Source organism: Phacochoerus africanus, chromosome 11 (assembly GCF_016906955.1).
Source record: "Phacochoerus africanus isolate WHEZ1 chromosome 11, ROS_Pafr_v1, whole genome shotgun sequence".
NCBI classification, from domain to species: domain Eukaryota; kingdom Metazoa; phylum Chordata; class Mammalia; order Artiodactyla; family Suidae; genus Phacochoerus; species Phacochoerus africanus.
Window position 1 is genome coordinate 41269028 of NC_062554.1, and position 284844 is coordinate 41553871.

At 49.9% G+C, this 284844-nt stretch overlaps 2 protein-coding genes and 1 long non-coding RNA gene across 7 annotated transcripts; 2 read left to right on the forward strand and 1 right to left on the reverse strand.

The window, feature by feature from the left end:
- Positions 1 to 11523: 11523 nt before the first annotated feature.
- On the reverse strand, positions 11524 to 18457 carry LOC125111893 (uncharacterized). Its single transcript, XR_007130965.1, has 3 exons — positions 17138 to 18457; positions 15128 to 15196; positions 11524 to 11553 (listed from the first exon to the last, which is right to left on the reverse strand). It is a non-coding gene; the product is annotated as an uncharacterized LOC125111893 (long non-coding RNA).
- Positions 18458 to 18591: 134 nt separating this feature from the next.
- On the forward strand, positions 18592 to 219424 carry ZBTB16 (zinc finger and BTB domain containing 16). 5 transcript variants are annotated; one of them, XM_047754447.1, is made up of 7 exons: positions 18592 to 18883; positions 22126 to 23470; positions 118483 to 118580; positions 148755 to 148841; positions 206300 to 206470; positions 211452 to 211619; positions 213919 to 219424. In XM_047754447.1, exons 2-7 carry the CDS (start codon positions 22203 to 22205, stop codon positions 214146 to 214148), a joined length of 2022 nt encoding a protein of 673 aa, XP_047610403.1. In that variant the 5' UTR covers positions 18592 to 18883; positions 22126 to 22202; the 3' UTR covers positions 214149 to 219424. The 5 variants fall into 5 exon arrangements, with proteins under 5 accessions (XP_047610403.1, XP_047610404.1, XP_047610406.1 ...); XM_047754448.1 differs by lacking the exon at positions 18592 to 18883 and adding an exon at positions 19011 to 19150; XM_047754450.1 differs by lacking the exon at positions 18592 to 18883 and adding an exon at positions 19238 to 20363.
- Positions 219425 to 249571: 30147 nt separating this feature from the next.
- On the forward strand, positions 249572 to 261235 carry NNMT (nicotinamide N-methyltransferase). Its single transcript, XM_047752961.1, has 3 exons — positions 249572 to 250152; positions 251677 to 251884; positions 260494 to 261235. The coding sequence occupies exons 1-3, from the start codon at positions 249999 to 250001 to the stop codon at positions 260924 to 260926; spliced, it is 795 nt and encodes a 264-aa protein (XP_047608917.1). The 5' UTR covers positions 249572 to 249998; the 3' UTR covers positions 260927 to 261235.
- The last annotated feature ends 23609 nt before the right edge of the window (positions 261236 to 284844 follow it).

Genomic DNA, 284844 nt, shown 5'->3' on the forward strand with positions numbered 1-284844 from the left:
AGAACTTAGAAACCGGGGGTGGGGGGAGCCGGGCAGAAGGCTGGGCTCTGCGGTGCCCGCCTATTCCGGCTGCAAACCAGTGAAACACCCCTGACCCTGGCAGCTTGGGAAGCTGGACGCCAAAGAGCAAAGTCTAAAAATAAGCCCTGGATGAACCAGGGAGGTTCCAGGCCACCTGGGAGCCCGGTTTCGCTTTGTTGCCAACAGCTTGGATCCTCATTGTTACAGCAAAATATAAAGTTAGCTCAGGAGTTCCCGCTGTGGCTCGCCGGTCATGAACCCGACTCGTATCCACGAGGATGTGGGTTTGATCCCTGGCCTCGCTCAGTGTGTTCAAGTCCCAGTCTGTGTTTTGGACTAGTGCTGTCAGTTTCAGGTGGGTTAGGGATCTGGCATTGCCATGAGCTGTGGTGTAGGTCTCAGACGTGGCTTGGATCTGGCATGGCTGTGGCTATGGTGTGGTGTAGGCCAGCAACTGTAGCTCCCATTCGACCCCTAGCCTGGGAACCTCCAGATGCCTCAGGTTCAGCCCTAAAAAGCAAAAAAAAAAAGTTCAAAGGCTAGAGTCACACTTAGCCAGGTGATGAAGTCAGCACTGCCCAGGCTGAGTGTAGGAGGGAACCTTCCCCACACAGAGCTGTCACTGCAGAGAATGTGAGAAGGGGCCCTGGGAGGCTCTGACTGCTGGCTTGATTGCTCTCACCTCCTAGGTCGGGTACCTTCTGGCCACCAGCGGAGACTGGGTTCACATCGGCGTTACTCCAGGTCTGGAACATCTTGTGTGTAAGTGGCCTTGGAGTTAGGCTTGGAAGGGTAAATGATTTTGCCCAGACAGACGGGGGGTGGGGGGCCCAGGGCAGAAGACACAGCCTGCCTAAAACCTCAGAAGCGTGACAAGACGTCGGAGGCAGAATGCTGCCAGTGTGTAAAGTGTCGTAAAGAACAGGCCATGTAGTTTAGGCATGAGAAGGGGCACTGACGTGGGGGGAGTGACAGATTGACCCTTTAGAAAAATAATTTCAGTGGCCACTTGGAGGGCACGTTGCCAAGAAGTGGCTAGAAGCTAGTTGGCAAAGCGAGTCAAATGCTTCCCGAGAGCAATCCACCATCTAGTCATGTTGATGATCTTTCTAAAAAAAGAAGTATCATATGACATGAGAGAAAAGGACAGAGAACTTGCAGAAAGCTCCAAGGAGCAGGGCCAGGACCAGGTGAGGCGAGCATGGTGCTGGGCTCCGAAATTTAACAAGGCATTTCTCCAAATCACCCCAGAACCCAGGAGTGGTGCTTCCTTAAGCTCTGCACCTGCTTTCTGTGCCTCATCTGCCTCCCTCTGGAGCTGGGTCCGCTAAGGAGCCTGTTATCACTGGCGCCGTATGTAGGTGGGCGCTCGCCATCTCTCCACGGGGGCAGGTATGGGAGCCAGGCAGCTTGGGTTCCTCTGAACAAGTTTAAATGCAGAGGCAAGAGCACCAGCTGCAAGGCATACCTGGATCCAGTTTTGACTTTAGACCCGACAATCTCAGCCACGTCGTTGAACCTTGGGTGCCTGGGTCCTCATTGATGAAATGGTAAAATGAGGAGAAAGCATTGGGGACAGTGCTGCCCAAACTCCAGGCATGGTCCCCCATCCCGCCTTCTCCCTGGCGGGCACGGAGAGTGGGGACATCATGGTGGAGGTGTCTTTTGGAAGCCCTATCAGGAGAAAGAACTGTGCGATCGGCCCGGCTACCTCAGAGCCTGTGGAAGAACCTATTTCTGCTTCTTCCCCGGCTGTGAATTATCTAGGCATTCTCAACAACAGGCTGCCTGTTTGTTTAAAAACGTCTTCCTGGGGAGAGAAAAAAAAAAAAACCAGCACATTTCTTGTTCTTCTCTTTCACTCTTGGAACAAATATTTCTTAGGAGCCTACTGTGTGCCAGCCTGGTCCTGGTGCTCCCGATACAACCTCCTGAAAGGGCCCAGGCCCCTGCCCTCAGGAAGCTTACCTTAAGTCGGAGGGAGCTGTAGGGAGGCTCTGGGGGTAGCCAGGAAATAAACAAGCAGTCCTATAAACAAAGGAGGCAATTTCCGGTACTAGCAAGTGCTATGAAAACAATAATGCAGGGCAGAGGGCCCCCCAGGGGCAGGAGGCAGCTCCTGATAAGGCATCTGTAGGAAGGATTTCTCTGCAGAAGGGTTGTTTGAGTTCTTAAGGTAGAAACAAGTGTATGGTGGGATGGGAGGAAGGTTTTCGGGGGAGGGTGGGAGTCTGGGACCCATCAAGTGCCAAGGCCCTGAGGTGGGAACCAGCAACCTTGGGTTAGGGGCATGATTTCTGAACGAGAGAGGAGAAAATGTGTTTCTAGACCTGATGCAAAGCAGCCTATCTGTATTTATATCTCTATCTAATGCTCCATCGCCCTCTCTGTACCAAGGACACCTTATTTGGGTCACAGTGGAACACTGACTGCACTACAGCTGCCCTGCCCCCTCCCCCTGCTCCTTCCTCTATGACCTGGCTAAGCTTCACCACTGATATCTGCTTTCCTCTCTAGAACCACAGACAGCCATCATCGACAGAAGAAGCACTTACCATTTCCTGCTCAGGCTGAAGCCCAGCTGCCCTCTTCTGGGTCGTCTGCTCCTGTGTGAAGGGAGACGGTGCCCCAACGCCTGGGTTCCTCCTGGTGGGAATCAGGGTTACGATGAAGAGAGACCATATCCCTTCCACACACCCGCTTCATACCTTCTCTCTGTCCAAACGTGCTGGGACCGAGTTTCAGGGGGTGTGATGGAGTTCGCAGAGCGCTAAAGGGTTTCATAGCTAGAGTCGTCGGCTTGGCAACAAGCCTAGTCCAATACTTTCATGTGATCCTCGAGAAACTGAGGCCCCGAGGAGGGGAAGCGACTTGCTCAGAGTCAGGCAGTAAGTTAGGGACAGGTCTTAAGGCTCTTCTCAAAGAACGGAGCAAGTACTTTAAAATGGTCAGAGACTGGAGTTCCCATTGTGGCTCAGTGGGTTAAGAACCTGACGTAGTATCCGTGAGGATGCGGGTTCGATCCTTGACCGAGCTCGGTGGGTTAAGGATCTGGCATTGCTGTAGGCTGCAGTGTAGGTCATACATGCACCTCCGACCTGGCGTGGCTGTGGCTGTGGTGTAGGCTGGCAGCTGCAGCTCTGATTCGACTCCAAGCCTAGGACTTCCATGTGCCACAGGTGAGGCTGTAAAAAAAAGAAAAGGTCAGATACAGGTTCCATGTAATAGCACCGTTCTTACAGAGGAGGACTTAGAAGCACAGAGAGGTTAAGTGACCTGCCCAGGGTTACACAGGAAGCATTTGTCCAAGCCGGCCTTGAATCCAGGTCTTCTGACTGGAAGTCAGTGTTCTTATAATTTCACCTTGCTCTCTCCAATCTGCCTAACATAAAATCAGCAGGTAAACATTTCAGAACGTTCCAAGGAGATATTAGGGAAGAAAAAATATCACCATCCTTCATGATTACTTTTTTCCCCTTTTTATTGAAGGCGCTCAACAGGCAGTAAACTCGAAAGAAGGAAAATTCTCTTTCTGGGAAGATAGGCTACGCAGTCTTTGAAAAGAGCTTCCACACTGTCAAATATTGGTGCAGTTTATTTGAGTGCTTCTTGAAAGGAGCTCCTACAGAGTGAGACTTTAATAAACCAGAGAAATCCAAGTCTCGCCGTAGACTCTGCAGTCAATTTATAGTCTTTCTTGCTTTTCACCAAATTTCTCTTCCTGGTAGTATTTTTGGCATTTTAATTTTAGACATGGGTGAGGGAGTGGTACAGGATTTTTTTTTTTAAACTGAAGTCTAACATATATATCTCATGCATCATATGTGATTGAACCTATCTGGGCCTCTCACACAGAGCATAGGCGATGGCCCTTAAAAGAAAAGGCTGGGGAGTTCCCGTCGTGGCGCATTGGTTAACGAATCCGACTAGGAACCATGAGGTTGCGGGTTCGGTCCCTGCCCTTGCTCAGTGGGTTAACGATCCGGCGTTGCCGCGAGCTGTGGTGTAGGTTGCAGACGCGGCTCGGATCCCGCGTTGCTGTGGCTCTGGCGTAGGCTGGTGGCTACAGCTCCAATTCGACCCCTAGCCTGGGAACCTCCATATGCCGCGGGAGCGGCCCAAGAAATAACAACAACAACAAAAGACAAAAAAAAAAAGAAAAAAGAAAAGGCTGGGCAGGGTGCAGGCCTCCTCAGCAGGCTTACCGGCCGCTTTCCTCCTAAGGCAGAGGGGTATCCAGGAAAAAGGCGCTTTGGGGAATCCGATAGACCTAGTTTTATATCCCAGCTCTGTCCCTGACGAACAGCGGGATCGTGGCCAAACTCCTTAACTTCTTTGAGGCTGCAGAAACTGTAGGTATTCTCATGACATAGAGGAGGAAACTGAGACTTGAGTCAGGAAATGGGCCAAATTTCACATCACTTCTCGGGGACAATCTGGGTTTGAGACCCATGTAGTCTGATTCCAGAGTCCAGATGACGGGGCACACTGCTTCTTCTCCACAGGGTTGTCACCTGTACTAACCCCCAAAGGAACACAGTCATGGGTCGCCGATGGAGGAATCATGACTATCAAAGAGCAGGATCAATGTGAAATTAAATTTAAACGAAATTAAATTTCAGAAAGGATATATTTGTGTGTACATATATGTATACGCACACATAGTTAGCTAGAAAAGGCATCTCCAAATGTGTATCACATGCTTTTCACGGGCCGTACTGGGAAAGATGACATACTTCTTACCATCACATGATTAGTATTGCTGGTTATGAGCTGCAGGAAAATCTCTGCCTCACTGCTCTCCAGTCCCACTAATTCTGACCCCAAATTTTCTTTTCCAGCTTCATCACCTTCTTGAGCTTGTTTTGCAAATGAAAGCTTCCCTCAATGGGCAAGATATGTCATAACCGAAGACTTTGAAAAGATGACCGCTACGAATCCTGGTGAAGTGGGAACTGCTGCTATTCTGACTTACATGTGAAGAAACTGAAACAAAGAGACTTTGAAGGTAATTTCATAAGATTTCCAAGAGTGACTGAATGGCTTCAATGACATTCTCCTGATGGGCCCCCAAATGGCTCTGGTCCCAAGTCCTGGCTCTGACGGACTCTATGGCTTTGGGAACATTGCTTTGCTTCCTCTCTTGTAAAATGGTGAGATTGGACTAGATGGTGGTTTATTTTGTTCTGTTTGTTTGCTTTTTTTTTTTTTTTTTTTTTTTTGCTGAGGCATGCAGTGGCATGATGTGGGATCTCAGTTCCCAGACCAAGGAACAGCAGTAAAAGTGCTGAATCCTAACCACTAGACTGCCAGGGAACTCCCACTAGATGATGTTCTAAATCCCTTTCAGACCTGAGTGTATCGGGAATTTTGAAACAGGTAACCAGGGTTTGGTTGTCTAAGGTCTAGTATGCTCACAAAAAGTTAACTTCTTGCCTTTTAGTCATGCCTAATGCATATGAGTGGGTGGGAGAACGTGGCAGGACCTCATTTGGAAATAAATGCAACAGCTCTACCCATTCTTCATATCAATCCATGGGCTCATTTCCCCCTTCAGCCTAGAGAGTTCACAGGGTGTGAAAGGAAAAGGGGAGGCACCACCTTCTTACAACCAGCACGTCCAGGGTCTTTTAACCACTTCCTGGGCTCCTTTCGCTTGGTTTCTGCCATCTTACATTGGCACCATGAATATCTGTCTGTAAATTCTATCACTACAAAGGATGCTCTTTGGTAAAAAAAGCTCCTCCTCAATGGTTCTTTTTTTTTTTTTTTTTTTGGTCTTTTCACCTTTTCTAGGGCCGCTCCCATGGCATATGGAGGTTCCCAGGCTTGGGGTCTAATCAGAACTGCAGCCACCAGCCTACACCAGAGCCACCGCAACAAGGGATCCGAGCCGTGTCTGAGATCTACACCGCAGCTCATGGCAACGCCAGATCCTTAACCCACTGAGCAAGGTCAGGGATCGAACCTGCAACCTCATGGTTCCTAGTTGGATTCGTTAACCACTGAGCCACGACGGGAACTCCCGCTTCCTCTTCTATTTCCCCAGTGGGTCATGCTGGACAATTCCTTTTCATCATTTGCAGGGAATTGTGAAAACACACAGGCCATGGGAAAAGCCCATTCACAGACCTGCACTCTTGCTCCCTAGCAAGTGGCAGGGGGTCTCCATGTTCAATCCCCAAGAAACAGAGTTCCCCACCCCATCTACTTCTCCTACTTCCAACGGCCTGGTGGTTAGACTGGAAAAGCTCAGTGGTTTACCAACCTGCCTCGGTCGGCCTCCTTCCCTGCTGCTGCTGAAGGGGACTCTGCCACCAAGAATGGAAATTGACCCAAAGGGGAGGAACGCATGGCAGCAATTCCAAGCTTGGCATCTGGAAGCCGGCTGCCTCCTCCTCTTAGTTGTGTGGCCAAAGGGAGGCTGCTTTCTCTCTCTGTCTTAGTTTCTTTAGCTATAAAATGGGAATAACAACTGTACCCACCTCAGGGATTATCTGGGGGAGTAAGGAAATGACCTGTGTCAAGGGTCAGGACCTTTGGTGATTAGCAGTGTTAATTACCTCGCAAGCTGTGTTTGATACATGTCAGGGCAAAAATAAACTGAAGGCATGACTTAAATTTGTTTAAGCCTATCAAATGATATTCATTCCACATAACCACCAGAGTTTTTCATCCTGTTGGCAGTCTTTCTAAGAGACTGCGGAAGGGGCTTTAACAAAATCAGAGGAAATGGAGAGGTCAGATTTGGGCTTTTTTGGTGACTCTGTTATCATTGCTCACACACAGGTTCTGTGTGGTGCTCTTCCACCCAAATGCCCCCCTCCCCTCCCCACTTTTATTTTGAAGAAAAAAAAAAAGGAAGCAATAATGCAACACCACCACTCCCACCTGTCCTCTTGGAGTCCAGCCTTGTTTGTTAGCTTGTACTTCTGAGGGCAGAATTAGTTTTTCTTGACTCCACACTTCACCCAGCAGGGGATGGCAGGTACACTTGGATTTTTAACAAAGAAGCGAGGCAGATAACCCAAGGCTGGAGGGGGGGGGGGTCGTCTCCGTTCCTCCTACAGATTTTTGCAGAGACTGAATCGTTGAGAAAAGCAAAACTAGCTGCCCACGTTGAGATCAGCCTTCCCTGCCAATCCATGATTAATCAACAAGGAAGAAGTTTCCTTTAAGGAAAGAAGAAATATGGACTGGAAGAGAGAGAGAGCTTGCTTATCACTTTCCTCCAGCCCCACAGTCCCCTGTGAACCTGGGTCTCCAGGATAATTATGCTAAATAGACATGTCTGGGTGAAACAGCTAGCAACTGCCCCTGAGCGTTACAGCTGGGTAAGGTAGCATCTCACCAAAGCAGAAAAAAAAAAAAAATTGAATATCAAGGCACCTCTGGAACAATTCTTATCCTGCAATTTCCCTTCTTACCCTCAGCCAAAGGCAACAGAGGATACCATCTCACCATTCGCCCCGCCAAAGAGACAGTCACCTGTGGCTGGCAGACTGGAGCCTCTCTGCAGAGCCTAAGTGAACAGTGCACATGCACTGGGCAGAAAGGGGTGGGTGGGAGCCTGAGGTCCACACCTGCCTCATCCTGGGCTTCTCTGCAGACCCGTTGGTCTTGGAGCGCAATCCTAAAGGTTAATAATAATCACAACAGGCAGCCCATCATTGCCTCCCTGTCTGGCTGAGAGGTTTACAACTTAAACTCATGGCAGAGGGAGAAATTGGCTCAATCACTTGAAGCAATGGTACATGGAGAGCCAGTTGGGCATGACTGCTATTTAACTCAAGGAAAGCAGGCTGCCGTGCTCAGCGCACCTACATGCTAATAAACACGTCATGCTCCGAGGTGGAAATTAACACTGCCCCCTGCCCTCCCAGCCTCACTGTCCATTTGCCATTTGCCTCACTTGCCTCATCCCGACCGAATAAATGGGACAGAACTGGGAGGACAGGGCTACAAACAGATGTCCCCAGCGACAGTGTCAGTAATCACATCTCAAAGGGAGTTGAAGTTTATTTCTCACAAGACCATACCCCAAATATTTATAACACAGCTTTTTTTTTTTTTTTTGCTTGGCTGAACCAGAGGCATGCAGAAGCTCTCAGGCCAAGGATCAAACCAGTACCACAGCAGTGGACCCGAGCCACTGCAGTGACAAGGCCAGGTCCTTAGCCCACTGAGCCACCCAGGAACTCCTACTAAGGCATTTTGTAGGGAAAACATGAAAAGAAAGAGTATCTGAGATATCTCTAATGACAGTTAATATTTTCAGATATTTTTTGGTGGCCAGGCACCCCTCGTGCATCTTCCTGGCAACTCCAGTGATACGGGTACCTTCATTGTCCCCAGTTAACAGGTGAGGACAGTGCAACTCAGAGTTTACGTAACAGATGCCAGATCACCCAGGACTTAGGAGGTCCTGAACACAGACTCACGTGAGCAAATCCGAGCCCAGTTCTTGGCCTTTTTGCTACACTGGCTACTCATGGGACAGAGGAAAACATAGGGAATGGCCCAGCGTTCCCAAATTCCTACTTTTATCTCTCAAAAGCTTGGACAGGTCCACATCATGAAGTCGTCCCATCCACCTTTCCCCAGCAGGCATGCTGCTCTCCCACCACAAACAAGAAAGTAGCTTTACCCTGAGCCAAGTACTGCAGACACGGAGGTAAACCCCACAGTCTTCTGGAGCTCCTGCTGTGGCACAGTGGGTTAAGAATCCAACTGCAACAGCTGGGGTGGCTGAGGCCCTGTGGGTTCGATCCCCTGCCTGGTACAGTGGGTTAAAGGATCCGGCGTTGCTGCAGCCGTGGCTCACAGTCAATCCCTGGCCCAGCAACTTTCATACGCCACTGGTGCGGCCATAAAAAAATCCCCAACCTCCCCCAACAAAACCCCACAATCTTCTTTGTCACCAAAGAACTTAGTCTAGTGAAAGAGACAGTGAAAGAATAGCACATTCACAGGATCCCCTAGAAGATGCTGGGATCTTTCCTAGTTTTCCCGTTGGCCCTGTCCACATAGGACACTCCATTTTCCAGACGGACCTGCACTACTCAAATCTAATTGTCAAGAGGACCCGGGGTTAGCCCCTTGTCCCAGGCCAGAATGCCAGCTCAGGTACTGTGGCCCTGCTGCTCTGACAAATGAAACTGGGTGTATTAATTAAGGTAAGGCTAGCTACTACAATAAACAAGCTCTAAAACGTATAAGAGCTAAAAACTAGGGTTGTCAGATTTAGTGAAAACAAAGACATCAATTTAAATTTGAATTTCAAATAATTTTTCATGTAATTATGTTCTGTGCAATATTTGAGATATACTAAAAATTATTCTTTGTCTGAAATTCAGATTTAACTGAGTGTCTTGCAGTTTATTTACCAAGCCTCCTCAGGATATCAAATGTTTATTTCTTGTTTCTATAAAGTCCACAATGGAAGCTCTCAGTAGACAGGTAGCGGCCCTCCAGGTTGTGATGCAGGGATCCAGGCTCCTGCCATGTTAGTTCTGCTGACGTCCCCATCACTCAGCTTTCAAGGTATCTCTATGCTCATGGTGTCAGGTCACCAAGGGGAAGGGCATGGATAAATCCACCTGGGAGCGTTTACGGGCCGGCCCTGGGCACAATGGTCTTCTGCTCACAATCCATTCATTGGCGAGAATGCAATCACATGGCCTGTATCCAGCAGCAGGGAAGGCTAAAAAATGTAATGCATCATGTGCTTGGGAAGACATTTGGAGAACAGCTAGCCAGTCTCCACCACACTGGGTCATGGCAGAACTAACCTGTCAGTCCTTGTGCCCAATGCATTTCTTTTCTTTTTTTTTTTTTCATTTTAGATTTCAATTTTTTATTCTTAATTTTCTTTAAAGGCCTTGTAATAGTTAATGACATTTTTATTAGGTATTCTTTTTTTTTTTCCCACTGTACAGCAAGGGGGTCAGGTTATCCTTACATGTATACATTACAATTACATTTTTCCCCCAGCCTTTCTTCTGTTGCAACATGAGTATCTAGACAAAGTTCTCAATGCTACTCAGCAGGATCTCCTTGTAAATCTATTCTAAGTTGTGTCTGATAAACCCAAGCTCCCGATCCCTCCCACTCCCTCCCCCTCCCATCAGGCAGCCACAAGTCTCTTCTCCAAGTCCATGATTTTCTTTTCTAAGGAGATGTTCATTTGTGCTGGATATTAGATTCCAGTTATAAGTGATATCATATGGTATTTGTCTTTGTCTTTCTGGCTCATTTCACTCAGGATGAGATTCTCTAGCTCCATCCATGTTGCTGCAAATGGCATTATGTCATTCTTTTTTATGGCTGAGTAGTATTCCATTGTGTATATATACCACATCTTCCGAATCCAATCATCTGTCGATGGACCCAATGCATTTCTTATGTGCAAGTCCAGGATTAAGCTGGCAGACCTCCACCCACTGATGTCCTTAGCAGCAGATCAGATGCTTCCTCTCAGCCCTGGACTGGTTAACTAAGAGCCATTTGGGATTGGGAATAAAAGGCCACTCTGGGAGTAAGGAGTGAACTCATATCAATCCATTTCAATTCAATGCAATGTAATCAATCAATCCATCAACAAACACCCAGCATGCGGGTTCCTGGGCTAGGGATTGAATCCGCCCCACAGCTGTAACCAGAGCCACAACAGTGGCAATGCGGGATCCTTAACTCACTGGGCCACCAGAAAACTCCAAATAAATATTTACTGATGCTCTTAGGATAGAGAGAAACGCTTGGTTCTAGGGCTCTGCGGAAGATATAAATTGATATAACCTGAAATAGAACCCAGTCATACCCTCAAAGAGCTGCATGCCACTAAAGGATCCTCAAAGCTTATCTGTATCTCTTAGATTTTTTCAAAGGCTGAGGAAAACCCCATGGGTACAAAGAAATCTGCCCTGAATGTTAAGCCACAGAATAGTCCCTGCTCGCTCAGATTGTGAAAGCCCCGTGGGTCTATGTCCATGCCTGCCTGCATGTATCCATTTGTTCAATTAGTTCATTCATGAACGTTTATTGAGACCTGCTCTTGACAGTGTGTAGGCCCTGAGGGCTGGGAGTGAGGATTTTAAGTTGAATAAGACTGAGACCAAGCCTTCTAGAAACTCACAATGCAAGGGGTGGTCAGAAGACACGGAACTCAGTCAGATACAAGGCCATGGCGGGCAACACCATGATGAGTTTTAAACAGTGCCAGCCTGGGGAGGAAGGAGACATTCATTATGATGGGAGGGTGGCGTGGAGAAGATTACCTCAAGGGTCCAACAGGGAGGAGTTCCTGTCATGGCACAGTGGAAACGAATCCGACCAGTATCCATGAGGACGCGGGTTCGATCCTTGGCCTCGCTCAGTGGGTCAGGGATCCAGTGTTGCCGTGAGCTGTGGTGTAGTTCGCAGACATGGCTCGGATCCCATGTGGCTGTGGCTGTGGCGTAGGTCGGCAGCTGTAGCTCAGATTCAACCCCTAGCCTGGGAACCTCCATGTGCCACAGGTGCAGCCCTAAAAAGCTAAAAAAAAAAAAAAAAGAAAAAGAAAGAAAGAAATCCATCAGTGAACTTCCCAAAGAGACAAAGGAAGCAGGGAGGGAGGCTGAGCCCAAGGGTCTGGCTCAGCGCCCGCAACAGCCTGTGCCCACAGGGCATCCCCTAGTCTCTCACCCCCTCGGCCCTAATGGGGAAAAGGCAGCGAGCTTTGCTCAAGGAAGAACACCAAGGCAGTCTCTCATTTTATCTTCAAAATTCATACGGATTTTGAATTCTATGCCACAGGATCCCAACGTTTGTTTTGCTTTAATGATTTTAACATAACTGGCTTCAACTACCTGTCATGGAGTAAAATCATTTCATCTTGTGGCTTGAGTACCCAACCCGATCCCTTGTGTTTGAAGAAGCCCATCTCCAGATATTCAGCTTCTAAGAACCTACGGCTGGGAGTTCAGTTTTGGCTTATTTTATCCCTTCTCTTTTCTCCTTGTCCAGATAAAGGGATCATTCATTCAGCTTCGAGGACGCTGAGACTCTTTGTGAAAGTGCAACACAATACCCGTGGACGAAGCCTGGATTCGGTGAACGCACGCGTTTACACACCCTTCTGTCAGGTCAGGTGAGAAACATACAGAATAATGCAACGGGGACGTGAGTTTTATTTCTGGACCAAGGTGCTTCTGGTGACACCTTCAAGGAGCATGACCTCCTGGTGCGCGTCCTTCCAGGCTGCGCATGAAACTATAGCTCTCCTGCGGTAACAGCTGCCATGGATTCAAATCTGCAACTTAACACCTCAGCAGTTAAACCCTTGGCCATTTAACCAGCTTAAGAAAATGTTACATACTTCCCCGCTTCCTGGCCTCCCCACAGAGAAACACCAACATGTGAAACAGAAAAACAAAAAAAAATACCCCCAAACCCCACACACTCCTCTGTTTCTGATGAGGACTTGGGGGTTACTTTTCAGCAGGGTGCTGGGGATTTCGCTGTGGGACTCCCATGAATGGGAGTCACACGGTTTCACTGCGCCCACTTGCTAAGTACCTCTCGACAGCTACAAAATTTTCCTTTTGAAATCGAGGCGGTCTTTCTCAGAACAAATGACATTTCAAGAAAATACCCAAACCACTCAGTCTTGGCCTGGGGCCTGTGTGTTTGTGCTTGTGTGTGTCTGAAAGGGAGAAAATGCCTTTCTCTTCAGTGCAGACGGCCCTTTCAAAGACAACAACATTAAAACATGACGCCTGATAGCTGACAGCCATGGTTGCTATGTCTCGCCCCCAAAGCTTTGTTAGGATCCCCGTAAAACCTGGCACATGGTATGTGACACCCAGTGAAACACTGTGCTTCTCCATAATACCCTGAGCCCCGCTGCCCGTCATTAAGGGACCTCTCTTATTAAGCATCTCTTTTTTAAATGGCTGCCATCATCTGGTCCCAGTGTACATTAAATCCCATTATAATTATAAACACACTTCCCCATAACATCCGTTGTGGGTTTCATGCACACGGTCTACCCCCTCAGGGCATCTTTGCACTAATAACAACTCAGATTTGCTATTTGAATCGACAACATTAGGTCCCAACACCATTTGCAATATGCCGGAGAGACAGAAAGAGAAGAAAAAGCTTTCTCTTCCTTCATCACGAAGACCTGGGGGTCATGGTGACCCAAGGCCTCCGGAGCTAAAAGAAATAACACCTCCTCTTCTGCTTTTGCCCTACAGAGGAGAAGGGCATATTTCGTCCCTGGAAGAGAAGCCAAGGTGTAACCATCACTAATCAGGTCTCCATGGGGGATAAAGATGGCAATTACTAATCAAGAAGCCGTCTTCTTATCTGGTGTTCTGGGCTTCAATTAACCAGAACCCACACGTCACCTGATTAGGTGCCCCTCTGTTTTTTGGTGGAGGCATGTAAGGAAGTGACATGAAAGAATTAAATTAAATTAAAAAAAAAAAAAAGACAAACTAGGAGTTCCCTGGTGGCTCAGGAGGTTGGGGATCTGATGTTGTCATTGCTGTGGCTCTGCCTACTGTTGTGGCTCGGGTTTGATTCCTGGCCAGGGAACTTCTACATGCCTTGGGCATGGCCAAAAACAAAACAAAACAAAACAAAACAAAACAAAAAACCAACCAAGCCAAAGAAAACTATTAACATATGCACTGAGGGCAAATTTGACTCTGCTTAGTGTTTTTTTTTTTGGTTTTTTTTTTTTTTTTTTTTTTTTTTTTTTGCTTTTTAGGGCCACACCCAAGGCATACAGAGGTTCCCAAGCTAGGGGTCTAATCAGAGCTGTAGCTGCCGGCCTACACCATAGCCATAGCAATGCTGGATCCAAGCAACGTCTTCTACCTATACCACAGCTCACGGCAACATCAGATCCTTAATCCACTGAGCAAGGCCAGGGATTGAACCTGCAACCTCATGGTTCCTAGTTGGATTCGTTTCTGCTGCACCACGATGGGAACTCCGTCTCTGCTTAGTTTTTGGCATCATCTGCATCTGTCTAGGAGATATCTCAACAATGACCTTGAAGCAGATCCTTTCCTTCAAAAAAGGACACAATAGGCCTTCTGTGTCTTCCCCCCAAGAGTCCCCAGTGGGGGGAAGAGCTGAGAGTAGTGTGACAGCCTGGGCATCCTCCAGTAGCCACGGGCACTTCTCACTTGTGGAGGAGACCTCTTTGTTCCATTCAGGGGCTTTACTACCAGGATCCCTTCTTGAAAATTTCATTCTCCATTCATCGCAAGGTTCTGGGGACATAAGAAGTAGCATCTTCTCCACCGAAGATAGGAGTCCTTGATATATTTTTCATGATGAGAAAGTTTATCTTTAAAATATAAAACTCAAAAAAAAAAAAAAAAGATGGAGTTCCCATCGTGGTGCAGTGGTTAACGAATCCGACTAGGAACCATGAGGTTGCGGGTTCGGTCCCTGCCCTTGCTCAGTGGGTTAAGGATCCGGCGTTGCCATGAGCTGTGGTGTAGGTTGCAGACGCGGCTCGGATCCCGAGTTGCTGTGGCTCTGGCGTAGGCCGGTGGCTACAGCTCCGATTCAACCCCTAGCCTGGGAACCTCCATATGCCACGGGAGCAGCCCAAAGAAATAGCAAAAAGACAAAAAAAAACCTCTTGGAGTTCCTGTTGTGGCTCAGCGGTAGTGAACCCGACTAGTATCCATGAAGATGCGGGTTCGATCCCTGGCCTTGCTCGGTGGATTAAAGATCCGATGTTGCCATGAGCTGTGGTGTAGGTCACAGACACGGCTCAGATCCCACATTGCTGTGACTGTGGAGTAGGCCGGCGGCTGCAGCTCTGATTTGACCCCTAGCCTGGGACCTTCTCATATGCCTCGGGTTTGGTCCTAAAAAGACAAAAAAAAAAAAATTCTTTTCCAATTAAAGAGCTGGGACAAAATGATTTGGAATATTTTATGAACTCTGAGGCAGAATACCCCAAACAGAACAATAACCTTCTTCCCAGGCCCCTGTGTAATTGAAGTTTTATTGTAATTCAAAACTCCCTCCTCAACTTTTGCCCGAGATGGCAAAGAGGGGGAAGAATGCAGAGATCCAGGCCTCTAAGTCTACTTACCTAGTGGCCTGACTCAGTGGAGGGCTGCTGGGTCCTTAGCTTGGCTGGCTGCTGCGGAGACCTTGGCTTCTGTGGAGTAAGACGAGAAGGGAAATTAAAAGCCTTTATTTTCTTTTTTCCATCTCACTAGAGGCTGTTTAATCTAGAAGTTAAGATCATGAGCTTTGCGATCGGAATGGTCCGATTTAAAATCTCAGCTCTATTTAATAGCTCTACAGTCTTGGATAAGGCACTGAATCTCTCTGAGCTCCATGTTTCCCACCCAAAGAAATGGAGGAAAGAGGGAGTTCCTCTATGGCTCAGTGGGTTAAGGATCTGGTGTTGTCACTGCTGTGGCTGGGGTCACTGCTGTGGCTTGGAACTTCCACATGCCATGGGTGTGGCCAAAAAGGAAAAAGAAAGAAATGGGGGAAAATTAGGAATGCCTTTATTATGAGAGTTGTTATGAGGATTACATAAAACAATATGGGTAATGTGTCAAGATTCATAGTCAGCGCTCAGAGGGAGGCATTATTCCCACTGCCTCCTTCCTGTAAGATCGCTTAGCCCTGGCACGCCTCCTCTTCCACACACGGAGCTCTGAAGGCTTGTGACCAGTGTGCTCGGGGGTGGGGGCCAGTACCTGAGTAAAGGAGAGGGGGAATGAGAGATTTAGCAGTGGAATCCCACCCAAAGGGCGAATCATCTATCCTCTGCCTGTAGCATGACCTCCCCGTAAGGCTGAAGTCTCTCCAATGTTTTTCGGATCTGTCAAAACTGTTGTCCCAGCTTACTTCTCATACCATACCCTTTAAGGAAAGAAGGGAAACCAAAGAAAACACCTACTACAAATACATGAACGAGAGAGAGAGAGAGAGAGAGAGAGAGAGAGAGAGAGAGAGAGAGAGAGAGAGAGAGAGAGAGAGAGAGAGAGAGAGGAGAAAGGGAGAGACACGGAGTTTTCTGTTGTAATTTTCCATCCTGCTTGTTTTTAGGTGCTGCCATATGAAATGTCTGAACTGGGGATTCTCATCAGCCTTCCAGAGACCCAAGGACAGAGCTCTGGCTATAAATGGTGCCAGTTTTGGTGGGGGAGCTGCTGCTGCTTTATCTGGGCCCAATAAACCTTATCAAACTGCTGTGCAGCCAGCCTTCAGCGCTAAGTGGAAATGCTCGGAGCCCAATGCTGGCACTCAGCCCACAGCCTTGCCTGCCTTCCTCCTTTTTTTGTTACCTTCTCCACCTCTTAAATTCGGGCATTAATCTCTCTTTAACACTTACTAACAAGGGCTGGGCTATTTAATGGGCCGAGTTTATGAAGCAAGGGAGATTTTCACATAGCTTGAATATGGCATGGAGGTGGAGGGGCATGAAGGGATTGCTCTTCCTCTCCCATTGTTTCCAGAGAGTCGCTCTTTCTCTGATTTGAGGATTAATAGGAGATTAGATCAGGGGTTAATTGCATGCTTCTCCTACTACTGCCCTCGGGAGGGGCTGGTAGGTGGATGTGGACAGAGAGGCAGCAACCTTCAGCAGGTACCATCTAGGCAGAAGCTCAACAGTTTAATGATTCTTTCTGCTGTTTCCCTGGGGAAGTGTTAGGCCCATTTTCTTACTTCCCTCCTCTCTTGCCCTCCTTGCAGAGCAGTTCTTTCCCTCTTTTTAAAAATTGAAGTATAGTTGATTTACAATATTGTGCTAGTTTTCAAGGGTACAGCAGAGTGATCCATTTACACACACACACAGTTTTAGATTCTTTTCCATCATAGGTTATTACAAGGTATTGAATATAGTTCTCTGTGCTATACAGTAAATCCTTGTTGTTCATCAAACCACTTCTTTCTTAACTTTCTTCAAATCCCTTTCCTCTTACAGACTGCAAAGACCTTAGCTAGGAAAACAGTCATATCCTAGATGGCTCTTTATTGTTAATCAAACAGAACACCCAGGGACCTGGCTTTCCCAGGCATCTGTTGGATGTTGCTGTATTCACTGCTCTCACAGGATAACTGACTCCCTTCCTTTACTCACCGTGTGCTTCTCCCTCAGCTTTGCTTCTCTCCTCTGACTCCTGCAGGTCTGAGCACTTTTCTTGTGAACAGAGAGGGCTGCTGGCTGGGATGGAATTGCCTATCCTTGGGACTACTCCATTAGCAGCTCTTGAACCCAGATCAGTTCTGATGTAAACCTCCCCAAGGGGCCTTATGGGGCCAGAGCAGATTTTTGCTTCTATTGGCTTCTGCCACCCTCCCTGACTCTTTAATTCCTGGGGCCCGACTCTCCGTTAGGGACAGTGTCTGAGACGTGCCTGGGGATGTGATAACATATGAGTCCTGTGGAAAACCTTTGACCTCCCCCCCCACCGCGTGTCACGCACTGAACGTGGGGACCCAGTTACTGAAGCCCCTCGTTGCTAAGGCTGAATGACCTCCAGGGCTGACTCTCCGGAGACCCAGGGAGGGCGCTCTCCGCCATCACCCTCACCCCAACGCTCCTGGACGTTAGCCCACTGCGCCTCTCGAGCCCTATCTTCAATGAGCTCTAGGGAAAAGGGCGGAGAAGGGGACTCTGCGCATCCTGAGATTTCTTCTGGTGGCTCTACCCGGGGGCTACCGACCTCAACCCCATCCTCTAAAGTGGAGAAGCCAGATGAGAGGAACCACTTGCGGTTCTGAATCTTCTTCAGGCTTTTATTCGCCCCCTGAAGACTTTGCCCTGAAGGGGGTGCAGTTCTCAGGAAATGTTTTCAACTAGGTTCCCTGGAGGGCAAAGGCCAGGGGATGGCCAAGACTGCGAGGGAGAAAAGTTTCTCTCAGACCTCGACCTTGGCCTCCAGGGGTCGCGACAGCCAAAATGGGGCACCGCCCCTCGACGATAGAGCCCGCGGACCCTCTAGCATCTGGTTTACCCGGGCCGCGAACTCTGCGCCTGGAGGCTACTGGCAGTCTGGGTGCTCAGAAGACCCGGAGGCACAAAAGGCCTGGGCTTAGGCCGGTAAAGCGCCCTTCAAAAACCGATGTCGAGGTACAGGCAGTGCCACCCCGAGTACGTTTAGAAAAAGTGCAAGGCGAGATGGATGACACGCACTGAATAGGGGCAAATACTGGAGCCAGGGACAAAACTCCAAGCTTGGAGCAGCTGGGGAAAACAAAACCTGTGTCCAGTGGAAATTAAAAACCTGGGGGGGTGGTTGCTCCTTGCCCCTCACCTCCACTGCCCACTCTAAGGCTTCCGAGTCCCTGACCCTCCTCTCCGCGAGCTCCGTTCCTCTCCGCTTGGCCAGTGAGCGGCGGCCGCCGGCGCCCCAGCAGCAGCTAGATGTCAGGCAAAGCCCGGAGCGCGGCGCGCAGGGAAGGGAAGGGAGGGGAGGAAAGGGGTGGGGCGGGGAGCGCGCGCGGGCTTGGCCAGTGCGGGGGGGTGGGCGGGCTGAGTCCGGGGACAGCGCGGGAGGGGGGAGGGAAGGGGGGCAGCTGTGGGCAGGGAGCCGGGCTCGGCCGCCAGCACTAAAGATGGAGAGGCGCCGGGGCCTCGCAGGGGAGGGGGCTCGGCGTTGACGTGGGACGCGGCGGAGGCGCCGCAGCCGGTGGTGATTTGCTAACCTCGCAGTAGAGAGGAGTTGAGGGCGATGAGAGCGGGTACTGCGAACTGCCGGGCGATGCCGCCGCTGCCGCCTTGATACCGAGAGCAACAGTTCCCCAGCAACACCCCCCTCCCCGACACAGGCACACCCCCCGAGGAGGCACGCACACCCACCCCACGGCGCCCGGCTCGGCAGCGGTGAGTGGGGGCCCGGGGAGGGGCGCACCGCCCAGCTGTAGCCTTGCGCCGGGGCGCCCCGGGGCTGGAGAGGTCTGGGGGGGCGCGCTCGCTTCGGCCACTCGGCCGTTGGGCTTCTGCCTTGTTTTATTCTGCTTGTTCCCTTCCTGCTGCTGCGGCCGTCGCCACCGGCGGTTGGGGGTCGGCTAGAAGCGGGAGCCTCGGCTGTCAGCTTGGGCGCAGCTGCGTCCCCAACCCTTCCGCTCCAGGGCACGGTCGGGGCGAGAGGTGGGGGGCAGAGCGGTCTGCGGGGGCTGAGGGCACGAGCAGAGGTTTGGGGATCGGGAGGCTTTGTACCACCAGGGGCCAGCGGAGGAGCCGGGAGCCTGTGGGTGCTCATATGTATGCCGACCGGTGCGCGGGCGCGAGATAGGGCTGTGGTTTATTTGTGTGTTTATTCGCCGGCCGGCTGGGAAGCTAGAATCGGAGGATCCGAGGAGTAGATCTAGGGCGAAGGGAAGCAGAACTGGGACTCAGTTGGGTTTTGTTTCTCTTTGCAAAACGTGGTGGGCTCTTTTTTCCTGACTAGACTTGACCAGCCCCCCGCCCCAGGTTTTTTTTTGGGGGGGGGAGGGGCACCGTGGCCGTGCGCTCTGGAGGGTCTCCAGCGCTCCGGGCCCTTCTCGGCTCTCGGCGGGACCCGCCGTGGCGCCGGAGCTCGCAGTTGCGCTCCCGGCCGCGCTCGGTGGGTGCTCGGCTTTGCACCTGATGCGTTCGGGATGCTTTTCTCACCCCAGCAACCTTGCGGCTCGCTTGCAGAGCCACTGGAACTCCCGCACGCGCTCGAAATGCGCACGATCTCGCCGGCCCGCGGACCCGCTGGAACGCACAGACGCGCTCGGCAGAGACTCGCTCGCCAAGCTCCCCGGGACGCTCGCAATGTGCTTGGGCCCGGCGCGCCGGCTGCTGGGCGCCACCAGCCCGAAGCCCGGGACCTTGCTCATCGCTTCCAGGGGTCACGGCCCTGGGGCGGAGAGGGAGAGCCCGCAGACCCCTTTTCGTCTTTCCTCCCCCAACTCGCTGTCGGGCTTTTGTGCTTCTCCTTCGCCGCGGGGCGGGTCAGCCTCCTCGCAGCTCTCGCCCAGGCGTCCGGCCCGCCCGGAGTCTCGCCTTTCGTCCGGGTCTCTTTCGCTTTCCCTCTTGCTAGCCCGACTGCCTTTCTCTTTTCCGTCTGGCTCCCTCGGAAAAGTTGCTTCTCCAAGTTTGCTGAAGTCTTCAAGTCTCCGTGGGGGTGGCTGAGATCTAGGGGTGTATGAGAGCGCGATCGATCCCCGGAGCTCGAGAGGGTTAGCGCTGGCTTTCCCTCGCGCCGCAGGGCTGGGCGCTGCAACCAGCGCCAGCCGGATCGCGGGCGCCAAGCCGCGGGTGGCGGGGACCGCTGACCGAGGTCCCCCTGATTTCCCTCAGGACCCAAGGAGTTTGCGTCGGGGAAGGAATTCGGGTTAGCCCAGCTTCCGTTCTTTGGATTGACCCCTCCTAGTTCTCTGAAATCCCGAAGTGTGGAAAGCGCATGGTGGCAAGGCGCCCATGAATGGCCGTTTCCCCCCCACCAGCCGCGGCTTCAGTTCTCACCCCAGGGTGAGGAGCTAAAGTGTCTTGATTAGTCGTCTTGTTAACCCTTTCTGCATAAGACTTGTGGCTATAGAGTGAGTAGGGCGCCTTTTGGGAGCGAAGGCCAGCAGCGTTCCAAGAGAGAGGGAGAGCCCTTGCTCTGCTTTGCTCCCAGGTCATTTCACTGCAGTATTGACCACAGCACAGCAGAGGCTGGGGGGGACCTGGGCCTGCGAGGTCTTTCTGACACTCTTTAGACACGTTTGGGAGTCCCACAGCCCTGTTACTGATCCCAAGCGGTGCTTTGGGAGACGCCTTTGTCTCCAGCCCTGTGTTCCCTTCGTATTCATCAAAACTCACACCATAGATACTGGTGTCAGTATCACCTCTTGCACCTCCAAGCCATGTCCAGCATCAGTAACTGCTCTGGGTCATAGGCCTTAGCCACTCCTGGGAGCCTGTGGGACACACTTGGAATTCACGTTCCCAGCATGTGCACTTCTGGGTTTAGGGGTGCTTATTTCCTAGGATCTCTCTATAGGTCCTTCATGACCTAGCTTACATTATACAGGTCCCCCTGACCAGTGGGCACTGGTGGGCAGCGGATAAGTACGACATATTATGTAAGTGCACACATGTGTTAACTCTCTCTTCCTCTCTGGCTGGTACGTGCCCACACGTGCACACACACAGTCCAGGTTTTGGATTACATTTCGATTACGAGCACTTTGAGGAACCTATGGGCAGCAGTCAGCCAAGCTAGAATGTGGCTTATGTGAGTGTCTTCCTCTCAGTGTCTAAGGAGGGAGTCAGGCGTGGGTTCATCAGTCCTTTGCAGCCCTGAGGAGAGCAGGAGGACAGAGGCATTGGCTGGAGAAGTCGATTTCTGTGCACCTCAACTCTAGGCTGCTAGCCCCAGCTAGCCTGGCCTTTGCTCCTGGGTCTACCACGGTGAGACAGGATTTAGAAAAACTTTGTTTTGAAGATAAGTTTTGCTGCACCAGGGGTTTGAGAATGACTTTGCCTAGAGGAAGGGGTTAAATTCTTCTTCTTATTATTTATTTTCCTTTGGCCACACTCATGGCATGTGGAAGTTCCCGGGCCAGAGATCGAATCTGAGCAGCGGCGACCTGCACTGCAGCAACGTCAGATGCTTAACCCACCGTACTAGGCCAGGGATCGCACCCGTGCCTCGGTAGTGACCCAAGCTGCTGCAGAGATAACGCCAGATCCTTAATCTACTCTGCCCCGTCATGAACTCTTCAATTCTTATCAATTTAAATTAAGTGCTGGGCACCTTCTTTTAATGAATGTTGGCTTTGCACAGGAGCCCCTGACTCTCAGACTTACAGAAAGCCCAAGATTCCATAAGACGCCGCTGTAATTCTCATTTACTTCATTTACTGTCATAGAGCAGTCAACTAGGTGTGTGCTGTGCAGAACCTTGTCTTTACTCTCATCATTCCTGGGCCTGGGAAGGCAGATATGTAGACTTTCTAGGAAGGCCCTTCTCCTCCTTTGAAATCTCTGAGATTCCCTTGTCGAGGGTTTGGGGTGGGTGCTGTTGTTTGAATTCTTAGTTTCAGGTGCACTAACTAATCTACCTTTTGTTCTTGCGTCTCTTTTGCCTCTTTTCCCCTTCTCCCGTCTAGCCCAGGAAATCCACCCTGCCCCACCACGCAGAGCCAGGAAGGAAAGAGAGCCTCATGCCTAAGCCTCGGGGCGCACCATGGATCTGACAAAGATGGGCATGATCCAGCTGCAGAACCCCAGCCACCCCACGGGGCTCCTGTGCAAGGCCAACCAGATGCGGCTGGCCGGGACGCTGTGCGATGTGGTCATCATGGTGGACAGCCAGGAGTTCCATGCCCACCGGACCGTGCTGGCCTGCACCAGCAAGATGTTTGAGATCCTCTTCCACCGCAACAGCCAGCACTATACTCTGGACTTCCTCTCTCCAAAGACCTTCCAGCAGATTCTGGAGTATGCATACACGGCCACGCTGCAAGCCAAGGCGGAAGACCTGGATGACCTGCTGTATGCGGCTGAGATCCTGGAGATTGAGTACCTGGAGGAGCAGTGCCTGAAGATCCTGGAGACCATCCAAGCCTCAGACGACAATGACACGGAGGCCACCATGGCGGATGGCGGGGCCGAGGAAGAAGAGGACCGCAAGGCTCGGTATCTCAAGAACATCTTCATCTCGAAGCATTCCAGTGAGGAGAGTGGGTATGCCAGCGTGGCTGCCCAGAGCCTCCCTGGGCCCATGGTGGACCAGAGCCCTTCTGTCTCCACCTCGTTTGGTCTTTCAGCCATGAGTCCCACCAAGGCGGCGGTGGACAGTTTGATGACCATAGGGCAGTCTCTCCTGCAGGGGGCTCTTCAGCCTCCTGCCGGGCCTGAGGAGCCGACTCTGGCCGGGGGAGGTCGGCACCCTGCGGTGGCCGAGGTGAAGCCGGAGATGATGCAGGTGGATGAGGTGCCCGGCCAGGACAGCCCTGGGGCAGCCGAGTCTAGCATCTTGGCTGGGATGGGGGACAAGGTTGAGGAAAGGGGGAAGGAGGGGCCCGGAACCCCAACTCGGAGCAGCGTCATCACCAGCGCTCGGGAGCTGCACTATGGACGCGAGGAGAGTGCTGAGCAGCTGCCCCCTCCCACCGAGGCTGGCCAGGGCCCCCCAGGCCGACCAGAGCCTCCCGCGCCCCCAGCCGAGAAGCACCTGGGCATCTACCCCGTGTTGCCCAACCACAAGGCCGATGCCGTGTTGAGCATGCCATCCTCGGTGACCTCCGGCCTCCACGTGCAGCCCACCCTGGCTGTCTCCATGGACTTTAGCACCTACGGGGGTCTGCTGCCCCAGGGCTTCATCCAGAGGGAGCTATTCAGCAAGCTGGGGGAGCTGGCTGTGGGCATGAAGTCAGAGAGTCGCAGCGTCGGGGAGCAGTGCAGCGTGTGCGGGGTGGAGCTTCCTGACAACGAGGCAGTGGAGCAGCACAGGTAGGCCCCCCTCAACCCCCAACACCCGGGCCCTGAACTTCCAGCCTTGACCTCTACCTTCATGCCCAGCTGTTCCCAAGTCCCAGGGCCTGGCTCCCCTGTTCTCCTTGCTACTTGTGTAAAACCACCTGGGGCGGGGGGCACACTTTTCAGGTGTGGCGAGGGTAGGGGAGTCTTTCCTAAACATCGGGGAACTCACGGGCCCAGTTTCTTACGAGGCTCTTTCCTCTTTTTTTTTTTTGCCTTTGGGCTCCCTTTTGCTTTTTCTGCTGTTGCGTCTGTGCTCCTTTGCCCGGAGCGACGGAGAAGTGGGGTGAGGAGGATGGTCCCGAGGCCTGGATCTGGCCACGTGGCCGGGTGTCAGGTACCTGGTTTCCGCCAAGGCAGCCTGTCTGCACCCTTGGAGGATGGGAGGGGCTGGGTGCTGTGTAGACCACAAGAACAGGTTCTGAACGTCATTCCTGGTGAACATTTATTACCGGAATGTTGCTTCCTCTCCCTTCTCATTCTCTGTCCCTGTAAACACATTTAGAGGGAGTTGATTTAAATTCACGGGGGAAGAACGGGTGTGAGAGACATTGGTCTTGCAGCCTGCAGCCTTATTCTTAGCCCACCCCTGCTCACATTGAATTAAACACCACTTTGGGCCAGCCTTGGCTTCCCTCTGGCTTCTGTTTCTATATCTCTGGGAAATAACCATTCACTGAGCTTTTATGACCTGCCTGGTGCAAGTGCTTTCTGAGGAGTCCGGTTTTTGTTGTGGCAGTTTTCGAGGCAGATAATATCCGTTGCTGTAGAAAGGTCCCAAGATCTTTTCCCAGGACCACATAGATGTAAGAGGCAGAGGTGGATTCAAATTCAGGTCTTAACCTTCTTGCACTTTGCTGCCTCTTGGCACCGTTCAGTTCCAGAGAGGCTTGTGTCTACAGAATGGAGGGCTTTGAACATTGCAAGTCAGAAGTGGAGTAAACACGGAGGGACTCAGTAGTGAGTGAGGTGTTTGCCTGCATCGTGGTACTGATGTGCCCATCACATTACCCTCCAGTCCTTCGGGTCACGTAAATGATGTCAGGAAGTCCAGTTCCTCTTCTCAGCTGGGAGAGCTTTTCCCTGCACACCCTCTTGCCTGCTGTTTTGCTGATCCTGCGTGGATTCTTCACTTTTGCTCTTCTGTCCCCGCACTGCTGCCCCCACCCCAGTTTCTATTGCTCATTTGGGTACAAGACAGGATGTCAGGGAGATGGGGTGGGGACGCAGAGGTGGAGGCCTCTGGAGGTCATATGGTTACTCCCAGCTGAGCCCAAACCTCCGGAACCTGCTCCAACACAGCTTAATCGGGGGCTCTTAGATTTACCTTGTGGAAAGTGCCACTAAGCTAAACGTAGCTGACGTTTTTCCGGTGGGGTGCAAAAAATAACTGCCACTAAGCTGTGTTTTCATGATGTTTCAGCTGCTCAGAAATTTACCAAAGTTGTGTTTGTTTTTGCTCAAACTTTCCTAAAGAGGAAACCCATTCCTCAGATTTGACCAGATAGATTTACTTTCTCCGGATGCGAATTATTTCGGTTATGTGCTATGAGAAATGGGGTAGGATGGAAAGTAATTTTTTAAGTTGAGATATAATGGACGTATAACATTATATCAGTTTCAGGGGTACAATGTAACGGGGGTTCGGTATGTCTGTGTTTTACGAAATGATCCCTATGCTCATTCTAGGTAGTTAGTGACAGCCATTACCATACATAACTACACATTTTTTCCTTGATCGCTTTTAAGATCTGCTCTCTTAGCAGCTTACAAATATACGGTGTAGTATTGTTAGCAGTAGTCATCATATTGTACATTACATCCTCAGGACTTTTGTTTGTTTGGTAACTGGAAATGTGTGCCTTTTGACTCCTTTCACCCATTTTCCCCAACCTCCATTCCCCGGAAACGAATTTCTTTTGTTCTGGCTCTTGTTGGGTCCTATTTGCTCCTCTTTACCTGGGAGAGCTGTAGAAGGTACCACTCTCCCAGGAGTTCCAGTTTCCCAGTCTGTGGGATGCTTGTTCCTCTGGGGAGAGGTGGAGGCCTGGCTGTGTTCTACCCCCAGAGCAAGGGTGGCAGCTCTGTCTTAGTGTGAGAACTTGGGAAAGTTATGTAACCCCTTTCTTCCTCCCTCCCCCCCTTCCCTCTCCCTCTCCCTCTCTTTCTTTCTTTCTTTTGGCTGTGCCTGGGGCTGGGGATCAAACCTGTGTCAGAGCTGTAACCAGAGCCATACCACAGTGACCGTGCTGGTCCCCCAACCTGCTGAGCCAAGAGTGAACTCCTTATGTAACCTTTTTGAGCCTTGTTTTACCTTCTTCAAAAAGGAGCTAGTCTGCAGGGATGTTGTACTAATGAAGTAACATCCAGAAATCCCTGGAGCTGTGACTTAGTAACTGGGAGGATGAAGGACTGGCCCTCAGTCTCCCATCTCGTGTGGGTCTCATGTCTTCCTCACCCCATCGGCTCTGCGTTCTAGGGTGTCACGTCCACAGCACTGCCGTCGATGAGTTGAGTTGGCTGTGAGGCCGTGCAGAGAATGTCCCTGTCCTTGGGAGCTTGTGATGGTGAGGTGCTGGTCCTGGCGTCCTCGGCATCACGCTGTGGGCTGCTGACACGGAGAATGTGCTTTTGACTGAGGGTGGAAAGCAGGCTGTGGCAGCCCAAGAAGCTGGAGCCTGGGGCCGTGCCCTGGATGGAAAGCGGTGGGGTCTGAGGACATCCATGACCGAGGGAATGTTCCTGCAATGCGCTCCGTCCTGGTTCTGATTGGCAGCCCCTTGGCTCCTGATCAGATGCAAACCTCCAGGATTAAGGTGCTCTCCCCCCTAGTTGCTGCCATTCTCTGTTCCTCCCCCTATATCACAACTCCGAGCACAGCACAGACAGAAAGGCAAGACACAACAGAGTGGGAGATTTTGATGTTGGGAGGCTGCAGAATTGCTGTTAATGTAACAGGGATGAACATGATGAAATAACAGGCCACAGGATTTATTTTTATTTTGTTGTTAAGCCAGTAGGCTAGAGCATTTATACAGGTTAAGTACCTGCTAGTTATTGTTGTTGCCTTTCTTCTTGGGGGCAGCGGGGGTGGGGGTGTGGCATGGAGAGGGAGAAAGGGGAGAGCACTGCATCTCTGGGATGGGATGCAGGAAGGAGGATATGTCAGGAAGCCCATCAGTAGTTTTCCTCATGACCTGCTCCCAAGCTGGTGGTAGGGGGAGGCTGTTGGTGTGACAGTTTGAATGAAACTTTGTGAAGTTGTGGTCCCTGCTGTGCATGGTGAGATGTAAAAGCAGTGTAAGGTAGCCATGCATTGATGGAAAGACCACACAAAGATGCTGCTTGGCGAAATCAAACGACACTTGCCTGCCTAAAGTATCCAGAAGCAACTCAGCACAATCAGAACACCTGATAGATCTCAGGTAGATGCAGGGGCCAACTCTGGACCCCCAAAGCTTCCCAGGGGGCCCACATTGCAGGGGATCATGTCTGTTTCATCAGAGTTCCTTCAGAGGGATTGCACGCTCCCTTCCTAGGCCTAGTCTCTCTTCTTTCTCTTTCTGTCCCTGAAAGATGGAACCTGTTCCGCATGTAGCCTTGTCTGGGTCTGATCTAGGAACCAGCACCACTAGGCCAAGTGCATGCTCTTCTTCTCAGGGTTATGCACTTAGACGTGATAAGATGATGGGGACAGTGTGGTTACTTAAGTGTCAACACAGCCCTCATAGTCCTCCGTCTCCACAGGCTTGTATAGCCTGGTCTTTTTCTTTTTGGCTACACTTGCAGCATTCAGAAGTTCCTATGCCAGGGATCAAACCCATGCCACAGCCAGAGGAGTGACCTAAGCCACTGTGGTGATAACCTCTGGATTCCCTAACCCGCTGTGCCACCAAGGGAACTCTTAGCCTAGTCTTACTATGTTTCTGAATTTAGCTGCAGCATCAGAGTCGGGTCTGGTTTCCCAGGAGCCTCTGGATCTTCTACAGACGAGCCCGGGGACCAGCTCTGGTGTGTGTCCTGCCTACACGCAGTAGGAACTCTTGCCTGATTCGTGAAGGGATGTCAGGAGCCACAGAGCTGGTCCCAGCCCACTCCCTGTACTCAGGCATGCAGACCTTCTCAGTGGTTTCCGGGGCCAGCTGTAGGGTGCATGGACCATGTCGTGGAGATGTCAGGGTTCTGCCTGGCCCTTTGCCTTGACCCCTTTCGGGTGGCCAGCTGCTCGGTTTTCGGTGGTTGACCTTGTAGAGGGCCAAGAGCCATTGACCTCAGTTTAGGGGAATTTAGAAGTTGTCCTGAACTCTTGATCCCCTTTCATCCTTCTGCCAGCTTCAGGCACCTCTGAGGTCAAACCGAATTCTGTTTGGACACGAGTGTGCTGGGGCGTAAGGATAGCAACGGTGATAATATTAATAATGTCTTTTCTTGGTTGTCCCACTTTTTCCTTTGCAAAGCGCCTTCAGTGACTTGCTCTTGCTTAACTCCCAGCCTCCCCTCAGGGGATGCGGGTCCCTCATTCCATATCTGGGATGGTGAAGTCTGAGAAGCTCTGAAAGCTAAAAGGATTTGTGTTAAGTTGGCCGCAAACTCATTTAGTAGCAAAACCTGATCTGAACTGATGCGAGGCTATATTTATCCTGCCGATTTTGAATATTCATATGTTTTGCTGCCAAAATATTAATGTGTTTGATTACAGAGTGCTTCCCTAGACGACTCTGGGACTGGCAAACACTCTAGGCCCCATAGCACCTTTCTAAAATCTGAACAGTTGGGATTTCTGAAGCACCCAAGGGTTTGGAGTAAAGGATTGTTGGCCATTATTGGCCCTAACTTACAGGTGGGGACCGTGAACTTTGGGTAAGTGACATGCCCAAGGTCACATAGCTATAAATGGTTAGGGCCAGGAGCTCAGCTCACTCTCAGATTCACAGTCCCGGGTGCTCCTCCACAGGCCATATAAGCACATGGGCATTGCCGTTCTGGGTCAGATCCATCTGACCTAGTCTTAAGGTGCCAACACCATCCCTAAGATACCACCCTTGGAGGCTACGGGTCTCTTCCTTGACGTCAATCCTAAAGGTCAGGTGGAGCCCAGATCTCTTAGGAGCTATTTATGGCTGCTCTGTCATTCACAGATTTGCCTAAATCCTTTCTGAAACCGTTCCTATTTCCAGGAAGTATCCTTTTGGGGCTGATGAATGACCTAAGTTTATAAGCTCCTGGGCTCCTGGAGAGCTTGTCTTTTGGAGCCGTCGGTCGTTGGTTGTGAAGAGCGGAGGATGGCAGCGGGCTCTGGGGGGTTGAGGCCCGCTGTTCGGGAGGCTGGGTCTCCATACTTGGCTTGGCTTTGCTCGCTCGCCTGCTTTCTTCTTTTTCTACCTCTGTCACTCTCATTGGTCTCTTTTTCATCTTGAGCTTATCGTCTTCATTTATAAAACTAGGCAGCTGGATGAGCTATTTCTGAATTGGTGAACTCTTTCAAAAGTTTGCCCCTTCTGCACTTACTTATAGCCTCATGAAGTCCTTTTGGTTAATTGAATTTTGCTCTGTTTTGGAATCTGGTTTGGGAGTCAGCCAGCTAAAACAGGGTCAGTTTGATTTGATTCTGTCTGCTTGGACTTCGTTTTTTTTTTGTTTGTTTTTTTTTAATTTTTTTTTTAGTACTTTAACCTGCTTAGGGCTACTGAGTCATCTGAGATCTAGGCTGAACTCTTGGAAATTTGAAGATGAGTTCTTTAGTTTTCTTTCTAGTGGAAGAAAGTTGCCTGCTCTCTCATCTTGTGAGAAGTCCCATTTTAATTTGCTGTCACTATTGGATGGAGTTGCTAATTGCTGGAAGGAGAGGGCAAGAACGCTTTCATTCAGCAACACTTTTTTTCCTTCTGCTTGTTCTGGGACAACTCTGAATCTTTCAAATTGTGATGATCCTACAAGTTAAAGTCAAAACTCCGTTCACAACTCTGATTTGTTGCTAATTTGGGGAAAAACATTTCCAATTATTTTAAGTTTAAAAATGAATGACTTGAAAACAAGTCCAGCCGAAAGCCCGTGTGTGAGACATGAGTCTTGCTAAATGAATACAGGCCTGCCTCACTTTGCCCATTGGAGGGTTCTGGAATTTTCCACAAGAACAAAAGGTTTTCTTGGTCAAGTTCTGTTCTAGTGGTGGTAGGCGAAAGCTCTGACTCAGTGGCATTGACTTTGGTGGAAAAGAAAACTTACCATGGCACCCCCACTCCCTCACCTTCAACCCCATGTGTTTCACGTAGTAAATAGACATTTTGAGCAAGTCAGACTCTCTGGGTCAGAATCCCAACTTGACCACTTACCAGCTGTGTGGCTCTGGTTACATTACTTAACATTACCTGACATTACTCTTGGGGACGTTACCTTATTGCACCTGTTTGCTCATTTGTGAAATGGGAATAATAACAGTACTTACTTACTGGGTTGTTACAGGGATTAATCAGTAAATACTGAGCACTGGCTAGGAAGTAGGTGACCCAAAGTAAATGTTTGCTGTTGTATTTTTGCTGCCATTGTTGTGAAGCTGGCAGTGCAGGGTGAAAATTATGTTCGTGTTGGTCCAGGTCCTGCTTTCCCCCAAAGGTATTGTTTATACGGCACCTAAATAAGAGCTGCCACCTCTGGCGTCCTGTATTTGGAGCTGATACACAGTGACCACCGAATTTTCCCCCTAAATCTGATCTCTTGTAGCACGGTGGCCAGGGTACTCTTTGTCCCATTGACCTGAAGCCTGATGAGTCATCCCAGTCCTCGTTTAAATTTAGCCGGGCAGTGCTCCACTGGCATCGGTTCCAAATGCCGAGGCAGCTCACCACTGCCCTGTCCCCTTGCCTGTGCATGTGGTCAGGCCAGCAAATCACTGCAGTGGCGGCAGAGCCTAGGAGCACAAACACCTCCTTTCCGAAAAGTCTGGGCTTGTGGACGGAGCATGTTTCAGAGCCCCTTCCCATTCCTTCTCCGCCGTGCAGGATGCTTCTAAGGGCGGATTCAGCAAACAGCGCTTTGAGGGCTTGACACGTCTCAGGTTCTGTGCCAAGTGTGTTTGTACCTTCCCAACCCCTCTAGCCGCCCTGTAGGGTAGATATTTGTTTCCTGTTCCCTGATGGGCAGAGGGGAACCGGAGAGGCTAATGGACTTGTCCCTGGTGAGCTGGTGAAGGGTGGCACCAGAATTTGTGCTTAGGTCTTCTGGCTCCACGTTCATGCTTCTATCGATAACATCCTGCTTGGATCTTCAGCCCCTAATGGAGTCGGAAGGGAAGGGGGAGTTACAGGAAGGACCAGCTCCGTGTTCCCTGTGGCCGGTGACCAGGAGGCTCATCACTTGGCCAGTATGGCCACTAGCTTCCTCTGATGACCAGAGAGGAGGGGGGAGGGAGGGCGCTGCTTAACTGTGCGAAAGGTTTGTGTTTTCCGGGCCGGGGGCCACGCGGGTCCAAGAGCACTCCACCATCTCTCACACAGAGAGAGACCAGCTTCTAGGGATAGAGGCCTTTTATGCTGACTCCAAAAACAGAAAAAGGGAGAGAAAAAGAAACCCACTTACAAAAATAAAAATTCCATGCTGTTAATCTCATGCCAGCATAATCAGAATTTCCCCTTTCTACTGTTTCCCCTTAAAAGCCCCCATGTCCTTATTATGCTGGCTCAGTCTGGAAAAACTCTGGTTGGGTTTTTGCCTACGTGAGGCTTAACGCTGCAGCTGCAAAGAGGGGATCCGGTCCTTGATCGTCAGCACGGAAACTTCGGGTAAAAACTCACAAAAACCTGCTGAATTCTAAATTCCTCCCTCACTTTCGACTCTGTCCTTAAGATCTGATTTTCTTCAGCAAGAGCAGACTGTGTTCAGCTTTGCAGTAGGAAAAATCTAAGTCAGATAAGAGAAAGAACTTCCCTAGACAGTGGGGGTATGACTGGCGAAATTACTAGAAGATGGAGTTGGAGAAATCTTGATGGGAGGTTGCACTGTGGGCCGGTTGAAAGTGGTGTTTACAGTTCTCCCCTCTTTAGGGCCCTTTAGATGCCCCAGATGATAAGAGCGAACATATAAGACAGGCATGCTGAGAATGAGACAGGCACCGCCAGACGCTGTGCCTGTCGGTGTGTAGGGCCAGGGCACAGACTGATCTCAGATAGACTTGGCTTTGCCTGCTGGCCCCTCGTTGTGAATTGGGGCAGGTGGCTTCTCTTGTCTGACCATCAGGCTCCTGTTCTGTGAAGCGAGCTTAGCCCTTCCCTCTCGATGGGATTCAAACAGGCTCAGGGCGGTACCCTGTCACCTCGATCCCACAGCAGGGACTCCATGTGAGGCCGCCTCCCTGTTTCCCGCTTCGCTTGTGACCTCAGCCTGACAAGGGAGCCTCTCGCCTCCCAAGTCCCCTGCCACCCTCACCGGGCATCAGTCTCTAAGTGGATTAACTGAGCGTTGTGATCTTAATGCCATTAGGCCTGTTGGCACGACCCTCCTTGCCATAGTGAGAAGCAGATGTGGCCGACCGTAATGGCCCTGGGTGATCCATCAGGCCTGGAGCGCTGGGGGAAATGTTATGAGCGTCCATTTGGGGGAGTCTTTTATGGCAGCTGGGGGACATGCAGAGTGATGGTCTGAAATGTATTGATTTCAGCCATTCGGCAGGTTAGATGCTGCCGGGGGCGGGGGTCCACAGTGGCTAAAGCTCCCCCTTCCTCTTAAAGAAGGCCCCTCCCCAAGCCCGAAGCCCAGGCCTGATGACTTCCAGAGTTGGAGAGACAGCTTAGCAGGCTCTTGTTTCTTGCCGATGTACCTTATTAGTAGCACCTGGCATCATAACCCACTAATGGGAACCAGCGCTCTCCTCCTGCGTGGCCAGTGACAAGTAGCCCTGTCAGCCGGAGCTCGCCGTGCGAGGAAGTTCCTATTAGCTTTATGGTCAGGAGGACTTGTCCTGTTCAGGAAATGAATGTTGCCGCTAAAGGTCCGCGGCCCTGACCCTGGCGGCATAACCTGTGCGGGCCGGGGAGACCTCGCTCAGGATGCTTGGGATTTCAGCCCCTCTCTGGTTCTCGTCATATGTAAAGAAGGAATCATTGTGGTATGTTGCAGCCTTGAACTTTTGATTTATTCGCCGAGGGCGACTTAACCGTTTCCATGCCTGGATGGCTGTGTGTTGGCAGGGCTGAGGGTGTGGGCCTGGATGTGGGTGTGGAGTCTGGGGGCCGGGGGTTGGGTGGGGTGGAGGAGAAGAGACCCCCACATGCAGGCAGAGCTTGTCTGGGGGGGGGGACCCAGGGGAGGGGGCTTTGCTTGCTTTCCCTTGCTGGTGGGAGTGTCTGGATATTCTGGGCTGGTTGCTGCTTGCAGAACGGTGGGAAGCTGGGAGGCATCGTGTCTGCGGCCAAACCCGGGTTTGAATTCATCCTCCGCCCATTGGAAGCTTTGCGATGGATGCCTAGCCACCTGCTTCTTCGTTTGCTCGAGAAGTTAAGGACACTGACTTCACACGTGTGCCGTGATGTCCTTCGTAAGAGATGGTGCCCACGGGACAGCGACCCCCATGGCCAGGCATGTGGTACGGTCTCAGGGCACAGTATTGGAAAAGATGTGCCTGTTGCCTTTTTTCTTATCATAAAATGGGTCTTAAAATGGAAAACAGGAGTTCCTGTCATGGCTCAGTGGTTAACGAATCCGACTAGGAGCGATGAGGTTGTGGGTTCGATCCCTGGCCTCACTCAGTGGGTTAAGGATCCGGTGTTTCCGTGAGTTGTGGTGTGGGTCACAGACGTGGCTCGGATCCCGCGTTGCTGTGGCTGTGGCTGTGGCCAGCGGCTACAGATCCAATTGGATCCCTAGCCTGGGAACTTCCATATGCCGTGGGTGTGGCCCTAAAAAGACAAATTAAAAAAAAAAAAAAAGGAAAACAAAGGCAGAGCATTATTTCCTTTTCACACATCAAGCCCCCCACCCACCCCCCTCATCACAGCCTAGAATCTTTATAAAAAGACTTCTTAGGTGATTTCTTCTGTATTTTTTTGGTCTGTGAGTAACGTTTTCTAAAAGTGAGTTTTGCAGAGAATAGCAGCATCTGACCTCCTTCTTGAGGGGAACTTTTGCCTGACTCTTTGAGAAGAGATGTTTGTGAATTGTCTGGCAGATGAATACGGCACTTTTGCTGCTCTTGCTGCAGTGGCCGTTTTTAAAGGCCCCTGGTGCAAAGGAGTAAACTGCACTTCAGGTCAAGCAGTGGAGGGTGGCCCAGAAACGGTGGGCCTGTGGGGGGGAGGGCTTGGACAGGACACCTCCTTCAGGAACCTCAAAATGAAGCTGTCCCCTTGTCACTGGCATTGATGGCAGCGTTGACAGTCATTCGAGGAAAAAGAAAGATAACTGTGGGCTCGGGTGCAGAGTCAAAGACGGGCGAGGTCACTGGTGGAGGCAGCTGGACCTGGAGTTTGGGGGATTGGGGCCCTGGCCCCATGGCTGGGCACCCACACTCTCGGGAGGCACGTTCCCACCCCTCTCAGCCCTCTCTCCATCCTCTCAAAGAAACAGCAGCCCTTTCCCCTCTTAGAGCAGGTGAAAGCTGCTCCGAGGGCGTTCGCCGAGTCGGGATTGGAAATGTTCGATGCAAAAAGTGAAATCGTGACAGTTGTCCCCTGGGTGCTCTGCTAAATTAAGGATCCGCTCGCATTTCTGAGTCTACCTCCCTATATACCCCCACCCCCGTCCCCTTGGCAGAAGGGATAAAGATGGTACCTAAAAGCAATGTGAAGCCGCTGCTAAATCGAGTGACTCTAAAAACATTTTTCTTTCCTTGAAGTTGAGCCTGGAAAACCAGGGCTGGACTTGCAAGTGTGGCAGAGACCCGTTTAGGGCCCAGGGCTGGCCCCTTCCTCAATTCCTAGCACAATGGTTTTCATTGCTACCTACCCCCCTTCTTCCCCCCTTCATAATTATCCACTATTTTACTTTTTGTGTCCTGACAGCCACAGAGTGGGTTTTGTTTTTTGAGCTGAGTAGCTGCTAAATATTCGCCCGGCAGCCAGATTCAATGGCTTGAGGGGGGATAGGCCAAACCTTGGCATCCCCTGTTGCAAAAGTGAAAAATATTTCTGTTTGCAGTTAATTTTAGTGGCAAGCAGATCATGTTAACTGGATGTAATTGCTTCCAGATATGGCGGAGGGTTTTGTGTGTTGAGATGAAGGGTCTGGTAAGTGCTTACTTCCTGTGTAAATTAGCCTATTCCATTCAGGCTTTCATTCTGGGCAGCCCTGGATTCTGTCATTCTCCCATTTTCCCCCCTCCCCAGCCCACAGCCTGGTGTGAGAAGCAGCTTGCTCCCGTCTGTCCGAGCGCAATTCTTTTGTCACTGGGAGCCACTCACCTCTTGGTGCTTCTGTGAATTTGCCCTTCAGATAATGAGAAGAGTTTGGAAAGGTGCCACCTGGACCCGCTTCTTGCTGGGCGAAGGCGGATCTGCAGAGACCAGGGGCAGGTAGCATCTCCTGGATCGTGTGGGTGGTGTCTGGGAACCCAGAACTCCTGGTTTTCCTCGGATGGTTTTTCACTGCTTCCCTCGGACCCCTGTTCCCACCCTGGAGAATACCTTTTCTCCCTTTCTGAACCAAGCACATTCCAGTGGGTCTGAATCCCAGAGAAATGAAATAAATGGCCAACACGGGGAGGACAAGCTTGTGGTCACAGAGGGGAGTTCTATTAGGCACATACGGAGCCACTACTCTTGGCAAAGCCAGTTGGACCAACCCACACGACTGCTTCTCCCTGCAAAAAGGGAGAGGCAGCTCCATCCGGGGAATCTTCTCCAAGTTCCTGCGGATTTCCAGAATTGGAACGGGGGAAGAGTGTTAAGATTCAGGTTCTCCTCAATTCCCATTTTATCCTGTGGCCAGTCTCGCATTCTCTGTGCTATTTGCATAAGAGGTTGCTGTTTATCTTCCTCTCTCAACTCCACTGATAACCCCTGCTGTCTGTTTAACAAGCTATGAGGAGTAGATGACTTGATAAATGCCAGTTTTTCCAATATGCAAAGATAGACTGTTGGGGTCAGGGTGAGGGGTGGGGCGGGGCAGGGGGTTGGGGAGCCAGGACCCTCTTTCAGATCGGGGTGGAGATGTGTGAAGGCACCTGATGGCAGAAAACAGGTATCTGGTAAAACACGGTTGCTGCTTTTATCACACCATTTATCAGCTTCCTGCCCTCCCTGCTTCTCCCCCCCTTTGTGTGGACAGGCGGCCTCTGAGAACAGCTCATTGAGTGGGCCGCCGTGCCCGTGATGGTACAAAAGGGGAAATGATGCCTCTTGAGTTCCTATCTTTTCCTCCCTTCATCCTCTCCCACTCCCACAAGTTGCTGGCCGGTAAGCAGTATGTGCTTATTGAAAATATGTAAATCTGAACTCTTACATGGGGTGACTTTTCCCACCTGCCCTGAATTTGCTTCTGCAGGCCGCGTGCCTGATTCTGGAAGAAGCTAGGTGAAAACTTCTGACCCCATCACCTAGTCAATAAGCTGTCTGAGAATCAAACAGAAAGAGTTTGGACTGGCTGCTCAAGCTGGGAACCCAACTGATAGCTTTGTTTTGATGTCCTTGTAATGTTTGCAGATCACGGAGGGTGCTATTTAGAGCAGAGGGTATCTACCAGTGCAGACTTACCGGGAAGTTGAACCAGTGAGTGCAAAGTCCAAGAGATGCTGGAGATCGTGAGATATAGCCCAGGAATTGGGGTGGGGGGGAGCCATTCCTCACGCGGGGGGAGTGAGGGAGCGTGGTGTTTTCTAGGGACTGGGTGGAGTGAGGGGAAGAAGGCAGGTTTCAGAGGGAGGCCACCTGGATAAAAACCTCCAGAATTTACTAACCGTGGGCCTTGAACAGGTTACTGAGCCTTTCTGAGCCCCCATTTCCTTGTCCTGTAAAAAAACAAGCCTGCCACCTTTTAGGTGGTCACGTGGGTAAAATACGTCCAAAGGGCACAACATGGTGACCCTTCATTTTGTAAACAGGCCCTACCAGGCTTTAGAACTAGGTACCTGGAAGCCTGTTATTTTGGCTCAAGGGAGCAGCTATGAAAGGCACCAGGGAACTCTTTTGTTTTGGGCGCTGCTAAAGGGAGGATAGTAATGGCTGTGTGCTGGCAGCCAGCAGGTGAAATAATAGGTGAATAATTTGAGTGCGTGGGGAATATGAAGGTTTCCATCTGTGGAGGGCGGCCGCGGGTCTAAAGAAACCTCCGTAGCTCATAAGTGATCGCTTGATCCCATGATGTGGCCACCCACAGCCCCAGACGTTTTGAAAATCTTGCGGAATCCTGTCCAGAGTCTGTGCCACAGTCCTTTGCCTTATCCTTTGGGTAGATTTGACTTTTGGAAATGGTCAGAATAATCCAGGGACAAATCTGAGGAATACAGTGTGTGTGATGACATTGGTGCCTGAGGCTGACACCGAAGGTGGATTCTGGAAGGAGTGTGTAGAGAGGGCTTGTCAGCTCAGCCCTGAGGTGCATGTTGGCCTGACTTCTTGGGTGGGAGCTGGACAAGGCCAAGGTGCTTTTGTGATTTCCAACCACTGTCCTAGAAGGAGTCGTTGCCGCCGATCATCCAGGCCTGGGGCGGACTCCTCTCATTGCTGTGATGTTTCTGCATTTGTGGTTTGGCCTCCCGTGAGTTTGGGTTCCCAAGAGGCACGGCTGGTGTTTAAAAATCTAGACCACCACCGGTGGATGTCATTTGGAGTTAGGGAGAATGGATTGAGTTCTGACTCATACACTCCAAGGGAGTAGGCCCAGGAGGTTTGCTGATCTGAGTGTGAGTCCTGACTTCATCCTTCGGGAAGACACTAGCAGGTGAAGGAGCTCGAGTGTTAAAATCCTAGCCTGGTACCTGGCACATCCTCGGCCGTGATTGGTCCGCTTTTCTAACAGCCTTGCTTGTCCTGGACACCTGGAGGGTGGGGAGAGGCTTATTTGTCTTTCTCTCCATGGGAACCACCACTGGGCTGTCAGTCGAGCTCAGATCCACCGTGGGTTTGTCGTTCAGACCTGGATCTTTTGTGACCCGGCTGTGCAGGGGCCCAGGGCACAGGCTCTCTCCCTCTCTCTCCTCACTTTCCGCATTATTTATAGTAAACCGTATTAGAACAGAGTGTTAAAGAGGAAGGCTGAGTCATTCCATTGAAACCATTGATGACATAAATAAAAGCAAAATGCTTACTATGTGTTTTGCACAGTATTTAAGGCCAGGTTGTGCTAATTTGAACGCTCCCAAACTGGATCTGTGAAAGTATACACATGTGGGAAAAAATTCAGGCTGAACCAGACGGAAGTTATTTGTTGAAAATCCATTTCAGTATCTCCTTTCTCCCTTTTCTTTACTTCTGATCCATAGTCAAATCCTGGTTGTCATCCTTCCTAATGAGAGGATTGGCTTATTCACTAGCTAGGGCTTGTTTATTTTTGGAAGGTTGAGGAGTAGTGCAGGGGGGATTCTGCCTGCCCCCGGCCTCACCCCTCTTCTCACCACCTGTTGAGGGAAAGCACTTAGAGTTTGCCACCTGCTTTGCAGGTGTGGGTTCTCAAGGTGACCGAGAATCATAAACTGTTCGAGCTCCAAGGGCCCGTAAAATTGTTTATTTCAACATGCTTGGAGTTCCTGTTGTGGCTCAGCAGATTAAGAACCTGACTAGTATCCATGAGGATGAGAGTTCCATCTGTGGCCTCCACTCAGTGGGTTAAGGATCCGGTATTGCCGTGAGCTGCGGTCACTGATGCAGTTCAGATCCACTGTTGCTGTGGCTGTGGTGTAGGTCATAGCTGTAGCTCCCATCGCTGTAACTTCTAGCCTGGGAACTTCTGTATGCCACAGGTGCAGCCATAAAAAGAAAAAAAAATAGGTTCCTGATGGAGGAAAGACCCCACAGCCAGAACGATCAGGCAGACACATTGGTATTTGCAGTAATAAAAACCATCTGGGAATTGATAGCCCCTAGAATAAAAAAGAAAAAAATGATCATTTAGGGTGGACTCGGTGGAGGCCCAGAGAGGTTCTCTGATTTGCCCAAGGCCACATAGCACACTGGTCAGGACTGGACCCCATATCTCTGATACTCTGTTTACTTTAATTCCTCCTTCACAAGCTTGCCTGTGACTGCTCACGTCTCCTCCCCACAAAGGAGGAGGTAAAAATAGAATCTGACTTAAGAGCAGTTTTATTTTTTATTCTTTTTTTTTTTTTAGGGCCACACCCGCGGCATATGGAGGTTCCCAGGCTAGGGGTGGAACTGAGCTGTAGATGCCAGCTTATACCACAGCCATAGATAGCAACTCGGGATCCGAGCTGAGTCTGTGACCTACACCACAGCTCATGGCAACGCCGGATCCTTAACCCACTGAGCAAGGCCAGGGATCAAACCCATGTCCTTGTAGATACTAGTTGGGTTTGTTACTGATGAGCCACAGCAGTGCGAACTCCAAGAGCAGTGCAAAGTCTTTAGATCTGCTGGGTGGATTTTGTTGTAGCTGCTGCCCACCCCTCCTGGGGGTCGGGTACCACCCATTAACTTCTCTGCCACTCAGCCCGAGTAGCCTAAAGTGCGCGGAGTCCTTTAGATCTACAGGCAGTGCACTGCCAGGGGGTTTGAGTATTCATAAGACCTGGGACTTCCCCTCGAGGAGCTTATACTTTAAGCAGAGGGGTTAAAATACTTAACAGGGGTATGTGAGTGTTGATACCTAGGAGAGAAAGTAGAAAATGGAAAGATTATGGTAGATAGAGGGAAAAAAAAAACACAAGGAGATTCAGAGATGAAATGCCTTTGACTTGGTGGGAGTAATTTTTTTTTAATTAAAAATTTTTTGTTAGGGTTGGTTTACAAAGTTCTGTCAATTTCTGATGAACAGCAGAGTGACCCAGTCTCTCTCTCTCTCTCACACACACACACACACGCGTATACAGTTGAGAGAGTCATTTTTTAAAAATTTTATTTATTTATTTATTTATTTATTTTTTGTCTTTTTGCCATTTCTTTTGGGCCGCTCCCGCGGCATATGGAGGCTCCCAGGCTAGGGGTCGAATCGGAGCTGCAGCCCCCGACCTACGCCAGAGCCACAGCAACGGGGGATCCAAGCTGTGTCTGCAACCTACACCACAGCTCACTGCAACGCCGGATCGTTAACCCACTGAGCAAGGGCAGGGACCGAACCCGCAACCTCATGGTTCCTAGTCGGATTCGTTAACCACTGCGCCACGACGGGAACTCCGAGAGAGTCATTTTTAATTGAACATTTTTGTTGAACTCTCTCCGCATGCTGGGTGCCAGGCTAGGCCCCGGGAATTCAGTGGCGAGCAGGACAAACAGGGCCTCTGGCCTATGGGGCTTTCTGAATGGGGGAGAGAGATTTGGCTAGCATTCCTGTGAAAAACTACCGCATTGCAATTGTGATAAATGCTAGGATTCTGGATAATGTCACTTCCTTTGCCTGGAATGAGGGTGATTAATACTAGACTTGGCGGTTGGGGTCAGATGGAGGTGCCAGAAATGCCAGGCCAGGGAGGGGACAAGGCAGCGTGGAGGGGTGGCGAGAACGTGGGCGGACCTGAGGACAGACTTTTCATGCTGCCACTTGCAAGCGCTGATCTTGGCCCCGTGCCTGAAACACTGTGAACCGTGGTTTCCTCATGCCTACGGTGGGGTGAATGGTGTGGGAGACGGTGGGGGCTCGCCTGATGGTTTCAGATAATGCCCTTCACACATTCTGCAGGGTGCCTGGAACAAGGTAGTTGCTCAATAAATGTAACTGTTGTTGGGTTTGGGGACTTTATTCTGGGGCAGTTGGGAGCCTCTGAAGGCATTTGAGAAGGAGAGGGACATGCTCAGAGCTTTCCACGTTAATCATTTGTCTCTCCCCCGCCCCCCAACCTGTGTCCTGCCTCCTGTTTCCTGACACCCGGCCCCATTTCTGCCTTCAAGAGTCAGTCTAGGAGTTCCCGTTGTGGCTTCGCAGGTGAAGAAGCTGACGTAGTGTCCATGAGGATGCAGGTGCGATCCCTGGCCTCACTCAGTGGGTTAAGGATCTGGTGCTGCTGTGAGCTGCAGCGTAGGTCACAGATGTGGCGTTGGTCACAGATGCAGCGTGGGTCACAGATCCAGCATAGGTCACAGATCCTGCACTGCTGTGGCTGTGCTATAGGCCAGCAGCTGCAGTTCTCATTTGTCCCCTAGCCTGGGAATTTCCATATGCCTCTGGTGTGGCCCTAAAAAGAATAAATAAATAAGTAAATGAATATTAGACAAACCGTAAAAAAAGGAAAGAAGGAAAGAGTCCGTCTGCAGAGGCGTTTGTTCCGAGGGTGACCCTCCGCCCCTCGTCCTGTGTTTTGTACCCAGCGTGGCACGAAGGAACCCTTGCCACCTTCTCTTGGTGGGCGGAGGCCCTGGGAGAGGGAGGGGTACTGGGGAGGGGGGCTCCGGCCGTGGGACCGTAGGAAATGACACCACGAAGCTGGCTGGCCAGGCTGTTACCGTCTCTCTGACTCTCTTAATAGAAGCCTGAATGTCTGCGTGCAGCCTAACCGTCCCCCGCCCCACTTGCCTCCCTGATAGCGGCCCAGGGGCCGGTATCTCCCGCGGGCCAGTCTGGGCTGTGGTTGGAGCCCCAGGCAGTGTCTGCAGAGCCACAGCGGCTCGGGGAGATAAGGGCCACGTTGTGTAAGAGGGGCTCGGTCTGTTGGGCCGGCGGCTCCCGGCCCCTGGCTAACTGCTAACCTCAACGGAGCGGCGGGCCCTTGCTGGGAAAGGCCGTTCCAGGGCCCCTCGCTGGTTCCACTGATGCCTTTTTGTGGTTGGATAAAAGGAAGCTCATGTAGGCCGCCCACAGAGCCCGCTCGGGCTACGGGGCTTTGGTTGTTTTGTTTTTCTCTTTTCTTTGTCTTTCTTAAAAAAGAGAAGCTGAAAGGGGGACAGTCTTGCTTGGCACCCACCATCCGTAACCCGAAAAAACATAGGAAACCGGCAGTTCCTAAACCAGGTGGGATGGACACCCTCCTGCCCTGCCTGACACCCCCTGGGTCCTCAGAGGCCAGCTTTGAAAATTTGGTTTGTGGGGACTCTGGGTCTTGGCTTTTGTCCTATCCCAGCAGGTGGGTCCAGGGAGCTGTGGCAGAAAATGAACTCTCTATTTGTCCTTGGTGTCCCTCCTCCCGCTGTCGTCCCCGGCCACTCTCAGAATGGACGAGTGAGCCATACGGTGTGTCACCTGCCCTTTAAGGGGTGACAGGGCCCAGTGTCCTGGCTTCTGGCTTTGCCCCATGGTGATGGGCGATGGGCTTCAGGGACCTTGGTGGCCAGCCCCATGCTGAGGCTCTCATGTGCTCCTTGCTACCTCGCCTTTCTCTTGAAACTCCCCCCCCCCCCCCCGGAGAGGGATGTCACTATTCCCTGAGCAGCCAATTGTGTTTCCAGAGAGTTCTTACTATCCTACCACTACTTCTGCTCTCCAGAGTCACAGAGACGCTGGGCTACAGCCTTTGAGGTATTTGTAGGGTAGCCACGTGTCTTCCTTATTTGGGCAGTGGTGATTTTAGTCCCTTTCACCAGTCTCATAATTTTATTTATTTATTTATTTATTTATTATTTATTGTTTATTTTTTATGGCCACTCCTGTGGCATAATGGAAGTTCCAGGCCAGAGATTGAATCCTAGCCCCAGCTGTGACCTCTGCCATAGGTCTGGCAACGCCAGATCCTTGAACCCACTGCGTGGGGCTGGGAATTGAACCCACTTGACCCAAGCTGCTGCAGTTGGATTCTTAACCCACTGCACTACAGCAGGAACTCCGTCATAACCCTCTTTTAGGTATTTCCAGATTTGTACATTTTATACCACTCCAAACATCCGGGTGATTCCACACTGTGACATAAGCAGGTGGGGTTGACCAGTTTGAAGAAGAACCAGCCCCTCAACCTCCTCTGTTTAGGATGTGGTACGTCTGCTAAAGTCTGCTAATAGGCCTTCGGAGCGTCTCCCTTCTGTTGTTTTCATGGGCTGCTCTGAGGTTATTTCTCTTGTTCTTGGCTATCTGCGCCTGGAGACGAGAGTGTGGTGTGTGTGTGTGTGTGTGTGTGTGAGAGAGAGAGGGGGGGGGGAACCAGGTGGGGGACAAGAATTAGGAGTTGGATGGGAGATGAGCTGTCTTTGAATATGAGCTCGAACGGATGGTCACTTGCAGGCGTGACGGTTGCTCCATGCCCACTGCAGGGGTCTGGATCAGGGATGGTCAGGGGAGGGAAGGTGTGATTTAAAAGATTCGAGGTGGTGGCTTATATTGATTTTAGCTTATCTGACCCTTTAGCTAGAGGCTGCTCTTCTCTCAATGTGTCTAACTAGCTGTAACTTAAAGCAGCAGAGAAATGTATATCATCCTTTTCTTTGCATTAATTAGGGCTGGGAAATTCATTATTTAGAGGGATAAGTGCTCCTGAGGAGAGAGGCTTTTAAACCAGTTTGGACCTCTGTGGCCAGGCTGCTTGATTCCCAGGTAGCAGGTGGGGGTGGGCGAGAGTTGGTGAGACATGCGTGGTGGAGAGGAGTGACGGAGGGTCAGGAAGGCGAGGACCCAGAGCCCTTGCAGCCAAGCCTGGATCAGATGTCCTTCTCCAAAGGGCCCGCAAGTGAGCAGCCCTGGAAGCAGGCTTACCCTCGATCTTCCAGGGATGTTGCTTTCCAGGTTTAAAATACAATGTTTAGAGGTGCAGCAGGTTTGAGGCATAGGTTTGATCCCTGGCCCCGGAATTTTCACATGCCATGGACACAGCCAAATTTTTTTTGTCTTTTTTTTTTTTGTTGTTGTTGTTGCTATTTCTTGGGCTGCTCCTTCGGCATATGGAGGTTCCCAGGCTAGGGGTTGAATCGGAGCTGTAGCCACCGGCCTACGCCAGAGCCACAGCAACGCGGGATCCGAGCCACATCTGCAACCTACACCACAGCTCACGGCAACACCGGATCGTTAACCGGCTGAGCAAGGGCAGGGACCAAACCCGCAACCTCATGGTTCCTAGTCGGATTCGTTAACCACTGTGCCATGACGGGAACTCCAAATTTTTTTTTTTTAAATACAGTCTTTAGATCAACTATTGCTCATGCACATGGTCTGGTTCACAAGAGGTTAAATCCTACATCCCTTTTAGTCATAAAGCCAGTTACACCTCTGTCGTAGAGCCATACCTTCTTGCCTCGGTAGACAGAGTCTAGAGGACCTGCCGGAATAATCGGTGAGTGGTCATTTGTCCGAATTCCAAAACCCTACCAGGATGATTCTCTTCCGAAGCTATGGGGGATGGGCAAGTGGAGCGTACAGAGATTCCCCCACCCCACCACCCCGAATTCTCCGAAGTTATGTTTTAGATGAAACCTCTGATAACTTCTTTTTTATTTGCTGGTTTATCCTAGAGTGGAGGCTGTGGCCCACGGTGAACAGATCATTTCTCATCCCGACCCAGGGTGCACACAAACATACCTGAAACCAAAGGTGCAAGGGAACTCTGTTTATCTCTCCTGTGTGCTGTGGGCTCTGATATTTTCTCTTTTGCTTTATCTCTCCTGTTTCATTTAAAAATGTGAAATCCAGTCTCTCGGGGATAGACCATGATGGAAGATGATATAAGAAAAGGAATGTGTGTGTATATATATTTATATGTATGTGTATTATTTATTTATATGTGTATTATTTATATATATAATATATATTATATATATATGACTCAGTCACTTTGATGTACAGCCGCAATTGGTACAACATTGTAAATCAACTATACTTTAACAAAAACCTGTAAAAAATGTGAAGACCCACTAATGGATTGTCACTCAGAGTTTAAGGAACACATCAGTATATTGAGGACTTAGCCAGGGGTATTCAATTAACGAACATTTACTGAGCACCCACTGTATACTAGTTGGTTGCTAAGTGCTTAGTGGGGTAGTGCACATAGCAATGAAACCCCTTAGGAGTTCCTGCTGTGGTGCAGCGGGATCAGTAGCATCTCTGCAGTGCCAGGATGCAGATTTGGTCCCCAGCTCGGCACAGTGGGTTAAAGGATCCAGCTTTGCCACAACCGCGGCGTAGGTCACAACTGTGGCTCGGATCTGATCCCTGGCCTTGGAACTCCATATGCTGCAGGGCAGCCAAAACATAAAATAAAATAAAGCCTCTTAAAATCTCACAGTGAAACAAAGGATAGCTACACACATATATATGGGTCTGTGTGCGTGTGTGTGTATACATCAGCCCTTATGCTCAACTGTCATATAAGTGAGATACTTGGAGAGCACGGCAGAGGAATGGAACAATTCTGATTGAAGCTTCAGGAGGGCTTCATGGAGGAGGCGGCATTTGACTAGCCCTTGGAGGATGGCAAGGCTTTGGAGAAGTAGATAGGAGCTGTCACTTCCATCCAGCTGTGACAGGGTATGAGTGGGGTTGGGGAGCCCATAGATGGGTTAGAGTGCTGGAGTGGGGGAATGGGAGAGCAGGTGGGAAAAAATGGATTCGGAGTGGTCATGGAGCGCTCTGAATGCTGTGCTGGAAGTTCTGGGCCTTTGCAAGGCTTAGTTGGTTGGAGATAAGAGGTTTTAGTAGAAGACAGACCTGGGAGAGGTGGAGGCCATTCAGTCGCTCAGAATGTTAACCTCTCTGTGGCCATCCAGCCTTCTCTGAGTGTTTCGAGGTGGAGGGAGGTGGGCGCTGAGCTTTTCAGGCAGCCTGAATCGGATGCTGGCTCTTCCTGAGTTTTTCTAACTCCTGCCCTTGGTCCACATCTCGCTTTAGGGGAGAGAGAGCTGCCCCTGGAGCCCGCTGGCTGGGACCTTGAATGGGAGCTGTCAGACCTGGCGCACACCTGTCTTTTCTCACATTCGGGCCCTACCTTTGGCAAACATGACACAGCAGCGCGCACTCAGCCCTGGGCCTCCCAGGAGTCAGGCCCCTTCCAGGAGAGCAGGGTTTGGAATGAAAGTGCTTTTGTTTGGGGCATTTTCTACGCCCCCACCCCCACCCCACCTGGATCGTCCTTCCCATTCTCCATGGTCCCCAGGTCGGGCCTCTTTAGGCAGCACTTCTCACCGTTGGGCCCTCTGGCTTGCCCTTTTTTTGTCTCCGGCAGCGTTTCTGGGTGTGCACCATTTCATGATAAGCTCTGCTGCCGTCTTCTTTTTTTTTCTTCATTTTTGGCTGCCCTGCAGCATGTGGAGGCCAGAGATCAGATCTGAGCCATCATTGTGACTTGTGCCACAACTGTGGCAACGCCAGATCCTTTAACCCGCCATGCCGGGCTGGGAATCAAACCTCCGTCTCATTGCTCCAGAGACGCCACCGATTCCCTTGCACTACAGTAGGAACTCCAGCTCTACTGCCTTCTTATGAAACCGTTCATGTTTATGTTTTGTCTCCCCAACTACAGAACAGATTCTGTGAGGGCAGTGACAGTGGTTTCTCCATCTTTTCTCCCTGTGCCACCTGATGCCTTGCTGAACAGGCAGCAGGTACTCGGTAACTCATAGCTGAGTGAGGACTCACTCTGTACTAAGTCCTTCCCCTGAAACTAGCACGCTTCACCCTCACAGCCACCCAGCGGGCTGGGTGCTCTTGCAGGAATACTTGGGGCTTCACCGGTGCCCTCTCCCCAGCTTTGGACTTAGATTTGTCTGCCCCAGGGAGCACCTCAGGCATCTCAGTCCAGCTTTCATCATGTGACTATGTTGACACTGTTCTTTCAAAGGTCACCTGTGACCTCCTAGTTCTTGAAAGCAGTGTACCTTCCTGGACTGTGACATTGACCCCCCCCCCCCCAGCATTTCCTGAAACTCCATCCCTAGAGGCAGTGTGATCTGGAACATGGAGCCCTGCAGCGACTGTATTTGCCTCCCTTTAAGAAAAAAATATCTACTGGCAAACCCTTTTTTCTTGGTCTTTTTGCCTTTTCTAGGGCTGCTCCCGCAGCATATGGAGGTTCCCAGGCTAAGGGGTCTAATCAGAGCTGTAGCTGCTGGCCTACGCCACAGCCACAGCAACGCGGGATCTGAGCCGTGTTTGTGACCCATACCACAGCTCACGGCAACGTTGGATCCTTAACCCACTGAGCGAGGCCAGGGATCGAACCTACAGCCTCATGGTTCTTAGTCGTTTCGTTAACCACTGAGCCATGATGGGAACGCCGTGGCAAACTTTTAAAATTAAAGAAATGAAGTATGTATACATGTATGTGTAACTTGACCCCCATGCTGTAGAGTGGGAAAAAAAATTTTTTAAAAAGAAAAAAAATTAACGCCCCACCCCTTTTTTTCCTTTTACAGCCATGCTGCAGCATATGGAAGTTCCCAGGCCAGGGGTTGAATTGGAGCTGCAGCTGCTGGCCTATACCACAGCCACAGCAATGGCAGATCTGAGCTGAATCTGTGGAGTGAGGCCAGGGCTCCAACCAGCATCCTCACAGAGACTAGTCGGGCCCTTAATCTGCTGAGCTACCATGGGAATTCATGAAATTAAAAATATTTTCAATTGGAGTATAATTGCTTTACAATGGTGTGTGAGTTTCAGGTGTACAACCAAGTGATTCAGTTATATTACACACACAGCCACACACACACATTCAGGTTCTTTTCCATTATAGGTTATTACAAGATACTGAGCATGGTTCCCCGCGCTACACAGTAAGTCCTTGTTGCTTATCCATCTTATATATGTGTCTGCCTCTTGTTGAGGGGCAGAGGTTTGGTCCCCGTAGTCTGCTTGCTCATCTGCACAGTGCGGGTCGTTTCTCTTGTTCACAGGGAAGGGGATGGACACTGAAGGTGACCCTTTCACCCTGTGATGGCGCAGGCTCCTGGGATGACATCCCTGCTGTGCCTCTTCTCTCTCCAGTCTCTTCTTGGCCATCTCATGGTTTCCATGCTGTCCTCTCTGTGGATGACTGCCAGATCTCTATTGCTAGGTTTTTTTTGTTTTTTTTTTTGTCTTCCTTGTATTGCACACATGCCTTTCTAACTGCCTGCTGGGTACACCGGTCCTGCCTGAAACCAGAACTTGATGTATGTCGGGCCGAGTTCAGCCTCGTCCCTCTCTAATCTTCTCTGTGTCCTCACGTTCTGCCAGAGGCTCCCCCCTCTTCTCTGGACTGTGGTTTTGTCTGTGGCCTAACCTGCCCTTGGCCTCCCTGGCCCATCTTCTCCCTCTCACTTAACCAGATGGTCATCCCAGTCTCCTAACCAGCCTTCCTGCAGTGCCCCCAACGGTGGCTTGTCACCACATCCTCCTGAAGCAGAGCTCTGGCTATATTGCTGCCCTGCTCAAAAACACAAAGTGGCTATTACCGCTTTTCAAGAATAAACTAGAGAATTCTTATCTTGGGGTTCAGCGCTATCTAGGATCTTAGATTCCAGCTACGTTTCTACCTCTTCCCTTACTCAGCACCCCTTGGGAGTAGGGACCATCTTTGTCAGGTCTTTGTTATAACCTCTAGCCCGTCATCCGGCCTATCACAGCTCAGTTTGATGCTGTTGCATTAAACTCTCGTTCCTTCCTTCATGCGTCACAACGTCTCTGCTCATCACAATGGGTCCAAAGCTTTCCAGCCCGGGCACAAACCCCATCTCCTTCTCTAGCCTTTCTGGGTGTGTTGTCCCCCTGGCTTCCCATCGGAAATAAGATGCCTCCCTTTGAACTCCCATCCAAAAGAAGTGTGGATAAAACTTGATCATACTATCATTTCTGGTCATTTCTTCACCAAGGCACCCTAGGTTTTCGTGGTAGGCTCTGAGTGCTATTCAGTTCTATAGCCTTCTCTCCTCCACACCTCCCTCCCCACAGCCCAGCACGGTGTCCTGGACATTATAGGTGTTCCGTGAATTGGAACTCGTTGCTCCGTGAATTGGGAGTTGTCTGATGGATGGCGATCTTCCTGTGGTGGACTGAGCTTTCTGAATATCTGTGATGTGCTACTAAGGGTTGGTTAACCATTGGGGCAAAGCTGGCAGTGAGGCGAAACCCGGAAAGTGGGCCCAGGTTCGGGTATTGCCAAAGCAGAGCCACCTTAGCTTTGGTGCTTTTTCTTTTTTTTTTTTTTTCTGTCCCCCCCCCCTTTTTTTGTCAGTGCCAAGTTTATCTTAATTGGCATCTTTATCATGGCAGGAATAGTCCAGGCAGGAGCAAAGGGCTGGGGACGTGCAAACACCACGTGAAGTGAGGTGGCCGGGCCCACACACAAGGCCTTATTGTGCAGGAGCAGGTCTTCACATGCCACTGTCTGTCTTTGCCCCCTCGGTGACAGTGAGCAGGCTTCTCTGGGGGCAAGGACCACGAGCCCCTGCCATTGGATCCTCCTCCCCTTCCCTGGCCCTCCAGCACCCCAGAGGGGACCCACCTTCCAAGGAGAAGCAGCCCTTGGGGAAAGGGAGGCAGAGAGAGCTTTGTTGGGAATGGCAGCAGGGCTGGGGATGGGGGAACATTCGCTGATTCTCCAGTCGGGGTTTTCCTATGGGTTAAGGGAACCTAGAAGGGGCTGATGCTGAGGAAAGGGCTCAGACAGGACTCCCCTTTGCCCCTGCTCGCCTGCTGAGGGCAGTGGTATCACTGCATCAATTTCTGTGCCTCACTTCAGTAACTAGGGAGCTCCTTGAGGGTGGGGACCATGGCCTTTTCTTTTCTATTCTCCCCCCACCCCCTTATTTGGCCACCCCACCGCATATGGAGTTCCCGGGCCAGGGATCAGATCTGAGCTACAGCCGGGATCCTTAACCCACTGTGCCGGCCGGGAGTCAAACCTGTGTCCCAGCGCTCCAGAAATCCTGCTGATTCTATTATGCCACGGCAGAAGCGCCTCTTTTCTTTACCCCTGTGCCCAACCTGGCACAAGGTAATGACCCATGATGTGCTCAGTGGGTTGTAGAAGTGCCCCTGATCCCTGAGACCCAGGGAGGAATCAGCCTGCTCTAGGCTCCTAGAAATCTTTACCTCTCCACACTGGGCTTGGCCAGGGAGAGACAGAGCCTGCTGAGTTAGCTGGAAGGAGGCAGAGGGGATGATGAGGTAGCCGCAGCCCCAAAGTGCCCACTGGGGAATTGTCCCTTTGCATCTATGCTGTGTGTTCTCTGCAAGATTCATGAACCTGGGGCAGGCATGAGCCAGATCTGGAGACCAGAGGGTTGGGGGGTTGGGAGGCTGGTGGGAGGAGGGCCTGGCCAGTCCTCCCCCTTTTCCTCCTTTAGATTTGGCAGGTAAATTTCCAGGTGTTTTCAGTGAAAAGGTCCAGGGGTTTTCTAGGCACCCAGTGGCAGGTGTGAGTCGATGACTCCACTTGGGGCCTCCCTGGGGGCAGCCAGCCAGGCTCAGGGCAGGAAGTGTCTGATTCTGGGTCACTTGGCTGTTCTTGTTGCTGCTGAGATTGTTCCTATAGCCAAGATCTTTGATCTGGAAAGGATAGGAGAAGAGCATCCAGTTCAGCTCCTGACCTTCTGGCAAGAAGAGGGGTATTAATATTCTCGGGTCCATTTCATGGGCAGGTAGCTGAGGCCCAGAATGATGGACCCACCTTCTAACTTATAAGTCCTTGAATGTGGCTCCCTCTGATCGTTTCTTTTGGTCCTGACCATGACTTACTGTGCATGGTTGGGGAGAGATCGTGCTTCACTGACAAGGTGCATTTTCTGTGGGGCGAGGCCATCCTTGTCACTCGAGGCTTGAGAGGGCCAGCAAGGATGTCCTTGCTCTATATTTGGGGCCTCATGCAGAGAGGGTGGTAGGAAGACAGGGCGGCCTCTTGAACTTTGGGGTTCCTCTGAGTTGAGACCGTGCCTGGCTGGCCCTGAGAGGCTGTTGGTGGCTTGGGAAGCAAAGTAGGGATGCCTGGCCTAGCCAGAGCTCCCGGGTTGCCCTCCCCCAGCTCCACATCACAGAAATGCCTGGACTTCCTGGTCGTAAGAGGGGAGTTTTGGGAGTTCTGTCTGGCTCAGTGGAAATGAATCTGACTAGCATCCATGAGGATGCAGGTTCCATCTCTGGCCTTTTGCTCAGTGGGTTAAGGATCCAGTGTTGCTATGAGCTGTGGTGTAGGTCGCAGACATGACTGGCATCTGACATTGCTGTGGCTCTGGTGTAGGCTGGCAGCTGCAGCTCTGATTCAACCCCTAGCCTGGGAACCTCCATATGCCGTGGGTACGGCCCTAAAAAGACCAAAAAAAAAAAAAAGAAGAAGAAGAAGAAGGTAATTTTGGAGGACCTGTGTGTCTGAAGCTTTGTTTTGGGGCTGTTTGAGGTTGGGGTAAGAACTTCCTCACCGGTGGCTTAGAGACCCAGCCTTTTGTCTCTCCATCCTGAGAAACACATTTTTAAACTTAAAAAAAAAGGACTGCATTTTCTTGGCTGCCATGGGGGCCAGCCTCGGGCTGTCATAAGAGCAGTCAGAGACGACCTCTATTCTCCTGGCCAAGATAGGGGCGTGTGCCCTGTGGCTGCCCTGCCCTTTCTCGTAAGATAACTAACATCCCCACGAAACTCAGATTGTTTCTGCTTTTTTTCTGCTCCGTTTTCTCTTTGTGGGAAAATTGAAGCAAAATGTTGTTTCTGCTTATTTGCTTTGTCCTCTCATTTTCAGATTTCTTCCTCCTCTCCCGTATCCCCGACACCTGCCCTAAGGTGGAGTTAGTGACAATCGGGGGTGTTATGGCATGGTTAAGGGTCCTTATGGCCTCCTACCCGGCTTCGGAGAGGACAGGCAGTCGACGTTTTTTAATAAGGAAACTTTCGCCATAGTCCCATGTCTTTCCCCACCCACCCCCCGAGCTTAATCGAATAGCAGGTAGACGTGAATTCTCAATTCCTGGCCTGTGTCTGCTGACTATGGTCTGAGCCGCTGGGGGGCGGGGGGGCGGGGGGCAGATGGCCTCAGTTTGGTTAGGGGTTTGGTTGCTACTTCTGCACGTCTTTGTGCCTTTCCCCCTATCTTATCTGGCCTTCTTTCTCCTCTTGATGTTTTCTGCAAGTATATGGCTACACCTAGTGTGATTCGGATCCTTTCTGCTTCTCCAGCTGGCTGGGTTGGTGTCCTGTGGTTGCGATCAAGGGTGGACTCCGGTCTCCCAGCCCACTCCCTTTCTCCTTGCTTTTGTCCACTTGGCCGGACAAAGAGAACAAAACCAAAGGGCCACCCCTCCCCCTCTCCTAAACCAGCCCCGCGGTGCTGTTCTGCGCTGATCTTCTGCAGCCGTTTAAACAAGGGCTCAGATGCCCCAAAGTCATGGGGACTGGCTGGGCCCAAGTGCCCCTCCCCACGAGAGCCCCAAACCAGCCAGGACCCTGTCCTTCTGCCTTCCTGCCCCGTGGTGCCCAGTGGGCGGTGGGGCCGAGCGGAGCCTCTGCGGCGGTGCTGCCCAGCAGCTCTGGTACAGTAGAGGAGCAGGAGGGCCGGGGGGCCGGGGCAGGTCAGACAGGCCTCTTTTATTTACAGTACTCTCTTTCACGGCCCCAGTGAAACAGGAGCCCCGAGAGGCTGCAGTGAAAGGGCACTGTGTTTGTGCACCCAGGCCTTCCAGGGCTTGCTACAAAAGGTGGGGGCACCCGGAGCACTGAAGGGCTTTTTGTCACCAGCTTAGGGTGGAAGGGAGGGCGAGCATGCGGGGGTCGCCGCTGCTGCTGCTGCCGCTGCCGCCGCCGGGATTGTGAGCATGTGTGTGTTTGGACGACTCTCCGATGCCCCTTAGAACGAATTCTGTGGGCTGGGGCTGGGTGGGGTGGGGGCTGTGTCTCGATCCTCTGGATTTGTTGTAAAAAAGAATTCCTTGCCCCCCAGTGTTTCTCCTGATGGTCCGCTGTCTCACAGGAGCTGTGGTTGGGGGTGAAGCCTTGAGGGGGCCCCACCTTCCTCCCCTCACTCTCCTCTCTCCAGAGAGCAGTTTCATGGATAGCCATCAAGTTCCGCAAGCTCTTGGATCCTTGCAGCTGCCATTTCCTGACCCCTTCTCCCCACGTGATCCTTCTGAGCCTCAGTTTGCCCATCTCTGCAGTGGGGGCACAGAGCATCTACCTAAGACACAGGGTTGTTGTAACGATCGGCTCGCTCAAGGTTCCCTCCTTTCAAACTGACCAGCCGTGGTCCCTTTCTGAGCCTGAGGAGCCACACTGGGGACCCCGCCGAATCTCTCTTCTCTCCTCCCTGGTTCTTGGGGTTCTTCATACTTGTCACCCTCCAGTCTGCCTGACATGATAAAGGGAAGAGGAGGTTTCCAGAAGAACATGAAGGTTTGAGGTTGTAGAACAGAGGAAAACACCCCCCAACCACCCCCCCCCAAGTTGCCCTTTAAAATTAAGAAGATGAAAAAACCCCTGGTGCCTGCCCAGCCTTGGTAAATTCTGGAAGGCTGACAAGGCTTCCTTCATTGACCCGCTGTGGCTTCAGTAGCTGAGTCCAGATGGGTGTGGAGGCCTCAAGTGTTTCTGCCTTTGCCCTTTAATTATATCTTTGAAACTGTATTGTCAGAGCCAAAAATCAGGGCTTAGTGGGGGCACAGAATGGTTAAATTCAAGCCTGTTCCAGAGAGCCTCGGGCCATTGAGAAGCCATGGGTGGTCCACTGCTGGGGAGGTGGCTGCCCCCAGCTACCGAGGGGCCCTCTGCCTTTCAGCTTTTGTTTTCTGCCCCCTTCCTCCCCTATTGCCGCTCCCACTGCTGCCCCCGAGGGGACTTCCCCCCACCCCAGCGGGGTCCTTGTCCATCTTCCGGAGAGGCAGTTAATAAGCAGCCACGCGTAGAAGGAAGAAGGCGAGCAGAAGCCCAGATAAGGGTGGTGCACCTTGGTCTCAAGCGTAGAATTAGAAGGAGCCTCGGAAAGTCTCCTTACCGTGTGCTCATCCCTCAGGCCACATTGGCATTCTGGAAGCAGCCAGAGCCTGGAAAAAGATTGGAAAGACACCGTAAAGGAAGTTTTCCCTCTTCGTCAGGACTGATTTCCCTGCTGCCTGGTTTCTCTGAGGGACTCGTCTGTAAGAAAAATGGAGAATTTTATTTCTCCCACTTAACTCACATCCATTATCTGGATGGTTTATAGAAAAGACGTCACGCTAGCTCTTTGGGACCATCCTATGGTAGGAATGGTTCTGGATGGTTCTTGTGTTGTCAAGAGATACTTTTTCTTTCTGTATCTCTGTGTGTGGAGTAGTGATGCTGTCATTGGTTCAGACATTGGGCCCTTCGCTGGTTAAACTCTTCAGTGTGGACCCTTAAAATATATATATTTGAACTTTTCAGTAAAACAGATCTAATTAGATCTTTGATAGTCTGAGATCCTGGTTCATTCACACAAGCCACCCGGAAAGGTTTACTGTCCAGGTGAGGGCACGGACCACCCCGTGGACTGCGGTGTCCTGTGACGCTTTGGGTACCCAGCTCCTGGAGGCGGCTGGGGGACTTAGGCAGACGATGGCAAGCGGGTGGTGCCTCCAGAGAACCATGGCTGCTCAGGAAGTTTCTTTGTGGGCTTGAGCATGGCTGCTGGTAGTCCACGTGGTGTTTTTCTGTGAATTAGAAAAGGTGCCCTTTCATGGGGGGCAGGGCACTCCTACCAGGGCCCGTGACTTGGTGAGCAGGATGCGGTGGGATTTGGTACCTGCTTGCCCCTTAATTGGACCATTGCACGTGGTCCCCCGCCCAAGGGGGCTTCCATGGTTGGAGTGATTTCGAAATGAAAGCTGTTCTAATGAGGTGTTTTGAACCATCGGCGCCTTGGGTGTCTGTGGGTGGGAACAAGAGTTTCCAAAGGTCAAGGCCTCTTGGGGGGTTTCGGGGAGCCCTCAACCAGTCTCGGTGCTGCCTTAGCCCAGAGCCCGCCAGGGCCTTACACCCACCGCACCAGCCTGCAGGCCACCGCGGCTCAACTCCGCATGAGCCAGGGGCCCCTCTGCCTGTTCTGGCATCCTTAAAGCTGCCAGAAACGTCAGGTGGGGTTTATGGCATCCTTTCAGCATGACTGTCTCTTGTGACCGAGGCCAAGAAAAACAACAGGAAGGGGTAGGAGGAATGAAGGACGCCGTGCGCGTAGTCCCGGAAAAGCACAGCATCTTATGCAACCGATTTCTTCGACTTAGATGTGGAGCTGGGGGAAGGAGACCGGTTAGCAAGGCAGGATTCAGCCCTTTGCAAGAAGATCCGATGCCCTTACCCCTTTTCTCGTAGTTCTGCTCCCCAAGGCTGGGTCTTTCAAAAGCAACTACTGGGCATAGGCCCGGGGGAGAGTTAAACCCTAGGTCCCTTTAACCTGAGCACCCTCGGGTGCTGAGATGTCAAGGCTCTCTGAAGGGCCCATGGTCAGTAGACCAAGGCCTGAGAATAATTTCCATTTAACTAATTATTATTCTTACTCCAACAGATTCGAAATCTATTTAACTTTTCAGGGTCCCACAGCCTTTTAAATGTTTCAAGTGTATTCTCTCTGATAGGTTACCTTTTCTCTCCCTGTAGGCTATAATTAGTGTCCTTTAGACAAAATTGGCTTAGAATTGGATTTAGAGAAGATAAGAATCAAATTACCAGTATTTATCTTGTAAATTCCAAAAGATCTACTTAAGACACTGTATTAAAAAAGGGGGGGGGGACATTTAAAAGAAAAGTTTATTCTATGAAAAAGTAAATTCCTCATAGTCTGAGCATCCCAGGGCCATTTTAATATTAAAGCTGTGACTTCCTTTGGAGGAACAGAAAATTGCCTTTTCCCTTGTCTCAGTTTTTATCTCCCATTGAGCTTCCGAAATATGTTGCCAGGCTTCAGGTGGTGGAGAGCTGAGGTGCTCTGGATTTTCATTAAAATTTGGAGGGTTTGGATTATCTATGAATTGTGATTTGTGGTAAGACATAACCTTCTAAATATGCCTGTCTTAAAATATACATGCATTTTTTTTTTAATCTTGGCATTTTAAGTTATTAAGCTGTTGGGAGATGGGTGAACAGATCTATGGGTCTCCTGCACCTTTGCGTGTCCCAGAATGTCAACATGCTAGTTTTCCTGTGCTGCCTAGTACAGTGAGTCCCCAGCAGGTTTGAATAAGATCATGTCAAAAAAATATGCCCGAGTTTTTAACACTGTTGGCTCTTAAAGGTGCCAGGCACTCATGGCACATTCACATTGTTCATTAAGCTGTTCAGCTGTGTTCCCTGTACCTGCAAATCCTTCCTTTATTCAAGCCCACTTCTGCTGCTGAACTCAAAACTCTTACCCCTCCAGTGAGGCAGCCCCAGGTTTTGACTGCAGCCCCTGGTTTGTGGCCGGGGTGGCACTTGCCAGGCACTTCTGTGACCGCGTAGGCACTCTCTGCATGGCCTTCTGCTTTAGCAACATGATTGACTGTAGTTTTCCAAATTGGTTCTGCCTTTTTTTTTGTTTTTGTTTTGTTTTGTTTTTGTTTTTTTTGGTTCTTATGAAGGTGTTGGCTGTCAAAGCACAAACAACCGATTCCTTTTAGGGGTACAAAAATGTATTTTGTCAGTAGTTCCACTTGTAGGTATGGACCCCGAAGAATGGAGAGCAGGGACTTAGATAACTTGTATACCCATGTTCATAGCAGCATTATTCATAATAGCAGAAAGATAGAAACAACCCAAATGTCTATTGACAGATGAAAAAATCTGAGGTAAATACATAGAGTGGAATATTATTCAGCCTTAAAAAAGGAATGACGTTCTGACACAGACACTTGGTACAGCGTGGATGACTCTTGAAAACATTATTTCAAGTGAAAGAAGCCACACGTAAAAGGTAAGTCCAGTAGAGTTCCATTCATATGAAGTACCATGCATTTGAGAAACAAATCAAAGAGACAGGGAGCAGGATAGAGGCTTCGGGGGGCTGGGGAAATGGGGGCGGGAATAGGGACTTAGTATTTAATGGGTACAGAGTTTCAGCTTGGGGTGATGGAAAAATTCTGCGGATGGAGAGTGGTGGTGGTTGCACAACAGTGTGAATGCACTTAATGCCACTGACCTGGTACGCTTAAGAATGGTTAAAAATAGTGCATTTTATGTTATGTCTCTTTTACCAAAGAAAAAATGATTTTATGTGAATTGCGATACCTGCCATTTGAGACAAAATTTCTTGGAAAGCACTTAGCTCATCATACTGTTAAACGCCCTTGGCTAAGTGTTAAAGAAACAATTACCTAAATATACAGTCTTGCTTATCGGCTACCAGACTGGCACCCTTTAACCATCGTTATTGTTACTAGCTAGATGGAATATTTCCACTTGGTACTACCTCCCAAGAGGCGTGATTATTTGTTGCGGCCCTGTGTTTTTATTACTCATCTGATTCTAGAAAGGTCTCCCCATTTTTGGTTCTGGAACCTTCTCTCATGACCTCTTTCCAGAGGGAAGGCCGAGGAAAATCTTCCTCTGATTTTTTTTTTTCCCCTACGTCAGTAATTTTAAAAAATGTCTGTGGTTTTACAACACAGGGAGGTTTCAGTGAGGAAGGAAATTCATTCCGGGTTTGCAAACTTTCTGAAAATTATGGAAGAGGTGTTTATGCTTTTCGACTCGGTACCTGTGTGGTCAGGGTTTTAGAAGCTTTCTGTTCCCCCTCTGCGGCGTGCCTTGCCCGCCCCAACTGGTTGCAGATGTAGCCAGAGATCTTGCGAGCTTCTGAGCAGAAACTTTCAGCTCCTCTTAGTTGGGTTTTTATGTAAATGACAAATTTTCGAAGTCCTAAGGAGATGCACAGTGAAAAATCTATGCCCAAATGAGTTGGCATCTTGAGATGAAAATATCAGCTCTGCAAATGGAAGTTTCCTCTACGCGGTGGTGGTGTGGCAGCCAGCAGCCTTGTTCTGTGCTTCTGAGGCTTTAGTGGCCAGCCAGGGAAGGGACGAGGCTCGCCGTATATATAGTACCAGGCGTGTGGGCGCCTTGGCGCTGATCTGAAAAAGCTTAACTTTGGCATTTCTGGGTTTATTTTAAACCTACAACCTTTAACGCCAGACACAGAGCTTCTTTCCCACTTAATGTAACCATACATTGATGGCTTTTAATTAGTGTTGGATCTTTTTCGGTATTTTGCAGCTTGGGATATATAAAAAGTCTGACTTAAATTAAAAAAAAAAAGCAAACTCCAACATTCTCACGAAGCACAGGAGCTTTTGAAATCCTCACCACCTCACTCCTCCCCTCCCACCAGTTCCTCTTTATTTTTATCTTGAGTCAGGTGGCTGCAAAGCAAGAGTCCAGTGGAAGCCACGGAATAGATGGAGGCAATTTCCTTATACTGTTTTGGCAGAAACGAAACGTTGGTATTTAAATAACAGCGGTGGTGAGCTGGATTTTCATGGCGTAAACATAGTTGATGAAGATCAGTAAGCGCCAGAGTCATGGGCTCTTGGCTATAGGATGAGAGGGGTGGGGTTGGGCCTGTTCCTTCAACACTTTACAAATGCTAATGATCACTTGTGGTTTCCAAGCCAGAATTCCTCATATTGGCTTGCACGCCGCCACCCCTTGTGGGACGCCTCCGTGCCACCGCCGAATTCTCCAGTAAATATTTCAGACATCCTGGGCCCTGCTCTCTTTCCCCTGCAGTAAATTACATATTAAAGTAGCCTGGTAACTGAGCACTGGTTGCTGTGAGATAAGGGCCGGGAAATCAATATGTTTGCCATGTGGCTGCTTGTTTATGACACCTGCCTCTGGAACAGTTGAGCAATGTTTTGTTTGTTAAGGCTGCATTTCAGAAGCTTGTATCCTCCTAAAACAACCTCGATCTTACTGGAGGAGAGCGAGGTGCTACAACAGGTATTGATTTTAGTTTTTCTAAGTATGGAATTGCCCTTCTAAACAGCCTGATTCCACCCCCACCCCCGCTGCCCCGAACCTTGAGAAAAGGGAGGTAGATACTCTTGATCCCCTGAACATACAGATCCCAAATCCATTGTAGAATGTTTATGATGTGGTCAGTTACAAGAAGGAGGGTCGCTTATAATAAGGAAGCATAGGTGTTGTTCAGATTTATCTCTTCTCTGGGTACCTGGCTCACACCAGTTCCGTTCTCTCCAAACTCCTGATCTTCCTTGATAAATGCTTTTCCCACAACCACAACCAAATGCAACAAGAAACATATCTATAGCCGACAGTAAATAAGGATTTTAATCTCAGTCTCCAGTGGGGTTGTATTTTAACTCGTGGATAATACTATTGTCTTGTGACCCAGCCCGCTGATGAGTTAATGGTTCTTAGACCTGTGCATTGTCAACTCAAGTGAGTGAAGGAGTGTATGTGTGTGTGTGTGTGTGTGTCTGTGTGTGTTGAGGGGTGAGGGGGGTGGAGCAGGCAGCTTTGGAGAGGGAGGGAAGCAGCCTGGTTCCTTTCTTGGCCTTCTCTTTTGGAAAAGGAGCAGTAATACAGCTTCTCTGCTTGCCTTGGGGATGCAGGAGTTCTAAAGTCCATCGCAGACACGTTCAGATGTCAGGGGGTCGAACGTGCTGGTGCACTTGGGGGGCCAGTGGCACACGCCCTCCTAGTGTTCCTTCACCTAAGAAACATTCTGCTGTCTCCAGTTGCTGCTCTGTGCCTTCACATGTGCTCACACAGCAACAGTCAGGTCTGCTTTGTTTTGCCAAAAAGTGAGTTAAAGTTTTCCAAAGAAACACGAGCTCTTTAACCCAGAGGCAGCCGCCGCTAAGCTGCCACCCTGTGCCAAGGTCCAGCATCCTGGGGAGATGATCTCTTAATGACCCTGAGATATTCTGAGACCCGATTTTTGTGTGTTCATTTGTTTCTTAACCCAGATGGTCAGGTCCTCCTTAATCAACCGTGGCAAAATGTCACTTTCCTTTCTGTTTTCCACGGGATGGTAAGTGGCTTCTCTGATGATCTCTCTCGGCTCGTGTTTTTCCCAAGGTGACACTTAAATTAAATGGAGGTGCCGTGTGGGAGGGCGAGATGAGTTGGGTTGTCCCAGCCCAAACCTGGGGAAACTGAGACTGGCCCGAGCAGCTGACTGAACGGCAGGGGTTCACGTCAACAAATTCCTTTTCCACCACCCTCCACTCCCCTATTCCCTAATAATAGAGTAGGCACAGTAGTTGGCTGGTTCTGGGGAGGCTAGTCCATATTTGAGATTTGTTTACTTTATGCAGCCCTGGCCCGGATGGATGATGAAAGCATTTAAACCAAAACCGATTCTAGCAAGTATTTGCCCCTGTTGATCGTGGGGTGCCGTTGTAGAGCGTGTGTGGATTTGGCAGGGGGAGTGGTAGGCAAGCTGGCCTCTCTCCTCTTGAATTTGCCCAACCACTGGTGGAAAGAGAAGAAACTTGATCAGGACCCTTCTAGTGATTTTAATTTCCCGGAGATGTGTAATCACCCAGTGGTACTGAGAACTGAATCAACTCTGGCCTTTCTGACAGATCCTTTGGTGAGCTGCAGCACACCCAGCTTTATGAAATTATTAACCTTTTATAAGACTGGGATAGTTATAAACGTTGAGCGAGGCCAGGCAATGACTGTTGGATTCCTCCCTTGGAAAGATCAGGTATTTACTGCTTTCCCGAAACGCAGTGCTGGTTTGGGAGTCCAGAAGGACCCCCAGGATGGGTAAAGACCCTGGAGTAGCTTTGAATGAAGAGATAGCCACGTGGCTAGCTCTCAAGGGATCCAGACGGTCTCTTGAGACCAGGAACATTGCAGGCTGGGTTTGGGGGTGTTTTATGATTGTTTATGTGGGGCAGTTACCTCCTATAAAGGGATTTAGAACTTCCAGTCATTTATGACCCAGCCCTGTCTGTGTCCTCCAGCTCAGCATTGCTGTTCTCTGGGGCCGTGGAGGCATCTTTTCCTGGGACTGCTTATTAATTCATCCATTTAACCAGATCTGTTTGAGAGGTTCTAGAGAAACTTGCATGGTTGAGAGAGAAACATGATATGGTAGGAAGAATCCACATTTTGGAGGTAAGATAGATCTAGATTGAGAGGTTGGCCACTTTAAGAAAACATAAAAAAATTTTTTTTTTCTTTTTATGGATGCACCTGCGGCCTGTGGAATTTCCCAAGCTAGGGGTCAAATCGGAGCTGCAGCTGCCAGCCTACGCCACAGCCACAGCAACACAGGAGCCTTAACTCACTGAGTGAGGCCAGGGATGGAACATGCATCCTCATGGATACTATGCCAGGTTCTTAACCTGCTGAGCCACAATGGGAACTCCAGGCCACTTTTTTTTCCCCGTCTTTTTAGGGCTACACCTGCAGTCTATGGAGGTTCCCAGGCTGGGGGTCGAGTTGGAGCTACAGCTGCTGGCCTGCGCCACAGCCACAGCATCGCAGGATCTTAGCCGCCTCTGCGACCTACACCACAGCACACGGCAATGCCGGATCCTTAAGCCACTGAGCAAGGCCAGGGATCAAACTTGAGTCCTCATGGATGCTAGTCAGATTCGTTTCTGCTGAGCCACAGTGGGAACTCCCAGGCTACTTATTAAACTGTCTGTCCTTAGAGGCTCCTGTAACATGGGGTTGATGGCACCTCACTTGTAAGGTTATTGTGAGGATCAAATGGAAAAGCACATGTAGTTCTCCTTGCTGTTAAGGTAGCGTCCGATAAATGTTAGTTCCCTGTCCTCCTTTCTCTTCTTAAGAGCAGAGGACCTGCTTGTATTTCTTTGTTTTTTTGATGCCATTGTTCACAGTAGAGATGCGTTTGCGTATCTGTGGCTCTGCTTTGTGTCCATCACAGTGGTGATGAAGGAACGGGGCGGGGGGGGGGGGGGGGGGGGGAAGATCCCAAATGGGGAGGAACAGGAAAGGTTCTCCCAGAGGCTTTTCGTTTCTCTTCCTTGGGAAATCAGGGCCTTCTCCAGGAAATAGACATCCTGGGACTGTCACTTTTCCCTTTGGCCTCGGCATCAGGGATCTCTTTGGTTTGGTGGTCTGTGTCCAGCTCTGTTGTGGATCCTGTCTGGCGTGTTGGGGTTGGCACTGAACGCAACCCTGATGGCTGCGTGTCCTCATTCACAGACCTCTGAGCCTGGGCCTCAGCTGCTTCGCCCTGCAGACTTGCCATTTCCCTTTCCAGGAAAAAAATGGTCCTTGAAAAATGCTTTCTTACTGTGGCTGTAAGGTGCTGGTGTGTTGTTGGCAGCCAAGTTGGGGTTTGGATCTCCCTGGGGTTTGAGGTTGCTCAAGGACTGTTTCTAACATGCTCTCGCCTTTTTATGCATGGACCGTCCAGGGGATCCTTGGTGAATGTTTCACTCTGGGGCTTTCAGGAGAAAGGTTTGTCATTCGTCATCACTCTCCTCATCCATCACGGCTGCAGTGAGAGTGGTTAGAGGGAAAGGGTGGAATCAGTTGTTCAGATTTTTCCTCCTTCCCGCTCCCTCTGTCCCCATCCCCCATCCCTCCCCACCCCATCTTTCTGGATGTGGACCCGTTGGGAGATGCTTGGGCCAGGTTTCTGGGGTGATCTTGGCATATGTAGGAAGAGGGATGCTTTCTGTTGCTAGCCTGGCGTTGGTCTTGTATCCCTGAGGTGTAGTTTAGTAGGAGGTAAACAGTCACTTAATTATTTATTGGGTGCCTGCAAAATTTTATAGGCAGGAGAGATGAGGGCAATTCTAGGGGAAAAAAAAGGCCAGTCATGAAGCTTTTTGGGCAGCTCCCTTCTTGGGCTTGAAGCCTTTGATGCTTCCCCATAGTCCTCAGAGCTCCCAGTGCCACCCAGGTGTCCAGAGGGGACAGTTGAGTTGGTGGAACCTCGCTCTTTCCATGTGTCTATATGAACCCACTCCGGTCCCATGAGAGCGCCCTTCCAAACCGTGACGTCCTGCTCTGCTCGGCTGCTGGGGACATTGAAAGGCCTTATTTGAAGGCAGCCGTCACTGTATCAGGGGTGCTGGGAGTGGAGGTCTGTAAAATGGCTTTTGGCTGCATGGGTGATGATTCCGCTTTGAACCCTAACACTGTGAATGTTGAGGTTAAAATGCAGGAGCCGAGAGAGCCCTGAGTTCATCGGAAGCCGTCTCCTGCCTTTAGGCGGGGCCTTGTGCTGAAAGGAGGGAGAAGTGTGGACAGCGCAGGGAGGAGAATCCGGAACTATCTGGAATCCTGGAGGTAGACCTGCTTGCCTCCCCTGTCAGCCTGCGTCCAGAGCACCTTTTAACCCAGAGAGGAGCGGGAGGGGCTGCCCAGCACGGCCACCTGGCTGAACATTCTGCTTAAACACACTTTTTTTTTAAAAATTTTTCCTGATTGCTTTTTTAGCGCGTACCGTCTGTTAGGACTGAGGAGGTTTTGGTTGTTGTTTTTGTAACTTTGGGACATAGAAGTCTCTGCTTGCGTTTGTGTTTTCGGTGACCACATGTAAGGGCCGGTGGAATCTTTCTTGTCTTTGCTTTCTCTGAACTTTCCAAAGAGTGGGCCCCTATCTCTAGGGGGGGATTAACTCCTCGTGGCCCCCTGGGTCGTTGGTGCCCCCCCCCCACCCTGTGTCAGCATCTCAACCTCTGTACACAGGATGTTTTCTCTAGCGCTTATCAGATGGTTTAGGAGATGTGGGGTGGAGATACAGGTAACGTTTAACCCATCCTGAATTCCTTTCTCGAGCGGGGGCCCAAGATGAAACTCGGCCGCAGAACAGAGGGTGGGGGGGCAGGGGTGGGGGGGGGTGGCTGGAGTGAACCACGCCGCTTTCTCTCTCAAAGGGAGGTGTGGGTGCCTGTGGTGCAGGGGCACAAAGGTGCTTCGTTTTGGTGGCTTATTTAACACCCCTCCCTGACACCAGTGTGTGGGTTCGGAGCCCGGGAAATCAAAGAGAAACTTAACAAACTCTCCTCTCTTGGGTGGAGGCTGAGTAATTGAATTGGTGGGTGATCCACTCCAGTTTCTTCTCTTTTCGCATCTTTCTTCCTTCCTTCCACTCAGACCAGCATCTTGGTCAAGGTGCCCGGTTTGAGCTCCTTTGGCAGAGGGGAGCAGGGAAGGGAGAAGAAACCAGAGCAGGCACCTCTGCAGCCACAGAAGCTTGTCTTTTTTTGTTGTTTTGTTTTTAACCTGGATGCGTCTGGATTCGATAGAGGTCGAGAGTCTCTGTTATTATCATTGGCTGGACATACATGGAAAGGGGGCAGCTAACAATGGATGCTCATCTCCTTTGAAGGCAGGGAGGATGCAAGCAGAGTAGGGGGTAGTTTAGCACAGCTTTGTAAGAAAGTTGTAAGCCTCTGCCAGCCTGTGGACCTGGCCTGCTGTCTGTGGAAGGATGCAGCTAGTGAAAGACATCCACCTTCACCTCCAGCACCTAAGATTGAAGCATTGCTCATGCTTTCTGGGCCTGGCTCTCTCTCTGTTACCTTTCCTTCCCACCTACCCTTTTTTTGTTCCCATAGCAGGAACGGAAAAGAAAGTACTCTGGAATATCCAGCAGTCGGCACTGCTCCTAGGAGGCTCTGTCTTAGCAGGGCAGAGGATGAGCGGGGAACATGGAAAATGGATTGGTGCTGTTTTGTGATGGTTTGCTGGCATTTTCCAAAATCTTTCTGGGCATGATTCTCAGATTCAGTGAAGGGATGGATCTCCCAGAAATGAAGAGGTAGGAGATCTTGTGGCCAGGGATCCAGGAGGCCTGGGTTCTGGGATTAGCTCATCAGAAGCTTCAGCCTACCCAGCCTCCAAAAAAGAGAACATCCTTTTAGCTTCTGCAGCATGTTTCCACTGGAAAACCATTCTCCTGGATGGTCATTGACTCATGCACGCTTTTCTTCTTGCTCATATGAAAGAGAAAGGTATATTGCCCTTTAGCACCGGGATAGTCTAGTAGGGGCACCAGAGTTATCGCAGCCACTTTGAGTTGCGGGATTAAGAAGTCCCTTTGGGCATCGGAAGAGGAGTTTGCCTGAGATCAGGCTTGGTCATCACACTTGAGCCATGTTTGCCTTTTTCTGACCCATTTTTAGCCAGGTGAATTAGCAGTTTTACCCATCGTCTTCCACCCACCCGGGCAAGACACATTTGGGAAAAGTTAGAGCAGCTGGCGTTTGGCACCTGCAACGCTGACATAGCAGTTCGCCTGATAACGCATCTTAGTTTCTCTGGTGATCTGAATGTACTTTTCTGAGTCATGCAAGGAGCCTGTGAGTGGAGGCTGGGCAGATAGCCCCAAACTCTGAATTAATTCTCATGGGTAAAACCCCGGGGGTGGCTATTTTTTGGTGGAGGTGACCAAAGAGCCGTGGTGTCCCTGCTAAGGCTTCCTTGGAGGCAGTGAGACCTGGCCTTTCTCTGGGTTCCCCCTGTTTGTTAGATGTGCTCAGATGAGGTTTTTTCCCCCTCTCACTGTTCTCTCCTCCTCTCATCCTAACAGTCTCATAGGTAAACTTAGAAGGAAGACAAATACTTCTCAAACTGTCACCGAGGGGGCCATAAAAGAGACATTTGGACAGTGGTGCTGGGGAGATCCTTGTCTTTGTTCCATGTTAATACAAAGGGATCGGGGTAGCCCCCATCACCAGGGAAAGGCGGTTTTTCTTCATTTAGCTTTTAATTGCTTTCTTTCACTTTTATGTATAAAAGATTGTCCATTTAATTAACTCAAGAATGCAATTTCAAAAACACTAATGCTTTACACATGATGGCTTTTAAAATAAAAGTAGCATTCTAATATTGCATAATGCTTTCCTCTCCCTGCCTCTCCCCCATCCCACCACCTCCCCTCCAGTCCCTATTAACCTTTTGCAGTCGAGGGTTGTTAGGAGGAAAGTGCTGGTCCCGCTGTCTCTGCCTCTACTTTCCACGGGGTGGCCGCTCCCTTCTGAAGTGTTCCGTCGCTTCCTCAGAGAAGGCAGCTCATCCCTTCTGCCTGGGGTTGTTTCGTGGCTATATTTACCTTCTTTTGAGGTCACAGGGCCCTGACTCCTGTTGCTGACTTTAAAAAAACCCCATCATTATAGTGGATTACACAGGAAAATGGAAAAGGAAATAAAATCCTAATTCTTAGCCCTGGTTTCTTTTGGAGATTTTATGAGAAGCCCATGTGCACTGAGGGTTCCTGGTTTCAGCAGCTTCTCTTTTCTGATTCTCAAGGAAACCCTGCTCTTTCTCATCCCTTCGAATCCCCTTACCATGTGAATTCCTCGTGTCCGTGGTCTGTCTTCTGGCCACGGTTCCTTGGAGCCCAGACTTTCCCCCTTCATATTGACTCTCACAGGCCAGTCCCTCACTTGATGGCTGTTGTATCTTCACCTGCTGGACTCGGAAGGGGCAGGAGGACCCATAGAGATGCACACACATCCCTGCCCCTGAGAAAGACAGCCCAGCTGTGAGGTGGGAGATATCCTGGCGGTCCCTTTAATTTTGTAGGCGAGATGAGGGAGCCCCAGAGGGTTCAGTGACCAGTCCAGGGTCTCCCGGTCAACAAGGGTCCTGGGCTGAATGCGATCCACTCGCCTGGCTGATTGCTTAGCCATGCACCTACTGACTTCCTGGATTTTTTCCAGATCCGGGTCCTCAAAGGGACCTTGGACATCACGTGACCCACTCACCTGCTGGAGTGTCCTTCCTCTTGTGGTTCAGAGGATGTCCAGAGAACAGCTCTGTAGACCTTGTAACAGCACCGTATGTCAGACGCTTTGTGTTCAGATCTAATTTAACTCCCTCCCATTAGCCCTGTTTCCCATGCTCGGGTGATGAAACGCTTAGTCGTTGAGCGTGAATAAATCCAGTGGCTGCCAAGTATAGCAGGTCATTTTGGAGAAACGTCCTCTCTCTCACGGTGTCTCTTCTCCAAAGAACATGATATTTGAGCCTCCCAAAGTGAGGGCAGTGCTGGATTTCCCACCTTGGAAGAACGCTTGTACCGCTTCTCCAAGTGACCAAAAGATTTTTCTTTCCTTGGGGTTGGGTATGTAACCCTGACTTTTTCTCAGCCATGTGACGTGGATATATACACATGCAGCTTGGGAAAAGGCTCTTCTTTGTTTTTATTGGAGTGTGGTTCACGTACAATGTTGTGTGAGTTTCAGGTGTACTGCATAGTGATTCAGTTATACATACATTTATGAAAAATAAATATAAATATATATTCTTTTTATGATTCTTTTCCCATGTAAGTTATTACAGACTCTTGAGTATCGTTCCCTGTGCTATATGCAGTCGGTCCTTGTTGTTTATCTCTTTTAGAGAACTATATAATCGTTATTTATTTATTTGAAGTACTGTTGATTTACACTGTTGTGCTAATTTCTGCTGTACAGCAAAGTGATTCGGTATACTCTTTTATATTTTTAGGTGTATCTTTTTCTTTGTATGTTTCTTGTAACATGTATTATGTTATGTAAATGTTTTGGTTTTCTTTTTGGCCACACCTGCAGCATGTGGAAGTTCCCCGGGCCAGGGATGGAATCCAAGCTGCAGCTGCCATCTACACCACAGCTGTGTAACACCAGATCCTTAACCCACTGCGGGAGGGGCGGGGGGGGGGGGGGGGCACTGGGATCGAACCCACACCTCCACGGCTGCAGCCAGATCCTTAACTCACTGTGCCACAGTGGGAACGCCTGTAAATATATTAAAGCATTTTTTTTTTGATTAAAGTATAGTTGAGGAGTTTCCTTGCGGCACAGCAGGTTCAGGATCCCGCTATGTCCCTGGTATGGCTCCAGTCACTGCCATGGCATGGATTTGATCCCTGGCCTGAGAACGTCTACATGCTGTAGGTGCAGCCAAGAGAAAGAAAGGTGCAGTCGAATAGATTATAGTTGATTTACACGGTTGCGCCATGCACTCTTTTTTTTTGAAATATTTTTTTCCGTTATGGTTTATCATAGGACGTTGAATTTAGTTCTCTGTGCTCTACAGTAGGACCTCGTTGTCTTTCCCCTCTGTGTAGTAGAGTTTATATCTGCTAACCCTGACCTCCCACTCCATCTCTCCCCCAACCCCTCCCCCTTTGCAACCACAAGTTTGAAGAACTCCCTGCTCTCGATTCCAGAATAGGCTGGTAAAACTGGCCTTGGAGATAGGTGTTTTTCCAAGAGGAATAGTGTGCTGGACTGGGAGGGCTGGAGTTTGGTGACAGTATGCTGTTCAACTTTTTTTTTTTCCTGTCCTATTTGGAGAGAGATTTTCAAATTAACCTGGAACCAGTAGAGAATTTAGTAGGAGATTTGGGGCTAGGTTTTTTGTTGTTGTTGTTGTTGTTGTTGTTGTTTTTTTCCTTTTTTGAAATCTGCTAATGGAATCCCTTTCCCACCCCCTACTTTTATTATTATTATTATTGATTTGTACCTAGGAAGCATTCATTGTGGAAGACGCTGGGAGGGTTTGAATGCTGCTGGGGAGAGGAGAGGTTTGATGGGGAGCACAGGGCTTTATCGTTTATTAATTCCTGGGTTCATTCATTGAGCTGTTTAACTCTCCGTGAGTGAGAGGGCAGCCCCAGATGGTCTTTTGGTGCCAGATTTAGCTCTGAGACCCCAGGCCCTGACAAAAGAGGACACAAAGAATAGCTGAATGTACAACACATTTGCAGCCATTAGGAAGTCTTTGGGCTCAGGAGCTAGCAAGAACACTTATCATCTCCAGCATCTTAGGAATCCTTTTTTCTTGCCTTTTCCCATTTTTAAAAAAAGCCCAGCATGAATCAGTGAGCCAGCTTTTATTATTGCTGAAGTGGTCACAGTTCGTATCTGATTTTTAGAATGGAATCCATGTCCATATGTTTGTTCCCGGATCGCCTCCGTCAGAGCTCCCTACCTTCTGTTCTAGAAGGAGTTCTCTTTAGCATCATGGTGAACCTTTGAGCTCAGGTCCCTTTTTCCCTCTTCACCCTCCCCTTCCCCATTCAACTTTCTCTAAGACACCTCAGAGATTGCAAAGTTGCCAGTAAGGGTTGAGGAGGGTGGCCGGTGGTGGTGACTGATTTCCTTAGGCAGCGGGTGGGGTGGCTCCTGGGGGGTGACCGCCTTTGGTGTGGCAGGCTCTGAGCTCAGCACTGGTACACATTACCTCCTTCAGGCCCTACCACAGACCTTTGGCATCCTGGCGTTGCAGATGAGAAACCTCCTTGGGACATGAGTTCAAAGAGATTAGACGTTTAGGCCATTCTTGTAAGTTGGGTGGCTGGGAATCAAACCCAGGTCTGTCTCAGTGCTTACCCTGTGCTCTCAATGCCTTCTGGGATTTTCTCTGTGGATATTGGGATAGGCTGGCTTTAGGGTTGGTGGTTAGACATGGCACCCAGCCAGCACTGGCTTCACCAACTGCGGTTATGCCTCCCTCTTATGTTTGCTTCTTCAGTGGGTCAGTCCCATTTGGGGACTGCAGATGGGGCACGTGTGTCATCCTGTCCTGTGATGACCCAGGCTTCGTTGAGCCTCTCTTCCCTGGCCCTGTGGGAGGGGAGGTTGGGGCAGGGGGGAGCCAGGGAGAGGCAGGAAAGAGAATGGGGTACCTCCACATCCTTGAGAAACAGGGTCTGTTTCTTCGTCTAGTGGAATTCACTTTGGCCTTTCAGTAGCTCTCCATCTGAATGTGGCAGTTTCCTAAGGAGCTTTGTCCCAGGGCTCAACTGGCCTGCTGGAAAATGCTGTTCCCCAGAAATAAGAGCCAGTCTGTGGTGAGCGAGATTGGTTTTCCGCACGTTGAGGTGGGACATCTTTGGCTTGGCTAGACTAAAAATGCCTGCAGCGTTCTTGGCCTCCCAGACCCCGAGGCCAGGCCCTGTCCTCCATATCTGGTGATGCTGTTCACTCTGGGGAAGACCCGGAGGTTGAGGAAGCTCCCCAAGGCTGGAGTTGGTTGCACAGAGAGGCCCAGATGTTTTGCATAGTTTTTTCCATTGCCCCATCAGGAATGTGTTCCCTCCGGACGGGTTATGGCCTGGAAGTGAGCCTAATGTAAACATCCTTGCCGTGGCTGGTCCCCTTAATCGAATAGAAATGGTTTGGGGATAAGCTGGCTCGGGGTGGGGGAGGGAGGGGAGGAAGGGAGGACAGGGGAGAGATTTAACCATCTAATTGAGAGACGAGGCTGTCTGTTGTGGGGGCTGTTCTCCTGGTGGGCTCCAGGCAGACGCAGAGTGGGCACAGCCTTCCTGCCGTTGGTGCAGTCCTGGCCCGTTCTCTGAGGCAGAAGGATTTGCTGAGGGAAAGCCTGGAAACTGTGGTTTGGTTGACCAGCTGGGCAGAGCAGTGAGGGAGAAGGAGATGAGCTAGAAGAGCCTGATGGGGCGGGGGGCCAGGCAGGAGCTGGAGGGGCCACATGAGGACTTTGGGGGGGTGGGTGGCGCTGTTAATTCTAGGATTTTAAGAGCCTTCCACGACCTATTCAAAACTGCACTTTCTTTCTTTCTTTCTCGTCTTTTTTTTTTTTTTTTTTTTTTTAGGGCTGCATCTATAGCATATGGAGGTTTCCAGGCCAGGGGTTGAATTGGATGGAGCTGTTGCCACCGGCCTATGCCACAGCCACAGCAACGCCAGATCGGAGCCGTGTCTGGGACCTACGCCATGGGTCATGGCAGCGCTGGATCCTTAACCCACTGAGCGAGGCCAGGGATTGAACCCACAACCTCATGGTTCCTAGTCAGATTCGTTTCCTCTGCACCACGATGGGAACTCCCAAAACTGCACTGAAATTGAAACAGTGTACTTTGAAAGGGCATAAGACTCCCAGAGCAAGGGGTGTGAAAAATGTAGGAGAGTTGTGTGTGCCTGTGTGAGTTCTGTGTGTGTGTGTGAGCTGGGGGGTGTGTGGGGGGGCTTGGGGCTCTTGGTGGGGAGACTGACCCTCTTTACTCTGCCCCCACCCCCCTTACCTCTCTCTTTGAGGGGCTCAGGCTTTCTGGGAGACCCTGGTGCTTCACCCAGACCTTAACGTGGGAGATGGGCCATAGAGCAGTCTTCTGCAGCACCCTGTGTACAGATACCCCCCACCCCTCAAGCATAATCTGGGGTCACTAAAGGACGTTACACATTACACATCTGACTTGGGTAGTTTTTGCTTTTATGAGGACGTCTAGGCAAACTCCAAGCAATGTCACGGCAACTGCTCTTGCCCGGCTCCTACACTTTTAAGGGCTTTTGCCCAAGGTGGATTTAAAAGAGTTGGCAGAGATGCTGAGACTGGTGGGTTGGTTTCCCTGGTTCAGATTCTAGGACTAAGAGTCAGGCAGCAGGGGAGACCTCAGGGTCTGGGAGACAGCTGGAACCTCCCCATTCTGACATCTTGGAATCTTGGTGCCTGAGTGTGCCGAGGAGAGGGAAGACGTAAACAATTTAGTTTGCCTTCAGGATGCAGGATCTAATCTAAACATGATTAAGCTGATTTGATTTCATAGATTGGAATTTCTAAGTGATAGAAACTGATGAGGTTAATGTGAAATATTTACTTAATAAAAAGCCTCATTACCTGATGATGCTGAAGGGTAAGGGGAAAACAGCTTCTCAGTAACGCCCGTCTGATCTTTTGGAAATGAAGTTGGGTTAAAGTTTTCTTGGTAAAAACTGAATTCTGTGATCTTGTTTTTACACATGCTGTGCTTAAATATTAACACCAATTGAGCAAATTGCCTTTTAACTGCCTTTATTTGCTTTCATTAACAGTATAATTTAAAAGCTCAAGAATTTGCATAGAACCTGTTGTGCGCGTTGGGGGGGTACTGTTCATAAATTAATTAATCGTGAGAACATTATCTTTAAGGAAGGTCATGAAACAGGAGCATGGTTTCTGAAAAGCAATGACATGGTTTTTTTTTTGCTATTTCTTGGGGACTTGATGTACTTTTGGCTTAGAGATTCTCTCTCTCTCTCTCTCTCTCTCTCTCTCTCTCTCTCTGTGTGTGTGTGTGTGTGTGTGTGTGTGTGTGTGTGTGTGTGTGTGTGTGTAATAACTTGGCAGGATCAAGAAAAATTTTAATGACTGGACATGTTTTAAGTTAAGTTGATTGAACCTAATTACACTGTAGTTTCCAAAGAGCTGAAGGCAATACCATTGGTATTTAAGCACTAGTTTCAAAATTAAAACCAACCTATATAATTGGCTGCGCTCCTTAAATTGTTTCTCTCCTCCTCTCGTCATCTCGGAACCACCTCCACCCCCTCACTTTCACACCAACTGGGAGAGAGAGAAACTGGCGCTGCTGTGACTTGACCACCGCATCTGCGTGTAACATGACCTACATTGTCCTTTCATGAATCGACTCCCGACATGTGAAAAGTTTCCAGAATGATTTCACTGAAATCAGTTGCCTTCTTCTGTACAGATGTTTCTGTGGTTTAGAACCTCAGCCAAGGCAAACGTTCTGAATGAGACGGAGACCACCGTGCCCTCCGATGCGTTCCTGTGCCCAAGCTCTCTGACACCTCTGTTTTGACCATGCTCTGCCTCTCGTTCCCCTTCCGTCTCCCTCTCCTGGTGCTATTGGTTTGTTGTGGGTGGTTTTCCTAATTAATTTAATCTGCAGTCTTGTTTTTCTGGGTCCACAGATGCCAGAATGCTGAATTTATTTACCTCCTCTATTTTTATTGGCTACCATTGAGACATTTTTTCCTCTTCTCTTTTACCCTAAATCTCTGCTCTTTTTTGGAGGCTTCCAGACCCACTTCCATAAAGAAAGAATTTCTGTCTTGTGAACACTTGTCAGATGTGTTTTCTTGGGTAGGGGAGGGGAATATATATCTTTTAAATAATGTATATGTTTAAGAGAGCATATTCAAAACTCAAAGAATATGGAGTGTTATTACCTCTGTATACTTGACCACATCAAAAATTTAAAACATTTTGCATGCTTTTCTATTGTTTTTTTTTTTGTCTTTTTGCCTTTTCTAGGGCTGCTTCCTGCGGCATATGGAAGTTCCTAGGCCAGGGGTCTAATCAGAGCTGTAGCCGCTGGCCTACGCCAGAGCCACAGCAACGCGGGATCTGAGCCGCATCTGCCACCTACACCACAGCTCTCGGCAACGCCGGATCCTTAACCCACTGAGCAAGGCCTTGGACCGTACCCACAACCTCATGGTTCCTTGTCGGATTCGTTAACCACTGAGCCACAAAGAGAATTCCTCTATTGGGTTTTTGTCTGTGCCTTAGACATTTGTGGATTCTCTTTCTATATAAATCAGAAGTATTCATCCTTTGTTTGTTGAATGTGTAGTAAATTTTTTTTCCAGTTTATCATTTGTCTTTTAATTTTGATTATGGTTCCTTTTATCATATATCATTATAATAATTTATCTGATTTGAAAATGTCACATTGATGTCTGTAGAATGGGTAGTATAAAACCTTTAATGGTCATGTTTTAAAATTTGAATTTGTAAAGATAATTCAGATATGGGGGAGAAGGGGGAGAGAGGGAAAAAGGGAAGAAGAAAAGAGAGGATGAAGTTAAAAGGTTGATTTTTTTTTCCCTATAAAAAATCCGTTGTCATCTGAGGCCCCCTTCTCTCCAAGGGGAATATTCTTCTTGTGATTTCAGCATGTACTTGTCTCACGAAGGTGTCCCTATTCTGAAGAGAATCATCTTAAGAATTGTCCATCCCCAGAAGGCAGCCTCACCCATTCTTTCTCCTAGACTTCTTTCCTTCTTAGTCTTATAAGACCTAGTGAAAATGAAAACTCCATAAAACCACCTCTATTTCTATACACTTTATTTTAATCTTTCAGAGGACCTATTGCTTTCTGGCTTATGGCAGAAATAACTTCTGCGTATCTAATCTCGCTTTCAGGCAAGGACCTTATTCTGTCTTACTCATCTTCAAATTCTGCACAGTCTTCAGCGGTCACTGTACAATCATTATTTTATCCACCTTTGTCCTACGCACTCTTCTGAGACCAGTATAGCCTTCAAAAGAGGCATCTTGGGCCTGGAAGTCCAGTGTTGCATGTATTTTGCATGAATAAGGTTGAGGTATTGACTTGGAAACTGGTTGGAGTTTGGGGAAGAAAAAAAGGGAGAGAAGAAGGAATCCTAGAGCTGCTAAATATCCTTGATCTCAGGACAGTCCCCATCTATAGACCCATCTACTCATGACCCTCCCCTCTCCTCCTGCCCCAGAGTTGAGTTCCTGGTAGTTTATTCAGCAGATGAGTATTGAGCACTGATGAGTGTTTTGCTTTGAGTGAGATGATGGAGGACAAATAGAAATGGCCTGATGCTTGTCCTAGTGGAGTAGTCTCTAGTTTGAGATTTGTTCAGGAAAGGGGGCTAAAAAATGCAGACATTCTGTCAATGACCCCTTCATGTTTTATCCCTTGTTCTTTTTGGATTTCGCCTCCTCTCATTCCCTCTTCTTAAATGAAGCTGGTTGGGGTTTTTTCAAAGCCAACTCTATGGAGGTTATTGGATCCCCGGTCGTTAACTGTCTCATAACCCAGATAAGACAGGGGTTACAAGTTTTCGTTCTTCATCTGGAACCTGGCGTTCATTCTTTTATTTGTGGATTCATTTATTCATTCACTTAGTCATTCAATAAAAAGTTTGTTTAGATATTTAAGTACGTGAAGCAACAAAGCTCTCTCTATTAAAAAGATGATTTTTTTTTTTGGTCTTTTTGCTATTTCTTTGGGCCGGTCTCGCGGCATATGGAGGTTCCCAGGCTAGGGGTCCAATCGGAGCTGTAGCCACCGGCCTACGCCAGAGCCACAGCAACTCGGGATCCGAGCCTTGTCTGCAACCTACACCACAGCTCACAGCAACGCCGGATCGTTAACCCACTGAGCAAGGGCAGGGATCGAACCCGCAACCTTATGGTTCCTAGTCGGATTCGTTAACCACTCCGCCACGCCGGGAACTCCTAAAAAGATGATTTTTAATGGAAGTAATGGATGATAAGGATATAATTGTTACTGAGAAACTTACTCTGTCAGCTTAGAACCTCCAGATGATTCAGTAGAAATAGTGCTATTTCTGTCTCTATGACACACTTTCAGAAAGTAAGTAGAAACACTATGGCTCTTTTCTTAAGAGTCTAGGATAACCTGATATTCAAATTGGAGATGATTTCTGGAGAATATGTTCCTGATACTTGGCACAATATTTGTCACAAAGTTGGGGACTGATTAATGTCTGTTGGAAGATAGAATAGTGGATGAATACTGGAAGTAGGAAATTGATGAGAGAGGTATTTTCAGATGTTGGGGGTGGGGGGAGAATCTGATTGGGGAAGGACCGATGGGGCTCCAGTGTTTATATGTGGCTCGTATATCATTCTTTAGACCTTGGAATGTCTGGAACATTAAAAATATTCTTTCGATTCTCTCATCCGGTTGATCTGTGCCTTTGCTGTTAAGTTCCAGCCTTAGGGCTATAGAAGGAGCAGGGAGATGATTTAAACTGTAGTATTTGGAATCTGACTCATATCCCTGAGGACTCGGTTTCCACCCCTGGCTTTGCTCAGTGGTTGGGGACCTGGCGTTGCCGTGAGCCGTGGTGTAGGTTGCAGATGTGGCTTGGATTCTGCGTTGCTGTGGCTCTGGCGCAGGCCAGCAGCTGTAGCTCCCATTCGACCCCTAGCCTGGAAACTTCCATATGCCTCCAGTGTAGCCCTAAAAAGCAATAAGCAAAAATAAATAAATAAATAAATAAACTGTAGTGTTTGTTAAAAAAAAAAAAAAACAAAACCTTCACCTCAGTTCTTTATCAAAGTTCTTTCCAGGAACAGAACATACTTTTTTTTTTTTTTTTTTTTACCATGGCATGGCAGTCAGGGTGGGAGTTAAGGTGTTCCCTGGAAAGTTCCAACCCTCAGCTGATTTTATGTGAAGTCGTGCAGATCATCCCACTCAAGCGGGCTACTGGGGACAGAAATAAAGCTCCCAGGCGCACAGATTCATCCATTCATTCCATTCTCCTGCCCTCCCACCCTCCCTCTCTCCCTTTTCTTCTTTTGTTAAGGGGGGAAGTAGGACCAGACTGTGGAAGGATGGGCTGTCGCTGAAAACCTGTAGCCCCTTTAATTTCTGTATATTCACCTGAGGACCCGCAGCTCTGTATTACTCTCTCTAGAAAAGACCTTCCAGAAAAAGGAATCGTTGCATTTATATGTGATGTGAGCAGTGCAGGAAGTATGTTAGTCTCTTTGATACAATTTAAAGTGTTGGGGGGGGGGAATTCCTGTTGTTGCTCAGTGGTTAACGAATCCGACTAGGAACCATGAGGTTGCAGGTTTGATCCCTGACCTTGCTCAGTGGGTTGGGGATCCGGCGTTGCTGTGAGCTGTGGTGTAGGTCACAGATGCGGCTCAGATCCCGAGTTGCTGTGGCTCTGGCTCCAATTCGACCCCTGGAATGTCCATATGCCGCGGGAGCAGCCCCAGAAAAGGCAAAAAGACAAAAAAAAAGTGTTGTGGGGGGGTCCTGTCCCCTCTCCAGAGGTCAAAGGTGAGATAAACTTTTTGTTGGTGTTGCTCCCTGCCCCCCCCCCTTAACTCCCTTTCCTTGTTATCTCAACTCCCAAACATCAGCTTTGATGTCTATTGTTGGGACTTCAAGAGGACTCTTAGCACATGGGCAGGTGTTGGTTTTAGTGAACAGGCGAGAGTCCCACATTCTTCTGGGGGCAAGGTGGGGGTCCCACACATTCCTTCCTAATGCTCCCTCCCCGATCCCCGTGGGCGGCCCCAGGATGGGCCAATGGAGGTAGAGGTGGGAGCAGGGTCCCCATGCCTCCTCCAGGGCCTGCTGCTGGGTGGTGGTTGTGCACTAGGACTTTCTCCCCTTATTTTTAAAGCCTGTCTGAAGGGGTCTGTCTTCCTTCAGAGCTGCTGAAGAAAGGTTGTCTAACAGCCACGTATTAGGGTTTCATTAATCAAAGACACTTCCACTGCCCCTTTACAGAAACACAACTGCTTTGGCTGTCCTCTGCTGACAGGCTGCTAATTTATCTTTCCCGGAGGAAGGGAGGGAGAAGGACAGGAAGGCGGGTGGGGGATCGCCACGCCGGCTCCCAGGGCGCACACGTGCGCTCACACGCTGCCTTTCACGTGTGGGTCCAGAGCGGTGACCTCGGGCCACACCCCCTCCCCTCCCTGCCCAGGCAGCGCAGGAGCAACACTACGAGGGGCAATTCTGGAGAGGGGTCTTTTTTTTGGCATATGGATCTCCCGGGCCAGGGATCAGATCCAAGCCGCAGCCGCAACCTATTCAACCTGTGCTTAACCCACTGTGCTGGCTCGGGGATTGAACCTGCATCTCCATGTTCCCAGAGATGCCACTGATTCCATTGCGTCACAGCGGGAACTCTGGTTTTTTTGGGTTTTTTTTTTTTGGGGGGGGGGTTGTCAAGAACATTTTCACTTCCAATTCCCAAGCAGTGTACATGACTGTGCATTTGCTGAAATCGGGGGCAGAAAGTCTTCGAAGAAAGAAATGAGTCCGAAGGTGTGTGTTTAAGTGTGTTTAATGGACACCCTAGGTGAAGTGAGAGGGCCCTTAATACCTGGGAGCCACTAACCTGAGATGTCCAGTCTTCCTTTTCAGCTTTGCTGAGCTTCTCCTGGTTCTCAGGTTGAAATCTGACCCTCTGTAACCTCAGCTTAGAAGATGGACATTTGGACGTTTGGAAACTACTCAGGGCCTCCTAAATAGGTGATTGAGCCTTGTGTGTGTGTGTGTTTAAAGCTAGAGCTCCACTGGCAAGTAGCTTTGAACTCACTTTATTCAGTTCATCAAATATTTACTGAATACCTCCTAGATGTGTCTGGTTCTGTTGGAGAGGTAATGGGGAGGCATAATCCTTTTCTTAGCTCTTAATTTGGGGTTATTACTAGTACGCAAATGGCTGTCATAGAAGAGAGGATAAAACACATTCCCTAAGACAATTAGAAAATGCATTGGCAACGCCAGTACCTTTGACTCATTCTTTCAACAAGTATTTATTGAGCTCTGCCGTGTACCAGACAATGGGGACACAGGGATTCAAAGACACGGTCCTTGCCACCAATCTTAGAAGCTCTGGGGCGGGGGGGAGGTAAGTCCATAGACACACCATACATTAGAGTGATAATAAGACAAAACTATAATACAAACGGAGTAATACAATGAAGAACAAAGTATCTCGGGAATACATGGAGGTAGAACACTGTGCTCTGAGAGGGGCTGCAGATAAGACTTTGCTGAGGAGGTGACATCTGAGCAGGGTTTGGAAAGACAAGAGGAAGATCACTAATTAGGCAGGAGGTACGGGCATTCCAGGTAGGAGAAACAGCATGGGCAGAGGCTCAGGGGAAGAAGGAACAGAGAACTCCCAGGCCATTGGGTTTCACTGGAGCTGGAGATGTGCGATGAGGTCAGTATCAGTGGTGGTTGGAGGCCAGATCGATGCTGTTTGGAGGGTCTTGCTTGCTCAGCAAAGGGACAGAAACTTATTCAGTAAGTTTGGGGCAAGATGTTGAAAGTTTTTCATCAGGAGAGTGAAATAATGGGAAATAACACTTTAGAAAGGGCACCCTGACTGTGGCATTGGGGTTGGATATATGGGCGTGAGCCTGGAGTCAGGGGCATCACTTAGGAGCCTGTTGAGCGGTTTGGGCGAGAGGTGATGCAGGTGGAGTTATGGCGGCGGCAGCAGAGGGGGTGGCGGGGGGAGGGTAGATGGCAGGGGCGAAATGAATGGGTCTCGTTGGCTGGGGGGGATGACGAGGCAGGAGACCCCCAGTTTGGGCTCGGATAACTAGTGGATGGTGGGAACATAAAAGAAGTTTCGGGTGGCAAAGTCATCACGTTTCCATCTCGGACCTGCCGTCAGAGGACATCTTGGGGAAACTCTGTAGAAGCCGTCTGTGCATTTGCCACCCGTCTTGCGGGGAGGATGTTTTGACAGGAAGACATTGTCTGTATACGAATTCAGTCGTTGATTGACTTTTGATGATGTTTTAGAGTGCAGTAGAATCAGAAGTATCTTAATTCTGTGGCAGAGAACAGTATTTTTGGAGTCCCCTGAATCATGAGAAGCGTTTTCCTCAAAGACCTTTATTTGTGTGTGAGCTGACATCTGGAGAGCAGAGATAGATACTTTCCTTAGGTCTGAATTCCAGAGCCCTGGGCTCTTCCCTCGCTCCTAATTAATCCTTTGTAGTTAGTGACTGATGAAATCATGACTCTATGAAATTTTAATCCTTGGCTGTATAGACACAACTGACTTTATCACAGGACCCCAGGTGTGTGTCTGAAATTAGTGCATTGAATCTGCTGCATATTTGATGACTTTATAAAATCCACAGAATCTGATGAAAACAGACTAGAGTTTAGGGAAGGTTTTTTTTTTTTAATTGTTAGTATTATTTTGGCAGCTCTGACTAATTCTCGTATGTGGATCACGGAGTCTCAGCCCTGGGACCACGCACTGTCACCTTCCCTGAGGAAGGTTAGGCCCTGAGGGGTGAAGTGACCTTGGCCTCCTGCTTCATAGACCCTTTCTTCTCTCGCCCCCCCCCCCCCGCCCCAGCCCCAAGGAGATGGGTCAGAGAGAATCAGTCTTGAGGGAGGGGTAGGAAGAGAATAGTGTTTCTCATGGAGGGAGCGTGGAGGGTGTGTCTGGGGTGTGTGTTCCCGCTCTCGTGGTTCCGTCTCCGAGGAGGAGACTGCAGGCTGGGGCAGCAAAGGATAGGAGGGCACACATCCCTCAGAGGACTTGGAGTTCAGTAGATATTTCAGGGTGAGCTTTGTGTTGAAGGAGGTTGGAGGTCATGTGTGAGTGAATGAGTGTGTGTGTGTGTGTGTACATGTTCACTTTCCACCACTGCCAGCCCCTTTAGGAAACCTGGACTTGCCTGTGGGATTTCCTAGGAAGGATTCCTACGAGGGACCCGCTAATTCAGCTTCCACTGTGTTTCTGAATGATGCTCAAGTCCATCTCTGCGTGAAGCTAGACAGAGAGGACTTTGGAAGCTCTGTGTGTGTGTGTGTGTGTGTGTGTGTGTGTGTAGCACAGCAGGTTAGTGTTGGACAGCCTGGCAGCGGGCCTCTGTCTGGTCCCACCTGGGTCTCTGCAGCGCTGGGGAGTGTGCGTTTCAGCGGCAGCCAGGGCACCAGCTCTCCTCTCCGAGCACCTTGCTTGTGTCCGTCCTTGTGTAGGTGCTTTAAAAACCAGACTTGATTTAATCCTCACAACAGGTCTGTAGCATTTCATTGCATCAGAGTGCAGATAATAAAGTGATGCTCAGAGTGGTTCCATGCCTGGCCTGGTGTCACCCCGCTAGGAGGGCAGGGCTGGGACCTAGACTGACACCCCGGCTTTCCCACTCCATGCTTGCTGCTAGCAAGGAGAGCTCTTCTCACTGGGGTTCTTGCCTCTGGAGGGAGAAGCAGCTCTCTGGAGAGTTGGGGTTTCTCAGAAGAAAGATTCAAGGGTCTCGTGATAACACAGAGGGCAAAGTCTGGTGGACAGAGCCAGGGGGTTTTGCCTGGAGGGAGCGGATGGAGCCAGGGGGCCTCCTGGGGCCCTTCCAGGAGGGAAGTTGGTGAGAGGGGAGGGGGTGCTAGTCAGCCACTTGGAGCTCTGCCTGAGGCCAGCAGAGCCTTCGACTTTCCCAGGGACCCGAGAGGCTCGTGGAGCCACCCCACACCCTCTGTTTCCAAGGTTCTCTCCAGACTCTGGGGCAGAGCAAGCACTTGGTAATGAGCAGGGCCAGGGTAAGTCTACAGCGTCACTCGCCTGGAACCTCCTTGTCCCTGTCCCCTGTGTCATACCACCTCCCGTGCAGGGTCTGCTCCGTATCGCGTTCTTTAAAACTGAATTCTCTTCAAATCGCTAAGTTGCTCTCCTCTGAAACAAGTGGCCGTTTCCCTTCTACTCTCTCTCGTTTTCTTCCTCTCCATCTCGGGCCCCACGCCGCACGCAGCCCTGGAAATCATCGAGTTTGAGTTCCCTTGCCTGCTTCTTCTGCATCTCTCCGGAGGCCTTGCTGCTTCAGCCCCATCGCAAGCTCTAAAGGGTGGCTGTGTCATGCCAGGAAGCAAGCCAGGGTCTTCTCTGGGACCCGAGGACCTTTGTCAGCATCTGGCGGCGGTGGTGGTGATTGGTCTGGAACTGGGGTGATGTGCTGGGAAGCAGATGGGAAGATGAAAAGGGGAAGGGCCAGTGTGGACTGCAGGGTCTCTGCCTCCTCATCAGTCTCCGTTTTTAAAGCTCCTGCTGGTCCTTCAGGACTTTGCTTTCCCCTCCGGAGAAGCCGCAGAGCCTCATGCACTCCAAGAAGGCGCCTCCTCTGTAGCGCCTTGCCAGGGAGTGAGTCCACCTCTCAGGGAGGCCCCGCTGCAGTTCTTATGTCCTGTGACGTCCTGCCTGGGAGACCTTGGGATGGCACAGAATCTTAGGGACAAAATTCTTTTCAGATCCCGTTTTCTGGGTAAGGAAGTTTTGCCATTGGCCTGCTAGGAAATGTTGAACAATGAATTCTGCAAGATGCAAACCCCCTGATCTGTAGTGTTTGCTAATTTCGCTAGTAGAAATATTCCCACCCCAGCCGAGGTCAAGCTGCCAGTGTGGAGTCAGTGCAGGCAGAGTTGGGCTAAGAGGCGTGCAGGGTGCAAGCCGGCTCCAGAGCAGCACGGCTTCTGAATGAATGCGAGCATCAATGGACTGGCGGCCCTCGTCAGGCTCCAGAGTGGACTCTCATCCTTGACTGGCTGCCAGGAAGATGGGGAGGGTAGTTCCTCGCCGCATCAGAACGTGAAAGCCCTGGCTGTGCTTTCTGTCTTCGCTGTTCCCACATCTGGTTCTTGATTCTGGTCAGCACCGTGGATATTTAGCAAATATCCTGCCTACGTTGCTGCCATTGAGTTGAATACCTGTGTACATTATCTCATTTAATTATTACGATCTTGCCATGAAATAGGAACTATGACCATCTTCATTTTCCAGGTGAGAAAACTGGGCCACAGAACTTGCTCTGGGTTACATCGCCTCTAAGGGGTGGAGCCTGAATTTGAAACCAGGACTATTTGATCCCAGATCCCAAACCTTCACCTTATCTATTATATTTCCAGTTTCTTTTTTTTTTTTCCTTTTTATGGCTGCACCTGCAGCATATGGAGATTCCCAGGCTAGGGGTTGAATTGGAGATGCAGCTGCCGGCCTCGACCACAGCCACACCAGATCTGAGCCACATCAATGGCCTACACTGAAGCTTGCTGCCACGCCAGATCTTTAACCTCCTGAGCGAGGCCGGGGATTGAACCCACATCCTAATGGATACTCTTACCTGAGTTCCTTACCTGCTGAGCCACAATAGGAACTCCTGTGTTTCCAGTTTTATAGTATTTATAGTATTTATAGACCCAAGGGAGGGGTCTAGCACAATCCAGCTTCTGTTGCAAACTGTCTGCTTTGGACCAGCAGGATAGATTCTCGGAGACATAAAGTGTCATGACCCTGTCTTTGGTCACTTTGGTGGCAGGGTCTTGGCTGTCCTTGAAGACCCTCCCTGAGCCTCAAGCCCACAGATTTCACCGAGGCAGAGATGGCTGCATTCTTCATAGACACTGGGTTTGCCTGTTCCAAAAATGGTGATTTCTATAGCAACCATTTATTCTAGCAGATGTGTGCCTGGTATGGTTGGCAGAGGGTGGGATCAGAAATGGAAACGGCCTTTTATTCTTCATTTACTGAACACACGCACACCCTGTATGTGAGGCACGTAAGAGGGGAAAAATATGGCATCCTTCAGGTCTGCGTAAGATCTGGCGCCAAGCAAAGAGGCGGTTATCATTTAAGGCTGATTTTTGTCTGGAGCGTGAGTTGGGCTGTATTTGGTTTCTGGATCTTTAAGGTGCATTTTTTTTTTTTTTTTTTGGCAGATATACCTGTTGGTTTCAGTTCAGTGGATGTTTGTCACTTTGGTTTCTGTAGAATGTGGACACTTACCGTGGGGGTAGGGCAGTTAAATAAACACACAGAAGACCGCCCTGGTTCTTAAAGAGCTCAGTGTCTAGGCTCATGTTTATTACTTCGGGCTTTTTTGGTAGTAGGTTAAAAAAAAAAAAGGTTCGTGTCCACTTAAGCTAAACAAGACAATTTGTTGTCCTAATACGGGAGTATTTCATGGTACTTCAGGGTAGGATAGGGCCCCCCTTTGAAAGGCAAGTGAACAGAACTGAGAAGCAGCTGTGTCAGAAACCCAGGCAGTGTTCTTTCTTTCTCATCTTCTATTCAGCCCATGCATCTAGTTTCATTTTCATCTCTCTCCAGACCACAGAGTGAGTCTAGAAGTGACCAGCCTGAGACTCCCAGGGTTACATGAAACAGGACCTAATTGAACCTCCCCCGTCGGTGTCCCAGATCCCGAGAGGGAATCTGTGGATGCTTCTGGTCTAGGTGTCTGCCCTTGGCCACTCAGTCACGGAAGGCTTTGTGGGGAGGATCCTGTCTGGGTCTGCTCGAGCAGACCGGGGGCCTTCCACAACAGTTTTCTCCCAGTTCTGGAGGCTGGAAGGTCCAAGATCAAGGTCTGGCTTGGTCAGGTTCTGGTGAAGGCCCTCCTCCTGGCTTTCTGACAGCCACCTCCTTGCTGTGTCTTCACATGGTGGGGGCAGGGGGAGAGGGAGGAAGGGAGAGAGGGAGGAGGGAGAGAGAGAGAGAGAGAAAGAGAGAGCAGGGGAGTCCTCTCTTGTGTCTTATAAGGGCTCTAATCCTTTGGATGAGCACCCCACCCGAATGACCTAATTTAACCTTAATTATCTCCTTAGGGTCCTGTCTGAATATAGTCAATTTGGGGGCTAAAACGTACAACATATGAATGTAGATGAGTGTGGGGTGGGGACACAGGCCAGCCCATAGCAGTCACATGGAGTCTATAACACGGCTGCCGGAATCTACCCTGGGGCCTTCTGGACTGGAAGGGGCTTTATCAGCTCCCCCCGCCCCCCCCCCCCCCCGTGCCCATCCCCCGAGAAGGAGGCCACCATCGATGGGAAGGCTGCCCACAATGCTGAGACAACCCCACCTGCCAGAATAGAATCTGAACCTCATTGTCAGTACAGTGCATTTGGGGTGGATGGCTCTGAGGGGTATCCGTGCATGCGTGAGTGTGCACATGGGTGTGTGTATATATGTGTACACACGTGTACATCTGTATCTAAAACTAGAGAGGTCTTTCTGGAGAAGGGATGAAACGATGTTCGAGCATGGCCTTGGGTCCCTGTCATCTGTTAAGACACTAAAACGAGCTGTTCTCCATATAGGTTTCCACATGGCATTTGAAATCAAGTATAAGTCCCCATTTCTCATATTCCTGGGCTCTCTGTCCATTGGAGGAGCTGTCCAGAAAGTGCTGGATTCACAGATTGCTCCCAGCTCTATGTTCCCGAGGAATTAAGACTCTTATTGACAACGGCCTTAAAATAGTGTTTTTAATAAAATTAAAAGAGGTGATACAGTGCCACACACCCCTGTAACTTATTGCTAAATGGATACACGGGCACGAGCCTTTTGTGGCTTTAGGCTCCCAAGCCAATGGACTGTGCTGCTACAGAGACCAGATGATGAATATATTTTAAAACTTGGAGCCCGTGAACCACTTATTATTTCTGCCCCCCCCCTTTTTTTTGGCTTTTGTCTTTTTAGGGTCGCACCCACGGCATGTGGAAGTTCCCAGGCTAGGAGTCTAATTGGAGCTGTAGCCGCCGGCCTATGCCAGAGCCACAGCAATGCAGGATCCGAGCCTCGTCTGCGACCTACACCACAGCTCACGGCAAAATGCCGGATCCTTAACCCACTGAGCGAGGCCAGGGATTGAACCCTCACGGTTCCTAGTTGGATTAGTTTCCACTGTGCCGCAAGGGGAACTCCCACTTATTATTTCTGAATTAGGAATGAAAACATATGAATAATTTCAACAGGGTTCTCAGCAGATACATTCTGCTTTTAAGGTCCCTTTGTTTTGGGGGAGATGCTCGGGGAGTTGCGGGGAGCAGAGTCCAGCTTGATTCTGTCTGTGACTCAGGATATCCACGTCACGTGGGCTCAATTTACCCGTTACCGTGAGGGTTGCGTGAGGCGCCTGGCTGCGGGGGTCAGGGTGGCTCACAGAAGCAGATAGCCTTCTTTATTTTTTAATACAGCAGTGTCACCAGGGCTTACAGCAGAGCTGGGCGAGGAAGGTGGGCTCCGGGAGCCGTGTGCTCACAGCAGAGATGACGACAGGAGAGGCAGCAGCCTGCAGCCGGGTTCACAGCTTGGCCCCGATCGCTTCTCCCACCCTCCCCTCTCTCGGGCCTCTTTCCCCAGCCTCCTACCAAACAAGGTCCGGAACTGAGGTGTTCTGGAATGCCGCCCTTGCTAAGCTCGGGGATTAGGGCCGGTCATTTGGAAAAGGGGACGGTGGGAGAGGAAAAAATGCCCCAGCATTAACCCCTTGAGCCCACGGCACTGAGCCGCCTCACCGTTTCGGCCACGGGCAAATCAGCGACTCTTGGCCACCTCCCTGAAACCCGAGCTTCATGCGCCAGAAGGTGACAGTTAAGCCAAGCCAGGCTGATGGAAATCTCTGTCCTTAATGACTCTGCCGGGCACACCTGCTGCAGCCTCTCACTCGCTCTCATTGTCAGATGGACCCAGGTATTGAATGGCCACCAGTGCAGACCGCGGCTCCAGGGGGGCTGGGGCGGAGGAGGGGCCCTCTATTGTCCTCAGGGAGCTTGCGTGAGTCAGGGGGCATATTCATCTACATGCGCCCCCAGCTCTCAGAGAATGGCCGAGGCGAGGGGACAGCAGGGCACTGACCCTTAGGGACTGCCCTCTGTGCCAGGCACAGGTCCTAGACCCTCTTCCTCCCTCTGTTTTCCTGTAGCATTTTGTTGGCGTTAAGAAAAAAAAGACAGCAGAAACACACACACTCATTTAAAGAAATGAAGCAATGCAAAGACAGATAAAGAGCTAACAATATCGCTTATCCTCCCTCCTCCGAGGAAACTGATGTGTGTTTGATATTTATGGCATCGTTTCAAACTTCCAGAAAAGTTTCAAGAATAATAGAGGGAATGCCCTTATCACCTTTTATTAATTTGGGGTTTACTAGTTTTTAATTTCTGGGCTCTGGGTTTCCTTCCTGATCTGGTGGAAGCCTGCAGCCTTTGGTGATAGGAGGTAGATAGTCTTCCCCTTTTTATTTTATTTTATTATTTTTATTTTTATTTTTTGTCTTTTTGCCTTTTCTGGGGCCGATCCCATGGCATATGGAGGTTCCCAGGCCAGGGGTCTAATCGGAGCTGTTGCCACTGGCCTACGCCAGAGCCACAGCAACGCGGGATCCGAACCGCGTCTGCAACCTACACCACAGCTCATGGCAATGCCGGATCCTTGACCCACTGAGCAAGGCCAGGGATCGAACCCTCAACCTCATGGTTCCTAGTCAGATTCGTTAACCAATGTGCCACAATGGGAACTCCTATTTTTATTTATTTTTTATTTTTTTATTTTTTGTCTTTTTAGAACTACAACTGTGGCATTCGGAAGTTCCCGGCTAGGCAGAGGTCCATTTGGAGGTGTAGCTGTGGGCCTATGCCACAGCCACAGCAACGCCAGATCCCTAACCCACTGAGTGAGGCCGGGGATCGAATCCTCGTCCTCATGGTTACTAATCAGATTCGTTTCCGCTGAGCCACCGGAGGAACTCCCGGTCTTCTCCTTTTTGAATGTGAGGAAGCCATGGCCCAAAGTGGTTGAGTGATGCCCCCAAGGTCTCTTAGCGGTCAGAGGGCATGGCCAGGGTTCCCCCCACCCCATTCCCCATGACATCACCTGCGTGTTCATTTTTGTCTTTCTTCCTAGGACTTCTTTTTCAGTCAAGACTGCAGAAAGTGCCTCCCTTTCCTTCACAAGGAGGAGATGGTGATGGGAAAGTAGGAGGTGAAAGCCTGCCTCCCTTTGTTCCCCCCCCAGACCAGTGACCTTCTGTTCCCCATTCTGGTTTGGGGTGGGGGATGGGGCCGGGGTGCAGGCAGCTTGTTGCAAGAGTGGCTCCCTGCTTCAGACCCTTTTGGCTTTGGACGGTGAGACCCCCGTCAAGAATATCCACCCTGCACACACACACAAAACAAGCAGCAACCCAAAAGAATACTTACTCCACAAATGCATCTTTTTTCCCAGTAAGAGGCAACAGCAAGAACAAAACCAGCCAAGTTGTCCTTCTCATCAGAGATGAAATTGCCACTGCCATTTGGCTGAACATGGGTTTTTGCAAACCCTTGGGACTGATGTGTCCTCCTGTGTGAAAGGAGAGGACCAAGATGCAGTGGTGCTGAGCCGCCCCCACCCGCTAAAGGTGTCCTCCTGGGGATGAAGGTTGGATAAGCTGCGTGAGGTTCTGCCATTTTACGGATCATTCTGGCTCTGAACCTTTTGCTTCTGTGCGCTCTTACTGGAATCCCTCCCTTTGGCCCAGGCGTAGATAATGCTTTTATCTAATGGCAGCTCTGGCCCAGCTAGTCTTAAAACGAGTTGAACACGCTACTCTGAACAGAAATATCTAGGACGGAGCCACAAAACCGGAGCCTCGTGACCCCATCTCCCTGTCCTGTTATCCACGCCGAGTTTTCCTGGCAGCTGCCCCTTTGGTCTTGTTCCCACCCTGGGCACAGGTCGGGTTCTTGGGGTGGTGGTGGCCCTGAGTGTAACCGGGTCTGGATAGACCGACCCAGCAGGTCCTGTGTGGATGGTCCCAGGAAATCTGCCCACAGAGGAGCAGGACAGACAAGGCGGTGAGGGGCTTCCTGTCTGATTTGAGGAGCTGAGGATTCTTGTTGAGAGCGGCTCTGGCATTGCCTTCGTCGAGTGGGGCCGGCAAGTTCTCCGGTGGTGCAACAGGTTAAGGATCTGGTGTTGTCACTGCAGTAGTTTGGGTTTCTGCTGTGGTGTGGGTTTGATCCTTGGCCTGGGAACTTCCATGTCCCACAGGCCACAGGCGTTGTCAAAAAGTAAATTAATTGATTTATTGGTGGTGGGGCTGTAGTGCAGTGGGGCATGAGAGCTGGGGCAGTGGGCATGCACTGCTGCCTTGTGAAGGAGGGGCTGAAAACTTACTTACTGGAGACTTGCCCAGACTGGAGTCAGGCCCTGTGTGTGTCCTCGGCTGAAGCCCGAGGCCCATGACCTGCACAGGGAGGCCACTCCTGGCCCAGGGACCTTGTGAGTTCCTGCACCTGTGAGCGGCCACCGATCTCTCCACCTCCCCCTCCACAGCAGAGTCCCTGCTGCACAAGATGACACTTCCTTACCTGGCGATCAGCTGTGATGTCCCCGACGGTTCCAGGTGTCACAGCCTCATCTCCCCCCCCATAGGTATCCCGAACCTTGACCAAGTCAAGACCTTGGACTTTCTTCTTCTTCTTCTTCTTCTTCTTTGCTTTTTAGGGCAGAATCCATGGCATATGGAGGTTCCCAGGCCAGGGATCAAATTGGAGCTACAGCTGCCAGCCACAGCCACAGCAATGTGGAATCCAAGCTGCATCTGTGACCTACACCACAGCTCATGACAACGTTGGATCCCTAACCCTCTGAGTGAGGCCAGGGATTGAACCTGCGTCCTCATGGATCCTAGTTGGGTTCATTAACCACCGAGCCACCAAGGGAGCTCCCAGGCCTTTCTTCTTCAAGTTGGGGAGAGGCAGGGAGTGCAGGCTGCTGGAGCCCACCTTGGGCCCTGTGGTGAGGGTGCCCTGGCTCCTGACTCCGGGTTGCACTGCCTTTTCTTACCTGTGCCCGTCCTGGCACCCCCAGCCCTGGGAATCACCCAGCCTGGCAACCACAGCATCCCTCCAGGGTCCTGGTCTTCTCAGGATGAAGGCAGGAGGGGACGCCAATGTGCCTTCCTGTGCAGCACCTCTCAGGAGAACCCCTGCCCTCGATGGTTCTTCTCCACAGCATCCCACAGATCACGGGGTTCTCAGGTGACCCGTTGACCTACCTGTGTTGGGACCCCATGGGGCACATGTTAAAATTGCTTGCCCCACAGGGATGGGCTGGAGTCAGAACCCTGGAGTGAGCGCAGAAATCTGTATTAGGCTCCCCAGATCATTCTAACATGCCCTGAAGTTAGAGAAGCTCTGTAGTGGGCTGAAGCCACCACGCCCCTCCCCATAAACACACCCCTGTTAAGGCTGCTGAGATGCCTCTGCCTTCCAGGGGGTGGATGGCAATGCCTGAGTATGGAGTCAGGTGAGTTCTCGCCTGGGACTCAGGTCGGAGGCTGGAGGAAGGAAGGGTGGGAAGAGGGATCTCAGAATGGGGTTCTTTGGGGGTGCAGGGGGCTCAGGGAGGGGCCTGCTCCATTGCTGCAGAAGCCTGAAGCTGCCACCCACGTGGCCAGCCTGTGCCACACAGGTCTCTTTCCTTAGATGTTACGAGTGCCCCTGGCCATCCTGAAGCAGGGTTTAGGGAGTTTATGGGATTAATCTTGTGCCCTGGAAAATGCAGCTGCATGTGTGTCTCAGAAGGGAGTTTCAGAATCTCGGTGCTGTCTCCTCTCAGGAGGCTAGAGACCACTGGGTGCTGAGGGTAGGGGGTCCTCACTCCACCCACTCACCCCACTTCCCACTGGTATCACTAGTGAGGTGAGGCAAGTCAGTAAAGACCCGACTCGAAGGCTGCAGGGCTGGGACTCAGGCCCTGCCTGGCTCTAAGCCTTTCTTGCAGTTTTGATAGGACTTTGGACAATTTCTCTCCCTTTCTGGGAGATCAGTCTCCTGTGCCCTTATTCCCGCCCCGTCTGACCCCCTGTGCATGGTCAGGGGGTGCATTGTCCACTGCTACAAGGGGGAGTGGGAAACTTCAAGAGCTGCATGGCTTCTTTAGGAAGGCTGGGGGATCCTGAGGTGTTAGGGACTTGGAGGGGTGATTCTTCTGGGGGATATGGCGTCAATTTGCCCTCACACCTGCTCCGTGCTGGCACCAACACCCGGAAACACCTATTTGGGGATCCCTCCCAGGCAGAGGCAAGGCAGCCAGCAACTTAGATGGCTCTTGCTTTATCACTGGGAAGCCTGGTAACCCTGGGTGGACCACCGGCTGCTTCCGCAGAGGCCATGTAAACGGTGGCCAAGCCATGGCTCTGGGGAAGGGGGATGCCACGCACACGGGTACAGCACAGAGGGAGGAAGATCTCTGGACCAGACAGTCTGGGTTTGAATCTCTACCCTCACACTTTTTTTTTTTGGTCTTTTTTGGGCCGCTCCCGCGGCATATGGAGATTCCCAGGCTAGGGGTCCAATTGGAGCTGTAGCCACCGGCCTACACCAGAGCCACAGCAACGCGGGATCTGAGCCGCGTCTGCAACCTACACCACAGCTCATGGCAACGCCGGATGGTTAACCCACTGAGCAAGGGCAGGGATCGAACCCGCAACCTTATGGTTCCTAGTCGGATTCGTTAACCACTGCGCCACGACGGGACTCCTCTACCCTCACACTTTCTAGCTGTAGCATCTTGAGCAGGTTGCTTAAATATCCGACCCTTAGTTTTCTCATCTGCAGAATGAGAGGCAAGTATAGCAAGTAGCTCCTGGGGTGTGTGATGTTAGGAGCATTCAGAGAAGTGAAGCAATGAAACCCTTCTTAGTGCCTAGCCCACAGTCAGCACTCAAAATGAGGGTTGGCAGCACTTGGGATCCTGGGTCTGTTCCCTAGACTTGTTTGTGTGTGTGTGTGTGTGTGTGTGTGTGTGTGTGTGTGTGTGTATTTTTAGGGCTGCTCTGAGGCATATGGAGGTTTCCAGGCTAGGGGTCTAATCAGAGCCGTAGCCGCTGGCCTACACCACAGCCACAGCCACACCAGATCCGAGCTGTGTCTTTGACCTACACCACAGCTCACAGCAATGCCAGATCCTTAACCCACTGAACGAGGCCAGGGATCGAACCTGCGTCCTCATGGATGCTAGCTGGTTTCGTTTCCGCTGAGCCGCGATGGAAACTCCTGTTCTCTAGACTTGTGAAGCGAGGCTCGGGTCCTTGAAGATAACCAGCATCTGGTTTGGGGCTTTGGCTGGTAGAACCCTGGGGACTGAGTTAGTGCAGTTTGCCTTCCCTGGAAGTGGGTGCACACCTGTCACCTGTCATGGTCCTACCCAGGCTCTCTCCTGGGGCCCTGGAGCAGCAAGGGGACACGGTGACAGTTCCTGGTGTGGGGCTGGGGTGCACAGAAAAGGGAGAACCAGAGCCTGATGGGCATACAGATGCCAAGAATCTGTCCGGCAGCCTTGATTTTTAGCCTGGGGTCTGGGTGGGAGGGAGGTGGCTGGGCTGCGGCCCCGAGCCTGTTGGGCCGAGGTCTACACTGTTCATTCTCTGACTCCAGGACTACCTATTTCTCTCTTCTTTACTTCACTTTGAAAAGAGTCAGCAAAATCCTTATTTCCATAAGCATTTTTCTGGCTGTAAAACGCTGAATCCCAAACCTGTTATTATAGCTGTTCATGCTATTTTAATCTGCTCTGTTTAGAGGTAAGAGGGTAGCAGTGACTCTGCAATTACTGAGTACATTTGATCCACGGCGCAGCTCCCGGAGCCGGCGGAGGGCCCTCCGAGTGGGGTGGTGCCGTGTGTGGCAAATCACTTTCAAATTTACTAAAAATATGCCCCTTTGCAGCCATGCAGATATCATAATTTTCTTCCCTGAGGCTTATTGAAATTCCCGTTTGCTTCCTGCCATCCGCTCACGCCCAGCACGTGTCCCTTGGCCCTCCTGCCTGTTCCCTTTCATTCTTTGTCTTGGCCAGGTTCTGTCTGGTCTCTCTCACCCTCCGCCCCACCCCACCTGCTTTTTCTTCCTCCCTCTTCATTTCCTGCTCCCAAATATTTTCTATTTTACTGACTGGCACGCTAGTGGAACCATTTTTGTTTGCCACGGTCAGGAGAAAAATACTTAGAATTCTAAATCTACCAACTATTTCACATTTAAACAAGCTGGACCGGCGCTGCGCCTCCTCCATACAGTAATTGTTGCATCCCCAGGCTCCCTTTTCTATCTCTGTTGCTATTTCATTCACTTTTCTATTTGCAGCCGGCGCAGAATATGGGCTTCTCCCCCTCCCTGCCTCCTGCAGCCCGCTTTCCAGCCCGTGACCTTGGCTTCCCCGAGGGCTCCACTGTAAATGAAATGTGGCATTGCCACATGTATCTTGATAAAATATATCAGTGGATGAATTGATTTTCATATTGATTTCCTTGGACGAGCAAGGTGTGTGTGGAAATCGTGTCTCTTAATGATAGTCCTGGAGAGCGGCAGGATGCGGAGGGAAGGGCAGGCTTTGTTTTGCTCTCACTTAGGAAAAGTTTCTGCTTCTTAGCTTGGGAGAGAGGCCTCTCGGCTTTGTAAGCTCATCCTCTTTGTGGGAGGAACAAGCAAATGTTCCCAGGGTGTGGCCTTCCCCCAGAGAGGACGTGCCACCCCGGTGACTGCCTGGGTCTTCGGGGGAGCATGCGCTTGGATGCTCCCATGCACCTGGATGGCGCCTATTGGAGAGAGCCGGGGAACTCTCCAGCCCTCTTGGAGACCCAGCAGCGTGGAGGATCTTGGATGGGCAGATGTATTTGCGTGTGATCTTTATACACCCCCTGCCCCTTTCCAGTTTCATTTGTCAGGTTCGTTGAGAAGTGGCATGTGAATCCAGGACTGATGCTGTGGCCCAAGGGAGCCACGAGGATGTGCTTGACCAGGCATCATTCGTAAGTGTCAGTATCATTGGCTGGGCTTGCATCAGTGTGTGTGCTTGCAAGCGTGTGCCTATAAAGATCTGTGTGAGCCTTGTGTATGGTTTGGGTGGGAACGAGGTAGACAACAGTCTCCAGGCTTGCAGTGGCTTTTATTACCGAGCTCTGGACCACCGAAAGGACAGCATCCAGTGCGGTGATCAAAACTTCATTTTCTCTCCTCTGCAATTGCCTTCCCAATTCCCTCTCCCAACTGCTCCTAAATAAAGTAGATGCTTTCAGCCCTCTATTCAATCCAAGACGTGAGCCGATAGTTGAATCTCCATATGAGGCTAAATAAGTATAGCTTAAGGTGATACTGTATATTATGTGTATGCTCATACAATAAAACACAGTTACCTAGAATATTTGGGGATGAAGCTGTGGTAATTCGTTAATGTTTTCTGGCTAACCGAGGCTTAACGAGGCAATCCTTTTGGTTATAAGCGCTGCTGAAAGGCTTTTGCAAAACCAAAATAGTACGCTTTTCTGCTTTCTAAGCGCCAAAGAGTGACATAATTGAATCCTTTGACATTTCATGATCTTGCGGCATATGAGGGCTCGTCCTTGGTTCTTACTTATGATTACACATGTCGCATGGAAAGTGTAGAACTGGTTTGAGTAAATGTTTACTCCAAGAAGGTGGTTCTCAACCGGGGACAGTTCTGGCTCCCAGGACACATCTGGCAATGTATGGAGACACTTTTAGTTGTCACAGCTGAGGGAAGCTGTTCCTGGTATGTAGTGGGTAGAGGCCACTGACACGTCTGAGCTCCTTAACAGTGATCGGGGAGGCCCCCTTCCCCACCCCCACTACAAACAATTATTTGCTCTGAAATGTCAATAGTGCTGAGATCGAGAAATGCCCATTTAGGACATATCTTTAAAATTTGGGGTCCAAAAATTTTGACTAAATTCTTACACACAAAATATTTTGTTTTCATGGATCTGGCTTTTCAGAAGAATCAGGTGCTGGAAATGTTCTGAATCATTGAAGCCTCTAATTCATTGACATTTATTGTTCCATAGAACAAATAGGGAAGCCTGCCAGTTTGCAGATAGGCAGGCCTGTCCCCAGATGGCCCGCCAGTGAATGCTCAGATTCACTGAATCATTTAGGACCATTAAAAACCATTAGGGCCACACTCGCTTCGGATTGAACTAAGCAGAATAAATAATCCCAGAGGGGGCCGTGGCTTACCCTTTTCTCTTTGTCTTTGCAACCCGCAAACTAACTTCTCAGAGACTTGCAGCAGAACTTTCTGATGAGACAAGGTTCATGCTACTTCCTGCAGGTCAGGGATGGCCTGGCCTTGGCACCTTTGGCAGGGTTTCCAGAATATGCAGATCTAGACCTGTACCCTGGTAATTTGATTTGGTTTTGTTTTGGTTTTGTATTTTTAAAAATTAAAATATAGTTGACTTCTAATGTTGTGCCAACACACACACACACACACACACACACACACACACACAATTTTTCTTATATCATTCCCCTTCGGGTTCTATCCCGAGATTGGACACGGTTCCCTGTGCTGTACAGCAGGACCTCCTTGCTCATCCATTCTGAATGTAATACTTGGCATCTACTAACCCCGTCCTCCCAGGGCATCCTTGTTTATTGGTTTTGAATGAACCTTAGTGAGCCTTTGGCGGACCCTGGCTGGTTTGGGTTTGGTGGGTGCATCCAAAGGCAAATGGGAGGATTTTGCATATCCTACGTCTTTGATCCTCTTGGAAGACATCGTTGGAAGACGATGGGTCCCTATACTACAGAGTCTTTAAAGCAAAATCGAACTTGTTTGGGAGAGTTAGGAAGGCTTTAGGGCCTTTCATTACAGTACAGGAAACGCTTTTACTGTGAACTTAATCTCAGACGAAACTTCGGTGTCAGACATTTTGGATCTGTATTTCGCATCTTTGTATTAACCCACACCCTCTGTCTAGGACACTGTAAGAGTCTAGTTAAGTGAAGTCGGTGTGACTGGTGAATGCATGTGAGTAGTTGAAGGAAAGATGTTCAATGCTTGGTTTAATGTGCAGATTACCAATCCACGGTGCCCTCTGGCAGGGGTTCTTTATTTCATATAAACGAAGAAGGAAAAATCTGTCCTTGCAAGACTAACTGATTTTCCAGATCAATCACAGAGGGTGGAGCCATGCAGACTGAGGCGTGGGTCATCTCTCGGGTGGAGTTTTAGAGATTTGCCTTACATTGTACCTTGGGGGTGGTGGGGGGTGCGCAGGGAGAGAGGACGAGAGGTGGAATCAGGTGGCCCGCATCTCGGCCTGGTTGAGCTGACCACCTTCTAGCTCTGTGACCTTGAACAAGTTGCTTAACCTTCCTGAGGCTCATGAGGACAATAAGACCCCTGTCCAGGCTTGGTTTGAGGATCAAGGGGGTGGGAAAGCACTTTGTAAATTGCAAAGAGCTGGGTAAACATCAGGCACTCGGGACATTGTTCCGGTGTTAAGTAAGAGCAGTGCCATTTGTAAACCAGGTTTTGGGTGCATCCCCAGCATTGTTGGTGAGGAGTCCAGCCTGCTCTGCACGCTCTCCTTTAAGGAAGACTAGATCTCCCCATCGGCCGTCTTCTAGCTGAGATGCTAAATGGAGCCATGGGTGGTACCTGGGGTCTTTCTCCTTCCCCTGCAGACTCTGAGGGGGCCTAGATGTGTCTCCCCTCCTCTCTCTCAGATGGAATTGTATTTATAGCCTGGTATAAATACAATCAGAAGGTTCCTATAAAACTCTGTTATTACTGCAGCACGAAGTTAGACGTGCTTGAGGTTTCGGCTTCTTGGCTCTTCCATGCGGCAATGAATATTTTATGGGAAAGGAAATACTTAGTGTCTGACTCTTTTTATAGTGCAGCTACTCACAGGGCTGGTAACTGTCCAGATCTCTCCAAAATCAAAAGCGTTGCCTGTGTCCATCTCTCTGCTCCTTTCTTCACCAGAATCCATCCTGCTGGTGTTGGTGTTCTCTGGGTGAATCTGTCCATTTACGCCATGTGTGGGGTGCCCTTTCCGGCCCTAATGAACACCCTAAACCCAAGGAGTTGGCTGCTCCCCAGCTCTGCCCCACCTCTTCTGGCACTTGGTGGTGCTGGTCAGCCCCAGGAGAGGTGAGCTGGAAGGATGCCCTGTGGGCACTCCACTTGAAGGCCTCCATCCTCTTTCTGCCATGCTGCCTTCACTCAGTGCCTGTCGCCCCCGGAGGATGTGACCCAGCCTCTCCAGAGCCTCCTTGGATCTTTGGATTCAGAAAGCACTCAGTGAACGTGAGGTCCGGTAGAGCCCAAGGGGCTCCTCCCTCTTAAGGCCTGAGCTTGGGGTGGAAGGTCTTACCCAGAGCAGCCAGCAGGTCAATGAGATGTCCCTTTCAGGCCCTTTTACTGTGGTCCCTGCGGTGACCCCACACGTAAGACCAGAAAATGGGGCCTGGGCAGTCTTGGCCCTGGCTTGCTAGGCCCAGTCCTTTAAGTAGAGGAAATGGGTCTCCTGGCAGGTCAGCATTGGTGGAAATGGCTCCTCTGGCACCCAAGGCCATCCTGGCACAGGTGCTCAGCTGGATTGGCGCAGTGACCCTCAGGCCCGTGTCATGACAACAGCAGCCCCGCAGACCAGGTTTATGGCCAGATAACGATGTCAGGGAACACCCAACCTTGGGAGCTTGCCCACGGGGCTCTCCCCAGAGGCCCCCACAGGCTGGCCAAGGACTTAGGTCTCCTGTGAATTTGGACAAAGCAGCCCGGGTAAAAAAATTACCAATGCCCAGAGAGCCCCAATGTGGAGAGGATGGCGAGTGTGAAGTGTGGCTTCGGAGACACAGATGCAGAGCTGGCTGGGCTTCACTGCTTAGCAAGGATGGGTCTGTGCAAAACACTTTCCATAATCTGCATACGGATCCCACACTTCATTTAGCGGGACCCTGGGAGCGCACCATTTCGCCACGTCTGCCTTCTGCTCTGTGTTTGTCTTGGCGCCAAAGTAGGTACAGGGAGAGCGTGATTTGCAAACCTCTGGTGGCTTTGGTTTGTCCTTCCAGCCCTGATTGCGTTACCACCAGATAAAGCTGTGTTTCCTCACTGCAGCTTTGTACTGGCTCTTCCAGTGTCCTTTTTACCCCCTCGTCTTTCCTCTTTTTCAGTTTTCAGGCTCCCTGGTGGCATAGGGTGGGCGGGGAGGAGAGGGCTTCTGGTCTTGTAGGATCACAAACTCCACTGTGCCTTCAGCTGGGAAGGCGAGGGAAGGGTTAATTCTTGTTTTTAATAGATGGAGTGGGATCAGCTGAAGGCTCACTGGAGAAACTGAGCACACATAGCATTTTTTTTTTCCTGGGGTTGGATACACAGTGAGGGTATTGAATGCAAGTGAACATGTAGGGTCCGCCAGGTTGATGGGTGGGATGGAAGAACTGAAATCCTCAAATGGTCTAAAAGCATCATTATTGGTCCTTACTCATCTGTAACTGGCCCTCTTCGTCTGTGAGGTAAACAATGGAGATGGGTAAGAGAAAAAGAACCCAAGAGAGAATAAAGAGGGAGAACGTCTACTAAATGTTGTATAGTAAGTAACTGCCTTGTGCTTTTAAATGAATAGCTTTCAGGTTAATTCCAAAGCTAAGACTGGGCAATTTCCTGGTTCTGGGATCTGGGTAGTCTTTAGGTGGGATCATGGGTCTGGGGATCAGATCTGGGTGCCAGTATTGAGCGTCTCATTCCGTGTCTAGATAGAGATGTGCTGGATCCCATGGAAGATTCAAGGGTGTATATCTGTAATCCCTTCTCAGAGGTTAAGGCCACACACACACACACACACACACACACACACACACACACACGCATACACAGAGGTAGACATAGCCTGTGGATCATGTGAGAGCTGCTTTTCATTCCAGTGCTCCAGAAATTCACAGAGCACCCCCAGGGTATCAAAAAGGAGACACGAGGCGTTCCCGTTGTGGTGCAGTGGGTTAAGGACTTGACGTTGTCTCCCTGAAGACGTGGGTTCGATTTCTGGCCTTGCTGAGTGGGTTAAGGATCCGGTATTGCTGCAGGCTGCGGTGTGGGTTGTAGATGTGGCTCAGATCCGGTGTTGTTGTGGCTGTGATGTCGGCTGGCAGCTACAGCTCTCATTCAACCCCTGGCCTGGGAATTGCCATATGCCATAGATGTGGCCATCCAAAAAAAAAGAAAAAGAAAAAAAGAAAAAAGAAAAATTAAAAAAAAAAGGTGACATGAGACACTCTTCCTCCTTAGCAAAGCCTTATGGGCTGCCATGATGGAAAGTTTGGGGACCACAGAAGATTATTAGGATGGGAAAACCCACTCCTAAAGATGTGTGGTTAGTGAGTGGGGTAGCAGAATAGTCCCCCCCACCCCCAAAGATGTTCCTGTTCTAACCCCTGGAGCCGACAAACATGTTACTGGGAGAGGCAAATTGGGATTGTGAATCACCTGACTTTAAGAGAGAGAGGTTATCTTGGATTCTCCAGCTGGGTCCAGGGTCATCAGTATAATCACAAAGATCTTGAGACGTGGAGGCGGGAGGCCGAAGAGTCAGTGCCAGAGTCAGAAAAGGAGACCGATTTGAGGGCAGAAGCAGAGAACCGGAGAGATGGCAGTGGCGGAAACAGCCTGTGTTGCTGGCTTTGAAGAAAAGGACCATGGGCTGAGGAATGAGAGCTGCCTCTAGAAGGTGAGGGACCGAATTTTTCCCCTTGACCCTCCAGAAGGAACACAGGCCTGCCAACACCTTGCTGTTAGCCCTTGAGACCCGCTTTGAACGTCCTGCCTTCAGAGCTGGGAGAGAAGACATTTGTGTTGTTTTAAGCTCTGACCTTTGTGGTGGTTTGTTACAGCAGCCACAGGAAGCTCATACCGCAAGGTGGGAGAGATGTGAGCGGCTGGTCCTCAGGGGCAGGAGGACCAGTACTCTTATTTTTACTGTTCTCAGGAGCTTCTGCAACAGGAGGCGATTTTTTTTTCATCCTTCGCTGGAAAGCCAGGCAGGACTGACCCTCGTCCTGCCCAGTCTCTTGGGCAGCTCCAAGCCAAGCTACCCTGTCCTCCCCGGTACCTCCCTTTCTTCTGTGTCATGGCTCCTCTCTCCTCTGCAGTGCTGTAAATTCACTTCGTGGATCCAAATTCGCATGGTGACTCTTGCTGAGGGAGGGTACAAGGTTGCATAGAATTTGGTTGACGTCTCTCTGCCTTGAGGGTCAGGCTTGGACCCTGGCCAGTGTGAGGTGAGGGGTTCTGGAAGGCACCTATGCTCCCCACTGTACCACCGACACTGCACGATGTTGGGCCTTCTGATGTGCTTCTCCACCTTCCTGCACCCAGATTCTTTTTGAAACTTGTCTTCCTTGTGTAAACAACCTGGGTGAAGTTTTATTTTTTATTTATTTATTTATTTGGTCTTTTTTGCTATTTCTTGGTCTTGGGCCGCTCCCGCGGCATATGGAGATTCCCAGGCTAGGGGTCCAATCGGAGCTGTAGCCACCGGCCTACACCAGAGCCCCAGCAACGCAGGATCCGAGCCGCGTCTGCGACCTACACCATAGCTCACGGCAACGCCAGATCGTTAACCCACTGAGCAAGGGCAGGGACCGAACCCGCAACCTCATGGTTCCTAGTCGGATTCGTTAACCACTGCGCCACGACGGGAACTCCTGGGTGAAGTTTTAAAAATGGGTAGAGGCGTTCCCATCGTGGCTCAGAGGAAACGAAGCTGACTAGCATCCAGGACAATGTAGGTTCGATCCCTGGCCTTGCCCAGTGGGTTAAGGATCCGGCGTTGCCATGAGCTGTAGTGTAGGTCGCAGATGCGGCTCGGATCTGGCGTTGCTGTGGCTGTGGCGTAGGCCAGCGGCTACAGCTCCTATTTGACCCCTAGCCTGGGAATCCCCATAGACTGTGGGTGTGGCCCTAAAAAGACAAAAAAAAAAAAAAAAAAAGAAAAGGGTAGATTCTCCCAGGAAGGGCCAAAAATAGCTAGTCTTGGTGTTTTGTGAAAGTTATTTACCGCTGTCTGGAGGGTAAGGGGCTCTATGTAAGGCCACCCAAGAGCAGCTGGGGAAATGAGGTCTTGCCATATCAAGGAGAGGGGCTGGTGAGCTCACAGATCATGCATCTGTCCATCGGTTATCAGAGTCGGGAGGAACAGATGGGGAAACTGAGGCTTGGGGAGCTTACATGGTCTGTGGAAAATCTTAGAAGTCTGTGACTGTCTGAGGGTTCTCCCCCTCCTAGCTCTGCTGTCTTCTGAGGGTCTTGCCTTCTAGTGTTGCCAGTGTGGGGGCTCTGGGTGAATTGTGATGGTGACAGAGATCAGCTTTCCAGTGTTCCCCCCAAGAGATGAATGAAACTAATCAGATAGAATATTGGCTGGCAGAGAGTTCAGTTGGAGAGGTTTTACTCTCCATCGTGGAACCTGAGATAATGTCTGCTGAGAATGACTGTCTTGGGCATTTCAGTTTTATTTTTAAGATTCAAGTGTAGTTTTAAGGGAAGGGCATCAGCCTCCTTGAAGGTCTTATCAGCCTCCTTGAAGGTCATATCGTGCAGTCTCTGGGGGTTATGGCTTCACTCTTTTTGCTGGTTAGCAAGTTCCATACCTTCTCTTATTGTCCTATTGTCCTGCCTCTCCGATCTCCACAATTGTCCCATGTTCTTGGTGACAATTCTTTTCTGGGAGTTTAAAAATATTCCAGGTTTTCTGTCTGTAATGCTTGAGTACATTTATTCCTGGATGCCGAGGAGGCCCAAGGACCTCGCAGGCTCTCTAAGGCCTCTGATTCTTAGAAGGTTAAGCCATGATGGAAACAGACGCTGCATCTGTGTCTTCTCTTATTTCGTGCATGCAGGGGTGACCTTGGGGTGGGGGGGTGCATTGTTCAGACCAACCCTTATCTCCTATTTGAAGTCTGTTATTCTCATCTCTCTACCACAAGAGGAACTAAACCTCACTGTCGCAATTAAGGTCACGGCCAACAGCCAGCTAAAGAAGTCAGGGCTCCCTCCTCACACTGTTGCCCTCTCCCCAGCTTTCTGATCCTCTCCAAGATGCAAGTGTTTGGGGAAAGAGAGGGCGTGGAGAGTGAACGAGAGAGATGCAAAGGGTACCTGGGGTACTTCCCATCCCTCGGAGAAGGAACTTGGCCACTCGCTTGTTGGGTGTACTGCAGTGACAAGATGTGGATGTGCAGCTGGCAATTAGGTATGTAAGTGACCAGAGCCAAGGATTTCCAAGCACTTTCGAATGCTGCCAGCCTGCTTGCGGGGAGAGGCTTGGAGGCTTCCAGCAAGACAATTAGCGCGTGTTAGATTGTGTCTTTTGGATGGGAGCTGAGGTTCCCTGCCCACTCTGTTAGAGTTTATTTCATTAAGGTTGACCCAGTCCTTCTCTCTGGGCAGAGAGCATGGCGATGGGTTCTATGGAAAAGACAGCGCAGCGGTGGCAGTGGAGGACGACTCCATGGATGGCAGGGGCTTTCTGAGACCTTGGTGGAGTCTCAGTCCTCCCCTAGTGAATGATGCAGGGTTGGGGGAGGGCCCTGCATGGTTGCTCTGGGCACATCGCCCTGTTCTGTTGATGAGGGCAGTGAGCCCTGTGCTCTGCACTGGCGAGAGGGGCAAGGGGACCTTGGTCCTGTTTGGCTCTCCAGGTCAGCTCCCCAGAAGGCAGCAAGCAAGGAGTGGCATGTGGGCCCCTGGGAGGAGCCTGTTGGGGACCAGGATGAAAGGGTGCCCAGGAGCCATTGATCGGCCCACCCCTATGTCCTCTGTTCCCAAGCTGTAATGAAAAGAAGGTGACAGGGAGAGGGCGTTCCTATTGTGGCTCAGTGGGTTACAGACCTGACTAGTATCCATGAGGATACAGGTTCGACCCCTGGCCTCGTTCAGCTGGTTAAGGGTCTGGCACTGCTGTGGCTGTGGTGTAGGCCAGCAACTGCAGCTCTGATTCGACCCCTAGCCTGGGAGCCTCCATATGCTGCAGCTGCAGCCCTAAAAAGAAAAAAAAAAGTGATAAGGAGAACAGGAGAGGATTCTGAGGGCCATGATGCGGGCTGCTGCCCTTTTAGAGCGGGCCATGTGACTCAAGAGTGGGTAAGGTGAGTGTTCCCAGCTCGACCGACCACAGAGTTTAGAGCCGGGAGAGGATGTAAGAGCTGAGGGAGGAATGCTGGGGGTTTAGAAGAGAGGGTGATACTTCCAGACAGCAGTAAACCTGGGCCACAGAAGGAACTCTCTTCTGCTTTGTTGCTTGGAGCCTGTATGCAAAACTTATAGCACCCGTTATCCAGCCTTCAGCCCTGCATCTCCCCTGTTCTTGTCAAGTGTTGTTAGCTTTTTATACGCCTACAGCCTGTGTTCCCTACTAAGTTTTAAGGTCTTTGAGGGTACAGCCTGCGTATTACATGTCTTTGAACCTTTCCATAGTGGCTAACGCTGTGCCTTGCATTTAGTGGGCGATAAATAGCTGTCAGCTTTGAGTGAATGGAACTGCCACTCCCTGAGCCCTTCCTCTTAGGGGAACTGCTTGCTCGTATTCCCATGGTCTCATTCCTCCTTCCCCCCAGCCAGCTCCCTGTCTTGAAAAGAAGTGGATGCCAGCCTCTTCCTTCTCCAGAGGTGATGTGAGGATTTGTAAGATGAAAATCGTGGGACATAAATGGCAGCCTCAGGACAGAGGGGTCCTTGGGGTCACACCTCTGAAACCTGATGGAGACCCTTCTCCAGGCTCTCTGTTGACTCGTGGACTTCCCAGCTCGTTGGTCAAGCAGATCCTCTGTCCTGAAGGGGCGGTGGGGCTGGGGGCTGCCTAGAATTCCCTGGTATCTCCAGTTATTATTTTTATCCTGCTTCCTTCCTTCCTCCTCCTCGCCGAGCTCCTTCATTCGCCAGCTCCGCCGGCGTGTTCAGTGTGATTGTTTCAGCTTTATTTGGAAACTGGAAGCCTCATTTTACTATAATAGTTCCTTAATGATTTTCTAAATGAAACTTGCGTACTTCATCTGCTCCCCCACTTTTCAAATATTAAACAAATATCTCTAAGAGGTTTCCTTTCCTTTTTTACCTTTTTTTTTCCCCAGAGACCAGCAGTTTGCTCAGCCAGATGGTGGGAGATGGGGTGTGTTGTGGGGATGTGTCCGCTTGTGCGTGTGTGTGCAGTAGGAGGTTCTTAGGGTGGGTGCAATTTCTGTCCAGTCTTTGCTTGTCTTGACCCTGGCAAGTGACCAAAACGGAGTGGGTGGCAGGAAGGCCCTGTTGCCCTGCTATTCCTGTGAGGAATCCACTTGTCCATTGTGGGGAGGCTGTGGATGAGGTCGGAGAGCCAGCATCTGGCCAGTGTCCAAGGCCAGAGGTCATGATAGGAGGGCTTCTAGGACACGTCAGAGCTCTGCTCTTGAACCACCACTATCCTTGAGTCCACCCTTTCGGGCTCCACCTCCTCCCCCCTCAGCCTTCTGGTCTACCTCTCTGCACACTCCCCTACCACCCTCCCCTAACCCCCACTAACCTGTCTCTGGGCCGGCTACCCCTTGCTCAGAGACGAGGCTGTTCCTGTGCCTGCTTCGCCCTCATCCGACATGCCTCTCCTTTCCTTTGCCTGCTACACTCTTGGTGCCTTCTGGGCCCAGCCTCGAGCCCACAGCCCCTCAGGGGGCCTCGGCATTTTTGATTCTGGCTGACTTTGGGTGTGGTCCTTGCTGGCAGGACCAGACATCTAAGCCTGGGTTCATGCAAGAACGGGTTCATGTTATTTTCTGCATTGTCTTTTCTTTTCAACTAGATGGCAAGCTTTGGGGAGGTCATTGTCCTGCGCTTTTGTTGTATCTTTCACTGTGCCAATACCTGATTGATTCTCAGCCTGTCTGGGCTCGTGGAAGAGAGAGGGCCTGGATGTTTTTGCTCGCCACCGTGCTGCGTTGGTGACCAACTTGAGATGACTAGGAGGAAGAAGTAACGCAGCCTAGCGTCTCCTTGTTGCCACCTGCACTCTCATCAGTAGCTAATGGCTTGTTTCATTGGAGGGACATTGCTGCCAGGTAGCAAAGAGAAGCAGCCTTGGTATCTTGTAGTCCACAGAGCCAGCTGTCTGTGCTAGGCAGGGAGACGGGGCGTTTGTTCCAATCTTTCCCTTCTTATGCCATCCTGAGGGACAGAAGTATCTGAAGGTTGCGTGGCAGGGATGTTGTGTTGGCATTTTGTTCCGGAAGGCTGACCTGACGACCGTCTTTGGAAATGTCCTCATTCTCAGGACAGAATTTGGGCAGTTTTCTCTGCTCCCCTCCTCCCGTGGTCCCTGCCCACACCTCCCACTCCCAGCCGGCTCCATTGTTTGTTTCAAGGAGGGTTTTGGTGGCTGGTCAGTGACTACAGTGCTTAGATCAAAGTCAGCCTCGGTCCTGGGACTTCTCACAGCCTGGCCCCCACTACGACCTCTGCAACCCACTTCCTCACCAGACCCCTCTGACTAGGTCAGCCAGACTCCCAGAGACTTGTCCAGATGACTTGGCCAGCCTTGGCTCATATGATGCCACCATCATGTGGAACTATCCCTTATCTGAGGCCTTTCTGTTCTTAATATTCCCTAAGCCAGGAAGGTAGAGCTTCAGAGCTTACAAAGCGCCCTGAAAGGACCGGCTGAATCTCCCCATGCCCTCAAGCCATCTCTAGCCACACCACCCGCCCTTTACCTGCTCCTCTTCTGCACACCTGTAACGTGGAGTATTTGACAGCGTTTTGGCACCAACCATGTCTTCCTTTTGGGGTTCTTTCTCTCTCTCTCTCACCAGCTAGGTGATGAACCCATCAGAGAACCAGTTTATTTTTTCTTCTTCAGCCTCATACTAGTGAACATTTATTTTCCACATTATATTCTCAACACTGTGCTGAGTCTTTTTACATGCTCCATCTCATTTTCCTACCTCTGGGGTCACCATATCATTATCCCACTTGACAGATGAGAAAACCGAGGCTAAGAGAATCCCAACATTTTAAAGCTCATAAATCCGAGACTCGGACTTTGCAACGAGGGCTGGCATCGGAGTCTGAGTTTTTAAATGGTTTGCTCTACCATGTACTAGCATGGTGTCCTCAGAGAAGGTGTTCATTTCCATGTGCCTCAGTTTCCTCCTCAGCAAAACAGAAACAGGGTTGCCTATTGCCGGTCCAGTAGGGCTGCTCTGAGGATCGGGTGAGACAGGGCGTGAAAATGCCTGGTGCATAATGAGTGTGGTATACCATTCTTGTAATCCTTCTCCGTTATCCTCATCATCTTCATACTGTTGTTTGCATTCCACTGTCACCGCTCGGGTCTCCGCATCATCTTAGCGCCTGAGACAAGGTGATGCACATGGCTTGGGTTCAGGAAATGCTTAATGAATGAGTGAGAGGGCACCTGGGCTTCCAGAGGTGACTTGGTGACAAATACTCAGGATGATGTCGTTGTGGCAGCTTCTGATGATGAGGTTGTCTTTGCCAGTGTTCGACCGTGACAGGGTCTTGCGGTGTTGGGGGGGATGGGGGGTTATCAGACATTGTGGGGTGTGATAGACGCTGCGGTCGAGAACTTCCTTGTAGCCTCAAAACTACTTTTTCCTTCCCACCCCCTTCCCTGGTAGCTCTGAGCCCTGCCAAGTCTGTGCACAAGCCTTGAAATGACAAAGTACCCTTTAGTTAATTGCAGAACGGATTGCCTAGAGTTAAAAGTTCTGATTTATATGACTATAGCTCTAACTGCTCAATAACACAGGCCTGTAATCTACTTTCATTTCAAACAGAACGGTGATTTATAGGACAGCATGCCGCTTTAGCTCAGAAATGAGGTGTTCAACATATGCTCTGTTGACATAAATTTGGAATTTATCGCTGTTGTCAAAACTGCCTGTTGGACAAAGGTGGGTATTAAGGCAATAAATGGCTCAGAATAGTTTTCTGTCACATTTCCTAACCATTGTATTCAGTCTATTTGAGGGAAAAATATATACTTAAAAGTAATCAAATGTCCAAAATCCATGCATCTTGTTTTGAATGGTGAGAAGAGGGGGGTGGGGTACGTGGAGGGTGGCTGGCTGTGGGGGCTGGTAGAGGGGCGGGGGTGAGGCAGGGGTGTCGTCCAGGAGAAAGCTGTTCCTGAAGTTATGGCCCGTTTTTAAAAGATTCCACTTCGCTTCCTCTCCCCCGTCCCCATTAGGAGGTGGACTTTCCCTTCTCGTTTACAAAGAAGGGGAGGCAAATGAAAGCTCATTAAATAAAAATAGTAAAGGACATTTTTATGTGTGGGCTTAAAGCCAGCAATGCCAAGGGGGGAGTCAGTGAGTGGGGCTGGGAGCGAGGCAGAGCCTGATTTTGTTTATGGGGGAAATAAAGCCACCGGCTCGCATCAGTGTCCGTTTCTCTGTCACCCCGGCGAGCCCACGTTTGTTTCCACCTTTTCTCCGTGGGCTTGGAGGCTCCCGTGGGTCACGTGACCTCTCAACCACTAGATGAGGGTTAGGAAGAGTTAGGTACCAGGCTCTATGAGATATTCTATATGTACCCCATCCTGGTCCTGCTTGTTTATTACTCACAGTATCTCCAAGTCACGCCCACCCACTTACCCATCCCCAAAATATGTCCCAAGCACCCACTGGTCCAGCCCTTAGCGAGACTGGAGCCTGCAGAGAAGTGAGGTAGTTTTCCATCTAGCCGGAGAGTCAGAGAAGCAAGCAGCTGCAGCCCCAGCGCTATGGGTGCAACGCACCCATAAAGGATGGCGTAGAAGGGAGGCCTGATCTGCTCGGGGAGTGGAGGGACCCTGGAGGCTGCCTCGGGGTGATGCTCGCTCTCCTGCCGAGCCAAGTGTCCCTTTGTGGCTCCCAGGTGCCACAAGGAGACTACAGAAAAAAATACCCTAGTGATAGGCTTTTTGAAGAAGATGTGTGATGTTGTGGTCAGGGGGTGGCTGGTGTTGGGCTTTCCGTGCTGTGTATTATAAAAGCCAGGCCAGGGTCCCTGCGCACAGAGGCTGCCACCTCCATTGTCAGCTCCATGCCCTGGAGGGTCGCCGCATCCCTGGAGTTCGGGGGCACCAGGCATGTAGCTGGGAGGACTTAGCCAAGGTGGTCAGAGTCAAGGTTAGGCATCCCTCTCATTTCTGCATCCTCTCTTTTAAGATTGCATCGCTTGCGGTCTGTGGTCCTAAGAGTGTGTGTCTGTGAGGTGGAAAGTACGAGCATGTCCAGAGAGCTGGCTGTGCGGGGGGCTGTCAGCTGGGCCCCGAGTCTTGGGTATTAAGCATTTCCTGCACGCTCGGCTTGTGCAGGCTTCCAGGTTAGGAGCCTGAGGAGCAGGCCAGCCGCGTGGTACTTCTCCCTGTGAAAACCAGGCCCAGCAGAGGGAGAGGATGCGTATTTGTTGCTTTTATTTCATTTTTCCTTTTATCTCCATGCCCGCATGCTAGGAGCATCTTGGCCTTGATAAATATGTGCTCTCACACACATACACACCGTCTCCCTTTCTCTTGCCTGTGTGTGTGACACCCACACGCACCCGCACGCACACGCCTACGCACCCCCGGCGTGGACACCATTGTAAGCCTCCTCTGTGTGGTCACCCTCCCTTTGCCACCAACCCCTGTCCTTTTCACACAAAGCTCCCCGTTGGGAAAACTCATAATTTTTACACCACACAGTCTTGACTGGCCATTGCTGGAATTACTGTCTCTTTGAAGTGCTTTCTGCTGGGGCATTTACAGGCCGTTTTAATTACCTGCAGCTTGCAAGGGGCCTTGCTCTGTCCCAGCCTTTGTTTGTTTGTTCTTTGCAAGGAGTCTGTGCAGAAAGAACACGGCTGCCTTCTTTGACAAAGAAAGAAAAGGGGAGAAAAAGAAGTTGGTGGAGCCCTTCACAAAGCTGCTTCCCCTGCTTTGGGACGCACCCCCCCCCCGCCCCCTCGAACGAGAGCCCGCCCTGCTCTTGGCTCGCCCATGGTCTCAGCTCCGTGGGTCCCTCTCCTAGGGTTTGCCTGGGAGAGCTTTGTTGGTGTGTGTGTTTTTAGTTCAAGTGTCATTAAGTATATTTTCAAACTTCCCGTCATAGGCAAGCAGGGCTGTCAGATAAAGCTTCCCTCATTGCTGACCAAATCAAAGTCAGCTGCAGTGGAGCTGGGATCCTGCTCGTATTTTTTCAACTAAATCTGTTTAAGGCGTGTGTGTTATTAAATTATTGAGTCTGGATGCGGGGTGGAGGGAGGGGGTTGAAAACACATGAGAAGGTAGAACCCACTTGGAGCTGTCTGGGCGTTTCCTTTCCTTGTCTTCATTTTTTACTCAGTTTTCTCTCTCTAGAATGAACTCAGTAGAAAGAACCTTCTTTGGGGGTTTCTGTTGAACGTGTGGCCTGTCATGTCTGCGGATGAAGATGATTGCTTACCACAGGAGCCTTGGAAATTTAGCTCCTTTTCTGCAGGCTTTTAGTGCAGAAGGAACCTTCATTTATGTGTTCATTTACCCCCCAAATGTACTGAGAAACCAGAAACCTCATACATGGTTGATGGGAAGGTAACATGGTACAGCACCCTTGGAAAAGAGTGTAACCTCAAGAGGTTGCACATAGAGGTGCCAGCAAGCCCACTCCTAGGTGCATCTCTAGGAGTGGGGAGAGCACATGTCCACAGGTAAACTTGTGCACAAAAGTTCGTAGCTGAAGCATTATTTATAATCGTCCAAAGGTAGCAACAAGCCAAAGGCCATCAGCTGGTGAATGGATAAGGTAGATGTGGTGCATATACAAACAATGACTAAATGGACTAAAGGACTGATGCTGGCTCCGGTGTGGGTGAAGCCTGCAAACATTATGCTAAGAGAAAGAAGCCAGACACAAAAGGCTTCCTGTGTGATTCCAGCTCATGAAATGGTCAGAAGAGGCAAATTTATAGAAGAAGATAGGTGGGTTAATGGTTGCCAGAGACTGGGGGCCGGGGGGGGGGGCGGGTAGGAGAATGGGGAGCGACTGCTCATGGGTAGGGTTTCTTTTGGGGGTAATGGAAGTATCCTGGAATTAGATAATGGTGAAGGTTGCTCAGCTCTGTGAATATACGAAAAACCAGCAAAAGGTGCACTTCCAAAGGGTGAAGTTTATGGTATGCAGATAAGCGCAATAAAGCAGTGATTAAAAAAAAAAAAAGAAGTATGCCTACCCGGTCCAAAGCACCATGCCAGACTCTGAGGACACAGCAGATGGTTTCTGCCTTCATGTAGCTCCAAGTCTAGTTGAGATGAGGAATGTTCGTAAAAAACCCAGTATGTACCTATTAATCATGTTACGGGCAAGTGCAGTGATGGAGCAGAACCCTGAGAGGGACCTACCCAGAGGGAGTGCGGCTCACGGGCAGTCTGACTTTCCCAGAACCGGGCGCCGTAGGGGTGAGGCGGTGTGTCTTCCTGAGGTCTTCCCCGTAGGAGGGGATAAGGTCCCATCCTGCCCTGGGCTCTGGGTGCCCTCATTGGACTCAGCCTCTGTTCCTGCTTCTTTCCCAGGAGGGTCCGGCGAATCCTGGGCGTGTTTTCAGAGTCTCCTCTCTTGCCGGGGGGGGGGGGGGGGGGGGTTCCAGTGCCTTTAGGGGGAGGCAGTGAGGGGACCGGATGGATGGGGGGAGGGGGGTGTTCTCTCAGGTGGGCAGGTGTGAATGTGGATCTGGAGAGGAGAGGGACCTCTGCCTTCTTACACAGGATGCGAAGTCTCTCAGCCTCAGTTTCTTCATCCACCAAACGGGGACTGTGCTCTTGTCCCCAAACACAGGGTGGTTGAGATGATGGTTATCAAAGCCTTTCAGAGTCAGATGGGCTCTATAAATATATTAGCATTATTATCATACAATCTCAACTGACTAGGGCTTTTTTTTTTTTTTTTTGCATTTTTCTAGAAGGAAGAAACAAAGAACCAATAAAGAAGTGGCTTTTGGGCTTTTGCCTTTTTTCGTCATTAAAATGACAGTAACTTTCACAATGCAGCTGCATGTCCATGTAGGTTCATCTGCCCGTTCTGTTATCTTGTGTCCATAACCAGTATTCAGAATGATGGCTCTCTAGGTCGGAATCCTCATAGAGAAGTCATTCAACTTTCAGTGTACTAAAGCAGAAAGAATGAGGCAATGTACATTAAGCAGATTTTCAGAAGGGTTTAATTCCTTCTTCTTAGGCCCTTAATAAACCTCAGTTATTTTCAACAGTCTCTGAGGATCCACGGCTGGTCTGTGGGATTTGAAGGTAGCGTTTTGGCTTCCTGGCCAAATTGAGAACATGTCAAAATGAGTTTGGATAACCAGGAGATGCCACATACCCGTATCCTCCACATACCCAAGCAAAACAGGAAGATCAAGGAGGAATCTGCAGCTTTTTGAAAAGGGCTTTCCCAAAAATTGGCTATTAGTGCTAGTTGAAAGCCTCATATGGGAGGGAGAGAGAGAGAGAGAGAAAGCAAAAATGCTATTCATCCATAACCATAGTTCAATTCCCTTATAGGGCCTTTTAGGATCTGGAGAGAATATTTTGGATTTATTTTTGTTTCCCTTGGGCTGACATCATCAAGCATGCATCATGGTGCCCTGTTTTGGGGTTTGGAAAAAAAAGCTCTGAGAAGCTATAAATCTTAAGGCATTTTCCTCTTTTTTCTCTTCCCTTTTCTAAAAGTACAACTTTTTTTCAGGTTTCTTAAAAAAAAAAAAAAGAAGAAGAAGAAAAGAAAGAAAACAACAAAAGTGTGTATTGATCCCTTTCCCTCAGATCTTAACTGGCGAGGCTGTAATACCTTGCTTACATCTGCCAGGTTTTTGTGCAGTTTTGCAACATCTCCTTAATCCAGTGAGCATAAATAGAACATTTCAATCATATTTGGCTACCAGGAACTTCGCAGATAAGCACGCTAAGACCTTGTTGAAAGAGACTGTATGAGATTGTGCACGATAAGATCGTCCTATAGCCTGGCGCACAAATGAAAAACTTTTGTTCTTGGTGAAATTTGTTGATAGAGATATTTCAAATAAATGACTTAGGAGAACTCGGTATTTTAAAACAAAGGACCGGTTACCCAACAGCCAGAAGCCCAGGCCTCCTGGAGCTGGGCAGCCATGAAGCTCCTTCTTGGAGCAGTTGCTGCGGGGAGATTAGCAGGGCCCTTTGTCGTTTCTGATGTCGTATTTCAACGCTCTCAGGCAGCCTTATCTGAAAACACTGTACTTGGTGTGGGTATGGCCGTGTGGGGAATGCCATTGTCCTTCCTCATATTTTCAAGGCTCAGGCAGCTCCTACCCCTCTTCAGTCACCTCCAGGTTGGCCTTGATCCCAGGCCAAGGCAGAATGCAAGGCTCTCTGAGAACCCCAAGGAGGTTCTCTTCTGGACAATAGGGACAACTGTTCTTGTACTGGTGGGGTGTTGTGTGTGTGTGTGTGTGTGTTTAGAGGCTGTCTGTTTGTTTTTTTTTTTTTCTTTTACCTCTACATTTTTTTCTCCTTTCTGAATCCCCTTTCATGTTTGTTTGTTCATTCATTCAACAAAGGTGCACTGGAGCCCTTCTGTGTTCTGGGCTCAGTGACAGAGGTTGCAGGGATGAATCTGATAGGGATGCTTCAAGAAGGAGGTTTAGTCTTGCTTGTACAGAGTCCTGTCCACCCCACAGCGTTTTAATGTCCTAAACCTGATAGGAAAGGACCTGTGAAATCATCTAACTCAATTCTTGCGTTGTTGCAGAGCTGCAGCCTGCCATCTAGAGAGGGTAAGGGTTTGACCAAAATCATCTGGATGGTTGCTGGCAGAGCTGGAGGGAACACTGGGTCCCCCACCCCTAGTCCAGTATTTTGGTCAATATACCACACCTAGTCTAGATATTTGAGAAAACAGGCCTTCTTTGGTATTTTCTCTTCCTCCCTTTCAAAGGCTATGGAACAGCCAAATGGCCACCATCTTCCATAGCCCATGGGTCTGGACTTCCAGCAGAGGGGTACTTGCTGTATGCTCCCCCCCCCCACCATTCTGCAGCAAGAAAGGTGTTAACAAGCACTCTGTTTGTTCTTGGCTGCTTTTTTAAATCTGTTGTTTGAAATCCTTGCCTTTTATTGGTATATTTACTTTATGGCATACATAAAGAGCTGTATTAAAAAATAAATTGTGTTGTAAAAGCATTTGGTAATGTTTATTAATATTGACTAGTCAGAGAGCAGCTAACTCTATTGCTCGAAGGATAATTTGTGGTAATACCAGCTAAGCATTCACAGCTTGTCAAAGGACTATCTAATCTCAACGTTTGAAAAAAAAGTAGGTAAAAGGATAATTTTCCCTATTAATGCCTTGAGAAAATGAACATGACCCATTCCCCAACCAATATTAGAAATATCCTTTCTTTTGCTCCCTGAGGGTACCAGGCCTCCTCTCTGAATCCAGGCAGCCCCAGAGCTGGATTTCAGTGGTCCCGTAGCCGTTTGTCTTGGATGGTTAATGGCTGCTTCCTTAGCAGTAGCTTCTTGTGGGTCTGCTTTGGCTGCCGGTATCTGTGCTGAGGGATTGGGAGGTGGAAATAGGAGCTTGGTTCCTTGGTCCTCCAGGAGCTTACAGTTTTGAAGAACTTGTAAATGGCTTAGTCCAGAATTGTGGACCTGACACTCCAGTAGGTACATGTGGAGGATGACCCTGGATGTGACTGTTGACCCATGGGGACTGGACTGTGTCACTCAGTGCTGGCAGCGCTAAGAGGCATACCTTGGGACGATACCCTGTTACCCTTAGAAGGTAAGGAACATTCCCTGAGCATCCCAGATGTCCTGTGGATGACTGCCCTGGTTTAGGGGGGAGGCCTCTAGAACAACGTGTGCAGAAAATACAGGAGGCTGGACCATGTTCGGAAAAACCCTATAGTCTCTCTGGAAGGTGCTTTTGGGGATAAATCCCTGGTTGCTTCGTAACTTTCTATGTATCTCTTCTCTTAAAATTTGGGCCCAGAATGTCCACTGACTATCTGGCCTTCCTCTTGTCATTTGGATGGAAGGTCAGTGGACATGGATAGTACATTTCGAGCTTAATGGTCTGGGGAAAAAGAGCGAACTTGTTACTAAAGGGCATAAGCTCTCTCTTCTCTCAGTTCTGTTCCTACTCGGAGAAGTGAGTGAGGCCAGGTGAGGTTCTCTGAGCACTGGGTTGAGGAGTCATTGCTGCTCTGGAGACCTCGCCCACTGTCAGAGCCCATGAGGGGACCCGCCTCACCTGGTGCCTGCGCCGGGGACCTGGCAGCCTGCCAGGGCCCGTTGACAGGTCCTGCTCAGGAGGGGAGCCAGAGGTTTGCAAGGTGCTGGGTTCCCAGGGTAAGTGGAGGACCTTGGAGAGTAGATTCCCGTGGGTCAGCACGCTTTTGAGAGAAGAGGATCATTTAGACTGTGGTTTGGAGCTGACTCACAGAGTTTCCTATGTTGTCCTTGTCTGTTCTGGGTACCCCTAGAAGCACTGAGTAGATCAAGCGGACGGTCATGGGATCAGAAAGCAAAAAGCTCAAGCATCGAGGCAACTTCTGCATGTGGGGCAGCTCAGACCACGCAGAAGGGGTGAGTTAGAAGGACCTTCAGGCTGCCGGAGCCGCAGTGTTGTTGGGATCAGGGGATGGAGTCACTTAGGCTGAGAACAAGGAAAACGTTATCTTATAAAAGCCCTTATAGCGTGGCTTCGCCACTGTATCTTTCCTCATTGAGAGGTGGGTAGTTCTCTCACTTGCTTTCCCTTGTGACAGGTCCCAGTGTTCAGTGTTGGTCTGCCCAGCAAAATTCATTGGGCAGGCACTTTCCTCTCCTGGGAGGAACAGATGGTGGAACAGAATTCCCTCTCTAGACCTGCCCTGCCTCTTGGTCTGTTCTCACTGCCCTTTGCCTCTGGCAGGGGAACTTGGGAAGAAATGGAATGTTGGCCGTCCTGGGCCTTGAACCCGTCTCTTTCAGGATTCTTCCCCTTAGTGTGGGGTGGAGGCGGGCTGAGCTTCTCCTGCAGAGCTGACCTACAGAGGGTGCCCCTTAGGGAACAGCCGTGGGGGTCACCCTGGAGGCTGAGGGTGGGGAGGGTGGGGTTGGCATCCGTCTGTCCCTGCTGTCACTTATTCTGCTGCTGTGTTCGGGTGGGCTGGGGAGACAGAGGCTCATCTTGAGGGTGAGAGGTTGGCCTGAAGCTCAGGCTTTATGCAGCTATGATGTAGCCATGGGCCTTCCTTGTGTAGACTTCAGGAACACGGGACCGGGTCCAGCTCTGGGTTGGAGGGTGCCTGTGACGCTCTTGGACTTGGAATAATGTTTTTTAAAATAAATAAATAAATAAATAAATAGAAATATAGTTGATTTACAGTGTTGTGTTAGTTTCAGGTGTACAGCTAAGTGATTCAGTTATTTGTGTATATATTCTTTTTCAGGTTTTTTCCTATACAGGTTATTATGAAATATTGAGTATACTTCCCTGTTCTATGCAATATACAGTTAGTCCTTATTGTTCATCTTCTTATATATAGTGTATACCCTCTATATATCTTATATATACTCTATATATTTTATAGAGAGAGTGTATAGGTCACCCCCAAATTCCTAATTTATCCTCCCCCACCACCACCTTTCCTCTTTGGTAACTGTAAGTTTGTTCTCTATGTCTGTGATGTGTGTTTCTGTTTTTTAAATAATTTCATTTGTATCTTTTTTTGGATTCCACTGATAAATGATATCCCATGTTATTTGTCTTTCTCTGTCTGACCTCCACCACTTAGTATGAGAGTCTCTAGGTCCATTCATGCCGTGGCAGTTAGCATTATCTCCTTTTTCTATGGCCGAGTAGTGTTCCATTGTGTGTATACACCAGGAATAGTGTTAAGATGAAAGGAAGGTGCGTAGACCCCACCTCAGATGGAGGAATTCCTTTAGCAGCACTGACCAATCACTTCTAAATCAGGCCCTAGGCAGAGAAGGAAAAATCAGCATGGCTTCTGCCATTATATAGTTTACAGTCTAAAGCAGACAGGTTCTTTATGAATTTTCAGACTCACGATAGCACAAAAGTGGTTTGAGTGAGCACGTGTCTTGCTAGCCTGGTTTCACGCGTGAGAGGTGTGTGGTTGAATCAGTAAGGAGTGTGTCCTTCTCTCCCCTTGTTAAAGGGTTCATATGGCTTACTTCTCATTTCTCATAATGATTCAGTTCCCTTGAGAAAGTAGCTAGAAACCTATGAGAGGTTAACGTTTTGTCTTTTTGGACAGATGTGAAAATCTATTGCCTTCAGGGGGAGTGTACCGGGTGGGCCGGGTGTGGTCTGTGGTCAGGCAGCCCCCGGGGGTGGGGGAGCACCTGAGCCTACTCCCTGAGAGTGGGGACGGGGCCCTGAAGCACCTGGAGGGTGGGTCCTCCACTGAATGTGGCGTGGAGATGCTTGGGCCATCTCGAACGGGGTTACTTTCGAAACAGTGTTCAGCAGGGCTGCTTCTCAGAGAAGAGAGTGTGAAAACGTATATGCAGAAAGGTGCAAAGATGTCCCTGCTGCCCTCCTTTCCAGTGTTGCAGGGGAGGCTGATGACCTCAGATGGCCACGAGCAGTCTGACCTTGTGAAAAGGCAGGGCCAGACAAGGAAAATATGAGTGCGTGTGGTTAAGGAAGAGGGAGGCGGAAACACTTTCCATTTTCATCAGAATGCTTTGCAAGTGGCATCGTGTGGTAGTGGAGGGGGTGGCGGTTGTGGTGTAGAATGACAGACCCTGAGTTCCTACAATGTGTATTCTTACTCCAGAAACCAGCTGGAATTCTATCTCCACGTTGGCCATTCGACGGACTGTGTCTTAGAAAGGCTGTTGGTGGTCCTCGAATGCACTCCGATGCTTCCCTGCCATCTCCCCCCCCTCTCCACGTCCGTCCCTTGCTGTCTGAGTGATGATAAGAAGGGGATGGGCAAACCAGAGCTGGGCTCGGTTGAACTCCCGGCCTGGGAAGTATCCCCTTTTCCTCTTCTGAATTTTGTGCACTGTACCCTCGTCCACCTGCCAGCAAGGCAGGACCTTCGTCCTCGTACCACATGGGGGGGTCACTTGAAGCCATGCTCACCTCTGGGAACTTGCATGGGACACTGAGTTAGTGGGTCAGGTACATAGAGGCCGTCACCTTACCCCGAAGATGGAGCAGGAGAGGACACTCATGTCTTGGCCAGAAAACGCGTGGCAGCAGAATGGTTCCGAAGAAAGGCTGGTCATGAGTTCTGGAAGGTTCTTTCACTGAAAGATAGACCACAAGTGGGTAAAGGAGGGAACTCAGGTCATCTGGATTAGAAGGTTTTAAAATGAGTAGATTTCTGAGAATGGGTGTCAGCTTTGTGTGTGGGCTGTCCTAGCCTGACTGCCTAGGTTTTCTGAGACATCACACAAGTGAAACGAGGCTCGGAGAGAAAAATAGTGTCCCTCAGAGGATTCCTTGGAGGCTGTGCAAAAAGATAGGGGGGAGGACTTTTGAGTCACATTGCCTAGGCTCCATGAGAAGCCAAAACCTCAGAGATCACCCATCACTTTACAGGTGAGAAAATGCTGGAGGTTGTGCTCACGTGATTTGTCCAAGGTCCCAAAGCAAGTTGATGGCAAAGTAGGACAAAAAGCAGGTCTTCTGGCTGCTCACCTGGCGTCCTTCCCTGTGCCCTGCCTCCCTCTGTGGTAGAGGGCAGGAGTGCATCACCTTACCTAGCACACCCGCCCAGTTGGTCAAGAAAGCCACTGATGCCAGTTGCCAGGCAAATCCATTCACACCAAAACAAAAGGCAGTGGGGTTATCCGGAAAGTGTTGATTGGGGTGAGAGACTTGATCTGAGGTCTACAGGAAGAAGAGATGGGAGTCCAGGGGTGGGGACGCTTCTCCTGGTGGTGGCTGCTGAAACCTAAGGTCTGGCCATTTCATTGTTCTTGCGGAAAACAAATCTGAATGGGTGTTTGTCCTTCTCTTCCTCCTGACAGCCACCTGCTGAGAGGTGGGCACCCCTGGAAACTAAGAAATCATTAGTGAAGAAAAGGATGGAGATGAATAAGACCAGGACCCATACGCTGCTGTCGCCCAACCTGACCATGATCATGTGCATGAGGGTCCCCTCTGGAACCACATAGGAATGGAGCTTTTGCTGTTCCATGGAACAGTTCTTAGGAAAGCAAACATCTGTCATGCCTGGGAAGGGACACTTAGCTGCCGTGCACGCCCGCGTGCGTGCGTGCACACACACACACACACACACACACACACACACACATGTGCCCGGGTACGTATTTTAACACATGCTTTGCCAAAAATGCTATTAGGGCATGTCCCAGTGCCCAGCATTGTGAAATATATTTAGAGTTAAGGCTGTTCAGTGAAAATGTTCTGTACTCTTCCTATTTCTCAATTGGGACGGGTCGGCCTCAGCTGGGAATCAGATAACATGGGGGCGGGTGCACTACAGTGTCATGGATGAGGGCCTGCGTGCACTTGCGATTGAGAAAGCATTTGTTGTCTTTGGCAAGGGGGACAGGGTGAGCAAGCAAACAAAACTGGGATTGAGAAAGAGTTCTGTGAAGGGGACTGGGTGTGACAGCCATCAGAAGCTGCACACACTGGACACCACATGCTGGCTTCAAGCCACTAGACGGGGATGGCTCAGTCTGGGGCCCACAGGGTTTTGACGCACCGCTGGGTTCTTGTGGGGTTTGGAAGGTGGCGGCCCTGGGTGGCTTGGTTTAGTCGGTGTGATTTGGGTACCAAGACCCAGATCTGGGCACCGCTGGCCCCTGTGTATAATCAGCCCCCTCCTCACCTGCATTTATCTCACATCAGTATCGGCAGCTCTCCAGCCTTTGACTGTTGGTCATGACACATCAGTGTCCCGATGGCAGAGGGCTGGTGGCTCTGAGGGTGCTTACCTGCTGGCCCCACTGCCCTCAGCGCCTGCCTCTGGCTGCCACTGCCTGCTTGCCCTGTCATCAGGGCTGAGGCCCCTGGGGAGGGAGCGGGCCAGGCGCAGAGACAGGGTGGGTGTGGATCCTGCATCAGGCAGAGGCACGTAAAGGCCTGAAAACAGGCGTGTGGGTGGCAGGAAAGTCAGAGTTCCGGGCCAGACGGCCCCCACTCCAGCCTGCAGCTCAGAGTCTTGGCTGTGCTTCTCACGGACCCTCCCCACTAGCCTCCTGCTTCTCTGCATCTGCCCAGCTCCATTGCCGGCTCCTGTCTGGGCAGTGGGGTGGGGTCTGGTGGGAAAGGCCCCCGGTTGGGGGTTGGGATGGGAACGCTGTTGCAGGCTGGGCCCCTAACCAGTGGTTACCACGGCCTCTGTTCCCCGGGGGTGATCACGTGTGCCACGTTTGCCCTTCCAGAATGGCAGGGGTGGTCCAAGGAGATAACGTGCGTGCAAGTTCTCTGGAAAGCCAAAAACCACTACCGCCCCCTTCCATTTATAGAATGGCATTATCCACTTTCGCCAGACCTTTCTTTCTGTCAAGGCTCAGGCCCTGGCAAGGAATAGAATGAAGACATTTCCAAAGCTGGGCCTTTGGGGAAGGTTTGGCGTGTTGGGGCGTGACCGTGGTTCTCAGAACATCTGGATGCTTGAGAGGAGCGTCTCATGTCCACGAAGGTGTCTAGCCGTCAATAAGCTTCTTCAGGGCCTACTGTGTGCCTGTTGCTACGTGGGAGCTGGGGATGCGAGGAAGAGAAAAGGCGAGGGAGAGAGAGAGGGGAGGGTGGGGGGTCCAGGTGCAGAGAGAGAGGTTCAGGTGCAGTCCTCCTGGGTCAGGGGTCCCTCGGGGAGCCAGGCACATCTACAGTACAGCGCAGTGAGGGCCGTGCTGGGAGCGGGGTGAGCGCAGGCCCAGCGGCCTCCATGCGTGGTCTGTGCTATTCGACTGAGGGTTATGTCTGTCTAACTGTCCCCGTGCTTCTTCCTTCCTCCCTCCAAAATTGAATCTGTGTTTTGTTTTGTTTTGTTTTGTTTCCCCTTGGTCCCTATGCCAGTGGGTGGAGCAGTAGGCAGGGCCCTATTCTTCCTGCCCTTGGACAAAACCAGAAATAGGTGCCTCCTTGGCAGCTGTCCCTGGGAAAGGGGGGCTTCAGACTGCCTGTGGATGCAGGGCTATGTCCCTGTCATTGTCCACCCGCAGCCCTGGCGCCCTCTCTTTCCCTTCCTCCTATTCGCCTGCTGGAAGGATGGCTGCAAAGCCCCCAGGTTGGGGTGGGCCTGCCTTCTATTCCAGCCAGAGCAGCAGCAACCTGTCTTTTCCTTTCCCTACAGGAAGCTGCACAGTGGGATGAAGACGTACGGGTGTGAGCTCTGCGGAAAGCGGTTCCTGGATAGTTTGCGACTGAGAATGCACTTACTGGCTCATTCAGGTAGGCAAGGAACCCTGACCGGCCCTTCCAAGCACAGGCAACTACCCCCTGCCCACCTTTGCGCCCACTCAGAGCATGGCTATTCCCACAGCCCACCGGGCCTTGGTCTACCTGGTCCTGTGGGTGCTCCCTGCAGGCTCCTGGAGCAGAGTCCATCCTGACCCATCCTCCTGCTCTGCTGGGCTTCCTGGGACATTGTCAGTACCCAGTGCCCCGTGTGATCCACCTTCCGAAGTAGACTGCAGTTTCATTAGCAGAACAGTTGTGGAATTAGGTTCTCGCTGTCTAATGAATCTGACTATTGGGTTCACATTATACAGGAGCCTTTAATTAAATAGATATAGAAAGGTTGGAATACAAAGCTAGTTACAGCATGCTCTCTTTTGCAAGTTAATTTTATCCAATTTTAGCAGGGTTGACTCTGCGGCTGCTGGTGATTTTGCTCCAATTCGGGCAAAGCTTCTCTGCCCCCGCGAGGCGTGGAGAGGGGAGAGGGCACTGACCTGCAGCATGGCAGGTGTTCTTGGTGGAGGGAGGGATTCAGCAGGTCCAGGGCTGCTGCTTTGAGGCCAAGGGGGTCACCTGGGTTCGGTGGGAGAGGCCTCCACACTTCCCTGCCAGGGCCAGGGCTCTTTTCCCTCTGATTCCCTTGCCTTTCGATCTTGGGGTCACATTTTGGGAGAGAAGAGAGAGAGCTGTCTTTTCACTTGGTCGTGCTCTTTCCCATCTAGCCCACTGCCAATGTCTGCTCTTCTTTCCCTCGTTGGCCCTCCAGGTGGTTGGCGGTTCGGAGTTGGTAAATGAGCCTAGGCTTTGGGGTTGGGCAGGTGAAGGTTCACATCTTATCTGTGACATGTGCTGGATGACCTCAGGCAGATTTGTCCCCTAACCCCCCGTTTCTGCATCTGTAAAGGGCGGGTGTTGCTAACTCATATCAAGTAGTTAAGAGAATGTATGATAAAGGCAGCTACAGCACGCTCTCTGCCACACAGTCAGTGTTTAATACATGACCGTACAGTTGGTGTTTAATAAATGTCCGTTGCTTCTGCTTCCACCTCCCTCCCTTTTCCCCAGTCCTAAGTTGTTGTTCTGGAGTGTTGCCATCACCGTACACCTGTTGAGGACAGTCTGGCCTCCAGCACAGAGATGCCACTGGGGAGCTTCGTATGCTTCTGCGAGCCCCTGTCTCGCTGCCCAGCCCCTGGGCTCTGCACTGCGTGGGGTGCCACCACTTTCCCAGGCCTTCGCAGCCCTGTGTAAAGTGCCCTGACTCCTCACGTCCCATTCTTCCCTCTTCCAGATCCAGGGATGGGGCCACACCAGGCAGCTGTCTCGTTGTATCCCCATGTCTTTATGTTCCATTCCTCCTTCCATGGGGCCTCCCCATACCCACCCCTGGCTCTATGGAATTATCCTGATCCCCGAACCTGCCCCACGTGGACACACAGTCCAGGTGTCCCTGTGTTTGGCATCTGCTTGGTACCCCTACGCTCATTTTATTTTTATAACTCACACCTCTGGTCTTCTTGCTCCCCTTCATCTTTGTAGGTTTCGGGGGTGGGGGGTGGAGGTGTCATGAGCTGTCTGCCAACCGGTTGGCGGCCCTCCCCAAACGCAGAGTGCGGCCTCGCATTTCATTTGCTCTCTGCTCCAGGCCCCTGTGTGGTCTCGAACCACGTGGTGTTGGACATTGCATGTGGGTAGAAGAGCTTGTGGTTAAGCTCCCTCGCCCTCACTGTAACTCAGCCCGGGAAGCTTGCTTTCTCCTTACAGTTTCCTTGCGTCTAGGGTGCTTGCCAGATGGGTGCGCTATCACTTTGCTCCGGGTGCCGACCAGCACAGCTGGCTTTCTGCTCTGTGTGGAATGACCCCTTTCCCTCCATGTGGAGTAACCTTCCCCAGTCTCCCCACATCCTCCAGGGTCCTTCCCACCAGAAGCAATCGTGCCTTCTTCGGGGTCCGTATCTCTTTAGCTGAAGCTGTCTTTGGGCACAATCTTACTTCTCTTGACTTAACCTCCCCCTACTTGGGAGTCAGGATTAGGAATTTGGGCGTCTCCGTCCTGACCAGGTGACCTTGGACAAGAAACAGAAGCCCTCTGAGCCTGAACGCAAGGCCCCCCATTAGACACTCAGCACTTAGCCGAACACACAATAGGCTCTCAGAAATGTAACTTCTCTTTTCCTCTGTTCCCCTAATAGACTGGATAAGCTACTTGGGGACCTCATCTGTTCCCGTGTGTGGAGCATGTACGTGGCACATTACCGGAGTCTTGTAGATATTGGTTGAATGGATGACTACAGCCTGGGAGGTCGGGCACCTCAAGGGGAATGCCACGCTCCATCCGGGTCTCTCCTGCAGTAGGAAGCATCTCAGGGCTTCACTGGAGGGCCGCTAGGAGCCCACTGGCCCGAATGTGCTGTGCTGCCCTAGCCAGGGCTCCGTCAGGAAGCGCACCCCAGCGGTGTCCGTAAGGCGGGCGGGGGCAGCACTGAGGGGAAGAGCTGCTTATACACATTCGGGTGGGCCCGAGCCCCGCCTTCAGAGAAGAGGAAGGCCTTTGTGTCAGCCCCCGAGATGCCACTTCAGGGTCCCGTGGTCTCATATGCATACCCTAGCAACTTTGGGCCTCTTTTCCTCTGCAGTCTGATTGTGCAAACGGTTCGTCCCTCTGACTTTCACTTGCCGCTGCCCTTGTTAAAGAGGATTCGGTGATGGGGAAGGTGTGATGGGTCTTCACAACAGGGCCTTCATTCCCCCTTGCAGATAACTCTTAACCTGCTTCAACGCTGTTTTTTCTGGACCCGCTTACCACTCCCCTCCCCAAGCCCTGTGCCAAGATGGCTTGAAAATAAAACAGCAGCACGGGCTTCGTGAGGCTAGAGCACACCCCGAATTGTTTTTTGCCCTTGCTGTTAAACACCGGAGGCCCAAGGTCTCCAGAGAAACCTGGCTGTGTCAGGGAGGTGGAGTTGGGGGGCTGGACCAGCAGTGCCAGCTTTTTTCCTGGATTCCAGTAGCAGAAGTTGGGTTTTACCCAGTCCAGTTCCTCCCTGAGTCTCACGATAACAGAACTATGTGAGGTTTGAGAGGAGACGTTTAATTAGATGACCAAGGTTTTCTTGGTGCTGAAGGCTCCGTGCAGGGAGCCGACAGCAAGGCTGGCCCCTAAGGGCCTGTGATGTGGACCCAGCTTAAGGGAGATCAGCAGGGCAGAGCATCACAGAACAACAGTGGTTCCAGAGCCTGGGACCATGTTTTGAAAGGGGGGCAGGCCGTGGAGAAGGGAGTCTGGGCTCCAGATCGGGGTCAGGATGCTCCTGGCTTCCCCTCCATGTGGTTGCTGCCCTGGAAAGGCTCGCTCCTGCTGGTTCTCCTTCTCAGCGGAGCTGCACAGCGCTCACTTCCTCGCGGGCTCTGCGTGCTCGGCGCCCCACCCCCTCTTGGCGAGCGTGGCCCGTGTTTGTTATTGTAGTTCTGGCTCTGGGCCAGGCCTGGCTGGGCGCCAGCCTTGTGGGTACAGTGTGTACAGTGAGTGCTGAGCCAAGTTTGTCATCATACACGATTAATTTTTTTTTTTTCTCATCTGGTAGGGGTGGGGTGAAGGAGGAGGCAAGACGGAGTTTCTCGGATGCTTGAGAACAGGCCTGGTTGAATTCTGCGGAGATAATATTTCCTTCCCAGCTTTCCTTTCTCTCGAATCATCTCCCTCCTCTCCTCTACGTTTCCCTATCCAGGGAAATCGGCCTGTGTGAGATCGACACTGTGAGGTCTTATTTTCAGTGACTGGCATACCAAATTTACACTCCTAAATCAGTTTTCATTGTGTTGAAATTGACAATTTGTTTAATTAGAAGTTTGCCCTGTAGGAGGCCCTTCTCAGAGACAGTTCTTTCTTTCTCTTTCTCTTTTTTTGCTTTTTTTAAGGCCCTGCGTGGTAGAAGTGAACGTTTGGTTTCAATGAAGTTTTGATTTCGATTTGAATGCCTTCACTAATCAAGTGTTTATGAGATATACCCGATGATCACAATACGTTGAAATTAACAAACAATCACCCCACTCACTAACTAATGAGATTGATCTGGCCGGACCCTGCATTCTCAGAGGTGGTTTGGGGATCAAGAGGTTTGGGGCCTTGGCAGAGGGGCTTGGGGTGGGAAGAGAGACCCATGGGGTTCTCCAGAAAGCTGCTCTTTCTGGGAGGGGTTGTGAATTTGGGGAGGGGGTGCAAGGAGCAGGGGAAGAGACCCAGCCCCTCGTCATCCCCAGATCACTCTGCAATCTCCTACCCATCGTTTGCTGCTGCCGTATCCCTTGTGGGAGCATCCGTGAGCTGCGATCTCGTGCCCACTCCTTGTTCTCACTTAGGAGAACGTCCTAACCCTGGGAGGTCCGTGCAGAAACCACACACCCGGGCGATGAGTTGAGTGGGTTCTGCGATTTGCCCGGGTCAGGTTTCCCATTAGGTAGTGTTTCCCACAGCTTGGCCTAACGTCCTGGTGGATGCTAAGTGAGCACACCCTGTTTTTGCCTTGGCCGCATGCTATTTAGAGGCTTGCAGAGTTCTGTGGCCAGCTTCTATTCTGGGAGCATCATCCATCAGGCTCCGTGTGCTTCTCACTGGAGAACAGGCATCACCCCTGCCCTCCAGGCGCTTACGTCTCATTGGAGAGATGTTTGACCGTGAAGTTGGGATAAAAGAAGGTGGTGTGTGCCGAGTGCCCAGAGTTTTAGAAGGGATTCGGAGGAGGAAGGGGGCTCCTTGGAGAGGATGGTAGAGTGGAATTCTGAGAGGACCCCCACCCCCTCTCGCCCCCTGGGTCTCGGGGCCCCGTGCAGTGAAGCTGGGGAGTGTAGGCTGGGTGTGGGGGAGGAGACAGGGTTTACTGGGAGGGATGGGGCAAGATTGCAAGGGCTTTGAATTGCAAAATGATTTGCATTTGACCTATAGCGATTAAAAGCCACAGAGTGATTGGCTAGGGAAGGGGCACCAGTTCCCTCTGGAACAGAAGGGATGCTTGGGCTGGGATGGAGCAGAGAGTTTATAAGGCCCTTGGAGAAATGGCGTGAGTGTCCAGGGGCAGGGCTAGAGGGTGGCGTGCCCTGTGCATATTGCACTGGTTGGGGGCACGCAGCCTTTCTTTGGGGGTCTCCTCCTACACACTCACTCCTCTTCATCCTTCTCAGGGCACTCTAAGCCATGGCCATTGAGAAACCTCCCCAGTACGAGACTCTTCCCCATAGTCAGAGCCACCACGAAAGGACATGGTCTTCAGGTGACAGATTTTCTGATTCCAGCAGCAGCATGGTGTGGTCAGGGCATAGCATCGGGGGTGGGGTCACCGTCTGGCAGGGAAAAGGGCAGGAGGGGTTGGGGCCAGAAACCAGATTGGTTCTCTTATGCTTTCCTCTGTCCTGATCAGACGGAAGGGGAAAAAAAGAGAGAGAGAGATGTCAAAGCTCTGTGGATTGCATTTGTTCCCTTTGTTTTTTTTCTTTGGGGAACCCTAAGCTTTGGGGTTCAGGGTTCTTCTTCTCAAAGGCAGAGAGTGTGAGAGGAGCAAGGTAGCTGGATGGTGCCCTGTGAGTGCGAGGCGAGGGTGTGAGCTGGTCTCCACGCCCCACAGAGGCATCTTAGGATGCAAAGACGGTTTCTCGGGACCTGCAGCTTCCTCCTCTCGTTCCCTGCTCTCTTATCTGCTGAGAGCAGAAGACGGGTTATCCGGGCAGCTCTGAACCCAGGGTCTACTCCATTTACTCCGTCTCAGCTCACTCCCTCCTTCTGGTTGGCTTTCTGCCCTCAGGGTAAAACTAAGAGATACCCAAGAAGGAAACTTCCCAGGTCTCCTCCGTCTCCCTCAGCATCCCTGCCGAGGTGGGTGCCATCGAAGGTTTGGGTTAAGATGGGATGTGGGTGGTTCGGAGACCGCCTTCCCTTTGGCCCTCATGGCTGCTGGGGGCACAGGCAGAGGGAAGAGAAGCCACTTTCCCCTGCTCTCTCTCTCCACCACCCTCCTCTCTCCCTCCCTGCTCTGAATCTGGCCGGCTTCCCGAACTTTTTCCCAGAGTGGTGTCGTCACTGGCCTGCCGGCAGGTCTGGATGTTCTGCCAGCATTCCAGAGAGTTTATGATCACTTGCAGATGTGCCTCCAAGAACACACTGTACCCAAAGCAGAAATTAATGCAGGCTTGACTGCTGTCCAAGCCCATACCCGGGAGAGACGAAAAGGAAAACAAAAACTGTTTAATGCTGTTTATAAATTATACACTGGCTGATGAAAAATACATTTCTTCCCCCCACCCTCCTCCCCCTTTCTCACTGCCCCCGCCCCCCGCCCCCTGCTTGCTTTCTGCCTCCAGAGCCTAAACGGAGACCAGAAGAATATGGTTTTGCCTTTTAGCTCCTGTTTTGGCTGGAATCCGAAACCCCGCTGCTGATTCACAGCCAGGGTATTTTTCCCCTTTACCTGATGAAATATACTGATTTTTCCAGCCCAGATGGGGTATTCTTGGTTTTGTTTTCTGGGTTTTTTTTTTAACTTTTTTTTTTTTGGCCAGGGGTGTTGTTTACAGCAAGTGACAGGTCCTGTGATGGTGTTGGGTGCCATGCTGGCTCCAGGGCCATTAAAGTTCCCCCATCTCTGCACCTCATTACGGCTGGATGTGTGTGTGCCTGGGTCCCCCAGCCCTGAAGATGTCACATCAGACCCGCCGAAGAGAGAAAGTTCAGAGAGTTCATTGCAGGTCATTGTATTAAACAGTGTTTTCACTGCTTCTCTCCCACCCCTTCACCTCCATACAGCCCCCTGTGTGAAAAGGGGGTTCACGGAGTCCTCCCCCGAACACACACATGTCTCTCCCTCCATATGGTGCCTTAGCAGGGGTTTGGGAAGCTCGTGTATCTGCCCCTCTGGAGCCCAGCCTCTCCCCCTACCCTCCCGTCCCCCATCCCAATTTATTCTATAAATTCGTTTCCACATTATGTCTATCCATTTACATGGCTTTTGTGTTTTTTAATACTGCTAATGTTTATCATTTGCCCAACAGGCTCGACAGATTTTGCTTCCTGTAGAGCATCGAGGCTTTAGAGCCCCCTCGTTGCTAAGTAGCAGTCTCCCTGTACTGTAATGGGCTGATTTTGTATTCCGTTCAGCGCTGTATCTTATTTTTGTATGCAAGACAAAGTGTTTTGATGGAGGACGATTGCGGCAGTGTCTGGAGGCTGTTTGGAGTTTTATGGGCTGTACAGTACACTGTGTGCTCTCTGAACAGAACACAGGCTGTTGAATTTTGGATTGGATTTGTCATTTTTCCCCCCTCAGAGAGGATCCTGTCAGATAGAACATTACTTGAAGGGTGGAGGGACGAAAGTGGAAATTATGTAATAAGCGTCTTTCTCTGTTTTGCCCTCTGTCTGTCTGTCTCTCTCTGTCGCTTTGATTTTTCCACCCCCCAGATAGGGTGGTTTCTCCCCCCACCCCCCCTTTCGTACCGTATGATTCTGTCGGGTCGAGGGTGACGTTCCTATCAAGAAATGAATGTCCCTCGAGACACGGATGCTGGGACATCCTGTCTGTCCTGTTCTCTCCTCCCCTCTGCCTGCCTCCCTCCATCCTCCTGCATTCCGGGCTCCTCTGCCGGCCCTCGTTTGTGTTGAGGGTGGATGGCCATGGGGTTGTCGGGTAGGAGGTTCGTGCGGGATCCACCCAAAGGCGATGCCATTCTCTGATTTCCGAGGTCTTTCCGCCTCTCGGGTGTGCCCCCTGCCTGAGTGGTCCTCCACTGCCCCCTTCTCGCCCTGCCCTCGTGCCCTCGCTCTCTAACCGGGCTGTGCCTGGGGCCCGATGTCCGAGGCTGTGCCCGAGAGACCAGCTGCCACCCTTCCACGTGGTGGCGGCTCTCCCTGCTGGCTGTCCTTCTCGGCGCTGTCTTCTCCGCTCTCTCTAGTGGCAGGTGTTTACCTTTCATCTCTGCTGTCTTCCCCTCCCTTTTCCCCAGTCTCCCTTCATCTCATGCCATCTTTTCATCCCTGTTCTTGCATCTGTGGTGGCCACAGCCTTTTCTCCATGCTCGTGTGCACCTGCTGTCTTCCTTCCTGTGTCTTCATCAGACTTGGTCTCCCCTCCATCTTGGTTGGCCTTCTCTCTCTCTCTCTCTCTCTCTCTCTCTCTCTCTCTCACACACACACACACACACACACACACACACATGCCTCAAAGTGTCTTAGCTTGGAAGTTGGGTGGTGACTGGGGTGGGGGACGAAATGTCTCTCTGGCCCAGAAGCCTGGGGAGGACTCAGGAATGCTCTTGGCATCTTGACCCTTGTGTGCTCCTGCCCCTTTGCCTCTTGGAGACCAGAGGGGGCCTTCTCTGGCCTGGTTCCTCCTTTCTCTGGATCCCTGGATGTTTGAGCTGAGCACAGGCGAGTGGATGAACGGGGTTAGGGTTTGCAAGATCCTTATTGGACTTTGAGGCTAAAGAGCACGTCTTGCTGGCACTGTGCTTTCAGAGGCCTGTGACCGTGCACCTGCATATGGAGCCGTCAGGCACCTGGGGGTGTGTCACCCTCACGGACCTGTGGCCTGTTCTGGTGCCCGGCTCCTAGAAAGCTTTTGAAAAGGGCTTGTAGATACTAAAGTGTTTGTACTTCTGGGGAGGGTCTGGGTTTGGTGGAGCTTTCATGAATTGGGGTGCCCTCTTTCAGAAAAAGATTATGGATATCAAATGCTAGAGCCCTTCCCAGGGAATGGGCCCGTGCAATGTGGGGGAGGGGGGCCGGGCACTGAAGCACCTGCTTTATTAGCTTCATGAATGGGGCCTAAATAAACAGAGTGAAGAGCAGCCGGTTGAGGCCCCCACAGTTGGAGCAACCGGGTGGGGAGATTCAAAGCTAAGGCTGGGATGGTGACATCTGCTGTGCTCTGGGGACCCTCAGAACGAGGGGCAGCCATGCAGACCTCAGGTTTGCATTCTCCAAAGGGCAGGACCAATCCTCCCATCTTTGGTAAACTGCCACTGGACGTCGATGCCCCTGGATTTTTTTCTCTCTTCTTAGTGCGTCTGGTTGGGAGCCACAGACCAACCCTGAGTCCCACCTCACCCAGAGCTGCCAGGTAGATCAGTACACATGGTGGCGTCCGGCCTCCATGCTGCCCTGCACGGACTCTCTGCAAAACAACACGGTGGCCATGCCTTTCCCAGGTGCCCCGTCTGCCTGGGCTGTAGAGCTGTGTCGGATGGAGGCAGAGCGCTGGTCTTCTCATGGTCTATGAGTGTGTGTGTGTGTGTGTGTGTGTGAAAGAGAATGTGAGACTGTGCATGTGTGTGACTCTGTGCATGTGTGTGTGTGTGTGAGACGTATGCGTGTATAACTCTGTGTATGTAGAATAGGAGGGTGAGGGGTCCTGGAGGTGATGGGACGTGTACCTAGAGGTTCAGGGGTCTGTTCTGCTGACCTTCCAGACTCATCCATTAATTAGGGTCAGGGGAGCAAATGGAATTGGGCGTTTTTTTGGGAAGGAGGCTACTTACTTCTTGGAAGATGTGGGAAAGCTACGGTTCTGTTCCCACTAAGGAGGGGCAGCTGTGTGTGTGCGTGTGTGTGTTTGTGTGTGCACACATGAGAGAAAGAGAGAAAGAGAAGAAGCGTTTACATGAAATACTCAAAATTGTTCCTTTTGCTGTAATGGCTCCACACAGACCATTACCTTGCAGATTTAAAAACTAAATGAGCTCATCATATCTAGTGACTTCCCTCGACATTCATGCTTGATTGCGAAGCCTGCCTTACCTTTGCATTTCAACTTCATTGTTTGTTATGAATTCTCGGATAGCCGTTTTTCCCCTTCTTGGATTCAACCGTGAACACACTGATTTTGTGCGAGGGGTGGACCTCAACAGGACCCCACTCAACAGGGCCCCACTCGAGAACCTTTTCATGTTAAAGACGGCCCTGTGACCTCTAGGGCCGAGCCTGGCATTTTGAGGGATCCAGGGTGCTGAGGTGGAGGCAAGGGTTGGCTTTGGAGGGGGCAGAAGTTTTGCATTTTGTAATTCAGTAATTCGCGTTTCGTGTGAATGGTTCTGCGTTCCGTGCAAGACTCTGCATTTTCATAACTGTCTCTTCCACTTTGGGCAGAGGAGGGGAGGGAAGAAATAACAGCAGCAGTATTCTGTGGGCAAAGGAAGAAAACAAGAGAATGGGGCAGAGAACAGGCTAAATTTAAAATTGTAATTGGCTGACTTCCACTGGCTTGCGGGTGTTTTAATGACTCATAATAACTTCATTTAAAACCAGCTGAGCAGAAAATAGATTGGAGAGGAGCCTCGGGCCATTATGGATTTGTTTTTTTTGACAAGCTCGGTGTACAGCAGCCAGGAAGGCTCTCACAGAGGGCTTGGCTGTGTTCTCTCTCTCTCTCTCTCTCTGAGGGTTGGTGGTCTGCCCGGGAGAGATTGTATAGAAACCTAGGGCTGCTTTTTTTTTTTCACACCCCCCCCCCCTTTAAAACTGATTAAAAATAGACGCCTTGAGGTATTATTTTAGCATCAGTATGTTTTTTTTTTTTAACTTTTGATGTGGTAAACGGAACATAAATAAAATTGTTTTTGAAATTACCGAATTAATTAGGTAGTAAAGCCACGACAATGCATAAATTTCCTTTGCTAGTTGCCCTGATCCATATTTGGGGGGCGTTCCCCCCTTTTCCCATCCCCTCCTCCTCTCCCCCACCAGCCCCACCTTCCTCCCCACACGGATCCTCCCTTTGAATGGCAGCGTTCTTTTATCATCCGGGCAACATCCAAATGATTTTTTTTTTTTTTTAAAGATCTGTAGGGTTTTGACAGGATTGGTTCTATCCCGCTACTCAGTCAGCTCGAGGAAGCACGAGTTTTGGGAATTGCCAGAAAAGGCTCTAACCTGCCTCTGGCTGTTTTAAATAGATCCCGCCTGCTTCCCATGCTAGGAAGCGTGCCAGGCAGGCGAGTGAGCCTTTTTCTCTTCTCTTTTGAAAGTCAGCCGGCTCAGCCATGGGATGCATCTGTCTGGGCAGGACAAGAGGCCGCCCCCCCATCTGATTGCTTGTAGCCATTTATCTATCCCCTCTTATGGCACCTGTCACCTTCTTTGTGTCATAGCTATTTATTTGCTTGTCCTTTTTCGCCTCCTAGACTCTCAGCTTTTTCAGAACGTGTGATTTATTTCCATGTCTCCCATACTTCCTAGCGGAGTGACCTGCAAGGTGGTTATAACTCAGTTGTTTTTGGAATAAACTAATGGGTGAGTGGACCAGTATGTCTCGAGGCACCTGATGGGGAATTGCCCCTGAAGCGCCACCCTGCATCCTTGCAGCCCCAAGGGCCAGCTGTCTAGACTAAAGGACAGGAGTGGAGGCAGGACCTTATCGGTGTGTGCTCCGTGGCATCTCTAAGACCTGACACACAGCAGGCTCTCAGTAAATACTGTTGAATAAATGAATGGCTCCGGACGCACGGTCTGGCTGAGGGAAGAAGACAAAAATCACTACGTAATTGGATGCCTACTGTGGTCCAGGCCCGGTGCTTGGCCTGCTGCAGGTCTAAACTCACTTTTCTCATGTTGACCTTGGTGGTAGTTATGCTGATTCTGTTTTACAAGTAAGGCTTCCAGCGTTGCAGTAGCCTGTGTAAGGTCACACAGCCAGGAGCGGCGAAGCTGGATTCCTAGCCAGGGCTCTCTGCTCTCTGAGCTCTTACTTTTCTAGTATATGGCATGGCTGTGCTGGCCCAGAGGCTTGCTTTCCTGTGTGTAAAGACAACCAGTGTCTCAGTGCCTGGGGGCTGAGACAGGGAGAATCAGTGAGGCTCTGTCCCTGGGGGTCCTGGGGGTGGGATGGGCGCATGGGCTACTGCTCAGGGCCTTGTACCTGGGCTGCCAAGAGCAGGTGTATGACTTAGCCTCTTCCTGCTCTTCCCTAGTCATGTGTGTTCAGTTGTAGCTGCCATGGCGACCATTACTCCTCCCTCTTGCCTTAAGGGCAGGGGGGAATGGTAGTTCTGGGAGTGTCGCTAGAGGGTCTGTAGTGAGTAATTGGCCCTCCCACCCAGGTGAGAGCCTGGCTATTTTTTTATGTGTCCATAACTGTCCCACACAGAGAGGAGGGGCCGCACCAGAGAGCTGCCTGTGGTTTCCCACATGGGGACCCAGCTGGGTGCTCTGTTCCTTAGGAGGAGGCCCTCTGCTCTGTGATGCTGAATCAGAGTGAAGGGGCCAGCTGGCCAGTGCTGCATCCCAGAAAGGTGGGCGCTCTGGCAGTTAGGGGTGTCACCAGCCCTTCAGACTTCAGTGTCCTGGGGTGGGATGCGGCAGGAAGATTCCAGCCTCCCTGACCTTTGGAACCTGTCCGGGCAAGCTGGACCACTTGGCATGAGGCTCGTTCTGTCTGTTCTCCAACAACCTCATCTTCCCCAGGCACGCACTGGGGAGGCTGGAGCCTTCTCTGGGGATCAAAACATCAACCAAATGGGAACCAGATGGAGAAGGTAAGGGCAGCAGAAAAACCTCAATGACTGTTCTGGGTGATGAGATGTGGCTCATCCATGAGGGGGAAAATCCTTCATGGATGAGTTCATCAGTTAGCTGGTATCAACTGAGGGCCAGTTGGTGCAAAGCCTGGCAGGACAGACAGAGGGGCTGCAGCTGGGGCCCTTAACCTGCAAGGGGCTGTCGGTCTGGCTAAGAGGATGATGTGAGCCCCCAGCAAGGCCGAGTGGGCCCTACCCCTACAAGGTGTGGGGTGTTTATAGGAGGGAGAAACTCCTGGGGCCCAGGTTGATGAGGAACAGCGTCGGGGAGGAGGTTCCTTGGATTTTGATGGGCTCTTTTCTGCTGGGAGGGTCCACATGGAGCTTCATGGTGGGCACTGGACCTGCTTCTCTGGAGGACAGGGACCAAGAGCTTTTGAGAACAAGAGCCAGTTGGCCAGGGGTCTCTTCCCTCCCCCTCTCCTTCTCCTCTTCCTCCTCTTCTGCCCACAGAAAAGGCCTTAAGCCCAGTTTCTCCTGCTGGAGAATCCTCAGAGTTCTAAGGATGGCATGACCTTCCTTGGGCTGCCAATTGAGAAACACCTGCATTAACGATTAAAAGCTGGCCCTTCCGGTGGACCCTCCATGTTGAGCTGCCCACAAAACAAATACGACCTTGAAAGTAGGATTTCAAATTGGATGCAGATCCAGAATATTCATATTTCTCATGTCAGACTAGATAAACCCCCCAATATGTGGTGAGTGTTCAGGCTCCATGAAGCCCACCTTGAGAACACAAAGCATAGGGGGCTGCAGTGTGGTGGGGCTGAGTTCAGAGACTTGGCCACCCTGGAGGGCAGGGAGGAAGGGGGAGGGGGTCCTTAGGCTGAGCCCCCCCCCAGCCCCGCCCACCTTCTCAGACCAACCCCCTCAGTGGGGAACCCCTGTATCTGCTTCTTGGGAAGGTGGAGCGGAAGTCCCTTCAGTTGAACCCTGTCTATGATTCAACCCAACAAAGACATCCCTTCTAGACTTTTCCCTGGTCGTTAACATGCTCGCTCTTCTAATTTTGATTGGAATTCGTTCACTTGCCAGGGAAAAGAAAAAAAAAGTCAGTTCTAAACTTTTCATTAGGTGGTTGGGATAAGAAGTCTTCTGGGGTAGTCGGATTAAACCTCGGCGGCTCTCACTGACTATTACGAGCTAATTGAGCACGGGGAGCTCATTGGCGGCAGCAATGAGCATTTTGCTGGAGTAGTTATGCAAGGCCATGGTCGTTTTCAGTAACAAGGTAACTCCAGGTAAAGAGAGGACTCCCTGGAACTTTTGATTTGCTGGGAATCCTCCTCATTTTATGTCTTCGCTAAGATGAGTCCAGGAGAGACAAAGGCCCAGAGACCAGCTCTTTTGGGAGGTGCAGTCCACTGGGGATTTCTGCCTGCCGGGCCCTAATTGTGCGGTCCCTTTGTTGGGGGCTGATGGGGAAGACCCGGCATATCCGGAAAGAGCTCTGGTGGGCCCGGTTTCCACTGATTGAGATTTGGGGTCCAGAGTCAGAGGCCAGAAGCCTGGGGACAGCTGACCAGGGAGCCAAGAGACTCACAGGCCAGCATCTTCCTTGTTGACACACGTGCGTGCTGAGTGCAGGTGTGACTGCAGGTAACGAGGCCAGAATCACACCCTCTGTCTCAGCGGAGGTCTGTCTGTCCTTTGTGGGTGTGGTGTGGGGCTGCATCAGTAGGGTCTTTTCTGCCCCAGAGGTTTCTTGATGGTGGAGTTTTCTTAGACCTGCTGCCCTCCCTGGCACCACACCCCCAGCCACAGTCACCATCAGAAGGACTAGGCCACCCTCAGGTCCTGGGCTAAGTGGCCTGGCAAGGACCTTTCAGTGCCCTTTGGCAGGGGCCCCAGGGCCTTGCCAAGCTGACCTTGTCCTCTGGGTGGCCCTGCCCGGCCCCTGGCCCACCGCCCACCTGCGTTGAATCATGCCCCTCAGAGGACAGCGTGTAACTGTGCTTCCAGATATAGCCCCTGGCCCCCCAGGGGACAGGCAGGGTCATTGTCACAGAGCTGTCCATCTTCCTGACATCACATACCCCTCCTGGCTTTCTTTCCTCACTTCTCAGCCCTGAATTTAAAAAAAAAAAAAAAAAGAAAGAAAGAAAGAAAGCGCATGGCCCTTCTATTTTTTTCCATTCTCCCTCTCCCTTGTCAGTGTGCAGGACTCTGCCTTCAGCCTCTGGCCTGGATGTCTTCTTCCTCCACCTCACAAGTATAAATTTGTCCCAGTAAGAGGCTGGCTGCAGCAAGGCAGGAATGTGTTGTTTGGTTAAATTGTAAAATTAGCTAGGAAAGTTAATGAGGCATTCCGCCTCTGCCTTCCGAAAGAGCAGGAAGTTTATGAAGGTGCTTTGAGTGCCTTGCCTAGGAAGGAAAGAAGGAGGGGAGGGAGCTGGATGGGAATGGGGAAGAGTCTTGTCCAGGTGAGTTTGTGGCCTCTTAGCCGGGAGGGGCCTGAGAGGTCGGCCCTCAGAGCCTCGCTCAGCCGCTGTGAATCCACAGGCGCTCCCCCTTCATGTGCAAGGACTCTGGGACTGCACAGCTGGCTACGGTTGGCCATTGAAGCGCCAGACTCCTTTTTTGTGGTTGTGCAAGGCTGAAGAGACAAAGACCAAACACTCTGTCTCAGGAGGTGCCCACGGCAGAAGGGAGAAAGGCAACAGTCATGATGGTGGCTGGCATTGACTGAGGGCCGACAGGTGCCTGGTGCTGTGCCGACATTACTCCATGGTCTCATGTGATCCGCTCAAGACCCCTGCGATGCCCCCTACGTTAATGTCCAGTTTATGGATGAGGAAACTGAGTAGACTTGCCCAGACTGAGTTGTAAATGCCTGCTACCCCAGCTCCTGGTCTCCAAGTTGGAGGCAAAGTCGTTTCCGGTTCCGGTCCAGGCTGCCCCCTCCTCCCAGCCCCCAGCCCACGTGGCACACACTGCCTGCTTGCCAGGGCAGACCCTGACGTTTTGGTCTCAAAGGGGCCTGGCGGAGGAGCTGCCAGCAGCCTGCGTTCCGCATTCACCAATTTCTCAGATCCTCTAACGACACCAGACCAACTCTCCGGTTTTCCAGCAGCAATTCAATGTCATTTTAGTTGTCAGATGCACTTTTCATAATGCCTAACACGGGAAGTGGTTACCCCGCCTGGACCTGTTTGCATGAGGTCAGCCAGAAAAGGCGAGGATTTTTTTGGAGGGGCGGGGGGAGGTGGTGGATTTATGCTAAAAAGTGGGCATTAAATGTGACAGGCGATATTGCTGTTTTGAAAAGCGTGGCGTCTCAAGGCTTCTGAATGTTGAGCCTGGAAATGTCAAAGCCGTCGTTGTAATGTAACACCTCAATTATGGTGCAGGGGGGTAAGGAAGAAAGACTCTGAAACCTGCAAGCTTCTTTAGATCCGCAGCCTGAGCCACAATTAAGGTTTCAGAAACACCAAAGGCAAGCCAATGAGTGTCATTTTTAACCAGTTTGAACATTTTACTACTTCCTAACATCAGAAGCACCCAGGCTGGAGAGCCTGCTTCTTGTCCTCAATAAAGTGATTAAGCTGAATGGGTGTTGGGGAGTATTATTAGGCTGAGAAGTGCTAAAAATAGAAATGCTCTGTTTTCTGAAAGCCACAGCAGGCCCGGGCAGACTGGCAGCCTGGAGGTGCCACCGAGGGGCCTGGGGAAGGGGAGAGAGGGTGGCAGTCTCCAGGGCCCCAGGTCTGAGATGGGGTGTTGGGTGTTGTGATGGGGGAGCCTGGTGATGGGCCTCTTTCCCGACTGTCATCAAGAAGAGGGTGACAGTGGAAGCTGTGGATTGGCTGCTTCTGTCTTGGTTTTGCAGAACCCTCCAGGGTATGCGCGCGCGCACGCATGTGTATTAATGAATTTAAAGTAACTGACAGTGCTGGAGTCTAGGATGGACACCTTGGCCTAAAATTTACATAGTCAGCCCTAAACCTAATTGGATTTACCTGCTGTTCTTGGAGGGAGGAGGGAGGGATCCAATTTGGGCAGTGAGTAAAGGGCAGATTACAAGGGACACATGCAGAGAGAGCTGGGGAAGGGGAGCCTCAGAGTCGAGCCCACGTGTCTGCTGTGTGGATCCTGGACTAACTCGGATGCTCAGGAAGGGTGGAAGAAAGGGACTTTTTGGTGAACTGAAGGTCAACCAAAGCCTTGTCTATTTCATTCTTTGTAGTTTGCTGCCATTCATCAATATGAGAGGCCACTTTTCTACTTTAAGTGAATACAATTGATTGTTTTTAGAATATCTTGCTTGCTTAGAAGTCAGAAGGAGAATGCCCAGGAAGGGAGCCAATTGTGGAAGGATATTCCCAACTGTGGTTTTATTGTAAGTCAGTCTTTTTTCCCTTCTTTGGAAACTTTTTTGTAAATTTTTTTTTCTTGATAAGGCCGCTCGTGGGACGTATGGAAGTTCCCAGGCTAGGGGTCAAATGGGATCCCCAACTGCCGGCCTGTGCCACAGCCATGGCAGCACCAAATCGAAGCTGCCTCTCCGACCTGCGCTGCAGCTTGCAGCAACGTGGGACCTTTAACCCACCGAGCGAGGCCAAGCGTCAAACCTGTGTCCTCATAGACACTATGTTAGGTTCTTAGCCCTCTGAGCCACAATGGAACTCTTTTTTAAAAATTTTTTTTGGCCACGCTTGTGGCATGCTGAAGTTCCTGAGCCAGGGGATTGAACCTGAGCCACGGCAGTGACCATACTGAATCCTTAATTGCTAGGCCACCAGGAGCTTCTCTAAATCTGAAGATTGGTGGTACCATTTCTTCTGTCAAGCCCACCACATTTTCATGTCATGGACTCATTCGTCCCCCAACAGCTTTAGGGGGCTGGGAACATGATGTCCATTTTACAGATGGAGAAATGGAGGTTGAGTAATACGTCAAAGTCCACAACAGAGCTTTGCTCTGGCACTGCTGTCCCCAGTCCAGGCGCTTTCTGATGGACAGTGGTGATGCATTTCTGGAACAAGAGGGGAGGGTTGTTTTTTAGACGAGAAAGAATGAGCTGAGGAGGTGGCCTCAGAGCTTGTGGGAAGGGTCCCCTATGTCCAGGGGTGAGCCAGGGTGTCAGGAACCGCAGAGGCCTCTAGCACCCTGCCTCTGGGACCTTTTCCTGCTCCCCTTCATATGAACTTCCTCCTTCCTCCTCTTTAACCTCTTAGAGAGTTAAAGGCCCTTGAACTTTGGTTAGGTGGGCTTCCCATGCTGCAGTTCTGATTGAGTTTGTTTCTTTTTCTTTATACGGATTGGCTATGAGACCTTGGACCTTGGACCAATGAACTAAGCTTTTCGAACCTGTATTTTCACCTGTATAAAATGAGGATGCTCCTAGGATTGACGGCAGGGTTAAATGGTATATGGCACGTAAAGTAATTAGTATGGTGCTTTCTTTATGATAAACATCCAGCGACTGTTAGTTATCAATGTCCTGTAACTACTCTCAGTGCTGCGGCAGCAGGGGCGTCATTGCTCCTCCTTGCAGAGCAGCCTTGTGGGGTCCCCAGCACCCTGGAAAGGGAGGAGTTAGGGAGTAGCTGCCAGGTGCCAGTTCCCGTTGCTGGGCGCCTGCATGTGCTTCATTTCAGTGCAAATGCAAACCACGCAAACCTCCTAAGAAGCTTGTGGTCCTGTTTCTGACTGAGTGGTGCCCCCTGCAGTTGTGCAACTTCAAAGACCCGCCTGTAGGACAAGAGGGGCATATCAGTACCTCTTCAGCAGACGAGGAAGCCAAGGCTCAAAGAGGCTAGACTGCTTCTGCTCTTCATGTAGCTGGTGCGCACCTGAGCTGGAAACTGTTGCCATCAAAGCCGGGGAAGAGACTTGAGGGTGACTGAATCCTGCCTCCTCCTGGCAGCCCAGCTGGATGTCTGGGATGGCTGTGCCATGGCTTCCTGGTGGGCCTCTCAGGCGAAGAGACGCTCCTGTTTGCAGGATGCTTACAGGTCACAGCCAAGGGGACAGTCAACAGGTGCTTGTATGCAGAGCCCTGCCTGCTGGTTTCTTGGAGGGGGCTGGGGTTCTCACACTGTGACAGCATCTGAAGCCCTCTGAGATGCTTCGTTTCTTGTCAGGTGTTGCAGTATGATGACCGAAGGAGATTTTAACTTAAAAACAAAGTACACACCATGGTCGCGAGCGGAATTGGAGAGAGTTGCTTGGAGGAGGGCAGGAGAGCAAGGGATTCTGCGAAGAGCGAGGATGAGGGAATTTGCTCTGTGAGGGTGTCAAAGAGCCCCCGTGTTGTGAGACATGGGGGAGGGGGGTCCTGCCAGGAGCAAGGAGGGGCCAGGATGCAGGTGGGGCTGAGCAAGGCTGCCCTCTCTTTTCTGTGAAAACACCTCAAGGGAAGATTTCATTAGAGGGAGTTTCAGGGGATGTTGGAGGACCGGGGTGGGGGTGGGGTGCAGGCAGCAGCTTGTGGTTTTGTGGGTGGTCGGGGTGTTGCTTCTGGCCGTACCCCCTGGAGGGGCCTGGCTTTGCTTTCCTTCCTGTCCAGCAGTTCCCCTGACCCTTCCCTGGGAAGAAGCCCTCCCTGCCAGATTTTGGGTGAGGTCCTAGACCGGGAACTCGGGAGGTGCTTCTGTAGAAGGTAATTGAAGTTGAGAGGAAGATGCCCAAGGCTCAGGTCATGAAAAGTGCTTTGAGGCTGCTGGATGCCAGCAGAAAGCTCTCTTTCCATCATGAACTTCCCACCTGAGAATCCCCAGGTGGGGACCAGGGAGGGAGACAATCGTTGGTGACCGAGGATTGAGGGGATGTCCTGTAAAATCATGGTGGAACCCCCTCCCCCGGGGTTCTTCTGGCCTTTTTGCCTGGTCTTTACAAGTGCCAAGACGGCAGGGCTACCTCTCTCAAGAAGATCGAAACTGGGAACACACCCGAAAGCTCCAGTGTTCCCTGGAACTCGGGGGTCAGCCTCTGCCTCGGCCTCGCTGGCTCCACCAGCTCTGTCTGGCTAATGATTCTCTCAGTGTCTGGACTCTCTGTCCTACTTTTACTGCCTGATGGAGCAAGGTCTTCCCCTAGGGGAGGAATCCCCTGGCTGAACCAGGGAACCCAGCCTGGACTGACCCAGCCAGCACCCTCCCATCGCCAAGGGTTGTAAGCCCTTAAGCCTTCTTACAGCCACATCTTGCCTTCTTAGCCATGTGCTTCCAGCTTCTCCAGCAACACCCATTCATTTGTTCCTTCTCCCTTAGCTCTCAACTTAAAACTTGTCATTTATAGACGGAGAGATGGAGTGACTCACCCAAGGCCACACAGCTCTGGCAGGGACTGTTAGGACTCTGAGTCCACTTTTCTTTGTGCTGCTGCAGGGAAGCTGGGGTGCCCCTGGGGTTCAAGCAGAACCTGCCTGGAGCCATTTATCCACCTACCTCATCTGAAGGTGTCCCTTCTCTTGCTCCAAATGGCTGAAGACTGTGCATTCAAGAGCCCCAGAGAAGGCAGTATCTTGCCTCTCTGGGCCCCTTACTCATTGCAGGTGGACCTTCCTCCAGGAACTGTGGGGCTGGAGTATTATGAGTTGGAGTTCCTGAGGGCTCAGACCAACAGCTATTCCCCTGGAGCCCATTAACTTGATGAAGTGAAATTATTCCATAATCATAATAACTATTCTGGCACTTCCCACGTACCTAGTACTTCATATAGGTTCTTGTTTAAACTGTCTTTTGAGAATGGATAACCTGCTTTTAAGGCGGGAAGTAAGGCTGCAAAGTTGATGCCAGGACCATACCACCGATGAATGGCAGAACCCCAAAGCCCTGTCTGCCCACTGGCCACTGGCGGGCTTTACCTCGGGGAGATCGCTAAGTTGGCATGATGTGTCTGGAAGGAATTCTGCTCCATCACAATAGGGGCTGACATTCCTCTGGTCAGAGAGGTTTTTGTGCCTCTGCATCAGTTCCCACCATACCTTGATCAGCCAGTTGGGGAGGTTGTTGGGGGGGAAGAAATGGGTTAAAGATAAGGCGAGCTCCCAGATCAGTGCTCTTCAATTTTAGGAAGATTTCTATGCTGTTGTTTTCACTGCAACAGACTTGCCATCCTACTTGTATCTTAATTAAAATAATCCACCTTAGATTGGTTTGTATTCATCTCAGTAGGAGGACAATATTGGCGTCAAAACTTGGCCATGAGGGTTGGGATCTTCTCTCGGTGGAGGTGATCGGGCAATAATGCCTTTACCTGTGCATTGTTGGTTTGTATGGAGTCTTTTGGGGGTACACCACCCTCAGGGGCATTTGCCTTTATCTTCCTCTCCCCAGACCAAGTCTGCTGAAGACTTGTTCAAAATGGGCGTCTCCTCTTTTCTTTATTCTCTTTGTGTTTGGGCTTGGGGGGCAAGAGTATTTTAATGTTACATGTTTGTTGCATGCATTTGATGTCTGTGTGGGTCTCAGACATTGACACAGGGGAGGAAGTCATGGTAATAATGAGACGTTCGTGATAACTGGCTTTTAAGGAGCAGTTAAGGCGGTGGTAGAGACCTTACATATTACTATTTAAATGAATCATCACTCAATCCTGTGAAGCAGATGCTCGGTTTTCCAGGTGAAGAAATAGGTCCAGAACAGATTGTTGCTTACCTGGGGTGGAGCTAGAAATGGTAGAGCCCAGGACTTGAACCTATGTTTGGTTGATTCCAGAGCGAGGGTTCTATCTACTGGGCTGTGTATATTGAGCATGCGTGTTTGTACTGGCCATGGACTGTGTTTCTAAGCCTGTTGGGTTTCCTGCTGGTGCTAAAAGTGGTAACAAAGGAGCTTTCTGAGCCTCTCTGAGCTGAGAACTGAGTGGCAGGGATAAAGGGGCAAGGTGGACCTCTGTGTTCTTGGTGGAACCTGAGATCAGGATGACAGGATCCCAGTGAAAGCCAAGGGCACCAGGGCATCTCCTAGTCTTATGACGTCCTTCAGGCAGGGGTAAGAACTGGTGGGGAGCTGACTTCCAGAGATGGGAAAAGCCCCCAGTTCCCAGTCATTTCATGCCCTCTCACCTGGTCAGGGAGACTGTCCCGGTGGCTTTGTCAGTCCTGCCTTTGATGGAGGTCCCATGTCATTAGTTCGTCCCCCCCACCCCCGAGGCGGGGCCCCGAGGACCTTTCTCCTACTCCGTTGCCACGGAGCACTACCCTTGAACCATATCCTGAGCCAATCAATAGGGCTGGTTGTTTTCCATGCAGCCCACACCTGCCCACCTGCTCTGGCTCTTCCCTCTCCCCTGAATGTGTGTACCTTCCAGAGATGCTGCTTCTGTATCAGTTTTTGTTTTGTTGATAAAGGCGAAAGAGCAGGAGAGAGAAAGAGAGAGAGAGAAAGAAAGCTCGAGAGAGAGCAGGCTTGAAGCTCCTCTCAGGGAGTACACATCTCCTTGAGTGAAAGAACACGCAGTGCTGGCCTTTGGAATTGGCAGCCAGTGTACTGTTCTCTGTCAGATAAGAGGTACTGTAAATAAAACTGTACACCATGGGCCGTTGTAAAATGCCCGGCGTCTGTACTCATTGTTCTGACAGCTTATGCTTTTTTGGGTCTGCTGTTTTGGTACGCTGTGTACTTCCTTATGTAAGCAGGCATGCATATCTCATCAGAACAGTCAAGATGTTTATTTTAAAATCTCAAGGAATTAAAAGAAGAAGGACGCAGTACTCAACATTAGGTGCTGGCAAACGTTAGCTGCTGTTCCTTCAATGGTTCCTTTTTCTCTCCCCCCGCCCTTCTTATTAGCACGGGGGTGGGAGAGGGAGGGTTTTTTCTTTCTTTCTTTTTTTTTCCTCTCTCATTGGCTTCTGCCTTATTTACTTCAGAGAGGCTCCAGCCCATATTTGACTGGGTTCAGTATCTTCTGCTCCCCTTCCTATATGCTTGGGACCCCCAACCCCATTTCTGGGCAGGAAGGCTCTGTACTTGGCCAAGGGGCAGAGGCCAGAGGTCGGGGCAGAGGAGAGGACAGCTGCGGGGAACCTGCCCGCCGTGCGTCTGCTGGATTTCGGCTCTGTTGTTGTTGGAATGCTGGGCATTGATAGAAAGATTTATGGGTTTGAAAGTGCTTTTCTGGCATGCCTGTCCTTTGATTCCTGCGAGTTGGGGTGATCTTTAGCCCAGAGGGAAGTGGCTCCCACTCACGGAGGCCTTAGACTGGCTCCAGCCTCCATGTGGGCTATGGCGACTGCCTCCTTTCTTCTCACCCAACCTGAACCTGCTGTGAACCCTCCTCCTTCCTCTGGCCCCCTCCCCTTTCTGGGGGCATTGGGAAGCCAGGGAGAAAGACCAAGGGGTCTGGAAAATTCAGCATGGTCCATCCTATCCCCCACCCTCCAGCCCAGGGCAGCTTCCCCGGGAGACTGGCAGGGGTGAGAGTGTCTGTCTGTGTGTCCGTCTGTCTGTCTCACCCTTACTCGCAGATAAACCAGTGCCTGGCCTGGGAGCAGGATCCTCAGCAGCATCTCTGCAGCCCGAGGAGGGTCCAGTCCAGACAACAGGAGGCTCCTGAGCATGCTGGAGGGAGGGCGGGAGGGCTTGCTCATTTGCTGCAGGGCCTTGGGGCCTGGAAGGCCGGGCGGGGAGCAGAGGGGCATCTTGCTGCAGAGGAAGCAGACACCTCCACTTCCTAACCTGGCCCTCCCTTTTCTCCCAAACTGCCAGAGTTCCAGCCAGAGATCATGCCCCTGAGTTTTGAAGAAGGGACAGCAGAGAACCCAGAGCGAGTAGAATAAGGACTCTGCCACCCCCTAGGGGACAGCCTGGCAGTGCCCTGATGGCTGCTGCCCTCTTCCTGGGCCAGTTCTGCACCTGGGCACCTGCCTGAGGGTTTCTTTATCTATCAGGCAGTCAGTAAGCACAGAGTGTGCCTCTGGTGGAGCACTGGAGATGGAGTAGGGGCCAAGCCCGGTGCCACCCTGCTCTCATGGAGCTTGCAGTCAGCTGGGGAGACTGAAAAGAGGGAAGGAATCCAGCAGGTGGCACAGGGCCCAAGAACAGGGCCCCGGGTCTGGTCGGAGGAGGGTGTAAAGGCTTGGGTCCGGGGGGAGGGGGCGCAAGATATGAAGAGATGCTAATACCGATATGCTGTCCTGAGACAGACTTTCCTTCTTCTTCAGCAAGACAAAGTCGCTCACCTTTAAATTAGCAGGACTGGTGTGTGTGTGTGTGTGTGTGTGTGTGTGTGTGTGATTATAGTGAAATATGTCTTTACGACTGTGAGACTCACTTTACGCAAGATAAATGGCCCCCAAATAACTGGCCATTGAATTTCAGTAAAATCAATCATACTTTGCACAAAGGAGTTCTTTAAAGGAGCCCTGGCCCCGGGCCTGGCTGTGACGATGGTAGCTGTCACTGACCGGTTCTGTGGATCTGCCCTCAGACACGGGGCTGGGCACCTTCCCCACCTTGTCCCAACCCAGGGAGGGACCTTCTCTTGCTGTTCCTATTTTGTTCCCGTTTTACACACAGAACAGCAGGCTCACTGAGTTGAGGCCACTTGCTGAGGGTCACAAGCCGAGTCTGTGACCTACACCACAGCTCACAGCAATACCAGATCCTTAAGCCACTGAGCAAGGTCAGGGATCCAACTTGCAACCTCATGGTTCCTAGTCAGATTCTTTTCTGCTGCACCAGAATGGGAACTTCTTAACAAGAATTTTGTATTCATTAATATCCATTATTGGGAGTTCCGGTTGTGGCACAGAGGAAGCGAATCCGACTAATATCCACTGGTTTGCGGGTTTGATCCCTGGCCTAGCTCAGTGGTTCAGGGATCCGCTGTTGCTGTGAGCTGTTGCGATATAAGTCGCAGATGTGGCTTGCATCCCACGTGACTGTGGCTGGGGCATAGGCTGGCAGCTGCAACTCTGGTTTGACCCATATGCCATGGGTGTGGCCCTAAAAACAGAACAAAACAAAAAATCCGTTATCTCATTTGATCCTCACAGCTTCAAGTGAGGCAGACAGATCCGATCCGATCGTTCCCATTGTACAGATGGGTTCACAGGTACCTTGAGGTGTGATGACATGTGTGATGTCCACAGCCGGGGACAGCTGAGCCAGGCCTGGCACCCAGTGCCCCCCGACTCTGGATCTTGCCGTGACCTCCTCTGGTTCCCTGGGACCTGTAACTGCTGGGGAGGGGAGCAGGGGGTAACATACTTTATCGTCTTGTGGTTCTGCCTCTCTGTTGTTTCCTTTCTCTCCCTGCCATCCAGACCCCCGCTCTCCCTCTCCCCGCACTGACCCCATTCCAGCCGGCGGCCTCCTAGCTCTTGCTTTGCCCGGGATGAGCTTCCTTAGAGGGCGGTCTCGCCTTCTGCAGTTCTCCCTCCGATGCCCGCTCATCCCATGTCAAATAACCTTCTCTGTCCCTCTTCACTTGGCTCGTTCTCCCATTCTCTCCGGTCACCACCCATTTTGTATTTACTTGACTTAAAACCATTCTTTCCCCTCTGGAACATAAGCTCCCGAGGACAGGGATTTGTCTCTTGTGTCCACTTGCTGTAAACCTGCTCTTGGCACCTCCTTAACAAACATGCAGAAAACATCCCCCGTGTGCAGGAAGAAGATGGCCTGGCCTTCTTCCCACGCCAGGCTGAGCCCCGGGAAATACCGTGGCGGAGGAATGCTGCCGACACGTCCATAGGTGCCTGTTGTGTCCCACTGGCGTGACCTCCTGCCTCGCCCCCACCCCCTCGCACCGAGGCTTTATAAATGTATTAGTGGCTGAATGATGTCACCGTAATGCGTTTTGGGAAGAGCCATGTGGTTTACGCACACTTGAGTTGCTCTGAATGCAAACCTGACATCATACCGAAGGCAGCAGGGAACAACGTATGCACAGTAAACAGGCAGAGACTGTCTTATTGATTAACAGATGAGGCCTCTATTATCGATCAAAGCTTGGCGAGGAAATTTATCACTTTTAATTTCAGGGCTGCCAAATATTTCTGCCTCTGAGCCAGCCATTACAGAGACAATTTAAAGGCACACGCCTCCCTGGGAGAGGGGGGTGTCTGCCTCTCTCTGCTGGGCCCCCGGGTTCTGGGTCCTGGCACTGCCCATCCTGGCTGTTGAGGCTTGGGGTTTGGGGGTGTCTGGGTGGGGGTGGGGAGTGTCGAGGCTTCGTGAATGGGGGCTGGTCTGGGAGCCCATGTCCATGGGATCCTCGTGTGTGTGTGTGTTGGGGGGGTGTTGTCACTCACAGTCAGTGAGGACAGGAGGCTTTCACACACTCAGCTCAGTTTCGTGACTTCAGCAAGGCAGGGGTGGGGAGGGGGGAACTTGAGGTCAGCCAGATGTGGTCAGGCCTGGGCCCAGCCGGCAACCTTGCCGAGATCATGTGTGCTAATCTGTTTTATCTTCATCAGAGCTCATGTGACGGCACACATCCGGCCTTTGATTTCCTACCTGCCCTCTTTCCTTGCTCCTGCTTCTCAGTCATTAAGGCAGATGCTCCTGCGGCCGCAAGGATGGCTGTTTTCTAAGAATCCTCTTCACCACAGCCCTTTGAGGCTGCAGCCTGAGCAGGCTCCTCACCCAGCGGCTGGGCTCCAGGCCGATGGCAGGGGTGATGGCAAGTCCACAGTGCCCTCCCCTTTCCAGCCCCTCCTCAGGCCTCCCTGCCTCCTTCCTTTTCAGGGAGCCTTGAGAGCTGGTAGGACCCAAGAGAGAAACACAGTTAAAATCGGATCCCTCCTGGGTCCTCAGAAAATCATTGTTGGCTAATGATTTGGGACTGGGGGAGTTTCTCATTGTGAGGGGCTGTCAGTGGCTCCACCCCCACTTCCCACCTGGCCCGCTCCGCCCCAGTACTGCTGCATCACCAGTATCCATGGCTGGAAAGGGGCCCGGCTGCTTCCTCTGTGAACACCCATGCTGACTGCTTTGCCGTCAAGTTCCCTGGCTCTTTCTTGAAGCTCTAGAAGTCTCTTACAGATCCTTGGCCCTGGGACGCCCTGAAGCTTGGAGGGACACCCAGAGGGGATTGTGGGATTCTCTGTGCCTCGAGGTGAAATTCAACTCTAGCTACCTAAGACAAATGACAATATTTATTTATTTTTTGCTTTTTAGGGCTGAACCCCCAGCATAGGGAAGTTCCCAGGCTAGGGATCAAATCAGAGCTGCAGCTACCGGCCTATGCCACAGCCACAGCAACGCCAGATCCAAGCAGTGTCTGCCGCTTACACTGCAGTTCATGGCAACACTGGATCCTTAATTTACTGAGCGAGGCCAGGGATGGAACCTGCATCCTCATGGATACTAGCCAGGTTTGTAATCCGCTGAGCCACAGTGGGAACTCCTGACAATATTTATTTTTAAGGCTCTTAGGGAAAAGTAATTTCATATCTTTCCTGGGACACTCTATCATTCATTTAGTCAGTCAGCTGCTGTTTATTGAGCATCCAATAGAAGGTATATCTTGCTCCTCATTAGGAATATAGACAAGGCCAATGCCCTCGGTGTTTAGTGGTGTTTAATCTAAGTCTATACTGGTACGACTTGTATTCTGAGTGCTGGTTCTTAACGTGCCAGATATTCCAAGGCAAGGATTTTAAATCTATTAAAAAGTAGTGGAGAGTTCCTGTTGTGGTGCCACGGAATCAGCAGCCTTTTTAGAGCGCTGGGACTCGGGTTCAATACCCGGCCCAGCACAGTGGGTTAAAGATCATGGGTTAAAGATCAAGTGTTACCACAACTGCAGCTGATCCCTGGCCCAGGAACTTCATATGCCGAGCAGCTGCCCAAAAAGAAAAAAAAAAAACGAAAAATACAAAGTAGTGGAACCATTTTTTCCAAATAGAACTTTAGACAAAACCTTGCGGTATATGAGAGATGAAGTGGATTTTTTTTGGGGGGGGAGAGAGGGAGTCCAGAGCTCACCTTCCTATTCGTGAAGAGTCTTTGCAGATGGAACCGTAGGGAGGCTGAAGGGTGCGGAGACGAAGAGCAAAGCCTCTGAAGTCAGGCTGCCTCCTTCTGAATCCACCTCTGTAGTTACCCACCGTGTGATGCTGGGCAAGTGACTTAACCCCTCGGGGCTTGAGTTGTCTCATCTGCTAAATGGGAGTAATCACACTATGCCCTTCAAAAGGTTGTTAGGATGCAATGAAATGATATATCTTAAATATTTAGCCTGATGCCTGGTATTTACTAAAGCCTCAGGATATCTGAGATAATTTGGAAATCACACTACACTACTTTCTACTATAAATCTGTGGAAGAAATAGCTCTGCGACTTATGAGACTATAATACAAAACTCAGACACAGGCACACTAAGGAAGCCCTCACAATAGCCAAGACATGGAAGCAACATAAATGCCCATCGACAGAGGAGTGGATAAAAGAAGATGCAGTACATGCGTACAATGGAATATTCTGTTAGCCATAAAAAAGAACAAAATAATGCCATTTGCAGCAACATGGAGGGACCTAGAAGTTATCATACTAAGTGAAGTTAGACAGTGAAAGACAAACATCATATGTATCACATATGCAGACTCTAAAAAAAAGGATCCAAATGAACTTATTTGCAGAACAGAAACATACTCACAGACTTTGAAAACAATTTATGGTTACCAAAGGAGACAGGTTGAGGAGGAAGGGACTGGGGGTTTGGGATTGGCATATGCACACTGAGGTATATCGAATGACTGGGCAACAGGGACTTGCTGTATAGAACAGGGAACTCTACCCAATGTTCTGCGATAATCCATATGGGAAAAGAATGGATGTGTGTATATATGACTGAATCATTTTGTTGTACAGCGTAAATTATCACAATGTTGCAAATAAGCTATACTTCTGTAAAACTAAAAACAAAACAAAACAAAAGCATGAGTGTACCCACTGTGGTGCAACAGGATCCGTGGCATCTGGGGAGTTCTGGGGCATAGGTTCAATCCCTGGTCCAGCGCAGTGGATTAGGGATCCGGTCTTGCCACAGCTGTGCGTGGGTTGCAGCTCTGGTGGCCAAAAACTTTTAAAAAAATAAAAAAGAAGAAGCAGCAGCACTTAGATGTGTTGAAAGGAACAAAGTGCAGCAGCGGCTTGGAAATGGCAGAGCCGGGGGAGCGGGGCTTGGCGCACGTACACTCCACTCATGGAAATAGGCAAGGACTGGAATGGACGAGAATGAGGCCGGGCATTGCCCAGGTGCAGAGACCCCTGGAGGGGTGAGCATCGCCCAGAGAGGGCCAGGGAGGACGACTCCTGATGGAGCTGGACGGCTTCCTGGGTCAGGTTGTGGAAGGCCTGGAAGCCAAGGAGAAGAATTTAGAATCAGTGCAAACCAGGAGCCGTTGTGTCTTTTTGAACAAGGAAGTATGAAGAATTAGTGGTCTTCAGACCACTGCCTCTGTAGGGTGGGTCAGAGGGCAGCCCCCCTTGAGTCATCCAGGGCTTTGGGCACAATCCAGCAAGGGCCCTGGGTAGGGGCCGTGATTATGGACAACATGCAGTGGAAGAGATGCATCTCGAAGGCATTCTGAGAGAAAGCTACCAAGGCTTGCGACAGGTGCTCCCGATGAGAAAAAAGAGACCTGAAGACTGTTAGTAACAGAAAGTCCTGTTCATCTTCACATCCTGACACTGTCGCTTTGAAGCTTGTCAATAATGGTTCCAAGAAAGTTGATCAGATTGAATTGCACGGAATTGATTGTGTTTATTCCACAAATATGTACAGTAATAGGTTCCCACAGGGAGTCAGGCGGATGCGGCAGTGCTGAGAGGACACATGCCCTCCCTCAGGGAGCTGGTGATGGGTCCGCGGGCATTTAGGAGGCAGCCTGGTGAGGCTGTGACCTGGACCGTCCAGGGTGCAGTGGGCGCAGAGGGAAGGGCTGCCTCACCCAGACGCCGGGCGAGGGGCGGGAAGCTGATGCGTGAGTGATGGATCTGGGCTCGCCTTTGGGGGGAGGGGGTGGGGGGCAGGAATGTCTGAGCCAGAGGAGCCACCAAAAGACCTCATGGTGAGGAAGCACGTGGCATGTGGCTCCTCCAGGGAACCAGAACAGCTCGGCCCGGCCGGAGGCTGGGGATCGAGAATAAGGAGCACAAGAAGGGCTTTGTGAATCACGGGTGGAGTTCGGACCTTAGCCTGGAGGTGCTGGGGAGTCATTTGGAGATTTTAAACGGCCAGGTGCAGGAGGAGGCTGGGGTAGAGCGTGAGTGTAGTTTTGGACACACTGAGGTAGGGTTTTCTCCAGGTAGAGATATGCCAGCCATTCCTGTTTTTGCAGAAGGTGTATCCTGGACAGCAGGGCACCTTTGCCCTCCTTGCAGCATGTACTCCTTTCCATCCCTCACCAGAAGCCCCCTTCTTTTGGGGCAGCTCTTCTGGGCCCCGTTTCTGTTTGTCTTGGTCATTCTGGTTTTACTCCCTTTTCCGTCTGGGAGAGCCTTCGGTGGGGACCTTGGGAGCTCAGTTGAGTGGGTGGTCACATCTTCAGGAGGGTGTGGGCTGGCTGCTGGGGCCTTGGGTCATCCCTGACTCGGGATCTTCACGGGTGTGTGCTTGGGGTCCACCTGCACGATTTTGGCCCAGGACTGCCCTTCCTGATGGAGTATCACCTTGATGATAAAGCAACTGCCTCTCCTTTCTTTCAGCGGGTGCCAAAGCCTTTGTCTGTGATCAGTGCGGTGCCCAGTTTTCGAAGGAGGATGCCCTGGAGACACACAGGCAGACCCATACCGGTGAGTGACGGATCCCATCCTCTAGGTCTTCCGTGGTGGGATGGCACACAGATGTGAGTATCTTGGTGGCACCCTTGTTTCCTGGGGGAACTGTGAGTCAGGCTGGTTTGTGCCCAGCTACCCTTGCTTGTGGGGCTGGCTGGGCAGGGATTTAAATGTGTGACTTTGCTGCAGGAGAACAGCTGCCCTGGAGGAGGCTGAGATCTCTGTCACTAACAGGCCACCTAGATCTCATCTTCTCGGGGACTCTGGTACATTCTTGTGGAGGCCTTAGAAAGCCTGTGATGTTATCTAGGCATCCCCTTCCCGTTGTGAGGGGTCAGGAAGCCTCCTGCACCCCATCTGACGAACTCTGAAACCCTCATGTGGTCACCGTGGCCTGGCCCTCCCTCTGCTAGCATCTAGTCATTGTCTGAAAGAAAGCGGTTTGTCCACCAGCATGCACTTGAACAATATATTTTTAAGCATAAACATTTTTTATTTTAGCAAAGTTAAAGTGGGTTGATTGATTTCAGCATTAAGCGCATGCTTTCTCTCTTTTTTTTTCTTTTCAATTGACGTATAGTTGACTTATAGTGTCATGTTGGTTTCAGGTGTATAGCACAGTGATCAGTTATCTCTATGTATACACAGACTGTGCATATATTCTTTTTCAGATTCTTTTCCCTTATAGGTTATTATAAGATATTGAATAATAGTTCCCTGTGCTCTACCGTAGGTCCTTGTTGGTTTTCTGCTTTATATGTAGTCGTGTGTTAATATATTAATCCCAAACTCCTAATTTATCCTCTCCCCATCCCCTTTGGTAACCATAAGTTGGTTTTCTATGTCGGTGAGACTCTTTCTGTTTTGTAAATAAGTTCATTTGTATCTTTTTTTAAGATTCCACATGTAAGCAATACCATACTTGTCTTTGTCTGGCTTCCACCACTTAGTATGAGAGTCTCTAGGTCCATCCACGTTGCTGCAAGTGTTTGAACAGTATTGACAAACAATGATATCACTTGGATTTCCATGCTTTGATCTCTCCGCATCGCCGTCGTCTCACGTGGTCGTTGGTGCCATCATCATCATCAGTGTGGCTCACACTTCCTAAATGTTCACGGTGCACCAGGCACAGTTCTGAGCACTTTACCGCATCCCATGGGCCAATCTTCCCTAACTCTGTATGGTAGGAGGCTGCTCCCATGTGATAGGTGAGGAAACCGGGGTTCAGAGGAGGGCAAGGGACTTGCAGAAGTGAATGGAGGGATGACTGCTGGGTTTCATTCTGGTTCTGCCACTTGCTCTTTTCAGAACCGTGGATAAGTTACTTGAACTGTCTTCATTTGAGTTTCCTCATCTGTTAGAAAAGTGGAGTGATAACTGTACTGATCTCAGAGCATAGGCTTATTGTGGGGATGGAATAAGATGTTTTATTTGAAGTGCTTTGCAGACTGCTTGGCTCATAAGAGGCATTCAATAAACAATAGTAGGTGCACTCAATTTAATAAATATTTACTGAGTTCCTACAGTGTGCTCAGCCCTGCTGGGGGTCTTTAAGGCACAGGCGTATTTGGGATAGATAGATAGCATTCTTCATGGCCCCGAGATTCTAACAGGGAGAGAGTGGAGGTGAGTAACTGTGTGATACAATGCCAGGTTATAACAAGTCCTAATACGAAAAATACGGCGGGATAAAGGGGAGAGAGTGACAGGGCGAAAAGTGGTTTTTTTAGGTCAAATGGTCATGCTTCTGTGAGAGGGTGACATCCGAGCAGAGTCCTGAAGTCAGGGAGTGAGCCACTCAGAGTTTTCAGGAAGGAAGGTCTGGGCACAGGGAACAGGCACGTGCAAAAGCCCTGAGGCTGGGTTGACCTGGACAAGTTCGAGGAACAGCATCAAGAGCAGTGTGGTGGGGGGTAGGCAGTGACATGCAGAGAGGGGGCAGTGATGAGGTCACAAATCAGCTGGGTCTCTCTGCGTTAGCAAGGAGCTTGGATTTTATTCTACATGTGCTGAGAGTCCATTAGTGGGGGAGAACATATTTGCAGGTCATACATCTGATAAGAAACTTCTGATTAGAAAATATAATTTTTGTGTCTTCGGACTGAAAAATACAAATTTGAAAAAGTGCAAAAGATCTGAATAGACATGTCTGCAAAAATAGACAGTCACTGACTCCATGAAAAAGACGCTTGACATCATTAGCCATCGGGGAAATCAAAATCAGAATCACGGTGAGATCCTACTTCACGCCCATTGAGAGGGAGCTCTAATGAAAATGCAGACAGTAAGAAGTGCCGTCAAGGATGTGGGAAGTTCAGAAGTTCCCGTCGTGGCGCAGTGGTTAACGAATCCGACTAGGAACCATGAGGTTGCGGGTTCGGTCCCTGCCCTTGCTCAGTGGGTTAACGATCCGGCGTTGCCGTGAGCTGTGGTGTAGGTTGCAGACGCAGCTTGGATCCCGCGTTGCTGTGGCTCTGGCCGGTGGCTACAGCTCCTATTCAACCCCTAGCCTGGGAACCTCCATATGCCGCGGGAGCGGCCCAAGAAATAGCAACAACAACAACAACAATAACAACAACAACAACAACAAAAAAAGACAAAAAAAAGGATGTGGGAAGTTCAGAACCCTCACATGCTGCTGGGACTGTCAGAGGGTGCAGCCCCTGTGGAAAACAGATTGGCAGTTCCTCAAAAAGTTGAACAAAGTTGCCTTGTGACCCAGCAATTCCACTGTTACATAAATACCTGAGAGGAATGAAAACATATATCTACCCCAAAACTTGCACATAAGTGTTCACACAAGCATTGTTTTTAAGATAGCCAAACATGTAGAGATACCTAAATGTCTACCCACTGATGGATGGATAAACAAAATTAATATATCTGTATAATGGAAGACTATTCAGCTATAAAAATGACTGAAGTGCTGGTACCTTCTGTAACATAGGTGAACCTTAAGACCATTATGGGAGCTCCCGTTGTGGCTTAGCGTGTTAAAACCCTGACTAGTATCCAGGAGGATGTGGGTTTGATCCCTGGCCTCCCTCAGTGGAATAGGGATCCCACTGGGCTGTGGTGTAGGTCAGACATGACTTGGATCCCATATGGCTGTGGCTGTGGCTGTGGCTGGCAGCTGTAGCTCCAATTCGACCCCTAGCCTGGGAACCTCCATATGCTGTGGGTGAGGGCCTAAAAAGAAAAAAAAAAATTATGCTCAATGGAAAAAGCCAATCACAAAGGCCACATATTGTATGATTCTGCTTTTATGAAACATCCAGAGTAGACACATCTTTAGAGACAGAAAGTAAATTAGTTAAGTGCCAGGGGCTGGGAGATTTGGAGAGAAATGGGGCGTGACTGCCAAGGGGTAGAGGGTTTCTTCTGGGGGCAATGAAAATGTTCTAAAACTGATTGTGGTGATGGTGATGCAGCTCTGAACGTATTAGAATGGTTGATTTTATACTTTAAATCATGGGTTGTATATTATATGGCATGTGAATTATGTCTCAGTAAAGCGGCATGCGCACCCCCCCCCCACACACACACATGTGCACACACACGTGCACACAGACTTTTATGAAAAAAGGGGGAAATTCACCACCATTGGAGGGTGTTGAATGGGAGTATGACATGACTTGATTCATGAGTTTAGAATATCACTGTGGTTCCTGTGTTTGAGATCTGACCACAGGAGTTTTTGTTATCTATTGCTACGCAAGGAACTGCTCCCATGGCAGATTAAAGTGATGATATGTTACTATCTAGGACGGGTCTGGGGTTGACTGTGCTCAGCTGGGCGGTTTTCACTTGGGGTCTCTCTAGTGGTTGCAGTTGGGTGAGTCTGGGGATGGAGGCGTCTGCAGACTCAACCCTGATGGCTTCCTCATTCTCTTATCTGCCCTCTAGTCCTCCTCCCTGTGGCCTCTCTCCACAGCAGAGCAGCTTGCACTTCCCAGCTGACTGCTCAGGTCTCTAAGAGTCAGAAAGAGTCAGCAGACACAAACTGCCCTCCCTCTTAAAAGCTAGGCTGGCAACATCTGGCATCACTTCCGCCATATTTCATTGCTCAGGTCAGCCCCAGGTTCAAGGGGTGGAAGGGTAGCGTCTCCTTCTCAGTGGGAAATGACAGACACATAGGGACTGAGGATTGGTGGCAGGCGTCTGTGGAGACAAGCCACTAAGCTACCACAGGGGCCAGAGGGGAAGAAGGAAGACCGGTCCACTGCCGCCGTTACCGTCAATGTTTTCTTGTCCTGCTTCACAAAATCAGCCTCGCTGAGCGGAACATATGCCTCCTAGCCCTGGCATTGTGGGCTTTGGGCTGGTGGTGCCCTGGGCTCTGATGCCAGGAGAGGAGAACCTTCTAGATGAGCTGTCATTCCAGTCAGCGTCTCCCTGGCTCGGTTCTAGAGAAAGTCATTGGGCTAGATGATTATGCCTAGAGCTGGTTATCCTGAAAGCCAGGGGAGATCGCAGGTCTCCCAGGGTCCCTTCCCTGTCAGTTTCTTATTGCTGGACCACATGGGTAACCGAGAGTCCTGCTCTGAGAAGTCCAGTCTGAGGGCTAAGAGCCGTCTTTGCCAAGCAGCTTAATTCTGTCTATCCAGATGAAATTTGCCGTGGCAGGGAGCAGGCTACCCTCACAGCCAGGGCTGGGGCAGGAGGCTGAGTCCCCAAGGGGTGAGCGGATGGGCATGTGGTTCATCCACAGACCCCACACACTTATTGAGCACCTTCTGTGTGCCTGGCATCTGCTGGGGACATGGCGGGCAACAACACAGGTGTGCTCCCTGCATTTTTCTTTCAAACAGCTTTATTGAGACAGGATCCGCAGCCTGTTCACCTGGTTCAAGTACCCAGTTGGGTTTTGATGTATTCGTATATTTTTTAAACTGTCATAAAAGATACATAACATAAAATTGGCCGTTCTAGCTGTTCGAAAGGGTACCAGGCGCTGGTGTTAATGGCCTTGCAGCCGGTTTTTAGAGGTTGATATTGGGGTCGGCTTTGAAAGTCAGGAGGTGTCTTAGGACCAAAGCCCTCCTGGGGTTTATGAAGTCAGTGAGGACTTGAAACTGGTCCTCACTTTCCAGAAAAGGAAATTTGTTTCAAATAGGACGGGAAAGAACCCGGGGTTTGAGTCAGAGGAGGTGGGGAGGTGAGGGCCTGACTCCCTTGCCCAGCAGGTGGACAACCTTGACTTGTTCCCCATCCTTTCTGCCCCTCAGGTCTCCCCACCTGCAGAGGAGTGTGGGGCACCCCTCCTCCCTGTAGCAGAGGTGGGGTCTGGCCCCTTCGGAGTTACTTTTGCTGTCTCTCCAAGCTGAATCCGCACTATGGAGCGACCAAGGCGGATGCTTTGAGAAAGGATCCCTCCCGTCGGGCTGTGAGCACCAGGCAAGCTTCCTCCCCGTGAGGAACATCGGGCCACTCCCTGGTGGGGGGGCAGGCTGTGGGCTGGGGGGACAAGCCTCACCAGCCCCTGTCCTCAGTGTAAGGTTGACAACGAGGTGGCTCTTAGCCCATTTATCACCTATAGTGCTCCTTTCACAGACGAGATAGCTCATCAGACTCTTTTAATAATCAATGAAAGAACACAACCTGAAATCTAGTTGCCACCTCCATTCTATGAAAGGGGACCTCTGAGGAAGAGAGTGGCCTGATTATAAGGCATGCTGAAAAAGACGCTAGAGTTATCGGACTGGGAAAAGGCAGCAGGGTACCAGGTGGAGAGCCAGCAGGAGAACAGGGCAAGCGCTCTGAAAAGGAAGAAGAATTGAGAGCCTGGGAAAGTCATGGTAATTCCACCTTGCATTTCTGATACCTTAGTTTATCAAACATGTTCCTCAGTTATACCCTTTAGAAACTTTATTTTTTGGTCTTTTTATGTCCACACCTGCGGCATATGGAGGTTCCCAGGCTAGGGGTTGAATTGGAGCCGAAGCTGCCAGCCTACGTCACAGCCATAGCACTGCAGGATCCCAGCCATGTCTGCAACCTATGCTGCAGCTCAAGGCAACACTGGATTCTTAGTGCACTGAGCGAGGCCGGGGATCGAGCCCAAATCCTCATGGATACCAGTTGGGCTCTTGACACTGATCCAAAATGGGAACTCCCTTTAAAAAAATGTTATGGCTCCACCTGTGACATATGGAAGTTCCTGGGCCAAGGATTGAATCTGAGCTGCAGCTGCTATCTATGCTTCAGCTGTTGCAATGCCAGATCCTTTAACCCACTGCACCCGTCTGGGGATCAAACCCAAGCCTCCAAGGAGACCTGAGCCACTGAAGTTGGATTCTTAACCCCCTGTACCACAGCAGGAACTCCTGTTATCCCCATTTAACAGATGAGAACGTGGAGACCTAGGAAGTGAAGAGCTGGAACTTGACTCAACTCTAACTTCAGTGTTCTTTCTACCCATCGCCAGTGGCCTGCATGTTGACTTACTGTTGCCCTTGGGTGTGTGGCTAAATGGTTTAGGAAGAGGGGTCAGAGACAGCCTAGCTTGTGGCCCTGTCCTGTACTCTTTTGCACCCTGGTGACCCATTTAACTGAGAACCCCCAACACCCTGATGACCACGTCCCCTTTGTGAGCAAGGATACAACTTCCCTGGGACAGATCAAGTCTGGGATCCATGCCCAGGGCTGCCTGCCCCATACAGAATTAACAGAGCTGGCCAGTAGCGTTGCATCCAGGGGTGGTCAGGGCACCTCACAGGTGTTCTTGACACAGAAAAATGAATTTTATAGAAAATATTTACAGAGTGCCTGTCGTGGCTCAGGGGAAAGGAATCTGACTAGGATCCATGAGGATGCAGGTTCCATCCCTGGCTTCACTCACTGGGTTAAGGATCCAGCATTGCCTTGAGCTGTGCTGTAGGTCACAGATGCAGTTCAGATCTGGCGTTGCTGTGGCTGTGGTGTAGGCCAGCAGCTACAGCTCTTATTCGACCCCTAGCCCGGGAACCTCCACATGCCACGGGCGCAGCCCTAAAAAGACAAAAAGAAAAAAGGAAAATATTTCCAATTCTGTGTCCGCCAGACGTCATCTTCGCATCTCACCCTTGCTGTCCTGGTGAGTGTGAGCTTCCTTGCCCCCTTCCTGCAGGATCTTGGTGGGCTCCAGCTGGTGCTCTGGGAGGACGCACTGGTGGTTGGGCAGGGCTCATGCTGCGTTGTCACACTTCAGTTTTCTGTTTTGCTACAGCGAAGACTTTGAGGAGATAAACAGAGATCACTTTACACCTTTTATATTATGACAAATACATATTGCAAAACACTGCTGCTTCCAAAATGTTTGGGTTGCAGAGCAGTGAGGAATTAACAGCTCTGCAGCTCCCCAAGATGCTTGTACTTCATTTACACATCAGAATTTTTTTACACCACTCGGTAAAATAAAAAGTGAGAAGGCACACATACACGCACGTACACACTCACACATGCACCCAGCGCAACCACTTGGGTTCTATATCAGGAATGTCTTAAATTAGTAAGTAGTTCTTTAAGTCCAGATAAACTGATAAATACCATTAATGGCTTAATTTATACTCTGGGTTTGAAATTTGACACATGGACACTATCTTGGCTCAGGAAACACAAGTGGTTTTGTGCCAGAGGTTTTAATGACCGATCAGTAATATAAATTGCTGCATCACTGAACAGAAATAGCTTCTCTGTGTCACTTGATCTGGAAACTTCTCCGGCCAGGCAGCAGTTAATAAATTTAAAAATAATTACCCTCTTCATTCAAAGTCAAACTAATTAGGAGCGGGTTTTACAAATCATAATGTTGTCCAAACCACGGTACATCCCTGTTTGGGACTTGGACAGGCCTGGGGGCAGCAGATCGGGTGGCGTTAATTAGAGGGCAGGGGAGATACCTTGGCTGCTGAGCTGAAGGCGAGGGGGTTGGGACAGTCGTCAGCACGCCCCCTGGGGGAGGGAGTCGGGGGGGGGGTCCTCAGTCGGGCGGGTTTGGGCTTGAACTGTGGGGACCTTTGGCTCTTTTAATCCATATGGAGGGAACTCAGGGCAGCTGCCTCTGTGTGATCTGAATATGGGGGCCATGGGGCCATGCTAGTGTTGGGGGGCCAGGCCAGAGAGACTGTGAGAACCCCCAGAGCAGGAAAGGCGGATGTGCAGATAGCTACCTGGGGAAGGTGGACCTACCTGGAGGCAGGGGAGTGGGAGGAGCATCTCTTCAGGGCTCCTCTATGCACTAGGCAAGCTGGGGCCCTGATGGGGTGATCCAGGTTTGTCTTTCAGGCTTCAGAGAAGAGGGACCCTTCGAGCCTGAAGTCCGACTGTGACATTCAGGGTATTTGGAGCATAGTGACAGCCAGAACTTGGGATCTGGTGTCAGACTGTCTAGATTCAAATCCTAGTCCCACTATTTCCAAGTTTTATGATCTTGGATGGGTGGCTTAACCTCGCTAAACCTGTTTCCTCCTTGGTAACAGGATGGCAGTGATGCTGTGAGGATGTAATTTGGTGATCCGTGGAAGGGCCTTGCATGGAGTACATGATGGTGGTGGTTCCTGGCTGGGTCAGTGAGAAGGGCAGGGCCAGGTTGATGGTTGTGGTGGTGGAGGAATAGGAACGGTGTATAACTGCCTTGCCAAGGGGATGTCTTTGAGGATCCCGGACATGTCCTCTAGCCAAGAGGACATTTCCAGTGTGCCCATAGAGCTAACAGCCCGGGAGCCCTCCACGTGCAGCCAGGAGGCTGAGAATGATGTTTTGCATGTTGAACAATCTTACAGGGCAGATTTGGGGATCTTACTTAAGGCCGTGGTGTCTAGAGTGTCCAAAGCTGCTCATGGAGCCCACCTTCCACTAATATCTAAACCGATGACATGTACAACTAAGACTGGACAAGCTGCAGAGCTGGGATCAGCACAGAGCAGATGCTCCCCCCTCCAGGAGTATCAGAACATGACCTGCCCCATCCTAGAAAAGGCCTCGTTAGTTGGCGCCCTTGAAGGCTCAGGCATCTGGACTCCCCCTGCTGGGGTCCTGGCCCATGTCTATTACCATCAGGAACCTGGGTGTTCTGGAGATACAAATAAGACTGTATGTGTCCTCCCTTCTTATGCCCTCCTAGTGCCATTCCTCAGTTTAGGAGTTCTGGGGCTAGGAAGCTTCAGGATATTAGATGGCCCAGAACACTCGGTTGAACTAGATCTCCAGACTTGCCCCAAAGCAATTCCGCTCTCTCCTCCAGCCCTCACTCTGCCTCACCAGGTTGACGAGGTTAGTGACTTGGGTTTGTTGCAGATGGTAGGAGCCTCTGCAGCTGGTTTGTCTCATCATTCCTTCATTCATTTATTCCCTAAGTTTTAAAGTACCTACTCTGCACGAGGGGCTTTGTGGATTTGTGCCTAAGGGTAAGCAAAACTTGGAGGAAGTGAACAAATAGGATGAACTTGCCTTAGGTACAGATATAATCAGCTGTACTCTGTTGTATACTTTGGAGTTGGGTTTATTAAGTCTTCATTATAATCCTAAAATACAGGCAGTGTTCCTCCCGAATCTTTGCTAGAGAAAACTGAGACTTGGAAAGACTAAGGAAGACCTGACCAGGGTAGATAGAATGTGTGTCTCAGACTCCTAGCACCCCAGAGCCTGTGTTTTTTTTTTGTTTTTTGTTTTTTTGTTTTTTTGTCTTTTTGCTATTTCTTTGGGCCGCTTCCACGGCATATGGAGGTTCCCAGGCTAGGGGTCGAATCGGAGCTGCAGCCACCGGCCTACGCCAGAGCCACAGCAACGTGGGATCCGAGCCTCGTCTGCAACCTACACCACAGCTCACGGCAGCACCGGATCGTTAACCGGCTGAGCAAGGGCAGGGACCGAACCCGCAACCTCACGGTTCCTAGTCGGATTCGTTAACCACTGCGCCACGACGGGAACTCCCAGAGCCTGTGTTTTAATGCTGCTTTTCCTCCCCACGTGGGCCTGGACATCATAGCTAAGGTGCAGATTGGGGACTCAACTCTGCCCGCTCAATAGCCCAGGAAACTAGGGCTGAAAATTTTATATTTGAAAAAGGGGATCAGTCAAGAACAAACCAGCCAAAACTAGAATTAGGAGCCACGAGTTCTTACTCCCAGTCCAAAGTTCTCTCCACTCTGACTACAAAATAAGGACTTTCTTTTACTGGCCTAGAAAAAAAAGTTGTTTCGTTTCCACATTCCCACATCATAGAGGAAGCAGCTTATGCAGATGCAAATGTTGAGATGCTGGTTCTCATCCTCTCTGTGTCGAATGAGGGACGGTCCTGCCGTCCAGGCCAACACACCTGGCGGTCAAGGGCAGCCATGCTGCAGGACGTGACCTCCCCAGAGAGCAGGGAGCGGGTGCTGGAGGGGGCCCTGCCCCAGAGCTCTCGCCTCAGGGTGAAGGAGGCTGGGAGGCACCTCGCCGTAGCTCTGGAAGGTGGAGGCAGTGGGAACACACACACTCAGTAACCACCCCCTTGGAACCCGCAGAGCTGCTCCCCCACCTCGGTGGTGGTGGTGGTGTCGGCTGCCTGCTCCCGCTGGCTCCTCCCTCTTTCCTGATATATTAAGGATGCTTGGGCAAAGCTTCAGGGACAATCTCTGGCTCTGAATTTCAGAGGAGAAAATGAAGTCCTTGTTTGGAGGACTTTTGGTGGTGGATGAGCAGGCAGGGCAGATTTAAAAGGGTGAGGGCAGCGCTGGGCACAGAGGAGCTGCATTGGGGCGGCTGGCCCCTGTCTGCCAGCAGTAGGAAACCAGCAAGTGTTCTGGCTCCTCTTCCCACGGGCGGCCTCTGGGGGCCTGGCCTCGGAGGTCAGGACGGGGAGGAGGAAGGAAGAGGGCGCAGCAGGAGAGAAACAGAAAGAACTTCATCTACACCAAATTTTACCTGGAAAGGGGGCAGAATGAGCCCCACAGCCCCGCCCAGGCTGGAGGGCACAAGGAGGACCAGAGGGTCATTGGATGGACACGTGGACTCTGCTCAGTTTGGCTTGACCCCCCCCCCATTGAAAACATAATAGCGTTTGACTTTTATAAATACCAGGGGTGATTTGTATAGCATTTCACGTGGCGTGCCAAGGAATTGAACCTGAGAAAGCCTGAGCTCAGGACGTCATGGGCACTTTGGGAGGGAGAGTCATGTGCTGCTGTTTGTATAGCCAGTGCACCAGCATAGACTTACTCTTGACCTCATTTCATGCTGTTACTATAAAGGCATGTTTGATGCCTAATATAGAGTTTCATTTTCCAAGCACGGGGCTCTCGGCTCTGTGGGAGCTGCTCACTGTGGTGCAGGGAAGGACAACTCAGCTGTCACCTGCTGGTCCAGACAAGCCATTCTGCACCACTCACCCTAGTGGCGCCCAGGGTCCCTCTGGGCTCCTTTGGGAGGGAACCTCTCCCCAGGGCTTCTTTTTAATGAATAAATTGTATTTTCAAGTGGCTGCAGGTTTACAGCAAAACAGAGTTGAAAGCACAGAGGGTTCCCATGTTCCCCCTGCTCCCCACCCCAGCACAGCCTCCCCCACCATCAGCATCCCCCATCAGAGGGGTACATTTGTTACAGCTGATGAACCTACACTGACACATCATTATCGCTCGGTTTATGTTAATGGGTCACTCTGTTGGTTGTACATCCTCTGGATTTAGATAAACGTATAATGATGTGCATCCAGCATTGTATCATACAGAATGGTTTCACTGCCCTACAGCTCCTCTGTGCTTTGCCTATCCATCACCCCCATACTTTCTATGTGAAGCATTGCTGCCATGAAGGGGTCAATGGCGTTTGACTCTCTTGGGATTGGAAAAGAGAATTGATCCGAAGGCGAGTTAGGTTAGAAGAGGTTGAAGCTCATTTGCTCTGTAGACACCTTGCGCTCTGTGCTGGACATAGATGCTGGGCCCCAAGATGGGGACAGAGCAGCAAGCAGGACTCACCTGGTCTCTGCCTCGAGCAGCCTCCCATCGAAGTGGAAATGATGAAGGTCATGGGCGTGTGGGGGCAGCATGGTACTTGGAAAAGCAATAATGACTTCAGGGAAAAAACTGAGTTTCTTTTCTTTTCTTTTTTCTTTCTTTCTTTTTTTTTTTTTTTGGTCTTTGGTCTTTTTAAGGCCATACCTGCAGCATATGGAGGTTCCCAGGCTGGGGGTCGAATCGGAGCTACAGCTGCTGGCTCACACCGCAGCCACAGCAACGCAGGATCTGAGCCATGTCTGCAACCTATACCACAGCTCACGGCAATGCCGGATCCTTAACCCACTGAGTGAGGCCAGGGATCGAACCCACAACCTCATGGTTCCTAGTCGGATTCGTTAACCACTGAGCCATGACAGGAACTCCAAGAAAGAACTGAGTTCTTATCCGGGCTCTGTCACAGGCTTCCTTTGTGACATGGGACAAATTGCCTTGTTTCTCTGCCTCTATCAAATGCTGGGTGTGGGAATGGGGTAAGGAAAATTGTTGTTGAGGGGGTTCCATGGTTCTAAGCACAGCCTAAGAGTCTGATCTTTTATTAGATGGTCTACATTTTTCTCAACTTAAGCACATTTATAAACTATGATTATTATTATCTTTAGGTGTCTACAGTTTCTCTCACCAGTAGACAGCCATTTGGTTTTTTAAAATAAGTATAGTTGATTTACAATGTTTCTTCAATTTCTGTAGGCAGTCTTTATTCAGAAGCTTATTCAATAAAAAATTAAATGCATGCAGGAGTTCCCTGGTGGCTCAGTGGATTAAGGATCCCACACTCACTGCTGTGGCTCTGGTTACTGCTGTGGTATGGGTTCCATTCTTGGCCTGGGGACGTCCATATGCTGTGGGCATGGCCAAAAATTTAAATGCGTACGGTATCTGCAGAAGAGATTAAAGGTGAAGATCTTTTGCCTTTTAAAAACCATTCCAGCAGTTTTCAGGGAATGGTAGCATTTTGACCTTTGAGGACTACTGTTCAGAGCGTGCACGGTGCCTAGCACTGCCGCGTTCACGTGTGACCTGATAGAGCCAGCATAGCCCAACCGAGAGGCGCATTCACTACCAGTATCACTGATGAGTAGTCACAGGCTGGAGAGGTTTAAATAATGCCTCCTTCGTTGGAAGTCCTGGGATTCAAGTTCAAGGGCCTGGGTGGTGAGTCTGATGGGGCTTTCGGGGCACCTGTCGTCCTACTCAGAGTTGCCGCTTCCCTTTCACTGGGTCCCGATGGTCAGCGTCAGCCCCCGACCCCCTCTCCTCCCTGCTCCCTCCCACTCCCCACCCCCGTGTTCCTCCTCTACCTTTTCAGCCCCCACCCCTTCTTCTCTGACCGCTCTCCCTTCTCCCTCGTGACACCGCTGCTGCCCGATGACAGAAAGGAGTTAATAAAAACCAATGTGTAACTGAAACTTGAAAAGCCATAAATCGCCTTGTTTTTTCTAGGATGTTGGTAGCATTTTGATTTAATAGTTGGACAAACACAAGGGCCTATTTTATTCAGAGTTTACAGGCCTCAAGGCTGTTATTCCTCCAAATTTAATAGCATTGAAATTGCAGGGTTTGCTATAATTTGCCTATCGCTTTCTGCTCTGCCATTGATGTTTATTGTCAGCGGGATGGAATCTCAATCCGACTCACTTAGATAACATGTCTGTTAAACATTTAGATAATTGTACCATCATTAACTTGTCACATTATTTTAGAGATTCAAAACAGAAGCAGGGTAAGTAGAGGTACCAAGGGGGGTGGAGGTGGGGGAGGAAGAGGAGGAAGAGAAAAATCTCTCCTGAGTTAAACAGCCAGGAGGTGAGAGTGGATTTCACACTCTTGGCGTTTCATTGGCAGTGTCTTAGTAAGAGGGTGTGTGCCGCAGAGCTGGGCGGGCAACCCAGGGCTGGCAACCCCGGGGACAGTGCCACAGATGCTCAGAGACCTGCAGCGTTTCATGCCCAGCTTTTGGCCTTCGGCGTACCAAAGATCAATTTTTTAGCTTCCCTTAGAGATGCTGATTGCCACATTATACATAATTACACAGCATTAAGGACAACCTCAGTGTCCAAAGGTAAGAATCTGTTAATTGTGGTCCCTGCATGGAAAGATATCCTCGATGTTTCATGTCATGAAAGGTGGTTAGAGGAAAAGCTTCTATAGCGTGATCTCATTTAATATAAAATACAGAAGCCACCCTGTAAAAGTCTATGAGGCTCTATACCTATTAACAGTGATTGTCTTTAGAGGCTGGGATTACAGAGGAAAGCGGGTTTTACTTTCTGCTTTATTTATTTCCAAATGATAATAATTAGTACTTATTTCTCTTTGTTACATGATAATCATCTGATTGATTGGCATGTATTATTTATATAATTTTAAAAATTAAGGTCACATTATAAATAATGAAAAGACCACCTTTGAGCCTCATTCTTTCCACAGAGGAGGATTTCTTTTTCGTTCTTTTTTTTTTTTTTTGGTCTTTTTAGGGCCATACCCACAGCAAATGGAGGTTCCCAGGCTAGGGATCAAATCGGAGCTGCAACTGCCGGCCTACACCACAGCCACAGCAACACGGGACCCGAGCCGCTTCTCTGACCTACACCACAGCTCACAGCAACACTGGATCCTTCACCCACTGAGTGAGGCCCGGAATCGAACCTGCATCCTCATGGATACTAGTCAGATTCATTTCTGCTGAGCCAGGATGGGAACTCCTGAGGGAGGATTTCTAGCAATGAAAGGCTACAGATGCAAGTCAGGGGCTTTGGAGAAAGAGAGGACCTTACTACCTCAGCTACACTGCTGAGTGCCTCAGCTTCCTGCTATTAAGACAGATACTTGCCAGAGGGAGAGCTCAGTACCCTGGGAGGGGCTGGTGCCAGCGCTCATGGGTCACAGCCGCTGTCCCCATTTGCAAGGGCCTGGCAGAGGAGGTGGGTAATGGGAGAGATTTTCCTTTTACACCTAAATGAGGACTGAGATCCCACTCGGGTGGTTGACCCAGGCCAAGGGGTGGTAGGAATGAGCCCCCCTTTCTCAGAGGGGAGTTCTGGGAGCAGCTGGATGTCAGCATTGGTGGGGCACTGAGTTGCCATCCAGAACTGCTCCTGAGGAATTCTGTGGTGTCTGCCTTCTGGTCCCACAAGAGGGACAGGTGTGATCAGTTCTGACCGTCTGGCTTTGGACTCCATGTCCCTCTCACCCCCAAATATCTGCATTATTTACAGTCTAATCATGGACTCCCTGCCTCCCCAGGGTCTGCTCTGTGACTTGGGCAGGCAAACTCACCATGGCCTCTCACAGCTTGTGGACACCCGGTGACACAGGGAAGAGGGAAAGATGTACAACTCAAACAGCAAGGGTTGCGGAGTTCCCATCGTGGCTTGATCCCTGGCCTCACTCAGTGGGTTAAGAATCTGGCATTGCCGTGAGCCGTGGTGTGGGTCGCAGATGAGGCTTGGATCTGGTATTGCTGTGGCTGTGGTGTAGACCACTGTCTACAGCTCTGATTGGACCCCTAGCCTGGAAAGCTCCATATGCTGCTGGTTCTACCCTAAAAAGCAAAATAAAAACCAAAAACCAATGGTTAACTCTTTCCCTGATTAGACTGTAAATAATGCAGATATTTGGGGGTGAGAGGGACAAACAATGTAAATATTTTATAGACTGTAGGCTAAATAATGTATATATTTATAAAAGCAGCCTAAATATTTCATATACTGCAGCATGGATTCCTGCTTACAGGATGGATGGGGCTGGTGGGGGCCTGTGGGGTAAGGATGGCGGCACTGTGGCCCCCGGGGTGGAGGGGCTGACGGGTGGCAGTAAGACTATGTGTGTGGGACTCGGGTGCAGCAAGGACCCACCACTGTCAGTTACTTGCAATGCAAGTAGTTGAAAGTCTCAAATCCAGATTGTTCAAACCATCTTTTAAATAGCCTGTACTCTTTTTTTTTTTTTTTGGATGTGTAAAAGAGACAGATGACAACCTCATGACAAGAATTTATGTTCAGAAAGCAGCCTGAAATTCAGGAGAATTGAAAACATACATCCACAGAAAAACTTGTACATCCATGTTCATAGCAGCGCTTTTTTTTTTTTTTTTTTTTGGTCTTTGCATCTTTTCTAGGGCTGCACCTGCATCATATGGAGGTTCCCAAGCTAGGGGTCTAATTGGAGCTGTATTTGCCAGCCTACGCCATAGCACAGCAACGCCAGATCCGAGCCAAACCTGTGACCTACACCACCACTTACGGCAATGCTGGATCCTTAACCCACTGAGCGAGGCCAGGGATCGAACCCGCAACCTCATGGTTCCTAGTTGGATTCGTTAACTACTGCGCCACGATGGGAACTCCATAGCAGCATTATTTTTAACAGCTCAGAAATAGAAACTGGGATCCAAATGCCCATCAACTGTAGGCAAAATGTGGTATATTCACATGATGGATTATTATTCAGCCATAAAAAGAGATAAACTTACATACTTCAGCATGCATGGATGTTGAAGCCAACATGAAAGAAGCCAGACACAAAAGGCTACCTATTGTATGATTCCATGTATGTGAAATGTTCAGGATAGGCACATCCATAGCAACAGAGCAGATGAATAGTTGCCAGAAGCTGAGGCGAGGGGAAAATGGGGAGTCTCCACTAATGGTTATGGAGTTTCTTTGGGGGTGTGATGGAACATACTGGAGTTAGTATTGGTGATGGTTGTACAGCTTTGTCAGGGCATTCAAAACCATTGAATCGTGTTATTTTAAAAATGTGTTTTGGAGTTCCTATTGTGGCTCGGTGGGTTAAGAACCCAATTCATGTCTGTGAGAATGCGAGTTTGATCCCTGGTCTCACTCAGTGGGTTAAGGATCTGGCTTAAGTCACAGATACAGCTCGGATCTCCTGCAGCTCCAATTCAACCCTTAGCCTGGGAACTTCCATATGCCACAGGTGTGGACCTAAAAAAAAAAGTGTATTTGATGGTTTGTGGATTGTAGCTCAACAAAAATGAAAAGCAGCTTCCAGTTCTGTTGCTGGTGTTTATAGACTCAGCCCAAATCCCCTCTGTCTGCTGCGTCCCAGGGTTTTCTAGGTTAGCAGTTTGCAGAATAGTGAGCGTTCAGACAGTGCTGGAGGCTATGGTGCTTTTGGAGTCACTGCATTTCAGAGAAGGCGACAAGGAGTAGGTTGGCTCAGGGATGCCTCCTCCCCTGCTTCCCACCTATTCCTCCATTTGCAGAACCAGGAAGGAAGAAAGAATCAGGACAGGCCTCACCAGGAGAGGGATGGGAATCTGCAGAGTCAGGAGGAGACTGGGAATTAGCTGCCTTATCTTATAGATGTCCAGAAGGACAGCCACCCTTTCTCAGGCCCAGGAGGAGTCACTGACCAAAGACAGGACCCAGACCACATAGACCTAGGCCGCCCATTTTAAGAAATAAGTTGCAGTAGCAACATGTGCTCCATGTGGGGAAATTGGAAAATCCATGTAAACAAAAGAAATGTGTTTCCTGTAATTCCACCATCCTTTTCTGTTTTCTTTTAAACAAAATTGGGGTGATCCTATGCAATGCATGCTGCTTTGTAATCTGTTGCTTGCATGGCAGCACTCCTGTCTCTTGATGACCATTGTAACGCTGCCCTGGTTTTCCCCACTACCCCATTCATTGTTTTCTGTAAGTCCTGATGTGCCTTACTTTGTGCACTGGGACACCCCTTTGCCCTCCATGCTTTGGGGGTTAGGGGGACCTTCTGGGGACTTCAGGCAAGAGAAGTGACCAACAGACGCAGCACATTCTCACCTCTTACCTATCGCTCCTTCTGTCAACAAGATGAACTGGGCTGGCCGGGCACTTCTGCAGCACCTGTTTCCTTGGCCACGCCAGGGGAGCTCGAGATGCTCGGAACATATCCGGTCCTCGCATTCCATCTTCTTTAAAGCTGCGTTTGCCTTTGGTTTTCTCCAGCCTTGCAAATGACCACTCGCCCCGGGCCGGATCGGGGCAGGTCATTTACCTTCTTTACCAGCTTAATGAATGGCACTGTCCCGGGGCTGGGCAGAGCAAGGAAAATGCAGGCATTGATTCACCTGCCAAGTTGAAGCCCAGAGTTAAGTAGCAAGGTAAGCATCTCCTATGTTACCCGTCCCAGACCCACCTAGTGAAGATATCCTACCTAAGAAGAGCCCTCCAAGAAAAAAAAGGCTTTTCTTTTGGCGTTTCCTTCTCTGAATGTACCTAGTGGAGGGATTGCAGGTTTGGGTCAGACGATGTGCTCCCTGCCCCCACCCCCCCACCCCCAGGAGAAGATCCATTACAGATTGGAAATGACTTTGTCTCTAAGTGCTCATTGTCAGATGGGATGCACATTCCCCTCAACCAAACAAATATAAAATGCTTCCAGCCTCTGCCTTGAATTTTCTATTACTGTTTCACAGGACTCCAGAGAGTTTTCAGATAGCAATTTGATTAAGCTTATGGGGAAGATCCCATCAGATAACATTCTTTTTCTGCAGGTAGAGATAATGTGTTCAAGTATTAAGTATGTTTTAAAGGTAATTATCTTTTCCATATTCATTTTAGTTACAGGAATTGAAAAGGGAGAGACGTTGTCTCTGAAAGGTGCCCCTTGGGCCCTGGAGTCACTCCGATGTCTCTCCTCTGGGAAACACAGTGGAGGTTTTTGACAAATGAAGGAGCACTGGTGTGACTGTTTTGCAGTGACTTGGGATCCCCTGTCCCCTGGTCCAGGAGGCAGGGTCTTGGCCACTGTCCTCACCGGGCTCCCTCGCTTGGACTCTCTGTCCGGGGCTGCTTTCTGGGCTCCTCATCCTAAGCTCCTGGGTCATGGAAGGGGGCCTGGCTACTGCTCAGAAAGAGGACTTGCCTCATCCAATGGTGAGTCACAGGGCCATATCCTCGCCTTCCAAAATAGCACCTGGAATCACCATTTACGTATATTATGCCCAGTTTGGGGGTGTATTCAGATTAGCAGAGGCTACTTTGAGGTCTAGAATTCTAACATGTGTGGACTCCTAGACTGCCCAACTGGAGCAAGAGGCATTAAGGATGGTGATCCTGAGCCTCAGAGAGGTCCAGTCACGGACCCAGGATCACACAGCAAGTTAGGGAGACATACTGTTGACTAGAACCCAGGAATCCTGCTCGTGGACCATTCCTCCGTTCCCTCAACTCTGCCATCTCCAGAAAATAGTCCTCTTCCCTTTTCCTGGAAATCTCCAGGGCAGGAGATTCTGTCCATGAGCCCTCCTTGGCAGTCCGTTAGTCAGGGGCTGCCCTGAGAGCTGCCAGGGCCCCTGGGCTCTGTGAAGCCCAGAGCAAGCACAGCACAGATGCTGTGGACGTCCTCAGACCTCACTCACCTACCAGCTGTACGTTTGTAAGCACGCTATCAATTTTTGCAAAATAGAAAAATCAGACCTAAATCCTACCTTCAAAAAGCCAGCTATTGCTTGGGGTGGGAGTGGGGCTGGCGGTGCCACACTCGCATATCTAAAAAGGTGATGGATGATATAAGGCACTTGAATATGGCACATACTGTGGGGACCCAGAGGTGGTGATTGGAGTGTCCCACATCCCTGTGTTTGCCTGAAATCCTTTCTGCTGCCGCCAGAAACTCAGCAATTCCTGTGCACAGGATCCCTCACGTTAGGTATCTGCCTGCTGGCCCAGGAGCATGTGACAAGATGGGCTGCAGCTTGCAGGTCTGAGGGCAGTTGACTCTGGGAAAGGACCCCAGGAGACAGGCTTATCATTTAAGGCCCAGGATGGTGGCATGCAGAGCCCCATGGTCTCCAGACCGCTGCCCCAGTTCTGTCAGCCAGAGGTGGTCGTGGAGGATGGATGTGAAGTGGGTGGACCAACCTGGGTTTAGTGCTTGGCCTCGTGCTTGGTATCCCAGGTGAGGGTGGCCCTACAATGCACACCAAGTGCTTCTTCTTTAGAAGAGCCTTGTTCTCTTACACAGCTACACATTAAAATGACTTGGGGGAGCTTTTTAAAAAAAAAAAAAAAAAACAGCAAGCAAGGACTCCCCCCTCCCCCCTGCCGCAAAACCAGCTGACTCAGAATGTCTAGCGTGGGGCCCAAGTATGGATGTTTTCTCAAGCTCCCCAGCACCTATGTGTAAAACGAGGGTTGAGAACTTCTGGAGGAGATAAGATCAGACTCTGCTCTGTGGCCCAGGAAGTGCCTCTAGTCAGAGTCTCGGGCCATCTCATGCCACCACCTACAATGTGTTCATCCTGAGTCACTGAGAATTTTCCATTCTCTCCTTGCTGGTTTTCTTCTCCGTGTATCTTCCCCTAACTCCCGCATGTTCATGTGTCTTGTCTGCCCAGACTGTGCCTTCTTAGCTCAGTTGTTTTCTATTATGTAAATGTCGAAGCTGTAACCTCTGATATGATGGTTTTGGGGGTGGGCCCTTGGGCAGGTTTAAATGAGGTCATGAGGATGGAGTCCCCATGACGGGATGAGTGTCCTTAGAAGAAGAGGAAGAGATTAGAGCTTGCTGTCTCTCTCCGCTGTGTGAGGATACAGCTACAAGCCAGGAAGAGAGCCCTCACCAGGGATCCCACCATGCCAGCACCCTGAGCTCAGACTTCCAGCCTCCAGAACTATGAGAAATAAATGTCTGTTGGTTAAGCTGCCCACTCGTGGCATTTTGTTAGGAGCAGATTAAGACAGGGTCCTTCTTGGTTACACTTTTCCTCCAAACCAGCAATGGAAAGTGTTTCCTCTTTTTTGTCTCCTGCCCCGTGGACACACCCTACTTGCAGCACTTGGCCGTCTTGCTCCTCCGTGTGTTAGTTGGTGTTGGGGTTGCGGGGGGCGGGGGGGCGGTTGTCTGAACCATTCTTGGGTCCCTGGACCCTTTGCTGTTGGCCACTCAATAAATATTTGTTACGTGGTTAACCAAAAGCAGTAAGAAGCAGGAAAGGGGAATCTGTTCTTGTCTGAAGTCAGATTTTGGCTCTTCATTTACCAGCCATATGGCCTTGGAGAAGTCACTCAACTTGCACAAGTCTCAGACTTCTTACCTGAAAAATGAGAACTCCATTCTTGCCCCATGTACCCCAAAGCTGGATGTGAGGAGGACCAGAAGAATCTTAGAAAGCAGTAGTGTCCTTGTAAGGTGAAAAGCACAATGCAGAGTTAAGGTATTGTTACAATTGTGACATCTCTCGAGACATTTGGGGGCTTTGACCCCTGCTCTTCATATACCCAGTCTGTGCCCTTCTGCACCCCCTCACCTCATCACAGCCCCTTCCTCCCTTGGCTTCCTCTGTTGCATCTGCCATGCTGTCCTCTGAATATGAATTGTATATGAAAACAAGTCAAATGCTATTATATATTTTAAATTACAGAGAAAAGAATGAGGGAAGCAGGCTGGTCCATCCAATAATTACATATTCAGTGTAACACGAGGGGCAGACATTAGAGGGAGAGCTGTCCTAGGATTTTTGACTGAATATGATCCGAATAGGTCAAGGAGACAGACCCCACATGAAAGCATTCCAGATCTATAATTTCCAGTGTGGAGAAAGTTCTAGAAGGAGCTTGAACACTGTCATTTCTTCCTCATTCATCGCACGGGATTTGAGCACCAACCAGGAGCACAGGTGCCGGCATCCAAGGATAGCCAGCCTCGCCTACCCGGCTGCCACCCCCAGGAGCTCACAGACAAGGGGAGAGCTGTAACAGGCGTGCTCAGGAGCAGGGAGGGTGCCCCTGAGGAGGGCGACGGCTTGGAGGCAGCAGGGGACCCTCAGACTGAGCTTCCTTCCCATCCTGCTTGAGGGTGAATTTATTCTGCAGGGCTGGTGACGGAGCTGCTCCCCACGTCTCGTGGGATAAGCCTGCGTGTTTGCGTGTGGAGGCCGCTCCTTATCCCTCCTTTCTTGGTCTCCTGTGTATGAGGCTGGGTCTGGCGTTTGTGGAGGGAGGAAGGATAGAAAAGGGCAGGCGGGAGACCCCGGTGCCTGGACGTGGAGCCTCTGCATTCCGGGACCCCCCGGAGGCCCCTCTCCCTGGACCCCTCAGCTGGAGAAGGCCATTGTGCTCCGTCCTGGCCTCTGACCCCGAGGCTCTGGGAAGCAGCAGGTTGCTGACACTTGGACAATCATTTCTTGCAGGACCACTGCCTCCCTCGGGAGCGCCCCTCTCTGCCTTGGGGTGGTGACTGCTCCCCCATCCAGGAAGGGGGGTGGTGAAAGAGGGACATTAGCTCCAGTCGGAGGGGGGTGCCTCCATGGCAGGAACACCCCCCCCCCACAGCTCCTCCAGTCATGTTCACATACTTTGCTCTCTCACCTGCTGGTTCAGAAGCACCCCCTTCCCGGGGGAAGCTCTGGGAAAATGAACCCAAGAAACGCGTTTCTGGCCCAAATTCCTGCTGGCCTTCTGGCTGTGGGTCTCCCGCTGGCGGGGCAGCCCTGGGTTTCTTCCTGAAGGATGACTGCCTCCTTCAGTCTCAGCAACAAAGGCTATTTCTAGCCCCAGAATTGCTGCTTATTAGAAGCAAGATGCTGGGCGAGTCACTTGCCCTTTGAGAAAGTGAGTTTCTGTACTGGTAGAAAGGGGTCCCCCAAACCTGCTTATCTAACGGGCCTGCTGTGAAGCTCAGTGAAATAATTCGTGAGAAGCACTCTGCAGCCCATACGAGCAAACACACGGTGGCTTATTATGGCTTCTCAGAACCACAGTTTTCCAGTCATTTACATGTGTGTATGATTCTTCCAGTTTCTGTGTGTGTGTTTGGGAGGGGGGCGGTTCCCGAGCATTTCCCCCCACTTCTTTCTAGGGCATCTCAGGAAGCATTATTCAGAAGGGGGTGGGGCTGCACAGAGGGCTCTTGCATTTTCTAAAGTGCCACTTTGCATTCCTTTCACCTCGGTCTTAATAATAAATAACTCTGACCGTGCGGCCAGGACCTGGGATGCTCTGCCCAGATGAATGCAAGAATGTGTCTCCAGCAGCCAGGGGTCCCATTCAGGGGGCTTGGTCAGTACCATTTCTCCAGCCATGAGAAAAGCCCTCTTGCTAAGCTATAGAAAAAAAAAAAATCTCTCTTGTGCTTTAATTCTGGAAGAAGCGGATTAGTGTGGCCATATTTAACCTTTGACCCTGACACAAAAGCATTATCAAAATTAGTTACCAAGAGGCTCCGTCTTCCTTTCCCTGCCCCCACGTCCCCCTTTGCTGAGGCCGGTTTAGGACCTTGGTAAAACTCTTCTGAGCAGGCGCAAAGGTTCAGAAGACCATTGTTGCCTTAGAGACATCCGGGCCCGGCGCTGGATCTCTGAGCTCTCGGGGTCCAAGGTGGGCTAAAGGGCAGAGCTGAGACTCTTGCACTAGAGTGGGGGTCAGAATTTATGGTCTGGAGTTAAAGACTCGCTTTTCCTCCTCTAGAACCAGCCTAGTTTTTGGCTGTCTTGGAAACTGGACACTCTTCTGATGATGTATTGATTTTTAGGCCTACATTCACAGAACTTTTTTTTTTTTTTTTTTGCTTTTTAGGGCCGTACCCTCGGCATACGGAGGTTCCCAGGTTAGGGATCCCATCAGAGCTACAGCTGCCGGCCTATGCCACAGCCACAGCCACATCAGATCTGAGCCGCATCTGTGACCTACACCACAGCCCATGGCAATGCTAGATCCTTAACCCACTGAGCAAGGCCAGGGATCGAACCTGCAACCTCACGGTTCCTAGCTGGATTCGTTTCCGCTGCACCACTACAGGAACTCCTCATCAGAACTTTTTGAATGTTTCCTTCCCTCTGGCTCCTGTATGATCTGAAAGTACCGGTTGATCTAAAGCATGGAATTTCAGCCTTTTCCCCTTCTAGGCAGACATCCGTGGACTTGGAGGATAGAGTGGAGAGGGTATCTGGACCTGAGTCATTTCTCTGGGTTTAAATCCCTCCCTGTCATTTAGTCCCCTGGCTGTTTGGACAGTTTATTTGAACTGAGCCCCAGTTTCCTCATCTGCAAAATGGGTGCAGTCGTGATAGTGCCCGCCTCCCAGAGTTATTTTTGGAGATAGACACTAAGCTTCAGGTGAACTGGTAGATTCTCCTAGAATGGCGTGTGGCCCTTAAGAACATCAGTGCACTCACCAAGTGCTTAGCGACGGTCATTCCTGTTGTCATCCGTGTCCTCACTGCTTCTTCACCACCGCCAGGTCCTGCCTGGCTCCCGCAGCCCTGCCCACACCCCTCCCTACCATCCCCAGCACTTTGGCGTTTCTGGCTGAGCTGCCCTCTCTCTGCCTCCTCTAGCCTAGCTTTCTTTGGAGTTATTTTCGGAATCCCCTCCCTCTTGGATGGGAGGCGGGAGGCTGAGGCCTGGCTTCATTTCATAGCAGAAGTCCAGCTTGGGAGGGAAAGCACTTTATAAGCTCGCGATGAAAGCTGTAAAACGAGATGGTCAGGGATCTGGCCGGGCCTGGTTCAGGATTACAGCGGCCCCTGGAATGCCGAGGGGGCCCCTCTTAAGAAGCCAGTGTCTATTTACAGTGTATCTCTCATAAACCCCAGCGCTGGGGCGAGGGCAGGGGACTTGCCCTCCTGGCATGTGATTGATTATCTGGTATTTATGCCATTGAGGACTTGTCAGCGGTTCAGGGTCAAAGGGTCATCTCACGTGTCTTGCCGCCAATCCGCCTTCTTTTGTACAGTGTGGACCGGGTGAGCCGTGCACAAAAACAGCTTTTTCTTTGCCTTGGGAAAAGGGGGAGGGGGAGTGTCAATGAAATTTTTTTTCAACCTTTTCTGAATAGTGTCCTTTTAATTCTAAAGAACTTTTAATTAAAAGTAGCAGGAAAATTCATCTTGAGAAGGTTTAACTTACCTTAACAGATACTTTTGTGTCCCGAGAAGCTAGGAGTGACTTTGAAAAAAAAAAAAAAAGAAGAAGAAAGTAAGTAAGGGTTTTGGATGGGTCTCTCGCCCTCCCCAGACCGCTTCCAGGATGCCTGGGGTTCCCTAGTACGCCCTGTCCAAGTGTGGCCCCAGCTTGGGAAAGCAAGAGGAAGAGAGGTGTAACGGCCCTAAATACCTGGGAACGGACTTCACTCCCTCTGGTCCAATGTCCTGTTTTAAACGAAGAAACGGAGCCCAGGGTCACATAACTAGCTGGTCGTAGAATTGGGTTCTGTCCTCCTAATCCTACTTCTGTTGCTCCTTTTAACACGTGGAGCTGCTTCTCGAAGTTTTGGAAGCCGAGTGAAGAGAACTTAATGTTACTCTTGTTGCATTTATTTATTTATTTTATTCATTCATTTATTTATTTTTAGGGTTGCACACACAGCATATGAAAGTTCCAGGCTAAGGATCAAATCAGAGCTACAGCCGCCAGCCTACACCACAGCCACAGCAACACGGGAGCTGAGCCTCATCTTTGACCCACACCACAGCTTGCGGCAACACGGGATCCGTAACCCACTGAGCGAGGCCAGGGATTGAACCCACATCCTCACGGACACTCTGTCGGGTTCTTAACCTGCTGAGCCACAAGAGGAGTTCCTCTGCTGTTGCTTTTAAATCCTGGCTGTGGGCAAAGGGGTCGGGGGACACTCCTAGGTCCTTTGGGCTGGAGGGACCCCCTGCTTTAGAACAGGCAGGGTGTGCCCACCTGGCACAGAGGAATCACTCTGTGTCCCCATCTTCCCAGAAATCTCCGGAGAGAGGGGCTCCATGCTCTGCTTGGTAAAAAACGGCAGCACCTCTCCCGCAAAACCTGGTCACTCTGATCTCAGCTGTCTTTCTGAGCAAGGGACTTGGTTTCCTCCTGCAGGAGCTCCGGAGTGGCCTGAGTGCACGCAGTCTCTCTGCCCACCTCGGGTGAGAGGATCATCCAGAGCTGGGCGTGGACACCTCATCCTGTGTGTGGCACTGCCCTCTAAAATCTTACCCAGGTGACTTCCCTGGTGATGCCCCAGGAGAGGGAAGGGAGACATTGCTAGGACACTCACGTGAGCTTCTCAGCTCATAGAACAATGGAGGAAACCCAAGCAGAGAAATTCTTTGCCTAGAGTCAGTTATTTGTGGGAGTCATGTGAAACTCATGTTCATGTTTCCTGATTTTGTCCTTCCTGCGTCCCACTTTAAAAAATGCAATAGGGGGAGTTCCTGTTGTGGTTCAGCAGAAATGAATCCAACTAGTATCCATGAGGACTCAGGTTCGATCCCTGGCCCCACTCAGTGGGTTAAGGATCTGGTGTTGCTGTGGCTGTGGTGCAGGTCAGCGGCTATAGCTCCAGTTCGACCTCTAGCCTGGAAACTTCCATATGCCGTAGGTGCAGCCCTAAAAAGATGAAAAGTAAAAAATAAAATAAAAAGTGCAAGAGGGAGTTCCCACTGTGGTGTCATGGGTTAATGATCCAAGTTGTCTCTGGCATGTTGAAAGTTCCATCCCCAGCCTGGTGCGGTGGGTTAAGGAGCTAGTGTTGCTGCAGCTGTAGCACAGGTGGCAGCTGGGGCTCAGATTCAGTCTCTGGCCCGGGAATTTCCATATGCTGCAGGTTTGGCCAGGAAAATGGAAAAAAGAAAAAGAATAAAAAATTCAACATAGGAGTTTCCTTGTGGCACAGCAGGTCAAGGCTCTAGCATCGTTACTGCAGCGGCTCCAGTTACTGCTGTAGTGAGGGTTTGATCGCTAGTCCTGGAGCTTCAGCATGCTGTGAGTGCAGCCAGGAAAAAAAAAAAAAAAATCCCTACTGAGAATTGTCTTCTCAGGAACTGCTTCAGACCTCTGAATTCTGTTCTAGTCCCTTCATTCCTCTGTAAGTTACATTGGTGAATGCCAATTTGGGCTGATGGGGCTCTACTGTGAGGAGGATACTACAGTGTGTGAGGTCTGGTTCTTGCTCATGAGGAGAAATGAACACTTAGCAAATCATTACAGAATTTCCTGGGTGCCATGCACTGTGCTAATGCTTAACCGCGATCATTTTGCATGGTCCTTATATCAGCTTTTCAAGGTGAACATTCTTGTTTCCAGATGAGGAAGACATGAAAAGCTTTCCTTGGGGTATGTACCTGGTAACCGGTATAACTCAAACTTACTGAACACCAGCTCCTGGCTAGGTAGTACTAAGCCTTTTAAAATACACAGTCTCGGAGTTCCTGTTGTGGTGCCACAGAAACGAATCCAACTAGTACCCCTGAGGATTTGGGATCGATTCCTGGCTTTGCTCAGTGGGTTGGGGATCTGGCATTGCCATGAGCTGTGGTGTAAGTCGAAGATCCAGCTCGGATCCAGCATTGCTGTGGCTGTGGCAGAGGCTGGCAGCTGTAGCTCTGATTTGACTCCTAGCCTTGGAACTTCCGCATGCTGCAGGAGTGGCCCTAAAAAGCAAACAAATAAAATAAAATGAATTAAAATAAAATAAATGATCTCCTTGGATCTACATTAAACCCTGTGAAGTAGGCATTGTTATCATCCTGGTTTTACAGAGTCTGAAATGGGCACAGAGGAGTTAGGTCACGTGCCTGAGGTCACACAGCCGTAGGAAGTGGCCAAGTCAGATTTGAGCCGCAGAGACTGACTGCGTTACCATCCTGCCTCTTTAGGTCTCAGAGCTGGGCTGGAACCTAGAGATTCCTGATGCTAATGCTTGTGATACTGTTTTTTTTTTTTTTTTTGCTTTTTTTTTCTATTTATCTGGGCCGCTTCTGTGGCATATAGAGGTTCCCAGGCTAGGGGTCGAATCGGAGCTGTAGCCGCCGGCCTACGCCAGAGCCACAGCAACGCGCGATCCAAGCCGCGTCTGCAACCTACACCACAGCTCACGGCAATGCCGGATGGTTAACCCACTGAGCAAGGGCAGGGACCAAACCTGCAACCTCATGGTTCCTAGTCGGATTCGTTAACCACTGCGCCACGACGGGAACTCCTTGTGATACTGTTTTTTTTCCCACTATCCGAACATAAATTTACTGGGAGATCCTATAGATATATATAGATGTATATAAATCAACCAGAGACCAGCAAAAGGTCACTGTGTAATCAGATGCCAGCCTGTGTGGTGCGTGGAGAGGAATTTAGAGGAGGAATGTGTTAACAAGGACATCTCCGAGTCGTCTGTGGATTCCTACGGGCATTGGGCCTTTCCATCTCCCATCCCCAGACCAATGCAGGGCCAGTACACCTTACCTCTTGGATAAATGCCGGTTCCATTACTAGGAACGATGTAGTGGGGGAGGTGGGCTTAAAATAAATTTGTTTTAGGAACTGATGTGACTAATAACCATCTCCCTGTCATTCCTTGCATGCTGCCCAGATACCAGGTACTCTGCTAGGTGTTTCAGTCATGCTGCACTTTAACCCTTGCAACACCCCATGGCTGTTTTTATCTCCAGAGTACCTGGGGTAGAACAAAGGCTCTGTACCTTGTCTGAGAATTCAGAGTCTTCCCTTCTCCCCGTGCTGTCAAAATCCATTTCCTTTCCCAAGGCCGAGAAAAAGTCACGAGCAAGGGGGGAATTGAGCAGAAGTGAGTGAGGAAAGCTGCGGAGAGATTGCTCAGTTGACACAGGGGACCTGGGACGCCAGGGGGACGCGCGTGTCCTTTTTCTCTCTGCTCATGGTTGGGAGTTGCCGCTTTGATATAAGGATATCTGGATCTGTGAACTTAACTGTGTCCAGTTAATTGAATTTATAATTCAGCACCCAAATGCTGAAAAGAATTGTCTTTTATGTTCCTTAATGAGTGCTATAAAAACAAGTGGCGAATCTAATTTTATGAATGATCCTTTATGACTTACCTGATAAGTAGTAGTTGTTCAACACAGAGGACGCATAACTCAGTCTGGGCCTCAGCTGGCAGCCTACAGTAAAAGCATGTTTTCAAGTGGCCGTCTTGCTCCTCTTGAGTGGCCTGGAAGTCAGTGGTCCCACTGCCTCCTCTAGTAGAGCACAAGGCCCAGGCTCCTCATTCGGAGGGATTGTGGAGAAGGGCCACCTGACTGGCCAGCCAAGAACTCTCACCTCTCAGAACGGGCTCCTACCAGGAAGGGGGAGGGAAGAACATGGCAGCTGATCCCCGTTTCTGCTGGAGGAAATGGGGTCCACCTGGATGTTGCCAGCTGTGCTGGGGAAGAGAATAGAAACACAGTGAAAATATACAGGGGATGTCAAAGAATTTCTTTTACCTTTGCCCTACAACCAAGACAATGAACTTCAAAAAAACAAACAAACAAAAAATGGAGGAGCTTCCGTCGTGGCTCAGTGGTTAGCAAATCTGACTAGGAACCATGAGGTTGGGGGTTCGATCCCTGGCCTTGCTCAGTGGGTTAAGGATCTGGCATTGCCGTGAGCTGTGGTGTAGGTTGCAGATGTGACTTGGATCCCACGTTGCTGTGGCTCTAGCGTAGGGGTACATGGGCCCTTAGTTTTTCATAGTTCTTTGTTTGTGTTTTAGGAGTTGAATTTGAATGATTGTGTGATTACACCCTTTTAAAAGTAGTAGACAAGCATCATCTATGAATATAGTTAAAGAAAAAGTGGCTACTCTCATCTGGGAAGTCAGAGGCAGGGGGCTGGACTCGGTGGCCAGTACCCTGCCTGGGGCACTAACCCTGAACAGGAAGGGCTTTGGGCAGGGAACCCTTTGAACAGAGCAGGCAGGGTGAAGGCATGGGAGCCTCATGGAGGAAGGCTGAGATCAGGCGGTGGTTTCCAGTGGTTATCAGCTGTCCTGGTTTATCTTGGGTAAGAACAGGCCCTGCAGCCCTGAATCAACCTTTGTGTGGGGCTGCTGAGCTGGGAAGAGGACAGCCCTCCCTCTCTCGCCACGCCCCGCCGCCCTGTACACACCGCACCTGTAGAGGCTGCAGCCACGCTCTGCTGGGTGGGCAGGGAGAGGCACGGGAACGTCCTTGATCTGGGCGCCGATTCCCTCTTAGCAGGGCTGAGGCTGGGCGTGGGCAGGGATATCTGCGGCCCTGAAGTGAGTCTTGCCTTAGCTGGAGCTGGCCGGTGGGTCTTCCTTCCTTTGGTCCTCACCTTCCCTCCCTTGTCCCATCCTCGGCAGGCCGACAAACCGACGTCAGAGTCCACAGGGGCTCTGACTTGGCGGCTGACTTTGGTGAGAAGGAGCCTGAGTGACAAGGACAGGGAGAACCATTGCTCTGGCCCTCCAGTTGGAGACTGATGAACTTTGGCTGGGGAATGTCCACCCAGCTGGTCTAGAAAAACCTGCTTGGGCCCTGGAGAAACCTGACAAAACTAGGTGCCATCAGCCTAACAATGTGTACGCTGAAGGCGGCGAGTAGCACACAGGCGCTCTGGCTTAGGAAGGGCTGGGGTGGAAGGATGTGCCTGCGTGTGACCCCTGCACACCGTTGCCCCTTCCCCGCACACCGTTGCCCCTTCCCCGCACCAAAGCCAGAGTCTCACTGAGCTGTGTGTGACTCAGTGACGCCCTGCTCCTCCTATTCTCATAAGCGAAAGAGCCGGCTACTCATTCATTCAGCATTCATTGCGTGCCTACTGTGTGCTAAACGCTGGGGATCCAAAGATGAGTAATTCCTGGTGTGTTCATTCAGGAAACTCAGAGTTGAAAAGATAGACACGTAAGCAGGTAATTAGAGTGGACAACGCTGTGTGCGGTGATGGAGATGTTTGTACACAGGGTAGTGGGGGCGCCCAGAGGAAGGGTGCATGGTGGATCCCCAGGGCGTAAAGAAAGCTTCCTGGAGAAGAAGAAGACACCATAAGGTTTAAAGAAGAAGAGGAAACTAGCCAAGAGGGAGGGAGAGCTGGACGGAAGAAACAGAGCCACGTGTGTTTGGAAATGGTGGTGATGTGGCTTTAGCATCACGTCTGAGACAGATGTGGAGGGGAGGCTGGGGGTTTCGGCAGGCCCAGACCATGGAGTCTTGCTAGACCGTCTTAAGGAGCCCAGATTTTATCTGTAGGTGATGGAGAGACCTGGGAAGCCTTTAAAAGAAAGTTACAAGATCAGCTCGATTTCCGATAGGCCGCTCGGGTAGTTGTGTGGGTCAGCTCTGGGGGAGGTGAGGATCCGCTTACAGGAACCCTGCTGGGGACGCTGGTGGCTTGGACGATGCAGTCTCTCTGAGAGGAAGAGGAAGGGATGCATACGGCAGGTACTGAGGTCCTGAAGCATTAGCCAGACTGGGATGGGGAAGCAGAGGACAAGAGGCCTCCGCGATGACACCTAAGTATCTAGCCTGGGTGATACAGTGGGTGACAGGGCTGACAACTCAGACAGAGATCCAGGGTCGGGGATCAAGCTCAGGAGCAGAAGATGGGGGTTTCGGGTTTGGACGCGTTGAGTGTAAGGTACCTGTGGACCATGCTGAGGGCACTTGCATTTATGGATTTTGCACTGAGAACAGAGGTCCGGACTGGATGTCTGATTATTGGCTTTTGAGGGTCACCAGTTAGGAGAGGAGAATTCCCTGGAACAGATGGGGGGTGGGGGGGGGGGAGCATTGTGAGCTGAACACTATGGGGGCAAAAGGCCTTTTCAGCTGAGATGGGCCCCAGCCCCTGTCAGCCTCAGGCTTGGCAGAAACAAGCAGCGGCCTTGGGTGCAGAGGGACCTCCGGGTGTGGCCTGGTGCAGGATTCCCACAGACAAGTGGTGAGTACGTGCTCTGGTGGCCCAGCCCCTGGCATTCTTGAACCCCAGGGACCTCCTTTGACCAGTGCCCTGGCCCGGGATGGGAGAGGAGAGGCAGGCTGAGGGAATAAGCTCAGAACCGCTGGGGCCTCTCCTGCTCCTGGAGATGCCTCTGAGCAGTTCTGGAAAAGTCTGCAGACAAGGCCCTGCCCTGCTGCACAGCCCTTACTCTTTGGGCAGTTCCTGCTGCCCCAGGCCCCATCTCTTGGCACGTGTGTCCCTTTTCTAAGGTTTAGGATGCTTGGTTGTGTCTCGTTTTCTGGATGGAATAGAAGCACCCCGCTTACTTCCAGAGGAAGCTGAGAACAGAGCCTGTCGGGGTCTGACCTTCCCTGAAACCCTGTCCTCCACTTCCCTCTCCCACACGATCCCAGAATGAACACTTCTCTGGGGTTGTGTGTCCCTCTGTCCCTCTGTGCCCTCCTCTGGTGGCTTGGCATTTGGGGACCAGCTGCCAGAGTGATTGACATAAAGCCAATCTATAAATAAAGTCTTTTTCTTTTCTCCTAAAGACTTCGTGGTTGAGTTTGCCTTCAAGGTCAAGATCAGACCTTTCTAAATAAACACATATCAAAGGATCATTAGCAAAGCAGCACTGTTAAATTGAGATATTAACTTCTGTCAACTGCTTGTTTCTTTTTTGTTCTGTAACTCATGACTGCAGTAGGTTTTTATTATTTTGTCCTTAGGCAGTAGCATCTGGCTTCTGTAGAGACTGTAAAAATTAAAAAGCAACACAAATCATTGCGAGAGAAAAGCAGTAAATCCAATGATAAGAATTTAAAATTAAAATGTTTCAGCGCTTTTATATTCTGCAAAACATGAAATGAATGGGTTTGCTGCCTGTTGCCATAAACCTAACCCAGCTCATCGTCCACTGGAGTTTTTTTCCTGTCTCCTTCACTCATCGTCATCAATTCTGCCTTGACATGAGGCAAGACATAAAGTGGAAGCCGTGTGTGTGTGTGTGTGTGTGTGTGTGTGTGTGTGTGTGCACGCGCAGTGGAGTTGGGGCAGAGTGACAGATGCTCTGAGACTCACGTCATTTGGATGCTGGAGACGAGAACAGGGGGTGTGTATGGTGGGAACTGGGGTGGGGAGGGAGGGTTGAAAATCTGCACGTCCCCATGGATCAGAATTCTCTTAATTCACTCTTACCTAGTTAAGCACTAAAAACCAAACAGCAGAACCACCATGCCAGAACCCACAGGTCACACACATAAACAGCATCTTATAGCATCCAAGTGAAATTCTGAAAAGGACTTTCTTGAGCAGGTGCATGATGCTGGATTAGGGGTGTGAACAGGTGTTGGTTCCTTCCCCTTCCAGAGAAACCTAGGCCCTCCCTTGGGGAACGTGCAGGTGGATGGTATCGGGTGGGATTTCTAGGTCTTCATTCCAAGCAGAAGATTCAGGGTTTCTGTGTTGGGGTTATTCATTGCCTCTCTTTTTTTTTTAAGCGAATATTTATTTTTCATTTATTTCAAATTTTTTTTATTAAAGAGTAGTTGATTTACAAGGTTGTGCCAATTTCTGCTGCACGACAAAGTGACCCAGTCATACATTTATACACGTTCTTTTTCTCATATTCTCTTCCATATGTTCTATCCCAAGAGATTGGATAAAGTTCCCTGTGATGTATGTAGGACCTCATTGCGTATCCATTCCAGATGTAACAGTCTGCATGTACTAACCCCAAACTCCCAGTCCATCCCGCTCCCTCTCCATCCCCACTTAGCAACCACAAGTCTGTTCTCTATGTCTGTGAGTATTTCTGTTTTGTAGATAGGTTGGTTGGTGTCATATCTTAGATTCCACATTAAGTGATATCATATGGTATTTTTCTTTCTCTTCACTTAGTAGGAGAATCTCTAGGGGGTCCTTCATTCTAGTGGCAAAATCAAGTTGTGACACAGACCTGGCTGTTGCTAGACCATAAAGGGGATCCACATCAAACACTGATTTCTTTCCTGGAGGAACTGTAGCATAAAGAAAAATTAGTTACCACGCTCCCTGCGTTAAACAGCTGGAGGACAGTTTAAGGCTGATGTGGATAAGGATGCAATAGTGTGATCCAGTCAGATGCCAAAGTGCTGGGAGCGTGTGGGTTATCAGAAGGGAGTGGGGCTGGTACAGGGAGAGCTTTCAGGACATGAGTTGCCTTGAGCTAATTGCCAAGTCCATCTGGCCTGGGGCCTGGGAGCCCTGGGAAGCCTGGGGTGAGCATTGTTGGGAGAGTTTATCCCCATGTCCAGAAAGGGCCTTGGGGCCAAGAGAGGTGGGGGGGGTGGCTTTTCATACAGCCTGTCCCAGTTTGACTGCTGGACCCACAGGCACGGGGGCAGAGCTCTTTGTCCCGGACAAACTTCTCTTCTCCAGCCTCGGGAGAGGTGAGAAAAGAGAGCCAGTCCTCGGCCTCCGTCAAAGGGAATGAAGGAAAGTGTGAAGATTAGGGACGGAGGGGTCGAGTTAAGAGGGTATGACTAATACGGCTGGTCATTCAGAGGGGAGAGCGCTTTGTTCTCTGTGCCCAGATGGTCCTTGCAATAAAGCAGCTCAGGCAGCAGCAGACTCTTCCAGTACAAGGAAGTGGGAGCAACTGCTTGCCTGCTCTTCTGCGGTGACAGAACCCCGGTCCCGGCCCCCAGTAGCAGACATTCCTATCTGACCGGGGTGTTGGAATGGGCGTGCGCGCGCGCGTGTGTGTGTGTGTGTGTATGTGTGTGTGTGTATCATCTCATAGCCTCTGAAAGGAGAGCGTGTGTCCATGTTGCAAGCGGCAGGTGTAAGAAACTTCACGTGGGGCCTGATGCCTTCTCGACTTTGCCTTCCAGCCTTGAGGGTTTTCCAGGTAGTCATGCTAGTTTATCTCCTTCTGTGGACAGGATGCTCTCTGCAGGCAGGGGTTGTCTCTGTCTGATTCCTCAGTGTCTTTCCAAGGCCCACAGAGCACAGCAGCTGGTTCCTACGAGGTGCCTAATAACTAGAAACCCGAGGAGGGCTCCAGCGGCATTCTTCTTTTTCTCTGTTGCCTCGTGGTAGCCATCCATTAATTAATTAAACTAATAATGAATTAGTACATAAGTCAAAAGTCAATCAGTCCGTAATAAGGACCAGCGGTGTAGCACAGGGAATGTGACTCAATATTGTATAATAACCCCATGAATGGATATAGCTATGTGTCTAACTCAATCTCTTTGCTGTACCCCTGAAGCTAACACAACCTTGTAAGTCAACCACCCTCCAATAAAATTTTTTGAAAAAGTCCACCTGTCCATCAGTCATCCTGAAATTTGTCACGTCGTTCCCATCTGGGGACAGATACGAGGGCTGAAGGAGATGGGGCGGGATGCCCACCAGAACTGTCACATAGAAGGTTTGGGGTTTTGCAGGATCTTCTCTCATAAACATCTCCAGTAGACGTCGTCCCATTTCACACGTTGACAATATGCGGGCACACATGGGACACAGGATATAGGTATGTGTCACGATGTTCGGTGGCAGCCTTTCTAGCCTGGAGGCCCACATGTAGCAGAAGGATCACCCCGCTCCTTTTCTTGCCCTGGAATCTCCATCCAAAGGCAGCACTGTTTCCTTTGCCTTTGCAGAATCCGTTCAGGCTCCTTAGGCGTGAGGGGAGGGAACCGCCACGCAGCAAAATCACTGAGTAAATAAGAATAATCAAACAGATACTCCCTGGAGAGTTTTCTTCCTATGAAGATGTTAATTAATATGAACACTCTGTTCTCGCGTTCAGAGGCAGCCTCCCTGTGCAGACTTACACGACGCCCATCCGGCCCCGGGTAAATTGTCTGCCTGGGGTCTTCGTCTTTCAGAGAGTGTACTTCTTTGGAGGAACCAAGCCAGATCCTGCCTGTTCAGAGATGAAAGAAGTTGCTTTGTCTACAGTTAAGCACGCAATAAACAAGGGCAGTGAAAATTGAAAAAGATGCCTTGGTCCTGGATGCAGTTGAGTTAGAGGAGGCTGCAGGGGCTCCTCCTGTGTCCACTCCTCTCAGCCTCCTCTCTGGCCATCCTGATTGTCCGCCACCCTCACTTCCAGGATGACTGATGGACAGATTGACTTTTTAAAAAATTTTGTGTCTCTTCTAGGGCCGCTTCTGCAGTATACGGAGGTTCCCAGACTAGGGGTCTAATCGGAGCTGTAGCTGCCGGCCTACGCCACAGCCACAGCAACGCCAGATCCGAGCCACGTCTGCAACCTACACCTCAGGTCACAGCAACACCAGATCCTTAACCCGCTGAGTGAGGCCAGGAATCGAACCCACAACCTCATGGTTCCTAGTCGGATTCATTAACCACTGAGCCATAACGGGAACTCCTTGATTGACTTTTTAAAAAATTTTATTGGAGTGTAGTTGACTTACAAGGTCGTGTTAAAAGACTCAGAGCTCACCAGCTGAAGGTCAGAATGGGAAGATTTGGGGTCTGTCTTTGTCTTTGCCCCGTCCACATCCGAGGTCTTAAACAGTCCTCACAGCCATCTGCTGTGTGCTCTGTTCCCCAGGCCCCTCGGATGAAGAGGCAGTCTTTAGCTTTCTCTGTGCCGATATTCCTGCAAAATATACTCTTATCACAATAGGCCATTATTTCCCAAAAAAACAACTGACATGAAGAGGAAGAAGGAACAGGGAGGAGAGGGAGGGGATGTATGGGAGAGTGTTTGGAGGGTGGAGGAGCCAAGGCGGGATAAGGAATTGGTCAGTGCCAGGAGGAGATTCAGAAATGAGTGGGTATAGGGAGTTCTCATCGTGGTGCAGTGGTTAACAAATCCGACTAGGAACCATGAGGTTGCGGGTTTGATCCCTGGCCTTGCTCAGTGGGTTAAGGAGCCGGCATTGCCCTGAGCTGTGGTGTAGGTTGCGGACGCAGCTTGGATCCTGCGTTGCTGTGAGCAGCGCTAGAAAGGGCAAAAAGACAAAAAAAAAAAAAAGAAAGAAAGAAAGAAAAAAAGGAGTGGGTGTGACCACGCGATGTCCTTGTAGCTGACATTCCCTGTTGGAAAACACTCATGGAACGAGGCGGTCCTGTGTGAGCGGTGGTGGGGAACCATTCTTGACATCAACATCTTTGGCAGGATAGGGTCTTTCTTGCTGGTCTTTGCCACTGATCCCTAGTGCTTCCATCTGGGCTCAGATGGGAAGATTTTGCTAATACCTCACTCCTTTCAATGACCTTTGCCAGAATCCTCCAAACCCAGGTCAGTTACTCTAACCTGAATGAACGGAAAGTGTCATCCGTATTTTCTAATTCTCCAAGGCCCCTATGCACCAGCTTGCAGAGTCATAGCTTCCCACCCACCCCCAAGAGTTAGGAAAGAGGCATAAAGACAATGGCGTGAGGACCGCCTTCTCATTTCCCAGGGTTCTGAGAGGTGGGGGTGGGGAGGTAGGAACGGGCAAGGTGTCTGGATAAAGGAAGGGACCTGAATGGATGTGGGCAGGGCCACTTTGCCTGGGACCTGGTGTATCCTGGGGGCTACCTGTCTTGTCATTTTTGCTTCTAAGGACAACTAGTACTGCAGTCATTGCTGACAGGTCACCCCTAGAGCCACAAGAACCCAGATGTTTGGCCAGGTCAGAGAGCACCACTGGGTTCAAATCTGACAAAAGCCTGTTCAACCCTTTAAGAACCCTTGATTTTCCTAGCGGGATGGTAGGAGTGGTTATAATGTATCTGCATGGGAGTGACACTGCTTTTGGCATTTCCACCAGCAGCTCTATTTTATGGGTTTTCCATCTACTTTAGGGATCGGATCTCAGAATAGTAAGAGTGTTCGTCACCACCCCCCCAGGAGCAATGAAAGCCCACTAGGAGTGTCATGGGGCGGGGGGGGACTCCTGCCTGGGTGTGGTGGGCAACTCAGAGCAGGTCCTGCAGAGATGCCCAGGGCTGCTGGAGTCTTAGAAGAGGAAGAAGTGGAAGTGGACACCAGGGCCATCTAAGGCCTCGGGTCTGCATTCTGCCCGTGGCCAGGAGAAGCTGCCTGTTCTAACTTCATCCGCCAAACTGCACTCATAGCTCACAGCTTGGGCCAGGAGGTAACATCTGGTAACTCCATTCTGCCACCTTTTCATTCTAAGATCTAGATCCTCCATTGATGCTACTGACGCTCCATCTCGAAGAGATGTCTGAGGGGTTCTGCCCTGGGTACCACGTGGTTGAGCACTTCCGGGTTGGGAGGAGAAGGCAAGCCCAGGAGAGCCCTTGCCCCAGTTCTGAAGCACATGGATACAAGGACATACATGTCAGATGTGTTCAAGACACAGGAACATACAGACCCTGAAGCCTGCAGGTCACAGGGAATCTGGGCTGGTGGGAGCAAGAGGTGCCAGGGAGGGTAAGGAGACAAGATGACTTGAAGCTGGTGAGCATCAAATATGAAAGCCTTGGACTTTAGAGATCACACCTTGCCAAAGACGGTGACCCAAGTCCACAGAGGTATTAATAGGTTAAAATTTTATGTACTTATTTGTTCATTTGTCTATTCAGTAAATATTTATCAAATACCCATTATGTCCTTAGTAGCATATTAGGCTCTTGGGAATACATGGTAAACAAAACAGAATTCCTATCCTCATGGGGCTCATGTCTTACGGAGAGACAAATAAGTATAAGAAAATCATACACAGAATAAATATTGTTATAGTGGAGTCATAAGATGTTACGAGAACATACATGAAGGCCTGAAACTTGCGTGGGGAACTGGGGAGGCTTCTTGGAGGTGGTATCACCTGAAAGATGAGAAGTTATTAAGCAAAGAAGACAGGATGGGGGAGAAAGGGAAGAATGCCATCAGGCTGAGGTCAAAGTGGGTCAGTGCCCAGCGTTGGGAGAGAGGAAGGCAGATTCCTGAGCCGAACACGGGAGTGGGGAAGAGGGCTGAGAGCTGCGACTGGAGACGTGGCCGGGCATTAAATGGAAAAGACCCCTCAAAACCACTTGAAGGAACCCTGCCTTTTTCCCAAGAGTGAGGGGAGCCAGTAAAGGTCTTAGGAGACTGACATCAAATTCCACGTTAGAAAAATGGCTTGGACTACATGGTTGTGAATAGATTGGAGGGGTTTAAACTGAAGGCAGGGAGATTAGTTTAGGGCAGTATTGCTATCATCGGGGCAAGAAATTGTGGTAGCTTGAACCAGTGTAGTTGCAGTGGGGAGGGATAAGAAATGGAAGATGTTCAAGATCTGTAGGAGACTGAAGAAATTCGGAGTTCCCATTGTGGCTCGGTGGGTTAAGAATCCAACATCTCTGTGAGGATGTGGATTTGATCCCTGGCCTCACTCAGTGGCTTAAGGAGCCGGCGTTGCCACAAACTGCAGTATAGGTCAAAGATGCAGCTCGGATCCAGTGTTGCCATGGCTGTGGCATAGGCTGCAGCTGCAGCTCTGATTCCATCCTTAGCCTGGGAACTTCCATATGCTGCAGGTGCAGCCATTAAAAACAAAAAGCAAAGGAAACAGAAAATAAAAGCAATGTGGTGATCTGTTGTGGGAGGTGAGAGAGAAAGCAGCCAAGGATGGTGGCCCCTTTTCTTGCTTGGAGCCTAGTGAGGGATGGCGGCGCTTCTTTACTGAAATGGGGAATCACAGGAGAAGCTGAGCTTTGTTGTTACTGCTGTTAAATTAATGAACAGTTTGGGTGTTACAGTAGTGAGGCTTATGTGACATTCGGTATGGACCCACCCAGGAGGCGTTTGGAGATATAGTCAGGTTTGGGATTCGGAAGAGCGCGACTTGCTGGACATGTGTATTTTGGAGTCCTCAGCATGTAAATGATCCTTGACGCCCTGGAAGTGGGTGAGTTTACAGAACAAGAGTGTAGAGCAAGAGAGGAGAGCTTCGGACAGAATCCAGAGCAACTCCAACGTACTGCGCCCTCAGGACAATCCCAACGCATCACGGAGGTTCAAAGAAGCTGCTGGAAGAAACTGGATGGAGACCAGGAGAGTGTGGCATCAGGGAGCTAAAGGAAGAGATTTCAAAAAGGAAAACGCCATCATCAGTCTTGAGGCTGGTGATTAATCCTCTAAAAGGAAGACTAGACACATCTCTTGGATTTAGTGACATGGGGTCGTTGGCTATCAGAGGCAAACAGTTTTGGCCTTCATGCAGCAATGGAAGGAGGAGTGAGATCCTGGTGCGTTGAGGAGTGAATGAGCACGTGGGAAGTGAGGCAGCGTGCAGGCAGCTCTCACAGTGGAGGAGGCGATGAGTCAGACTGATCCAAGGTTAGCATCAGCAGGCAGGGTACAATGGCAGGATAATGGGTGAAGGAGCTCGGGAATTGGCCAGGAGGCAGCTGGGAGTTGAACCATGGGCCTTGAAGTATGGAGTGATGGAGAAAGAAGGAAAGGGGGATGGTTGGGGCTCAAAGAGTGGTTCTGATGAGAATCGCTGGAGGGAGCACTTAGAGGGTGGGAAGGAGGTTTCTGTTTAGTGCTTCAGAGGAAAGCTCTTATTGGTGATGGAAGGCCTGGAGTGTCCTAAGCATCCCCTGCAGGGGTCTTCTCAGCTCAGGGTACCTAAGTTCAAACACCACGGCCCACTTATTGACATACTATGTTCCCAGGGCCCTCAACCAGGCCCAGGATCCCGGTTCTAATCAGCTGTCATGTCTCCACTCCCTTCTATCTGGCACATGGTGGACACTTTCATATATTATCTCAGTCCTCCCAGTGACCCTGCATGGTGGGTGTTATGACTCTATAAAGATAAACCAAGACCCAGAAATATTAGAAAATGTGCATATGATGCAAATTGGATGCTTACCGGCTAGCATTCTCTAACTAGGAGGTAAATGGCAGGGCTAGGATTTGAACCAGGTTTTGTATGATTTCAAAGTCCAGGCTTCTTGCGCTACACTAATTTTCTTATTTAATTTTGCAGATTTTTGCAAATACAATTCATATACATAAACGTCACCATTTTAGGGAGTTCCCATTGTGGCTCAGTGGCTTAAGAATCTGACTAGTATCCATGAGGATGGGGGTTCAATCCATGGCCTCACTCAGTCGGTTAAGGGTCTGGTGTTGCCATGAGCTGTGGTGTAGGTTGCAGATGTGGCTTGGATCCTGCGTTACGATTGGCTGTGGTGTAGGCCAGCAGCTGTGGCTCCAGTTTAACCCCTAGCCTGGGAACTTCCATGTGCACAGGTGTAGCCCCAAAAAGCAAAAAACAAAACACAAACAAATAAAAAAAACCCTTCACCATTTTAAAGTGTACGGTTCAGTGGGTTTTAGTACACTCATTGTTACATAACCATGGTCACTGTCTCATTCCGGAACAGGTCCATCTTCTCACACTGAGAGCCTGTAGGTAGTCACTCTTAGTTGCCCCTACTGGCCGTACCCTGACAGCTACTAATCTACTGTTTGACTCTAAGGATTTGCCTATTGTGGACATTTGCTATGAATGAAATCATGTAATATCTGGTCTTTTGTGAATGACTTCTTTCATGTATCATGTTTTCAAGGTTAATCTATATTGGAGCACGAGTGAGTCATTTATTCCTTTTTGCTCTACACTTCTTAGACTAGAAGCTTCTTAGGAGCAAGAAATGTCTTCTTAGCTTTGGTATTTGATGCCTGTGCAGAACTGGAACTCAAGAAACGCTAGGTGCGTGAGTGCAGGAGGAAGTGAGTGAATGGTGCTCAAAGTGACGCTCAAGTGACAGCTCCCAAGGGAGGGAGGAGGATGGGTACCCAAAGAGAGAAATGAAGATGATTGAAAAGAGGGCTAGTGTTGGCTAAGAGAACAGAGGTGTCTTCTCCGGCTCTTTGTGACGGGATCGCCAGACACGTGGCTGCGGCCTGGCTCCAGTCCTGGCAGGGAGTGGCCCAGAACCTCCAGAGGAGGAACTGAAAGGGAGGGTCCTAGGAAACAGAACCCACATGGGAGGAAGAAGAACCCCCAACCACAAGTGACATTTCACTGCGTTTTCTTTTTATTATTATTATTATTATTTTAAGGCTTCAACTGGCATCTGGAAGTTCCCAGGCTAAGGGTTGAATTGGAGCTGCAGCCACAGGCCTACACCACAGCCACAGCAACATGGGATCCAAGCCGCATCTGCAACTTAGACCACAGCTCGTGGCAATACTGGATCCTTAACCCACTGATCGAGGCCGGGGATCGAGCCTGTGTCCTCATGGATACTAGTCGGGTTCATAACCTGCTGAGCCACAACGGGAACTCCTTGCATTTCCTTTTTAGAATCTGAGGCTGGGATTTCTCTGCAGATCTTCCTTCAGGGCAGCCAGAGGCATGCGTGTGTGTGTGTGTGTGTGTGTGTGTGTGTGTGCACACGTGCACATGTGTGTAGGGTGGGCCAGGCTGCCCATTGGTTGTCTAAAGAGCGTGCACACTAGCTTGTGTGGGCTTGAGGCCCAGGCTCAGGTCTGCTAGCTACCCCATCTCCTTTCCCTGGAAAAGACTCAGTCAGGTATATTGCCGTCTTGGAAAGAGGGGCGTTCCAGATTTGGGGGAATTGGGAAAGGCTGGCGGACAAAACGCGTTTTGGTTTTGGATCCTGACCACACGTTTCTCCCCTGCTCTCCCCAAAGGGCAAAAAGGACAGTCTCCTCCTTCTGGGCTTTAAAAGCCATGGTGTGGCAGTTCCCATAGTGGCTCAGGGGAAACGAATCTGACTAGCTTCATCCATGAGGATGTGGGTTCAGTCCCTGGCCTCGCTCATCAGGTTAAGGATCCAGCACTGCTGTGAGCTGCATGTGGTATAGGTCACAGGTGTGGCGCCGATCCCATGTTGCTATGGCTGTGGTGTAGGCTGGCAGCTGCAGCTCCCATTTGGCCTTTAGCCTGGGAACTTCCATGTGCCACGCGTGTGGCCCTAAAAAGCAAAAAGAAAAAGCTGCGGCGTGCCTCCTGCCCCTACACCATAGCCTCCTTCTCAGGCCTCCATGCCTCCCTCTTGTTGCCTATTCAGCTTGTCTGTAAACCCTCTGTCCTCCCTCTCCCGCCAGATCGCCTGCCTGTTTCCTCTCCATGTGGCAGGGCCTGAGGTCCATTGGAAAGTCGAGGGGCCCGGGCCCGGCCCCCTCAGTGTCCCACATCAGACACGCTCCCGCCACAGCCTGTTCCCACCTGTGCGCATCACCTCCCTCTGCTGCCTCCGGGGCTGCGGGCTGGAGAGAAAGGTGTGGGCAGGAGGTGGGGAGCCTGGTGAGCAGATGGAGCCCGCGGGGTGGTAGGCGCTTTAAAGGATCACAGAGCCTATCCTCTTTATGTCACCGAGGAGATTGAGGGTTGGGGAGAGAAAATTCATTTCTTTAATCCTTCCTTCACCCGTCCAGCCTTCCCTGTATCCAATAAAAAGTCCCCAAACACCCGTCAAGTCCAAGAGACACAGCGGCAGTGTGTTGGAGAAATGAGGTCCCTGGTCTCAAGCAACTTTCGTTCTGATGGGGAGAGGGGAACAGGAGACCTTGAACTTGAAGCCACTTGCCCAAGGCTAGTTGGCATTCTCAGAGCTGAGCAGTGAGCCTGGACCTCCTGCGGAATCCTTCCCTGGACCTCTGCTTGATGTGATGGCTGCATGCCTCCAGGGAGCCTGAGCGTTCAGTGTTCTTCTGAACAGTATGTGGAAAAGTTTAGAAGAAATGGAACTGGATTTTAGCCTCGATACTTCTGGGCCACAGAGGGATTGTAGAAATACAAGTAACTTTTGACCAGCTGAGACTAAGGATTCTTTTATATTTTGGTGAGATATATATACATATATATATGTATATATATAAAATAGAATTTACCATTTTGGCAATTTCTAAGAGTACAGTTCAGTGGCATTACGGATGATCATGTGGTTGTGCAACTGTCCCTACCTTCCCTCCACAGAACTTTTTCATCTTCCCAACCTGAGATTCTGTCTTCATTGAACAATAACTCCCCCTCCCTCCCCTGAGCCCCTCCACCAGGAATTCTTGACATTTTGCGCCACGAGTCCCTTGGAAAATGGTGAAACCTGTCAGCCCTTCCTCAGAATAATGTCTCTAGATGCATAAAGTAAAATACCTAAGATTACAAATGGAAATGTTAAATTCAGATATCAAAATATTTTAAAATCATTTGTAACACAGCATATATGTGAGTCTTTGTTACACTGTTAACAAGCTCAAGCAGAGGTCAGGTACCTAGGGTTTGTGTATGTATTTCAGGATAACGCACTGTCTCTTTTAATGTGGTATGGAAATACCTAACTATCTAAGGATGACCGAATCACAGGTACAGCCCACTGTTCTGTGGCTTTCATTCTCCATCGAAGGAACTGCTACATTCCAGTTAGAATTTGATAAAAAATAAAGATGGATGGAGTTCTGTTGTGGCTCAGTGGTAATGAACCCGACTAGGATCCATGAGGATGTGGGTTTGATCCATGGTCTTGCTCAGTGGGTTAAGGATCCAGCGTTGCTGTGAGCTGTGGTGTAGGTCGCAGGTGCCACTAGGATCCCGAGTTGCTGTGGCTCTGGCATAGGTCAGCAGCTGTAGCTCCAATTCGACCCCTAGCCTGGGAACTTCCATATGCCTCGGATGTGGCCCTAAAAAGACAAATAATAATAATAATCATAAAGATGGCCTATTTTCCCCTTCCAGGTTCACCAGCCTCCTGAATTCTGTCCCTGGATTGCTTGGGGGCAGGGATGTGGCCTCGAGGTCCAGAGACCCTGCCAAGACAGTTTTCTGCCGGGAAGGGCAGTTTTCGAGGCCGGGAGTGTGCTGATGGGCAGGACAGAGTAACGGGAACCCGCCCTGTTCATGGCCCTCGAGGGAGGGAAGGCAGGCGCATCACGGGAACCCAGCCAACAGGGGAAAAGGTGCCCCCATTCTCCCCAAGCTGCCAGCCCTCTGTCTGAGGTGGGCGGGGCCGGTGCCCCCTGGAAGTGTGCCTTCTGGCAGCTCTCCCGCCCCCCCTTCCACCTCCTTGTCCCAAGGCTCAATGCAGAAGGGAGACATATGGTCCTTTGTGGACACATTCTCCCTAGTACAGTATCTTCCCGGTGTGAATGCAGCGCCCGGCTTCCCGGTGTCAGCTGTCGGTCCCCTCCCTCGCTGCCCCATCCCCCACCGCCAGCCCAGAGAGCCGCAGGTTGTGGGGAGCAAGCTCACCGCGTCGGGGAGCCCAGCAGAGTTGGGGTGAGCGAGGAGTTGTTTAGTAACACCCACACACACACTCAACACAGAAACTGTTGAAGTGAAGTCAAATGTCTCAAAGTCAGATCCCTTTTTAGTATGAATTTGCTGTGTCTCATTCTGAGCACTAATTCCAATTTAATTGCAAGTGGCCTGAAGCCTCTTCAATAGGAGTAACAAATGGTTTGATTTTGTAAACTTCATCAGACTGCATTTTAAATGCGACACAGTAGCCCAACTCGAATGCCAATGAAGCACTGGAGTAGCTCTCTGTTTACTAATTATCCGTTTTTACTCCAAGCCACGCTGGCTGGCTTGTCTGATTAAATCGGATTTGTGGGATAGAGAACAGCTAGCAGAGTTTTCTCTATAGTAAACGAGATTGAAACTATGGGCCGCCTGGCTGCACACTGTAAATTATATTTCCTTTTAAAGGGGACGTGTCTCTTTTATTTCTGAGTCGCCCCTCCTGCATATTAAACTTTATGGTACAGCAATGTACCCAGCTCCTTCTAAACCCAGCCTCCTCTGGCCCTCCACCTGGTAGCCAGCTCACTTCTGTCGCTTTCTATCTCTCCCAAGGACTGGAAAGGATTCGCGTGGCTACATCCCATAGTCCCCACCCCTATTTTTCGGCCACACTCGCAGCATGCAGAAAGTTCCCGGGCTAGGGATCGAACCCATGCCACAGCAGTGACAACCCTGAATCCTTACCCGCCAGGCCACCAGGAAACTCCATCCTTTTCTTTTTTATTCCTTCCTTTTCTCTCTTTATCCCAGAGGTGAGTTTTCATTATTCTGTAATTCTGACAGTGACCTGTGATGATATGGGTTCTTAGAATCCATTCTGAATTGGCTAAAACAGAGTTCTAGCAGGGGAATATACCGAGACCCAACACAGACTGAGGTTTAGCCTTTCAGAAAGATGTGAATATTGGCGGTCTTGGGCCTTGGTAGTGACAGCGAGAGCAATGAATGAGTCAGTTGCTGAAAACTTAAATTTGTTTTTTGGTCCACCCCGGAATGAAGTCTTTTCCTCTCCCCAGAGTGAAATTAAGATCACCTGGTTCCTACCTGTGGTTCCCACAGAGAAAGTCATGGCTCAGGCACGGAGGGGTGGACATTGGTGGGCCAGTGCCCATTCTGAAGCCCAGGTTAGGGCACCTGGCGTGTGCCTGTGCGCGCACACACACACACACACACACACACACACATGCATGTGTGCACACTACATAAACTGGGCACAAGGCAGCTCTGAATAAGATAACCAGGCTGTGCTTAAACGCTGCCATTGCTAAGACCTGAACTCCACAAGCTCAACCTGCCCGCCCTGCCCTCACTCTTGGTGTCTATCTTTGTGCCAGGAGCTTTTTATATTTTAATTTGCTTCTGAACGTCCTGCAAAATTAACGGTACGTGCACTTTTCCCTCTTTGGCCATTGTGTGCGGTACTGTGCGGGCAGGCCTGGCGGTGCCTCTGATAGCCTGGTTACCGTGGGAATGAATGGGCGCCACACTCTCAGGCTCACAGCCCGCCTTTTAATTGTTGACAGTAAAAAGCGTTTAAATGCTGCTTAATTTGTAATCATCTTCGGGGGCGGGGGGGAGGAACCATTAAAATGTCAGTAAAATGAATACATCTTTCTCTCTTTTTGGGGTTTGATTTTGTTTATTTATATGGGGTAGTTTTGCTTTGAATTCAGTGCCCAATGTGTGTCTGATATTTAAATGGCTCCGAAACAGTATTTCGTTTTACTTTGAATTTCTGTCTCCCCCAGTCCCTGCTCCCCTCCCGCCCAGTTCTGTCTCTGGGTCTTTGTCTGGACAAGGTCTGTCTCTGTCTCCTTGTCTGTCCCTGCTCTTCTAGGTGAGCCGCCTCCTGCCCCTTCCTCATCTCTGGGCTACATTGGGGTTTACGGGACATTTTAGATAAAACCTAAGCTGAGTTTTTTTTTCTCCAAAGACCCCTCTTCAGGGCCCCAGTTCTTCCTCGGGGGCCTCAGGAGGACTTTGGGGATGCCTGAAACTGGAGAGATTGAAAATGTCTTGCACATTTGAAAAGAGAGGAAAGACCCAGCAGCAAGTTATTGTACAAAGAAGGAAATTGAGTCTCATCTTCAGGTGGAACCTTGACACCCTCCCAAAAGGCTCTAGACACACTGCTCAAAATTGAAGTGCCTTAGAATTTCTAGTATGGCTCAGTGGTAATGAACCCAACTAGTATCCACGAGGATGGGAGTTCAATCCCTGGTCTTGCTCAGTGGGTTAAGGATCGGGTGTTGCTGGGAGCTGTGGTGCAGGTCACAGATGCAGCTGGGATCTGGTGTTGACGTGGCTGTGGCACAGGCTGGCAGCTGCAGCTCCGATTAGACCCCTAGCCTGGGAACCTCCATATGCTGCAGGTAGGGCCCTAAAAAGAAAAAAAAAAAAATTTCAAGTGCCTACTATGTGTTGGGTGACATTCTAAGGAGATTCAGAGGGTCTGGTTCTCTGAGCCGCCCTCTCCGTTGTCTTTTCTGTCATCTGGTGCTGGGGGTGTGGGAGAGAAATCTCCCCTCCGTCTCCAGGCTCCCCAGTTTCCACCCCATCAGCCTGACCCTTGCCCAGCACAGAGAGGCTGGCAGGTGCCCTCAGAGCCAGAGATTCAAGAATTGCCCTTCTGGGTGTACAGCCAGTTCTGGGAGGTACTAGCAGGTAACTAACTGGTGGCCCCTGGAGAGGAAGGACCAAGTGGGTTCTTTGGAGTCTTGCTTTCCCCATCTTTCTAAACATCCTGTCTCTCAAGGCTGCTTGAGGGTTCGGAGGGAGAGCCCTGGATCGGCCACAGCAAATGCTCAGGCAAGCTTGCAACTTTGCTGTCTGGTCTGTGACTGTCCCTCTGTGTGTCAAAGACAGTGGTTCCCAGTGAAGCCCCGAGATTCTCTTTAACTAAAAGAAGGCAGTTAAGTGAGGCTTTGAAGGAGAAATGCCTGAAATGCATCTCAGCAGCAGGAGAAAGACCTTTCAGTCTTCCAGGACCCTCTTTCCTAGGCCTAGAGTCATTGACTGTTTAGGGTGAGGGGAACCCTTTAAGATCATTTGCTTCTACCTTCATTTTTCCAGTGAGGCTACTGAGGCCCAGAGAGGTCAAGTAACCTACCAGAGAGTGCACAGCAAGTTAGCCACTGAGCCAGGGCTTGAGGATCGGCCTTCTAGCTGAAGATTTCCGTGCTTTTTCCACTCCTCTTCTTCTGGGAGCCAATAGTGAGAAGTCACAAGAAAGGGTAGGGCAAGAGGACAGTGGTGGGATCCTGCCCTGGCATCTCCTTTCACATGCCATCCTGATTCCCCCCACACACATATCAGGGCCTCTTTCCCAGAAGTCTCAGGACCGGCTGAGCCAGAGGCTGAGCTACTTACAGGCCAGCTGTCTTGCAGCCCTCCAGGGAGCTGCAAGCCTCCTGCAGTGGTCACAGGCCAAGGCTACATGCCAGGGAGGCTGGACCAAAGAAGGAGCTGGTTGTAGCTCTGTGTTTATTTGCACCCATCTACCCCCAAGGGAGGGAAGTGGGGAGCCTTTGGTCTGAGGAAGCCAGAGCTATACAGGTGCCTGCCTGTCCCTTGCAGCTTTACTCCTACAGAACAAGCGGTGGATGGAAACTGAGGAAGTCCCTTCTTCTCTGCTTGGGTACCAGTCCTTCAAGGCACCAGGGTGCCCACCTGCCCACCCCTCCCCCTCGCCCAGAGGCCCCATCTCCAAGGTCCCATGTCCCTCCGCCAGAGTGGGCGGCACCCGAGAACCGCTCCCATTTCAAACCCCCGGGGGCTAGGCTAGGGTAGACGAGGGGGCCGCCTCTCTCCTCCCAGGGCTGTTGAAGTTGGTCCAATTTTTCAATCTTGGGCCAATTAGTTTCACAAATGGGGGCCCCCGCGGTGCCAGGGCACATTTGTTCCGGGCCTGCGCACTGGCCAGGCCCCATTGTCCTGCCTCCCAGCCCCGTGTGGGCCCATTGTCTTCACCCCCAGCGGGTGCTGCTTACGGCTGATTTATACGGGCAGGCGTCCTGCGGGCCCCAGGCTGCACCGCCACAGCTGGCGGAGGTGCTTAAGGCCTTGGACCCCGTGACCTTTGCCCCAGTCCTGCTGTCATTTTGAAAGTTACAGACCAGAGGGCTGCATACCTCTCCGGATTTGCTTCCCACCCCAACACCCCCCCCCCCTACACACACACACACCAGCTCCCTTTCCTTCTTCTCCTTGCTCTTGGGGTGGAAGTTTGGGTTCTGGAATGTCTGGAAGGACCCAGGAGCTGGGCTGAGAAGGGCAGTGGTGCAGGTGGGAGGTTCCAGGAGAGGCCACTAGGCTCTTCAGATGTGGAGGTGGCTGCTGCTTCCTGATGTTGGGGGAGGCGGAGCTTCATCCTTCCTTCCGTATCTGATGCCAGCCAGGAGAGAGTGTGTTTCCAGCCGTGTGGTGCTGCCAGGGGTCCAAAACTTGGTTTGACATCTTACCGTTGATTTTGTCCCTTGCACCTTGCTGCCAGGGGCCGATCACCCTGGATAGGGTGGCCCAGCATGAGGTAGATGCAACTTTGTAACCAGGCAGCAGAGCACAGATCTGGCCCCATTTTAACCCCTTGACACTCTCTTGCAAACCAAAGTAGACTTTCCTCTTCCTTTTCCACCCCTGCTCTTGTCCGGTTCGTCGGCTTTCTCTGCCTGTTCAGCTCGTTTGTTGGAGTGATTGACAAAATTAGTAAATCCATTCATGTTACTTTTATTGTGCGGGTCTCGATAAATCCCCCGTGTCCGGGGTGCACCTTAATGAGCTAGTGAGCTGACAAATTTGTTTACTGTAGCTGGAGGTGCCGGGTAATGAAATGCACTTGTGTCTGCAGCTTGCTGCTAAACAAATACAGTTTTCTGGGAGCCCAGCATCACTAGCTGCTGCTGCCTGAGGATGTGGCCACATTCCCCAAGAGACTGGGAGGGTTTTATGAGTGAATGTGTGTGTGTGCACGCTCGCTTTCAGACTTGTAATCACTCCTCTATCCATGGCTTAGTTTTAAAAACAAATTTGAATCAGCTGCTCCAGCACCTCCCCTTTTGGTTATTCATTGAGAACTCTCTGCTCCCTGGACTAATGATATGAAACCCTAACATTCTCCCTTTCTCTTGTGGAAAGGGAAGGTTATATTGATATATGGGTGCCTTCCAAGATGCTAAGCGGATGAGAAAGAAAGGAAAAAGGGGTAGGGAGGGCTGGAGAAGGAGACTGGAATTGACAAGCCTGAAATTGACAAGAAGGCTAGATGCTAAGGTTTTTAGCTCCTGGCTTGGTGTAGGCAGACCTAACTGAGCCAATGATTAAAGGTGCCCCAGCAGTAGGTGACTATATGTAAGAGACAAGCACCAGCGCACAGACTTGTGGCTAATTTGGTTCCAAAGATGGTTTCTCTGCCCCTCCTGGGAGAGAGACTGTAGGCAGTAAAGGAAACTGCGAGACTGGTTTCCCACTCTCCAGCAGCTGTCACTCCCAGGGGGTCAGCGGACTGACCCTTTCTTGGGCTGGGTAGACCAGGCCCTCCTTGAGCATATAGCTAGCCTTCTGAGGAAGGCTGGGAGTTTGGGACTCATTCCAAAGGATACTACACCTGATGCCCGGGAGGAGAGCTAGGGAGGGACCTCTTGGTGCTTTCTTCAGTAGATCCCTTGAAAAGGAGCCAAGCCCTAAATGATAGCACAAGGCGGGGTGGGGTAGTCAAGACGGAGGCGCCCCTGCCCATGTCCTGGGTTGGCCTCTTGCTTCCTTTCTGTCTGCTCCCTGTCCTGTCCCCCACCCCCACCTCCAGCCTCTTGAGATGCAGACAGAGCCTTCCTGCCTTCGGTGTGAGTCAGCCCCGGGCTGCTTGTCTCTGTCTGTCTTTTTCTCCAGCACAGTGGATTATGCAGTCCTGCCACTTTTTTAGCAGTGACCTGGGGCGAGGGAGGAGAGAGATGGGGAAGAGGAAGAGGTGGCAGTTCCTGTGACAGTTTTGGTGTGTGTGGTTTACGAGGGCTGCTCAGGGCTAGAAAGGATGTCTTAGGAAAGAGTAATGGGGTGGGGGTGGGGGGGTGGGGGGAGGTGGTCAGAGGAAGTAGAAAGATGTGTCTGAAGGATTTGGGGGCAGGATGGGGGGTGGAGGGTGGGAGGCAGTTCCAGTTTAAATCAGGATTTTTACACACACCCCCAAAGTTGACATTTTCTTCCTCTGGGGGAATAGAAGCTACAGGGCGAGGGTGAGGAAGCAGCACTTCCTGTCTTGGGTGTGATTGGGTGGAGTTGGACATGAGAAGCCCATCCTTGGTCCGTGGGCATGCATACGTTCACACACACACACACACACAGCCATCACTGGCTTACCCAAAAAAGCCCGGGTATATTTAGATCCCTCTGCTTTTGATTAAGAAACTGCTTATATCTAGGGATAATAAGAGCCTTGCTCCGAGAAGGTGTAGCACCTGAACATCTTCTCCAGCTGTGTACCCCTCTGATCCTGTGCCTTCCTTTCTATTAAAGAGCTAATTGGTATGGAAATGGCACAGGTGTAAACATGAGGGTTTTTGTGTCTCATCATTTCAGACCCAGTCATCACCTGGGTGAAATAAATACCCTGGGTCTGTGTCATCCCTCCTGCCTCCTGTTCCCCCCACTCCCCAGCCTTGGCTTTCTCCCAGGTTTTGGCTAAAATTAACCTAGTTTTAAATTGGGAATCTGTGAGGTGTACATGCCAGGCGGTCAAAATTGGCTGAGCTGCCCTTGGGGCGGAGGGTGGGTGTGGTGGAGGTCGACACTTCCAGAGGAAATTGATGCAAATGAGGGTACAGATAGTTGCATGGGCCTTGCCTTCTTTACCTCTGTCCATCACCTCTGTGGCACCCCTTCCCTTTCCCTAGTTCAGATTCCCTTCAGGAAGACACCCCTTGGAGTCCAGCCTGAGACTGAGCCTCACTCATTCTTCAGAAGAGCGGAGGAAGCGCTATTCTTTGACCTTATAAATGATTTCTTTGGCTCAAGGCCAATTTATGTCTCTGCTTTGCATTGAAATTGACAGGTTGCTAGAAAACAATAAATTGGTAGGATTTGCGTAACGTTTGCCAGTTGCCTTATAACAGCACTATGAAGTTGGTGTTGGAAAGGGCAGGTTAGTCAGGAATACTATTTCATAGATGAAGAAATGAGGCCAGGACATGCCGCTGTGGCACAATGGGATCGGTGGTGTCTCTGCAGTGCCGGGACTCAGGTTCGATCCCCAGCTGGGCACAGTGAGTTAAGGATCCAGCATTGCTGCAACTGCAGCTCAGATCTGATCCCTGGCCCCGGAACTTCATATGCCTCGGGGCAGCAAAAAAGAAAAAAAGAAGGAAAGGGAGGGAGGAAGGAAGAAAGAAAGAAAAGAAAGAAAAAGAAATGAGGCCAAGGGCAGTAGCTACCCGGCCCAGGGTCACAAAGCCAGGGAGGGCTGCACCTTTGGGTCAGAACCAGGATCTTTTGACTGGTTCACTGCATCATGTGGTAAAACTGGTCCTTCCAGGGGCTGGATCTTCACTTCTGGGCAGCAGAGCTCAGACATGGAGCCAGAACTGGGGAGTGTATTCAGCCTATCAGACAGACAGGAGAGGCTTTAACAAGATGAGCTGCGTGGAGGTCACTTGATTCCAAGGACAATCTTGTGGGAAGCTCCCAGGAACCGCTGCACTTGAGCTGGGCTCTCCCCAGCTCTAGCCGTCCATCTCTCTGTACCGTGACTTTCCCTGCCCCGTGACCCCCTCTTCCCTTTGTGATTGTCCCATAGCTCCTTATGTATTCTTTCATGCGACATGCAGCTATTGAGCGCCTACTGCATGCCAGGCCCTGCGCTTTCTCTTAGAGACTTAGCAATGAAGGAAACTGGCAGTGCTTTGGAGGGCTTCCCCACTAGTGGGCAGAGCTGAATGTCAGAAATAAGCACAACAATGGTTTCATTCTCTTGCCGGAATCTTGCGGGCTCAGAGAAAGAAGGTGTTCTTGGCACTGAGTCCTAAATGGTGTCACTCAACCAAGATGCCTTCTCTAGGGTATGCTTCCTGGAGGAAGCAGCAGGGAGGCTTGTGCAGGGCAGCCGTGATCTGTATCCGGGTTGTGCACTGCAGGAGGATGGCCAGCCGAGGGAGAATTGGAGTCTGGAGTCCAGCCGTCTTTGCTTGCCAGAGCTGTGTGCCCAGGCGGAGATCTGTGTCTTCCCAGAGGAAGAGGCATGATTTTCTAATTCAGACAAAGGCGTTGTCTGGGCTGGCATTGGTTCTGCCACCACTTCATAGCTCAGAAGCATTTTCACGTGGGTATCTCATTGGATGCTCTCAACAGCCACAAGCAGCGTGGCAAAGGATGAGCAAACTGGTCCATAGAAATTCAGTCACTTGCTCCGGGTAAATGGCAGAGCCAGGACGCAGGTCCTTCTTTTGTCTCCCTTGTGTTATGCTGACCTCTGATTTTTGAAGGTCTTTTGCAGCCCGTGGAGGCCCCTTCTCTCTCCCCAGTGTTGTCAGGCATGAGGTCTCTGCACAGCAAAGGAAGGAGCCATGAGCGTTGAAGGGGCTCAGGCACTGAAGGGAGCGAAGCACTGACATTACCGGGCCCCTTTGCCCCGCCAAACATCTCACTGCAGCTAATGAATTGCTAATACAATTTTCTAGATAATTTTATTTCCATAGTCCCACATTTTAATGTGTTTCCAAAAGCTAGCATTTATTTGCTTAATCTCCCAGCCTAATAGAATCTGCCCTGACTCATCATACATGCCAACAATCAGCTAGGCAGAAACTACAGCAAATTGTTTAATAACCCAAATCTAGTCTCGATTTTTAACTTGCATGCACCGATAGCGTTCCTTGTGTCTCATCCACTTTCCCCTCCACCCTTTCCTTTTTTTTCTTTTAAAATATTTTTCCATCCTCTCGGCTGAAGGTTTCCAAACAGAAAAATGGAGACAGAGAGGCTGTGGGGGTCTCAGAGCTCCTGTCTCTTCCTCTCTGAGCCCCGCCAGTGTATCGGTGGCCAGGGAGAGCCCCTGTGTCCCATGGGATGTCCCAGGAGGCAGAGAGAGACCTCTGTAGGGACACTGTAGCATTTCCTTTCCAGGAGGTCACCCTGTGACTTCAAACCTGTCACCAAGATGCGGAGCTGGCATCCAGGACTTCACATGTACCCATGCTTCCTGACTCAAGCCCGGGCCAAAGGTCGGGTCCTGCCACTGCCCCAGCTCCCACCTCTCCAGTCCTCTTGCTGCCATTGCAGCCCCACCCTCCTCCAGCGGTAGCACAAAAGCCGTCATCTCCCTCCCTGCTTCCAGCCAGTTGCTGCTGCTGTTGGTCCCCACACTGTCCCCAGGAGCATTGCCATCACGTCCTGGTTGGGTCCTGCTGGCAGTCCCCCCTGCCCATGTCTTTTTTCGTGGCACCTCCTCACTTGTAGGATGAAATCAGTCTGGCCCATGTGGCGCCGTGGCCCTCTGTGAGCCGATCCCCAGTAACCTTCCCTGCTCACCTTCATCCTCGGGGGTCTGACCTCTGCCTTAGCTGCTCTGAAACTTGGTGTTCCCTTAGCCTGGCTCCTGTGCCCTCAGCCCCTCTAGCCCTCAGCTTCTCAATACGATTTCCTTTCTCAAAGCCTAACTCAGAATCTCCAAACCCCTCTTGGTGTCAGCCTGTCTTATTCTCTGGCTAGTTAACTTGCTGTGTCCCCCACAAACCGGGGACCCTAGTTCCCAGGCTGATCTCTGAGTCCCCCTTGTCACCTAGCACAGGGCCTCCACTAGGTGATGTCCATGTCGGCTGTTGGACATGAAGCAGGTTCAGGCCATCCTGAGAAGAAGGGGCTGCCTCATGGGGCAGCTTTGGGGCCCGGGAAAAGGTGGTGGGAGGAGTGAGGCCGAGGGGTTTTCAGTCTTCCCCTGCAGTGGGAACTGACCCTGGCAGCGCCTCTGGGCTCCGGGTGTCCTCCTGGGAATGGCATCCGTGTTCCCTCTGATCCAGGGTCCTTCCACACCGGGGATTTCAGGGGATGCCCGAGGAGAAACCTGGGCTCTTAGAGGACATGGCTTGCCCAGGGAGCCTGCCACCTCTTACTGAGGAAAGGCAGGTGCTTGATGCCTGGCTTCATGGGGGCGCTCTGTGGGGCGAGGTTAGGGCCAGAGAGGGGGCTGGCGCTGGGGCTCCCGGGTCTCCACAGTCTCCACTCCCAGGCCTGCTGAGCTTACCACCAGCCCTCAGTCTGCTTCTGCTGGGCAGACCACTCCCCTCGGGGGCCCCTCAGTCAAGTAGGGTGAGTGCCCCAGGACCTTGAAAAGATCCTGCTGGTTCCCAGTGGAGTCGGGAGGCTTCAGGGAGCTCTACCTTGTGACTCGGCTTCCAGCATGCTCCTCGTGGCCCCGGGTTCCTAACTGTTGCTAGAGTGACCCCCAGAAGGCCTGGGGCTCCTGAACCAGCCGGGCTGGAGCTGGCTCGCTGGTGTCTTATTATGCCTCTTCCTGGAGAAGCGCAGACAGACAGGTGGCAGACCTGGAGATAGACATGAGGCCCGCCCCGTGGTTTCTGAAGTCAGACAGACCTAGGCATTTATAAATCCCAGCTCTGCCACTTTCTAACTGCGTGACCTTAGGCAAGTTATTTAATCACTCTGTTTTCCCATTTGTAAAAAGGGGTGTGAGAATCCTGCCTGGTAGGGTTGCAGGTTTTAAATGAGATGACAAAACAGATAAAGCACCCAGCACAAGGCTTATATTAGTTCCCCTTCCCTTCTGCTCTTTGAGGCCAGGAGCAAATGCGTGCCCTTTCTCATACTCAGTCTCTCCTGCTCAGCCTCTCCTGGACCTGGATGCAGGCAGTGTCAGGGGATGGGGTGGAGCATGGCTGCAGGTGCTGTGAGGGTGGGGTGTGGGGGAATGAGAGGCTGAGCTTGCCTTCCCACTAGTCCGTTGCACACCCAGCCGTGAATGAGACTGAGATGCCCGGACACGCTTCCCATGTGCTGTCTCCATTGATGGATCTCCATTGCGTCCTGCTCGCCACTGTCCCCCCTTCTACCAAGAGCTCCCAGATTCCACACCGAGCTGCCCACCACTTGCAGCAGCCAAAGCTCTGCCCCACCTTCCACTCTGGGCTGACAGGTGCTGCATCTGACCCCCTTTCCTGTTTGTGTCCTTTACACGGGGGGAGGCAGCGCTGGGCTGATCGCAGGTGATAATGCCCAGGTGCCAGTAAAGAGAGGCGAGAAGATGGGCTTCCCAGGGGGAGCTGATGTGCTTAGGGAAATGGAGTCCAAAGTGGTGGGCAAGGAGCTACCAACTAGGACTTCAGTGGAGGTTTTAGGTGCTTCCTTGTGTGGTGCTGAATCCCCGGAGGCCATGGCTCCCTTGCAGCATCGGAAACAGAAAATGGCAGCTTGTCTTTTGGAGGCTACTGTGGAGTACTTATGTGTGTAGCACAGGGAACTGCCAGAGTTAAATGAAAGTCTCAGGTCCCTCATAATTTTAAGATCTCTTGACAGTTGACCTTGGTCTTGGGATAAAGCCTAAAGCTATTTTTTTTTTTTAATGTCTTTTGTCTTTTGAGGGCCGCAGCATATGGAGGTTCCCAGGCTAGGGGTCTAATCAGAGCTGTAGCCACCAGCCTATACCACAGCCACTTGGTATGCTTAACCCACTGAGTGAGGCCGGGGATCGAACCTGCAACCTCATGGTTTCTAGTCGGATTCGTTTCCTCTGTGCCACGACAGGAACTCCCAGCCTAAAGCTCTTAACGTGGTTGTCAAGACTCCGTACAACCTGGCCTGGCCACTTCCTTGGCCTCCCCTTTACTTTCTCTCTGCCTCCCCGGCAGTCCTGTTCCATCTGATCCTCTGACCTGCCACATTTCTTTATAGTTCATAGATAACGGTTCCGTCTTCCCAGAATGCCCTCCTGTGGCCAGCGTGCTGGGCAACCTCTCTGATGAGGGCACCCGTTGTGTACTTTTCCGTGGCTAGTTCCCTAGGGCTAATATTTGTTGAATGAATGGACCCTTAAGATGTATGCATTAATGAGTGGAGACTGGTTAAGAGAATCGGGTCTGTAGCCAGCCTCAGGGGAGGATCAAATCCAGGCTGCCTAGGTTTGAATCCCAACTCTGCTGATTGTGAACTCTGTGCTATCTTGGACAAGTTACTCAACCTCTCTGGGCCGCCTTTTCTTTATCTGAAGGGTGAGGCTGTAGGGCTCACTTTTCAGAGATGTGATATTTAAGTTTGTTCCATTTGAATGATGGCAGGACATGTCATCTGCATTATCGTGGTTCCTCACAGAGGCCACCCTGACACCCCACCTCCTGCCTCAGGCTCTGATTTGTACCTTCTTGGGGCTTGGCCCTCAACACAGCCCCCCTTCCTTCGACTGCAGACTCATTTGCTACTGATTAATGCCTGTCTTTCTCCCGCTAGACTTTAGGTTCCATGGGGGCAGGACTTGGAGTTGTCCACCGATGGAGCCAGATACTGGGTACTCCGTGAGCATGGCATGGTCTGGGCCGCCTCTGGGTTTGCTGCCACCCATGAGGCCTGCGGGCACTGTCCTGAGGCTGGCTCTTGCTCCAGCCTCTCCAGGCCCTGAGGCTCTCCCGCCCTGTCTCCCGCAGGCACGGACATGGCTGTCTTCTGTCTGCTGTGCGGGAAGCGTTTCCAGGCCCAGAGCGCGCTCCAGCAGCACATGGAAGTCCACGCGGGCGTACGCAGCTACATCTGCAGCGAGTGCAACCGCACCTTCCCCAGCCACACCGCCCTCAAACGCCACCTGCGCTCACATACAGGTAGGCCAGGGCTGTGGGTGGGCGGGGCAGGGACTCTGGGAACCACTGTCCAGATTTACCTCCACACACATCATGGTCAAGTGGGTGGCTGGGCTGAGTCATCCCTCAGCCCTTTTCTGCTCAGGCATCCAGCATGCAGGGGCCTCTGAGGTGCAGGTCAATGTGGATGGATAGCTCTTACTCCGTCCCACTTGGGGACTCTGGGTTCTCCTTCTCTCTGCTCCTAAAAAAGAGAGGGTGCTCAGAGATGCAGGCTCTTGGGTTCCACCCTCAGAAACTTCCATTCCATGGGTGTGAATGGGATCCAAGATTCAATGTTACTAGTAAATATTCCCAAGGGATTCTGATGCAGGTGGACCCTAAATGCATTTAGAGAAAAGCCTACCTGCTTGGTCTCTGTCTCTGTCTCTCTTTTGTTTCTTTCTTTTTTTTTTTTTTTGGTTCTTTTTTGTCCATCCTGAGGCATATGGAGTTCCTAGGTCAGGGGTCAGATATGAGCAGGAGTTGTGACCTACGCTGCAGCAATGCCAGATCCTTTTAACCACTGGGCCAGGCCAGGGATTGAACCTGTGTCCTGCAGATGCTGCCAATCCCACTGCACCGCAGTAGGAACTCCTTGATCTCTGTCTCTGCCGTACCCCCACTGCTCTCCCTGGCCCCACGCCATGCGTACTACTGTGTATACATTCCTGATCAGCCTCGGGCTCTTAAGGGAATGTTGTAGCAGAGGGAGGTCCTACTTACAGAAGCACATTTTCTATGCTTGGGCCTCACCCCTCTTTGGGGGAGACAGGGGTCTGGGGTGGGATACTTGGTCCTGAGGGTCAAGAGGCATTTGCTTCCTTGCAGTAGCTCCTGAACCCACCCCCACCCCACCACCGCCAAGCAAGGTCATGGATGACTTGAAATCCTTCCTTTCTCTGACTCTCTGTGGCTAAAGGACTGCCCATTCTGAGTCTGAATATGTCTTTGCTTGTGTGTGTTCTGTCCTGCGTTTGGGTGAGCAGTGGGTGATGGAACCAGGGAGATGGAATGGCAGGCTCTGGGTAGGTACCAGGGTGTGGGCTCCTGTACTAGAGAGGATATAAAAACCTCTGTGTGCATCAAGACAGGACTGGCAGGACCTTTGATCATTCTTGGTTCTTGTCGTAGCCCGGGGATTAGCGGCAGGCTCTGCCGAATATGGGACGGGCTGTGTTTGTCACAGACTGAGCTGGCCTGGCCTGCCAGCAGTGGACATCCTCACCTAGGAGCCTGCCTGCTCTCATTTCGGGATGCCGTTCCACTCAGGGATGCACATTGCCTTAGCATCACCCAGATTTGCTTAGAACTTTTGAGATTTGCTGGCAAGGACTCGAGGGCTCAATGAGTAAGGCCCAACAAGACGGGCTAAGGAAGAAGTGATGTGGCAAAGACTTTGTAGTGACCCTATAAGCATCTCCTGAAGGTATGTGCATCTTCCTGTCCACACGTCCCCCACTGGTCCCCATGTCCAGCCTGATCAAAGATGGCCAGTTACCTTTCAGCCACTTCTGGGCATCCTGCTGGGGCCCATCAGTTGGATCCACATGACTTGAATGATCCCGGTCCTAAGTCCACCCAGGATACGCTCTGCTCTGCGCATGCTGGCTTCTCACAGCTCAGATATCCAAATGTCACTTGTCCCTGTATCAATCAAGGCTCAGATCCCTGGGGAGGAATTATTTCCAGACATCATTTGGGAGAAGTACTTGGCTCATCTGGGAACCATGGAGCCTGTGTGCTGCCTGCGTCGATTTCACACCAGTGGGCCCTGTGCGCCCAGCCTTACCCAGGCCAGCCCACCCCCACACAATGCCTCATTAATATTCTGTCGTTCTTGGCCCATTTGCTGCTGGGGCCGGGTGTTTAGCATCGGCAGCTGTGTTTGGTAGGTTAGTCCAGCCGCGCTCTTGGCATTGATGGATCCCTGATTCACACGGCTCTTCATATAATAAACTCTCAGCTGTGTTGAAGGGGTTGGGGGACTGAGGGGCCGACGGGATGGGGCTGGGCTGGGTTGGGGAGGGTGGGTGACACAGGGCCTCCGCGATGCCAGGGAAACCACCAGGTGAGAACAGATCCCTGGGGTCACAGGTGCACAGGGCAGGCCGGAAGGGGGTCTAATTAGTCTCGTTTGTCCTGCACTTAATGTCAAGCTCATTAAAAAGGCTACAGAGTTAATCAACATACCACAAATTGGATTTTGAGTTCTGCAGCCAGTTTTGTGTACATTATGGCAACACTGATACGATTAACTCTCAGGGTGAGGATTTTAGGCCAGGTGCTCACTGTGCTTCAAAATCCGTGTTCATGTGTGTGTGTGTGCGTGTGCATGTGCGTGTGTGTGTGTGTGTGTGTGTGTGTGTGTGTGTTGGTGTCTTGTCCTTTTTTTCCCCTAAGTTCTATTTATTCCTTTCCCTAGGCTGACTCTAGAGATTTCCTATTTAAACTCATTTAACATGTGATCCACTTCATAATTAAATTCATAAAAATCTGATCAAACAAACCCCTCTGCCTTAACCCTTTGTTTTTTCAACTCTGAGGGCCCCCCTCTGGAGGGGAAAGGCACAGACGGCGGCTCCACCTCCGGGCCGAGCGGGCTGCCGATGTACGTTTTAATTACCGGCTCCGGCTGAAGTCTCACGTGGCCCTTGCTTTATTTATTTATTTCTATCTTAATGAGGATACTGAATCCTTGATTAAAGTCGTAATCGTTGCCGATTCGGTGAGGGGAGGGGGAGCTGGCTGTCAGCCGGGGCTGTGTGGGCAGATGTCTACGCGGAGAGCGTGGCGTCTGGGCCCAGGCTCTGCCCTCCCGTCCCTGTTAGACGCACACCTGATGAGGACCAGGGTCTGCATGGCATCTACTCTTCTGCGGTTGGATGGGGCTGGTGGCGGGGGGCCAGGCTGTCTGCACAGTCCCTGCAGCCGGGGGCAGGCAGGTGCCAGGAACCGAGGGCACCAAGGACCTGCCTCATCACCAGATCTGCATGTGGGGCTCACTTCTGAGCCCAGCGCGGTGCCCCACAGCATGGTGGGAGCTGGTGTGGAGCAAGAGACGTCTTTGCTCAGCATCTCCCCTCTGACTCCTCCACAGGAGGGCTCCCACCCACCCCTCTCTACGCCCTGGGAGCTTCGTGCAAATCTTCCACCCATGAGAGAGCCCGCCAGCGAGCGGACCCCAGCGTTCACTCCCCACAGAGCCCTAGAAACCCTTCAGAGACATCAGAAGGGATGAGAATGTATGTGGGTACCGGGGTCTGCCTTCGAGAAGGGGGAGGTTTGGTTAGCGGCCTGAGGACGGGAGAGAGAAGAGAGTAAAATATCATTTTAAAGAGGAAGTGAAGGCTCAGGCATGCGAGTCTATAACGAGAAGGACAATTTATGCCAAGGCACGAGCGCAGTTTGACATGGGGATAATGAAAAAACGTAGGTCATTGTGGATGACTTAAACCTTCAGCAGCTGAAGAAAATGTATGAAATGCAGAGGACATTACACGGTTGGCAGCCCCGCACATCTGCAGAGGGACAAGTGAAATACAGTGGGCCATTCTTTACCATAAACTGTGGTTGTTGGAGATGCAGCCCAGAGAAATTGTAATTACAGTGACAAGACGAATCAGCGATATTTAAATATTCATGAACAAAGTCTGGGGTGATCAATCTATCTTTATTGTCTGTGCCTTCACTCCTGTAATAAATAAGTAGCTGAAGCCCTCACCTTTCATCCCTCCAAAGCCCCCACTTTGGGTACAAAGGGAGAGATGGGGAGCCCCCACACCCCAGCCGCTAACCCAGGAGGAGACTTCAGGGTGGAGTGCACGGAACGGAGGCTGATGGGCGCAGAGTCCGGGCCGGGGAAAGGCAGCTCTCCCCAAGCTTCAGATCCTGACATTTCCTGGGCGTCTGCTCAGTGTTGCCCCTGTGCTTCGTGTCAAGGCTCCAGGGATGAGCAAGGCTCCCTTCTGGCCCTCGTGGTGCTTTCATTCTCGAAGCACAGTGACTGTGACCGGAGATACAGTACAGTATGTCAGTTACCATTCTGCTAAGCAGCCAGTGTCCAGCCTCCGGAACCCAACTCACAATCCCATCTCAGCTGCTTACTAGCACTTTGACCTTTAGGGACCACGTTGAAGCATCTCTAAACATCTCACTTCTCTCATGGGTAAGATGAGAAGGACACTGTCTTTCTTGTAAGGTTGTTGTGATGATCGCATGATATGATCTGTGTGAAGATCTTAGCACAGTATAAAGCACTCAACAAATGTGGGTCACTTTAATTAGAAAGTGCGGTAAACATTGTACTCCTGCTACCAAAAGCATTTCTGTCTGGGAATAGAGAAGAAAGTGACTCAGTTTACCTGGGCTGGGGCAGCGGAGGATGGCGCTAAAGGGAAACTTCCAAACCCTGGTGATGTGGTGGGAGCTGGGCTTTGATGAGCGAGTAGGAATTCACCAAGGAGAGGAGAGGAAATCACACAGCAAGAACAGCTGCATAAGACTGCGGAGGAAGGAGAGAAAGATCAGAAGGCATTTGGGGGACAATGAGAACATTGGAGGGATTTTTTTTGAGGATAGGAGAGTCAGGCTGGTATGGCTTTTGCCTCTGACCTCCTAGGGGCAAGAAAGCTGGGGGCAGGGTCTTGAAGCCCCTGGGTCTGTTCTGCCCTCAGAGGGCCTGCTTTCTGGGGGTTCTGTTCATCCCTGAATCAAACAGACTCTTGCCCAAGACTGGCCCTTGAGGCATAGATGGCCACTGGGCCAAGGTCAGGGATGGACACATGTGGCCAGGTGTGCTCCCTGTTGATGCCAAGGGGCCAGCAGCAAGGGCCACATCGTCTTTGGAGGTAGTGAGTACAGACACTCTTATCCCCTGCCCCATGCACTCAGCGTGCCCTGCTGTCCCCCAAAGAGGGGGCAGGGGAAGGCGAGGGCCTGATTCAGCCTCTTGTCCCCACAGGTGACCACCCGTATGAGTGTGAGTTCTGTGGCAGCTGCTTCCGGGATGAGAGCACACTCAAGAGCCACAAGCGCATCCACACGGGCGAGAAACCCTACGAGTGCAATGGCTGTGGCAAGAAGTTCAGCCTCAAGCACCAGCTGGAGACGCACTATCGAGTGCATACAGGTACCCAGGACACGCAGCCCATAGCCAGCTCCGGGACCTGGGTGGGGGAGGGCCACGGTTCCCAGAGAAGCCCGGGTGAGGCGGGTCCCAGGCTGAGTCAGCGCGAGGAACAACTGCCAATAAGGCTCAGTGTGGTGACCACACTGAGTGCAGCTTCCTCTGGGCAAGGGCGAGGCAGACATTGCTAATCAATCACAGCACACTTTCCAGGGGCCCAGACAGGCCTTCCAGGCAGCCATACCAGTCGCTCGCAGATGATGTCCATTTGTGACTCCTGATGGAGGGTTAAGGTGCCTGATTAGCTGGAAGTGAAGGCTGGGATGATTTCCTGTGACTTGAGGGTTTGAGTAAGAGCTAGGGGACCTTAAGTTAGGTTATGATGAGGGTTGGGGAAAATTACAAGTTATATGGAGTTTGGTTCAAAGATTAGAGAAGCAGATGTATTTACTAACCCCTCTCTGAGTGTAATGTTTCACCCATTCACCGGGCCGTCACATTCCTTTTTACAGAAATGCGAGGGGCTCTTTTCTTGGGGCCCAAAGATAGAAGAGGTGGAAGTGGTCCCAATGGCCAGAGCTGCCAGAGTTGAGGGTATGGGACACTAGAGCTGGGCCGAGCCTGCCTCTGGGGGCCAAGTGCACGTCTCATCCCAGCCCCGTGTTCAGTTTGTCACGTTAGTGGCTGAAAACCAGCCACAGTGGGGCGTATTCACAACATGGCTGTCAACACCAGCTACAAAATCAGGGCTTTGGGGAGAGCCTGTTGTTAAACATTTACTGCACAGCTGGTCGGGGGGCTAGATGTTCACAAGGCCTCGTCTGAGGATGGGAGGTCGTAGAAGGTGGTGGAATGTGGCAAAGTAGGAAGTCGCTCCTGATCAGGGGAAGCAGCTGCCTGGCCAGTGGGAGGGGGAGAGGTGATCAGGCCGGTGCTGCCGGCCCAGGGGAGGGGAGGTGAACCCAGGGAGCCGTAAGCAGAGGATGTGTGTTTTCAGAGCTCTGCTTGGGGCCACCAGGAGAGGATGGGGTGCTCGTCGCTGACAACTGGAGTGACCCCCAGGATTTCCCAGGGCCCTGGGGCTTCCCTAGCCCCTTGTCAGAGACGTGACCTGGCAGACGGATCGTTACAGGCATTGGCGTTGACGATCGTAAATAGCCAGTCAATAGTTAGATCACTTTGGCTGTTCATTACTTCATTATTTGCAGGGGCCTCTGCACGGAGGAGTATCGATAGCGAGATGGCTGGCCAGTTAATTACTGTATCGAAACAAGGTTCCCTTGTATCCTCGGCTAGGCTCCAGGGGACTGTAACATTGGGACAGGCTGTCGCCCCGAGGGTGTGGTCACTCATTCCCAGGCTCTCGGTCCCTTCCCTCTTCTAGCTGCCAAGGGGGAGGCAGGGTCCAGGGCAGGTTCTTAGAGCCTTAGAGGAGTCGCCATCCCCCAGTGTAGCATGTTTGCAGGATGGGGTCCCCCAGTTTCACTGCCGTTCCCCCCCATCTGTAGCCCTGAAAGGACTTCATCCCCTTGCTCCCTGGAAGGAACTGTGTGCTAAAGAGCCATCCCTAAGGACCAAGGAGGCTGTACTGCCCCTTGTCTACATTTCTGTCTCCTTTCTTAGGAAGGGGAGAGTCTGTGGCCCTGAGCGGGTTAAGAGGAAGGCCAGTGGCTGGAGCAGTGCTGACAACACCATAGCCCCAGCTAGGGGTGGCTCTTTACATGAGTTACAGTGATGGAGATGCAGAATGTAGGAGTTCCCTTTGTGGCTCAGTGGGTTAAAGACCCTACATAGTTTCTATGAGGATGCAGGTTCAAACCCTGGCCTCACTCAGTGGGTTGAAGATCCGACGTTGCTGTGAGCTGTGGTATAGATCTCAGATGCGACTCGGATCCCGAGTTGCTGTGGCTGTGGTGTAGGCCAGCAACTGCAGCTCCGATTCGACCCCTAGCCTGGGAATCTACATATGCTATAGGTGCGGCCCTTAAAAGCCAAAAAAAAAAAAAAAAAAAGAATGTAGTACATCAGAAATGAACTCAACATTATAAGTCAACTATACTTTCATTATTAAAAAAAAAAAAAAAAAAGAACAGGGTTCGCAATTGCCCTGGCCACCTTTTAGGCCCTCAGTAGCCAGTTGTGACAGTTGTGGCTGCCACCCTGGGTGGTGTCTCCGTCACCGTGGAAGGCACCGACCCAGAGGGACCAAAAGGCTCCAGCAAGCCCGGGGGGGGGGCGTGCCCTGAGGGTGCCGAGCATCCCTGGGGTGGCCCTCACCGCCCCGCCTTCCCTCCCCCCACAGGAGAGAAGCCCTTCGAGTGTAAGCTGTGCCATCAGCGCTCCCGGGACTACTCGGCCATGATCAAGCACCTGCGGACCCACAACGGCGCCTCGCCCTACCAGTGCACCATCTGCACGGAGTACTGCCCCAGCCTGTCCTCCATGCAGAAGCACATGAAGGGCCACAAGCCCGAGGAGATCCCGCCCGACTGGAGGATAGAGAAGACGTACCTCTACCTGTGTTACGTGTGAGGCCAGCCTGCGGCCACGGCGGAGGAGCAGGAGCAGGAGAAGCGTTAGAGCAGGATGACGTCCAGAAGGACTGTGCAAAAACCACCACAAAAAACAAAAAGCAAACAAAAAAAGAAAGAAAAAGAGAGAGAAGGACAAGGGAACCTGGGGGCTGTCTGGCTCTGGATTCCCTCTGGGGCTCCAGGTGACCTGGCTGCCTGGCCGAGCCCCCTGCCACCCGAGGGCCTGGCCCTCCTTTCCTGGCTGGAGGTCGGCCAGCTCTTCTTGGGTGGGGGGTGGGGGGGATTTTGTTCAGCTCAGATGGTGGGATGTTTTTCTCTTCCTTCCACTCAGATCCTCCTTTTGTGTCCAGAGGTGGCGTCCAGGCGGGGAGGGAAGGATTCTCTGGTTGGAGTCAAACCATCTTTGCCTGCCATCCTCTCACGACTCCTGGGAAGACAGGGCTGAGGGATGGGTGGGGTGGGAGGTTGCGGAGAGGGGGCCTGCAGGCGGTGGGGCTGGGCTGGGTCGCTGGTTGATGCTCACAAAGGCAGCTCTGGTTTGCTGGGGGCAGACGGGGGCAGGGAGGGGCGCCTCTACGCTTCCCCCGCTCCATCCATTGTTGGCTCTTCTCCACTCAGCCATGCCGGGTGGCCCCTCGTGGTCTTCAGGGCCCTTTCCCCCAATCCTGTGGCCCCCTGGCTCCCTTCCTCGCCCCTCCCTTGTGGACCAGGGGTGTCTCCCTCCTCCCAGTTGGGAAGCTGTGAGACTCCAGAGCCCCTGCCGGCACTCATGGCTTTCTGAGAACGTGGACAAAGTCAGTGGAAAAGCCCACCCCGTCCAGCCCTGTGCTGAGCGAGATTCCTGCTGAGCTGCTTCTGCTTCTAGAGTGGAAAAAAGGAGCAACTTGATATACACCGTCCCACCAAACACACGCAAATCCCTACAGCCCTCCTCAGCCCCCCGGAGGAGGAATCCGTGAAAGGGTGCGTTGCCCACGAGGGCCTGGGTGTCTTCCTCCAGAGGCACCTACACCGGGCGGGGACACCTGCCCTGGGAGGGAGGTGGGGAGTTGTGCTGGGGACCTTTGAACACGTGGGCCCCCGACCTGGTGAGCTCTGTGGGAAAACCCAGGTCCAGAGGGGCACAGGATTCCTGGCTCCCAGGGCGCCCCCAGTCCACAGGGAGACAGAGGAGGAGGTGGAGGTGTTGAAAGCGCTTTGCCTTGCGTTATGTTTTGCTTCTTTTCTGTGTCCTCTGTTCACCTATTAGCACATTGTACTTGAATTACCTCAGTTTTTTGTGACCTCATGAGCTTTTTTGACCCCTGTATCTCTTTTTTGGTTGGGGGTTGGAGGAATGGGGAGAGTGTTCTTTTCTGTTGCTTGTGTAAACTAAGAGCTGGTTTAATAGACGCCAGCCAGCCGAGGCCCTCCCCATCCCCCGGCGACGAGCCTCCCAGGTGCAGGGAGCCGGGCAGAAGGAGCAGAGGACTCAGGATCTGAATGTGAGGGCCGGGCCAAGGTGGGTGCCGGGGATGGGGGACCGGGGGCACAACAGAATCACGGCTGGCTCTGCCCAGGGCGTGACGTCATCGCGCCCAGCATCGCCTCCGCCTGAAACCCTGAAACGGTCTGGAGAGAATTCCACCTTTCCTGTGGTTTGCTGGGTCACCCAGGTCTCGGGGCCCGTGTTTCTCAGATCCTTGCAACTGCCTGGCCCCACCTCGGTGTGCATTATCATGGCCAAAACTGGTCTCTTTGCAGGCCGTTTGGGGACGAGCTGGCCTTGTGTGTTGTCCTGATGGGGCGGGGGGTGTTGTTTTTCTAAAAGCTACCTCTTATGTTCGTCCAGTTCTTTTGTTCCCTTCATGCCTCCCATCCTGCTGCTCTGCTCCCCCCGCCTCCTCCCCAGCCTCCCCTCCCTGAATTTTTGGAAAAGCACATTTGCAATATTTGTGTTCGCTTTGGGACGGGTCTTCCGTTTCATCTCATGCTTTATTTGTAAGATGTGTGTGTGTTTTTCTTTCCTTTCTCTCTCTGAGAAAGTTGTGGCTGCGTTTTTATCTTAGGTTTTAAAAAGTGGTATAGGGAAGCGGTTTTGGGGGAGAAGGGTTGTGAGGAATACAGGGAAGTCGGAGGGATGGATGCTGCTGTGACCCCCCTGTCCCTCGGCCCCATCCCTCCTCCCTCCCCTGCAATCTCACCCACCAAATCTGAAGGCCTTAAAAATTGTGTGTTGTGGGGGGTATGGACTGGGGAGACTGTGTCGCTAGACTGTTGATTGGGGGTGATAACATAGGGAGGATGCTATTTTGCAACTATAATAATGACTTAGTGCTTTGGAAAGGAAAAAGAAGTTAAACTTGAACTACATGACTAGAGCAGTTGTGTTTATAATGTGAAGTGTGGACTCGTTGGGGGAGGGGCAGTCTGTAAGAAACCTTTGTGCACTATTGCTGCCCTCCCCCAATCTGGGAAGAACTGGGGACTGGCTGGCCCTTAGGGGATCTGTCAATCCCAGAAAACAGTATTTGAACAGCAAGATGTCATGCAACTTTGGTGGGGGAAGGAAAAAAAAAGGCAAACTATTCCATAGACCCAGCTGACACCTCTTCCTCTCCTGCACCCTTCCCAGCCAGCCTGGGTCTCCGCCCCTGTTTGTAAAGGCTGAAAGGGTTGAGCTGATATTTACAAATTGTAATATTTTTGTAATATTTGTTAGTTCCTTCATCAGTTCTCCTGGACCTTGCCCTTTCCTTTTGTAATGTGAATAGGGAAAAAACAAAAAAACAAAAAAGATTAAAAAAAAAACAAACAAAACAACCCCTCACCACCACCACCAACAAACCATCCCTTTGTACGTGCGTGTGTGTGCGTGGGCTTATGGTGTGCGGTTGTGTGTTAAATCATGCAGTGTTGTTGTAATCTGGTGTTGCGGCTTTGGATGGTACTCAATCAGCCCCTGCCTGCCCCCCCACCCCCACCCCGCCATCCCCGAAGGATCCCGGTCGGGAGGCGGCGGGAGAGAGAGGGTCAGGCCAGGGGTTTCTGAAGGATGCTGAGTGGGGAGACCTCTGTCCTCGGTTCACCCCTCCTCTCCCACGCTGAAGAGACGCCTCCAACGGGCTTCTTTCCCAGCTTCCTACTCATAAAGACAAAAAATTCTGACCTTGCCAAGGCAGCCAGGCTCCATGGCCAAGGTGAAGGTCAGAAATTATCCAGAGGCTTTAGATGTGTCTGGACACAGAGGGCTGGGGTGCTGAGGAGGTGCGATCGGGGTGTTTTTACTTCCCTCTTCTTTGTGCCATCTGGCCCCTTGGCCACCCCGCTGCCCTTGGCTGTGGTCCTGCTGACAACCCTGCTTGCTGCCGCCTCATCCACCACAGTGAGCTCCTCCAGCCTGGAAAGTCCAAGTTGATCGGGAGCCCCTTTCCTCTGTCCAGCTCCTATCCGCCTGTCCCTTAATGCTTTGGGTGACATGTCCCTCCTCCTCGCCTGTGCTCCTTCCCTGTTCAGTCCTTGACTCATTCAAAGCATTCAAATCCTATGTGTATATAGGATAGACACATATAGAGAGAGATATATATAGCAAGAGAGAGATATAAAATAGTAAATATCATTGCTGCTTTGGAGGAGGCCACGAATACGGGGAAGGTAGATTTGGGGATGTCGCGGGGGGTGGGGGAGGCTGGGGGACCCAGTGATTCAGTACAATCCAGGGATGCAATGCGGGCTTGTTTAATCTTTGTGCCTGAACAGTTTTTCCATGTTTAGAAAAGACAAAAAGACAAAAAAAAAAAAAACTGCTGCAGTTTTTCACAAGTGTATATGGTACCCTTCTGGATGCTATTGGTACAACCGGCTGCTGGGGTGTCAAGGCCTTAGAGGGACAGGGCCACTTAGCTCGCCTCCTTATAGGGGAGTGAATGGCGCCTGGCCTTCCTGCCCTGTCCATGCAGTGGGACAGAGGGAGGTTTTTGGCCAATTTCCTGCAAGCCCAGCAAGGGTGGAAGCTGAGGGCACTGGAGAGAAAGTGAAGCAAAGATCAAACTCTGATCCTTTTTCCTCAGCCTACCTTAATCGTTCGCCCCCTCCCATCTCATTTCCTCCTTCCTGGAGCTTCATGGCAGCGGCACTTACCGGGATATCTCAGTGGGAGGGCAAAAAGCCAGACCAGCCCTACGGCAGTGGGAAGGATGGAGAGGAGGAGAAAGGCAGAGCCAACCAGGGGAAGGAGTGCAAGACAGACCAGCAGAAAAGGGCTGGGGAGAGGGGGTCCAGACCCCACATGCTGTTAGCAGCCCCACCTCCCTGAGTCCTTGGCGTCCCACTTTGCAGACAGGGTACCAGCCTCCTGGTGTGTGTCATAGGAGTTGTTCACATAGTGTTATGCATGATCTTCGTACGGTTAAGACGCCGTGGTGGTGCACCATGACATCCGACCCATATATATAAAGATAAATATATATATATATGTATGTAAATTATAGCACTGAGGGCTCTGCCGCCCTGCTGGACCAAGCAAAACTAAGCCTTTTGGTTTGGGTATTATGTTTTGTTCTGTTATTTGTTTGTTTTCGTGGCTTGTCTTATGTCGTGACAGCACAAGTGCCAGTCCGATGGCTCTGTATTACAGAATAGTGTTTTGAATTAATTGATGTTCTAGTTCATGTCTACCTCAGCACCTCCTCTTAGCCTAATTTTAGGAGGTTGCCCAATTTTGTTTCTTCAATTGTACCGGTTACTTTTTGTACAAATCAATCAATTAATCTCTCTCTCTCTCTCTCTCTCCCTTTCTTTCTCCCTCCCTCCGACCCTCTCAATTCTATCTGTTTCATTTTCTCTTTCCCTCTCCCCCTTCCCCCCTGTGGCCCCAGCCCAGCCCTGAGACCCCGTGTCCTGCTTGCCAGCCCTTTCTGTCCCGGCCCCAAAGCGGTTCACCCAAATTTGTGCGGTCCTCGTTGCAGCTTTCCGCATCTGCCTTCGTTTCGTGTAGATTGATGCGTTTCTTTGTAATTTCAGTGTTTCTGACAAGATTTAAAAAGAAAAAAAAAAAAAGAAGAAAAAAATGAATTTACTGCTGCAGGTTTTTTTCTCTCTCCATGTGTCACTAAGTGAAGTTTGTGCCTTCTATAGCAAAGAGAATATTTTTTACATCCTACTAACAGTAGATTTTTTTGTAGTGAACATTTTTTGTATTTTTATTTATAAGTCTCATAAGAAAAATAGCAATGTTCAGTTGTATACCTTGAATCTGCAGTTAGAAGAGAATAAAGTTAATTCAGTTGTCTCTGGCTTGAAGTGTCTCTCCCCTTTTTAAAAAGTGCTTTGTCTTTTCTGCCTTTTCTTGGAGTGGGGAGGAAGTGAGATCTCTGTCTGGGGATGGGAAAGAGAATATATGACGCCTCAGCCTCGTGTCTGTGGCGTTTTTATGCCGTATTTGTGAGGCATCTGCCTACGCCACGACATACTTACTCAGTGAGTTTTAATTTTAAAAACTAGTGCTAAAGACACACACACATGGTGTTTGGTCCTTGGCACAGCAGCACTTGTGCATTTACCCTCAGCATAGGCGGTCAGCCAGTAACTTGTACACGAAGCTTTGGGAAGACGGCGGGATCAGAGCAGACCCAGCCCCACGCTCAGGAGCCAACATTCTAAGCTGCTGAACTGGAGTGTTGGCTTAGATTCCAGCTCGTGGATCACACAGCTGGTGAGCGGCAGAGTCAGAAACTACATCTAGAACTCTCCAAATGGGGTTGTCGTTTCTTCCCCGACTCCAGAGGCGTTGGGGGGCGGGGGGGAGGCACTCCTGTCTGGTCTTCACTAGAGAGATTTTCTACTTCTTCCTTGGAGAGCAAAGCCTCAGCAAGAAGCTGCCACCCCATGAAAGGTCTCTGCATCTGGCAGGTGGGCCGAGTGGAGAAAGAAGGTTGGAGCTGGGGGTGCACGCCCAGCAAACTACGTGCAGAATAGAGTATTTCAATAAAACACAAATGGGCTCCTCCCGCCCTGTCTGAGGGAGAGGGGGGCAGACTGCTTTTCTGGGTCTGTCTACTTCCCTCTGCCCCGGCATGGGAGCCTTGGCCTGCAGGTAAATGTGGCCGTCAAGCCAGTTCCACCTAATCCTACACACACTGGCGCTGCTGGAGCCATCCTCCCTGTCCAGCTCTGACCAGAATAATCAGAAGTTTCCTCACCAAGACCCGGGAACACAGCTGTGAGCGTGTTGGCGGCCCCTCCAAGAGTGTGAAACTGATGCCAGGCCTCGGACTGGACGGGCCTGGCCTCCAGCGTCACCTGGGGTCACTGGGACCCATGCTCTGTGTGACACCCTCCTGGCACCAGCCTCTGGGAGGCCCAATTCCCTGCCTCACCTGCCGGCTCTGGGCACCCACTGGGAGAGGGACCTTTGAACCCCTGTGCTCTGGGGCCCTGGGCTGGGGTCTGCGCCACCCTAGGTTGCCAGCTGCAAACCACCTGCAGCTACACTTACTCTCTGGGCCGACGATGGTCCCTCTGCCCGGTGGCTTCTCTGTCCCTCTGCACATTCTCCTCCTGCTCCATCTGCTCTTCTCTTTTTTCCTTCACCTCATCTCTGTCTTTTCCTCTCCCCCAATCTTTGTCCTCTCTCTCTGCCATGTCCCCTTCTCTCTCTCTTCACCCTCTCCCCCTCCGCCCCCTCTGTCTCTCTCACTTCTCTTGGGGTTTCTTTTGGCTTTTGTGTTTGTTTCCTATGTGTTGCCTCTCCCCGTATTTCTCATCTCGGAAAACAACCCTTTGGCCCAAATACATTTGGGTTGATTTTGAGCCTCTGCCTCCTTCCTCCAAGCCATTGGTCCATCCCCGTTTTCCCTGGGTTCCTGCTCATTCCCCGCGCCCCCCCCTCCCGCCCCCAAGGCCTCCCTGCCCCTCCCCCACCCTCCCTCCCCTCCGCAGGCCTCAGCTTTCTCTTGACAGATGGGAGGGCAGTGAGCACTCCCTCTTTAAAACAACATTTAATCGCCGTTTTCTGTTCTTGGACATCAAAGCCGGGGCTTAGGCGCTGCGCTGGGGTCGCGGTGCGCGGGCTCTGGGGGAGAGGAGGTGAGTGAATAGGGGCTGGGCTGAATGGGCTTTGTGTGGCCGCTGGGGTCTGCCTGCTTTACATGCTCTTTGACCCAGATATGATCTCATGGAGAGAAAGGGGCCCTGGCCGGGCCAGCCTGAGAACGCTCCGTGGCCAGACTCAATCCCCCAGCCGGCCGCCCGCCCCTTGCCCGCCCCCTGCCAGTCCAGGCACAGCTGCCCTCTGCCCCAGCCCGTGCGCTGGGCAGCCTTCTCCAGTCTGGGACTTGCCAAGGGGGCACTCTGCTGGGGTGGGGGGTGGGGGGCAGGCAGCCGGGGGAGGGGCTACATTCCTCCCGAATGTGTCTCCAGGGACGTTAGATGGGAGCCCACCCATCCCCCCAACAGGCGCGCCCTCCCTTCCTGGCCAAGCTGCTGGGGTTCCGCTGGGCACTGGGGTCACAGCCGAAGCCGTCCTCCCAGCCTCTCTGAGGGGCCCCCTCCGGCCCAAGGTGAGAGGCCAAAGCACAGAGCCAGCAGAGACTTGCTAAAGACTAGGGCAAGTCGTGGCAGGTGAGAAGACCGAGATGTCCAGCTAAGTCCAAGGCCTCGGCCTTCTCCGTCCAGCTCCGTATCGCCAGGGCTCCCCACCTGGCTGCCCCTGAGCCCTCAGCACCCCCAGGATTGGGAGCAATCGGAGGAGGACTGAGCCACGTGCCCTGCCTTCCTCTGCTCCACCCTCTGCTTTGCCGTAGCCAGAGAGATTTCCTGAAAATGCACCCAGCATCACGTGGCGCCTTTGATGAAAATCCCTCAGTACTCTTCAGGTGGAATTCAAACTCCTTGGCAAGGCTTACAGGAGCCTCTGTGCTAGGACCCCTGCCTGCCACCCCAGCCTCATCGCAGGATCACCCCCCAACCCCGGTCCCTGCCACACCCTGCTCTGTGCTGCGGACTGAAGGTAGTTTCCAGCAGACACGTCCCCGTGGGCCTTTGCGTGCGCCATTTCCTCTTCTGGGAACTTCATCCTGTGCACGCACTCACCTCCCTTCTGTCTCAGCTTCTCATTCAGGTCCCTGCCTCTCCCAGGAAAGCTGAGGCTGAATTTGGCGCCCTCCTGTGCCTCCCTGATCCCCTTGTCCTAGTGCCCCATCATCACTGGTTCTCTTAACTGTCACCACTGACCCAGAGATTCCTTGAGAGCAGGAAGGAGTTGTGGGTTGTGTGTCTGCATATCCCCAGAGCCTAATGCTGTCTGGCACATAGTAGGCACACAATAAATCTTTGTTGGGAAAGACAGGGAGAAGGAGGGGAGGAGAGGCTGTTAGCATCACAGGTAGGGATGGGAGTTGCCAGGGGCGGTGGAACCAGGTAAGGAGATGCACCTTACCTACCGCCGCCCAGGCACCTCTGCCCATGCGTGCATGTCACCATCTGCATACCGGCCTCAGCAGAGGTGCCCCTGCCTCCCCTTACATGTACCCATGTCACTTCATAGAAAGGCCTGAACTGGGATTGCCAGGTGCAAAGGGAGGAGCAGCCAGCCCACAACAGTGGCACATCTCAGGCAGGGAGCTGCCTGGGCATTGTTCTGTGTGTGTGCCTGCGTGAGCATGCGTGTGTGGACATCAGGTCCCCAGCTGTGATGGGGAAGGGGCCATCCCCCAGCTCTCCCGTGGCTCCAGGCCCAGCCCCGCCATCCCCACCCCCAGCCCCTGCCCTTCGTGGGCTGGCAGGAGGGCGGGTTCCTCTCCTGGCTGTGTTTTCGGCTCTATGGGGGGCGTCTCAGTGAAAGTGAACTCACTCATTTAAACCTGACTCCGCAGCCCTGCGGCCCCCTGCAGCGCTAATTACCCTGTAGTTCTAAACTGATTGCTGTACACTAAGCTTAAGCCCTCCTTTATTTATTTACTGACTACATTAATAGCAAAGCTGCTGCTTTCCGAGCGCTCACGACTGCACCCGGCTGGCTGCACCCTGTTCCTTTGCCTCTCCCCTGGTGGTGGTGGGGGGCCCTGCAGGCGCGGGTGCAGAGATACAATCTGGCACCCAGCCCCCAAGTCTGTCCCCTTATGAAGCCCCAGGGACTAGACAACAATGAGAAAGTCATGGCCATCACCCTACAGACTCCCAGAACCAAGGGAGGAGCTCCCTCTCTGGTTCTGACTCTTCAGTAGTGCGAGAGCACCCAGCCTCCCTCCGCTCAGCCCCAGAGGGATCTGCTGGTGGGGAAGCCTCCCTCCCGTCTGCCTTCACAGCTCCTGCGAGGGCTGAGCCCTGGCTGCGTTTTACAGATGGGTAAACTGAGGCTGTGACTTTAAATGGTTGATGCTGAAGATTCGGGCTTGAAGCCAAGACTTCTCATTCCATCAGCTTCGTTCTTGCCTTTCCTGCAGGCTGCTGGTCAAGGTCATGGCCTCCCCGTTCAGGCTTTGGCCCACCCAGGTGTGACCATTCCTGTTTAGCTGTGTGTTCTCACAGCTTCAACTCTTTGCAATGAGGCGGGAAGTCCTGGGTTGAATCAAAGCCTCTGTCTCCTGGCTTTTTTGTGCCTCACATCTGGCAGGTCTGGAGAGCAGAGGCCAGCTGTGGGCTTCTGCGAGATGGTGGCCTGCCTGCTCTCCCATTCCAGGGTGCAGGGGTGCCTGTCACTGCGCTGGCTGGCACTGTCTGCCTCTCCGAGTGCCCTCAAGTCCTACAGGCAGAGTGGGGCCCTGGCCTGGGGGCCTGGCAGCATTCTGAAGCCCAGGTGGGCCCCATCAAGGTGCAGCATATGGGCCCATGGAATCAGCCACCCAGCGCTGCTTGGACTTGGCCTAGCCTGGTGGCTGCTGTGCTGGGCTTCCCCTAAGGAACAGGGGCAGCTGAGTTGTGGCTGAAAGAACCTGGTGTCCAGAGTCAAGAGGACCTGGGTCTGAGGCCACTCTGCCATGCACTGTGTGACCTTGACTGTAACTCAAAACCGCTCTGAGGTTCTATCTCCTCACTTGTGGAATGGGGTACAGTAAGGCCTGCCCTGTCTACCCTCAGGGCATTGGCAACAGAGGAAAGGCAAGCGAGTCAGTTTTCTTAACACCACAGGGCTGTAAAAATGAACGTTAGAAATTGGTGGGGGACAGGCTTGGGGCTGGCCTGAGATGGGGGCTGTTGGCCTAGTCATTCGCATCCAGGGCTGGAACATTCAAAGCCAGGACCCAGGAGCCTTGGGTGTCTCTAGGGCATCACTGGGACTCTGTCGCCACCTCATGGACAGAGGCTGCAGGTGCCTCTGCTTAGGCAGGTCTGGAAAGTGACTGGGAAAGCACATCTGCTGGTGAAGGACTTGCGTTCCTTGAGTTGGGCTAGACCAGGTGGAGTTGTGTAAAAGGAGAATGTGGTCCAGGTTTATGCCGGAAAAGAAACACCTTGAGCTACTTGGGAGAAAGTTAAGTTAGACTTTCCAGAAGTTCTCTTGAGTCGATATTTCTATCCTGCCCCGTTTTCTCCCTTACATTTCCCCCACTGACCACCTGGCCTTGTCAAATCCAGCTTCTCCCATCCCTGAAGGCTGGGTCGGAAGCTGCTGTCAGCCAGTCCAAACCCCAGGGATCCATGGGGCCTCACCTTACACTGGGGGAGATTCCAGCTTTTCAAATGCTTTGCTACTTGGAAAGAAGCAGGTGGGTCAAGGGAGGGTTGTGTGAGGAGCTGAGAGCCCCAGCTCTGGCTCGCCGAGGGCCTGGGAGGTGACAGCAGCGGGTGGAGGCAATGGCACCATCCCTTACTTCCTGAGAACCTTCGGAGAGTCTAGGGAAACCATGCTGGAAGGATGCTGAAGTCAGACCTGCCTCTAAGTAGAACTGCCTTTTAATGCAGCCCCCAAGCCCTCCACAGCCCCACCCTGGTTGGTTAACAGCTGCATTCTCTGGGAGCAGTGGTCTATCCAATCCCTTGGACATTTGAGTGTGCAGATTATTTGATTGGAAATGACCTTAGGTTGGGTCATTTTGTCTCTCTCTTTGCCCCTTGGCCCCTCTATCTGTCTCAAATAGATGCACCAAAAAGGTTTGGAAGACACTTCCCAACACTAAACTTCTAAGACTATGACTCTTGGAACGTCTGCTGTGGTACAATGGGATCAGTGATGTCTCTGCAGCAACCAGATGTAGGTTCAGTCCCTGGCCCAGCACAGTGGGTTAAGGATCCAACATGCTGCAGCTGGGTCATAGGTCGCAATTACTGCTCAGATCTAATCCCTGGCCTGGGAACTCCATATGCCACAGGGCAGCCAAAAAAGAAGCAAAGCAAAGAAAAAAAAAATACTCTATGACTCTTGCCAACTGGAAAGATCCTCGGAGTAAAGGATACTTCTGGCTCCACATCACCTGTTAGCACTTGTTTAGAAAGCAGTATTTCAGGTGTTTCTCCCTCCACCCAAAGCAGTGTGGTCCTCAGCTTAGAGTGAGCTTCTAGCGACACTAGGTGGTCAGAAGGGGGAAATGCATCCATGATCATTGGTCAGATGGGCAGAGAAAGGAAAAGGCTTTTCTTAATAAATTCCTTTTGGGGAAGGGAGTGAGTCCCGGGGTAGGCTTGGGGGTTGGACCACACAAGTTTGATTTGACCAATAGTCACCTTATTCTCAGAAATCTCTTACCATTTAGCATTCTTCCTTCACCCCGTGATCCCAAGCACCAGCATTTGACCTTTCCCTTAATTCCCCAGAGTAGAGCTGAGACCAGGCCGCAATATTTAAATTAGATTTCCCTGAAGCCTCAAGGACAACGAAAGAAAATAAGCACCAAGAACAACATAATATTAGCGCAGCTCTTGGCCTGCCTGCCTTCAGGAGACCAGGCCGTCTCTAATCCCTACCGCCAAGGAGCCCAATAAAGTGAGACTAAAGTTGACACATCTAATGGATTATGCATTTGTTCTCCTGTCAAGGTCACCTCCCCCTCCTGGGCTCTGGCTCCCATCCTCCCCTCCCGGTTTTTCCAAACTCTTTGCACTTGGACTTTTTTCCTCTCTCGGCTGCACCCATTTCTCTCTTTCCACCAGGTTATTCCCATCGGCGTACAAACATCTCTGATTTTAACCAACCTTTTCCTTTCTTTAGTGACCACCCGCATCCTCCTTCTTTGAGCAGCAAAATTCTAGAGAGAGCTGTCTCTACACATTGTCTTCTTTCATCTTTCCTACCTTTGCTGATCTGGGTTTTATCTCTTACTCCAGTGAAATTGTCTTGCCAGGGCCAGCTGTGGCTCCATCGTCCAATATCCCATGGCTGCTTTGAGGACTTCCTCTTGCTCCATCTCCCTGCCGCTGTCTATGTACCTGGGCCTTTTTGGAAAAGCTCACTCTCCGGGCTTTACCCCCTCCCCCACCAGCTATCCCCTTCCTCTTGCTCTTCGGATATTATCTCAGACGATTTCTGAATGCTTCCCTGATCCTCTTACCTTAACCACCCACCTCTCTCCCTACGGCATCTACTCTCGGGGCTTTTGGTATGTGCGCATAACTCCCACATTTTTGAGTTCCAGACTCAGTGGAAAACTCCCTTTTCATTATAAATTAAGGTTCTGTTTCCCCTGCAGTTAGGTGTGGCCAGCTGACTGATTTCTAACAGCCTTGTCAAAGGGAGTCATTTGTATCATTGTTGGGAAAAGGATTTTTAAGAGGCGGTGTCTGCTGCCATTAGTTTCCTAAGGCTGTTGCAACAAATTGCCGCAACTTGATGGCTTAAACTGACGGAGAGTTGTTTTCTCCCAGTCGTAGAGGCCAGAAATCCAGAACCGAGGCGTAGAGAGGACCTCGATCCCTTTGAAGACCCTAGGGGAGAATTTTCCTTGTCTCTTTCTCTCCTGGCAGCCTCTCCGCCTCTGTCTTTACTTGGCCTTCTTTTTTCTTTTCTTTTTTTCTTGTTTTGTGTGTGTGTGTGTGTCTTTTTAGAGCTTCACTCCTGGCATATGGCAGTTTCCAGGCTAGGGGTCCAATTGCAGCTGCAGCTGCCAGCCTCCGCCACAGCCACAGCAACATGGGATCCGAGCCTCGTCTGTGACCTACACCACAGCTCACGGCAATGCCGGATCCTTAGCCCACTGAGCGAGACCAGGGATCCAACTCTCGTCCTCATGGATACTAACCAGCTTCCTTACCACAGAGCCACGACGGGAACTCCTACAGTGTGTGTCCCTGTGTGTTGTTTTCTTTTCTTTTTTTCTTTTTTTGCCTTTTCTAGGGCCATTCCCGCAGTATATGGAGGTTCCCAGGCTAGGGGTCTAATCGGAGCCATAGCCACCAGCCTACACCAGAGCCACAGCAATGTGGCGTCTGGGCCGTGTCTGCGACCTACACCACAGCTCACAGCAACACCGGATCCTTAACCCACGGAGCGAGGCCAGGGATTGAACCTGTGTCCTCACGGATACTGAGGGTTCGTTAACCGCTGAGCCACGAGGGGAACTCTGCTGAGTGTGATTTTTTTTTTTTTTTAGGTTTTTAATCTTTATCTTTGATGATCTGAGTGTGATTTTAAGCCAACCTACCAAAGATTTTATTACACAGGGTTAATGGGGGTTTGGCATACAATTTCTGCAAAAACAACCTTTAGAGCTATTGGCTTCCTATCCCTTCCTCCTGCTAGTAACCACACCCAGAGTTCTTTCCTTTACCTGGTTGTCAGAGCTGCTCTGATCGCTGTTATCATTATGAGCCATTTTTTTTTTCTTCCTCAACTCTGAGCCTCCTGGTCAGCTTCCTGGCGGCTACCTTGGGGCCATTTGAAAGAGCTGGCTCGGGTAGAAACACAATGCTCTTAATGTGATGTTTGCCATGGAATCGAATCCCATTGTAAGAGAATTTTTACTAATGAGCCTCTATTCCTTGAGGTCTTTTCCAGTCTTGTTTACTGTAATTACATAAGGCATAGAAACAGCTTACCTATAACCCCCCCCCCCAAACCACAAATATCTGGATTGATCCTATTTTCTTTCACTTCTTCTTGGAAATTTGTCATTTCTCCCCTGAACTCATCTCAGTAATAATATATCTTGCTATAGACCCTGGAGAACAACCGACACACACTAATGGCCGGGTCCTTTTCCCAAAGCTTCTCTCAGGACTCGAGGCTCAGTACAGACTTGGTCTGTCTTTCAAGTTATTGCAGCCAAGAGGTTTCCCAATTGTATGATTCCTGCCACCCTCAGAACGCCACCTTTCCCGCTGCCCATACCACTCCCCTTGCTGGCCGCTGTCTGCTTCCCTGACCCACCCTCTCCCACGCCGCATGGACAGCTTCTTGCCTCATATCACAAGCCTCTGTACCTCAGGACCCTTATTTTCAGGAAAAACACAATTTCCAGCTGTGAACGCACAGTTTCTTGCTCATTCCAATCAATCTGACTTCTATGGGCACCCGTGCTTGCCTTTTCCTCTCCTGTCAAAATATTTAGTGTTTTGATCGCTATCTAAGGCTCATCCACTTTTAGCTGCTGCCCGCCGTCTTTCTTCCCCTTCGCAGCCAAGCGTCGGAAGTGTCATTTACACCCTCCGCTGGTTTCTTCCTCCCCCTTTCACCCAGCTCAGTCTGGCTTCTGTACTGATTTCTTCATTCGTTTATTAACGTTGGCTTTTATTTTTATCAGTTTCATCCTTATGCTTTCTTTAAATGTATTTGTTCTTTTTAAATTCCTTGATTTAAATGCTTCATTCATTATTTGTTCTATTTATTCATACAAATATGTAAGATCATACATCTTTCTCTGCTTTCCCTGTGTTTTACGACTCTTCTCTGTAGAATTTCTATATGGTTTTTAATCTTTGTTGTGGTTTTTCTCATTGATCCAAAGTGTTTAACAGAAAATTTAAAAATTTCTGTGTGGTAGAGTCTCATTTTCTGGTTTTATAATTAATTTTGTGTTTGTTTTTGTTTTTCGGGGCCGCACCCACGGTGTTTGGAGGTTCCCCGGCTAGGGGTCCAGTTGGAGCTACAGCTGTTGGCCTCCGCCACAGCCACCACAGCACCAGATCCCAGGGGCATCTGCGACCTACATCACAGCTCACAGCAACCCCGGATCCTTAACCCACTGAGCCAGGCCAGGGATCAAACCTGCAACCTCATGGTTCCTAGTCGGATTTGTTTCCACTGTGCCACAACAGGAACTGCTGGTTTTATAATTAATATCTACTTTATTGCATTTTTGTCAGAATATATTGTTTTATATGATTTATGCTTTGGGGATGTTTTATAATTTCTCTGTGATTTTATATAAGTCAACTTCTGAATATTCTATGAATGACTTAAAAAGAGGTTTACCTTCTGTTTTCAGGCTGCAGAGCTGAATATATTAAAAAACCAAGCCTATGTTATTCATTACATTTTTTTTTTTCTTTTCACAGTCATACCTGTGGCATATGGAAGTTCCGGAGCTAGGTGTTGAATCAGAGCTACACATCAGCAAAAGGTGTTTGCAATAGGGAAACCAGTGTCCTCAGAAATGTGATCAGATTTCTTCTCTGCACACTTTTTCTTGGCCATACTGGTGGCGTGCAGAAATTCCCAGGCCAGGGATCGAACTTGTGCCACAACAGTGACAACAGTAGATCCTTAACCCGCTGAGCTACCAGGGAACCTCTGGATGCTTCTTTACAGTGGTCAATCTGTAGGTGAAATGTCAAAGCTTATTCCCTTCTCCTTGCCCCCATTCCTACCCCCAAACAAGCTCCCCACTCCTAACTCTGCCCTCCTACCAAAATGCTTCATGTTCCTTGTGCTGAGGCTGTCCGTGCAGGCAAAGCTCCCAGTCCTGGAGTTGACATTCCTAGATGATTGGCCTCCTGTAGCCTCTCGCGATGGGGTAGGGAGAGTGGAGTCTTTCTGGGAGTGTGGACCTCAGAGCCCTGCCCTGGTACTGACGATTCACAATGAACGCTCCTGATCTAAAACAGGTGGGCTGAAAGGAAGTCTCCTGATGGACATCAGCTCTGGCCCCACCATCTATCAGCTCCTCTCCGCCTGCAAGTCTTTCGAGGAAATCATTGCCACTGACTACATGGCCAGGAACTGCCAGGAGCTGGAGAAGTGGCTGAAAAAGGAGCCAGAGGCCTTTGATGGATCTCCACGGGTGAAGTACATGTAAGAGCTTGGAGGGAACGGGTGAGGTGTCTGCTGTTTGTTTGAGAGTCTCCATGATACCAGGAGTTTCACTTAACTCCTGAATGGAGAATTTCCCATGAGGCTGATGTAGAAATGGCAAGGCAGATGGAGGCTAAGAAGGAAGGAAGTCAATGGGGTTCCAAGAAGCAAGGAAGAAGAGTGAAATCTGAATCCTCTAAAGACTGAGAGAGGGAACAGAAAGAGATGGCTAGAGACAAGCCTGGAGCCAGAAAGAAACTGTCACGAAAGCCCATCCGGAATGCCAAGGTCTGAACCCAAGCAGGTGGAGTACCTGCTAGGCTGCCTCCATTCTGATTGGCTGGTGCCCTGTTGGTCCAATTACAACCTCTAGGGGGCTCTAAACTTGTGGAATCGTCCTGTGGATCTGAGGAGGTGGGACACAGAATTAAGATAAATCTTGCACTGCCAAGTGGAACAGAATTCACTTATGGTGCCTATTTTCATTCGATTTCAGGGCACCACGTGGGTCCACCACAGCCCCTCCATCCCCAAATATCACTCTCCCTAAGTTAGGTAAGGTGGTCGCAGTTGTTAAAGTCTTACTCTTTTTGTTTAAGGCTTATTTTTTTTTTTTTTTAAGTACAAAGTGGAGAGAGTAGTGCTAGTCCTGACTCATTCTGCCGTGTGAATGAGTCCCTGCATCCTGAGAGAAGCTATAGGTAGGAAAAGAACGTGTGAGATGAGGGGGAGGTCGAGGGGGGTGGCCGGGGACATGGGGAAGGAAGGGAAACAGAGACACTGGAGGCCCCACCCACGTCCCACAAGCTCACTTGGTACTTTTGCTCAGCTGATTCCAGGCAGACTTTCCATTCCTGGGGGCACTTGCCTGGGTCGTGTTAAACACGGGCTGGCAGAAAGAGAACGGGCTAATGGCCAGGGGAGCATGGCGGGGAGAGGAGCCCCTGGGTGGGCAGGTCCTGGCCTTGGCTGTGCACAGCTGGCTTCAGGACCACGTCCCCCTCCGACTCAGTTTCTTCACCTGGAAAACCAATGACCTGCTCTCTTGGGAGTCCGAGTGCCAGGCAGAGTATGGACAAGAGGCATGTGTGTGGTCCACGTGACGAGCACGAGCCAGCTGCCCTGCTTTGCTCTTCCCTCCACTCCAGAGACAGGTGGGCCTGGAGGGAGGAGCGCTTAAGGAGAGCGGTCCGCCAGGTGCTCGAGGGCCACGTTCTGAAGGAACAGTCCCCGCAACAGGAGATCCTGCCCCAGTGACTGTGTCATTTCCTCCCTGTGCCCCAAGGGGGCCACCCTGCGCCACCTCAGGACCCTGCTCTGGGCCAGGGGCCATCTGGTGCTGGACGGGGGCTTGGAGACCAGCCTCGTCATGGTGGGGACGAGAGGCTCTCCGCACGGCCCCTGGAGGAGAAATCCTGTGGGAGGCCCTGCAGGAGACCAGCTTCACCATTGAGAAGCTGGAGAAAGTTCCACAGGCTGCTGAGATCCTCTCGGATAACCCTTCCGACTGCACAAGGGTGTTTTTTTCTGGTGGCCCAGAGAGGAGACCGAGACAAGGACTTGGAGGAGCCAGCAGCGTGCAGGACAGGGCTCCAACCATCACTCTGCCACCTCATTCACTTCCCTGTCCATGTAGTCAGCTCCACATAGAACCCTTACCAGCAAATGACCGCTGGGTAAATGGGGCTGCTTATCTCAAAGGGAGCGGTTTCTAATATACTCCCCTAAAGGCCCAGGGTTGGGAAAAGGAATTGGACCTGAGAAATAAAGTTGTGCCTCCTTAGTGTTGAGAGCTCTCAGGGTTTCCTGGAAGGAAGGGGTCAGAGTCCTGCTCCTGCTGTCCTGTTTTAGGCAATTCAGACCACATGACTTCTGAGCCCGCTCCCTACCCGCTTCTCGCTCCTGCTAATGTGGCAGCCCCGCCCCATGAAATGGAAAGCTTGTGTGTGGACTTTGATGCTTAGCTCTCTGTCTTACTTGCTCTTGTGGCTTCATGTGGGCACCTCAGAGCCTCAGTTTCCCCATCTCTGAAATGGGAGTCATCACACCCTTCCCCAGGGTTATCCTGACACCCCAAAGATATAACGTGAATACATTTGCTAAATAACCACACAAGCAATTTCGTGTAAGTTTCAGCTGACCTTATAAAGGCAATGTAACAAGCAGTTCTAAAAAGAGCTAGAGGAGCTGTTTTCCCTTCATGTCCAGAGCAACCCACCTAACCCAGTTTGGGGCAGGGACAGAGCACTAGGGAAAGGCTTTTTGAAGGAAGAGGCAAGCAGATCAGGGAGATGTAAAGTGTGACCCAGGAGTTCCCGTTGTGACCCAGAGGGTTAAGAACCTGACTAGTATCCATGAGGGTGCAGGTTCCATCCCTGGCCTCGCTCAGTGGGTTAAGGGTCCAGCGTTGCCACAAGTTGGGGTGTAGGTCACAGATACGGCTCAGATCTGGTGTTGCTGTGGCTGTGGGGAAGACCAGCAGCTGCAGCTCCGATTTGATCTCTAGCCTGGGGACTTCTATATGCCGCAGGTGTGACCCTAAAAAAAAAACCAAACAAACAAACAAAAAAAACAAAAAGAAAAGAAAAGAAAAGAAAAGTGACCCAGGCAAAGGAATCAGGGATGAAGAGCAAGAACTTCCAGGACAAGTACCGAGACCCAGAGGGGAAACAACCTATTGTGTTTGGTGAACTTCTAGAAAAACTGAAGACATTTGGGTACCAGTATGGGAGCCCTGTCCCCCAAGAGGCACTAAGGCTAAGACACCGGGCACCTGGCATGGTAGAACAGGCCAGAGCTTCAAGTGAGCAGAGGAGTGTCAAATCACTGATGGTTGGTGGCTCAGAGGTGGGCACACAAGCAATTTAGTCACTCAACAAATATTTGTTGAGTGTCTATGTAAAGCTGGACACAGCCCTTTGACCAGGGCTGGTCTTTACACGAAACATGGTTGCAACATGTAAGACCTTGATTACATTCTACCCCGTGTGTGTATCTGGGTATATGTGTGTGTGTGTGCACACGCATGTGAGCACATGCATAAGCTGATGACCCACCCATAGAAGTGGGTAGGATCTACCCATGGTGCCACCACCTGAGGGATAGGTGAAATTGACTCCCAAAGGCTGCGTTCAGATCAGGATTAACCACCAGGACACACTTGCAGTAGGTGGACCCAGAGGCTGAGTGCTCACACCCCACCCAAGGAGAGCTCTGAGTGTGCACTGCCATGTACGGTGGGAAAGCAGGGCTGGGCTGGGAAAGTGTAAGGCAAAGAGCTAGGTAGGCGGGAATAGGGAGAGGATGTCTGGGGAGCACGCTCGGTGGGACTGCAGCGTCCAGTCTCTGCCTCCTGCAGGAGGTGTGGGTGTGCACCTGTCAAAGCTTCTGCTGGGGTCCTGGGCCTTCACATCGGCTCCCTGACATGATATTCAAGTTACCAGGTACAGTTCTGCCTGCCACCTGTGAGTGGGCATTTGACCATTTGTCTTCCTGGAGATAGAGACCGAGGAGTGTGAGACATGGCTAGGGACCCAAGAGGGTTACCATTTGCTGGGATAATGGGCAGCACGCTTCTGTTAAGCTCCCATTGAGCAGGCATAGGGCTGTATGGGAGGCAGAATTACTAGCTCGGGAGAGGGACGATGGGATGCGAAGAAGAAGGAGGGATTAGTTCCTGCTTGGGAATGAACCAAGGAAGGCTTCAGGGAGGAAGTGGTGGCTAAGATGCATTATAAAGGAGGAGGAACTCTCGCTGTGGCACAGTAGGGTAAGGATCCCGTGCTGCTGCAGCTGGCACAGGTTGCAGCTGCAGCTGGGATCCAATCCCTAGCCCAGGGAACTTCCATATGCTGTGGGTACAGCCATACGAAATAAATAAATAAATAAGGGAGGGATGGTAGTAAAGACATTCCTATTGAAGGAAAAAATACTGTTTAAAAAATGGCCTTAGGAAGCCACTGGGTGAATGGTGTGATGTTTGCATTGCCCCAAGGGTGGGATCCCTATGAGAGCAGCAGCGGAGGCAAGGCCAGGAGGGCAGCTTAGACCCCTGGGCTTTGTGAGCTTCTCCCGGCTAATCAGGGTTCATCTATAAATATTTATTTAGCATCTGCCATCTGCCAGGCACTGAGGATGAAAGAACAAGTATGACACAATTCTTGCCCTTGTTGGGCTCCCGGGCAGTTATGACGGCTGTTACAGGAGGGGAGCGCACAGGAAGAAATGCCTCATTGCGGGAATAAGGGAGGCCTGGCAAAGAGGTAGTGTTTGAAGTGAGCCTTGAACCAACCGTGAATACCAGGTTGCCAGGAAAACAGGGAGGGGAGGGGGAGGTGGACTGGGTGCTGAAGGCTTTTGCGGGCAGAAACAGCAGCTTGGCCAAGGTGGGAGACCTGGGTGGACATGGAGCCTGTTTGGGGAAACCTTGATGGGAAAACGTGTGTTAAGCACACGCTGGGCCTGTTCTGGAGTCTGGGGATGCAGTGAGTGGGTCCGACAAGGTCCTTCCCTTGTTGTGCTGGGAGGGGAAGGGAAGGGAGGCGGGCGACAAAAGAGTAGAACAAAGCAAGAGCGTGAGAAGCCCCGAGAAGGAAACAAACAGGGTGATGCTCTGGAGAATAGCTGGGGTGGAGGGGGGCGGGGGTTGGGGGGTGGGAGTGCCTGGGATGAACCAAGCAACTGGCCCCACACAGAGTAGCAGGAGCTCTGGGGGACCTGGTGCCAAGCCCAGCAGCGCCCCCCTCTTTCTGAGAGAGCTCCCCTAAATGGGAGCGGAGAAGTGCCTGTCTGCAGCCCTCTCACAGCAAAGCCCCCTTTACAATTTTCGAGCCCTTCCCGGGCACTCGGGCCTCCAAGGGAAAAGCCAGCAGTGAGTGGGGTGGGTGGCATGCTCCTGGAGGACAGGGCAGGTCACCCTGCTGAATGTGAGCCCCTGGGTTGGGGGTGCCCTTGGGGAGAAGGAGGCAGGAGGGGACCAGTCCCAGCCAGGCTTTGGATTGTTTCCCTTGCCCTTCACCCTGTGGACACAAGGGGGCAGCCGAGCCTCGAGCTTGGCAGGATGCAGGGCCAGTGGGGACCTTCCCTCAGCCTTGCTTGTCCATGGCCAGCTCCTTGTCTGAGCCCTGCTCGCCCATCCAGCGTGACCTCTGAATGCTGAAATCATGCAAACGAAGCCACTGCCAGGGCAGAGCACCCAGATTTTCACTGACCTTCACTAATCATATGCAATGTTCGCAGTCCCCAGCCCCCTCCACAGCAGCGGCTGAGGCCCAGGAAACCTAACCCACATCTGCCTGCTTCCAGATCCAGCTAGGGACTGGCCCATAAATAGCCAGGATGACAGACCAAGGGAGAGGCACCCAGCTGGCCTCTGGAAGGGAGTTTTTCTGGGGCCTCTGCTTCAGTGAAAACCTCCCCGGAGTCCCTGAAGCTATGCTGGAGGATGAGTACAGTGGACAGGACGTGGTGAGTCCATAGGTTCCCTCTAATAGCCGTTCACGCGTGGCTCAGGTCCGGAGCTAGGCGTACAAAGGGGAAGTGGATTCAGATTCTTCCCCGGAGTGCAGGATCAGGTAGGCAAATGGCCACTGTAGTGTGGTGTGGTAAGTTCAGTGAGAGGGTGCAAGGCTCAGAAGTGCATTCACCTAGACGTGGGCGTGGGGTAGAGCAAGTCATGGAAGGCTTCCTGGAGGTAATGCCCAGGTCCAGTCTTAAGGATAAGAGGGTCGAATCAAGCAAAGGTAGAGTGGGCTTTCCAGACAAGAGAAAAGTGTAAGCGAGACATCAAAGTCAAGAAACAACATGGGGAGTTCCCGTTGTGGCTCAGTGGGTCAAGAACCCAAAATAATGTCCATGAGGATGCCAGTTTGATCCCTGGCCTCTATCATTGGCTTAAGAATCCACATTGCCGGGAGTTCCCATGGTGGCGCAGTGGTTAACGAATCCGACTAGGAACCATGAGGCTGAGGGTTCGATCCCTTGCCTTGCTCAGTGGGTTAATGATCTGGCATTGCCATGAGCTGTGATGTAGGTTGCAGACGCGGCTCAGATCCCGAGTTGCTGTGGCTCTGGCGTAGGCTGGTGGCTACAGCTCCGATTCGACCCCTAGCCTGGGAACCTCCATATGCCATGGGAGCGGCCCAAGAAATAGCAAAAAAAAAAAAAAGAAAAATTAAAAAAAAAAAAAGAATCCACATTGCCACAAGCTGCAGCGTAGTTTGCAGATACGGCTCGGATCCAGCATTGCTGTAGCTGTGGTGTAGGCCTGCAGCGGCAGCTCTGAATTGACTAGCCCAGGAAATTCCATATGCCCCAGGTGTGGCCCTAAAAAGAAAAGAAATTAGATTCCTGATTGAGGAAAGACCCCATAGCCAGAGTGACCAGGCAGACAGATTGATAGAAATATTTGCAAAGATAAAACCAACAGGGAATTGATACCTTCTAGAACATACAAAGAGTAGACAAATGAATAACAATGACAGGAGAAAGTTACCCCCTCCTCCCCCCGCCAAAAAAAAAGAAACAAAGGTATGATGAGGAAATTTATAGAAGAGGATACCTCAAAAGTCACACACATCTTATGGCAGAGATTGCCTAAGGCTTCACCAATTTCCAAATCATCTTTTCTTTGACACAGAGATGGACTGCATTTCTCAGGTCATGTGACTGAATTCTGGTCCAAGGAATGTGCCGGCCTCAGTGTGTGGCTTGACAAACCGCCTGTGCTATTCCCTAAGGGCTCTCTCTTCCCAACCCGGCTGGCTGGATGCAGAGGATCCAGCAGAGGATGCTGAGCTCCTAGGAGATGGCAACAGAGCCACACAACGGAAGCCTGATGGCCTGGACCGCCTCTCCCCAAACCGCATGGCACTGGACTATGTTGTGAACCAAAAAATAAGCTTTTGTTTTGTTAAGCCACTGAGATTCGGGGTTTGTTATTCACACGCAGTGATTCTTCCTCACCGATACAAATATTTAGATGTGCTCAAGGTCATCCGAGAAAAGCAAAATAAAAAAAGGATACGACTTCACTTATTCTCATTAGGCTGGCAAAAATTGGTAAAGTAGATCATTCCAAGTGTGTTGGGGGTTGGAGGATGTGTGTGTGTGTGTGTGTGTGTGTGTGTGTGTGTGGTGATAGGAAGTCTCACCGCTATTGGGCAGCCTTGCTGGGGGCAGTCTGGTGGTTCTTCGTAAAATTAAATATGTGGATACTATGAATCAGCATTTCTACTCCTGGGGATGCATACCCCATGAAAATTCTCATACAGGTCTATACAGAGGAGATACAACTATCTACAGAATGTGGTGCTGGGGAGTTGGGGCAATCTGGGTGTCCATCACCAGGGGAATAGGTAATAAACCAGGGGACGCAAGTCATGGAGGATGCAGCGTAGTGGACCGCACGGCACAGCGCAATGTGCATGGGCCTTCAAAGCATGGTGAAAATAATGTAAACAAAAACACATGCATAAAAGAGTTCCTATTGTGGCTCAGCAGGTTAAAAACCTGACATAGTGTCCGTGAGGATGTGAGTTCCATCCCTGGCCTCACTCAGTGGGTTAGGGATCCAGATCCCATGTTGCCATGGCTGTGGTGTAGGCTGGCAGTGGAAGCTCTGATTTGACCCCTCACCTGGGAACTTCCATTTGTCACAGGTGTGGCCCTAAAAAGAAAAAAAAGAAAGAAAAAAAAAAGGCATAAGGAACGACAGTACATATTTTACAAAAAAATACACATAAATTACATAGATTAAATACCTCAGAATGGTTGCCTATGGGGAGAATGAGAGTAGGAAATGGGAGGTTGGGGAGTTCCCTTCATAGCTCAGTGGCTAATGAACCAGACTAGTATCTGTGAGGATATGGGTTTGATCCCTGGCCTCGCTCAGTGGGTCAGGGATCCGGTGTTACCATGAACTGAGGTGTAGGTTGCAGACGTGGCTCGGATCCCGAGTTGGTGTGGCTGTGGTGTAGGCCAGCTGCTCCAGCTCGGATTCGACCCCTAGAATGGGAATTTCTAGCCTGGGAATTTCTGTATGCTGTAAGTGCGGCCCTAAAAAGCAAAAAAAGAAAAAAGAAAATGGGAGGGGAAAAAAGAAAATGGAATTGAATGGATGAATGCACTGCATAGATTCTTCCCTTCAAGAGCTTTCTGACAAGAGACTGAAGACTGACAATCACAGCTTTTGACTACTGAGGCTTGATTTCCTTTGCAGAATCTGATTTCCATGAGGCTAAAACACCTACACTCAATTTTTTCTTTTTTTTAATTAAAGTATAGTTGATTGACAATGTTGTGCCAATTTCTGCTGTACAGCAAAGTGACCCAGTCACACATATACATTCCCTGTCTTATATCATCTTCCATCACGTCCTGTCCCAAAAGACTGGCTAGAGGTCCCTGTGCTGTACAGGAGGACCGAATTGCTTATTCATTTTAAATGTGATAGTTTGTATTTACTAACCTGTAATAGTTAGCATCTACTAACCTTAATTTTTTAAAAAGCCCGTGTTCAGCCTTCACTGCTCTTTCCAATTTCACAAGCATTTTCTTTTAATCTCTTGACATCATGTCTTTTCAAAAACTAAACAATAAAGAGGAACAGAATTACAAGATCCAATCTTAGCCCAAATGGCTTCTACTCAGAACATAAAATGATTTTTTTTAATATGTAATAAATGGAGAAAAAATGGAATACATTGTGCTTGTATTTGTATAGCATTATTAGTGACAGAACAGGTGTCCTAAATATATATATATACTTATCTATCTACAGACTTATCTATATATGTATACATATATATATAATATCATGATAGTAATTAGTAGGAAACAAGAAAAAAAATCAGTAGAACAGAGGCGAGAGCCCTAATCAGATCTTAGCCACACTAAGAAGGAAGGACACAAAGCAAAGAACCCAAAGGGCGCAGATCCCACCCATTCAAGTTCTCGGGTTTTGCCAGGTGGGTGTCGGGGGAGCTCCACCCTGATTTCCAGCCTCACTGCACTTCGATCAGCATTGCATCTGCTGGGCACACACTAATCTCCAGCAAGCTGGGCTCCTGCCCCAGTAAAGCCACTGGTGCTGGGCTCTGCCAAAAGCCTCCAATGCCGTCTCCCTAAAGTTTACAAGGTGCGCAGAGGGGGTGGGTCGGGACCCCTTTCGGCTGGGTATGGAGTTGTCTGAAGTTGAGGCTCAGGTGCTCTTTTCTGAGTAGCCCTCCAGGGCCCCACCTTCAATATCGTTTTTCTCCCCTCAGTCTTCTTCCTGTAGCCAAACAGCTGGCCACTCGTGTCCTCCTCTCCCTCCCCTCCTCGGCATTCTTCTCAAAGATTTCTGTCAACTAGGCAACAGATTCAGGGGCTAGTTTAGAATCTGGAGACTCAGAGTTTCCTGGTGGTTTAGTGGTTAGGACTTGGCACTTTCACCGCTGTGGTCCCAGGTTCAATCCCCGGTCTGGGATCTGAGATCCTACATCGAGCCGCTGCATGTCATGGCCAAATAAATAAATACAATAAAACATGAAAAAAATAAAATTTGGAGGTGCCTGAGTGTAGAAAACCAGACAGATAACTAGATAACCAGAGTTTCTGGCCGAGTCAGTGGCTGTGGGTCTCAGCTCAAAACTCTGTCGGAGAATGAGATGTTAGAGCCTTAGGAAATGAAACGCTGCTCTGAGCACTCCCACTGCCCCTCTGGTGGTCTGAAGGGACAGCCTCCTTTCTTCTCTACAGGTAGGCATCTCTCAACAAAAGTTCAAAGCTGGGAGGTTGTGCCCTTTAAGAAAAAGTTCCCTGGGAGTGCCCTGGTGGCTCAGGGGGTTAAGGACCCAATGTTGTCACTGTTGTGGCTCTGGTTACTGCTGTGGTTCAGGTTCTGCCTCTGTCCTGGGCACTTCCACATGCAGTGGTCATGGCCAAAATGAAAAAAAAGAAAAAAAAGAATAAAAGGAAGAAGCTCCTTCCCTCCCTGCAATTAAGGCTCAGATTAATCATCCCTGGACTTACCATATGTATCCATTAAAATCTCAAGCAGACCCTGTGGGACCACATCAAATTTGATGAGTTATCATTTTGCTTGTAATTTTGTTTATTTCTTATTAATTACCAAGTACATGAAAGGCTCCCAAATTGCCAGCTCCACTGACGGCAGGAGTTGCTTCATTCAGCTCTGCCTGGGATTCTGACCTGGGGGCTCACATCTGGCCTCAGGTCTGGCTGGAGCAAAGAAACTGGAAGAGGCTCAGCAGCTTCCCTGCTGCGTGAGGGAGCCCCACCCCCACTGCAGCCGCAGAGGTGAGGGGAGCAGGTTCCTAATTGCTGCAGCAAGGCGGGCCTGCGCAGCCCTTGCTTCCTCGGATAGAAGCAGAAGCCACCGACTGCAGAAGGAGAGATGACTCCTGCCTGCCAGTGGGGTCTGAATCATCTCTGGGGCCTCTGGGCCCTCTGATCTAATGGAAGCCTTGATGTCTGAAGCATAAAAGGACTTCTTCCAGAATTGGAAAGAAAAGCTTGGAGGGAAGCTCGAGTGGCAGTTTCTGCAATGTGCCCCGCCATCCTTGCCCTGTTTTTGTTGAGACTGTCGTTTATCCTTTAGTGCCTTTGAGTGATTTAACCCCTTTGGATAAAATTGCGTAAAAAGAGACTCACAGGGCAGGGGCCGGCCTCACAGAGGAATCTTGGGAAAACCTATATGATCAAGGATTCTTGATTTCAAAATCTGTGCTTGTTTTTAAAAGTGTCTCTGCGCCCACACATGCAGGTGTTTTTTTTCATTGTGAGATGCAACATACATAGAAAAACTTCAGAAAACATTTACGTACAGTATAAAGATTAATATAAAATCAACCACTCCCAGGTCAAGACATGGAATATGCAGGGGAATTCCTGCTGTGACTCAGTGGTCCTTCACAGGACCTGACGTAGTCTTGGTGAGGATGCGGGTTCCATCCCTGGCCTCCCTCAGTGGGTTAAGGATCTGGCACTGCTGCAAGCGGCAACACAGGTTACAGATGTGTTGGATCTGGTGGCATAGGCCTCAGCTGTAGCTCTGATGTGACTCCTGGCCCCAGGAACTTCCACAAGCCCGCAGGTGCAGACATAAAAATACAAAAAATAAAAAATAAAAGAACATGCAGGATCTCCTCCTACCTGAGCAAAATCCCTTCCTTTCCCTCCAAAGGCAACCACTATCCTGTGGTCTAAAGTAATCATTTCACTGTTTTTCTTACAGTGCACCACTTCCATAATTCTGCATCACTCAGTAATGTTGTTTACTCTTGCCTGTTTTGAACTTCATATAAACGGAATAAAAGCATAGGTCTTCTTATGACTTGCTTCTTTCACTCTCCATTTGGAGAAGCAGCCTTGCTGATGCCTTTAGCTGTAATTGGTTCATATTCACTCCAATTGATTTATTTATTCTATATTGCCAAACATTTTCGTTGTTTCCAGTTGGGGGCTATTTCAGACAATGCTTCTAAGCCCTTCTGTGTCTGTGTAAGATTTTCTGTACATATGTCCCAGGTGGTGCATTTGCTGGGCATGGGGTATAGGCACAAACTCAACTCTACCAGTAAATGCCAACCTGTTTTCCAAAATGGTGCACCAATTTATACCTTTTATCAGAGAATATCTGTTGATCCTTGTCATTGGTGCTGGTCAGATGTAATTTTTGCCATTTGGTAGCTGTATAAGTGTATCTCCTGTGGTTTAATTTGCATTTTACTGATGAGATTAAATATCTTTTCATAGGTTTAGTGGCCATTTGGATTTCCTTTCTTCTTATTTATTTTTTTTGTCTTGTCTTTTTAGGTCCGTACCTGTGGCATATTGAGGTTCCCAGGCTAGGGGTCTAATGGGAGCTCCAGCTGCCGGCCTATACCACAGCCACAGCCATGCCAGATCCAAGCCGTGTCTGTGACCTATACCACAGCTCACGGCAATGCTAGATCCTTAACCCACAGAGCGAGGCCAGAGATCGAACCCCCAACCTCATGGTTCCTAGTAGGATTCATTTCCGCTGTGCCACGACGGGAACTCCCTGGATTTCCTTTCTTATAAAGGGTCTGTTCAATTCTTCTCTGTCGTTCTTTATTTTTGTTTTAATTCATGGAAGTTCTTTATCAATTCTGATTCCAAGTCCTCTGTCACTTTAACTGTTGTAGTTAGTATCTTTTCCCACTCTGACCTGTCTCTTCACTCTCTTAATGAAGACTTTGGTTGAAGAGATGTTTTTAATTGTGATATATTCAAACCAATAGATCTTTCATTAACTGTGACTGGCTTTTGTATCTGGTTTAAGAAACTCTTCTGGACCCTTAATGTCATAAAGATATCCTTATATATTACCTTCTAAACTTTAAAGATCTATATATATTTATGAGGTTTTTTTACTTTTTATTTTTTAATCATTTATTTATATATTTTTTTCTACTGTACAGCATGGTGACCCAGTTACACATACATCTATACATTCTTTTTTCTCACATTTCATGTTCCACCATAATTGACTAGACAGAGTTCCCAGGGCGACACAGCAGGATCCCATTGCTAATCCATCCCGAAGGCAACATTCTGCATCTGTTTATCCCAAGCTCCCAGTTCCTCCCACTCCACAAGTCTATTTTCCAAGTCCATGATTTTCTTTTCTGTGGAAAATTTCCTTTGTGCCATATATTAGATTCCAGATATGTGATACCATATGGTATTTCTTTTTCTGGCTTATTTCACTCAGGCTGAGAGTCTCTAATTCCATCCATGTTGCAGCAAATGGCATTATTTTGTTCTTTTTTATGTCTGAGTAGTATTCCATTGTGTATACATACCACATCTTCCTGATCCAGTCATCTATCAGTGGACATTTGGGTTGTTTCCATGTCTTGGCTATTGGGAATAGTGCTGCAATGAACATGAGGGTGCATGTGTCTTTTTTAAGTAGAATTTTGTCCGGATATGTGCCCAAGAGTGGGATTGCTGGGTCATATGGTAGTTCTATGTATAGTTTTCTAAGATACCTCGTGAGGCTTTTTAATCCACCCGAATCAATTTCTGTGTACTGTACTGTCAAGAGAGGTTCTAACTCCACTTTCTCCCCTGTGAATACTCAATGATGCCAGAACTATTTATTGAAAAGTCTGCCTTTTTCTCCATTGACCTAGGATGTCAACTCTGTCATATATCAAATGTTCATAGAGGCGTAGGTGTCTCTATGGGTCTCTACTTTGTTTCATGGGTCTATTTGTCAATCCTTGTCCCAATACCACACTGTCTTAATTACTACAGCTTTATAATAAGTATTATATTCTGGTAGAGCAAGTCCTCCTACTTTATTTTTCTTCTTCAGGAGTAGCTACTCTTGGCCCTTGGTGCTGTCATATAAATTTTAGAGCTGGTTTGTCAAGTTCCAACAAAAACCTATTGGGATTTTAATTGGGATTTTACTGAGTCTATAAATCAGTTTGAAGAGAAATGACATCTTTACAATGTTGAGTCCTCCAATCCACAAAGTGGAATATTTCTCCATTTATTTAGGTCTTCTTTAATGTCTTTCAATAAAATTTTATAATCTTCTCCATTAATGTCTTGTACATATTTTGTTGGATTTATTCCTAGGTACTTTCCATTTTTTAATGCCCTTGTGAATGAAGTCTGTTTTAAATTTCATTTTATAACTGCTGCTGGTTAGAAATGAATTTAATTTTTTATATTGATTTTGTATCTAGAAACTTTGCTAAACTCTTGTATTAATTCCAGTAATTTATTTGTAGATTATTTTTCATTTTCTCTATATATCATCATTATCTGCTGATAAAATAGTTTCATCTTTCTTCTGTCCAATCTTTGTACATTTAATTTATTTTTCTTCTTACCCACTGTGCTTTCCAAGACCCCGAGTTGAATGTCGAATAAAACTGGTAATCGTTAGCATTCTTATCTCTGTTTTCAAGTCAAAGGGAAAGACTTTAAATGTGTCAGTGTGATGTTTGTGGAAGTTTTTGTATATAATCCTTATCACATTAAGAAAGTTGAAAAAAAAAAAAAAAAACCACAGAGTTCCCGTCGTGGCTCAGTGGTTAATGAACCTGACTAGGAACGATGAGGTTGCAGGTTCCATCCGCTCAGTGGGTTAAGGATCCAGCGTTGCTGTGAGCTGTGGTGTGGGTCTCAGACAAGGGTGGATCCTGAATTGCTGTGGCTGTAGTTTAGGCCTGCAGCTACAGCTCCGACTGGACCCCTAGCTTGGGAACCTCCACATGCCGAGGGTGTGGCCCTAGAAAAGACCGAAAAAGTAAGTTACATTTTATTTCCAATTTGCCAAGAGCTGTTTTATTGTGAATGGATGTTGAGTTTGAGTTTGTTTTTTTTTTCCCCTCTCTACCTCTGTTGAACAGATCAGGTGTTATTTTTCCTTTAATATGTAAATATAATGATTTACATTAATTGATGTTTGACTGTTAAATTGCCTTGCTTTTGGGGAATGAGCCCACCTTGGTTACAGTGTAACTACTAAAAGAATGGGTGTTTGACTGCTTAGGTCTGAAATCTGACTCTACCACTATCTGGGAGTGACCTGGGCAAGTTACTTAACCTTTCTGGTTCTCCATCTCTTCAAATGCTGAAATGGGGCGAATAATAGCACCTACATCACAGGACTATTGTAAAGTTTGCAATATGTCCCAAATGCTTAAACCAGTGCCTAGAACATAGTAAGTGTCATGTAAGTATTTGCTATTTTATTGACAAGACAATACTTTGTATGGATTTTTTGAATTTGTGTTAATGAATAATTTTAGTTGGTCATTATTCTTTCTCATAAATAACCTTGGTATTATGGTTTTGCTAAACTTAAATTAGTTGAGAGTGTTTTTCTCTTCTATTCTCTGAGTTCGTGGAAGATTAGAATTATCCGTTCCTTGAATACATGGTAGAATTTATTTCTGAAGCCATCAGCCCTGAAGGTTTTGTGGGGGTAAATTTTTCAGTTTAAGTTCATTGATGGTTATAGGTCCACTCGGGTTTTAAATGTATTGTATATTTACTTAGGAATTTGTAAATCCGAACTTTCAAAATATTGGCATAGTTATTCACAATATCTTGTTAAAATCTTTTAAAGGTCATCTGTAGCATCTGCCATGAGGCTTTTCTCATTGCTTGTGTATAATCACATATGACATTATTTTTTTATATATTTGTTAGAATGACCCATGAACTAGCATCCCTGCTTGTTCTTCATTCTTTCTCGCATCTCGGACCTTCCGTCTGGGTCTAAAATATGTTATTTAAAGATTTTCACTTGAGAGGACCTGCTAGTGGCAAACTTCCTTTTTTTTTTTTTTGGTCTAAAAATGTCTTTATTTCATTAAAATTCTTTTTTTTTTTTTTGGTTGTTTTTAAGGCCACACATGAGGCATATGGAAGTTTCTAAGCGAGGGGTCGTCCAATTAGAGCTACAGCTGTTGGTCCATACCACAGCCACAAGCCACAGCAACTTGGGTTCTGAGCCAAGTCTGTGACCTTAGCAGATCATGGCAAGGCCTGATCCTTAACCCACTGAACGAGGCCAGGGATCGAACCAGCCTCGCTACTATCATGGATACTAATCGGGTTTGTTACCACTGAGCCAGGATGGATATTCCTTGTTTAAATTTTTGAAAGACTTTTTGTGGTTCTCGAATTCTAATCTGACAGGTACTCTGTTTTAGCCCAGTGACAATATTTTTCCCCTGTTTTCTGGCTTCTTTTTTTTTTTCTCCTTTTTACAGCCACACCTGGGGCATATGAAGATTCCTGGGCCAGGGGTCAATTCAGAGTTGCAGCTGCTGGCCTGAGCCACAGCCACAGGAATACTGGATCTGAGCTGTATCTGTGACCTACACCACAGTTTATGGCAACACTGGATCCCTGAGCCAGGCCAGGGAGGGGACTCGCATCCTCACAGAGACAACATCGTGTTCTTAACTGGCTGAGCTGCAGTGGGAACTCCAAGGCCTCAACTGTCTTTCCATATTTTCTATTTCTCTCTCTCTGCTGCATTTTGAATAATTTCTTTCAACCTATTTTTCAGTTTACAAATTTACAAATTTTCTCTTCTGTTATATTTAATATATACATTACATGGTCTATAATGCAATATTTTAAAATATGATATATCTGAATCTGCAATAAGCAGTTTCAGTGGTTTTCAGAAACGGTGTATGACTTGGGAGCTGGTTAGACATATTACTGGCAACTGATATATCAAAATATAGAATATTTTTTCTAAAAAATGTAAGCAATGTTTACATTTTGGGTTTGTTACATATATTTTAGAAAGAGAGCTGATCTAGCCTCTAGAATCTAGGTACGGTATTTTGAGAAAGAGTTCCTTACGACCTTGATTTTCTGTGTGCTAATTGTTGTAGACTATTTTCTTTTTTTCTTTTTTTTTGTCTTTTTAGCTATTTCTTGGGCCGCTCCCGCGGCATATGGAGGTTCCCAGGCTAGGGGTTGAATCGGAGCTGTAGCCACCGGCCTACGCCAGAGCCACAGCAACGCGGGATCCGAGCCGCGTCTGCAACCTACACCACAGCTCACGGCAACGCTGGATCGTTAACCCACTGAGCAAGGGCAGGGACCGAACCCGCAACCTCATGGTTCCTAGTCGAATTCGTTAACCACTGCGCCACGACGGGAACTCCTGTGGGAACTCCTGTTGTAGACTATTTTCTCATGTGGTCATTATCTGATAATGAGCCAAATACTCTATCAGCTAACCACATGGGAAGAGGAAATACCAACAGACCAAGCTCCCAGGCTAGATGAGAAGGACATATTTTCTTTTCTTTTTTTCTTTTTAGGGCCACATCTACAGCATATGAAAGTTCCCAGGCTAGGAGTCAAATCAGAGCTGCAGCACTGGCCTGAGCCACAGCCACTGCAACATGGGATCAGATCTGCATCTGTGACCTACACTCATCATGGCAACACCATTGAGTAAGGCCAGGGATTGAACCTGCATCCTCGTGGATACTAGTCAGGTTCTTAACCCAATGAGCCACAAGGGGAACTCCCATTTCTTTTTTCTTTCTCTTTCTTTCTTTCTTTCTTTCTTTCTTTCTTTCTTTCTTTCTTTCTTTCTTTCTTTCTTTTTCTTTCTTTTTCTTCCTTCCTTCCTTCCTTCCTTTCTTTCTTTTTCTCTCTCTCTCCCTTCCTTTCTCTTTCTTTCTTTCTTTCCTTTGCTTCTTAGGGTCGCACTTGCGGCATATAGTAGTTCCCAGGCCAGGTGTCGAATTGGAGTTGCAGCTACAGCTGCCAGCCTATGCCACAGCTACAGCAACACCAGATATGAGCCTCATCTGTGACCCACACCAGAGCTCACAGCAATGCTGGATCCTTAACACACTGACCGAGGCCAGGGATCTAACCTTCATCCTCATGGATACAAGTCAGGTTCATTACTGCTGAGCCACAGTGGGAACTCCTAACTGCTGTTTTTTTTTTTGTTTTTGTTTTTGTCTTTTTTGCTGTTTCTTTGGGCCTCTCCCATGGCATATGGAGGTTCCCAGGCTAGGGGTCGAATCGGAGCTGTAGCCACCGGCCTACGCCAGAGCCACAGCAACGCGGGATCCGAGCCGCGTCTGCAACCTACACCACAGCTCACGGCAACGTCGGATCCTTAACCCACTGAGCAAGGCCAGGTATTGAACCTGCAACCTCATGGTTCTTAGTCGGATTTGTTAACCACTGAGCCGTGATGGGTACTCCAATAATTCCCTTTTAACCTGAGCTTCTTTGACTGAGTTTCTACGCCTGTAACCAAATGGGCCCTTACCAAGTCACCACCCATGGGATTCCAGGCACTCACTGCAATTGTATTTGGTGCACTGTGACAACAGTCCACTACTCACTGGGCGTTTTGAACACTTACTGTGTATTCCGCCTGGGGACATGCAGGAGGGGATAGAAAGTGAACTGAGCCATAGTCCTTGATCTAAAGGAGCTGGTTGTTTGGCGCATCCTACACATAAAAATTTAGTTTGGGAAGTAAAATTGACACAAAGCCAAGAACAAGTACAAAATAAGTGCTTGGCTGGTTAAACTCCTTCTAAGGGCAATATGAGTTCAGAAAAGGGAATTTAAGGAATTCTTAAAGGCCATCAGGAGCTTAAAGTTCATTTGGAAAGAAGAGTCCGGTGTGGACTGACAGGAACGAGTGTGGGGAGAGGTATGGGCTTGGGGTTTGGGATGGGCAGTGCACACGGAGGTATATGGAATGACTGGCCAGTGGGGACCTGCCGCGCAGCACAGGGACCCCTCCCCACGATTCTGTGATGAGAACTCTACCCAATATTCTATGTGGAAAAGGAGCTGAGGAGAATGGATACATGTACATGAATCACTTTGTTGTACAGCAGAAATTATCACAACCTGTGAATCAACTAGTCTTCAGTGAAGCTTTAAAACAAAAAGGATGGGGAATGGGGGAGGTGCCCGCCAGGGGCTGAGAAATGGCAGTGGGGGCGGAGCCCCGTGGGCCACCGAGCAGGATGAAATCCTATGTGAAGCAGGAGGAGGGGGTGACAGGATTGTGGCTGGCCTAGACACTGGAGAAAGCCTCATCCAGTTTTTAAAAATTTCAGAGTTCCGCCATGGCTCAGTGGTTAATGAAGCTGACTAGGAATCATGAGGTCACAAGTTCGATCCCTGACCTTGCTCAGTAGGTTAGGGATCTGGCAATGCCATGAGCTGTGGTGTAGGTTGCAGACACGGCTTGGATCTGGTGTTGTTGTGGCCGTGGTGTAGGCCGGCAGCTACAGCTCTGATTAGACCCCTAGCCTGGGAACCTCCATATGCCCTGAGTGCGGCCCTAGAAAAGACAAAATAAAATAAAATAAAAATTTCTCTTTTACTCTCTTTCCAAACTTCATCTGAGGGTCCCTCTTTAGCCAACATTTCTTAGCCCTGAACCCATTTCCTCTCCTCATCTTTCCCGTCTTTTCTTTCTTTAAGCTGTTTACTTTTTTTTTTTTTTGTCTTTTTAAGGCTGAATCCACAGCATATGGAAGTTTCCAGGCTAGAGGTCGAATCTGAGCTGTAGGTGGGCAGCCATAGCTACGGGGAATCCGAGCCACGTCTGTGACCTACACCACAGCTCACAGCAACACCGGATCCTTAATCCACTGAGCAAGGCCAGGGATCGAACCCGAAACCTCATGGATACTAGTCAGGTTTGTTACCACTGAGCCATGATGGGAACTCCAAGATGTTTACATTTAAACTACTGTTTGTGACTCTCTTTCCTGGGAGAAGCACTGCAAGGAGAAGAATGATGGTGCTGTGGAGAGCTGGCCTGTCTCTCCGAACTTAGAGGTTCTCCCCTAAGATAAATAACTTCCCTGATGAGCCCAGGCAAGTCTTCTTGTTGCTAATCCTATGCAGCTGAACTTCACCCCTTGGCCCAGCACTGCACACATCGCATAACCCTCCCCCTCCCCTCCCCCTCTTCTAGGCTCCCTTCCCCAGAAATTTCATCACTTCCCAGCACAGCCAAAACACTTTTGGTATATTTCTCTAGGTTAGTGTTTAACCAAGCATCTATCTTTAAGCGATGGGCTCAACTGATGGAGGAATTACTAAAAGCCAGAGACTCAGGAAAAGAGTTTCTGCTTCTGGTGGAGAGGAAAGGAGGGCAGTGGACCTCAGGGGACTCAAGAGGGAGAAACAATGGAATCTGGCTTCACCTCCAAGGATGCTTATCTGAGCCATTTTAACCCTCAGGATTACCTAGAAAAATATTACAACTTTGGGGCCAAACACTCCGCAGAAGACCAGATTCTTAGGCATCTTCTGAAAATCCTTTTCAAGATATTTTGCCTAGGTAAGTGTGTCTGTGGTCTGCGTGTCTCTCCTCTAACTGTGAATCATATTAGCATTTCAGGGCGTGACAGTTTTGCGTCTGGTCATTATTATTTGGCGGCCCTTTGGGCACCCATTCATTTAACCAGGGTAAAAACTACACTGGGGTGGATATTTTGCAGTTGATAAGGTGTTTTATATCTCTTATCTTCCTTGGTCATGCAAAAGGGAAGCCAGAAAGTGGGAGTTCTGGCCTTGGTTCTGCATTGATTTGCTGGACCACTAGGCGGCCTCTTCACTTAAGAAATGGGGATCCTAACAGCACAGGGAACTATATCCAGTCTCTTGGGATAGACCATGATGGAAGATAATATGAGAAAGGGAATGTATATATATTTTTGACTGGGTCACTTTGCTGTACAGCAGAAATGGGCACCAACATTGTAAATCAACTATACTTTAATAAAAATTGAAAAAAAAGGAATGGAGATTCTAGTACTTATTCTGTTTCTAACTCAAAGTGTGAGGGAGAGACTTCCCAACATATGAAGAACTGGATGCTTTTTGGAGCAAGACACTATAAAGGCTTAATTTAAAAATATTTTTACGGGAGTTCCCATCGTGGCTCAGTGGTTAACGAATCCGACTAGGAACCATGAGGTTGAAGGTTCGATCCCATGCCTCACTCAGTGGGTTAAGGATCCGGTGTTGCCATGAGCTGTGGTGTAGGTTGCAGTTGTGGCTCGGATCTTGAGTCGTTGTGGCTATGGCATCGGCCAGAGGCTACAGTTCCGATTGGACCCCGAGCCTGGGAACCTCCATATGTCGCAGGTGCCACCCTAGAAAAGACAAAAAAAAAAATTTTACTACTGTAAAGCACAGAGAACTATATTTAATGTCCTATGATAAACTGTAACAGGAAAGAATATTTTTAAAAAGAATGTAGGGGTTCCCTGGTGGCTTAGTGGGTCAAGGATCCAGTGTTATCACTGCTGTGGTGCAGGTTCAATTCCTGGCCAGAAAACTTTTGCATGTTGAGGGTATAGTCGAAAACAATCCATATACATGTGTGTGTGTATACATGTGTGTATATATATATATATATATATATATATATATATATATATATATATGTAACTGAATCACTTTGCTATATCACAGAAATTAACACAACATTGCATATCAACTACAGTGGAAAAATAAATAAATGGAACTTTAACTTTGCCCTAAAGCATTCCTTAATAGTTTTTACACCATCTGTGTGGCAGTCTTTCTGGATCAAGGCTCGGTTCACCAGAAGCAGACTTTTTGTCCCTTCTCCTAGACCTAAAAATATCCCAGCAAGGTGCTCCACTCTGGATTGAGGCATGGAAAGTAAAAAGATTTTAAAAAGAGACTTGGAGGGAAGAGAGGTGACTAGGGGGATGGTCGTCTCCAGGGCTCTCCTTGGGTGTCCCCAGCACAGTCCTGGCAAACACAGGGCAGATCAGCTCTTTCTGCCACCCGATAACGCCCGACCCCTTCCCCCTTCCCTCCTCTAAACCAGATGGTGTGAAGGGGGACCTCCTGATCGACATCGGCTCCGGCCCCACCATCTATCAGCTCCTCTCTGCTTGCGAGTCTTTCAAGGAGATCATTGCCACCGACTACACGGACCAGAACCTGCAGGAGCTGGAGAAGTGGCTGAAGAAGGAGCCAGGGGCCTTTGACTGGTCCCCAGTGGTGACCTATGTGTGTGAGCTCGAAGGGAACAGGTAGAGAAACTGGGGTTGGCCTTCTGGCTTTCTAAGGGTACCTGGGTGCCGGTTCATTTTTCAGAACCAGGAATTATCCTTAGAGTCCAAGGTGAAACTCAGAGGAAGCAGTGTGTGTGTGTGCGTAAGATTTTTCTAGCAATGATATATTTTAACATATCTATTATTTCATAATGAAATATTACAATGATGTAATTCCTTTAACTCACTCTTCTGCCCCTTATGCACTTGCTATCATATATTTAATCTATATATACTACAACATTAGAATACGTTGTTATTATTTTTGCTTTAAACTGTCAGTAATGCTTTCGTTTTTGTTGTTTTATTTTTGTGGTGAAAAGAATACATATAAAATTTATCATCTTAACTTTTTTTAAGTGTACAGTTTAGTAGTTTTAAGTATATTAATATCAGTTTTAAGTATGTTTGTTGAAAATTACATGCATTATGTATGTGTGTGTGTGTATAATCTTCTGTATTTACCCATACATCTGTCCTGTCTAATATCCTTCATTCCCTTCTGCAGATCTAGGCTTCTATCTGGAATCATTTCTCTTCACCTGGAGAAATTCTTTCAGCATTTCGTTCTTTCTTTTTTATTTTTTGCTTTTCAGGGCCAAACCTGAAGCTCCTGGCTAAGGGTTGAACTGGAGCTGCCGCTGCCGACCTACGCCACAGCCACAGCAACTCGAAATCCCAGCCACATCCATGACATACACCACAGCTCATAGCAATGCCAGATCCTTAACTCACTGAGCAGGGCCAGGGATCAAGCCCGTGTCCTCATGGATACCAGCATCGTTCATTAGCCCTGAGCCACAAGGGGAACTCCATCTTTCTTTTTTTTTCTTTTCTTTTGTCTTTTTAGGGCCACACCCACAGCATATAGAGGTTCCCAGGCTAGGGGTTGAATCGGAACTGTAGCTGCCGGCTTATGCCACAGCACAGCAACTCAGGATCTGAGCCTTATCTGCAACCCACACCACAGCTCAGTGGGATCCTTAACCCACTGAGAGTGGCCAGGGATCGAACCTACATCCTCATAGACACTATGTCGGGTCCTTAACGCACTGAGCCACAACTGGAACCCTTCACATGCCATTTTAACCTGTAAATGCCTTACTTGGAATTTTATGCTGGCTATTGCCTTCAGACTGAAGATACGGTCTTCAAAATAAAAGCAATTTCAAATGCTTTTCTTGACAATGTGATTTCACAGAATGAAATTGATATTAACTAGAAAAAAAACTGTAGCTATGAGGACTCAGACAATATCCAAGAGTATTAAATAAATAAGGAATTTCCCAGGGTTTATAGAATTTCAGGGAAAGCTTATAAAGAAAAGTTCTTAGCCATTATCAGACAACTCATCTTTCCAAAGTCCGAATCATGTGTCAAGAAGCCTTTTAGAACTTTGTTCTCAATTTCCCTAGCTATTACAAACCTTTCCATCTCCTTCAGAAACGAACCCTTAAAATCTGGCAGGATACTAAAACCATTACTTATCTTAAGCCGGCATCATCAGCTTGTAACAATTGGCTCCAAAGTCACTGTCCCTTCCCAATCACTCAGTTAGACTAAGGACCTGTATTGGGGGCAGTAAAATTCTGCATTCTCACCTTTATCCTCCTACTAGATCCTGTGGCTTAAACTATTTCGGGGATGATAGTGATCCCATTCAACTTAGGTCTTTCTTGCATCTTCAAGTGCCTCTATCAACCCACAACCTATTTCCCCTGAGATTATTTCTTCTTTTTCTGAAGCTATTTCTTGCGCTGACTGCTGCCAAAGACAGTTTGAGCAGACTCCTGTTTCTCTGCCTTGGGAGAGTGACACAGACACCTAGACACCATGCATCTTCACAATTCTCCGAAAAGCTGTAAGACACTGGCACCAAATTCTTGCCTCACACTCTTCGTTTATCACGTCAGAAAGTCAAAGACGAAGCTATAACTAACAACTTAAGCATGAGCCAAGGGAAATCAGCCTTTGCCTTAAGACATCCTAGGAACGGCATTCATTAACCTCTGGCTCCTGGAACTTGGAACCTGTTGCCTTGTGGTCCCCAGTCTAGCAGCTTCCATATCATCTGGAAACTTGTTAGGCATGCAGACTCTCAGGCTTACCTACAGAATCAGAATCTGCATTTTAATAACATCTGCAGGGGACTGCGTGCATTTTACACATTTACCGAGGACACATGTCTGGAACAGAGTTTCCCAACAGTCATGCCAGGACACGCTGGTGGATAGGGATGAATTACAGGTGTGCCCTGCAGGTACTCCTTGGCCCTCAGGGCAGCCAGGAGGGGTCGGGGGAAGCTGGAGCGCCTCTATGTAAGAGCGGCTCCTCTGCTTACCTCACTGTACTCGACAGTGAGCCTGGAGAGGTGGAGCTTCTCTGAAGTAAGTGCTCGTCATACAAAGATCTTTTGTTTCTGTTTCAAAAGATGGAGTTCTCCTGTGGCACAGCGGGTTATTTGTTGTTGTTGTTGTTGTTATTGTTGTTGTTGTTGTTGCTATTTCTTGGGCCGCTCTTGCGGCATATGGAGGTTCCCAGGCTAGGGGTCCAATCGGAGCTGTAGCCACCGGCCTACGCCAGAGCCACAGCAACACAGGATCCGAGCCGCGTCTGCGACCTACACCACAGCTCATGGCAACGCCGGATCCGTTAACCCACTGAGCAAGGGCAGGGACGGAACCCGCAACCTCATGGTTCCTAGTCAGATTCGTTAACCACTGTGCCACGACGGGAACTCCTCAAACTGTAAACACTTCTACTTGGGTGTCTCAAAGCATCTCAAGCTCAATGTGCCCAAAATAGAGCTAGGACCTTCCCCAAATCTGCTCCATGTCTGGTATTCTTCTTTCCTTGAATGGCACTGTCACACAATTAATTGGAGAAGCCAGAGGCCTGGAAGCCAGTCTTGTCACCTCCCTCTCAGTCGTGTTCCATGACTAACACCAGGTTCTGTCCACTTCGCTTCCTTCCTTTCACACCAGTCTATTTCTTCCAGTATTTTCCATGCCAGCTGTTTTCTTGGTCCCAGCTACCATCCTCTCCTTTCTAACTGGCCTCCCACCTCCACTCTTGCCCCCAGTTGATTGCCTCAGAATATAAGTCTGGGAGTTCCCTGGTGGCCTAGTGGGTTAAGGGTCTGCATTGTCACCTTTGTGGTGCAGGTTCAATTGCTGGCCTGGGAACTTCCGAATGCTGTGGGTGTGGGCCTCAAAAAATGCAAGTCTGATCACATTACTTCCTTCCTTAGCACCCCCTAACATCTCCCCATGGCTTTTAGGATGAAAAGCAAAATTCTTAACATGGTCCATGAAGCCCTGTCTAGTCCGGCACCTGCTTTGTAGTCCCCAGACTAGCAGCGTCCATATCACCTGGGAGCTCACCTTTTTGCCGCACTTTCTGCCAGGCTCTGCTCTGCCAGGCTTTGCTCTGCCAGGCATCCTCCTCCACGTTTCCTCCAACCACGTGGACTTTGCACTTGCCAGTTTCCGCTTCCCGGAGTGCCGCTTCCCTGCTCTTTGGCCCCCTTCACGCCTGCTTATTTATCCTCTGTATCTCTGCTCCCCTGACTCCTTTCCCTGATTCTCTAGACTGAGTCAAGCCTCCCGACACTCCTCTCTCAATGCCATGTGCCCCTCCTGGCTGGCATTTATCACAGCTTTAATTTTTCATTTTTGTGGACAGTCTTATTATGGATTACTTCTTCCTCCCCGCCAGACTAATCTCCATGAGGATAGGATTGGTTTCTCATCTGCTCCCCTTGGGGTCCCCACCACCCAGCGCCCTTCTTGGCACACAACGAAAGTTCAAGAAGTATTTATAAAATAAGCGACTGCAAGCATTCGGCTTTCCAGACGCTGCCTCCTAGGATGTCTTTCAGCGGTGGCCCGGACCAGAGGTTAACCAGCGCTTAGTCCTTGCTCTGACAATTCGCACGTTGGCATCCAAGCTTATTTAGCTTTTTATTTCCTTTACGCGTTTTGATGGCTCTCCCTCAGGAGGGCCTGCTGGAACCTCCGGGGACCAGGCTTGGGGAGGGAAGTGTAATCAAGAAAAGCTTGTCGGGGGACTCAGATTCACCACCTGCCTTGCAGAGACAGGGCGGGAGGAACCTGCTCTCAATCTGGGGATCATTACCTGGGGTCCGCAAAGACATTCTTACAAAGTGAGCTTCCCGGGAGTCCTACTCTTCATCCTTTCCTTGCTCCCTCTCTCCCCCTTCCCCATTCCTTCAGGCTTTTATAGGCAGCATATTTACCCAGGAAATGGCTGCCCTTTAAATTTTTTTTTTTTTGTGTGTGTGTGTTTTTGTTTTTTTTTTGCGTATTGATTCCTTTGAAAGAGTAGATCTTTAAAACTAGAGAAATGGCCGCACTGCTGTTAGCTTTCTGTAAAACTGCATAACACTTTTCTGCTGTGTGTTTATTACCGACCCCTTGAGCTAAACGTGAGGCTGAGCGGTAATTGCCTGTGTCCCCAGGCGAGTCCATTTCCCTGCAGGTGGACTCGCGCCCCGAGGAGCCCTGAGGTGTAATCTTTAAGCGGCTGCCTTGGCAACTGAGTTCACCAATGTTTGCAGTGCGTCCAAGGACAAGCAGGTGTCCAGGACCGTGGGTGTTTCTAACAAATTTCCCTGTCAAATTGGCACACTCCCTGCGAGCTCTCCAGACTTCACAGTGTGCCGCACAGTTTGGGAACAATTTCCATCATCATCTGACTGGCAAGTACTGGTTCTGTGGCAACTTGTGTTTTTAAAATAGCTTCATACACAATAGGGCACAGAGAGTCCAACCTGCCCCTGATGTAATCACTTAAATACACATTACCATAATCTTCCCAATGCACAGCACCGTCTTTAGGTGTATTCAAAAGAACACTGCACTGTCAATTCTTTAGCTTTTTGTACACACTTGAGTTATCCGTATATGCAGACACGTTATTTGAATTTTTTTCTAGATTAATTTACCTCTTCAAAGCCATGTTTCACACAGACTTCCATAGTGAGGAATTATTACTATTTTATTCTTTTTTTTTTTTTTATGGCTGTACCCGTGGCATGCAGAAATTCGCGGGCCTGGGACTGAATCCGAGCTGCAGCTGTGACCTATGCTGCAGCAGTGGCAATGCCAGATCCTTTAACCCACTGCATTGGGCTGGGGATTGAACCCATGCCTCCACAACAGTGAGCCATGGCAATCAGATTCTTAACCCACTGCTGCCATGGCAGGAACTCCTATTATATTTTTTCTTAAAATGTTCCATCAAATCAGCCACATTCTGGGGGTGGGGGGGCGGTGGCAGCTTTGTAGCTGATTTCCCTACTTTTAGATTGACTGACCTTCCTGGTTTGCTCAGGGCCAAGATGAGTTCCCAGGATGTGGGGTTTTCCGTGCTAAAACCAGAAAAGTCCAGACCAATCAGGACAAATTGGTCGCCCTACTACCCTTTCTATCCCTGATAGGTGACAGGTTAAGGATCCGGCGTTGCAGTGAGCTGTGGTGTAGGCAGCAGACACGGCTCAGATTCCACGTTGCTGTGGCTGGGGTGTAGGTCAGCGGCTGCAGCTCCGATTGGACCCCTAGCCTGGGAACATCCATATGCCACAGGTACAGCCCTAAAAAAAAACCATAGCTTTTTTTTTTTTTTTTTGAACATCCAGACTGTTTTCCAAAGTAGCTGGACCAACCAAAGGTAATTATCATTCCCTGTACCCCAGTTTATTGGTTGGTTCCCTGAAAATAATACCTTACTAAGCTTCTTACTGAGATATAATTTACATAACAGACAATTCACCTATCTAAGTGTGCAATGCACTACTTCTTAGTATGGTCACAGAATTGTGCAATCCTCAGCACAATTTTATTCATATTTATTTATTTAGCCCCTGCCTGTGGAAGTTCCGGGGCCAGGGATGGAACCTGCCCCATAGCAGTGACAATGACAGATCCTTAACTGGCTGAGCCACCAAGGAACTCCCTTAGCACAATTTTAGAATACTTTGTGACTATCAGAAGAAACCCTATACCTGTTAGCAGTCTTGAATTTTCCCCAAGTCTTCTCGGCCCCTGGCAACCGCTGGTCTGCTTTTGGTCTTTACAGATTTTCCTCTTCTCAATATTTCGTATAAATGGAATCATACAATAAGTGGCCTTTTGTATCTGGCTTCTTCACTTAGCATCATGTTTTCAAGGTTCTTCCATGTTGGCGCCTGTATCAGTTGTCCATTCCTTTTTATTACTGAATAATATTCTGTTGTATGAATAGACTGCATTTTATTTATTTATAAGCTGATGGTCATTTGAGTTTTTTCTCTCTTTTGGCCATTATAAACAATGCTTCCCTAAGTACTAAGTTTTTGTGTGATCATATTCTCATTTCTCTTGGGTATATGCCTATGAGTGGAAAAGGGTCAAGTTAAAACTTTTATTTTTATGGCCTTCCCGTCATGGCTCAGCAGTTAATGAACCTGACTGGTATCCATGAGGACATGGGTTCAGTCCCTGGCCTCACCTAATGGGTTAAGGATCCAGCCTTGCCGTGAGCTGTGGTGTAGGTGGCAGACACAGCTCAGATCCCGTGTTGCTATGGCTGGGGTGTAGGCCGGCGGCTTCAGCTCCGATTGGACCCCTAGCCTGGGAACATCCATATGCCACAGGTACAGCCCTAAAAAAAAAAGATTAAAAAAACAACAATTTTTTTTTTTTTTTTTAACATCCAGACTGTTTTCCAAAGTAGCTGGACATTTTACCATTTCACCAACAGCATATGTGGGTTCCAATTTCCCCACATCTTTGGCAACATTTAATAATTATCTGTCTTTTTTTATTATAACCATCCTAGCAGTGGTGAAGTGGTATCTTGTGGTTTGATTTTTGGTTCTTTGATGGCAAAAACATTGAACATCTTTTCCTATGCTTATTGTTAAGCTTCTTAAATGGAAAATTTAACATCGTTCCAACACAACCAAAGGATGCTTGTAAAGAACTGATGATACATACCAGGCTTAAGATTTTAACTGAATATTTAAGTAGGATGTCAAAACAGTCTACCTGGAGGTCAACCTCCAAGTTTAATTTAAACCGTCTATTTTACCTCATGACCAGAAATGGTCCCAGCATGAGTCTCTCTCACTTGCTCTGATGCTGGGCCATCCTCTGTTCTCTCCGTCAAGCTTTGCTGCCCCAGCAGTTCTCCTGGAGCCAGTGACTGTGTTTCCTGCATGTAAGCCTGGCTTTGCACCCCTGGTGCTTTGTTGATTAACCTCCTCAAAAGGCCGAATACCCAATCATCACTCCTACTATTTGGGCTCAGTGGCCTTCTGGGCCCTTGACAAACTCTGCATTTCTTCCTCCTTCTCTCACCTCTCTGGTTTTCTGCTACTTCTTCTCCGTTGTCCCTTCCCTTTCTCCAGTGTCTCGTGCCCTCTGTGCGTTTATTGAATTTTGTTTATTGGTTAGTTTGTTCCTTCACCCCTCCTCTAATAAATTCCAAAAAGATTTGAGGACCTGGATCTCCTGCTCTTGCCTCCTCTCCTCCTTTCATTTATGGATTTTCTGTCAAGAAACTCTATTGATTTTGCAGAAAAGGGTAGGATTCCTAGTGAGGCTACCGAGACAACTGCCTCCATCAGGAAACATGCTCCCTATCTGCAGTATCTTTTGGAGCCTGAGAATGGAAACCAGGAGATTTCTTCTCTGTAGAGGGGCCCTGGGCACCATCGTGTGATAGTGATCAACAGTTTCCACAAATGTCTATAGGTCACACCCCCTCCAATAGACTGGCAGCTACAAACATACTTTTTCAGCATTTAAACCCCTTATTACCTGATACGTGTGGGGGAAACAGCCACTACTTTATGGTTTGGCAGAGGGGACAAAGGTAACAACAACAACAACAGTAATAATAATAAATGATGCAGGCACTATGCTAAGTCATAGAGGAAGAAAAGTTCACAGGGGCAGTCCATTGTAGAAGCAGGCAGTTGGATATTTTATTATCCTTTCCAGATTATTATTTACTTTACAGAAAGATTTAACCCAGTACAAGATAATATGGTCACATTCAGACACCAAAATGGTCTCTTGTTTCCTCTTTCTCTGTTTTTATAACAGGGATGGTCCTAAGGGGTATACATAACATTTGAACAGCACTGCCATTTTCACTCCTCTTTTAAAAAAAGGTTTTTTGGAGTTCCTGTTGTGACTCAGCGGTAATGAACCCAACTAGCATCCATGAGGATGAAGGTTCAATCCCTGGCCTCGCTCAGTGGGTTAAGGATCCTGCATTGCTGTGGCTGTGGTGTAGGCCAGCAGCTGCAGCTCCAGTTAGACCCCTAGCCCCGGAACTTCCTAATGGCATGGGTGCAGCCCTAAAAAGCAAAAAAAAAAAAAAAAAATTTTTTTTGTGGCCATGACTCAGCATGCCAAAGTTCTAGGAGCAGGGTTTGAACCTGAGCCACAGCAGTGACAATACCAGGTCCTTAACCCACTGAGCCGCCAGGGAACTCCTCGTTTTCATTCCTGACCAAAGAGGCCTGGAGTCCACATGAATGGAGGAGCAAGCCATGTTTATCCGCTTGTGTGTTTCAGAGTCAAGGGAACGGAGAAGGAGGAGAAGCTGAGGCGGGCGGTCAAGCGGGTCCTGAAGTGTGACGTCACGCAGAGCTGGCCACTGGGTGCCGTCCCCCTGCCTCCGGCTGACTGTCTGCTCAGCACACTGTGCCTCCATGCCGCCTGCCCGGACCTGCCCACCTACCGCACCGCCCTCGGGAACCTGCGCAGCCTGCTGAAGCCGGGGGGCTTCCTGGTGCTCGTGGATGCCCTGAAGAGCAGCTACTACATGATTGGGGAGCAGAGGTTCTCCAGCCTCTGTCTGGGCCGGGAGGCCGTGGAGGCTGCCGTGAGAGAGGCTGGCTATACCATCGAACACTTCGAAGTGATCTCCCAAAGTTATTCTTCCACCATGGCCAACAATGAAGGGCTTTTCTCCTTGGTGGGGCGGAAACTGAGCCCATGTGTATGATACCAGGCGATCGCCATTAAAGCAATGCCCCTGACCTGCCCTGCTGACTTCAGACTTGGTTCTAACTGCCGCGGTCATTGTGCTGAGTAGAGGCCATTGCATGGGGCGTGATGGTTCACCTAGGACAGGGCTGGAGTGGTCAACCTGCCTAGGAGCCATTGGTTGACCCCCTACTCTGTGCTCCCCACCTGTGCTGGTGTCATTAGGACTCCAAGATGACCAGCTGGCATGTCCAGTCTTTGTTGCCCGCAGTTATAAAAGAAGATCTATTGGGGAAATAATAAAAAATAAATAAATACATAGATAAAATAAAATAAAAATAAGACCTTCTTTTCCTTGAACGTCCTGGTTACAATGGCCTGAACCCACACACACCTACAGAGAAGAGTCTGCAGTTTTTCACTATTCATTTCCTGAAGGCCCCGATGCCTTCTTCTCTCCTAGGAACAAGCTTCTCCTGCTCTTCAGTTCTTGCCTTCCCTCTGGCGACCCTGTCCTCCTCTGGGGTCCACTGAACAGCTGTCACTTTTGCCCTTTAGTCCCCCAAAGGGAGTAGGCCCTTCTTTTATTTCTCTCACCACACCTGAGCCCAGGCTGTGACTTTTCCCTGAAGAGGGGTTAGCAAGAGAGATAACAGGCACTGTGATACAGCTGCCAGTAGAAACAGGTGTCTTCGAGCCCACATCCTCAGAGAGTCCTGGAAGGCCACCTGTTGGCAAAGCTCTTGGCCAAGCATCTCCGAGGAGCTGGCGTGCCTCCCAGGGCATGTCTCCAGCCCCTGGTGCCCATGCCCAACATCATGAGACCCTAACACAGAGACTGACGGACCACGGCCCAGGAGCCAGCCCCAGACGGCTGCCCATTTTGTAAAGGTTTACTGGGACACAGCCGTGGCCATTCATTCACATGCCGTCTGTGGTGGTTTTCGTGCTGCAATGGCGAGTAATTCCAACGGCAACTCTGCATATGGCCGCCAAAGCCTAAAATACCTATTTGGATCTTTGTAGAAAAAGTTTCCTTCTCCTGCCTTGAAGAGAGAAGGAGTTCCCTCCTCACCCCCATCTGAGGCCCCTTTCTCTAGTCCTCCTTTCTCAGCCCAAGACCTCTCTCTTCCGGGAATGACTGAGCGTGGACATTGCAGCTTTCCACAAGGGGGATCCCCCCATGCACAATCACTTTTGTTTTTTGCTTTTGAGGGCCACACCTGCAACATATGGAGGTTCCCAGGCTAGGGGTCTAATCAGAGCTGTAGCTGACGGCCTACACCAGAGCCAGAGAACATGGGATCTGAGGCACATCTGTGACCTACACCACAGCTCACGGCAATGCGGGATCCTTAACCCACTGAGTGAGGCCAGGGATCGACCCTGCATCCTCATGGATCCCAGTCCGGTTCCTTACTGCTGAGCCACAGTGGGAACTTCCATATTTTTATTTACTTGGTGATAAATAAAAATGGACCCACAATATGGGTCCATTTCCAAGTGTTTGACATCATAGGATGTTCACATCGCAACATGCTACCCTGCTTACGATTTCTAGAGATCCTGCCCTGAAGGACACTAACAGGCCAGTCCAGGCTGCACTGAGAAGGCCAAAGCCGGCTGTTATTATAAGCAGGTGGGGGGGAGGGGGGTCAGGCCTGCGCATCCTTTTTGCACATGACCCCCAGGAGCCAGCACCAGTCACCAGGCCACACGGAAGCCACCAAATCTGTGGGAACAGGGCTCTCCCAAATCCCTGCCATCTACCTCCCCCTAGAAGGAAGGTCACAGCTTCTCCTGAAACATCTGCGTTTGGGTACCCCCATGCCCCCACCCCCACCCCCAGAGAATGACTCTGGCTTACCTTTGCATAACTGCAAACAAAAACACAAGCCTTCCTTTAAAACAGGATTTCCTGGTTTGATCTCTTCTAAAAACAGTAATTTCTTTGTAAACCAAGCTTTCAAATGATAGGTTTTCCACTTTTCCCTATGCAAGTTTGCGGGGGGGGGGGGGATGGTGGGGTGGAGCTGAGAGCAGACTGGCCATGACAACTTGGTGAGACTGAGCAGAGGTAGATTTTACCTCTAAGGGGTCATTTGCTGTTTGTTTTGCAACTGTTGGTCAGTTTCCCCACTGAACTGTGAGCCTCTTGGGTTAATAGATTCTTCAACCCTTGGGCCAGACCTGGGTACAGAGCGGTGACTGCAGGAGGTGAGAGCCCGGATCTGGGCACTTACGTTCTGGAAGAGGGAGTGGCATAGGCAGGCGAGGAAACTCATCAATGAATGTGATACCCTCTGACAGTGGTAAGAGCTAGGAAGGTGCTCTATCAGGGTAATGGCATGGAGACTGAATGGCAGAACATTTGACTAAAAATGGTTTAAACAATAGGGGTTTATTCGTTTCATGAATAAGAAATTCAGAGGTAGGCCCCTGAGGAGAAAGTGGGGTTCCACTTTCATGCTAAGCAAAATGAGTCAGAAAGAAGGAGTTCCCATCGTGGCTCAGAGGTTAACAAACCCGACTGGCATCCATGAGAACGCGGGTTTGATCCCCGGCCTCACTCAGTGGGTTAAGGATCTGGCATTGCCGTAAGCCGTGGTGTAGTTCCCAGACATGGCTTGTACCCCAAGTTGCTGTGGCTGTGGTGTAGGCCGGCAGCTAGAGCTCCGATTGGACCCCTAGCCTGGGAACCTACATATGCCACGGGTGTGGCCCTAAAAAAGACCAAAAAGATAGAAAAAAAAAAAAAGTCAGAAAGAGAAAGACAAATGCCATATGCTATCACTTATATGTGGAATCTAAAATACGACACAAATGAATACATTCACGAAACAGAAACAGACTCACAGATTAGAGAACAGATTTGTTGCCAAAGGGGGGAGGGAGATTGGGAGTTTGGGATCAGCAGATGCAAACTGCTATATATTTATATATAGAATGGATAAACAACAAAGTCCTACTGTATAGCACAGGAAACTACGTCCAATCTCTCAGTACAGAGCATGTTGAGGGATGATAGGAGAAAAAGAATGTTTATATATGTGTGACTGGGTCACTGCTGTACAGCAGAAATTGGCACAACAATGTAAATCAACTATACTTTAAAAAAAAGAGCTCCCTCCTCCCCTTCCAATGTGACACATTCAATAGAAAATGACAGAAAATGGAGGGAGGGTGGGGGCAGATGACATCAACTATGCTAATAATTTTCAGACTGCAAAAGCTGACAGTCATTAGTGTATCGTAAAAACACTCTAATGCGTCACCATAAACATCTGGAAAAATAATAGAGAATAAACTCAAAAGCAAAATCCCAGATAGTAGCGCTTCGTGTAGTATTATTTTATGACGTTTTGTATCAGCTTCATTAAAAAACTACACACATATCTAAACAGATAAAAAAAAGACCTGTTTATGTATATAAAGACATATATTTGGTATTGGATCATGATGCAAAAATGTATTTATTACTTTAGGTGGTGATAAAGAAAATAACTTTGAAAGCCCCTGGGCTGTACTCTGGGCTTCTGAGACTCAGCTGTGACAGCCAACGTTTTCTCTTTCAGGTAGAGAAGAAGGACGTGGCCCCTGTTCTTAATGAACTCTGAGTCACTGGGGGGGAACTGACACGCAAACAGTTCCAATCTGGGGCAACACGGGCTCTGGGACGAGTGGCCCAGGTGCTTTTTTTGTTTGTCTTCTTTGTTTTTTGGGTTTTTTTTTTGTCTTTTTGCCTTTTTCTAGGTCCGCTCCCACCGCACATGGAGTTCTCAGGCTAGGGGTCGAATTGGAGCGGCAGCCCCAGCCCACACCAGAGCCACAGCAGCGCAGGATCAAGCCATGTCTGCGACCTACACCACAGCTCACGGCAACACCAGATCATTAACCCACTGAGCGAGGCCAGGGATTGGACCCACAACCTCATGGTTCCCATTCAGGCTCGTTAACCACTGCGCCATGGGAACTCCAAGCCCAGGTGCTGTGGACGGGGGAGGTCTGGAGAGCGGGCTTTAGTTCTGGGTCCTGCCTGCGGCTGCACAGGGGTGTGTTTGGCCGACAGAGAACAAAAGATGAGGAACGCCCTGACCAGAGGCACAAAGCACCTCCTCCTGCTATCATGCTTCTCATGGGTTTGTTCGACCTGGGAAGCCAGGAACCTAAGCAAAAATCTGGCTGCTGGGCTTTCGTTTGCTTTCCCTGAAATCCAACAGACCCACCAAGTCACTAGCAAACACTGACAGCGGGTCATGCTGGTCCTGGCTTATAAATCTCTTTGACTGCTGACCCAGTACAGGTGTTTTTCAGTCTCTTTTTGGTCTGCTTTCTGGGGAAGTGTTCCCCAGCCTCACCCTGAGCAAATGTTCCTGATGCAGGACGCTGCAAGCCTGTGTGTAATGTCCTGGGCAACGACCCGGGAAGAGAAAAGCTATTTAAAGGGCTGTTCAACCACTTGGTGCGTGCAGCCAGCCTGGTCAGCCCAGCCTTCATAATTCCCATCGCCTGGCTGTCACTGGTAATAAGAGGAGACGTCCGTGATATGACTTACTAGGCTGATCTTTAAAAGCTGTGACGGCCCCCTCTAATTTTAGCCTCAGCCAACTCGGAGAGCACGAGGGGACCGTTAATCTTACGGAGACTCGAAGCCGGTGGGGAAAACTCTGGACTGGGGGACAGAAACCAGGTGTGGATTTTCGTCTTACGCCTTGATTGCCCTGAGAGTAGCCGTCCACCTTTGCCAGGGCCCCTCCGTCCACGAGGAATAATAAGCATCTGGCAGGACCACTGAGATCAAATGAGATCCCTGCGAAGGCAGAGGGTAACGTGTCAAATGATTCATGGCACTTAGGTGACTTGGAGATTATCAGCCCCTGCTAGGGCAGCCGCTGAGCTCCAGGTCGCTCCATTCATCAGGGATCCCTTCCCGAACTGAGTAAGTATGGCCTTCGGAAGCTCTTTAAAAAGCTCTTCAAAAGCTCTCAACCATGTCAAGGAGAGGCTCCAGTCATGACTAGGGAAAGGGCCTGTCTTGCATGCGATCAATATTTAAGGCAGCAGTACCTTGAATCCAGAGTCTTTTTCACAGCAATTCATTCATTCAGCGGATGTTTATGACACCCTGTTACAGGCCAGGCTGAGGGGCTGGGGATGTTCCATTGAAGGTGGCAGCCTCTGGCCCCGTGGGATCTTACATCCTTTAGAAGGAGACCAGAAAGTAGTGCATTCAGAGAGAACCTTAGAATCAGTACTAGTTTTATTTTGATTCTCAGGTCAGCCAGTCAGGAATCTTTGCCCTTTCGGACAGAGCTCACCCTCAATGAGATACACCAAGCCTTTCTTAAAGCTGAATCTGTCCATTTATAGATCAGCTTTGCTCAAAAAATTTGTTTGAGCTATAGATACGGTATTTAAGGAAGATTATCACAAAGGAAAACCCCACTGTGCTATGTTCCTATTTTCCAGTGGAAGCAGTGATTTAACCTATTTGGGTGGACGATTTTCTCCTCTTCCTTTCCGGCAACACTTCTGCCCTGAATTGGAAATGCTTTCCTTGGCCCCCCAATTGCCAGCAGAGGGCACACGCAGCTTTAGTTGGAGACCATTCCTGACCGTGCCCATTTATACAGCAAGGAATTTAAATTGCATTGAACCTTCCAAAACAAGAAGCTTTTCCTTTTATGCTCTCTATTTATGAGGCTGCTAGAGAAAAAGGAAAGGGAATTCAGCCTGTTTTTCTTTAACAAAAAATATATATAATTGTTTTTATAGATACATTAAAAAATTTTCCTGTTAGGTCTATACACAAAATGCAAATTTTAATAAACCACACAGAGACTCTCGGACAGATTAGCATAAGAAATGTTAAACATTAGATGATGGGGTTAACTCACTACGACCTATTTCCCGTTTATTCACAGAAGGAAAAAGCAGTTTTTGTGCTTTTGCAAAATGCAGTTTTTTAATATTTAAAAAAGGAAGAGCTCTTCCTGTGGTTTCTGACCAAACCATGAAACGTCTTTCATTTTATTTTGATAGTGTCTGATGAATTCAGGGAAAGACCGGGGGTTGAATTTCCAACCCTCCACAAATAATCCGTGAATATCGCCTTGGTTCCGACCTCAGGGGGGAGGACCAGGAAGTATTTCCTTTCTCATCTCTCTCTCCGCCTCAGAGGAAAACTGGAACATTTAAAGAGAAGAGAGGTTAAAGAACCGCCAGCACTAGTTCGGCTGCTCTTCAGAAAGATCAGGCACTGGAGGAACCGCTCGCTTCTCCTTGGCCGACCACCCGATTGACTGGCACTCGCCTTAAGAGCAGGGACTTAAGTACTCCACAGGCAAAAAGAGGAGAAAGATGTTTCTGGAAGGAGGGTGAGCTGTTAGTTTACCACTCCTTTTATTCTCACGGTCAATTTCTGTCCCCTTTTCACTGTCTTCCAACATTTGCTAAATGCCGTGGAAATTCCAGGTATTTGATGTGTCCCTCGTCCTCATGGAGTTTGCGATCTTAATTGTGAGTTAAGATTCACAAAGTGGGAGTTCCCGTCGTGGCGCAGTGGTTAACGAATCCGACTAGGAACCATGAGGTTGCGGGTTCGGTCCCTGCCCTTGCTCAGTGGGTTAACGATCCGGTGTTGCCGTGAGCTGTGGTGTAGGTCGCAGACGCGGCTCGGATCCTGCATTGCTGTGGCTCTGGTGTAGGCCGGTGGCTACAGCTCCGATTGGACCCCTAGCCTGGGAACCTCCATATGCCGTGGGAGCGGCCCAAGAAATAGCAAAAAGACAAAAAAAAAAAAAGATTCACAAAGTGAAACACCAAAACCCTTTTTTTTTAGGGCTGCAACAGCGGCATATGGAGGTTCCTAGGCTAGGGGTCGAATCAGAGCTGTAGCCGCCGGCCTGAACCACAGCCACAGCCACACAGGATCCAAACCTACACCACAGGTCGAAGCAGTGCTGGATCCTCGATTCACTGAGCAAGGCTGGGGATAGAACCTGCATCTTCACAGACACTAGCTGGATTCGTTTTCACGTCGCCGCAACAGGAACTCCAAAACCTCCTATTTTATAGATGTGGAAATTGAGACTGTGAGCGGGGACAAGGAGCTCCACCTTTCCATGCCTGTGATTCTAAGTTTCCACTGGGACGTGAATTAGGTGGCTAAGAGGGCCAATATTTCACGATTTCTGAATTACAGGACAATAGTTGTTAAAACAGAATTCTCTCAGAGGTGCCATCTGAGTTAATTCCATTTTAAGTTTCAGGTGAAAGTGGCTCAATCCCCTGTCCTTCACACAGCCCGTGCTTCCTCTAATGCGTCAGGGAATTTGGAGGGGCAGTGACTTGTATTCCTGCTGGTGGCCCCTGGATCTGAGCTCCTGCTGGCCCTGAGTTCCAGTTTGTGAATCATCTCACTTTAAGCATATGCTGATCCTTTTCTTTGTCAACGACCCCTGATCAGACTCATCCTGATCCCTTCATTCTCTGAAATTCCACTGGCCCTAAAATATGTGAGTAGTGACTGCACTAAAGCTTCAAGACAATGGAAGGGGTTCATGCCCAGAGCTGCAGTAACTTAAAATACTGGGCACCCTTACCTTGGGGGGGATTTTTCAGCGACTCAATTTCTCCAATGGCCCCTCACCATGTTTTTCTGCTGTCTCCCCTCCCTTCTCTGGTCTCCAGCCCCCTCCTCACTGGATTCTCACCTCCTTTCCCAAACACTGGACCCATCTGTCCATTCCACTGGCTTCTTTAAGTCCAGAGCCCATGCCAGGGCTTCACTTCCTTCAAGCCTTCAAAATGTTTTCCTTAAAAGGAACTTTGGTGACTACATTTAGAATTACAAAATGCATACTTTTTACTAAATTGGGGACTTGGGCTCTGAGTTTCCTAGTGCCCAAAGCAAAAAGGAGACATATCCATTACAAGATTCATTGTGCTTATAAACTCAAAATAGAGCCGCGGTTGTTTGGCATAAGCACGACTTTTTTCTGGCTCTGAAAACTCTCCTGCAGTTCATGATCGGGGGGGCAGGGGGGTGGGGGGAATAGTGCAGGTATTACCCCCTTACCTGCCTCTACTGAGGTGGACCTAGCTCAACTAGTGACTTTTTGCAAGTTTAAGTCCACTAGAAGAATAGTATTAACTCCATACACTGAAAGCATTTATTGAGTGCCAGGAATGGCTCCAAGTGCTGAATAGAGAGGAACTTCAGACAGGCGGTCCCCGACCTTGGAGCTCACAGCCGAGGTTGGCACAGGCAAGCAGGAGTCAGCTTTGTTGGGTAATGTGGTATCTGTGGGAAAACACAGGAGGGCCTGGATTAATCTTGAAGGACAGGCAAAGGCTTCCTGGAGGAAGTCGTACCTAAGATGAGGCTTAAAAGGGAAGTAAGATTAATCAGAGCAAAAAGGAGGGACACAATTTCCAGGCAGAGAGAAGAGCCTGGATGAAAACACCTGGAGGTGAGAGGGACAATACACAGGGTTAGGACTGTAGCAGAGGCTGTCCTGTGGCACCCGGATCCCCTTCTCTGGGACAGCGCCCCCCCCCCCCCATGCCCCCGTGTCAGCTGCTAAGGGGTCAACAGCCCCCTTCCCAGGGGAATTGTTTTTAGCTGAGAGGAGGCTCCACCTCATCTGGGAAGTTTCAGGCCACCGCCCCCTCCAGCACCCCAGGGCGGCCAATGAATGACTGATACAGGGCTTCCAAAGGCTGGTCCTCTTGCCTCAAGGGGGAGGGAGGCACACCGGCAGTTTATGCTCCAGCGCCGGCCCCCTTGTGGATCAGGCCAAGGCTGGGTCTCCCCTGAGACCATCCTGGTGCAGCATCAGCCTTCCTCTATCACAAGCGCTCCCTCAAAAATGGCATGTTCCCTAACCCCTGTCTTGGGCTGTGTTTCTGGAGAACCTGAGCTAAGACAGCAATAGGGGGAAATGGCCAAGATCGAAATCTCTAGATGCGCTAGGTCCAAATTCCAGCCCCATCCACTAGCAGGTTAGGGCTCTACTGACTTAAGTTACTACTGTTTACAACAAAAAATTTTATATATACCCATTTAGGTTTCTGATGACTAGGATCACCGTTCTTAAAACTTAACCCTGACCTAGTCCAACTTCCTGCACTTGTAAACAAGGACACCAAAGACCCAGCAAATTATGACATTTGTGTAAAACGCCTCTGAGCCTCAGTCTCTTTGGAAAGTGGGCATAATGGAGTTCCTGCTGTGGCTCAGTGGGTTAAGACCCCAACATGGTGTCTGTGAGGATGCAAGTTTGATCCCTGGCCTCACTCAGTGGGTTAAGGATCTGGCATTGCTGTGAGCTGTGGTGTAGGTTGCAGACATGGCTGTGATCCAGCATCGCTGTGACTGTGGCTGTGGCTGGCAGCTGCAGCTCCGATTTGCCCCCTAGCCTGCGAACTTCCCTATGTCATGGGTGCCACCCTAGAAAAAAGAAAAGAAAAAAAAAAACCCGAAAAGTAGGAATAATACTGCATACAGCTAGAATACAAAATATCTCCAGAATATGTCATGTCCTTGGACCTTCTGAAATATGAGGGCAGGAATGCCTGGATCACAACCACCGATATCCCAATATCCCAATATCCCTGGCAATGCAGTCTCCTCCCACCAAGTGCCAAGAGTTGGCTTTCTGGTTATGACTCAGTCTCTTATGAGTCTGGTTAGTGTGAATCAGTGAAGAGAGCAGCCACGGATGCAATAACAAATGAAGTTTCTGAACCTATAAAACTAGATACTGAATCAAGACACCGACACTCTCAAAGACTAACCCAGAAGACTCGCCTGTTTTCATCTCGCCCTTTATCCCCTAGAGATCAGAGTGAACGACCCACCTCAGCAAAGCAGGATGGGAGCTGGGTCTTGAAGGGTGAGTGGAGAGAACTCCAACAAGACCCGCTTCAAAGCAAAGCAGCAGAATAACTCCCCACCACTACAGTGCGCGTTTTAGTTTCTTGCTCTGAGGCAACACGCATAAACCATGAATTAAAGATAATTAGTGTCCTTCTAGAAAATGCAACTGTAATTATAGACATTTAAGTGCACTTAGTGCATTGGAGAAGAATCAATTGTTTCACAGTTCAGAGGGTCCTGCTGGCTGGAGGGTAAACACCACACCTTCAGGAGCTTGATAAGCCTTAGAGGTGTGCAGGTGCACCAGCGCAGTCCCCTGGTGGAGAATGGAACATTCGATCTTCAACGCAGTGGAAACCCCTCTGATTCACAGTGGGCTGGAGGCCCAAGCCCCCTTGGGAAAACCTGTTCTTTCCCTGCCTTGGGGCTCACAGGCACCTTCTAAGTGCCAGGCACTAGGTAGGAGGGACACAGAGAGTCAATCACACATACACGGTTCCTGCCTTCTCAGAACTTAGGGTCCACTTGGTAAGGAGGGACAATGCACCAAGCAGAACAAGTCAGGGTGGCAAGTGTCTTCGAGGGAATGTGCAGGGGTATGATTTCCTGGAGGAAGGGACTCTTAATCTGAGACCGAGGAGGGAGGGAGTAAACATATGTTTGCTACAGGTGGAGGGGAAACCACAGTCCAGGCAAAACACAGCATGACCTGGACACAGGAGAGAAACAGCTCAGGGAAGGATTGCAAGGAGTTCCGTGTGGCTGGGATGGAACTTGGAGAAGAAAATGGCCAAAGATGGACCAAGAAGGGAAAGAGTTGGAGTCAGAAAGGCTCATGGGGCTTGTATATAATTCTAGGCCCAGCGACAGACCACGGATGGTGCTACGTAAGGAAATAACAAAACCCGGCCTGAGACACGGAGAGACTTCTCCCATCGTCCAATATTTCCAGGAAAGGAAATGCCACAGCTTCTTTGGGTCGCTGAGGCTACAGTGTACCTAGAAGAAAATGTTTGGCTTTACTCAAGACTTTTGCTCTTTGGCCACCGTGGGTCACTCCACACGCCTGGTAAAGGGTCTGGGATTAATCCCAGCCCCTTGGTGTGGCCTCCAGGGCTTTTCTCTCCTTTTGCTCCACCTCTGCCCCCCATTCCCAGCCCTCGCCCCTGCATGCCTGACACTAAGCAAGTGCTCAGTGAATGTTTGTCCAGTGGAAGGAGGATGAAAGGAGGGTGGATTGCCTCCGGGCTTCTCTCAGCAGTTCACAAATGCACCTCCAGGCTCTCGAGCTCTGCATGTGAGCCCCCTGCCACACACACACCCACACCCACACACCCACACACACACCCCTGCCCTTAAACCTGCAGAAGCTCTCACCAGTTCCTTTGCCCAGTTAGTGAAGAAGACTTTCCTCTCCAAGTTCCTGTGGCGGCTCAGTAGGTTAAGAACCCAACTAGTATCCATGATGATGTGGGTTCAATTCCTGGTCACACTCAGTGAGTTAAGGATCCAGATCCGGTGTTGCTGTGGCTGTGGCGCAGGCCAGCAGCTAGAGCTCGGATTCAACCCCTAGCCTGGGAACTTGTATGCCAAGGAAAAAAGAAAAAAAAAAAAAAGTCTTTCCTCTAAGAAACCTGATAGAGACTCCTCTAGGTTCTCTGGGCTCTTTCTACACACAGTTGGTTCTTGCTATTCACGGTACACTATAAAGTCTTCTCGAACACTGACTTAGCAAATACTGAATCATTGCTCCTACGGGAACTATTCGGGCTTAGGTTCCTCTGAGTCTTTGGTCACAACACCTTCATCAACTGTAACTGATCAATGCGTAATTTTGTTTCCTGGGTTTCTATTTAAAGATATTTTATTTAGGAGTTCCTGTCGTGGCACAGAGGAAACGAATCTGACTAGTAACGATGAGGTTGTGGGTTTGATCCCTGGCCTTGCTCAGTGGGTTAAGGATCTGGTGTTGCCATGAGCTGTGGTGTAGGTCACAAACGTGGCTTGGATCCCACATTGCTGTGGCTGTGGCATAGGCTGGCAGTTACAACACTAATTCAACCCCTAGCCTGGGAGCCCCCATATGCTGCAGGTGCAGCCCTAAAAAGTGAAAAAAAAAAAAAAAAGATGTGTATCGAATACAAATTGTTGATTCACTGACATTGAACTCACAGCCGACAGCACCATAACTTATGCCTGAATGAAGCTTGTGTAACATATGCATTTTCCTCTTAAGGCACACCATAGCCTTCTTGAACTTAAAGAACCATAGACAGCACTTCAACACCACATTCGGGGACCTGGGATGCCTCCAGTTGAGAGCGATTTGCGTATTTCAGAGCAGGCAGTCAGACCTTTCCAGAAATAGGAAGGCCAAGATCTCTAGAGAAGGGTTGGCCACTGCCTGTGCACAAATTCCCCCTCTGCTGGAGGGGGTGCTTGGCCTTTGCCTTGGAAACCCCCCCCCCCGCCCGACCCATTAAGATGAATAAAGTACCTGCCCCTGCTCAGTCTTTCACTCACTCAGGGCCCCCTTCCAGCCACTCACTGCTCTGATGACTTGATCTTGGAGGAGCACCTACCTCCTCCCCCACCTCCCCGCATTTCTAAGGGACTGACCCCCTCAAGGGCTGTGGCTCCTCTCCCTCCCTCCTTTTGAGGAGACCTCTGAATTCTCCCTTGATTATAATTTATATCATTCAGATCTAATCTACCGAATTCTCCCTTGATTATAATTTATATCATTCAGATCTAATCTAATTTCTCCAGCACCTTGCCCTGTGGACTTGTGATCATTTGTATAACGAGAGTGGATCTGGTCAGAATGAAGGGGTGGGTGAAATTCATCCGCATGAACCCCACACCACCTCCCCTGCCTCCTTCTCCAGACACTTCCTGCTCCCCAGCAGCTGCTCCCTGCACCTTCCTTTTCTCCCTCACGGGTTCTTTATCGCTGTTATAGGTGCTGAACCCTTGGGACTTTCATGATTAGGAAACAGTGCATGAATACGTCACCCAAAGAAAACTTGGGGCCAACTTCCACCAACATCTGACTCCAAAAGCATGGAAAAGAAACACGGGCGTGTCTGGAGGTGCCCTGAAGCAGCTGTGTGATATATTGCACCACACGGTGACAGACTTGCACAAAATTCTCTTTTTTTGAATCTCTTTCTGCAGTCTCATGCCTCACAACAGCAGATTTTCTCCTCTCTTCCTTCCTCTCACCCCAATTTTTCTGCCCCAGGCACCTGGCTGTCGCTTATGTCTCCCGGCCCGGCCACCCAACTGTGTGGAAACTTTCTCTTGCCTCTGGGATATTCTTCCCTCCTTAGCTCCATCATCTGCCCGATCTTCTGGGCTTCTTCAGTTTTGCATTTTTCATCCTGTTTTCACTTGTCGCAATAAAAGTCTGGGAGTACAGCAACGGAGAGAAAAGGTTTGGAGTTCCCTGGTGGCTCAGCAGGTTAAGGGCCATTATATAGTATATCCACTTGATCTAATATTTGATCTATTATATATAGCACCATTTTTTTGGTACCAAGCAAAGGCCCAATTCCTGTCACTCTAAACAGAAAGGCTCTAAAAATGGAGTTGTACTATCTTAGTCCTCTTTTACTGGTAGATACATTGGGCTTGGCCCCAAGCTTCAGACAGGAGCTGGCTTCTGACTCCCTTCCACTCCCAGAATGATCAAATACCTGGCTTCCACACCTTCTGACTGGCCCAGATTTGCCTGTACTGTGTGGCTTCACCTCCTGCCTACCTTTTTGTAAAGCCTGCCTTTATCTTCTCAAACAGAATGAAATACCCCCTCTTCTGTTATATTATAGTTATTTGCGTAAGCCCTGTCTTCTTAACTAGACGGTAAGCCCTTTGAAGGGAGAGATTATGCCCTATTTATCTTGCTGCTCCCGTGCCTAACACAATGGCTGCAGGGAGTGCTATGCAATATAGATGAAATTGAAGTGAAGGTGTTTTAGGGCCTCCTAAGAAACCCAGTTCTTACTGTTACCAGACCTGAGTCTCCAGTATAGAACATGATGTTTGTGGAAGACAATTTACAGACATAACTGAAAGGCATGTTTTTGGACTCTGAAAACGACGTTCTGATCTGCCTGTGTGTGCTAACTTGGGCAAGGCCTTTTATTTGCTCTCATTTTGCTCCTTTGAAGATATAATTGCTTCTTGGTTCCATATTTCTATTGCTCATTACACTGTTCCATACCATTTCATTCTGAAAATAAAACAAAATAGGATATTTAAAATTAATGATGTGGGGCATGGCTTTTTTTTTTTTTCCCCTCCACCTCTAGGCAGAATTAGCAAATGGCTTGAACACCAGCCATTCTTTTTATTGGAAGCATCTGGGTTTCATTAGAGTAAGAAAAATCACTGCTTACAAGGGGAGAGGCCCCAGACCTATGTTACAAAGGACGACAGGGATGTTTATTCGTACCACCTCCTCCCCATATCTGGCGGTCCTGGGGTGGCTACTTCTGTTTCAAAGCAAGCTGAAGAGACAGCCTCACTGGTTTGGGAATTTGGGGATTCCTGGTGAAAGGCTTTCTTCATTTTCAAAGATTCAGAAAATGAGCAGTTCCTTGGATGACACAGACTCTATGTGGCAGAGCTCTGGTGACTGTCCCTATCCTTTAAGAAACTAAAGTATCAGAAGGGTCTACTGGTCATGTTTTCTAAATTATGAAGGTAGGTGAAGGTTTGTCCTTTCTCCCCAGGTACCCTAACTAGGTTAAAATGGAATTTGCAAAGACTTGCAATGGAGCCTCCGTAATAGAGGATGGAACCCTCAGTGAGGGGTGTCACGAGGGTACCACTGCTAATAGTATTTGGCTTTAATTGTGAGTTTCCATACCAGACTCTTTGCTTACCCTATTTCATTTGGATATGTGTGTGTTGGAGGAATGTAATTAAAGATTCTCATGGGTTTTCCGTTTTGTTTTGTTTTGTTGGCCATGCCCTTGGCAGGCGGAAGTTCCCAGGCCAGGGATCGAACCCTCACCACAGCAGCAACCCAAGTGACAACTGCTGGATCCTAATCCACGGAGCCACCAGGGAAGCCCAAGATCTTTGTTTTCTTCCTCTTGGTCCTCTCTTCCCTACCATCTTACCCAGATAGGAAAATCTGACTTTTTACTTTGGTGAGCACCTCACCCTTGGAAAACTTTAGTAAGATTAGGAGAAATGGTGAAATAAGTTCCCTTATCTCATACTCTTATGTGTTGTGATTCATATTAATTACATATCTGCAACTGCTGAAAATGCAGCTTTAAATAGGTTTAAACATTAAATGGAATAGATTGGTTCACATGCTGAAAAGACTGGAAATACCAGGGAGCTCCCACCATGGCTCAGCAGAAACAAATTTGACTAGTGACCATGAGGATGCAGGTTCAATCCCTGGTCTCACTCAGTGGGTTAAGGATCAGATCCTTTGTTGCCGTGGTGGCTGTGGCGGAGGCTCGTGGCTGCAGCTCCGACTGGACCCCTAGCCTAGGAACCTCCATGTGCCGTGGGTGCGGCCCTAAAAAAAACCCAAAAAACAAAACAACAAAACAAAACAAAACAAAACAAAACTGGAAATACCAGGTTTCAGTCAAGGCTTTACCCAGCAACTCATGTTAACACCAAGGACTCAGTTGCTTTTCTTTTCTCCTCGTTGCCTTCCTCAACATGTATTTCCCTGAGTGGCCACAAGATGGCGGTAAGTAGCTTTCAGGGCTAAGGACGTCCTTGCTCAAATCCAGAAGAAAATGTTCTTAGGGTAGTTTCAAAGGAAAAGTGAAGACATTCTCCCCAGAATCCTTCAGAAAATGTGTCTTCATGTCTATTGGCCCTAACTAGGTCAGGTGTTCATCCTTGAGCCAGTCATGGCAATGGGGGAGGAGTGGGACCTCGGATTGCCTTAAATCAGTCAAGGTCCATCCTTGGAATTGAGTGTGTGGTCACCTTCCCCTCAAGCACGTGAGCTTCGTGAGGGAAGGATGCGCACCCACATGGGAATCAAGGTTCTAAGTCAGAAGGACCGATAGCAGGTGCTCCCAAACAGCATATTCCTTCAGGAGAGAAGGGTCTTTGGTCTTTTTCTTCTCTGGGCTTCTTAGGGGACCATTGACTGAAACTGCCCACCTTGGCCAGGCTCAACTTGCATGAGTTGTCTCACAGCAGGAGGCCCTGAGAAGGAACTTGTGCTTCTGTAAAGACTAACCAGGTGGATTGGTATGGGGCTGGGAAGGCGCAATAGGAGGGAGGAGGCAACCAACCTCCCAGGATCCTGGGCCCTGGATTCCCTCTTGGCTGAGAGGTGCACACGTCACCAAGAAGGACCCTGAGCCAGACCAAGTACTGGCCAAGCAAGACTTTTGGCCAGAGACAACCTGGAAACTCACCCCATTCCCATAAAACTAGAGATTTTTCTTGGGTTCCCTCACCCTGCTGCTCTCCCCCCCAGGCACCCCTTCCCAATAAAGTCTCTTGCTTTGTCAGCATGTGTGTCTCCTTGGACAATTCATTTCCAAGTGTTAGACAAGAGGCCATTCTCAGGCCCTGGAAGAGGTCCCCCTTCCTGCAACAGGCTTGGAGGGGAAAGAATTGGGGGCTCAGTTAGGGCAGGAATGGGCCAGCCTGCCCTGCCTCCTTCCCCACCAAGAAGCACTGAGAGGCCAGCCTCTAGTCTAACCCCAGGGTTGGAGAGACAAAAAGGCTCACTTGTGTCCTCCCAGCTTACCTGGTTAGAAGCCTCTCTGCAGACGGCATAGGCTCAGGGTGTCACAGGGAGCAGAGCAGGAGGAAGCTGGCAGAGAGTGTGATGAGAATCAAAGATTTGGGATGTCACCACCTTCTCAGGCTTAGCACCAACTGCGAAAGAAACATCAGCCGATCAATATGAATACTCACTGGCTTTATGACAATAACTCAGTCGTTGGCCTTTCCTGTCCCTTCATTTCTTCATCTGTAAAATAAGGATAACAGGATCCTAATAACCTCCTTGCTTATTTTGTGTTAAAGATTTCAAGAGGGAATGTTTCTGTTCTTCCTCCTGTGTTTTAATCTTGGCCCATGAAAGTGGGAACTTCAGAGTTCCCGTCATGGCTCAGTGGAAACAAATCTGACTAGTATCCACGAGAACGCAGGTTCCATCCCTGGCCTTGCTCAGAGGGTTAAGGATCAGGGTTGCTGTGAGCTGTGGTGTAGGCCAGCGGCTATAGCTCCAATTCGACCCCTAGCCTGGGAACGTCCATATGCCTCAGGCGCAGCCCTTAAAAAAAAAAAAAGAAAAGAAAAGAAAAGAAAAAAGAGAGACCAAAAAAAGGGGGGAGGGACTTCCTCCTCACTCCTGCCCACATCTGCCTCCCTTTCTTCTTCAGTACTAGCTCCTCCCAAAGGAAGGAGGAATCACTCATCTGATTGGTCAGCCATCTATCACTCATAAATTACACTAGGGGAGGAGTTATGCATGAAAGCAAAGGCAGGGGTAGGCAGGGGTGGGCAGGGGTGGGCAGGGGTAGGTGGAAGTGGGGAGTCTGCAAGCAAACTTGGCCAGGGAGTTCTCCTTGTGGCTCAGCAGAAACGAATCTGACTAGCATCCAGGGGGATGCAGGTTCCACCCCTGGCCTCGCTCAGTGGGTTAAGGATCCAGCGTTGCCCTGAGCTGTGGTGTAGCTTGCAGACATGGCTCGTATCCCGAGTTGCTGTGACTGTGGTGTAGGCCGGCAGCAACAGATCCTATTTGACGCCCCCGCCCCCAGCCTGGGAACTTCCATATGCCCCGAGGGCAGCCCTAAAAAGACAGACAAACAAACAAACAAACTTGACTAGTCAGCCGCCTGTCTGTAGGGAGCAGACCACCCGGGCCGTGTCCTGGCACACCTGCATATCCTTCCCCATCCCTTCACGGAGTGAAATTGGTCAACAGAGCCCTTGGGGGCGCTCTCACATTTGGATATGCATTTGCAGAGAGGAGCTTCCTCTTCGACTTGGGCTCTCCGCACCCCCATTCCGCTTTTACGAGACATTTGTATTAGAACACTAGGTTCTTGACCTGCCAACTTGAACACCGAGTGCTCTTTCCCGGTCGGCTATTGATCTTTGTATATGGGCTTCTTTGGGTGACGAAAAAGATAGAAATAGATACCAAGACCTGGCCTAGTTCTCTAATGTTCTGCTGGGTTGTAGAGATGAAATGAAATTCTACATATGAAAGTATCTGAGAAGCTACACTGAGCACTGGTATAAGGTAGCAGGAGGCCCCTGGTTGATGACATAAGGAATGATGCTCTCTCCTGGGAATTGGCCTTTTACAGATGTCGGTTGTGTAAGGAGCATTTCTGCTCCAGACCACAGAATCTTGATTGTTAGCTGGAAGATTTTTCCCATCCCGAGGTGAATGTGAAGAGTCCTCCCCCGTTATCTGCAGGGGTGACGTTCCAAGACCTCCAGTGACTGCCTGAAACTGTGGATAATACTGAAGCCTATGTAGACTATGTTTTTGCTATACGTACATGCCTATGATAACGTTTATGGTGTAAATTAGGCACAGTAAGATAATATTCAAATAGGCACAGCATCACCATTCTTACACTGTTATTAAATGAACAGGCAAAAATAAAGTTCACCTGAGCACAGGCACCGCAATATCATGACAGTGGCTCTGATACCTAGACGGTTCCCAAGTGACTAATGGACGGGATACACTAGACAAAGGATGGGCGGGACAGAGCTGGGAGCTGGACGGTGTGAGATATTATCGCACAGCTCAAAGCAGTGCACAATGGTACCTTTTTTTTTTTTTTTTTTGGTGGCCATGGCGTGCAGTAGCTTTATGTGGGATTGAACCCAGGCCACAACAGTGAAAGGAACTCCCAGGATACTCCCCCACCATTAAAAACATATGGTTTGTTTATTTCTGGAATGTTCCATGTAATATTTTCAGACCATGGTTGACCGCGGGTAATTGAAACCACCCGAAGTGAAAGGCGGGGGAGCTGGGGTGGTAGCAGACGTTACTGGCCCTGCTGGGAAGTTGACTGATGTTCCCGACTTGGAGGAACAATTCCTAGTAGATCTTCTACCTCCTCTAGGAGAAACACATCCTCTTGCTAAATCAATTTCCTTACAACGTGCTGTGAATTTCAGTCTCCTGGGACTGTGGTCTCTCTGCAAAAAACTCTTCCTTCTGGAAGGATCTCTTGTCTTCCATCTGCCTTTCCCTTGAGCTCCTGCTCACCCCTTTCCCTTCCTTTTACTACCCGCCCACGTGGTCCTCCATCCCAGTGTGATTTTCATGCCCATGGCTGTACGAAGATGCCCTCTCTAGAGTCACAATCACCACGTGCAGAGTCAAAGGCCTGTTCTTAAGTTCTCACCCTCCTTAACGTCCCTGACAGTGTTGTCCACCATTTCTTTCAAAATTCTGTATTATTCCAATAGCTTATTTTTATTTTTTTAAATTATTATTATTTTTTTGGTCTTTTTGCTATTTCTTTGGGCTGCTCCCATGGCATATGGAGGTTCCCAGGCTAGGGGTCGAATCGGAGCTGTAGCCGCCAGCCTACGCCAGAGCCACAGCAACGCTGGATCGTTAACCCACTGAACAAGCGCAGGGACCGAACACGCAACCTCATGGTTCCTAGTCGGGTTCGTTAACCACTGCGCCACGACGGGAACTCCCCAATAGCTTATTTTTATTTTTAAAAGCACATGCTGGGAGTTTCCTGGTTGCACAGTGGATTAAGGATCTGTTGTTGCCATGGCTGCAGCCGGGGTTGTTGCTGTGGTGTGGGTTCGATCCCTGGCCTCAGGACTTCCTGGGTTGCCTGCCATAGGCATAACCCAAATAACAACAGCCCCTCCCCCCAACCCCCCCACAAAAAATAAAATAAAATAAAATAAAATAAAATAAAATAAAAGCATGTGCCCAATTTTACCATAATGCAACTACTTATATATTTTTTATCTCTTCTAGTCTTTAACCACATTTATTTTTTTAAACAAAGTTGGAAATAAGATACAAAGAACTATTTTGTACTTTTGTTTAGTATTTATAGACTCATAAGAATAAAGCTGGAAAAGGCTACAGATGAGGTATATTCTTTATGTTTTATAGATGAGAAAAACTAAGGTTTGTGGGCATGCCTGATGGAAAAGCCGTGGCCAGGACCACTCATGCCTAAATCCCAGTCAGTCCTCCACCTTGGTAGTGGGACCCACAGATGGGTTTCACCAAATAAGGAGAAATCGCCTGGGGTGTTCGTTCAACATGGAATTTCTGGGACCCTACCATGATTCTGAATCAGCCTCTTCAGTGTGGGGCCATATGCATTTGCAACTTTAACAATATCTAAGTGATTCTTAAGTATACTAAAATTTGAGAACCACTGTTTTGGAAAGCTTTGGTCATAGAAGATACACAGACAAATATTCAGCACCAGTAACCCGGGCTTCTCAGCCAGGCTAGACTAGCATAGATTTTACCCACCTAGAGGCTAGATGAGCAGCCTGGGTTTCTGGGTTTTGAGCTATGGGAGAGAAGAGGGAAGAAGAAATGGCCTAAGAGAGGTTCAAGAGAGCTGTTAATACCTTCGGAGGAACAAGTTACCCTGTACAGTTGCATTAAAAATCACTCTACTTCCTGACTCATATGCCCCATACCGCGTAGGGTATAAAAGTTCCATGCCAACTGCAGTTACTGCCATGTGAGCTTCATTCTGGCTCTGATTTTTATTGGAGCTTCCTTTGGGTGTCTTGTTGCATGTGTGTGTGATTGTTGGGCTGGGGGAGGATATTGGAGCGAAAGGTGGGAGGAAGGGAGGCTGTTCCTTTGGGCATACCTATAAATTAGTCTGGTGCTTTATGAACTGCTGGTTATGATAGATTAGTGGGTTATAAACCAATTCAATAAGCAGCATGTTTAAATGGAGTGGAAAGGAATGAAATGCAGAAAGGAACAGAATACACCACCATGTTTTGTTTTTTTTTTCTTTTCTTTTTAGGGCCATACCTGTGGCATATGGCAGTTCCTATACCAGGGGTCCAATCAGAGTTGCAGCTGCTGGCCTCTGCCACAGCAATGCCACCGCCACATCTGAGACACGTCTGCAACCTACGCCACAGCTTGCAGCAACACCAGACCCTAACCCATTGAGCAAGGCCAGGGTTGAACCCGTGTCTTCATGGATGTTATGTAGGGTTCTTTTTTTTTTTGCCTTTTTTTATTTTTAGTGTGGCACCTGCGGTATACGAAAGTTCCCAGGATAGGGGTTGAATTGGAGCTGTAGCTGACAGCTTACACCACAACCACAGCAATTCACAACTCATGGCAATGCCGGATCCTTAACCCACCGAGAAAGGTCAGGTATTGAACTCCACATCCTCATGGATACTAGTCAGGTTCTTTACCACTGAGCCACCACGCGAACTCCTATGTTGGGTTCTTAACCCATTGAGCCACAACAGGAATTCCTAGACCACCATGTGTTAATCACAGTAAGGGGGGGAGGAGAGAGAGAAAGAAACTAGTGGGTCAGGATATAAAATTTCTTAATTTTGATAGTGGTCAAACGCTTGAAAACTGCTGAGTTGGAGCAAAACTGCATTGATAAAAGACTAACAAAAATTTAGCAAGTTTGAACCCTTAGCTGAAGGTCACTGAATTTCAAGCCTCTTGACTCCATATCCAGTGCTTTTCTTCCTCACATTTCAGTGCAACATATACTTCCATTTGTCTGCAGTCTTTGTGCATTTTCACTTTTTTTTTTTTTTTTGGTCTTTCATCTTTTTAGGGCTGCACCACGGCATACGGAGGTTCCCAGGCTAGGGGTCTAATAGGAGCTGCATCCTTGGGCCTACGCCACAGCCACAGCAATGCCAGATCCGAGCCACATCTGCAACCTACACCATAGCTCAGGGCAACGCTGGATCCTTAGCCCACTGAGTAAGGCCAGGGATCAAACCTGCAACCTCGTGATTCCTAGTTGGATTAGTTTCTGCTTCGCCAAGACGGGAACTCCGCATTTTCACTTTTAATGACTGAATATTAGGTCAAGATAACCTATTATTTGTTTTACTATTTCCCTGCTATTGAGTATTTTGGTGATTTCATTGGTTAGTTATGTAAAAATTCTGCTATAAATATTTGTATCATTACAGGCTCATTCTTATGAATTACTTGTATGGGATATATTTTCTGGTATGATCATTTTTATGGCTCTTACTGAAAAAAAAAGCAACCAATTTACACTTCTACCAACAACTATCTCCCTTTAGTCTCACAGGTACTAAATGTTATCATTTATCCTCATACTGTTATCTAATATGTGTTAAATGACCCCTTGTAATTATTTTCATTTGGATTTCTTTAATTACTTTTGAGGTTTAGTGTTTCAGCATTGGTTTATGTTCGTGTTCCTGATGCATGAACTGCCTGCGTGTGTCCCAGACTGTGTCTCCACTGGGAACCTAATTTTGAAGGGCTCAATATATTTTAAACTTTAAATATGCAGCCATATTCATGGAAAACATTTGTAGCATAGATTTTTTCTTTTCCTGTTACATTTCTTTGGCTTTAATTTTGAAGACTTCCATTTCTTTACCGTTTTACTTTTTTTTTCTTTTTTTTTTTCGGTCTTTTTAGGGCCACACCCACGGCATATGAAGGTTCCCAGGCTAGGGGTCCAATCAGAGCTGTAGCCACCGGCCTACGCCAGAGCCACAGCAACGCAGGATCCGAGCCACACCTGCGACCTACACCACAGCTCACTGCAACACCGGATCCTTAACCCCCGGAGTGAGGCCAGGGATCGAACCTGCAACCTCAGGTTTCCTAGTCGGATTCGTTAACTACTGAGCCACAAGGAGAACGCCTACATTTTTGTATGTGTAATTCTATCCATCATTATTTACTTTGAATCTCTTCCATGATTTAGATGATAGAAAGAATCTCCTCGGAGTTAGCAGAAGCATTCGATGTCATCTTGTGTGATGTGATTTTCAAGCCTGATGCACATGCAAAAAATGCCCGCTTTTGTGGAATGTGAGGTATAAGGCAAGAACAGAGTTGTTTGGACTGTGTTGCTTTCCTGCAGCAGAAATTGGCTCAAGGTTGAAAATCAACTATACTTTAATAAAAAAAAAATTTTTTTTTAATTAAAAAAAGAGCAGAGCTGTTATACTAGGTTTTGTTGCTATTCTTCCAAGTTGGTCATTCTCAAGGAGTGGTCCCAGACCAGAGACATCATGTCACTTCGGACCTTGTTAGAAATGTAAATTGTCAGCCCCACTGTAGTTCCCACTGTGGCTCTGAGGGTTAAGAACCCAACATAATGTCTGTGAGGATGCAGGTTCGATCCCCGGCCTCCCTCCATGGTTTACCGATCCAGTGTTGCCTCAAGCTGCGGTGTAGGTCGCAGATGCAGCTTGGACCTGGTGGTGCTGTGGCGGTGGTGTAGGCCGGCAGCTGCAGGTGCGGCTCCAAAAAGAAAAAAAATTCTCAGGCCCCATTGGACACCTACTGGGTAGAATAGCTGAGTGTAGCCTATGTTTGAATAAGCCCTCCAAGTGGTGTTTATTCACGATTCTAATTCGATCCTAATGCATTTTTAGTTGGGTACCAATGCAGCCACAGTTGCACTTCCAATATTTGATTGATAGAAGGAAGCATCTGCCTTTTCGAGACAATCCTCTCGAAGCCTGAAGCATCATTTCTTCAGTTTATCAGAATGCCTTATTACAATGTCCACCGCCTCCCCTTATTAGGACAGCCAATTAAATGCCCGAGCCTTTAATTTGCAATTTATTTGTAACCCTCCTCCGCTCGACACCCCCATTGCTACTTTATCCTCTTTAAAGTTTGCACGAAGCTGTTCTTTCAGCTGCCCTCTTGGGTTATTAGCTTTGAGACATTATGTGTATTTTTTATCTTTGCTCATGGAGAATTTCTCAGCTGTGCTTTCTGATTATTTCTTGCTCTCCTGGGTCTCTGCCTAGTGGCTTCACTACTGATCTTCTTCCTCCTGCCAAGGTCAGTTTTTACGTGTCCT

Excerpts from the sequence above, each read along its gene's own strand:
- ZBTB16 (XM_047754447.1), top strand. The coding sequence starts at position 22,203 with ATGGATCTGACAAAGATGGGCATGATCCAGCTGCAGAACCCCAGCCAC. Across the intron at positions 23,471-118,482 it reads GAGGCAGTGGAGCAGCACAG|GAAGCTGCACAGTGGGATGA; the intron begins GTAGGCCCCCCT and ends CTTTCCCTACAG. Across the intron at positions 211,620-213,918 it reads GCACTATCGAGTGCATACAG|GAGAGAAGCCCTTCGAGTGT; the intron begins GTACCCAGGACA and ends CTCCCCCCACAG.
- NNMT (XM_047752961.1), top strand. The coding sequence starts at position 249,999 with ATGGAATCTGGCTTCACCTCCAAGGATGCTTATCTGAGCCATTTTAAC. Across the intron at positions 250,153-251,676 it reads TTTCAAGATATTTTGCCTAG|ATGGTGTGAAGGGGGACCTC; the intron begins GTAAGTGTGTCT and ends CCTCTAAACCAG. Across the intron at positions 251,885-260,493 it reads TGTGAGCTCGAAGGGAACAG|AGTCAAGGGAACGGAGAAGG; the intron begins GTAGAGAAACTG and ends TGTGTGTTTCAG.